Source organism: Ranitomeya variabilis, chromosome 2 (assembly GCF_051348905.1).
Source record: "Ranitomeya variabilis isolate aRanVar5 chromosome 2, aRanVar5.hap1, whole genome shotgun sequence".
Classification (NCBI taxonomy): Eukaryota; Metazoa; Chordata; class Amphibia; order Anura; family Dendrobatidae; genus Ranitomeya; species Ranitomeya variabilis.
In genome coordinates this window covers 825,523,491-825,794,174 of record NC_135233.1, presented here as the reverse complement: position 1 = coordinate 825,794,174, position 270,684 = coordinate 825,523,491, and the positions used below count along the sequence as shown (strand labels likewise).

The 270,684-nt window shown below is 45.5% G+C and overlaps 3 protein-coding genes across 10 annotated transcripts; 1 reads left to right on the top strand and 2 right to left on the bottom strand.

Annotated features, from left to right (window-relative positions):
* Positions 1-46,801: 46,801 nt before the first annotated feature.
* LOC143807931 (glutathione S-transferase 3-like) lies at positions 46,802-70,933 on the bottom strand. 2 transcript variants are annotated; one of them, XM_077290040.1, is made up of 7 exons: positions 70,810-70,933; positions 61,551-61,678; positions 61,406-61,457; positions 57,643-57,775; positions 57,106-57,247; positions 52,428-52,559; positions 46,802-47,219 (listed from the first exon to the last, which is right to left on the bottom strand). In XM_077290040.1, the coding sequence occupies exons 2-7, from the start codon at positions 61,635-61,637 to the stop codon at positions 47,079-47,081; spliced, it is 687 nt and encodes a 228-aa protein (XP_077146155.1). In that variant the 5' UTR covers positions 61,638-61,678; positions 70,810-70,933; the 3' UTR covers positions 46,802-47,078. The 2 variants fall into 2 exon arrangements, with proteins under 2 accessions (XP_077146155.1, XP_077146156.1); XM_077290041.1 differs by having other exon boundaries at positions 61,551-61,693; positions 70,810-70,842.
* A 12,616-nt stretch (positions 70,934-83,549) lies between these two features.
* Positions 83,550-156,172, bottom strand: CILK1 (ciliogenesis associated kinase 1). Of its 7 annotated transcripts, none has more exons than XM_077290034.1 (14): positions 156,043-156,172; positions 153,677-153,893; positions 151,073-151,127; positions 150,738-150,859; positions 148,440-148,519; positions 140,770-140,902; positions 139,901-140,072; positions 129,742-129,909; positions 127,652-127,957; positions 123,115-123,308; positions 108,317-108,456; positions 98,891-98,998; positions 90,838-90,939; positions 83,550-88,666 (listed from the first exon to the last, which is right to left on the bottom strand). In XM_077290034.1, the coding sequence occupies exons 2-14, from the start codon at positions 153,775-153,777 to the stop codon at positions 88,509-88,511; spliced, it is 1,839 nt and encodes a 612-aa protein (XP_077146149.1). In that variant the 5' UTR covers positions 153,778-153,893; positions 156,043-156,172; the 3' UTR covers positions 83,550-88,508. The 7 variants fall into 7 exon arrangements, 6 of the variants coding, with proteins under 6 accessions (XP_077146149.1, XP_077146148.1, XP_077146151.1 ...); XM_077290033.1 differs by lacking the exon at positions 156,043-156,172 and adding an exon at positions 155,816-155,951; XM_077290036.1 differs by lacking the exon at positions 156,043-156,172 and adding an exon at positions 155,816-155,951 and having other exon boundaries at positions 108,317-108,453.
* FBXO9 (F-box protein 9) lies at positions 155,944-216,383 on the top strand. Its single transcript, XM_077290039.1, has 13 exons — positions 155,944-156,347; positions 163,097-163,174; positions 163,326-163,481; positions 165,302-165,359; positions 171,374-171,473; positions 186,833-186,963; positions 192,185-192,299; positions 200,358-200,476; positions 200,936-201,026; positions 201,181-201,276; positions 206,804-206,897; positions 208,509-208,663; positions 214,857-216,383. Exons 1-13 carry the CDS (start codon positions 156,345-156,347, stop codon positions 214,963-214,965), a joined length of 1,305 nt encoding a protein of 434 aa, XP_077146154.1. The 5' UTR covers positions 155,944-156,344; the 3' UTR covers positions 214,966-216,383.
* The last annotated feature ends 54,301 nt before the right edge of the window (positions 216,384-270,684 follow it).

Sequence of the window (270,684 nt, the reverse complement as noted above, 5' to 3'; positions counted from 1 at the left end):
TGTGTATGGCAGTGTGCCCTTCTTTTATCAGAGCCATGTATGTGTATGGCAGTGTGCCCTTCTTTTATCAGAGCCATGTGTGTATGGCAGTGTGCCCTTCTTTTATCGGAGCCATGTATGTGTATGGCAGTGTGCCCTTCTTTTATCAGAGCCATGTATGTGTATGGCAGTGTGCCCTTCTTTTATCAGAACTGTGTATGTGTATGGCAGTGTGCCCTTCTTTTATCAGAGCCATATATGTGTATGGCAGTGTGCCCTTCTTTTATCAGAGCCATATATGTGTATGGCAATGTGCCCTTCTTTTATCAGAGCCATATATGAGTATGGCAATGTGTCCTTCTTTTATTAGAGCCATATATGTGTGTATGGCAATGTGTCCTTCTTTTATCAGAGCCATGTATGTGTATGGCAGTGTGCCCTTCTTTTATCAGAACCGTGTATGTGTATGGCAGTGTGCCCTTATCAGAGCCATATATATGTGTATGGCAGTGTGCCCTACTTTTATCAGAACCGTGTATGTGTATGGCAGTGTGCCCTTCTTTTATCAGAGCCATGTATGTGTATGGCAGTGTGCCCTTCTTTTATCAGAGCCATGTGTGTATGGCAGTGTGCCCTTCTTTTATCGGAGCCATGTATGTGTATGGCAGTGTGCCCTTCTTTTATCAGAACCATGTGTGTATGGCAGTGTGCCCTTCTTTTATCGGAGCCATGTGTGTATGGCAGTGTGCCCTTCTTTTATCAGAGCCATGTATGTGTATGGCAGTGTGCCCTTCTTTTATCAGAGCCATGTGTGTGTATGGCAGTGTGCCTTTCTTTTATCAGAGCCATGTATGTGTATGGCAGTGTGCCCTTCTTTTATCAGAACTGTGTATGTGTATGGCAGTGTGCCCTTCTTTTATCAGAGCCATGTATGTGTATGGCAGTGTGCCCTTCTTTTATCAGAGCCATATATGTGTATGGCAATGTGCCCTTCTTTTATCAGAGCCATATATGTGTATGGCAATGTGCCCTTCTTTTATCAGAGCCATGTACGTGTATGGCAGTGTGCCCTTCTTTTATCAGAACTGTGTATGTGTATGGCAGTGTGCCCTTCTTTTATCAGAGCCGTGTATGTGTATGGCAGTGTGCCCTTCTTTTATCAGAACTGTGTATGTGTATGGCAGTGTGCCCTTCTTTTATCAGAACTGTGTATGTGTATGGCAGTGTGCCCTTCTTTTATCAGAACTGTGTTTGTGTATGGCAGTGTGCCCTTCTTTTATCGGAGCCATGTGTGTGTATGGCAGTGTGCCCTTCTTTTATCAGAGCCATGTATGTGTATGGCAGTGTGCCCTTCTTTTATCAGAGCCATGTGTGTGTATGGCAGTGTGCCTTTCTTTTATCAGAGCCATGTATGTGTATGGCAGTGTGCCCTTCTTTTATCAGAACTGTGTATGTGTATGGCAGTGTGCCCTTCTTTTATCAGAGCCATGTATGTGTATGGCAGTGTGCCCTTCTTTTATCAGAGCCATATATGTGTATGGCAATGTGCCCTTCTTTTATCAGAGCCATGTACGTGTATGGCAGTGTGCCCTTCTTTTATCAGAACTGTGTATGTGTATGGCAGTGTGCCCTTCTTTTATCAGAGCCGTGTATGTGTATGGCAGTGTGCCCTTCTTTTATCAGAACTGTGTATGTGTATGGCAGTGTGCCCTTCTTTTATCAGAACTGTGTATGTGTATGGCAGTGTGCCCTTCTTTTATCAGAACTGTGTTTGTGTATGGCAGTGTGCCCTTCTTTTATCAGAGCCATGTATGTGTATGGCAGTGTGCCCTTCTTTTATTAGAGCCATATATGTGTGTATTTCAGTGTGCCCTTCTTTTATCAGAGCCATGTGTGTATGGCAGTGTGCCCTTCTTTTATCAGAGCCATGTGTGTATGGCAGTGTGCCCTTCTTTTATCAGAGCCATGTGTGTATGGCAATGTGCCCTTCTTTTATCAGAGCCGTGTATGTGTATGGCAGTGTGCCCTTCTTTTATCAGAGCCATGTATGTGTATGGCAGTGTGCCCTTCTTTTATCGGAGCTATGTATGTGTATGGCAGTGTGCCTTTCTTTTATCAGAACCGTGTATGTGTATGTGTATGGCAGTGTGCCCTTCTTTTATCAGAGCCGTGTATGTGTATGGCAGTGTGCCCTTCTTTTATCAGAGCCATGTATGTGTATGGCAATGTGCCATTCTTTTATCAGAGCCATATATGTGTATGGCAATGTGCCCTTCTTTTATCAGAGCCATATATGTGTATGGCAATGTGCCCTTCTTTTATCAGAGCCATGTATGTGTATGGCAGTGTGCCCTTCTTTTATCAGAGCCATATATGTGTATGGCAATGTGCCCTTCTTTTATCGGAGCTATGTATGTGTATGGCAGTGTGCCTTTCTTTTATCAGAAACGTGTATGTGTATGGCAGATCGATATCGATCGCAGTATTTAGCAGGCAAGCAGAGGAAGGGAGCTCCCTCTGCTCTCCGATCGGCGCCCCCACAACATCATCGCGAGGGGCCAATTGTTGCCATGGTGACCCTATGTCGTCATGACGACATCCTGGTCACCAGAGCTAGCAAACTTACTACATCATGCTCAGATCATGGTGTAGCAAGTTTGTCAAAGCTCCAGCTTTGCTATGCTTTACAAACGATCAGACTGGAAAAAGTGAAAGTCCCATAGTGGGACAAAGTAAGAAAAGTGCGAAAAATTGTAAATATATATATATACACTAGATGGAGGCCCGATGCTATTGCATTGGGAGGGCGGTAGTGTCATGATGGGGGCAAGCATGCAGCGCTGTTGTTTCCTAATGGCATCCTGTGATAATCTAATGACTTTTGCATCAGGGGACTCATGTGCTTGACGCCTAGCTTATATGCACGGTTTCTCCAGTCACCTTCCACGACAGCAGTATCGGAGGATGTCTCCCCGCCCTAATAGGGGACAGGAAACAAAGAGGTTAAATACCCCTCCCCTTCCTGCAACCACCAGTGTTTTTCCTGTCCCCTATGGGGCATGAAGAGGTTCTCTCATAGTGCTGCTGTGGCCGGCGATCAGGAGCGCTGTTACCTTGAAGCCGGGCAGTCGAGGTCGGGGGCTCCGCTCTCCTCCTCCTTTGGACTGCTCCCATCTCCGTGTCCACCACGCGACTTGGGACCTCCACCCGCCCTACCCGCGCCCTTTTCGGGAGGCAAAGCAGGGTAGTGCAGTGCGCCGGGGTCCTCCTGCAGCTCCCCGGCTTCCCCCTTCCTCCACGCTGCTGCTGGTGGTGGCGCGCGCGCACCGGAAGTGACACGCACCCGAACTTCCGGTTTCATCGGCTCCATACACTGAAGCTCCGGCGCACGCCGGCCGGCGTCCCTGCCCCCAGGACATCCAGCGGCAGCCATGACGGGCGTCTCTGACCCCCCCCACGGACGCTAACGAGGAGGAGGAGCACCACCAAATTCGCTGGGAGCCTCGGTAAATTACTTATTCCTGGCTGGGGAAGCCTCCAGGTAAGACCTTCTGACTGTGACCCTCTCTATCTGGACCACTGACCATATGGACGGCGACAAACCCCTACACTCTGCTCCTGCGGAGCCCAGCGTACACCCCCCTACTGTTAGTAGTGGGATGATGTCCCTTGTTGTCCATTCTTAATTTAAGTGACTTAGTCTGCCTTTCTCTCTCGTTTTAGGAAGACAAGGTCCCTGCCCCTAGGAAGGATAAGATGCCCAGCCGCAAGTGTGCTGCATGTGCGTCCAAGCTTCCCTCCGCATATAAAAAGAAGCTCTGTCAACCATGCACAGACGAAGTTCTGCGTAGTGAACATCCCTCACTCATGGACAGCATCAGAACCCTCATCAGACAAGAGATTCAGTCCTCCATGGCGGCCTTTTCTCAAACCCCAACACCGCAGCCTCCCCCTCCTAAGAAAAGGAAGATAGCCCCGGTAGTTTCCGACTCTGACTCGGGCAAGATACATACCTCGGGTTCAGAGGACATTTGGGAGAATGAGGGTTCTACCTCCGCTCCCAAATCTGACAATAAAAAATATCTCTTCTCCGAAGAGGATATGGAAGAGTTAGTTTCCATGGTGAGGGGCACCATGGGGGTAGAAGAGGAGGTAGAGGGCCATTCCGTACAGGATGACATGTTTGGGGGTTTGAAACCTAAATCTGTGAAGGGATTCCACATACATGAAAATATCGAAAGCCTTATCCTCCATGAGTGGGGCCTACTGGAAAAGGGTTTAAACATCCCATCGGAGTTTAAGTATCGTTTCCCCCTTGAGGGAGACTGTTCTCTATTGGAAATGCCCAAAGTGGATGTTCAAGTGTCAAGGGTAACCAAAAAAAACGGCTCTACCCTTTGAAGATTCCTCTCAGCTGAAAGATCCCATGGATCGGAAAACTGAGAGCTTATTGAGGAAATCTTGGGACACTTCAACTAATTTACTGAGATCTAACGTGGCCTCAACATGTGTAGCCAGATCCTTGTTTCTCTGGCTGCGTACCTTGGAGAATCACCTTGTACAAGGTACTTCTAGGGAAGAAATTCTTAATTCTCTCCCTCTGCTTCAGAAGGCGACTGGATTTCTCGCGGACGCCTCCGCAGAATCAGTACGAGTAGCTGCTAGATCAGCTGTCCTCACTAATTCGGCTAGAAGGGCCTTGTGGCTTAAATCCTGGGGAGGGGATATTACCTCAAAGTCCAAGCTTTGTGGTATTCCCTTCCAGGGTCATTATGTATTTGGGCCTGTACTGGATGAAATCTTGGACAAAGCCTCAGATAAGAAGAAAGTAGAAAATAGCGTGTGCACTACTGGTCAAATGGTGCTAAGGTAGGCTCCCACACCTTAATCAAAATAAAGAAAAAAACCTAGCACTCAACTGATGCTTATGTGCAAATTTTATTGTAGTACCCAAAAACGTTTTGGTCCCTCAAGCGGACCTTCATCAGTTACGTACTAAACTGAAGCTCGGGCATAAGAGACAATATTGTCTCAGGGCACTTGTACCTGCAGTGTCTTGGCAGAATGCTGTACTGGATAGAATGCTGTGGAGGATCAGGCGTGATGTGCTGCTGTCAGACGCGGTGTAACTGATGAAGGTCCGCTTGAGGGACCAAAACGTTTTTGGGTACTACAATAAAATTTGCACATAAGCATCAGTTGAGTGCTAGGTTTTTTTCTTTATTCAGATAAGAAGAAAGTCCTTCCGGAACAAAAGAACCCTAGAAAGCGTTTTTTTCGTTCCCCCCGTGACCAAGCTCCCCAACAAAATTACAGGGGCAAGGGCAAATCAGGACGGTGGAGCTACCCCAAAGGAGGGAAAACCAGAAATATCCTGGTCCCCCAACCTCAGCAGACCTCTGAGAAGCAATGACTGCTCTCCAGTCGGAGGTCGACTTTCGCGATTCCTCTCCCAATGGCAGATGATCACCACGGATCGGTGGGTCCTGCGTACCATACGGGAAGGCCTAAGATTGGAGTTCGAGAGTCCTCCCCCTCACTGTCTAACAGGGTGGATTGATTTAAATCACGCCGATTTAAATCATGATTTAAATCACGATTTAAATCAAAAGATTTTTTTCTATTTAAATCGGATCGATTTAAATCATGATTTTAATCATGATTTAAATCACTGATTTAAATCAAAAGGTTTTTTTAATATAAATCACGATTAAAATGAGAAGTGAGAGCAGTGCGCATGTGCGCCCATAGTTACACGGACGAAACTAGGGGCAACGATCTAACGCCAGGGTGAGGGGGGGACCCCAAAGTAAGTAAAAATCTTTTTTGTTTTAATATATGGCAATAGGTAGGTGTTTAAAAGCAGCATGTCTTAATTGTATAAACTATTAATAGCCTCCACATTTTGTTCATACTGCCCCTTTAATTCCACACTTCTAGCGTGGTTTCACTTTTGGTTTAGTTTCTTTTTCCATTCAGTTGACATGCCCAAACTTGTTGGATAGTCAGCATCCTACAGAAACCTCTGGAAGAGCATGGCATTGTGAATGTTACACATATACAGCCTTTATTCTACTGAGTTAAACAACTCAGCTTTATCTCATGATGGAAGAACCTTTGGATGGTAAAATATTTTCCTCAAAAAGCAGTTTATTGAAAAAAATCCGATTTAAATCAAAAAAATCCGATTTAAATCAAAAAAATCCGATTTTTTTGATTTTTTTAAAAAAACATTGATTTTTATCCACCCTGCTGTCTAACCATCACTTCTCTACAGTCTCCAGGACTTCGGGAATCTCTGATACCGGATATTCTAAGCCTGCTTCAGGCAGAGGTGATTTCCCATGTACCACATCAGGAAATAGGGGAAGGTCACTATTCCCACCTGTTTATGGTGAAAAAACTCTCTGGGAAATACCGTATCATCATAAACCTGAAACCTCTAAATCAGGTAATAAAATACCGAAGACCGAAGATTCTAAATGGAATCGATCAGATCAGCAATCCCGCTGATTGGTCAGGACTGGGTAATGGCGACGATGGACCTGAGGGACTCATACTACCATGTGCCAATACATCCAGACCACAGGAGATTCCTCAGGTTCCTAATTTCCCAAAACAAGCGAGTCAGCCATTATCAATTCAATGTCCTTCCTTTAGGAGTCTCGTCTGCTCCACGGGTCTTCACCAAGATCATGTCAGAAGCGGTAATCTTTATCCGACAACAGGGGGTCTGTGTCATTCCATATTTGGACGACTTTCTCATCATCGCCCCATCCACTTCGCGCCTCAATCAGGATGTGACGAAGGTCCTCGATATCCTAAGGTCACTCGGGTAGATCCCGAATTTGGCAAAATCAGATCTCCGGCCATCTCCATGGAAGAAATTCTTAGGAGTTCATCTGGACTCGGAGAAGAGGATGTCCTTTCTACCCGAGGACCATCGGATCAATCTTGTCCACAGGATCTCCAGGTTCAGAAGCCAAAAAACCCCGACTCTAAGAGACTATGTCAATCCTGGGTTCATTGACATCATGGATCCAGGCAGTCTCCTGGGCCCAAGCCCATACGAGAATTCTGCAATCTCACATCCTGGCGTATTCAAGAGGATGCCCGATGGCTTTAACCAGGAAGATTCCCCTTCCCTCTCGTGTGAGATCTTCCCTCTCATGGTTGCTGAACTCCCAAAACCTACATCAGGGAGTCAACTGGGATCAGACTCCTCTCAGAGTACTCACAACAGATGCAAGCCAGAGAGGTTGGGGTGCTGTGATCGAAGGCTCCCACTTTCAGGGGTTGTGGCCCCCAGATGTAAGACACAGCTCCTCAAATCTGAGGGAATTGAAAGCAGTGGAGGAGGCGCTAAGAGCCGCATCTGCCCTCATTCAAGGTCACCATGTATGGGTGATGTCCGACAATATGACCACTGTGGCCTATCTCCGGCACCAAAGGGGCACAGGACACTCGAGCCTAAAGATAACTGCTGGAAGGATTTTTTCCTGGGCGGAGAATCACCTTCTGTCTATTTCCGCAGTACATATAAAGGATTGGACAATTCCCAGGCGGATTACCTCAGCAGGAGGGACTTCCATCCAGGAGAGTGGTCTCTAAACCAGGATGTATTCCTATCCTTGGTCCGGAGGTGGGGAACTCCCGATGTGGACCTGTTTGCCAACAATCAGAATACAAAATCAAACACCTTCTTCTCCCTGACCTCTTCAAACGAGGCGCAGGGACTGGACGCTTTCTCCCACCCCTGTGAGTTTTTCCTGGCATATGCCTTCCCGCCAATCCCATTGCTACCCAGAACATTACAGAAGATCCGGATAGATCAGGTTACAACAATTCTGGTAGCCCCATTGTGGCCAGGGAGAAGCTGGTTCAGCGCACTAACAAGCATGTGTCTAGAAGGCCCGATTCTGCTTCCCCAAAGACGCAACCTTCTTCAACAAGGTCCCCTGATCCATCCAGACCTACACAAGCTAAAACTAGCAGCCTGGTTACTGAAGCCGAGATCCTGAAAGCCAGAGGTCTCTCACAGGAAGTAATTGAAACCCTACAAAAGAGTAGGAAGCCAATAACTAACGCCATTTATGGCAAAATATGGAAAAAGTTCTCGTCATGGTGTTTCCCGAACAGACCGGATCCATTCAACCCAAATATTGCTCAGATCCTTCAATTCCTCCAGAAGGGCTTGGATCTGGGGCTTTAACCTAGTACCCTAAAGGTTCAGGTGTCAGCTCTTGGGTCTTTCTTCGACCAAGATCTAGCAAACCACCCATGGATCAAACGAGTCATAACATCGGCAACTAGAGACTTCACGTCCACACCCCTCCTTGGGACTTGAACCTTGTCTTAAAAGGTCTGACCGGTGACCCCTTTGAACCCCTTTCAGCCTCCAGCTTAAAAGTCCTGACATTTAAAACCGTCTTCCTGGTAGCTATCACTACCGTCAGGCGTATAGGGGAACTACAGGCCTTATCAGTCCAGGAGCCATTCCTGACCATAACCATGGATAGTATAATCCTCAAATTAGACCCTTCCTTTATGCCTAAGGTAGTTTCAGACTTCCACAGAAATCAAGACATCATTTTACCCTCATTCTGTCCAAATCCCCCAAAAGAAGAGGTCTTTCACACCCTGGACGTCCGTAGAGTGGTCCTGTTCTAACTCCAACAGACAGAAAGTTGGAGGTTGGACCAAAACCTGTTCGTCCAGTGGTCAGGACGAAATAAGGGCAAGAAAGCAGCCAAAAGCACGATCGCTAATTGAATTAAACAAGCCATTAGTCTTGCATACTCATCCCAGAAGCTTGCACCTCCAGCTTCACTAAAAGCCCACTCCACCCGTTCAGTCTCGACTTCCTGGGCAGAGAGGGGAAACGCATCATCGGAGCAGATATGCAGAGCCGCCACCTGGTCGTCAGTCCATACATTCACCAGACACTACAGGCTCAACTTCTATAGGGACCTATCGTTTGGCAGACGCGTTCTCCAAGCAGTTGTCCCTCCCTAAAGAAATTAGCGGTTGGTATCACTCCGATACTGCTGTCGTGGAAGGTGACTGGAGAAAATAGAATCAGACATACCGGTAATTCGGTTTCTAGGAACCTTCCACGACAGCACTAATTTCCCTCCCTATCTGACGTATTTATTAGATGATTCCTGCACTTAAGTGGTAACTATACATGCTACTGTGTCCAGAAAAAACACTGGTGGTTGCAGGAAGAAGAGGGGTATTTAACCTCTTTGTTTCCTGTCCCCTATTAGGGCGAGGAGACATCCTCCGATACTGCTGTCGTGGAAGGTTCCTAGAAACCGAATTACCGGTAAGTCTAATTCTATTTTTTGTTCCAGCGATGCTGTTGCTCTTCAAGAGTCTCATTTGCCCTTTGTTGTCTTCGACGTTCGTTTGCTGCTTTTCTTTCATTGTCATTGGCGTACTTTTTAGGAGGAGCCATGTTGGAGTTGATATTTGCTTTTTAAAGGGGTTTTCCCATGAACAAAAGTTTGTTTTAAAAATTGTCTGTGTCTGACTGTGTACGGACCATACCACAGCTCCTGGGCAGGGGAGGAAGCAAAAGACAATACTGACATTACAGCAGGAGATCGCAGAGGATACATTTTGTGAGGTAAAATATTTTTTAAAAACAGTCAGTGAAATACTTTACCTCACAAAATGAATCCACTGTAATCCCCTGTTGTAATGTCAGTATTGTCTTTTGCTTCCTCCCCTGCCCAGGAGATGTTGTATGCTCCATACACGGTCAGACACAGTCAATTTTTAAAATGAATTTTCATTTGTGGGAAAACCCCTATAGGGTATGTGCACACGTTGCGGATTTTGCTGTGGATCTGCAGCGGATTGGCTGCTGCAGATTCGCAGCAGTTTTCCATGAGTTTACAGTACCATGTAAACCTATGGAAAACAAAATCCGCAGTGCACATGCTGCAGAAAAAAACACGCGGAAACGTAGTGCGGATTACCTGCGGATTTACCAAAATCAGTCCTGAAAAATCCACAGAGTAATCCGCAGCGTGTGCACATACCCTTAATGTGACTGGCTTTCTCTGCCTGTAGACGCATCACGCATCTGCCGCCGGGATTCACCGAATGATTCACTGCACCTGCGCGTAATTCGCACAGGCGCAGTAAATCAGACTGCTGCCATCCTTGTGCAGACAGATAGCGGCAGTCACATTAAAACTGCGCATGTGCTCCTCCTGTACAAAGATGGCGGCAGTCAGTGAATCATTTGCCTGATCCAAGCGGCGGCGTGTTCGCGACGGTGTTCGGCTGGTGGTACCATGCAAGAGGCTGCGTGAGTGTGAATGTGAGTGTGTGTGGTGTGTACGGTGTATAGAGAGTATGTGTGTGTGTGTAGTGCGACGGTGTTCCGCTGGTGGTACCACGCAATAGGTTGGTACCAGCAGCAGTTTCCATATTAAGACACCCATCACTTGGGTGTCCCAATATGGCGGTAGGTGAACTTCCTCCACTTGGAATTCTGGGATACGGTGACATCTGGACAGAACAGGAAAACATTACAAAAACATTACAAGGCAATTATATAAATACTAGATGGTGGCCCGATTCTAACGCATCGGGTATTCTAGAATATGCATGTCCACGTAGTATATTGCACAGCCCACGTAGTATATTGCCCAGCCACATAGCATATTGCCCAGCCACGTAGTATATTGCCCAGCCACGTAGTATATTGCCCAGCCACTAAGTATATTGCCCAGTAACGTAGTATATTGCCCAGTGACGTAATATATAGCACAGAGCCACGTAGTATATTGCACAGCGACGTAGTATACAGCACAGAGCCACGTAGTATATTGTCCAGCCACGTAGCATATTGGCCAGTCACGTAGTATATTGCCCAGCTACGTAGTATATTGCCCAGCCACGTAGCATATTGCCCAGCTACGTAGCATATTGCCCAGCTACGTAGTATATTGCCCAGCTACGTAGTATATTGCCCAGCCACGTAGTATATTGCCCAACCATGTAGTATATTGGACAGCGACGTAGTATACAGCACAGAGCCACGTAGTATATTGCCCAGTGACGTAGTATATTGCCCAGTGACGTAGTATATTGCCCAGCCACGTAGTATATTGCCCAGTGACGTAGTATACAGCACAGAGCCACGTAGTATATTGCCCAGTTACGTAGTATATTGCCCAGTGACGTAGTATATTGCCCAGCCACGTAGTATATTGCCCAGTTACGTAGTATATTGCCCAGTGACGTAGTATACAGCATAGAGCCACGTAGTATATTTCCCAGCCACATAGTATATTGGCCAGTCACTTAGTATATTGCCCAGCTACGTAGTATATTGCCCAGCCACGTATGTCACAGGTTAAAAAATAAACATATACTCACCTTCCAAGGCCCCTTGTAGTCCTGTCGCCTCCTTCTCGCGCGGGACCTGTGATGACGTCGCGGTCACATGACCGTGTCGCGGTCACATGACCGTGACGTCACGGCAGGTCCTTCTCGCGCAGGCGCGCAGGACCTCTGATGATGTCGCGGTCACATGACCGTGACGTCATGGCAGGTCCTTCTCGCAGACCATCCTTGCCACCGGAACCTGCCGCTTGCATGGAGCGGTCACCGGAGCGTCGCGAGGAGCGGGAAAGGTGAGTATATAATGATTTTTTATTTTTTTTATTATTTTTAACATTAGATGTTTTTACTATTGACGCTGCATAGGCAGCATCAATAGTAAAAACTTGGTCACACAGGGTTAATAGCGGCGGTAACGGAGTGAGTTACCCGCGGCATAACGCGGTCCGTTACCACCAGCATTAACCCTGTGTGATCGGTGACTGGAGGGGAGTATGGAGCTGGCGCCGAGCACTGACTGCAGGGGAGTAAGGAGGGACTAATCGGACTGTGGCCGTCGCTGATTGGTTGCGGCAGCCATGACAGGCAGCTAGCGATACCAATCAGCGACTGGGATTCCATGACAGACAGAGGCCGCGACCAATGAATATCCATGACAGACAGAAGGACAGATGGAAGTGACCCTTAGACAATTATATATATAGATACTGCATATATGCCATACAGCTCCATCAGCAGAAAAACAAAAAAATTATAGCTCTCAGAATAAAGTGATGCAAAAAAAAATATTTTTTTTCTATAAAATAGTTTTTGTGTAAAAGTGCCAAAACAGAAAAAATTATACAAATTTTGTATCACTGTAATCATACTGGCAGGAAGAATAAAGCTTCCTTATAAATTGTACCACTGGCGGAACGACATAAGGAAAAAAAATCCTGAAATATTGCTGGCTTTTGTTAATTCTGCCTTCCAAAAATTGGAATAGAAAGCTGTCAAACAATGTCATGTGTCCAAAAATGGTACCAATAAAAACATTAACTTGTCCCACAAAAAGCAAGCCCTCACATAACTGTGTTGGCCTAAATATGAAAAAAGTTATAGTTCTGAACTATGGCGATGCAAAGACTAGTGCAACACCCGCTAGGGCCATGGGGTACTCGGAACCGGGTTGGACGGTTCTTAAATGGGTGGTCATGGCAGCAACTGACCCGGTCCGTGGCCCTGCAATAAAAGGGATAAGGGAAATGATGGTAGGAGATTGTTCGTGACGCCACCTGTGGTATTTGGCTATAAATGGCCAACGCTGCTTAGGGAGTCTGCTGGGGCCGATGGTGATGCAGCTGGGATGGTTATACTCCCCACAGGCAGAGCGGGGGGCCCACAGGGCTACCAGACCAGTCTATGAGGAGTTGTGAATGTTGGAGTGCAGGAATAATTGGAGGACACAGGGACTGTAGTTTCTTTACCTTTAATTGTAGATGCAGTCCGGAGCACACATAACAGGTAGTATTGGAGATCTGGGCAGCCTGGAAGCAGTTCAGAATTCCCCTAGCCATATGGGGTTGGAAGCCTCCCTAATGTGCTGCTCTCTGGGTTTTTGATGCTTGTAGTTCTCCTCAAGTCCCTCTCTCTCAGTCTGTCGACTTAGTGAAACACTACCCGCATGGCAGGCAGCTTGAGCCTGTTCCAGGTGTCACTCCCTCGTGGTGACTCCGGGCTGTGCCTTCGGGTGTCAGTTGTGGCCAGGAGACCTGCAATCACCTGCCCTCTGGATTTGACTGCGGGGCTTGTAGTTCCTACACAACCACGGACTGCGATGTCCGCTCTGTTGCGCTCAATCCTGGGGTGAGCTCAGTCGCAGCTCCACTCCCAGGCTCTCCTCACATGCTTCCTCTTCCTTCACTGTCTCATACTGCACTCACTCACCCCTCCTACAGGCCAGAACTCATAGGGAAGCTACCCTGAAACTGGTTTTAGAGCTCCCCCTTCTGGTCTGGAGACAGGAAAGGTGTTGTATGCCAGTGTACCTGCTAAGGGAATCTCTTCTTGCTTCCAGGCATGGCATCACCCCCTGTGAGGTTAGGCAATGCCACTGTGGCAACCGGAATCCTGGGGTGCCACATTCCCCCCTAGTGAAATCCATTACTCCTGGACTGGGAAAACATAAACAGATTAACAGGTGAATAATTACAAAAGTTTACAGGATTTAAAAAATATAAAAATTACAAAAACCAAAAAGAACGATAAGAAATTGCCAATTAAGTTCCTGAGGGCAACACTGTTCCATTTGGGTTACCCTCCGGACTTTTGACTTTCCTCGGTGGGAACGGCCCCAACCCACCTTTGCTTCGTTCCCGCGCGTGGCTACGGGACTCTAGACCTGACTTTATTTGGCTCTTCGGCTATGCCAACGGTTTATATTTATGTCAGGTCAGGGAACTACCGTATTTTCCGGCGTATAAGACGACTTTTTAACCCCTGAAAATCTTCTTAAAAGTCGGGGGTCGTCTTATATGCCGGGTATCGGCTTGTACGCCGGGTGTATATGGTGGGGGGGGGAGTGGTCCTGATGACGACGAGGGGGCGTCTCACAGGAAAGTGTGTGGAGTATCCCCCATTACCTCATCGTAGTGCTGCAGCGTGGGGTCTCTGTGCTGGGAGCGGCGGCGGCTGCTCCTCTTTGTGCCGCGTGGGTGCTGTGCTGTGGGGCGGCGGCTCCTCTTCTGCAGTGTGGGGCCTCTGTGCTGTGGGGCGGCGGCGGCGTATTTTCATGCAGTCAGTCGGGGCTCCTCCGGCATCTCCTTAAAGCCCGGAGGCCCCGCTGGCAGCTCCATTGCTATGATGCGGTGGCCTCCGGGAAAACGGCCGCTGCTCAGATTCAGATCTCGTCTCCCGAGATCTCGGGACGAGATCTGAATCTGAGCATGCGCCGCCCCTAGCGGCCATTTTCCCGGAGGCCACCGCATCGTAGCAATGGAGCTGCTGGCGGGGCCTGCAGGCTTTAAGAAGATGCCGGAGGAGCCCCGACTGACCGCATGAAAATACGCCACCGCCGCCCCACAGCACAGTGGCCCCACACTGCAGAAGAGGAGCCGCCGCCCCACAGCACCCACGCGGCACAAAGAGGAGCCGCCGCCGCCACTCCCAACAGAGACCCCACGCTTCAGCGCTACGATGAGGTAATGGGGGATAGTCCACTCACACTTTCCTGTGAGACGCCCCCTCGTCGTCATCGGGACCACTCCCACCCAAAAGGCACATTAGTCACCGGCCCTATAAGACGACATACGGCGTATAAGAAGACCCCCGACTTTTAAGAAGATTTTATATTTTAACTGGAAAAGTTGGGGGGTCGTCTTATACGCCCAGTCGTCTTATACGCCGGAAAATACGGTATATGCAATGAAGGCCTTGACCACACATAGTCCTGTGGCCCAATTGTCCTTCAACAGGTTATAATAAAGTGCTTTTAAAAGTTCATACAGAGTCTTTGTAGGCTCATACACTTGACGATTGCAGTTACACATATTATTAACTTATTTACATTATTAATACTTTTATACTTTAGTCCCTATACCGGGCTGGGATCTGACCTCTGATACTACGGGTAGATCTACGCAGTACAGGTATTGATAGCATCCTGACCGGATTCACTATGCTTGCTACCACTGGTGTAGTGCACTCTCTATTGGCTACGCTACGGGTGACTCTACGTAGCACAGGTATACCTGATTTTCTAGGACTACTCCTGCTCACTGGGGGCATGACAGATTCACCGCTGGCAGGGATTAGATACTCTTGCTCTGCTGCTGGTGTGGCATCTGCTGCTTGAGCACGCTGGTCATCAGGTTGGTCTTGGGTCGCTTTTCTTTCTGGCACTACTAGCCGTGAAAAGGTCAAAATGGGCACGACTATGGCCTCGTTCACTCTTGTCCAATTTGGAGGGAGCTCGCCGAGTACTGTGCTGATCTTTTCCTCCTCTTCTTCTATTGGCTGAGGGATGTCTTGATCTTCAATCCTCTACTTCAGCTGGTCAGGGCATGGTTTTAGATGATCCCACGACACTTGCGCTGTGGTTTCTCCTCCATCTTTACTGATGAGGCACACCTTAGTGTTATCAAAGTCTGATGGTAAAACGGTGTATGACTCAACCTCCCACTGATCATCTAGTTTGTGAATCCTCCTCTTTCTTTTGAGAACTTGTTCTCCAGGTACTAAAGGAGTAGCCGAAGCTTATTAGTTGTAGCTCTTTTCCTGTATTTGACTAGCTTGGGACAAACTTTGTTCCACGCCTTCTTGCACTTTGCGGTATTGCTGCTGCCGCTCTGTATCCCAGTTTGCATCTGGTGATTTTGTCTCAGGTGTAAAGACTCCCATATTCAAGTCAATGGGTAACTTGCCAGGTCTCGCTCTCATCAGGTAGGCTGGTGTACAGATGGCGGAGTTCATCCGGGATATGATTGTATAGAGCTACCAAATCCGGCAACTTCTCTGGCCACAGGTTTCTCTCTTCCAGGGGCAAGGTCTTCAACAGGTCAATTACCACCTGGTTCATTTTCTCGCACATGCAATTTGTCTGCGGATGGTACGGCGTTGTCCTGATTTTCTTGCAGCTGTACAGGTTACAGAACTCCTGGAACACTTCGGCTTCAGAGGCTGGGCCTTGGTGGTGAGCACTTGTTTAGGGTAACCGTGTGGTCGACAAAAGTGTTCTTGGAAAGCTTTGGCTGCCGTCTTCGCTGTTTGGTCTTTGACAGGCACGACTACCAGAAACCTTGAGTAATGGTCCACTATGGTCAGGGAATAAACATAGCCTGACCGGTAGGGGCCAGCTTCACGTGGTCCAAGGCTACTAGTTTGAGCGGTTATTTGGTGATTATTGGCTGTAATGGGGCTCGCTGGCTGTTCCGGTCTTTCCTGCGCAAGTTGCATGGGCCACACTCTTGGCACTACTTCTCAATGGTTCTTCTCATGCCAACCCAGTAGAGTCTTTCACGAAGTAGGACCTCCAACTTCTTCCACCCAAAATGTCCTGCGCCATTGTGGTACGCTTCCAAGACCATTGGCGCATCCTGCTTCGGGACTACCACCTGCCAGATCAGTTCATCAGTGCGTGAGTTGATGTTCCCCGACACAGCTTACCCTTATAGATGAACAGCTTTCCCTTCTCTTTCCACAACTATTGGGTCTCTTGTGGAGCATCTGGACTATGGGTGCGAATCAGCTTGTGTCAGTAGCTCCTTTACCAGGTGGACTGCTGGATCACTATCCTGCGTCTCTCCCCTCTCATGGTGGGGCAATGGGTTTAATGTGGCCTCCTGCACAATGCAGTGCTTGTTCCTCACCCCCTGAGAGCTTTGGGCCGCAACTGGGCGGTGGAAGGCTGGTAACTCGATTTCTTCGAATGCTTCCAGATTTTGTCCCTCGGCTGGTAAATTGGGCCTTCTGGGCAGCACATCAGCATTAGCGTTCTTATGTCCCGCTTGGTACTTGATGGTAAACTCGTAGTTGGACAGCCGGGCCTTCAATCGCTGCTCCAGTGCACCCAGCTTTGCCGTTTCAAGGTGGGTTAGCGGATTATTGTCCGCATAGATAGTAAACTTCATTGACGCCAGGTAGTGCTTGAAGCGCTCCGTTACCGCCCAGACTATGGCGAGGAACTCCAGTTTACAGGAACTGTAGTTTTCGGGGTTCCTTTCAGTGGGATGAAGCTTCCTGCTGGCAAAGGCAATCACTCTCTCCCTGCCTTTCTGCATTTGTGACAGCACTGATCCCAATCCCACATTGCTGGCGTCTGTGTAAAGTACAAATGGTTGGTCATAGTCAGGGCAGGCCAGGACTTTATCTCCCGTGAGAGCCAGCTTTATCCGAGTGAAGGATTCTTCTAATCTGTTGTTCCACTCGAACGGAGGACTCTTGTTCTTAGCCTTCTTGGATTAGCCCACTAACAAGTCTTGCAGAGGTGTGGCTATCATGGTGAAGCCCCTGATGAATCTCCGGTAGTAGCCTACCAACCCGAGGAACTGCTGTACTTCTGTTTTGGCCAATCCCTGATAACAGTGACTTTGTCAGGGTCTGGTGCCACACGTTCAGTGCTTACCACGTGACCTAGGTACTGCACCTTGGGCTTCAGCAGGTGGCATTTGGATGGCTTCACTTTCAGGCCAAAGTTGGACAGGGCTTCGAACACCTCGGCCAGGTGCTTCAAGTGGTCTTCATAGGTCTTAGAGAAGACAATGATGTCATCCAGGTACAACAGAACGGTTTCAAGGTTCTTGTGCCCGAGGCAACACTCCATCATCCTTTGGAACATCCCCAGTGCGTTGCAAAGCCCGAATGGCCTGTAGTTGAACTCGCTTAAGCCCATGGGTGTCGTGATGGCAGTCTTCTCTTTATCCTCCTCTGCCACGGGAACCTGCCAGTACCCACTGGTGAGATCTAAGGTGAAGAAATAGTTAGTGGATCTCAGGGCAGCTAGTGATTCCTCAATTCTAGGTAACGGGTAGGCGTCCTTGTATGTAATGCTGTTAATTCGCCTGTAGTCAACACATATTCTCATGGTACCACCTTTCTTTTTAACGAGGACTAACGGAGCTGCCCAAGTGCTACAACTATCTCTGATTACCCCAGCCTCGTTCATTCCCGCAACATATCCTTGGTACATTGATAGTGTGCTGGGGTACAGGCTGGTACCTTTCTTTAATGGGTGGATGATCTCCAGTGGGGATATGGCGCTGGACCCCTTTTACCTGCCCAAAGTCTAGAGGATGTTTGCTGAAGACCTGCTCATAATCTTGAGGCACCCGGTAAGCCCCATGCCTGTGGTGCAAAAGAGTGGAGTCAGTGCCTACGTGTAGCTGTTGACACCAATCCTTCAGTTGCCCCTCAGAGCCATTGTCCTCCACCTGGTCGGACAGAAGCAAGGATTCTGCTGTCTCTATTGCATTGTTCCTTACAGTGAACAGCTTAGCAAGGGTGGCATATCCGGGTAAATGGACCTTTTTTTCCCCACAATTCAGGATGCGTATCGATACTCTCCCCTTGCGAACATCGACTACCCCCCTGGCTATCAGGACAGTGGGCTTACTATCGGAGTACACTGGTTCTGCCAGGGCCTGGTAATCTTGTCCCCTGAGGCCTATTGCTGCCCGACACCAAATTAGCTTTTCACTCCTTGGGGGTACTGCAATGGGGAACGGATCACTCACTCTGACACTGCCAACTTCTCCATCAGACAACTCTACCTGTTGTCTCTGCTTCAGTGCTTTGATCTCCTTTTGCAGGACTCGTTGCTGACTGGAACTGGCGGTCTTGGTTACCTGTTGCAACAAAACAATAATTTCTCCAAGACAATGTACTATTACATTGGTGCCTAAAGTGTTCATAGGATGGCATTCTCATTTATAATAATAATAATAATCTTTATTTTTATATAGCGCTAACATATTCCTCAGCGCGTTACAGTTTTGCACACATTATCATCACTGTCCCCGATGAGGCTCACAATCTAAATTCCCTATCAGTATGTCATTTGTCAATATCAACTATAATCAAACCTTGTGACTGCAATTCTACTAGGACAATCTTAATGGTCGCCCCACTTGTGGCAAAGGCTGACCATTGCTGGCGTGGCGACTATTGTCAGATCATTATCTGGGCCGCGGGTAATATCAGAGTCAGCCCAGTACTCTTTGTAAAGAATATATGGCATAGTCGTCACCTGAGAGCAGGTGTCCAGTAAAGCGTACTTGTCTCGCCAACATTGTGGGCCTGATCATCTTACTCCGGAGTGTTGGCCCTCTGCCCCAGGGGTTGCCCGTTTAAATTGCAGAATCCTGCGATGTGTCCCGCCTTGCTGCATCGGCGACAAATGGGTCATCCGTCCTGGTCGTTGCGATCGTTGAATCTCCCTCTGGTCGATAGGTTCCTCTTCTGCCGTCGACACGGGATGACATCTGGACTGGAAGCCAGCAGGATCTTCTCCTTTGGGGACACTTGCATGGACTGCACAATTTTGGTTAGTGCAGCCACACTTTTGTTCAGCTCCTGGACCTGGAGACGCAGTCCTGCAGCAGGGTTATTAGCCAGGGTCTGCGCGTCGGCATCAACGGGGGCCTGAGGAAAGGATGCTGCTTCCTGGTGGTATGTATTTGCTGGGCACCTAGGGGGCACTGTGCGACTGGAATTTGGTTCATGCAGCACCCGGATGGCCCTATCTTTAATGTGTGCAAAGTCCAGGTCAGGGTTTTGTAGGGCCAAGATGCGCAACTGTGTCCTGTGAGTGCTGTGATGTCACTCCCTCGTGGTGACTCCGGGCTCAGGTATGCGGCTGTGTCAGTTGTGGCCAGGAGACCTGCAATCTCCTGCCCTCTGGATTTGGCTGTGGGGTCTGTAGTTCCCACACAACCACAGACTCCGTTGTCCACTCTGTTGAGCTCCATCCTGGGGTGAGCTCAGTCGCAGCTCCACTCCCAGGCTCTCCTCACATGCTTCCTCTCCCTTCACTGTCTCACACTGCACTCACTCACCCCACCTCCATGCCAGGACTCATAGGAAAGCTACCCTGAAACCAGGTTTAGAGCTCCCCCTTCTGGTCTGGAGTCAGGAAAGGTGTTGTATGCCATTGTACCTGATAAGGGAATCCCTTCTTGCTTCCAGGCATGGCATCACCCCCTGTGAGGGAGGCAATGTCACTGTGGCAACAGGACTCCTGGGGTGCCACACTAGTCTAGCAAAAAAAAGCGTCTTTTAGTGAGTGACAGAAGCCAAAGATAAAAACCGGATATAGATCTGTAATTGCTGTAATGGCACCAACCCGAGGAATAAGGCCACCTAATCACTTATACCTCACAAGGAATGGCTTAAAAAATAAAACCAATTTTTCACTTGCTGTTGATTTGCTCATTCTGCCTCCCAAAGATCGCAGTAAGGCTCGGCTAATATTTATCCTGCGCTGAGCGCTTACACTGAGGTTTCTGTGTAAATCTCTGAAATACATGATTCAGACAGAACCCCCGGCAGAAGATTTCCTATAATGAGACAGGTGGAGGCACTGTAGATGCCATCTGGCCGCCTCTGATCCAGAGGTGTCCGTCTTTTTATGCGCGCATAAAATTGCAGTCTGCCACCGTTTTGTGCACTTCTGAAAAAAAATACATAGCTGAATAGAGGTAACTCTGCTGCCTCATTATAGTGAATGGATCCATCGGGGTTTTCATCTGAATCACGTCACTTGGAGAGTTGGATGGAAACACCAAAGTAAGTGCTCAGCCTACAGCGCCGGATAAATATGAACCCAAATGTTATGTAAAATGTTCCCAATAAAAGCTTCAACTCAATCCACAAAAAAATTCCCCACTCAGGTCCATCATCTGTGGAAATATAGGGGGATTCCATTATACTGGTAGCTCAAAGGCTCTGGAAAAGCTAAATGGCTCCTCGCCATCCCAAAAGAAATTCAGAAAATTCTGAATCACCATGCTGTATAAACTGTCAGCTCTGCACTGACAAAGAGACTTGCTGATCATGCACTGCGCATGATCAGCATGTTTCCTTACTCTGGTGACTAAGATGTCGTCATGACGACATCCGGTCACCATGTCAATGATCTGGACTCCGCGTCACGCCGCGTGGTCTCCGATCCAGAGGCAAAGAGGCTGTGAGCCCTCTAATGGCAGCCAAAATGCTGCAATTTGTGTTCGATCGCAGCATTTTGGGGTTTAAAGTGCTGGAAGTGGTCTGTGACCACTCCTGGCACTTAGTGCCGGGTGTCAGCTGTCAAACAGGCTATCGCGCAGACGTAATAATCCGTCCCTGGTCAAATAGGCCCAGGGCACATGGATGGATGGATTATTACGTGTAATGTCAGAAAGGGGTTAAAGTTAAAAATTTTGAAAAAGTTTAATTTTTTATCCTTCCCCATTCTAAAAATTCCTGTGAAGCACCTGAAGGGTTAATAAACTTCTTGAATGTGGTTTTGAGCACCTTGAGGGGTGCAGTTTTTAGAATGGTGTCACTTTTGGGTATTTTCCATCATATAGACCCCTCAAAGTCACTTCAAATGAGATGTGGTCCCTGAGAAAAAAAATAGTTTTGTAAATTTAGTTGAAAAAAAATGAGAAATCGCTGGTCAACTTTTAACCCTTATAATTTCTTATAAATTGTTTCAAAAAATTGTGCTGATGTAAAGTAGACATGTGGGAAATGTTATTTATTAACTATTTTGTGTAACATAATAATAATGATTATTTTAAAGGGAACCTGTCACCTGAATTTGGGGGACCAGTTTTGGGTCATAGGGGCGGGGTTTTCGGGTGTTTGATTCACCCTTTCCTTACCCGCTGGCTGCATGCTGGCCGCAATATTGGATTGAAGTTTATTCTCTGTCCTCCGGAGTACACGCCTGCGAAACCGCACAAAAAAGCGACAAATCCGCACCTGCGTTTTCTGCCAGGAGAGGCAGAATCCGCACCAGAAATTCCTAAGCCTAATCCGCAACGTGTGCACATAGCCTTAACGCACGTTGGGGGTACTCTTCCTCACCACTACCAGGTTATATTCAGGAGCACTTCATCATCATTCTTTATTTTTTCATTTATTTATTCATTGGGGTTTGAGGATATTTTTGGTCTTTACTATGATTCCTTTCAGTTTTGATGTATTTGTGTTTAGTGTTCATCTCCATACAAAAGGTTTTTACCTACTGTCTTTTTACAACATATTTGGTTGTAGTCCAAATCTTTTTTCCATCATACTGGACTATTATAAGGATCCATCTCCCCATGACTTTCCATATGATTCCGATTGCATTGGCACTTTAATCCAGTTCAGGTTAGGCTACACCTGGTTGTTTTGCACTTGACACTTTATATCCACTGTAGGGTATTTAATATATACATTTAAAGGGAATCTGTCACCTAATTTTGGCCCTATAAGCTGTGGCCACCGGCATCAGGGGCAAATCTGTAGCAGGTGCGCTAATGGTCAGAGAGGCCCGGTGCCTGCGCACTGCTGTACTTTGCTCTGCCCTCAACAGGGCAAATCAGTACGCCTGCACCAGAGCTGCAGCGTGAAGACAAGAAGAGGACGTCATCGTGTAAAGATGGGAGGCGCCGGACACGGACCTGCGACGCCCATCGGGCCGGACCGCAGCGGACCGCCCCTGGGTGAGTATAATCTAACTTGTTTTTCTTATCTTTCAGGTTACATCGGGGGCTTATCTACAGCATTACAGAATGCTGTAGATAAGCCCCTGATGCCGGTGGCCACAGTTTATAGGGCCAAAATTAGGTGACAGATTCCCTTTAAGTTGTGCAAATCCTGAATATAGTTGGTCTCATTGGATTGTTATATGAATATCTATATCTTGTTACTCTGTGTGCTCCCTTGAGTAGTGTGGCACTTCATATCACTTTCTCCTTGTGAATAACTCCTCGTTATGGATTTTATTATTGATTCTCAATAAAGATTTATTATATTTTATTGATCTGCTTCCACTTTTTTCTTTGGGTATTATACTTATTTGGATGAGGATTTAATATTAGACTAGTCCTCTTATGGGTACTAATAAGATTCAATGTAGATATGTGGAAGAGGCAGGAGGAACCCTCCTCCCGTCTACATAGCATCTTAGCAGCAGGAACTCCAATCTCAGTAATGGGAAAATCTGTTTCACTAAATACAGATATTACTCATGACGTGAACATTTTGAGAACGATCAATCTTAAAAGAAGCAGATTTCTCTGATTAGACATATTACAAAGATGCTAATTTTCGTGTGTATTATTGATTTCTGCATAAAATTTAAAACAACGGTTCTGATTCTGATGTTGGCGCTGATGGGGCAATTGACTGTAATGATGCACTTTGTTCAGTCGGATATCATTTTCCTTAGTATCCACCTATTACAGGCAAGGACAAAAACAGAGTGTGAACATTTTCTAAGACAGTCTGTTCAACAGAAGAGACAAACAGAAAGGATAAATGGACATGTGAACAGAGCCTAGTAATCAATGAAAAAGTGCAGGATCTGTACGTGGATACATTCTTTTCTTTTAAACATCTTTTTATTAAATTTCTCTGTCCCCCATGATGGCACCACGGAGAGAGGGGATCCGCCCACCTAGGACAGGAAACCTACAGATAAAAAAGCGGTACCTCTCTCCCGCATCAGTTGGTTTCATGTCCTTGATGGGAGACCTACAGCTTAACGACAGAAGATGTCGTTGGATTCCGGGACCAATCAGTCCGACTCAGGCAGCAGGGGTCCCCCTGCCTCGGCTGGTGTGGTGACCCGTAGAGCCACCACTGGGGCTAGTGGGCCTCTAGGGTGTGCGGGGGAGGTGGCATGGAGTTCGCGGCCACTTCCTCGGGTAAGATGCTGCAGCAGCGATAAACATCCAGGGAGGTCCCTCTGTGGTTGTGGGGAGAGTGGCGCTCTCCCTCCTGAAGCGTCAGCCTGCAAGCTGCAAAAGCCGGGGCCTCCAGTGTGCAGCGTGAGAGAAAAAAAAAAAAAAAGACGCATGCTGCCTCTCCCAGAATCTTCTCCAGAGAACGCCTGAGCTGAGCCCGGGGCTGAAACCCTCCTGGGGGGGGTCCCTCAGCCACAGAGACCAGTGAGCGGATGAGGCTCCTGGGTGGAGCCGCTTCCTCCCGCAGCGGAGGCACTCTGCTCCAACGCCGGCTGGCAAGCCACCGCTACTTCTGTTGCCGGGCCAGACTGATCCAGGCAGCGGGGGTTCCCTACCTCGGCTGGCGTGGTATCCTGAGGCGCCACTGCTGGGGCAGCGGGCCTTTAGGGTGTGTGGGGAGAGGCGGCAAAGAGAACGCATGGTGGAGAAGGCTGTCGCACTTCAGCTGACGTCAGAGCAGGGCGCCAGGGCATAAGGTCGCCTTGTGTTCCACGGTAGAAAGTGCGGAACGAGACAGGCAACAGGCTGGTTTCCTGGATCTCAATGCAGCATTCCTGATGGGACGCCGTTTCCCTTCATAATGGGCTCTCGGCGTTACCAGCTCCCCCTGTTTTTTTAGCAGGTATGGAGCCAGCACAGGTAAGTGCATGGTGGAATGTTCTGTTGATGGTCTCATGCCTTTGTGCCAAAGCTGTGCTAGATCCTCATGTGCGAGGTATGTTTTCACATATACACAGCTAGGCCTTGGACCTCTAGGCTATAATAAGGCCATATGTCCAGGCTACATCTCATGATTTGACTTAAGTTAGTTGCATGTCTTGTCTGCGCAGAGCCTTATGATTGGACTTCAGAGTGACTTTTTGGAAGCATGTTTTTCATTTTTTTTTTGGTTCGATAAACAGGTGTTTCACTTTTCTTTGCAACTTAACTATTCTATGCCTTGGGAGGACACATGGTGTTAATGGAGCACTTTGTCTCCATTAAGACTGCCCTTTAGCTGCGGCTCATTAGTTAGCTCCTTCGGGTGGGGTCAGTCTGACAAATGAGATGTACTATTCAGAGTGGAGGCTTATCCGTATCTCTGAGAAATTGCTCTTTTGCTTGTAACTGTGGGCCTGTTTGGCATCTTCAAGCATGACTGTAGCTCTATGCATTATATTGCGTGCCTCTGTGTATCATATTGCATCATAGTGCTTCTATGCATTATATTGAGTGCCTCTGTGCATCATAGTGCCTCTATGCATTATATTGCGTGCCTCTGTGTATCATATTGCATCATAGTGCTTCTATGCATTATATTGAGTGCCTCTGTGCATCATAGTGCCTCTATGCATTATATTGCGTGTCTGTGTATCATATTGCATGATAGTGCCTCTATGCATTATACTGCGTGCCGCTGTACATCATATTGCATCATAATACTTCTATGCATTATATTGAGTGCAACATGTTGCATCATAGTGCCTCTATGCATCATACTGAGTGCCTCTGTGGGTCATATTGCATCATAGTGCCTCTATGCATCATACTGAGTGCCTCTGTGCGTCATTGCATCATAGTGCCTCTATGCATTATATTGCGTGCCGTTGTACATCATATTGCATCATAATACTTCTATGCATTATATTGAGTGCAACATGTTGCATCATAGTGCCTCTATGCATCGTATTGAGTGCCTCTGTGCATTGTATTGCATCATAGCGCATCTATTCATCATACTGAGTGCCTCGGTGCTTCATATTGCATCATTGTGCCTCTATGCATCATATTGAGAGCCTCTGTGCATCATGTTGCATCATAGTGCCTTTATGCATCATATTGAGTGCCTCTGTGCTTCATATTGCATCAGTGCCTCTATGCATCATATTGAGCGCTGCTGTGCATCATGTTGCATTATAGTGCCTTTATGCATCATATTGAGTACCTCTGCTTCATATTGCATCATTGTACCTCTATGCATCATATTGAGTGCCTCTGTGCATCATGTTGCATCATAGTGCCTCTATGCATCATATTGAGTGCCTCTGTGTATCATTGCATCATGGTGCCTCTGTGCATCATGTTGTATTACAGTGTTTCACATTGCATCATGGTGCCTCTGTGCATCATATGGTGTCATAGTGCCTCTGTGCATCATGTTGCATCATAGTGCTTCACAGTGCCTCTATGCATCATGTTGCATCGTATTGCATCATGTTGCATCATAGTGCTTCATATTGCCTTTATGGATTGTATTGCATCGTATTGCATCATGGTGCTTCATTGTGCTTTTTTGCTTCATATTTCATCAGTGCTTCATAGCGCCTCTATGCATCAAAATGTGTGCTTACGGGCATCTTATTGCATCATATTGCTTCAGTGCCCCTGTGCCTCAGGGGGTATCATTAGTGTCATAGTGCCTCCGTGCTTCATAGTACTTCGGGCTTGGTGCCTTTTTTGCCTCTGGGTTAGACCTTCTGACATATGCCTTGTTGCATGGCTGCACATCGTATCGTTGGCCTACCACTTCACATTTTTGTCTTGGGCCCCAACTTTGGCTTGTAGAGTCCTAGTGGTTTTGTACCCAGTTCCAACTTCTGTTGCTTCATTCTTTACAACAGGGCTTAGCCAATCAAACAGCTATGCTTGAATTGGCTTAGTAAATTAGCAGTTCTTCCGTTTGGAACAGTTTTCTCAACCTATAAAAGGACATACTACTGTCCGGGGAGCAGAAAATACCAAGAGGTGGAAGGAAAGAATCCTTCCCAATTCCACATACGACAATCAGGCTAGTTTCCTTGATTAACATCCAGTAGACAGATTCTCGTCCCATAAGTCTATTGTATTATGGTTACCAGGGACAGCATGTCTGCCTTCGGTACCTTGTGGCGAATCAGCACCTCTCTGGTGGGAAGAAACCTACTTTTCTCTAGCCATAGAGTATGGCTACTCCCTCCATGGCTGTCTGGGTGTATAAATAACACTTAAAAGCTTGCCTTTTATGATATGTATATGTGTGTAATGTAAGTAAAATAGGAGTGATGATCCACGTTTCCCTTTCAGCGCTTCTATTGAGAAGGCCGACTCTGGTAATGTCAGGAAATATTACCTGCCGGATTGTGTATTCCTTAGTTTCAATAATATCCAACCCTTGCTTGGGGTTTAGACATCTAAGGATTCGGAATAGACGTGATCTCCTGGATGAGTAATGTGTCTACATCCTAATGCTCTGCCATTATCCATGTACAAACTGTTATTGGTTTGATGTTCCCGCAGTCCAGGACCGGAGGCTAGTGCGCACGCGCGGGGTGGGTGCGCGCCCTTAAGACGCAAGCAGACGCCGCGGTGCATGACTGGGTAATCCAGTCTGAACAGGCACATGTCGCTTCTCCAAGTCCCCTCCTCGTGGAAATATGGTGCAGGTGGTCGGGGGCCGGTACTCTGAGCCCAAATATGTGGCAATGGTCAAAAGTCTGGTCACCCAGACTTCACTGGTGCAACTCCTCAGAATATTAACCATAATATTGATTGTAAATGTTTCCAGGAGTGGAGAAGACCATATAGGAACCACCAAACTGCATGGGGGGAAACCTGGAGGAACTTCTTTTCAGGTTCCAAGTTAGAAGAGGGAGTTTCCAATAACAGCTGTCTTAGAGTTTCTGCGCAAGGGTTGGAACAGGGGCTAGCCACAAATACTTTAAAAGTTCAAGTCTTGGCTTTAAGGGCCCTGTACAATTACGACCCGGCTGGGAATCGGGGGATATCCAGGTTCATCAAAGCGTTGGCCAGGTCTAGACCCATCCCCTCTCGGTTTACTCCTCTTTGGGATTTAAACTTGGATCTTACATCCCTATTCAAACCTCCTTTTGAACCCCTGTCAGAGGCTTCTCTGGGAATCTGCCCCTTAAAACATCACTTTATGTAGCTCTCATAAGAGCTCGTAGGGTCAGTGACATTCAGGCATTGTCAAGCCAGCCCTCGCTTCACACAAAGCTTAGAGGATAGGGTTATTCTTAAGATTGACCCAGCCTAACTTCCAAAAGTGGCATCACGGTTTCTCAGATCTGAGGAGATCTCCCTCTCTGCTTTTTGTCCCAATCTCAAAGATAGTGAAGAGGAAATCTTACATACACTAGACGTGGGGAAATGCCTAATCCAGTACCTAGCAGCCACACGGGAGCGTAGGAAGCATAGGTCTCTCTTTGTGTGCTTTCAGAGTCCTCGAGAGGGGTGAAATAGCTTCTAAGGGCACGCCGGTAAGATGGATAAGGGACTCCATCACCCTGGCATACTCCTCGCATGAAGCGGCCATCCTGAAGAAAAACTAAGAGCCCATTCATCAAGAGAGGCGGCAGCCTCCTGTGTCATGGATCCCAATGGCTGGGGATCGCACTGGACAAGCAAAATAACATAAATAACGGACGAGCTCTAGGGTGATGGAACCTGGGCTGACCGCTGCCCTACTCCTGACAAACACAACTAGAAATAGCCAGGGAGCATGCCTACGTTGATTCTAGACGCCACGCGCCAGCCTAAGAGCTAACTAGCACTGCAGAGGAAATAAAGACCTAGCTTGCCTCCAGAGGAATGAACCCCAAAAGGTATAGTTGCCCCCCACATGTATTGACGGTGAAATGAGAGGAAGGCACGCACATAGAGATGAAAATAGATTTAGCAAAATGAGGCCCGCTATAACTAGAAAGCAGAATGATACAAAAGGGGTCTGAGCGGTCAGCAAAAAACCCTAATCAAAAACCATCCTGAGATTACAAGAACCCATGTGCCAACTCATGGCACATGGGGAGAACCTCAGCCCACTAGAGCTACCAGCTAGCATAGAGTCATAATTAGCAAGCTGGACAAAAAAACAAACAACTAAAAAACAGAACTTAGCTTATCCTGAGAGATCTGGGAGCAGGTAGTCAGGAACCAAACTGAGCACATCTGAGTACATTGATAGCCGGCAAGGGAATGACAGAAAAGCCAGGTTAAATAGGAAACACCCAGCCTCTGATGGACAGGTGGAAAGCAGAGACCGCAACCCACCAAAGTCACCCAGTACCAGCCGTAACCACCAGAGGGAGCCCAAAAACAGAATCCACAACAGTACCCCCCCCTTGAGGAGGGGTCACCGAACCCTCACGAGAACCCCCAGGGCGATCAGGATGAGCTCTATGGAAGGCGCGGACCAAATCAGTCGCATGAACATCAGAGGCGACCACCCAGGAATTATCCTCCTGACCATAACCCTTCCACTTAACCAAATACTGGAGTTTACGTCTGGAAACACGAGAATCCAAGATCTTCTCAACAACATACTCCAATTCTCCCTCCACCAGCACCGGAGCAGGAGGCTCAACCGAAGGAACAACGGGCACCTCATACCTCCGCAATAACGACCGATGGAACACATTATGAATAGCAAACGATGCTGGGAGATCCAAACGAAAAGATACAGGGTTAAGAATCTCCAAGATCTTATAAGGACCGATGAACCGAGGCTTGAACTTAGGAGAAGAGACCTTCATAGGGACAAAACGAGAAGACAACCACACCAAGTCCCCAACAAGAAGTCGGGGACCCACGCGGCGACGGCGATTAGCAAACTGCTGAGTCTTCTCCTGAGACAACTTCAAATTGTCCACCACCTGATTCCAAATCTGATGTAGCCTGTCCACCACCACGTCCACTCCAGGACAATCCGAAGGCTCCACCTGACCAGAGGAAAAACGAGGATGAAACCCCGAATTACAAAAGAAAGGAGAGACCAAAGTAGCAGAACTAGCCCGATTATTAAGGGCAAATTCGGCCAGTGGCAAAAAGGCAACCCAGTCATCTTGATCAGCAGAAACAAAACACCTTAAATAAGTTTCCAAGATCTGATTAGTTCGCTCCGTCTGGCCATTCGTCTGAGGATGGAATGCAGACGAGAAAGACAAATCAATGCCCATCTTAGCACAAAACGTCCGCCAAAATCTAGACACAAACTGGGATCCCCTGTCAGAAACGATATTCTCCGGAATCCCATGCAAACGAACCACGTTCTGAAAAAATAAAGGGACCAACTCAGAAGAGGAGGGCAACTTAGGCAAGGGTACCAAATGAACCATCTTAGAAAAGCGGTCACACACAACCCAGATAACGGACATTTTCTGTGAGACAGGGAGATCTGAAATAAAATCCATGGAAATGTGCGTCCAAGGCCTCTTCGGGATAGGCAAGGATAACAACAACCCACTGGCCCGAGAACAGCAAGGCTTAGCCCGAGCACACACTTCACAAGACTGCACAAAGGTGCGCACATCCCTTGACAAGGAAGGCCACCAAAAAGACCTGGCCACCAAGTCTCTAGTACCAAATATTCCAGGATGACCAGCCAACACAGAAGAATGGACCTCGGAGATGACTCTGCTGGTCCAATCATCCGGAACAAACAGTCTTTCTGGTGGACAACGATCAGGTTTATCCGCCTGAAACTCCTGCAATGCACGTCGCAAGTCTGGGGAGACGGCGGACAATATTACCCCATCCCTAAGGATACCAGTAGGCCCAGAGTCTCCAGGAGAGTCAGGCACAAAACTCCTGGAAAGCGCATCTACCTTCACATTCTTTGAACCTGGCAGGTATGAAACCACAAAATTGAAACGAGAAAAAAACAACGACCAACGAGCCTGTCTAGGATTCAGACGCCTGGCAGACTCAAGGTAAATCAGATTTTTGTGATCAGTCAAGACCACCACACGATGTCTAGCACCCTCGAGCCAATGACGCCTGTTGTGATTCGGTTCGTGGGCTCCCCCGGTGGTCTCTTGTGGTACTGGTGTCCTGCAAGCTTTGCCTTCTCAGTTCACCTGTTCCTATCAGGATATGGGAGTATCCTATTTAACCTTGCTCCTCAGTCATTCTAATGCTGGCCATCAATGTATCCAGAGTGATTCTGTTGCATGTTCCTGCTCCCAGTTTTCTGCTCAGCTAAGTTGGACACTTTAGTCCTTAAGTCTATTTTTGTATGTTTTGTCCAGTTTGCACTTATGTGAATCTCTGCAGCTGGAAGCTCTTGTTGGGCTGAAATTACCACTCCAGTGGCATGAGTTGTCACATGAGTTAAGGTAATTTCAGGATGGTGTTTTGAAGGGTTTTGCAGCTGACCGCGAAGTCCTCTGTTGTATCTTTCTGCTATTTAGTTAGCGGGCCTCTCTGTGCTAAATCTGCTTTCATACTACGTGTGTCTTTTCATCTGCTCTCACCGTTATTATATGTGGGGGGCTGCTATCTCCTGTGGGGACATTCTCTGGAGGCAAGCCAGGACTGTGTTTTCTTCTACCAGGGGTAGTTAGTTCTCCGGCTGGCGCGCGGCATCTAGAGACAACGCAGGAATGCCCCCTGGCTACTTCTAGTGTGGTGTGTAGGTTTAGCATCGCGGTCAGCTCTAGTTTCCATCACCCGAGAGCTTGTCCGTTTATTCTATGCTTCTGATGTTTCCTTGCCATTGGAAACCATAACAGTATGGCCAGCCCAAATGTTTAATCTATAGGCTGAAGCAGGAGGGAAAAGGAACTGTGTGAAACCTTTTTTTTTTTCCTTCCTCTGAAGTTGCACTCCAGCTCTAATTGCAGTCTCCTGTTTTCCTCTCCTCTTAACCCCTGAATGGCTCAGACTTTATCTGTTGAAATATGGATCCCCAGAGTCTGGCTACCAATTTGAATAATCTTGCCTCTAAAGTTCAGAATATACAAGATTTTTTGTTACATGCTCCTCGGTCTGAACCTAAAATTCCTATACCGGAGTTTTTTTCTGGAGATCGATCTTGTTTTCTAAATTTTAAATACAATTGTAAATTGTTTCTTTCGCTGAGATCTCATTCTGCTGGAGATCCTGCCCAGCAAGTAAAAATTGTTATTTCTTTACTGCGGGGTGACCCCCAAAATTGGGCATTTTCATTGGCACCAGGGGATCCTGCGTTGCTCAATGTGGATGCGTTTTTTCTGGCTTTGGGGTTGCTTTATGAGGAACCAAATTTGGAGATTCAGGCTGAGAAAGCCCTAATAGCCCTCTCTCAGGGGCAAGATGAAGCCGAAATATATTGCCAAAAATTTCGAAAATGGTCTGTGCTTACTCAGTGGAATGAGTGCGCTCTGGCGGCAATTTTCAGAGAAGGTCTCTCTGATGCTGTAAAAGACGTCATGGTGGGGTTTCCTGCGCCTACTGGTCTGAATGAGTCCATGACAATGGCAATACAGATTGATCGGCGTTTACGGGAATGCAAACCTGTGCACCAGTTGGCGGTGTCTTCTGAAGAGGCACCACAGAGTATGCAATGTGATAGCTTTCTGTCCAGAAGCGAACAACAGATTTATAGGCGCAAAAATCATTTGTGCTTCTATTGTGGAAATTCTACTCATGTTATATCAGCATGCTCTAAACGAACAAAGAAAGTTGATAAATCCTCTGCTATTGGCACTTTGCAGTCCAAGTTTATTTTGTCTGTAACTCTAATTTGTTCGTTATCTTCTATTGTTGCGGATGCGTATGTGGATTCTGGCGCCGCCTTGAGTCTTATGGATTGGTCCTTTGCCAGGCGCTGTGGGTTTGATCTAGAGCCTCTGGAAGTTCCTATACCTTTAAAGGGTATTGATTCTACACCATTGGATAGTAATAAACCACAATACTGGACACAAGTGACTATGCGTATGACTCCAGACCATCAAGAGGTGATTCGCTTCCTTGTACTGTATAATATACATGATGTGTTGGTGCTGGGATTGCCATGGTTGCAAACTCATAACCCAGTCCTTGACTGGAAAACAATGTCTGTACTAAGCTGGGGATGTCAGGGAAATCATGGGGACACATCTTTGGTCTCCATTGCTTCATCTATTCCCTCTGAAATTCCTGAGTTTTTGTCTGATTATCGTGAGGTTTTTGAGGAATCTACTCTTAATTCTCTTCCTCCTCACAGAGATTGCGATTGCGCCATAGATTTGATCCCTGGCAGTAAATTTCCTAAGGGTCGTCTATTCAATCTGTCTGTACCTGAACATGCTGCCATGCGAGAGTATATTAGGGAGTCCTTGGAAAAGGGACATATTCGTCCTTCTTCGTCTCCTCTTGGAGCGGGGTTCTTTTTCGTAGCTAAAAGCGATGGTTCTTTGAGACCTTGTATTGATTATAGACTCTTGAATAAGATCACAGTCAAGTATCAGTATCCTTTGCCATTGCTGACAGATTTATTTGCTCGCATTGAGGGGGCGAAGTGGTTCTCTAAGATTGATCTTCGCGGTGCGTATAATTTGGTGCGAATTAAGCAGGGGGATGAGTGGAAAACCGCATTTAATACGCCCGAGGGCCATTTTGAGTATTTGGTGATGCCTTTTGGTCTGTCAAATGCCCCTTCGGTCTTTCAGTCTTTTATGCACAATATTTTCCGTGAATATCTGGATAAATTTATGATTGTGTATTTGGACGATATCTTGATTTTTTCGGATGACTGGGAATCTCAGGTTCAACAAGTTAGGAGGGTTTTTCAGGTTTTGCGGACCAATTCTCTGTTTGTTAAAGGTTCAAAGTGTGTTTTTGGGGTTCAGAAGATTTCTTTTTTGGGGTACATTTTTTCCCCCTCTTCTATTGAGATGGATCCTGTGAAGGTTCGGGCTATTTGTGACTGGACGCAACCGACTTCTCTTAAGGGCCTTCAGAAATTTTTGGGCTTTGCTAACTTTTATCGTCGATTCATAACTGGTTTTTCTAGCGTTGTCAGGCCTTTGACTGATTTGACTAAAAAGGGTGCTGATGTTGCAGATTGGTCTCCTGCTGCTGTGGAGGCCTTTCGGGAGCTTAAGCGCCGTTTTTCTTCTGCTCCGGTGTTGTGCCAGCCTGATGTTTCTCTTCCTTTTCAGGTGGAAGTTGATGCTTCAGAGATCGGAGCGGGGGCGGTTTTGTCGCAGAAAAGTTCGGATGGTTCAGTGATGAGACCTTGTGCGTTCTTTTCTCGAAAATTTTCGCCCGCCGAGCGAAATTATGACGTCGGTAATCGGGAGCTTTTGGCGATGAAGTGGGCATTCGAGGAGTGGCGTCATTGGCTTGAGGGTGCTAAACATCAGGTGGTGGTCTTGACTGATCACAAAAATTTGATTTATCTTGAGTTGGCCAGACGTCTGAATCCTAGACAGGCGCGCTGGTCGTTGTTTTTCTCCCGGTTTAATTTTGTGGTTTCGTATCTGCCAGGTACTAAGAATGTGAAGGCGGATGCCCTTTCTAGGAGTTTTGAACCTGATTCCCCTGGTGATTCTAAACCTATGGGTATACTTAAGGATGGGGTGATATTGTCTGCTGTCTTCCCAGACCTGCGACGTGCTTTACAAGAGTTTCAGGCGGATCGGCCTGATCGTTGTCCGCCTGGTAGATTGTTTGTGCCGGATGAGTGGACCAATAGAGTCATTTCGGAAGTTCATTCTTCTGCGTTGGCAGGTCATCCGGGAATTTTTGGTACCAGAGATTTGGTGGCTAGGTCCTTCTGGTGGCCTTCCCTGTCTCGGGACGTGCGTACTTTTGTGCAGTCTTGCGATGTTTGTGCTCGGGCCAAGCCTTGTTGTTCTCGGGCTAGTGGGTTGTTGTTGCCCTTGCCTGTTCCTAAGAGGCCTTGGACACACATCTCTATGGATTTTATTTCTGATCTCCCTGTTTCTCAGAAGATGTCCGTCATTTGGGTGGTGTGTGACCGCTTTTCTAAGATGGTTCATTTGGTGCCCTTGCCCAAGCTGCCTTCCTCATCTGAGTTGGTGCCCCTGTTTTTTCAGAATGTGGTTCGGCTGCATGGTATTCCGGAGAATATCGTTTCCGACAGGGGATCCCAGTTTGTGTCCAGATTTTGGCGGGCGTTTTGTGCCAGGATGGGCATTGATTTGTCTTTTTCGTCTGCATTTCATCCCCAGACAAATGGCCAGACGGAACGTACTAATCAGACCTTGGAGACGTATTTGAGGTGTTTCGTGTCTGCTGATCAGGATGACTGGGTCTCCTTTTTGCCGTTGGCTGAGTTTGCCCTTAATAATTGGGCCAGTTCTGCCACTTTGGTCTCCCCTTTCTTTTGCAATTCAGGGTTCCATCCTCGTTTTTCATCTGGTCAGGTGGAGTCTTCGGATTGTCCTGGAGTGGATACCATGGTGGATAGGTTGCATCGTATTTGGGGGCAGGTGGTGGACAATTTGGAGTTGTCCCAGGAGAAGACTCAACGTTTTGTTAATCGCCATCGTTGTGTTGGTCCTCGTCTTCGTGTTGGGGACTTGGTGTGGTTGTCCTCCCGTTTTGTCCCTATGAGGGTCTCTTCTCCTAAGTTTAAGCCTCGGTTCATCGGTCCTTATAAGATTTTGGAAATTCTTAACCCTGTGTCTTTTCGTTTGGACCTCCCAGCATCCTTTGCTATCCATAATGTCTTCCATCGGTCATTATTGCGGAGGTATGAGGTACCACTTGTGCCTTCTGTTGAGCCTCCTGCTCCTGTGCTGGTTGAGGGTGAATTGGAGTACGTGGTGGAGAAAATCTTGGACTCCCGTGTTTCCAGACGGAGACTTCAATATCTGGTGAAATGGAAGGGCTACGGTCAAGAGGATAATTCTTGGCTTACAGCTTCTGATGTTCATGCTTCTGATTTGGTCCGTGCCTTTCAAAGGGCTCATCCAGATCGCCCTGGTGGTTCTTGTGAGGGTTCGGTGCCCCCTCCTTAAGGGGGGGGTACTGTTGTGATTCGGTTCGTGGGCTCCCCCGGTGGTCTCTTGTGGTACTGGTGTCCTGCAAGCTTTGCCTTCTCAGTTCACCTGTTCCTATCAGGATGTGGGAGTATCCTATTTAACCTTGCTCCTCAGTCATTCTAATGCTGGCCATCAATGTATCCAGAGTGATTCTGTTGCATGTTCCTGCTCCCAGTTTTCTGCTCAGCTAAGTTGGACACTTTAGTCCTTAAGTCTATTTTTGTATGTTTTGTCCAGTTTGCACTTATGTGAATCTCTGCAGCTGGAAGCTCTTGTTGGGCTGAAATTACCACTCCAGTGGCATGAGTTGTCACATGAGTTAAGGTAATTTCAGGATGGTGTTTTGAAGGGTTTTGCAGCTGACCGCGAAGTCCTCTGTTGTATCTTTCTGCTATTTAGTTAGCGGGCCTCTCTGTGCTAAATCTGCTTTCATACTACGTGTGTCTTTTCATCTGCTCTCACCGTTATTATATGTGGGGGGCTGCTATCTCCCGTGGGGACATTCTCTGGAGGCAAGCCAGGACTGTGTTTTCTTCTACCAGGGGTAGTTAGTTCTCCAGCTGGCGCGCGGCATCTAGAGACAACGCAGGAATGCCCCCTGGCTACTTCTAGTGTGGTGTGTAGGTTTAGCATCGCGGTCAGCTCTAGTTTCCATCACCCGAGAGCTTGTCCGTTTATTCTATGCTTCTGATGTTTCCTTGCCATTGGAAACCATAACAGACGCCACTCCTCAAATGCCCACTTCATGGCCAAAAGCTCCCGATTACCCACATCATAATTGCGCTTGGCAGGCGAGAATTTTCTAGAAAAGAACGCACATGGCTTCATCACCGAGCCATTGGAACTTCTCTGTGACAAAACCGCCCACGCTCCAATCTCGGAAGCATCAACCTCAACCTGAAAAGGAAGTGAAACATCTGGTTGACATAACACAGGAGCAGAAGAAAACCGGCGCTTAAGTTCCTGAAAGGCCTCCACAGCCGTAGGAGACCAATTAGCAACATCAGCACCCTTTTTAGTCAAATCAGTCAAAGGTTTAACAACACTGGAAAAATTAGTAATGAACCGACGATAAAAATTAGCAAAACCCAAGAACTTCTGAAGACTCTTAACAGATGTAGGTTGTGTCCAGTCACAAATCGCCTGAACCTTGACGGGATCCATCTCAATAGTAGAAGGAGAAAAAATGTACCCCAAAAAAGAAATTTTCTGGACTCCGAAGAGACATTTTGAGCCCTTCACAAACAGAGAATTGGCCCGCAGGACTTGAAACACCTTCCTGACCTGTAGAACATGAGACTCCCAGTCATCAGAAAACACCAAAATATCATCCAAATACACAATCATAAACTTATCCAGATATTCACGGAAAATATTGTGCATAAAGGACTGAAAGACCGAAGGAGCATTAGAAAGTCCAAAAGGCATTACCAAATACTCAAAATGGCCCTCAGGCGTATTAAATGCGGTTTTCCACTCATCACCCTGTTTTATCCGCACAAGATTATACGCACCGCGAAGATCTATCTTAGTGAACCACCTAGCCCCCTTAATGCGAGCAAACAAATCAGTCAATAATGGCAATGGATACTGATATTTGACTGTAATCTTATTCAGAAGGCGATAATCTATACAAGGCCTCAGGGAACCATCTTTTTTTGCCACGAAAAAAAAACCTGCTCCCAGAGGGGACGAAGATGGACGAATATGTCCCTTTTCCAAGGACTCCTTAATATAATTCCGCATAGCAGTATGCTCTGGCACTGACAGATTAAATAAACGACCCTTAGGGAACTTACTGCCAGGAATTAATTCTATAGCACAGTCACAATCCCTATGAGGAGGGAGCGAATTGAGCTTAGGCTCCTCAAAAACATTCCGATAGTCAGACAAAAACGCAGGGACCTCAGAAGGAGTAGATGAAGCGATTGAAATCAGAGGTGCATCATCATGAACCCCCTGACATCCCCAGCTTAACACAGACATTGTTTTCCAATCCAGGACAGGATTATGAGTTTGTAACCATGGCAGACCAAGCACTAGTACATCATGTAAATTATACAGTACAAGGAAGCGAATCACCTCCTGATGAACGGGAGTCATGCGCATGGTCACTTGTGTCCAGTACTGCGGTTTATTCATAGCCAATGGTGTAGAGTCAATTCCCTTCAAAGGAATAGGAACTTCCAGAGGCTCCAGACTAAAACCGCAGCGTTTGGCAAATGACCAATCCATAAGACTCAGGGCAGCGCCCGAATCCACATAGGCATTGACGGAAATGGATGACAGTGAACAAATCAGAGTTACAGACAAAATGAACTTAGACTGCAGAGTACTAATGGCAAAAGATTTATCAACCTTTTTTGTGCGTTTAGAGCATGCTGATATAACATGAGCTGAATCACCACAATAAAAACACAATCCATTTTTCCGCCTATAATTTTGCCGTTCACTTCTGGACTGAATTCTATCACATTGCATAGTCTCAGGTGCCTGTTCAGAAGACACCGCCAACTGGTGCACAGGTTTGCGCTCCCGTAAACGCCGATCAATCTGAATGGCCATAGTCATAGACTCATTCAGACCTGTAGGCGCAGGGAACCCCACCATAATATCCTTAATGGCCTCAGAAAGACCATCTCTGAAGTTTGCAGCCAGGGCACACTCAGTCCACTGAGTAAGCACCGACCATTTCCGAAATTTTTGACAATATACTTCCGCTTCATCATGCCCCTGAGAGAGGGCTAATAAAGCCTTTTCAGCCTGAATCTCCAGGTTAGGTTCCTAATAGAGCAATCCCAGTGCCAGAAAAAACGCATCCACACTGAGCAATGCAGGATCCCCTGGTGCCAATGCAAATGCCCAATTCTGAGGGTCGCCCCGCAGGAAAGATATTACAATCTTAACCTGCTGAGCAGGGTCTCCAGAGGAGCGAGATTTCAAAGAAAGAAACAATTTGCAATTGTTCCTGAAATTCAGGAAGGTAGATCTATCTCCAGAAAAAAACTCTGGAATAGGAATTCTAGGTTCAGACATGGGAGTGTGAACAACAAAATCCTGTATGTTTTGAACTTTTGTAGCAAGATTACTCAGGCTGGAAGCCAAACTCTGGACATCCATGTTAAACAGCTAAGGTCAGAGCCATTCAAGGGTTAAGAGGAGGTAAGAAGCAGCTAGACAGCAATTAAGGGCTAGGCAGCAAAACTCTGAGGGGAAAAAAAAAAAATTCCCTTAAACACTTCTTTTTCTCCTGCTTCAGCCCAAACAATTAACACTTTGTAGGCCGGCTATACTGTCATGGATCCCAATGGCTGGGGATCGCACTGGACAAGCAAAATAACATAAATAACGGACGAGCTCTAGGGTGATGGAACCTGGGCTGACCGCTGCCCTACTCCTGACAAACACAACTAGAAATAGCCAGGGAGCGTGCCTACGTTGATTCTAGACGCCACGCGCCAGCCTAAGAGCTAACTAGCACTGCAGAGGAAATAAAGACCTAGCTTGCCTCCAGAGGAATGAACCCCAAAAGGTATAGTTGCCCCCCACATCTATTGACGGTGAAATGAGAGGAAGGCACGCACATAGAGATGAAAATAGATTTAGCAAAATGAGGCCCGCTATAACTAGAAAGCAGAATGATACAAAAGGGGTCTGAGCGGTCAGCAAAAAACCCTAATCAAAAACCATCCTGAGATTACAAGAACCCATGTGCCAACTCATGGCACATGGGGAGAACCTCAGCCCACTAGAGCTACCAGCTAGCATAGAGTCATAATTAGCAAGCTGGACAAAAAAACAAACAACTAAAAAACAGAACTTAGCTTATCCTGAGAGATCTGGGAGCAGGTAGTCAGGAACCAAACTGAGCACATCTGAGTACATTGATAGCCGGCAAGGGAATGACAGAAAAGCCAGGTTAAATAGGAAACACCCAGCCTCTGATGGACAGGTGGAAAGCAGAGACCGCAACCCACCAAAGTCACCCAGTACCAGCCGTAACCACCAGAGGGAGCCCAAAAACAGAATCCACAACACTCCTGGGCAGAAAAAGACGGGGCCTTAATAGAACAGATATGTAGAGTTTCTACGCCATCTTCCCCCTCTACTACGTTCTTTAATCACTATCGGCTGAATCTAGCCTCTTCTTCGGACCTTACCTTTGGGAGTACGGTTTTGGAAGCGGTTGTCCCTCCCTATTGTACAATCTCTGCAAATCTCTTTGTGTTGCCGTCTTGGGGAACAGAGAAAAATATAGTTACTTACCGATAACGGTATTTCTCTGAGCCCATGACGGCACCCGTACATTCTCTCCCTTCACGTGTGGGTGTGCACACTAGTAAAAGTTATGCTAGTCCTCATGAAAATAGTCACGCGGTATCTCTGTTAAGACTTTGAGTAATGTTGAATATATACATTTTTTTATTAACCTAAGTTCCCATCATGCTCTGTAAACAACTGATGCGGGAGAGAGGTACCGTCTTTTTATCTGTAGGTTTCCTGTCCTTGGTGGGTGGATCCCCTCACTCCGTGGTGCCGTCATGGGCTCAGAGAAATACCGTTATCGGTAAGTAACTATATTTTTTGTGCATATAGACATCAACACTATAGCTCATCATAAAAAAAAAAAAACAGGAACAGTAGCACTTATAAAGACATTGAATGAAGGCAAAAAAGAGAGGAAAGGTAAAGAGGAAAAAAAAGAAAAGAAAAAGTTACAGTAATTATTTAGGTAAGTGTCTGAATTCCGAGAGACTGTATCGAATATTAGTGTTTAGAATGAGTGTCCCGCCAAAGGCGCCATGTATCACTGAACTGTCTAAGTTTCTTCTCCTTCCAACTTGCCAGTTACTCTAATCTATATATTTGCTCTACCCTGATTCTCCTGTGTTGTAGTGATGGGGCATTATCCGATTTCCACATGCTAGGAACTAGAATTCTGGTAGAGGCCAGGAGTTGACTAAGGAGGGTGCATTTATTTTTAGGGATGCCTTCCGGGAACAGATGCAGCAAACACAACTCCGGGAATGTCACTAATTGCAGGTCCAAAATTTTATTTATAGCCTGGATTACTTCTAGCCAGAAAGGCTTAATTTTTTGGCACTTGTGTATCATTGTACCCACCTCCGAGGAGCATCTCCAACAGTTGGGATTAATTTCTTTATTAAATTTATGGAGTTTTGCTGGGGTCATGTAGCACCTCGACAGGACCTTGTACCCTTATGCATCTAGAGGATTTTTTTGGAGCTATTATTCCCCTATTTATTTCAGAGGGGGACAGAGATCTGCTCAGGTCCGTCTCCCATTTGGTTATAAAAGGTAATTTCCCTTGAGACTGCTCCAAAATTAGTAGTTTGTATAAGGACGCTACAAGTCTCTTAGGAGGATTACTTACTGCAATGAAGGATTCAAATTACTTCCCTATTAATGTTGGATTCTCTAAAGATGGATTTAAGTTCAGTAGAAAATTTATGTGAGAGAAAAGGATTGATCACTGTAGTGCCCATAACTTGGTTTAATTCCTCATTAGAGGGAATGATCCCTTTATCTAATGTTTCTTGTAATGGGGTGTACACTCCCTGACAAAAGTTATGTCGCTTATCCATGTTATGTAAATAAAAGCGTATAACTAGTGATGAGCGAATATACTCTTTACTCCAGATTTCTCGAGTATGTTCGGGGGTCCTCCGAGTATTTTTTAGTGCTCGGAGATTTAGTTTTTCTTGCCGCAGCTGAATGATTTACATCTGTTAGCCAGCATAAGTACATGTGGGGATTCCCTAGCAACCAGGCAACCCCCACATGTACTTATGCTGGCTAACAGATGTAAATCATTCAGCTGCGGCAAGAAAAACGAAATCTCCGAGCACTAAAAAAATACTCGGAGGACCCCCGAACATACTCGAGAAATCTGGAGGAAAGAGTATATTCGCTCATCACTACTTATAACTTGACGTTAAATTCATCCATTGGTTGTATAAATTATTCTTTTGAAAGCTGAAACCTTCCAAAATGTGGTTTAGGTTAAGAAAATAAATCGGCATCAATGCAGAAATATTGATCTGTTAATGGACACAGAATGGTCAGATTTTGGCAAGACAAAAGTTTTGTCGCCCACGTAAAGTAATGAGATATTCAAACAAATAATTAACTTAAAATACAAATAAATGTTGCATAACATTGGTGAATGAAGTTGTGGTGCTATTAGAGTCACATTTAATATTTTGTGTGACTTCCATGAGCTTGAAGGACTGCATCCATGCGGTTCAACAATGATTCATACAATTTATTAATTAAGTCATCAGGAATAGCAAAGAATGCAGTCTTACATGCCTCCCAGAGTTCATCTAGATTCATTGACTTTGTCTTCCAAGCTTCCTCTTTCATCCTACCCCAAATATGCTCAATGATGTTCATGTCTGGTGACTGGGCTGGCCAGTCCTTGAGCACCTTGATCTTTTTTGCCTGGAGGAACTTTGCTGTAGAGATGGATATATGAGATAGAGCACCATCCTGCTGCAGAATTTGACCCCTTTTATGATTTGGAATATAAGAGGTAGCTAATACTTCTTGATATTTTAGGCTATTGATATTGCCTTCCACCTTGCAAATGTTTCGCACACCCCCATACTGAATGTAACCCCAGACCATGATCTTTCCACCACCAAATTTAACTGTTTTCTGGGTGTATTTTGCATCCATACGGCTCCTGTAGGTCTCCTGCAGTATTTGCGGCGGCTGTGGTGTAATTCTACTGAAGATTCATCAGAAAAATCCACCTTCTGCCACTTTTCCAGCATCCATCTGTTTAGCAGGCTGTGGGACTTTGCAAATGCCACACTTTTTTTTATTTGCCTTTAGTGTAATAGAGTGCAGGGTAGAATATGTCACCACGGAACAGACAGACCTACTGTTGAGGAGGGTTTATTAAGGCCGGCGTCACACTATGCGTAAGACAATACGGTCCGTTTTTTATGGCCGTAATACGCAGAAATGTTCCCAAAATAGTGATCCGTATGTCCTCCGTAGGCAGGGTGTGACAGCGTATTTTGCGCATGGCATCCTCCGTATGTAATCCGTATGGCATCCGTACTGTGATATTTTCTCGCAGGCTTGCAAAACCGACATCTAATGGATTTATGGGCTCAAATGTTCGTTAAAACATATATACAGTATGTATATATATATATATATGTAATTGAGACACATATATATATATATTCTGTATTTATATTTAATTCAGCGCGAGATATGTGAAAAGCCGGTAATTCAATTGCCGGCTTTTTCTTTCTCCTTCCCAAACCGACAGGATATGAGACATGGTTTACATACAGTAAACCATCTCATATCCCTTTTTTTTTGCATATTCCACACTACTAATGTTAGTAGTGTGTATGTGCAAAATTTGAGCGCTGTAGCTGCTAAAATAAAGGGTTAAATGGCGGAAAAAATTGGCGTGGGCTCCCGTGCAATTTTCTCCGCCAGAGCGGTAAAGCCAGTGACTGAGAGCAGATATTAATAGCCTAGAGAGGGTCCATGGTTATTGCCCCCCCTGGCTACAAACATCTGCCCCCAGCCACCCCAGAAAAGGCACATCTGGAGATGCGCCTATTCTGGCACTTGGCCACTCTCTTCCCAATCCCGTGTAGCGGTGGGATATGGGGTAATGAAGGGTTAATGCCACCTTGCTATTGTAAGGTGACATTAAGCCAGGTTAATAATGGAGAGGCGTCATTTATGACACCTATCCATTATTAATCCAATAGTACTAAATGGTTAATAAAACACACACATTATTACAAAGTATTTTAATGAAATAAAGACACAGGGTGTTGTAATATTTTATTAGACTGGTAATCCACCTGAAGACCATCGTCCTGAAACAAAGTTAAAAAAACAAACAACAATATTCCATACCTTCCGTCGTTATGTCCCACGATGTAAATCCATCTGAAGGGGTTAAATCATTTTACAGCCAGGAGCTGTGCTAATGCACTCGCTCCTGCCTGTAAAACCCCGGGTACTGAATGGAAAGCAGGGTGATCTGTAGTTAACTTCACAGTGAGGCGCCCTCTGCTGGAAGTCCTCATGAACTCGAGCGTGGGAACTTTTCCCAGGCTCGAGTTCATATGAGGACATCCAGCAGAGGGCGCATCACCGCGGCTCAAGGTAACTACAGATCACCCTGCTTTCCATTCAGTACCCGGGGTTTTACAGGCAGGAGCGAGTGCATTAGCACAGCTCCTGGCTGTAAAATGATTTAACCCCTTCAGATGGATTTACATCGTGGGACATAACGACGGAAGGTATGGAATATTGTTGTTTGTTTTTTTAACTTTGTTTCAGGACGATGGTCTTCAGGTGGATTACCAGTCTAATAAAATATTACAACACCCTGTGTCTTTATTTCATTAAAATACTTTGTAATAATGTGTGTGTGTTTTATTAACCATTTCGTACTATTGGATTAATAATGAATAGGTGTCATAATTGACGCCTCTCCATTATTAATCTGGCTTAATGTCACCTTACAATAGCAAGGTAACATTAACCCTTCATTACCCCATATCCCACCGCTACACGGGAGTGGGAAGAGAGTGGCCAAGTGCCAGAATAGGTGCATCTTCCAGATGTGCCTTTTCTGGGGTGGCTGGGGGCAGATGTTTGTAGCTAGGGGGGGCCAATAACCATGGACCCTCTCTAGGCTATTAATATCTGCCCTCAGTCACTGGCTTTACCGCTCTGGCGGAGAAAATTGCGCGGGAGCCCACGCCAATTTTTTCCGCCATTTAACCCTTTATTTTAGCAGCTACAGCGCTCAAATTTTGCACATACACACTACTAACATTAGTAGTGTGGAATATGCAAAAAAAAAGGGATATGAGATGGTTTACTGTATGTAAACCATGTCTCATATCATGTCAGGTTTGGGAAGGAGAAATGAAAAGCCGGCAATTGAATTACCGGCTTTTCTCTAACACCGGTGCGTATTTCTCGCAAGTCACACTGCTGGTCCGTGTGTAATCCGTATTTTTGTCGCCCCCATAGACTTTCATTGGCGTATTTTTTGCGCAATACGCTGACAAACGCAGCATGCTGCGATTTTCTACGGCCGTACAATACTACGGATGCGTAATATACGGCTGATAGGAGCAGCCCCATAGAGATTCATTGGGCCGTGTGTAATGTGTATTTTACGGACGTATTTTCTGCGCTCATACGTCCGTAAAACTCGCTAGTGTGACGCCGGCCTAACAGGAGAAATATTCTCCTCGCAGGGAGAAAACAGTAGAATATAAACTGATAAAATAACTGTGCAAATATATGGGAACCAGTATAAGTTCCCAGACAGTCAAACAGTATAACCGTAGTAAACAGAATTTCTTGGGAAAACACTTATCAGTCTGATGAGGACTTGCTTGTAGGGTCATCTTCTCTAACGTAGGCCCTGAGAAACAGTGGCACTTATCGTCCCTCTGTTATCCGTGGGCTGTGTAATCTCTAGGAACCCGCAACCTGGGGTTTAAGGGGTTACTGTGGTGGGCAGAGGGGATGCTAGGCAAACGGGGTCTCCTGTGCTCTGAGTCTTTTGCTTCAACAGTGCAGCCTATCCTGGGATAATGATGCTCAATCTATTATTGGGTCTCTCAACAGGAATCAGGGGCTCTGCTCTAATACCGTGGGTACTAGGGGCCACTGTCTCTGCACGGGTCACTGTCTCTGCACGGGTCACTGTCTCTGCACGGGTCACTGTCTCTGCACGGGTCACTGTCTCTGCACGAGTGTCAGGGCGCACCTCTCCAGTCACAGCAGAGTCTGTTTTCACGTACTTACAAGATGCAATCTTTCTGGACAATCTCCCTGTGTCAGTCCTCCGACCAGGAGCTATCTCTCTCTTCCCCGGAGCGCAGCTGCATGCTGTTCTGGCTGCTGTATCCACTGCTCTCCTCGCTGTTCCCCCTGCTGTCTCTGCAGCACTCGCTGCTCTTTCTCCAGTACATGCTGCTCTAGCCCTGGAACGCGCACCCTTTTTCTCCCTCAGCCTGGCTTCCTTCCTGTCCCGGTCTCTAAGTCTGCCCCCAGGGAAACCTGCTGCACAGCTAAGTGGTTCCAGGCACGGAGCAGAGAAGGTAACTCCCTTACATTTGTTTAGTGCTGGCTTCTGGGCACTGATTTGACCATGGAGGCCATTTCGAGACGAATCCTAGAAACTGTTCTAGTTGACACAGGGACTTGAGGTGACCAGGCCTGTTGGAGCTCTGCTTCAGTGGAAGAGGGGCTTGCTTTGAATTTTCTAAACAACAAACGTTCCTCCTGAGCAGTTGACTTGCGGATCTGGGCTTGTCAAGCACATCTACAGTCTCTTCAAATCTTTTTTTAGTTCTTTGTACTTGATGCTGAGACACATTAAAGGTGCCAGCCACCTCTGCAGTGGATCTGGTCTTCAGCCTCTTGATAATCCAGGCTTTGGTCGCAGGGTGGATTTTTGGCATGTTGTCAGAGCTCAAGTTGCAGTTTAAGTGAAGGTCTGGGGTGCTGGGTTTCTTTTTATGCACACACTAATTAACCGATCATTTACTGAGCACAGGTGAGGATGTAAACTAGGATTGGGTGCATTATATGACCAGGCGACAAAACTTGTCTTGCCAAAATCTGACCATTCTGTGTCCCTTAACTGATCAATATTTCTGCATTGATGGCAATTTATTTTTTTAACCTAAACCACATTTCGGAGTCTTTCAGCTTTCAAAAGAATAATTTATACAACCAATGGGTGAATTTAACGTCAGGTTATAAGCTTTTATTTACATAACATGGATAAGCGACATAACTTCTGTCAAGGAGTGTAGAGTCTCATATAACGCGGTGTATTGTTGCATTTTCTGATGCGGAAGATGTGAGAAGAAGATCTCTTACTTGGAGAAGAGGTGATGGGTGGGAACAGCAGAGTTGTCTGATCTGTGCATTGACTGGACCATATTTTATATGTTGTACAGTAGACGTAAATGGGTTTTTAACCAAGGAGGGCCTAATATGGTTGTGAGCACGGAAGACTAGTTGCCTGAGTGGGAATTTAAGGTTTGTCTCTTCTATATCAATTCATGTTTTGTGTGTAGGATGCCTGATCCAGGGTATGATGCTTTGCAGGTGTATGGCCCGTTGAAATGTTCTGGGGTCTGGAAGATCAATGCCTCCCTTATGGTGTGGAAGTGTACGTGGATACATTCTAACAGCATTTCTCCCCGTCAGAGCTCCTGTGTTGCAGTAAGCCTTGTATTCTTGGTGAGCCTAGTGCCCAAATGACAAATGACAGTAACACCAATATTTATGGTATAAATTTATATTTGAAATTACAAAGAAATTGCAAAAATCTTTGATCTCGTTGATTTGGGTATTTATTCTTTGCCCAATCTGTATACGGTACATGCCACCCATTACACTGACGTCTAATATTTCTGTTACATGATAAGAGGCTTTGTGCACAGTGGTAAATTACAGCTTTCTGTATAGAGGTGGAAGCTTATGATATAGCTATTGTCATTAGAATATAGGTTTCACCAATAATAATTACGGATTATAACTTTCCAGTGCTTGGTCCGTCTTAAGGTGACATAAAATTGTGCATCTGCAGAACAGTCCTCGCGGTCTGTTCATATTTCTTATCGGGCACGGGTTTCCGCTGACTCCCAGGCTTCAGGAAAGCTTTGATGGTAGGAATTTCACTTATTCTCGCTTTGAAGCCCTAAAAAACATAAATAGAATTAGTATAACAACAATATTCAATAAATGGCATCAAGTGGAAACAAAAAAAAGCCAATAAATGTTGTCAGTCTATAAGCCAGTTTTCACAAACAGCAAACAGAAATCTTGAAAATAGCCACAAGTTAAAATCACAAAATAGATTTTAAAAAAGTGTGTGAGCATTTTTTTTATACTTAAAATACACTAACAGGGTGCCATTATGTGCGGTAGTAATGGTGTGGCTGCAGCCGCTTACCCCTTACTAAAGCTACTTTCACACATCCGTTTTTTGCCGTCAGGCACAATCCGGCAAAATTTCAAAAAAAAACAGATCCGGCGAATCACGCAGCTGGATCCGTTTTTTTCCCATAGACTTGTATTAGCTCTGGATGGCCTTCCGTTTTGTCCGTATTGCGCTGGATCTGGCAAAAATTGTGGATCCGGCGGCCGGACAAAACGGACAGATGAGCTGTTTTTGTGTCCGGCGAAAAACCGGACAGTGCCTGATCCGGGGCTGTCCTGCTTTTCCTATAATGAAAGCCTATGGCGCCGGAATCCGTCAATGACGGATTCCGTTTTTTTTCAGCTGCACATGCCCAGAAATGGTATTTTTCTATTCTGGGGTGTCTCTCTCTCTCTGGAACAGGAAGTTCAAACTCTATCTCCGGGTTTAAAAAAGAAACAAAAAAAAAACGGATCCAGCAAAAAATCTGAACTGTTGCATCAGTTTTTCACAATTTGCAAAGGATCCGTTTTTTGAAAAATTTGCCGGATCCTGCCTGACGGCAAAAAACGGATGTGTGAAAGTAGCCTAAGATTGGATCTCTACAAAAAGCGTACTATGTGCCAGTCATGAGAAATCTAGTAAAGAAGCCATATGCAAATCAGACTGGAAGTGCACTGGGGGTGTGTCAATGAAAGCAGTCCAAGAATACTGACACACCTCCAGTGCACTTCCAGCCAGATCTGCATATGGATTGTACACTACATTTATCATGAGTCATGACTGGCACTTCAAACACGTATGCAGTAAGAATACTACTTCTATATGTAAGGATGCTGACAAGTCCCCTTTAAATGCATGTATTTTTTGCTTAAAGGTTTTTGCCATTTAATCTGAGAACAGAATAATTTAGGGGCAGAAAGCCTGATTACAGGGATGTGCCACTTACTGGGTTGTATGCTATAGTTTTAATACAAATCAGTGTTTTATCAGCAGGAGATTATTATTGACTAGATGTCTTGCACCAGCTAATCTGCTTAACCACCACCCCCCTCCACTGATCGACAGCTTGCTGACCATCAGGGGTCAGGGTGGGATTATACACAGAGCAGCATTCTGACCACTTCTACATTTACAGCAGAGAAAACAGGGATTCTACATAAACTGCAGCAAGCAGCCCAGTAAGTGACACATCCCTGGAATAAGTCTCTCTGCCCATACATCACGCAGCTTTCAGAATACATAACAAAAATCTGCTGACAGTTTTCCTTTTAATTACAAATTTTGCACCATTTTCCTTTTGTAGCCTCTGTGTAGATCTGTTACTGGCAGAAGATAACTTATTTCAATTAATTCAATCTTCCTTCTTCATAGCTCCCCTCTGCTGACTTACACTGATGAGCAAAAGGGTTCCTACTAGTGATGAGCGAATATACTCCTTACTCGAGATTTCCCGAGCACGCTCGGGTGTCCTCCGAGTATTTTTTAGTGGGGGTTGCCTGGTTGCTAGGGAATCCCCACATGTAATCAAGCTGGCTAAGAGATGTAAATCATTCAGCTGCGGCGAAGAAAACTAAATCTCGAGCACTAACAAATACTCAGAGACCACCCGAGCGCGTTCGGGAAAACCCGAGCAACGAGTATATTCGCTCATCACTAGTAACAATGTTATGAACTCTTGACTTTCATGCTCCTTTAGTGATGAGCGAGTATACTCGTTGCTCGGGTTTTCCTGAGCACGCTCGGGTGGTCTCCGAGTATTTGTTAGTGCTCGGAGATTTAGTTTTCCTCCCTGCAGCTGCATGATTTGCGGCTACTAGACAGCTTGAATACATGTGGGGATTCCCTATCAACCAGGCAACCCCCACATGTACTCAGCCTGTCTAGCAGCCATAAATAATAAAGCTGAGTCAACAAAAACTAAATCTCCGAGCACTAACAAATACTCGGAGACCACCCGAGCGTGCTCAGGAAAACCCGAGCAGTGAGTATACTCGCTCATCACTATGCTCCATATCTCATTATCCACTTCTGCTTCGAAAGTGAGACTGCCATCATTTTATAGACAATCATCTTGGCTATCTCATACATAAATTTGACCTGTAACTATTTTGCATGTGATTAGTTATGCAGATTCTTGCCATGTCACTGCATTGTTACTGTTTTCCTCCTAAAAATATAAATTTGTATTTTTTAGTTAGTATGTTGTAAATCCACCTTTGGCTTTCAACACTGCCTGAATCTTTCTGGGCATACTATCTATCATATTCAAGCATGTCTCAACCGAAATCTGATCCCTGGTCTCTTCTACACGCTCCCAATGTTGGTGCATACTGGTCGATTCCCTTGGGTATGTGGACAGCTTTTTCTTCACCTCTACCTGCAAGTGTTTGATTGGGTTGATGTCTAGGGACTGTGGGGGCCAATCCACCACCTCTACTTCTGTCACGCCAGGAAAGTAAGATTCACTGCGCGCGACCCAAAGGAAGGAAGGTGAGGGAGCTGGTAAAAGGGAGCGAGGGAAGATGACTCCTCAACATTCACTACCCCCTGTGCGTCATCATGTGCCTAAACCCAGGCTGACCCTGGGTCTTAGCCCTAGATAGTGAGCTGGGCAGCAAGACACTAGGCTTACTACTACAATAACACAGGAAAAAGGACAGACAGGGGAAACACACAAGCAAAATGGAAATCCACAGGAATCAAAAGGAACACAAACCACTCCTCCAAGAAGGCTTCAGCTTCTCCTGGAACATTGCAGCTACTCCATGTAAGTAAGGGGGAAAAAGAGAGGAGAAAAAAAAACAGCAATATTGTTGGCCGAATATATGAACAGAAATGAAGTTAATTAAATAAACAATTGCACAACAAGTGTAAAGGGAAGGGGGTGACACACAAATCACAAGAAGTGCTGTACAAAACTGGGGCGCACAAACATGGACATAGCTGCATATAACCAAATATGTAACATGATTAACCTGATTAAGAAATGAGGATTGCAGACAAGCATAATACTGTCATGATACAGAATAATGAAATAGTAAAGTCCCTGCATAGGAAGCAATGTAAGAAAAACACCAGTCAGCACACATGGCCATATGCAAATGGTCGTAAGTATAAAGAGCTATAGCTATGCACAGGGGCAGCAGGGGTCCCATGAAAGTGCACACCCGCCCCAACGTGCGTTTCGGTCCTGTCCTCATCAGGGGGCATAATTATTTAATAAACTTCATTTTTGTTGATATATTTGGACAACAATATCGTTGTTGTTTTTTCTCCTGCTTCCCCCCCCCCCCATGTTATATGACGATAGGTCCTTTTCAGTCCTTTTTATATTTACATGGCCTTTGCTTTTGATATAAGGTCATTATTAGCAACTATTTACTAGCCATGTGTTTTAGTTGTATGAGCTTTATTTATCTTCATGTAAGTAAGGCACAAGATAGATAAACCTATTAATGGCATGGGAGGAAGCCAGGAGTGAGTTTAAATAGTGAAGGGGGAGTGCACCAATAACCAGCTCAGACCAAAGCCAAATGAAAGCTCAGCAGACTTAAACAAAGGACTCTTAACCCCTTCTATACCAAAGAAAGAGAAAACCTGCACCTCTCATGTGAATGGTCACTAGACTCCAAAGAGGACCTTTGATCAGCTAACCTCTGTGCTCTGCTGATACCAGGGGCATCACAGGTCCCAGCAGAGTGCGGCACACTTGTGACAACTTCATTGTCATTGAACCATTTCTTTGCCAATCTCGACGTATGCTTTGGTTTGTTGTCCTGCTGGAACACTGTCGTCATTTTCATACCCATAATACTTGAGTGTACAAAATAACTCCTCATGGAGAATACTCCTATATAGCCCAGCATAGAGACCACCATCGATCCTGGCCAAGTATCCAACACATTTGGCTGTGAAACAACCCCATATCACCAGGTTTCCTCCACCAAACTTGACTCTTCATGGAGAATACTCCTATATAGCCCAGCATAGAGACCACCATCGATCCTGGTCAAGTATCCAACACATTTGGCTGTGAAACAACCCCATATCACCAGGTTTCCTCCACCAAACTTGACTCTTCATGGAGAATACTCCTATATAGCCCAGCATAGAGACCACCATCGATCCTGGTCAAGTATCCAACACATTTGGCTGTGAAACAACCCCATATCATCAGGTTTCCTCCACCAAACTTGACAGTTCCTTCAATTTCTTGACCCGTTAGCTCCTTTTCCCCTTGTTTCTTCAAGACCCATTTCCAAAAGAGCTGAGTCTATTGAGGCTTCTTCTCCTTTTTTGGGCCACCATTCCAGACTTGTTACATTGCTTGCATGTAGGTTTGCAATCTCAATATTACAAAGCATGTCCACTGTCATGTTTGTCGCACCATAATTGATAGACCTTGGGCGTCCACCTTTTGTCTTTTGAATAGATGGATGGACTTCATTTTGTGCTCTTCCTGGTGTCATGGCACTCACATAGTTGGAAGTCAAATTTATGTATGAGATGGCCAAGATGATTGTCTCTGAAATGATGGCAGTCTCATGTTCATCTCCAAGATCTTTTACCAATATGTAGTATGTGTATTACTAATAATATTAGCAAATACCTCCAATTAGAAATGTAGTATAGTTTTTCTGATTCACTATGTCTCTTTCCTCATGTGAAGGCATTGCAGGACCTTAGGTATCCATGGTTATGTCCACTGATAGTGACAGTTAGCTAGTTGCTAGTGTTCGTAACCATGGATACCTAAGGTCCTGCAGTGCCTTCACATGAGGAGATTGACATAGCGAATCAGAAAAACGATACCACATTTCTAATTGGAGGTATTTGCTATTATTATACTTAAACGTACTACATATTGGGATAGGATCTTGGAGATGGGAACACCCCTTTAAGGTTAGCATGTAAGTACAAGCTTCAACATACTGAATTCTAAGGAAAGACATGGCATTATATCTACAACCCAGATAAACTTGCCTTAAGGAGAGGAAAATTAGTGAGAATATCAGCAGACTTTTCTTCCATCATCATGATAGCCTCCAGCAGTTGCACATCAGCCCAGGTAAACTGATTTCCAACTAGGTAGTTCCCTCCATGCTCTCTTAGGGCCTGCGATTTAAAGAAAGATTCATCTATATGCAGGGCTGCCAACTGTCCAGAAATTCCAGAACAGTCCATAAAAATAAGACTTTTTTTTGCCCTGTCCGTATAGAAAAATGAACGGCGTTCTTGACTTTTTTGAACCTTAAGATAATTATACACTTTGGTTTTTTACTGTCATTATCATCATTTTCCAATTTACAGTGAATGCTAATGTCTACATATCTGAATTCTGGGTGGTAGACATGGATCACTTTTAATAAAAATGACTTATTATGGTTTTCCAATGTGTCCATTAAAAATATTGTCTGTCCGTGAATTTTTGATAAGCTGTCCAGAGAAAATAAAAAGTCAAGATGACAGCCCTGAGTATAGGAGACACATTATCTAAGCAGAATAGAAAGCCATAAAGAACACAATAAAAAAGTATACCATAACATTTACTACAAGCATTAACTAAAATGATGCATTTTCACATAGTGGATCTGCTATAGATTTTACCACCTTCAAAGCAAAAGAGCAGAAAATCACAGGAAGACATCAATCCACATTAACCTCTAGTGTCGTAACTAGATGGGACCCTGCATGTTGGTCAGATGTATGAGCCCTTGCGTGTTATAAATGCTATAAAGAACTAAGTGTTCGTCCCCCACCTTCATTATATAGTAATGTCCCCCACCCTGGACCCCTTCCAGGTATATATGTTCCCCATACTTGGATAACTGTCCCTCATCCTGCTATAAATGTCTGGCATCCTGGGCCCCATCCTGGTATACATGTCCCCTTTCCCAGTAAATAAGTATTTGATACACTACCGATTTTGCAAGTTTTCCCAGCTACAATGAATGGAGAGGTCTGTAGTTTTTATCATAGCTGCACTTAAACTGTGACAGACAGAATATAAAAATATAAAAATAAAAAACAGAAAATCAAATTGTATGATTTTTATATATTTAACTTACATTTTCTAGTATAAATATCCCATTCTTTGCAGGAGAGAAAACTTGAAAAATCGGTAGTGAATCAAATACTTATATTCCCCCTTCCTAGTATAAATGTTCCATATCCTGGTATATGTTCCTCATCATGGTCACATTGCTGGTATATATGTCCCCAATCCTGGTATGCAATGACTTGTATTCACCCCCTTGACTTTTTACATATTTTGTTACATTACATCTGTGTTTAAATATGTTTGTAATCCGATTTGCGTGTGATGCATTAGCACTAAATAGTTTAAGTTGGTGAAGTGATACAAATATAGGCATAAATTAAATGTATGGGATAAATGCAACTAAAAATTGGCATGTGCATATGTATTCACCCCTTTTGTGATGAAGACCCTGAAAACTTTTGATGTAAGCAATTCCCTTCATAAGTCACATCCTTAGTTAAATCCACTTGTGTGCAATCTAAGTGTCACACGTCTGTCAGTAAACTTTACCTTTTCTAAAGGGCCACAGAGGCTGCAACACCAATAACCCCTGTCTGACATCTGACGTACTATCTCGCCGAGGTGACCCGGGCCCGTATGACCACTGACGGGATAGTACGTCATACGCAATCAGCCGCGCTCACGGTGGGAGCGCGGCCGATCGCGGCCGGGTGTCAGATGATTATCAGAGCTGACATCCGGCGCGCTGTTCCAAGCGTCTCCTCCATTCTCCTCCCTGCAGGCCCCGGATCAAAGATGGCCGCGGGGGTCCTTCCGGGTCCTGCAGGGAGGTGGCTTGCGATAAGTTCCTTAGGTGGTCTAGTTTCCAAAATGGGCTCACTTGTGGGGGGTTTCCACTGTTTAGGCACATCAGGGGCTCTGCAAACGCGACATGGTGTCCGATCTCAATTCCAGTCAATTCTGCGTTGAAAAGTCAAACTGTGCTCCTTCCCTTCTGAGCTCTGCCATGCACCCAAACAGTGGTTTACCCCCACATATGGGGTATCAGCGTACTCAGGACAAATTGCACAACAACTTTTGGGCTCCACGTTCTCCTGTTATCCTTGAGAAAATAAAAAATTGGGGGCGAAAAATCATTTTTGTGAAAAAAAATATGATTTTTTATTTTTCCGGCTCTACATTATAAACTTCTGTCAAGTACTTGAGGGTTCAAAGTGCTCACCACACATCTAGATAAGTTCCTTAGGGGGTCGACTTTCCAAAATGGTGTCACTTGTAGAGACTTTCCACTGTTTAGGCACATCAGTGGCTCTCCAAACGCGACGTGGCGTCCTCTTTCAATTCCAGCCAATTTTGCATTGAAAAGTCAAATGGCGCTCCTTTCCTTCCAAGCTCTGCCATGCGCCCAAACAGTGGTTTACCCCCACATATGGGGTATCGGCGTACTCAGGACAAATTGTACAACAACCTTTGGGGTCCACTTTCTCCTATTACCCTTGGTAAAATAAAACAAATTGGATTTTAAGTAATTTTTTTGTGAAAAAAAAGTTAAATGTCCATTTATTTTTTTTTAAACATTCCAAAAATTCCTGTGAAGCACCTGAAGGGTTAATAAACTTCTTGAATGTGGTTTTGAGCACCTTGAGGGGTGCAGTTTTTAGAATGGTGTCACTTTTTGGTATTTTCTATCATATAGACCCCTCAAAGTGACTTCAAACTTTGGGTGTTGATCCAGGGAACTAGTCTGATTGCCGTATGTGGAGTTGGGAAGGAATTTTTTTCCCCAATGTGGAGCTTACTCTTTGCCACATGTTTTTTTTTTGCCTTCCTCTGGATCAACATGTTAGGGCATGTTAGGTTAGGCTATGGGTTGAACTAGATGGACTTTAAGTCTTCCTTCAACCTTAATAACTATGTAAATGTGATGTGGTCCCCATCTTCCTCCAATCCCATGGCGCGCAGCATCCTCTTCTTCAGCATGGAAATGCATTCACTGCCATGTCACGCCAATATATGCTGCCGGCCTCTGATTGGCCAGTGCAATGTACTGCAATACACTTCAGCTGGATGTGTGTCCTAAGACTCACATTCAGCTGAAGTGGACGCTGGCGTCACTTGGCCCTCCTCCTGAACGGGTCCTCCTCTACGACCATGATTGTTACGCACCTGTTTACCACACAAATTTGGAGCCGTCCTAAATGTCATTTCAGTTTTTCATATGTATGCAGATACAGCAATGATGCAATATCCTAAAGTGACTGTAGAGGACAGTGTACAAAGAATAACATTTCAAAAGGAAGCTGTTCGACTTTTGTACATTTCTATATTTTGATATTTGGCTACACAGACACCTTTTCTGCTGACAGTTGAAGTGACGGATTACAACACCCTGCATTCCTTCTAACTGCAACTGCAGTGCTACAATCACTCTGTGTAGCCCATGCATTTTTTTTTAATTTTAAACCCTTTGTCATTCCGCTGCTCACAGATTTTTGTCATCTTATTTCCATTGGGAAAATGTATTGTTTTGCATGTACTAGTCTTTCCCTTTTTTACAGATCTGCAAAAACATCCAGCCACTATCACAGTCGGCAGACATAATGTATCCAATCAACATTAGGATGTATCTTTATTGGAATTTTAATAGGAAAAGTTCCTTTTAATTGTTTCATTTTCATTTTTTTTCATCTTCTCATTTTCACATAGCAATTATTCTTATGATCCTGTATGGCATAATGCAACAACCCCAACAGTGCCCCAAAGTATTGCTTCTCTTATATGGGCCTAAGGGATCTTTTGTGCCCTCTCCATGGCCCATGTCGGACCGCCTCCCCTACAGCCACTAAGTTGTGTCCCTGGTGTTTTGATGTTATTCAATTATTAAAATATTAAAGGAGATGTCCAAGAATGAGAAAAAAATTTGCAGCCACTACTTCACTGCCGAATTGTGGCAGGATAATAATAATATTTTTTATTGATATAGCGCCAACATATTCCGCAGCGCTTTACAATTAAGTAGTGACATATATGGGCAAGGATGCGTGGCTCATGCAACCTCGGTTTGAGGTTTATATTTCCTGTAGTACAGGCACAGCTAATGCCGTGATTACAGTCGGGGTGGGGTAGATTTACTATGAGATTATTATACGGAGGGTGGTGCAATCTGCACTATATGTAATAATAACCCCCCTCCAGACAGTAACCCTGGAGTTAGAGGCACTACATGTAATAATCTCATAGGGAGCGCTTATTATATGGTGCTCAGTTGCACTTTTTGGCTCTGTAGTGCATATAGTAGATCAGGCTGTCAGTCAAAGTGCCGGAACATGCCAACAACTGCCGCTAAAGGTGATGTGATCATTGACTGTAAGCGCGCCGGCCGCACCTCTATGACTGAAAGCCAGTGACTCCTGGGAAGAAAAAAATTAATTTTCTCCTGGGAGTCGTGCTTTTTACACAGGGGTAAGGCGCCACTAAAATCCACCATTAACCCAGAGATTAACCGTATATGTGCAGGTTAAAGCTTAATTTAGATTTTCTAGTAGATCAGTGGAAGAGAAAATCAAATTCGGAGAGATGGGAATAACCCTTTAACCTGTATATAGACTATTGAAAGTTGTGATATTTAAGGTTATTTCAGATTAGTGATAAAGGCTTTACCTTCTCATAACTTGGAAAGTATCTGGTTTTTGCCTTCTGCAAAATGTTATTGAGGTGTCCAGCTTTTAGTTCTGGCTGAAAAAACGGGTACCGCATCATGGACTCCATGAGATCGTTGGTGCCTCCCACATACATATCTATTCTAAGGATATGAGAATAAATTATATTAAGCACCACAGTCATATATTAGCAGTTTATATTGGCAGTATGTGCATTGTAGCCTGTGACAATTCTCAGGGATTACTAACTATAGTGCACCCATAGACATGCATAGGGCCTTTACTATACCTCCCCTTTATATGGAGGCATACATAGATATTCTGTTGGATCCAGGTACTTTTGCGACCTGCACCATCACGATGTGTGTGCATGAGGTGTGGAATGGCAATGTATATATAGAACATGATGGTAAACGGACAGTCTTATATGACTGGTATGGGAATCAGAATTATTGCTTCATAAATTAAGTTTGGTTGGACTGGTGTTTGGTAAGAAAAAAAAAACAAGTTAATAAAATTTAATAAAATTCAGTCTTACAGAACTCTCTCCTTCAGGTCCTTCCCGTGAAGGTTATACTTTGAGGCAATGTATTGGAGAATTGCATTAGTCTGGACAAGCTTCATCCCATCAATTTCCACCATTGGTACTTGTTGAAACAGCAAGGCTCCATCTGAAAAAAAAAATATAAAAGCTAAAGTGGCAAAAATTAAACAAGCACCAAATCTAACAAAATAACTGATAAAAGGCACACATTTACAAAAACGATGTTTTTAAAAAAACAAAAATGGTTATGTTCTCCTTTGAGCATCATTATCTATCTATCTACTTACTTAAAGTGATGTCTAACTCCTCTCACGTCAGCATCCAGCGTTCAGAGGTGCTGTTGACATGGGGTCTGTCAGACCTTGGCAACGTATCATGCAAGCCCAATAGAACTTGTGCATGTGTCCTAGGTACATGCAGGGGAGAACATAGAAATCTGGGGACACCATAGCAAACGTCTGGATTGGGGACCACTGTAGGCCGCCAGCTACCACTAAACAACAATTGGCTTCCTGTGATGCTGCCCCATGGGGTGACAGAGGTCCACTCTGTCTAGTCCTTTAGATGCAATGTCGAACTGCATCCATGTCATCTAAGGCCTCTTTCACACTTCTGTCTTTCATCCCCCCATCATAATGCGTCGTTTTGTGAAAAAAAGGATCCTGCGATTCTGCCCGCAGGATGCGTTTTTTTCTCATAGACTTGTATTAGCGACGGATTGTGACGGATGGCCACACATTTAATCCGTCGTGCACTGGATCCGTTGTAAAATTGCTGTCTGTCGGGCGGCGAAAACACACAGAGGAACGTTTTTTCTGCACGTCGGAAAATCGCTCAGCAGCGTCGCTAACTGTGAAAAGCAGGAATCCTGCGACGGATGCTGTCTTTTCAAACGGAGAATGCGTGGAAGAATTTCCCGTCAGAGAAATTCTCTCTTGCTCTCTCTCTCTCTCTTTTTACTATTGATGCTGCCTATGCAGCATCAATAGTAAAAAGATATAATGATAAAAATAAAAAAAAATTAAAAATCGCAATATTCTCACCTTCCGGTGTCCCGCGCAGCGTTACTGATGCTCACGATGCTCCCGGCAACTGCCTTTCCCAGTAATGCCTTGCGAAATGACCCGATGATGTCGCTACGTCATCAGAGGTCACTGCACGCAAGGCATTACTGGGAACGCCAGCTGCCAGGAGCATCGCGAGCATCGGTAATGCTGCGCGGTACGTTGAAAGGTGAGAAAGTAGCGATTTTTTTATTTTGTTTTTTATTTTTAACATGGGTTGTGTTGTGTATGCGTTTTCGCAAAACTGCTGCGAAGACGCATACACAACAGGTGCACATAGCGTCGACGGGTCCATCAGAAAGACGGGCCCAGTGCACACGTTTTTTACAATCTGCACAGGATCCGTCATTTCAACATTTTGACGGATCCTGTGCAGATTGTAAAAACGGAGGTGTGAAAGAAGCCTTAGGACTCGGAGTTTGCTTCAATCAGAGCTTACACAAATCCTAGCAGTTACTGGTGTGGGTCTCCTGTGTAACACTGCAGGCACCTGCAAGAGTTAAATCCATATAAATCCTCCTTACTTTTGGGAGAAATACATGGCAGACTTCAGAAGTAGGTAGACGCCGCAGGGGATGGGGCTCTTCGGCATTGTGTGGCCTGCTCATAACTTCATAGCATTTACATTATGTCGCCTGCCACAATTGTTGGTACATCACTGAGTGCATGACATCGGCAGGCTGTGAAATGAACCCTCTCAAACTGTCTGAAAGACTCCATGTCAGCAGTACCTTTCAGCTCCTGATGCCGAAGTGACAGCACTGGACAATCCTTTAAAAAAGCAGTGTACATTTTTGTAACAACCTTACAATACACTAGATTTGTGCTACACTGCCTATTAGGCGGGGATCACACACAGCGAGATACGGCCGAGTCTCGCAGGTTAAAACCCAGCTCTGGCGCCGGCACTCCAGAGCGGAGCATGCGGCCGCACAGCAATACATGGAGCTGCACGCTCCGCTCCGGAGTGCCGGTGCCAGAGCTTGTTTTTAACCTGCGAGACTCGGCCGTATCTCGCTGTAGTGTGACTCCGGCCTTAGGCTGGGTTCACATGAGCATATAAAAAAAATCTTTTCAGAGTTTCATCCAGAAAAGTTGGACGATTTTTTTTCTCACTTGTCATCTTTGTGCAGTCCGTATACAATCAGTTTTTGACAGCAGCTAACCATTTACCATTTCCTATGATATAGAACTGCAATGTATCCTTAACCCCATTACAGCCCATGACAATATCTGACAGTGTCATTTAACATACACACGCCAGAAGCACGTCATAAGACACGTCACATGATCGCAGGCCGCCGATGAATAGCAGACCCCTGGTTGTCATTGCCAATCTCCATGGCGGTCTCAAGAAGAGACCATTGAAGCAAGTAAAGAGTGTAAAAAAGTTTTTACAATTTTTTGTAAAAATATAAACGTTCAAATCACCTCCCTTTTGCCCCATTCATAATAAAATGTAAAAAATTTAAATGCCAGAATTCCTTTTTTTTGGTAGCCGCAACATTCTAATAAAATGCAATAATGGGCATCAAAAGATCTACCCCGAAATGGTATCAATAAAAAGTCAGCTCGGCACACAAAAAATAAGCCCTCACCCAACCCGACATCATGAAAGATGGAAACGGTACAGGTTTCGGAAATGTTGCAATCTTTTTTTTAGATTTGTTTTCATTACTTATATAAAAAAGAACCTAGACATGTTTGGTATCTGTGAACTCGTAATGACCTGGAGAATCATAATGGTAGATCAGCTTTAGCATTTAATGAACATGGTAAAAGAAACACAAAAAACAATTGTGGAATTGCACTTTTTTTGCAACTTCACCACACTTGGAAATGTTTTCCTGTTTTCCAGTACTCTATATCTTAAAACCAATGGTGTCGTTCCAAAGTACAACTTGTCCCGCAAAAAACAAGCCCTCAGAAGGCCATATTGATGGAAAAATAAAAATGTTATGGCTGTGGAAAAAAAAGGGGAACAAAAATGAAATTGCAAAAATCGGAAAACCAAAGATGGTGAACGGGCAAAAAATTGTATTTTATACTGTGTCTCCATATGGCATCTTATTTTTCACACAGATCTGGTCAAAGAACAAAAATCGCTCATCTGCACTGTCCTATTGAATAGCATTGATCCGATTGCGGTCCTTTTTTTTTTAATGGACAGAACTCAGACCGAAAAGAATGAAAGCCCTGATGCTAATATGAATGGAATGGAAGGGAAGGCCGGCCATGCAGTATCCCTGAGATACAATGTCCCCCACTAGTGACCGATACACAGTCCTCATAAATACAGTATATTATACACTCTCAATGCTGAAATTATAACACAAAGAAGAAATAATCACGGAGTTATGGAAATCACAGGATGGATAAAGTGTTAATGATCCGCAAAGGATGACAACATGGGAACAACATGTTCCAGACATCTTGCTTTATTTCGTCTATCGATCCTGTGATTTCCATTGCGCCATGACTTTTACTTGTAAGTGCTACAATTTCATTTTTGGATTTGGTGTCCACTTTCGGACATTACTTTGACCCAAGACATTGCTACTTGTGAAATACCAGCAATGTCTGTATTCAGTGAAGACATCTGCACAATATAAAACTAGAGGAAATACTAACGCCTCCATTCCGAGGCCAACAGCCGCGTGAGAGGTACAGAATTGGGGGAAAGTTAAGAATACCTCGAACCATTGCTTCATACTGTTCTCTTGTTTCCAAAAATTCTTCTTCAAACTGGAAAACAAAACAGAAAAAAATCCTTAAAAAGTCATTTTACTTGATGGTTAAGAATACTAAAACTGTGATACATTTTAATGCAATACGAACCTCCACCCCGGCGGCAGCAAGCAGCCAGCGGATGGACTCCATTTTACCTCTTCCATTCAAATAGTAGAGTTTGGGTTTTGCAGACATCTTTCAGTTTCTTGCAGACGGTGAGGAGACGAGAACACCGGCTATAGCAAAAGACGCTTTTTAGATGATAAGGTTAGCGAAGTACGGTATGAACTCGGCATCAATCAAGGTAAATATCAACAAGTCATAATAATTGTTGAAAACTAATAAAAAATATTCCATAGGGAAAACATAACAGGTTTGTCCCTACTTTGTACGTGGCTGATCTGAGAATGTGGATGACCAGTGGAGGTCTCTGGCCTGAAAGTGAGTGCAATACAACAGTCACAGTACACTACATTGAGTGTTTGTGGGGTGCCAGGGCGTGGAGAAGCAGCAGCTCGCCCAAGGCTACCGCCCTGGGCACCTTACATTGTCAGTAACAAGCCTATTGATCCCTTGCACTTGGTGCTATAATGTCCATGTTGAGGAGTGTATGTTCCATTAAAGTAAGGTTACGTAGAGCCTTAACATGCCTATATATTTTAACCAATCCAAAATAAAACATGACTTTTTAATTGTTAAATTACAAATGAGTAACTAATGCAAATCATGTTTAAGTGCACATTAAAATTACACTCTGTTTCTTATTGCCTATACCTTTGCTATTGTACTTGAGTCATTCAATTGTAATATGCATATGCAGCTACATAGGTGTACAGCTCCAAATGGCCTCAAATTGTATAACTAGCTTAAAGCAAAAGGATTACTGTCCATTATCTCGCCATCGGGGATTGTATTCTATTTTATAATGTCTAATGACCAAAGGAACAAGGTGCTATCAAAAACAGGAAAGAGCCCTCCCAATATGTTTCACCCTCACCGGCTTCATCAGGATGTTGAGGCAAATACTGATAAAGGGGTTGGATAATGCCTTATCAGACACATGTAATCCATTAAGAGGCTGCGCACCGCTTAATAAATCTGGCGCGTCTGACTCCAGCATGTTCCCCTTATCAAGACCGGCGTGAACAACGTTGGTCTGACTAATCGGGCTCTTAATCAGTAAGCAAACCAAGTCCAACATAAAGATTCTTTCTTATACCTTTGTGTCTTCTTTCATCTCTAGCTGTCCCTCTGTGCATCCAGCTTCACACAGCTGATAGGTTCCCATCCTTACACTGCTAAAACTACATTTCCCAGCAGCACCCTGCTTCTCCTCTGTGCTTCAGATACCCAACTCACTCTCCTTTATGCTTCTATCTAGCTCCATCTCTCTAAGTTGATGTCACAGAGCTATGCTGGATACTAGCTGACAAACAAATGTGTAAAATAGCACAGGTTTCTGGTACAGCTGTACTATACAGTGCTCCACCACCGATATTTAGTACATAATCAGCCTAATCTATGCTTAGAATACACTCTATTCTTCTGCACGCATTCTTCCTGTACACAAGTCTGCTTGAAGGATTTTATCTTCTGCCATCTACATCAACTTCGATGCATATGTCTTTTATAACATTGCTCTATCAGGGTATGTGCCCACAACATCTTTTTGGAGGTGGGTCCTTTTCGAAAGTCACCCAAAAAATTAACAAATGCATTTCTATGTAAAAACAACTTGCTGTTCATATGTTCAGTCTTTTGAGTGTCTTTTAATGACTTCAGGTCTCCAAAGAAGTCAAGCAGTTAAAATAAATGAGCTGACCATTCTACAGGCATTTTCCACTCCATATTTCACAGTACCAGTTAATGGGAAGGCTCAAAGGTCACTTGGAAAACGCCTGGGCGTATTTTGAGCCTTTTATTAGCTAGCAGTTTCTTCATGGTTGAATGGAATTAAAAAAAAAAAAAACAGAAACCACCAGTACAAAAGATACCACAAAAATACTGGAAAAACAATAAAAAAAAACTCACCGGTGGTTAAAAACATCATAGAAGTGCTCATAAGAGTATGTTGAAACTAATTTTTTTATACACACACCCCCTCAAATTACAAAAAAAAACAACAAACTAAAAGAATTCATGTGCACATACCCTTTTTTAAACTTGGGATAACCTACCGAGTTTTCCAAGTACAAAACGCATCAAGAATCTTTTTTTTGTCATAAGGAGTCATTTTAATCAGTTTTTCAGTCATTTCCTGAGTGTTTTTTTTTTTTAAATGATTTTGGCTGCTGGTGTATTTATGGAGGGTTATTTTCATGTTTTTTAGGAGTTTATTTATTTTTTTTTGCCCTAGAATTCCAGATTTTTTTTTTCACTCCATAAAATAAGGAAGAAACGTCTACTCGCTCTTAAAACAAAAATGATGGCAAAACGCTCAAAAAAAGACCTGGGTGTCTTGTGAGCTTTTTTAATTGACTTCCGTTGTAAAGTACAGGGAATCTTCAGAGCGGAAAATGCCACAAGAATGGACACATTACTTCTTTTAACCACTTGATAATACTGAACAGGTGAAAAGATGTTTAAAATACTGAACATATGAACAGCATGTCGTTTCTCTATAGAAATGCTTTTGTCCATTCTTTGAATAATTTTTGAAGAATTTGTTTGAAGGGTATGTGCACACAATTTCTTTTTCAGACAGATTCCATATAGTTTAATCCCTATCCGACATGTGCCATAATAGTATGCACATGTCGGCCTCCCCCTGTTGTGCCCGCAACAGCCGCGGGTGGAATCGAGATCCACCCTCGGCTGTTAACTAGTTAAATGCCGCTGTCAATCTTACAGAAAGCGCGTCACTAATCCCGCCCTTCGGTGACACAGTCACATGATCATGGGTGCCGATATGTCCGCATGACAACCAGTGGCCTGCAGCAGACCTCTATGGATGTCATTGCTAGATTGCTATGAGCACCACCCTGTGGTCAGTGCTCACAGCAAGTGAGCATTTCTGCTACTCGCAGGCGATCTGATCATCTCCTGTGTGTTGCAGAGGCGATCAAAGTACTGCAGCTTTTAGTCTCCCATGGAGACAACTGAAGCATGCCAAAAGTTAAAAAAAAGTTTTAAAAAATATTAAAAACATAAAAAGTTCAAATAACCCCCCTTTTGCCCCATTAAATATAAAACAATAAAAAAAGTCAACCATACACATATTTGGTATCGCTGTCTTCAGAATTGCCCGATCTATTAATGCAAATAGAATTAACCCTGATCGCGATGAGAAAAAAATTAAAAATGCCAGAATTAAATTTTTTTATCACATTGCAATGAAATGCAGTAACGGGTGATCAAAGATGGTATCTACACCAAAATGGTATCAACAAAAAGGTACGCTCGTCGCGCAAAAAATAAGCCCCAACCAACCCGAGATCGATCACAAAAAATGGAGACGCTAAGGTGTCTTTGAAATTTGTTAAAACAAATTTTAGATTTTTTTCTTCACCACTTAAAAAAGAACCTGTACATGTTAGGTGTCTATGAACTTGTAATGACCTGGAGAATCATATTGATAGGTCAGATTAGGCATTTAGTGAACATGGTAAAAAAAAACAACCCAAACATCTGTGGAACTGCACTTTTTTTTATAATTTCATCGCACTTGGAATTTTTTTCCCCATTTTCCAGTACTTGATATGTTAAGAAAGTACAACTTGTCCTGCAAAAAAGCAAAAATCAAGCCCTCACGTGTCCATATTGACTGAAAAAAAAAATTATTGCTCTGAGAAGAAAGGGAGCAAAAAACAAAAACGTAAAAACAGAGAATGCCCCAGGGTTAAATTATAGTAAAAGCAATGCCGACGGCAGAGCAGCAGTAAAAATGATTGGGGAACTGCCAGTGAAGCCGCTACAGGGAAAAGACTGCCGGCTTTTTCCTGAAGCATGTTTGCTGCATAGGAAAACCTTGGCAGGTCCACGAACATTTTAAAGATGTTGTGGGCATATACCCTACCCTTGAGTATCTCTTTTTTTTTTTTTTTCCACTAGGAGATTTTTCAAAGCATCTACAGCGAGAAAAAAAATTCTGCAAACTCCTCATATGAACAACAAAGTAAAATCCCACAGAAATGAATAGGAAAGGTTTTCAGTGAGAATTTTGGAGATGCTCCAATCAAAACAACTCCTCTGCACATATTCTTAGGATGAGTTCACAAATCCTTAGGGTCTGTCTTAAAACATTTTATAAACAGAAGGCACTTAAGGAAACTCTTGTTCTCTGGAATTTGTAGCCCTGAAGCATCTTGTTTTGCTTTTTTCAACATTTTCTGAGCGTTTTTGCAGTTTTTTTTTGCTGCCAGCATTGTTTTTGGTGATTTTTCCAGTATTTTGACAACATTTTGCGAACTCCATTAAGCAGTGAGTTAAATGCTAGACTTTATTTTGTTGCTAAAAAAGCACAAAAAATGGTTATCTTCCAAGCATCTTTTTAGCTTTTCCATTGGCTTGCATTGTAAGTTTTGAGCGTCTTCCTTGTGGAAAATGCCTTAACAATTGACATATTACTTCTTTTAAACACATGGTGTCTTTTGAAAGCCAGAGTGCTTAAAAGAAGCTCAAAAGCCTGAACATATGAGCAGTATGTCGTTTTGTGTAGGAATGAATGTTCTTTTTTGAACATTTTCTTTAGCGTTTATTTGCGGCGTTTGCTTCCTTTGCAGGGCTGCCATACGGGCATTACTGCCCTTACTCGTGTAAGGAGTCCAGTGAGTAGAAGCAAAAATATGGCCCTGACCCAATTCGGGTCTCCACCTCTTCTGCTCACCGGGCCCCAGAGTATAATACTGTACCGCACTTTCCTGGTGCTGCCCAGCCCTCACATTAGAACGGCAGAGCAGCTCCAGAGAAACTTCCTCCTTCTCTTCTGTGACGCACTGGTGATGCCTCCTATGCGATGATGTCATTGCGTACGCGCCAGCATGTATGTGTGCCACTCGACAGAAGTGCCTGCAGGGGCTCATATGAGAGGTATGAAAACTTAAAAAAAAATGAATTAAATGAGTGTGGGGAAGTGATGATGATGAAGTGAGGGTGGGTGATGGGGGACAGTGAATGATAATGAAGTGAGGGTGGGGGACAGTGAATGATGATGAAGTGGGGGATGGGGGACAATGAATGATGGTGTATTGAAGTGGAGTAGCACAAATAATGATGAATTAGGGTGGAGGACAGCAAATGATGAATTGAAGGTGGGGGGAGTAAATGATGATGTATTGAGACTGTGGGGTGGGTGGACAGTAAATGATGATGAATTGAGGGTGGGGGAGAGTAAAGAATTATGTACTGAAGGTGGAGAACAACAAATAATGATGAATTGGGTGTGGGGGAAGCAAATAATGATAAATTGAGGGTGAAGTAGAGTAAATGCTTTCAGTGTGAGGGAAAGCAAATGATGCTGTATTGAGCGTGGGTGTCACCAAATGATGAGGAATTGAGGGTAAGGGAGAGCAGTTGATAATTATTAGAGGGTGGGGGTGGGAGAGAGGATATGGCATAATGAATTGAGGTGGAGAGGGCATGTACATATAATGAATCAGGAAGAGTGTGAGGTACAGAGTGGAGGAAAAAGTAGAGGTGCTTTGAAGGAGTGAAGGATGCCACTGGACAGATCACGTAGAATCCCACCGCTGCCACCACATATGAATAACCCTCACCCCGCCTGATGTCACTATTACGTCAGAAGCATCTTTATTACTTATCAATAAAACCTTAGTACATAAATACCTTAATAATATAACACCAGCACCACAAAAAGACAAATACAACCAGGGGGGGTGCCTATCCCTATACTGGCCTATCTCAACCTGCCTACTTGCGGAGGTTGGCACCCTAACCCTGCGCAGTGGCGCCCCCGCTCCTCGATGGCTCACCCTGCTACCCCTGCTGGGCCCTATAGTGGCAGGGGGTGAGGAAGATGGTGAATAGGCAGGTGAGAAAGAAAGATGTGTGTGTGCGCAATGTCATATGCGTACTGAGAGAATTTCTTCTTAGCTGCATAAACTAGGCAAATACTGTGTTCTGCAACTATTATGTTCTGCTACTAGATGATAATTCAGACTACCCTAGGTTATGTAGATGTCACTAATATAACCTTACAGAAGAAATATATCTTAACTGAGTAACCTGATGCTCTTTTTGTAGGATACTTTCTATGCCCTCACAATTCTTGGATTTGAATAGTGCAAAAGAGAATTCTTGGGTTCAAATAATGCAACAAAGAGGATGCACTGCATATATAATTATTTTTCTATCTAGAGAAGCTATAGATTTATCCCTTCAGCTAATGTGTATAGTATATGCCTATGGACCCACATACAATATACAATGCCCCATATTTATCATAATTTGTTCATGCATAGATGACTGCAACGCACACAATTAAGGCGGCAGAAAGACAATTGCACACTCCTAGGCCAGAAAAATATATAACAAACAAAAACCACCACCCTAAAAAACAATCACATGTATCATGGATGAATAGCAATTCACAATAACCCGAGCCAATTGGCCATGTATTCAATCAACTCAAATGTGGCTACCAAGCCACACATCTCATTAGTACCTATATCAGGTTGAGATAAATATCTCTTTCTCTACCAAGACACATGTCTCATCAGTGTCTGTACCAGGTTGAGATCAATGTCTCTTTCTCGACGCGTTTCCCCTCTGCCGAGGTTCATCAGGAGAAAATGAAAACCAGGGTACTTATCTCGTTGCTGCGTATACCAGCCAGAGATGAATGAATGCCATAAAGTGGTAGGGACAATCCCCTTGCGGTGTGATGCCAAGCATGGCATCACACCGCAAGGGGATTGTCCCTACCACTTTATGGCATTCATTCATCTCGTGGCTGGTATACGCAGCAACGAGATAAGTACCCTGGTTTTCATTTTCTCCTGATGAACCTCGGCAGAGGGGAAACGCGTCGAGAAAGAGACATTGATCTCAACCTGGTACAGACACTGATGAGACATGTGTCTTGGTAGAGAAAGAGATATTTATCTCAACCTGATATAGGTACTAATGAGATGTGTGGCTTGGTAGCCACATTTGAGTTGATTGAATACATGGCCAATTGGCTCGGGTTATTGTGAATTGCTATTCATCCATGATACATGTGATTGTTTTTTAGGGTGGTGGTTTTTGTTTGTTATATATTTTTCTGGCCTAGGAGTGTGCAATTGTCTTTCTGCCGCCTTAATTGTGTGCGTTGCAGTCATCTATGCATGCACAAATTATGATAAATATGGGGCATTGTATATTGTATGTGGGTCCATAGGCATATACTATACACATTAGCTGAAGGGATAAATCTATAGCTTCTCTAGATAGAAAAATAATTATATATGCAGTGCATCCTCTTTGTTGCATTATTTGAACCCAAGAATTCTCTTTTGCACTATTCAAATCCAAGAATTGTGAGGGCATAGAAAGTATCCTACAAAAAGAGCATCAGGTTACTCAGTTAAGATATATTTCTTCTGTAAGGTTATATTAGTGACATCTACATAACCTAGGGTAGTCTGAATTATCATCTAGTAGCAGAACATAATAGTTGCAGAACACAGTATTTGCCTAGTTTATGCAGCTAAGAAGAAATTCTCTCAGTACGCATATGACATTACGCACACACACATCTTTCTTTCTCACCTGCCTATTCACCATCTTCCTCACCCCGCCACTATAGGGCCCAGCAGGGGTAGCAGGGTGAGCCATCGAGGAGCGGGGGCGCCACTGCGCAGGGTTAGGGTGCCAACCTCCGCAAGTAGGCAGGTTGAGATAGGCCAGTATAGGGATAGGCACCCCCCCTGGTTGTATTTCTGTCTTTTTGTGGTGCTGGTGTTATATTATTAAGGTATTTATGTACTAAGGTTTTATTGATAAGTAATAAAGATATATGGTTTTAATAATAAGGGGAAACCTCTGTGAGACAAATAGTAATAATTCCTCTGCTTCAATTACGTATATACTGTATTTACGTCAGAAGCATCACAGAAAACAAATGGGTGAGCGTGGATATAATCTGCGCTGCCAAATAACTGAAGGTCCGGACGTATTTTCATAAATAATAATAATCTTTATATAGCGCTAACATATTCCGCAGCGCTTTACAGTTTGCACATATTATCGCTGTCCCCGATGGGGCTCACAATATAAATTCCCTATCAGTAGGTCTTTGGAATGTGGGAGGAAACCGGAGAACCCGGAGGAAACCCATGGAAACATGCAGAGAACATACAAACTCCTTGCAGATGTTGTTCTTGGTGGGGTATGAACCCAGGACTCCAGCGCTGCAAGGCTGCTGTGTAACCACTGAGCCACCGTGTTGCCCTAAAGAAGTGTGGTGGTTTATTCTATGCGTTTTGAAATTCTATGACTTCTTCAGGAAGCACCTGAAGATGTGGTGCTTCAGTAATTTTGCAGCGCAGATTATATCCACGCTCACCCATTTTTTTTCTAGTCTGGTCACTTGTGGACCTGTAGATCTGCTGCAGCGGATAATCCTACATGCTATAATAATAGCTCTATCTGGTGAGTACAATCTAATTGTATTTACCCCAATTTCTCGGATAAGACCGTATTTTGCGCTATTCTCTCCAGCAGTATTCGTCAGAAGGATCACGTAATGCGGTCTCCCCACTTGCACCGATGTGACATTCTAAACCCTCTGGGGACACGTAAGGTCAGCTTGGTATAGTTTTACACAGACAAAAGCTGATGGGCATGCATGTGATATTGTGTTCAATGGGAACTGTTAATGTGTGATTGGTGAGGACTGGTTTATTGGTGTAGAAGTGGAGTTTTTCCCAGAGTGTAAGGTGGGACTGTGGAAGGTTTGAGGCATGGAAGTGGAACTGGAATGGAACCTGGGCGGAGTTTCAAAGGGGCCCAAAATTTTGCCAGTATGGGGCCCTGAAATTCTTGGTGGCAGTCCTGTCACTATGTGTTATGTATACTACATTTTATTATTAATCACACGCTCAGAAGAGGAAAATTTGTCTGTATAGTTATGCAACTATGGAAATTTGCTTACAATTAAGTAAAAAGTCTATACTTTTTAACATCTTTACAAAAGGGAACTCTAGACCTTTAACTTTTTAGGGGATTCTGGACAATGCTTAGAATTTAATGCAAAGTCATATGGCCAAATAGATGTAATTTTATAATGTGAAATTGTGCTTCCCCATGAGACTAATAATGCCATATCTAGAAAGAGACACCCCAAAAGTAATCAACTCCCAGATTACAGCCAGAAGGGATAATTCAAAGTGGAAACTCTCCATAAAGTAAGCAATGAAATACTCACAGACTGTAAAGTCAACAATCTCGCTTTTCTTTCATGGTCAGCTCCAGATCTGCTATTTGTAGCAGTAGGGAAGGGGAGTGTTCATCTGAATACACAGCTTTCTACTCAGGACAGCTCAGCACTGGCAGTGCCAAAACTTGCTGCTTAAAGGGAACCAGTCACTAAAAAAATGCTATTAACCTGCAGATACGGGGTTAAACTACAGGTTAAGGCCGGCCTCACACTTGGCATAAGACAATACGCCACGTATTATACGTCCGTACTACGGCCGTAATACGGAGAAATGTTCCCAAAATATTGATCAGTAGTCAGGGTGTGTCAGCGTATTTTGCGCATGGCATCCTCCGTATGTAATCCGTATGGCATCCGTACTGCGAGATTTTCGCGCAGGCTTGCAAAACCGACATCTAATGGATTTATGTGCTCAAATGTTCGGGAAAACATATATACAGTATATATATATATATATATCTATATATATATATATGTCATTGAGACACATATATATATATTCTGTATTTAGATTTCATTCAGCGCGATATCTGTGAAAAGCCGGTAATTCAATTGCCGGCTTTTCATTTCTCCTGCACAAACCCGACAGGATATGAGACATGATTACATACAGTAAACCATCTCATATCCCCTTTTTTTTTGCATATTCCACACTACTAATGTTAGTAGTGTGTATGTGCGAAATTTCAGCGCTGTAGCTGCTGAAATAAAGGGTTAAATGGCGGAAAAAATTGGCGTGGGCTCCCGCGCAATTTTCTCCGCCAGAATGGTAAAGCCAGTGACTGAGGGCAGATATTAATAGCCTAGAGAGGGTCCATGGTTATTGGCCCCCCCGTGGCTAAAAACATCTGCCCCCAGCCACCCCAGAAAAGGCACATCTGGAAGATGCGCCTATTCTGGCACTTGGCCACTCTCTTCCCACTCCCTGTAGCAGTGGGATATGGGGTAATGAAGGGTTAATGCCACCTTGCTATTGGAAGGTGACATTAAGCCAGATTAATAATGGAGAGGCGTCAATTATGACACCTATCCATTATTAATCCAATTGTTGGAAAGGGTTAAAAAACACACACACACATGATTTAAAAGTAGTTTAATGAAATAAACACAGCAGTTGTTTTAATAATTTATTGCTCTCTCAATCCATTTCCAGGCCCTCGCTTGGCAAAATAATAAACGCACAAGATACATACCTTCTGATGTCAGATCACGTCCCACGAAGTAATCCATCTGAAGGGGTTAACTAATATTACAGGCAGGAGCCCTGCTAAATGCAGCGGTGCTCGTGCTTGTAATTCCCCGGCGAATGAATGAAATGTAGGTCATTGACCTACATTTCCTTCAGTCGCGGTGATGCGCCCCCTGGTGGATGTCCTCATATGACCTGGAGCGTGGGAAAAAGTTCCCAGGCTGCAGCTCATGAGAACATCCACCAGAGGGCGCCTCACCGCGACTCAATGTAAGTACAGATCTAGCTTTCCTTTCAGCACCCGGGGATTACAGGCACGAGCGAGTGGTTTATTGCAGCTCGTGCCTGTAATATTAGTTAACCCCTTCAGATGGATTACTTCGTGGGACGTGACAGGTCATCTGAAGGTATGTATCTTGTGCGTTTATTATTTTGCCAAGCGAGGGTGTTCCTGATGGATTGAGAGAACAATAAATTATTACAACAACCTCTGTGTTTATTTCATTAAACTACTTTTAAATCATGTGTGTGTGTGTTTTTTAACCCTTTCCAACAATTGGATTAATAATGGATAGGTGTCATAATTGACGCCTCTCCATTATTAATCTGGCTTAATGTCACCTTCCAATAGCAAGGTGGCATTAACCCTTCATTACCCCATATCCCACCACTACACGGGAGTGGGAAGAGAGTGGCCAAGTGCCAGAATAGGCGCATCTTCCAGATGTGCCTTTTCTGGGGTGGCTGGGGGCAGATGTTTTTAGCCACGGGGGGGGCAATAACCATGGACCCTCTCCTGGCTATTAATATCTGCCCTCAGTCACTGGCTTTACCATTCTGGTGGAGAAAATTGCGCGGGAGCCCACGCCAATTTTTTCCACCATTTAACCCTTTATTTCAGCAGCTACAGCGCTGAAATTTTGCACATACACACTACTAACATTAGTAGTGTGGAATATGCCAAAAAAAAGGGGATATGAGATGGTTTACTGTATGTAAACCATGTCTCATATCCTGTCGGGTTTGTGCAGGAGAAATGAAAAGCCGGCAATTGAATTACCGACTTTTCACTAACACCGCTGCGTATTTCTCGCAAGTCACACTGCTGGTCCGTGTGGAATCCGTATTTTTCTCGCCCCCATAGACTTTCAATAGCGATTTTTTTTTGCGCAATACGCTGACAAACGCAGCATGCTGCGATTTTGTACGGCCGTAGAAAGCCGTATAATACTGAACCGTAATATACGGCTAATAGGAGCAGCCCCATTGAGAATAATTGTGCCGTTTATTTTGCGAGTTTTACGGACGTAATTTCTGCGCTCTTACGTCCGTAAAACTCGCTAGTGTGAGGCCGGCCTAATAGTGTTATTAACCTTCCCGACGCCTGCACATAGCTGAACGCTGCATGGAGAAAATTTACTTTATTACCACCAGCAGTGTTGGGCTTCCAGTCACGGGGGTGATGCCGGTTAAATCAAAGCTCTGTATTAGGGCCGGCTGTCTGCCAGGGCTGGTGGTGCGGTTATAGTGGCCGCTCTGTGTACTCAGTCAGAGCGGTGACTGAACCCGCGCCGGCGCAGTGATTAAAACCAGAACGTTGAGGGGGAATAAAGTTAATTTTCTATGCGCAGCGTTCAACTAAGTGCGGGTGCGGGAGGTCAGTAATGCTCTTAAACGCAGATTAACCCCATATTTGCAGGTTAATAGCGTTTTTTGGGTGACAAGTTCAGTTAACTTGCAGTAAGACCTGCTAGACAGTGTAAAATACAGAAATGAAACGAAGGTCACATTTCCACATATCAGGCAATCCAAATCAGCATTTTTGTGCCTAAACTGTTATCAAATCACATAAAATTATCCTATTACCCTTAAAATTATAGACTATTCATGTCTTTGTCAGTGGGCAAACTTACAAAATCAGCAAGGGATCAAATAATTATTTCCTTCACAGTATACTTTATAACTTTTAATTTGTGTAGCACATGTGAATGGGAGTAGATAAAGTGAGCTAGATTTGAAGGGGTGTTCCCATCTCCAAGATCTTATGTAGTAGATGTAATAATAATAGGAATAATAATAAATACCTCCAATTAGAAATGTAGTGTAGTTCTTCTGATTTGCCATTTTGGTTACCACATGCGCAGGGCAATGCAGTAGCTTAGATATCCATGGATGAAACCACTAACTACTGTCTGTCATTATGAATGGTTGTAACCATGGATAACCTCAGTTACTACAATGGCCTGCACATGGAGTAAGCGGTATAGCTATTCAGAAGAACTATATACAATTCTAATTGGAGGCATTTGCCAATATTATTACATCGACTACATATTGGGATAGGATCTTGGAGATAAAGCCTACTCCCTTAAAATCTAGCAAATGTATATCTACTCCCATTCACAAGTGCTTCTCACTAAATTAGAATATCATTAAAAAGTTCATTTATTTCAGTTCTTTAATACAAACCGTGAAACTCATATTGCTCAAAAAAATAAAGGGAACACTAAAATCCCACATCCTCGATATCACTGTATGAAATATTCCAGTTGTAAATCTACACTCACCGGCCACTTTATTAGGTACACCATGCTAGACCCCCTTTTGCCTTCAGAACTGCCTCAATTCTTCGTGGCATAGATTCAACAAGGTGCTGGAAGCATTCCTCAGAGATTTTGGTCCATATTGACATGATGGCATCACACAGTTGCCGCAGATTTGTCGGCTGCACATCCCAAAGATGCTCCATACAAGGCAGGATGGATCCATGCTTTCATGTTGTTTACGCCAAATTCTGACCCTACCATCCGAATGTCGCAGCAGAAATCGAGACTCATCAGACCAAGCAACGTTTTTCAAATCTTCTACTGTCCAATTTTGATGAGCTTGTACAAATTGTAGCCTCAGTTTCCTGTTCTTAGCTGAAAGGAGTGGTACCCGGTGTGGTCTTCTGCTGCTGTAGCCCATCTGCCTCAAAGTTCGATGCACTGTGCGTTCAGAGATGCTCTTAGGCCTACCTTGGTTGTAACGGGTGGCGATTTGAGTCACTGTTGCCTTTCTATCAGCTCGAACCAGTCTGCCCATTCTCCTCTGACCTCTGGCATCAACAAGGCATTTCCGCCCACAGAACTGCCGCTCACTGGATTTTTTTTCTTTTTCGGACCATTCTCTGTAAACCCTAGAGATGGTTGTGCGTGAAAATCCCAGTAGATCAGCAGTTTCTGAAATACTCAGACCAGCCCTTCTGGCACCAACAACCATGCCACGTTCAAAGGCACTCAAATCACCTTTCTTCCCCATACTGATGCTCGGTTTGAACTGCAGGAGATTGTCTTGACCATGTCTACATGCCTAAATGCACTGAGTTGCCGCCATGTGATTGGCTGATTAGAAATTAAGTGTTAACAAGAAGTTGGACAGGTGTACCTAATAAAGTGGCCGGTGAGTGTATATTCATTACATAGTGGAATGTATTGAGAACAATAAAACCTAAAAATTATCAAAGTAAATCACGACTAATATCCCACGGAGTTCTGAAGTTGGAATGATGCTCAAAATCAAAGTGGAAAATGAAGTTACAGGCTGATTCAACTTAAGTGGAAATGCCTCAAGACAAGGACATTATGCTCAGTAGTGTGTGTGGCCTCCACGTGCCTGTATGACCTCCCTACAACGCCTTGGCATGCTCCTGATGAGGTGGCGGATGATCTCCTGAGGGATCTCCTCCCAGACCTGGACTAAAGCATCTACCAACTCCTGGACAGTCTGTGGTGCAACGTGACATTGATGGATGGTGCGAGACATGATGTCCCAGATGTGTTCAATCAGATTCCAGTCTGCCCTCATCTTGCAGGAACTGCTGACACACTCCAGCCACATGAAGTCTGGCATTGTCCTACATTAGGAGGAACCCAGGGCCAACTGCACCAGCATATGGTCTCGCAAGGGGTCTGAGGATCTCATCTCGGTACCTAATGGCAGTCAGGCTACCTCTGGCGAGCACATGGGGGGGCTGTGCGGCCCTCCAAAGAAATGCCACCCCACACCATTACTGACCCACTGCCAAACCGGTCATGCTGAAGGATGTTGCAGGCAGCAGATCGCTCTCCACGGCATCTCCAGACTCTGTCACGTCTGTCACATGTGCTCAGTGTGAACCTGCTTTCATCTGTGAAGAGCACAGGGCGCCAGTGGCGAATTTGGCAATCCTGGTGTTCTGTGGCAAATGCCAAGTGTCCTGCATGTTGTTGGGCTGTGAGCACAACCCCCATCTGTGGACGTCGGGCACTCAGACCATCTTCATGGAGTCTGCTTCTAACCGTTTTTGCAGACACATGCACATTTGTGGCCTGCTGGAGGTTATTTTGCAGGGCTCTGGCAGTGCTCCTCCTGTTCCTCCTTGCACAAAGGCTGAGGTAGCTGTCCTGCTGCTGGGTTGTTGCCCTCCTACGGCCCCCTGCACGTCTCCTGGTGTACTGGCCTGTCTCCTGGTAGAGCCTCCAGCCTCTGGACACTACGCTGACAGATACAGCAAACCTTCTCGCCACAGTTCGCATTGATGTGCCATCCTGGATGAGCTGCACTACCTGAGCCACTTGTGTTGGTTGTAGAGTCTGTCTCATGCTACCATGAGTGTGAAAGCACAACCAACATTCAAAAGTGACCAAAACATCAGCCAGAAAGCATTGGTACTGAGATGTGGTCTGTGGTCCCCACCTGCAGAACCACTCCTTTATTGAGCATGTCTTGATAATTGCCAATAATTTCCATCAGTTGTCTATTCCATTTGCACAACAACTTGTGAAATTGATTGTCAAACAGGGTTGCTTCCTAAGGGTACCGTCACACAGTGCAATTTTGATCGCTACGACGGCACGATTCGTGACGTTCCAGCGATGCATTTACGATATCGCTGTGTCTGACACGCTACTGCGATCCGGATCCCCGCTGAGAATCGTACGTCATAGCAGATCGTTTGAAACTTTCTTTCGTCGTCTAGTGTCCCGCTGTGGCGGCATGATTGCATTGTGTGACACAGGTTGTATACGATGTGCGCACAGTAACCAACGGCTTCTACATCGCAAATACGTCATGAAATTATCGCTCCAGCGCCGTGTATTGCAACGTATGACCGCAGTATACGACGCTGGAGCGATACTTATACGACGCTGCAACGTCACGAATCGTGCCGTCGTAGCGATGAAAATGGCACTGTGTGACGGTACCCTTAGTGAACAGTTTGATTTCACTGAAGTTTGATTTACTTGGAATTATATTCTGTTGTTTAAGTGTTCCCTTTATTTTTTTGAGCAGTGTATATAGAGTCATTACAGAGTGATTTATTTCAAGTGTTTATTTCTGTTTATGTTGATGATTATGGCTTACAGCCAATGAAAACCCAAGAGTCATTATCGCAGTAAATTAGAATAATTAACAAAAAACACCTGTAAAGGCTTCCTAAGCATTTAAAAATGTCCCTTAGTCTGTTTCAGTAGGCTTCACAATCATGGGGAATAGTTCTGACTTTACAGATGTCCAGAAGACAGTCATTGACTCCACAAGGAGGGTAAGCCACAAAAGGTCATTGCTAAAAAAGCTGGCTGTTCTCAGAGTGCTGTATCGAAGCATATTAATGGAAAGTTGAGTGGATCGAAAACATGTGGTAGAAAAAGGTAGGTGCACAAGCAACTGGGAATCCTCAGCCTTGAAAGGATTAAGAAAAGGCCATTCAAAAAATTGGGGGAGATTCACAAGGAGTGGACTGCTGCTAGAGTCATTGCTTCAAGAGCCACCACACACAGACATATCCACGACAAATTTTGCATTTCATTTGGAAATCAAGGTCCCAGAGTCTGGAGGAAGAGTGGAGAGGAACATAATCAAAGTTGTTGAGGTCTAATGTGAAGTTTCCACAATCAGTGATGGTTTGGGGAGCCATGTCTTCTGCCGGTGTAGGTCCTCTGTGTTTCATCAAGACCAAAGTCAGTGCAGCCATCTACCAGGAAATTTTAGAGCACTTCATGCTTCCTTCTGCCGACAAGCTTTTTGGAGATGGAAATTTAATTCTCCAGCAGGACTTGGCACCTGTCCACACTGCCAAAAGTACCAATACCTGGTTGGCCAGCAAACTTGCTTGACCTTAACCCCATAGAGCATGACTTTTCATGTGGCCCACGGGCAGGTCCCCGGAGTCCCCAATGCTCGGACGGCAGCCGTATCCTGCCGGCCCTTTAACCCCCAAGTGCACGGCACGCAGCGTTCATTATAGAATGCTGTTTGCCCTGCACATGAAAGATGATGTCATCTGGGTAGGCGGGGTTAGCATTGGGGTGGGCGGGGTTAGCACCCAATGCTCACCTGTCCCGGAAGAGCTGCTGCTGAGTCCAGAGTGATCTCTGTGCAAGCAGCTCAGTGCTTCCCCAGGGATCTCTGTGCTTTTCTACTGGTGATATGTGCCTCCTTGTGATCTATGTCCCCCCCATGATCTCTGTGCCCCATGTGATCTTTTTGCCTCCTGTGATCTGTGCCCAACTATATGCCACCCTGTGATCTTTGCGCCTCCCAGCTATGTGCCCCATGTGATCTGTGCCCCCTGTGATCTCTGTGGACCCAACTATCTGCCTCCTCCGTGATCTCTGTGCCCCATAGCCATAGGTCCCTGTGATCCCTGTTCCCCCAGCTATGTGCCCGGTGATTTCTGTGCCCCCCCAGCTATTTGCCCACCTGTGATTTCTGTGCCCTTCAGCTATATGCCCGCGTCACCTCTGTGCCCTCCAGTTTGTGCTGTGATCTTTGTGCCCCCCAGCAATATGCCCCATGATCTGTGTCCTCCAGCTATGTGCCCCCTGTGATCTGTGCCCCCCCTGTGATCTGTGCCCCCAGCTATGTGCAACAGTGATATCTGTGGCTCTCAGCTTTGTGCCCCCTGTGATATTTGTACTCCCATGTGATCTCTGTCCCCTCCAGCTATGTGCCCCTTGGTGATCTATGTGCCTCCCCAGTGATGCCTGTCTCCCCCAGTTTAGTATATCCCCCCACGGCTGTATGTGCCCCCAAGTGATGTGTATATTCCCCAGTGCTGCATTTACCCCAAAGTGCTGTATATCCCCCCACCTATGATATATATATAGTCTCCAGTGATGTATGTGACCCCACCAGTGATGTATAGTCCCCCCAGGGACATATATATCCCCAGTGCTGTCTGTGCTTCCTAGTGATATATATAGCCCCTCAGTAATGTCTATCCCCATCCTCCCTGGTGATGAACATGTCCCAGCATCTCCTGTGATGTCTATGCCCCCAGCCCCTACTGTAATTTATGACCCCAGAGTTTCCTGTGATGCATATATAGCAGTCTCAATGTTTCCTGTTATGTATGTACAGCAGTCCCAGCGTCTCCTGTGTGATGTATATACAGCAGTCCCAGCGTCTCCTGTGTGATGTATATATAGCAGACCCAGCGTCTCCTGTGTGATGTATATACAGCAGTCCCAGCGTCTCCTGTGTGATGTATATACAGCAGTCCCTGCATCTCCTATGTGATGTATATCAGAGGTGTCAAACTGCATTCCTCGAGGGCCATGTTTCAGGATTTCCTTGTATTGCACAGGTGATAATTTAATCACCTGCACAGAATGATTCCAGCACCTTGTGGAATGCTAAGGAAATCCTGAAAACATGACCTGTTGGCAGCCCTCGAGGAATGCAGTTTGACACCTCTGATGTATATACAGCTGTCTTAGCGTCCTCTATGTGATATATACAGTAGTCTCAGCATCTCCTGTGTGATATATATACAGCTGTCTCAGCATCTCCTGTGTGATGTATATATAGCAGTCCCAGCGTCTCCTGTGTGATGCATATACACCAGTCCCTGCATCTCCTGTGATGTATGTATAGCTGTCTGTGTCCTCTATGTGATATAGATACAGCAGTCTCAGCATCTCCTGTGTGATGTATATACAGCTGTCTCAGCATCTCCTGTGTGATGTATATACAGCAGTCCCAGCGTCTCCTGTGTGATGCATATACACCAGTCTCTGCATCTCCTGTGATGTATGTACAGCTGTCTCAGTGTCCTCGATGTGATATAGATACAGCAGTCTCCGCATCTCCTGTGTGATGTGTTGTGAACTCTGTTTTCAGGCTCCCTCTTATGGTCACTGGTGGTATGGTGTGACTTTTGCTTTGGGCTCCCCCTGGTGGCTTTGTTTGTTATCCTGCTGGTCTCTGGCTATCAGCTGGTTCGTTATCCTCTGGGAGGTTCCTATATAGCTCTGTTTTGCTTTCACTTGTTGCCGGCTGTCGATGTAATCAGTGCTACTCAGTTTCCTTCTGACTACCTTGCTCCCAGTCCATCCAGGACAAGCTAAGTTTTGTTTGTTCATTTTTTGATCAGCAGTGTTTATCATGTTTTCTTGTCCAGCTTGCTAAAATGTGATTCCCTCGCTTGCTGGTTGCTCTAGTGGACTGAGTTTCTCCCCACACACCGTTAGTCGGTGCGTGGGTTCTTGAAATCTCAGGATGGATATTTTGTAAGGGTTTTTTATTGATCGCATAGACCCCTGCTCTATTTTCTGCTTTCTAGTACTAGTGGGCCTCTTTTGCTGAATCTGATTTCATCATATGTATGTGCCTTCCTCTTACTTCACCGTTAATATTTGTTGGGGGCTTCTATATCTTTGGGGACAATTTCTCTGGAGGCAAGCAAGGTCTTTCTTTCTCTTTAGGGGTAGCTAGTTCCTCAGGCTGGCTCGAGACGTCTAGGAATTTTTTAGGCACGTTCACCGGCTACCTCTAGTTGTGTTGGATAGGTTCAGATTTGCGATCAGTCCAGTTACCATCTCCCTAGAGCTTGTCCTATGTTTATTCACTTGCTGGTCTATTTGTGATCCTCAGCCACTAAGGATCATAACAGTGATGTATATACAGCTGTCTCAGCATCTCCTGTGTGATGTATATACAGCAGTCCCAGCGTCTCCTGTGTGATGTATATACAGCAGTCCCAGCGTCTCCTGTGTGATGCATATACAGCAGCCCCAGCATCTCCTGTATGATGCATAAACAGCAGTCTGTGTCTCCTATGTGATGTATATACAGCTGTCTCAGAGTCCTGTGATATACCGTATTTTTCCGACCATAAGATGCACTTTTTTCCTCCAAATTTGGGAGCAAAATGAGGGTGTGTCTTATGGTAGGGATGTAGCATGTGGTGAGGGGAGCAGCGAGTGGGATCGCACTGTTATCCCACTTCAGGAGGCAGAAAAATGTCCCCGCTGCCTGGACTCAGAGCTGGGGAAACCATGTGGTACCAATGATTAAGTGCAGTGAATATTCATTAGCTGCTTCCCCGCCCACCTATCAGCTGAGTGGTGAGCAGCAAATGAATACTGCACTTAAGCAGGGACACACATGGTTTCCTCAGCGCTGGATTCCTGCAGCAGCTGGGGAGATCTGTGTGTCTGGGGGAGGCAGCAGCAGCAGGGGCCAGGGGAGAGATCGCTGCATACCTGCCTGGGCTGGATGCTGAGTGCTGTGCACAAAGATGACCTGTGTGATGTCAGGAGTGGGGGGGCTGGAGCATCACATGGCAGCTCAGAGCCCTCCCTCTTCTTGACATCATCACAGGTCCTTCAGACTCCCCACTAGAATCTGCAGGCTCCCTCTTATGTCCTGTGCTGTGGAAAGGCAACAAGAGGGAGGGCTCTGTGTGTGCAGTCATGGGATGCTTTTACCTCACCACAGTGGCTGGCTAGCTGCCACAATTAAGAGGTTAGTCTTTACAAAAAACAAAATAAAGCATTCTGCCACTCCTTTGGTGAACTATAACTCCCAGCATGTCATAGGATCTGCAGGACATGCTGGGAGTTATAGTTCTCCCATGGGATTTTAAAGCAGCACTCCAGTGTTATTTTGCAGTGCTGGAGTGGTGCTTTCACTATAAGCCCTGTTCCACCATTCTTATACTCACCCTCCAGCGTCTTCATATAGTACTTCACAGACACCACACTGGTCCCGCAGCTTCCAACATAACATACTATTATATATAATAACACCACATATAATAGTATGTTATTTATGTTATTAAATATTTTACCACATTTTTTTGCTTCAAGTATTTTTTTCTCTATTTTCCACCTCTAAAACCTGGGTGCGCCTTATAAAATACGGTAGATACAGCAGTCCCAGCATCTCCTGTGTGATGTATATACACCAGTCCCTGCATCTCCTATGTGATGTATATACAGCTGTCTCAGCGTCCTCTATGTGATAATAGATACAGCAGTCTCAGCATCTCCTGTGTGCTGTATATACAGCTGTCTCAGCGTCTCCTATGTGATGTATATGATTTACAAAACTTATTATGACAAAAAGATGACTGCTCTCCTGGCCGACACAAACCTGGAAAAACAGTTGCGTGAAGAAACATGATCAGTATCACCTAACATCACAGCCGCACCAAAGAGAAGCAGCTCCAGCCATCACATTAAGGGTGAGTTACCATAATTGACTAAATATATCTGGGTAATTTTCAAGGTGATCATTTTTGTCTGGCCCCCATATGATGGTTCCAAATGGCCCCTGGCTGGAAAAAGGTTCCCCACCCCCGCCATAGAGAATCTATGGAGTATTGTCAAGAGGAAGATGAGAGACTCCAGACCCAACAATGCAGATGAGCTGAAGGCTGCTATCAAAGCAACCTGGGCTTCCATAACACCTCAGCAGTGCCACAGGCTGATCGCCTCCATGCCACACCGCATTGATGCAGTAATTGATGCAAAAGGAGCCCCGACTAAGTATTGAATGCATTTCCTTAACATACATTTCAGTAGGCCAACATTTCGGATTTTAAAATAATTTTTCAAGCTTATAAAAGTGTTCTAATTTACCGAGATAATGACTTTTGGGTTTTCATTGGCTGCAAGCCATAATCAACATTAACAGAAATAAACACTTGAAATAGATCACTCTGTTTGTAATGACTCTATATAATGAGTTTCACTTTTTGTATTGAAGAACTGAACTAAATTAACTTTTGAATGATATACTAATTCAGTGAGAACCACTTGTACATGTTCTACACAAATTAAAAAACCCACTCTGATTCCTGTGTGCATAGTATGGTCTTAAATGAAAATCGGACAATGTAGTGCTTTCAGAGAAAGCAGATTACTAATTAAAGTATTCTCAAGTTTGGAAGTTATCCCCTATGGGTGGGAGAGTGGATAACGTTCTGATCATTGCGGGTCTGACTACTGTAACAACAACCTTCAGAGCCGCAGTTCTAGGAATCTGACTTCTCTGCCATTCACATGTGGTTCTTTAAGTCTCAGTTCCCAAGATTATTGGGGGTCTCAGCAGTTCAAATGAAACAGTTGCCCAGTGCTTTACAAATACTGATGCAACTTTGAGCTGACCCCTGTACCCATGCTGATCAGTAGATATACCATCAATGTCTTTTTGGAGACAATCACTTTAATATTTATTTACACCCCACCATTATTTTTAGTCCGTTGACAAACAGATTATTACAATAACCTAAGAAAAGGATCTTTATTATACAAGTAGAAAACAATACATACAATATAAATTGGATCCAAGACATTAAAGCAAACTTTAATAGTGGAAAAAATGGTGCTATTATGCACGACTTCTTGGTCCTATAAAAAGGTTATACAGGTGGAAAGTGGTTCTTGGTTCTCCTACAAAACAGATTAACAGTACAAAAAGACACTAAACGCTGAAATAGTACAGCATATACAACATTTTGGCACAGTAGTGTAGGGCAAAGTATTAGTTTTATGCCAGAAATCTGGAGAATGGAGGCCAGTGTAGGCTTTTTTTTTAGTTACATTGCTTCTCTGTAGTTTTGAGTATATACGTCTCCTGAACCGATGTGAATGTGTAGGAGAGGTACCAAGAATTCTACTTCCAGAGGAGGCAAGTCAGACAAGAGTGAATGCAAAATGCACATTTAGAATTTTGCCTGGAATGTTTTATTTGGCAACTAAGTAATTACAGTAGCTTATAAAAAAAAAGTTTTAAGAAAGCTACAAAAGCTTTACAATAGCAGATGGCACATGTGAAATGTGTAATACATATACTTACAGATATGTGTATATAATAAATATAGGGGTATATATCTTGTAGCTGGCTACTAATTTATGTCATTTAATGTAAACTTACCAGCTTTGTCCTAAGCTTCCATTATTAAATTACAAAGAATACGAAATTATATTCAATAAACACACTCCTAAACATTAACACCCAGAACAAATCAATATCTGCTTTCATTCAATGAAGTCTAGTGCAACAGTGATCAGTACAGAACTCCTGTGGTGCAAGAAATTCATTTAATGACAGAGAAGCGTTTTATTTCCCTACAGTAAACGTCTTTCTAGCAGCCATATTAACTGTTAACTCAGTGGAGAACTTATCAAAACTGGTGTAAAAGTGGCGCAATTATACATAGCAAACAAAGGGCAGAGCCACCTTCAGTACAGTGCAGAGCTCATGCATGGATATAGAAGGAACAAAAAAATTTGATATATTGCAGTAAAGGTTGTATTTAGGGTGTACAAAAAGGAGAGCTATACTGCAGGATGGGCTGTATATTGGGGCGGAGATTGAGCGATACTTCAGTTTAGGGTACTGTGTACAGGTGCTGAGATTAGATGAGATGAGCAGTTTGTTGCAGAAAGAAACTTTTTTGGCTTATTCTGTATATTAAAAATACGTATGCATTTACCAGGTTTTTGCAAAATAATGTGATTATGGGAATAACCCTTTAATGGGAATCTGTCACCACATTCGACATATCTAAACTATTAATATGTGCAGACAGGTTATAGACTGCTGAAAAGAGTGATACATGTACGTCTAATCTTAGATTTCTTGTTGTGGATAAATCATCTTTTAATAACTTTATATAAATGACATCTTCCAGGCTCTGGTGAAGATGGTGCCTGGAGATAACTCTGCCTATGGAGTTTATTTTACAGGAAGGGGGAGTTACCAGCGTGATGGAGCTCTCTTGATCTCACTGGAGAGCGGTGTGTGATTATAACTCCCCTTCATGAAAAATAAGCTCTGGATGCAGAGTTATCTACAGGCATCATCCTGCCCAGAGCCTGGAAGAGGTTATTCCCATAAAGGGATTAAAAAAAATGTCTCCACAACAAGGCGTCTGATATGAGGCATACAGGTAGTACTTTTCAAAATTCTATAACCTGTATGCCCACATTAATAGTTTAGACAGGTCAAATGTGACAGATTCCCTTTAAGCTCTGACATTTCCCAGGGTCTCTGGGAGTTGAGAGGTGGGATCTGACTGGTTATCATGGGAAATTACTCCACTTTTACTAGCAGAAGTCTTGATAAAATTCTCCCCGATGTGCTCCATACTTTTATCGCTCAGCTGCAAAAATGTGACTGTTGGCTCCCTTCTGCCATAATGGTAGCGATCTTGACTGGAGGAATATGAATAGAGACCAATATGTGAAATTTGAGTATATATGTGCACACGTGCATACAAAATGCCCCCACAAGACTCTGAATGCTAAATTGTGCTTTCTATAGGAGAGGGTCTACAGTTTGGCCGATATCCCTAGTAATGTTTCAAAGTGCTTTAATGTGTTGGATGTTGACAAAGGAAATCTAACTATAGGTGGCACTAGAGAGACCATTTTCTTTCTGCTGGATGAGAGCTAATTTGCAGAGGTACTTTTTCCCCAGCGAGTGTGGTATATACAACTTTGGCTGCTCCATGACAAGTTGGCCTATTATACTGTTAGTAAGATGCACAGACATTATGAAAAAAAAAAAAAATCTAATGAGGGCAATTAAATCGCCATTTGGACCGATCTTTCTGAAAATAAAGCACTTCAGGCATGCCAAAGCAAGCAACAAAATATACTTACAACTCTATCATATAACAATAGGAAAATAAGAAAAGTACAGTAAAAAGTTGGGTGGTCACAGCATTCATCTTTTATAGGGAATCTGTCAGAAGGATCAACCCTCCCCTAAACCGTTTATATTGGCATCAAGGTAATATAGAGCTGAAGAGAATGATACCTTGTCATCTGGGATCCAATGTCTTATTCCAGAGAAATCCACAGCTTTCTAAATATGTCAACGAGTAGTGAAGAGTGAATGTGCTCGGACATCTGCAGCTCCCCTCTCATAGTGCTGTCAACTAAGTTGTGTCACACACACACACACACACACACACACACACACACACGGGATGCCAGGAGATGAAAGCTGAAGAAAGGTTAGTTGCAGCCAGGCACAGCTCTGCAGCAGAGCCAAGAGCACTAGGAGAGAGGGCAGCTGCTTAAGTGTTTACCAATTACATAGTACAGTAGAGCTGAGTTTTGCCTCATTGCAATCAGGCACAGCAAACAGCACTATGAAAGGAGAGCTGCTTATGTGTTTGTAATGAGAAAGTTCAGCTCTGCTGTACTGTGCAAGTTCCAATCAGGCACAGCTCTGCGGTAAAATCAGGATAGCAGTTATTACATGTCTTGCACTGGTAACATCCGCTTTCATTTAAAATAAGCTCTGGAGGTACACTCTCGGGGAGATCCATGTCCGGCCCATAGATCTTAACAGCTCATTCACATATTAAGAACATGGATGTACCTGAAATAAGACATCAGATTGCAGATAGGCATCAGTCCTAAGGGTATGTGTCCACTTTCAGGATGGCCGGCGGTTTGGACGGAGCGGCAAACAAATGTGTTCATTGCACACATAGGGCCCTGTGTTTTACCTTGCGGCGCAGCTTCGCCGCAAGGTATACGGACATGCTGCGATCTAAAAAAACGTGCAGCATGTCCGGAATCGCAGGGTCGCCGGGTGCGTGTTACCACGCATAATGGAGACGGGATTTGATAAAATCCCCTCCACTATGCTGTAACATCTGGACGCTGCGGCTCTCCACAGCGTCAAACACGCAGCGTTTCCTGAACGTGGAAACATACCCTTATAGATTGTCAGCTTGCGTGCAGGGCCCTCATTCCTCTTGTAACTGTGTGTTACTTTACAATTTAGCAGGAACATGTAAAAACATTAAAGTCCTGCAGAATATTTTGGCGCTATATAAATAAAATTATTATATTTAACTTCCTATGACCTGCACGCCCATATAGATGCTTTAGGGGGACTGATCCTTCTGACAGATTCCCTTTATAGTGAACATGTAAAACTTATGTTTTGAAGTTAGTGATATGTGTTAACTTAAAACAACTGTTTTAAAGGCAAACGGTGTTCTAGTTAGAAAGAAGTGTACTACATTGCCCAGCAATGCTCTGCAGATTCACAATAATTATGAATTAATGAACATCAAAAATTATAATACAACTAAGTAACTGGGTAGTGTTTTACTGTGACATGAAATAAACAGCTCTACAGGCAGGGCGGACGTCCTCGCCCACTACGCCAGCCCTTCACCCAGTTATTATTCAGACTTAAAGGCGACTAGTCACAATAGATGAGCATTGCTCAAACCCATTGATTTAGGAAGAATAGGAAACTGTATATGGAGGGGGTCAGGTGCCCATAATGATATTAGTGTGTGACAAAGGTAGACTGTCGGAGTGACTTCCCATTATATGTGCAAAACTATTTTCCTGGAGCGCTACTTTAAATCACTAAAATGGAGGGGACATGGCAGGACCCACTTCAGTGCCATAACTGTCTGGTAGAGATCGGTCCCAGGGGTTAGATCTGTATCTATCTTAAGAATGGGGCCCTGATGTATGACACCAGGAATTGAGAGGAGGCCGCACATATGAGGCCTGCTCAATTCTCTTGTATGAACTGTGGCACTCCACTGACAGTAGTATGGGTCCTACTCTTGAAATAGAGGCAGGGACATATATATTCAAGACAGAACTACCCTTTAAAGGGTCACTAGATGTTTCATTTATTCCATCTCTGTTTAGACACTTTGCCCACATAGATGATTCTTTAGCTATAGAATCCATTATATACATGTGAGTAAAATGATAGCAGCAGCCCTTTCTATTAGCTACTAGCATTACATTTACGCTATGGGAAGACTCATCTAAACCTGTGTGTGATATAAGTGTGCAGCACTTACCTTCAGCAACCAATCCAATTTCTAACAGTTCATTTTAAAAGTGAAAGAAAAATATCAATCTGATTGGCTGCTGCTATGGGCAACTTTTCAACCTCTCATTTGCACCAGTTGTGATACATCTCAGCCACTGTCTATATTTGTCCTTGACAGAAGGTTATAAGATGGCACTGCACACACAATAGAGTCTGACATATGAGAGAGCCAGAATTATCCACAACATGGTCCTGTTCACAGCAATTCCTTTTAGCTCTTTCTAGAATACTGTAGTATTTTCTCAAATATTACAAATGGAACATGAAAGATATGAGGCATAACCCCCCCCATAAAAACAGCTTCCATCGTTGGTAATCGGGTTGGCATAATAGATGACAAATAAAGTGCTATGCTTGGCTATCTGCGTCCACCATATTTGGACATCCAGTCTGTTCTCCCATGAATTGGCTGAAGAGGTGGTGGTGGCCTGGGAGACAGTGTAGGAGAAGTTTTAGATGGCGAGCTGATGGTAGACGGCCCCAGATATGATCCAATAGATTTTATGGACCCAAACTCTAGATGAAAAGATCAAACAAACAGCAGCGTTGAAAACTATTATTGCTATATAATATTTGTTTTCGGAAAATAAAAAAATATATTAATACACAAATACATGAGTGGGTTTACACATTTGTACAAGTACTAGAGTGTGAGGAATTCTCTCCCAGCTCAGTAACAGAATACAGCTTCCTATTCTACTCTAGTACGCTTTGTTTGCCAGGCAGAAAAGTAACCTACAGATGTAGTCAGGGCCACCATCACAGCTGTACTGGTAGTTATGAAAGGAAAAGGCCCACTGCCACCGACTATGTTCTCCAACAGATATATTGAGCTAAGTACAGGCTCGTGGAAGGATGCCTCCACTGCATGTAGACAATATGATGCAGTCAACCTGCCCCTTCTTTTCCTCCACATCAACATCAAGATATGTGGAAGGGCAAGAAGTAGAGGAGGCAGATACCTGAACCTGTGCAGAGGTTGTATTGGGGTCATTAATGAGTTTGACAGGTAAAAAGGCAGCAGTAGCACTGGACACATTGCGATGTCAATTTTATCAGTTTTGTATCAGGCTGCATGAACCACGCACACAGATCAGTACAGACTCAGGAGAAAGTCAACCTACGAGCTTCTGCACGGTGTTTTGGGTGACTGGTTGGGGTCTTAAGACCTGAAACCACACTGACCCAAAGCATTTCTGCAGGACTACTGTGATTTGAATTTTATTTACCGGTATTTAGTTTTTTTTTGTTTTAAAAAAATAGTTACTCTTTCAGGGTACATTCCCACGAGGCGTTTCTGATGGTGATCTCCTACATTGGCAAGGCCACAAAGAAACTGCTCTAGATATTTGCAAAGGATGAAATCCACAGTATCAGGACCCTTCTAAGGCCTCCTTCACATGTATGTGCTTCTGATATGTGGGACATTTATTTTTTTTCCCCACAGAGACTACACACATACCCATTATAACCTATGGTGATCTTCACATGGAGACATGTCCTTTTTTTTCCCCTCAATACAAGTCTATGGGTCCATGGAAAACACATACAGCACATGGATGGAAAACAGGTGGAACCGGTACGTTTTTTTTCCTCCAGTACCAGTTTTATACGAATGTGTGAAGGAGGCCTAAAAGAGTCTACCTTGTTGTAGCAGCAAAGTTCAAAATCTTTTGGACAAATGTTAATAGGGAGTGTGATACTGTACCAATAGGAACAGGTAATCTGTGGCATGATCGTGAGGGGACGGCCAGACAATTTGACACTCTGCCAAACTATGGGGAATGTGAGGATCCAACAAATAAATATCAAAAGTCAAGGCTTGCATGAATCCAACGGGTTAATATTTTGTAGATACTGAATTCTTGCCATCAGATGCCAATTACTATGCTGAAAGAACTTTAAACTGAGAATGAACTTTTCTATGATGTTGGTGCCAAGTATTCAGCAGAGATTTCATGATTATTTTAAAATGGAGAGAAGCTTCTGCCTGTAAGGTCTGGTGTAAATCCTGGGGCAAACCCAACAGATCAAATCTTGTTTTTCTTCCCAAAGACTAGTGCTGCTCTCAATACGCATTCCTTATCAGCTGATCACACTCGGGTTGGGGAGTCTGGATATGTATAGGTGGCTGTCGCAGATTTCTTCTGAATACTGGTAAAGAGATCCTACAACCTTTCAGAAACATTGGTGCTATATGCGACTTTTGGCCCATTTATTAAGTGGTCTTTTTTTTAATTCTTTTTATTTTTCCACAACAATTTTGCTTTTCTAGATGTTTGAGACCGATTAATCAAAAGTGACTTTTACCAAATGCAGGATTTTTTTTGGAGCCTGTCACTCCAGTCACTCCTCCTCCACCCTCCCAGAATATAGTTTCTGGAGAAGCTTTCAATTTGAGGCATTTTTGTGACTTTTTAAAGCATTTTCAACTTTTGGCGCAGAAAAGTCAGAAAAATAAAGAGCATTTTTGCTTTTGCAATGAATTAATGAACTGCATACACTATTTTGAAGAATTTTGGGGAAAAAAAAAAAAAGGATCAGAGAATAGCACAAGAAAAAAGAAAAAACAAAAGTGAAGACAGTAAATCACAAAAAGATAAAATCAGGCCCATAATATCATCAAGACCTAAAAGAGAATTTGCATACATTTTGTTCCAAAAAAACAAACAAAAAAAACCACTTACTTGGAGATGGGTCTGTAAGGGGAGCTAATCGAGTCTTTGGCCCAACAGAACTCAATTCCTGTTTCCAGAAATTTGGAATGTAACCTGTAACGCCTTTAGATCCTAAAAAAATGCAGAGAACATAGGATAGGATGAAATTTATAGCAAATTACAAGTAAAGTTACTAAGAATTGTGGAGATGATCTCAAAGGACAACGTTGGCAATAAAATTGGTATATTAATTCTCAAAAAAGACAGACAAGTCTACATTTGCCAAAATGTACACTGCTCAAAAATTAAAGGGATCACTTAAACAACAGAATACAACTCCAAGTAAATCAAACTGTCCACTTAGGAAGCAACCCTGTTTGACAATCAATTTCACATGCTGTTGTGCAAATGGAATAGACAACTGATGGAAATTATTGGCATTTATCAAGACACACTCAATAAAGGAGTGGTGCTGCAGGTGAGGACCATAGACCACATCTCAGTACCAATGCTTTCTGGCAGTTTTGGTCACTTTTGAATGTTGGTTGTGCTTTCAAGGAGGAACAGGAGGAGCACTGCCAGAGCCCTGCAAAATGACCTCCTGCAGGCCACAAATGTGCATGTGTCTGCACAAACGGTTAGAAACCGTCTCCATGAGGATGGTCTGAGTGCCCGACGTCCGCAGATGGGTGTTGTGCTCACAGCCCAACACCGTGCAGGACGATTGGCATTTGCCACAGAACACCAGGATTGGCAAATTCGCCACTGGCGCCCTGTACTCTTCACAGATGAAAGCAGGTTCACACTGAACACACGTGACAGAGTCTGGAGACGTCGTGGAGAGCGATCGGCTGCCTGCAACATCCTTCAGAATGACCGGTTTGGCAGTGGGTCAGTAATGGTGTGGGGTGGCATTTCTTTGGAGGGCCGCACAGCCCTCCATGTGCTCACCGGAGGTAGCCTGACTGCCATTAGGTACTGAGAGGAGATCCTCAGACTCCTTGTGAGACCATATGCTGGTGCGGTTGGCCCTGGGTTCCTCCTAATGCATGACAATGCCAGACCTCATGTGGCTGGAGTGTGTCAGCAGTTCCTGCAAGATGAAGGCATTGAAGCTATGGACTGGCCCGCCTGTTCCCCCGGACCTGAATCCGATTGAACACATCTGGGACATCATGTTTCGCACCATCCACCAACATCACGTTGCACCACAGACTGTCCAGGAGTTGGCAGATGCTTTAGTCCAGGTCTGGGAGGAGATCCCTCAGGAGACCATCCGCTGCCTCATCAGGAGCAAGGTTTTATTATGGGTCAAAGTCTCGGTCGGATCACACTTAGTTGCAGTTCCAGGAAAGAGGCATGTAAGACTGTGCTGTTGATGGGATTCCAGGACATGATGTAATCGTAAATTAAATTTATTAAATGGGTACAAATCAAGGATAACTTCGAAGCACATTAACTTCTTCTTCAGGACAGTCATGACTCTTATCAGGTGTCCCGGGACCAGAGGTATGCACCGGGAAGTGGAGGATGGGGTAAAACCAAAGTATGGGCAAGAAAGGGAAGTCTCACACACTCAAAACCTAGCAATAGTCACAGATAAAGCCACCAAACACCTTCTCCAATTACCACCAGCAACGACTTCCAGCCACGCAGCAAAGCTAGCTCTGACAATGAATGCCATTCAGGGTCCAGATTATATAGGAGATGAGAGTGGCTAACAGTGCACAGCTGAGAGCCTTAACTCCAGGAGCTCCCAACAGAGCAGAGTAACCCCTGCATTGCCCAAAGAACTTTACACTGTTTAATAAGAAGGAGAAGAAGTGCTTCTAATCCATACAGGAGTAAAAGAAATCAGACGCTGCAGTCTTCTGGCTCCGTTCTGTCATGGTAAACCCGTGACAAGGACATAACCTAATACAGTAGATGCTTAGTATACCACTGGCGGTTATATATGCAGTCTTTATGAAAAAAAAAAAAACATTTCTTTGGCGCAACCAGTCAGCGACAGGCACAGTCCGGCCGCGAAGTGGCCCCTCTCAACTCCCCTCCAGTCAGTGCCCCCCTCCATACTCCCCTCCAGTCAGCACCCACATAGCGTTTTAGCAGTCCGTAAAACGGACTATGTTACACCGTGACATAACGCGGTGTAACGCAGTCCATTAAGCCTATAAGTGTGACCAACTTTTTACTATCGATGTTGCCTATGCAGCATCAATAGTAAAAACATCTAATTTTAAAAATAATAAAAAAAAAATCATTATATTCTTACCTTCCGGCATCCGTGGCACCCTTTCCCGCTCATCGCGATGCTCCGGTCCCAAGAATGCATTGCGGCAATGACCCCAGATGACGTAGCGGTCTAGCGAGACCGCTACATCATCACGGGTTATTGCCGCAAGGCATTACTGGGAACGGAGCGTCGCGAGGAGCATCGCTAAAGGCCTGGGCTGGATCCGGGGGCCACCGGAAGGCGAGAACTATTTTTTATTTTATTTTAATTCTTTTTTTTTTTTTTAACAGGGATATGGTGCCCACATTGCTATATACTACATGGGCTGTGTTATATACTGCGTGGGCTGTGTTATATACTACGTGGGCTGTACAATATACTACGTGGGCTGTGTTACATACTGCGTGGCTTGTGCAATATACTACATGGGCTGCGTTATATGCTACGTGGGCTGTGAGACTCTTTCGCCCGGGGCCCTCAAAAACCTGTAGCTGGCCCTGGCTTCACTAATTGGTCGCGCCCGGCTGGCCGCGAACAATTCGCGACAGAAGCAATCCGGCCGCGAATTGGCGTGGGATTTGAACCTACGCTTCGCTAATTGGTCCCGCCCGGCCGACCGAATCCTGTGTATTCATTGCATTATTGTGAAATCTTCATAAATAAACTACATACATATTCTAGAATACCGGATGCGTTAGAATCGGGTCGCCATCTAGTGTATGTATACAATATATTATATATACCGTATTTTCCGGCGTATAAGACGACTTTTTAACCCCTGAAAATCATCTCAAAAGTCGGGGGTCGTCTTATACGCCGGGTACGGCGTGTGCAGGGAGCGGTCCTGTATGGTCATCGAAAGTCCTTCGCTCAATGCATCCTTCGGAACGAAGGCCGCCGCTTGCACTGCTGAGAGCCGCGGGCCGTCGGAGGGTAAGTATATCCCATATTTTTTATTTTTATTCTTTTTTTTTTTTTACATGAATATTGATCCCAGGGCCTAAAGGAGAGTCTCCTCTCCTCCAGACCCTGGGAACCATCCGCACCACACACGCCGTATATGACGACTGGGCGTATAAGATGACCCCGTCTTATACGGCAAGTATATCCCAAATAAAAAAAAAATAAAAAAAAATAAAAAAATTTATATATATATATATATATATATATATATATATATATATATATATATATATATATATATATATATATATATATATACACACACACACATACATACATACATACACACACATACATACACACATATACATACATACACACACACATACATACATACATACATACATACATACACACACACACACACACACACGTACATATATACATACATACTCACACAGAGTGCAGACCAAAAGTTTGGACACACCTCATTGAAAGATTTCTGTATTTTCATGACTATGAAAATTGTACACACACACTGAAGGCATCAAAACTATGAATTAAAACATGTGGAATTATATACTTAACAAAAAAGTGTGAAACAACTGAAAATAGGTCTTATAGTCTAGCCACCTTTTCCTTTGATGACGGCTTTGTACACTCTTGGCATTCTCTTGATGAGCTTCAAGAGGTAGTCACCGGGATTGGTCTTCCAACAATCTTGAAGGAGTTCCCAGAGATGCTTAGCACTTGGTGGCCCTTTTGCCTTCACTCTGTGGTCCAGCTCACCCCAAACCATCTCGATTGGGTTCAGGTCTGGTGACTGTGGAGGCCAGGTCATCTGGTGAAGCACCCCATCACTCTTCTTGGTCAAATAGCCCTTACACAGCCTGGAGGAGTGTTTGGGTCATTGTCCTGTTGAAAAATAAATGATGGTCCAACTAAACGCAAACCGGATGGAATAGCATGCTGCTGCAAGATGCTGTGGTAGCCATGCTCGTTCAGTATGCCTTAAATGTGGAATAAATCCCCAACATTGTCACCAGCAAAGCACCCCATCACCATCACACCTCCTCCTCCATGCTTCACGGTGGGAACCAGGCATGTAGAGTCCATCTGTTCACCTTTTCCGCGTCGCACAAAGACATGGTGGTTGGAACCAAAGATCTCAAATTTGGACTCATTAGACCAGTGGAAATCTGTGCTTTGGTCTGATGTCCATTCCTTATGTTCTTTAGCCCAAACAATTCTCTTCTGCTTGTTGCCTGTCCTTAGCAGTGGTTTCCTAGCAGCTATTTTACCATGAAGGTCTGCTGCACAAAGTCTCCTCTTAACAGTTGTTGTAGAGATGTGTCTGCTGCTAGAACTCTGTGTGGCATTGACATGGTCTCTAATCTGAGCTGCTGTTAACCTGCGATTTCTGAGGCTGATGACTCGGATAAACTTATCCTCAGAAGCAGAGGTGACTTTTGGTCTTCCTTTCCTGGGGCGGTCCTCATGTGAGCCAGTTTCCTTGTAGTGTTGAAGGTTTTTGCCACTGCACTTAAGGACACTTTCAATGTTTTCCCAATTTTTCACACTGCCAGACTGACTGACCTTCATTTCTTAAAGAAATGATGGCCACTTGTTTTTCTTTACTTAGAATTTGTATTATCTCAAGAAAAAAAAGCAGCTAACAGTCTATTCAGTAGGGCTATCAGCTGTGTATCCACCAGACCTTCTGCAGAACACAATTGATGGTCCCAATCACATTTATAAGGCAAGAAATCCCATTTATTAAACCTGACAGGGAACACCTGTGAAGTGAAAACCATTCCGGTGACTACCTCTTGAAGCTCATCAAGAGAATGCCAAGAGTGTGCAAAGCAGTCATCAAAGCAAAAGGTGGCTACTTTGAAGAACCTAGAATAGAAGACATATTTTCAGTTGTTTCACACTTTTTTGTTAAGTATATAGTTTCACATGTGTTAATTAATTCATAGTGTGAATTGAATGTGAATGTACAATTTTCATAGTTATGAAAATACAGAAACATTTTTAAATGAGAAGTTGTGTCCAAAGTTTTGGTTTGTTCTGTACACACTGCTCAAAAAAAATAAAAGAAACAGGCTGATCCAACTTCAGTGGAAATGCCTCAAGACAAGGAAATGATGCTTAATAGTGTGTGGCCTCCACATGCCTGTATGACCTCACTACAACGCCAGGGCATGCTCCTGATGAGGCGGCGGATTGTCTCCTGAGGGATCTCCTCCCAGACCTGGACTAAAGAATCCGCCAACTCCTGGACAGTGTGGTGCAACGTGACGGTGGATGGTGTGAGACAGGATCCATAGCTTCAATGCCTTCGTCTTGCAGGAACTGCTGACACACTCCTGCCACATGTGGTCTGGCATTGTCCTGCATTAGGAGGAACCTAAGGCGAACCGCACCAGTATATGGTCTCACAAGGGGTCTGAGGATCTCATCTCGGTACCTAATGTCAGTCAGGCTACCTCTGGCGAGCACATGGAGGGCTGTGCGGCCCTCCAAAGATATGCCACTCCACACCATTACTGACCCACTGCCAAACCGGTCATGCTCTCCATGGCGTCTCCAGACTGTCAGGTCTGTCACATGTGCTCAGTGTGAACCTGCTTTCATCTGTTAAGAGCACAGGGCGCCAGTGGTAAACTTGCCAATCCTGGTGTTTTGGCAAATGCCAAGCGTCCTGCGCTGTGTTAGGCTGGGAGCACAACCCCCATCTGTGGACGTCAGGCACTCAGACCATCCTCATGGAGTCGATTTCTAACCATTTGTGCAGACATATGCACATTTGTAGGATAGCTGCGGAGACACCATCACGTGTTTCTCAACGCAAGCAGTGAATAGCCAGACCTTTCCCCGGGAAGGAACAACCACGGGAAGGGCAGCATCCAATAAAGGAAAACATCCAATACAGGAAAACCACCTATGCAAAGCATGGTATCCATCCACAGACAGCTGTTTCGGGGTGTTTGCCCCTCATCAGTGTGGAGTAGGAATCTGGCTATTAGGAGCAGTGCCTAGTAAAAGGCTGTGAAGGAACAGATGATTGGCCTCGGGGAGACCAAAACATCCAACACCGCGGAGACACCATCACGTGTTTCTCAACGCAGTGATCCAGAACACTGCCCCCATCCCTTATGGGAAATATGCAAATGCATGTAGGATAGCTGCGGAGACACCATCACGTGTTTCTCAACGCAAGCAGTGAATAGCCAGACCTTTCCCTGGGAAGGAACAATCCACGTGATGGTGTCTCCGCGGTGTTGGATGTTTTGGTCTCCCCGAGGCCAATCATCTGTTCCTCTCATGCCTTTGTTCTCTATTTACCAGTTAAGACCTTATTTTCCACTTGTTTTGCTCCCAAGTTTTTCCACTACACACTTAGTTGCAAGCACTGCTCATTTCTCTCACATTTAGATAAGCTGATACGACATCTTAGGCCTCTTTCACACTTCAGTCTTTTGGCGTCAGTCTGAAACCGTCATTTTCCTCAAATATCGGATCCGCCATTTTTTTTGGGCGGATCCGCTATTTTCCCATAGACATGCATTAGTGACAGATTGTGGCGGACGTTAGTCTGTTCCATCCGCCATGCGTCGGATCCGTCGAAATTTGTCGGACGTTGTCTAGACATTGACGGACATTATAACGTTTTTTGTCTGCGCCGAAATGGCGGTTCGCGACGCATCCGTCGCGTCCGCCATTCTATAGAATGGCCGCCTATGGGCGACGGATCTGTCACAACCGTCATTTCGGCGGATCAGTCGCCCCAATCCGCTTTTTCAATTGAGCAGGCTCCAAGAAGTAGATACTTTTCCCAGACAATCCCCAAGTAACATCCGTCAAAAAAACGGATCCGTTAGAACCGTTTTCTCAACAATTGTGACGGATCCGTCACTATGTCGGAGCAGACTGACGCCAAACAACTGAAGTGTGAGAGAAGCCTTAGTGGGTCGGGAATCAGGGGAACGAAAAGTGCTCACACACAAACAGTAAAAGAAGCAATTTCAGGGGACTATGCAGCTTCATTACATGTCACAACTTTCAAAAACTCAGCCAATAGCAGCTGTTCTTCATTGTGTGACTCATGATGGTGGCTCCAGCACTTTGTTAAAACCGTCTTCAGCACATGTCAGTGGTACAGAAAGTTAGTTCTGACAGGAAGAAGCTGATCAGACACTAAAAGGGGTTTTCCCATGAACAAGAGTTCATTTTAATCAATAGATCTTGGAATAATAATAAATTCCACAACTGGATGTGTTTAATAATAATGTCCCTGTGCTGAGATAATCTTATAAATGAGCCCTGCTGTGTACTGTGTAATGGCCGTGTTTGACTGTGCAGGGACATGGTCTGATCATATCACAGCTCCTGGGTAGGGGAGTAAGGAAAAGAGTAAGCAGACATTACAGCAGGGGATCACAGCTGATCCTTTCTTTGAAGTAAAACATTGTTTAAAAACAGGTAGGGAAATGTTTTACTCAAAAAAAAAAAAAAAAAAATCAGCTGTGATCCAGTTGTCCTGTCTGTATACTCCTTGCTTCCTCCCCTGCCCAGGAGATGTGGTATGAACAGCCCATGTTCTTGCCTGATCAGACACAGCCATTACACAGTACACAGCAGGGGCACATTTATAGGATAATCACAGCACAAGGACATTTTATTTAAACACATCCAATTGTGAAAATTATTATTATTTAAAGATCTATTGATTAAAATGAAATTTTATTTGTGGGACAACCCCTTTAAGTGCTTTGTGCAGTGAGTCAATAGTATTCAGCCAAACTAGGATGGACTAAAGATCAGTATAACCCAGGAGTCAGACCTGGTCCAGCCGATCAGCAGGTTATCACTTATGATGATGGTAGATGGGAATAACCCTTTAAAGTTTTTAATAAAGGATAATATAAAATCAGACTTTACCTGCTGGCACAGCAAGAGGGTTAATTGGCCGTCTAATATTTGGCCATTGGTTAAAAGAATTTAATCCATCATGATGATTAGGTCCAGCACTGTTCTTAATAGATATGCCTAATAAAAAAAACATGAAAATGTTAATTATTGAAATAATTTATTACATACAAATCAGATTACAGTGTCACCTTCTAAACTTATATTTATATAGCAACTAAGGTTTTTTTTTAACTTGATTATTGATCCACCTTTGCAACGTTATAAATCTTTGGAGGAGAAGAGCAGAGAAGCAGAGGAGTCTATGTGACAGAAAACACCCCAAAGTGACACCATTCTAACCTGCACCCCTCAAGGTGCTCAAAACAACTTTCAAGAAGTTTATTAACCCTTCAGGTGATTCACAGGCATTTTTGGAATGTGGGAGAAAAAAAAATAAAATAATTAACATTTAACTTTTTTCACAAAAATGTTACCTTGGACCCATATTTTTTTCTTTCACAAGGGTAACAGGGAAAAAAAAAAAAAAGAAAAAAAAAGAACCCTAAAATTTGTTGTGCAATTTCTCCCGAGCATGTAGATACACCATATGTGGGGGAAAAACACTGTCTGGGTAACAGCAGGGATCGGAAGGGAAGGAGCATCATTTGACTTTTTGAACTCAAAATTTGTTGTAATTATTAGCGAATGCCATGTCCCATTTGGAGAGCCCCCTGTTGGGCCTAAACAGTGGAAGCCCCCACAAGTGACTCCATTTTGGAAACTAGACTCCTCAAGGAATGTATTTAAATATGAGGCGATTCAGGTGAAACCCCCGAGGGATCCATTCACTATAATGAGGCAGCAGAGTTACTCTGGACTCGGTCTGGCCTCTGTTCAGTGTTGTCCTTCTCAAAATTGCACAAAACTGTGTCAGACTGCACTTTTATGCACGCCTAAAAAAAAACAAACACCGCCGGATCATAGGCCAGAGGGCATCCAGAGTGCCTCAATCTGCCTCATTATAGGGAATCTTCCATGTAAATCTCTGAAATGCGTGATTCAGATGGAAACCCCGGTGTAAGCGCTCAGCGTAGAGCACATTATAAATGTGCGCAAAGCCTGTGATCTTTGGGAAGCAGATGGACCAAATCAACAGTAGGTGAAGAACTGGTTTTATTTATTTTTTACTCCATTCCTCGTGCGGTATAAGTGATTAGGTGACTATTCTTTGGGTCAGTGCAATTACAGGGATATCAAATTTAGATCGGGTTTTTAGGTTTGGCTGCTGTCACACACTAAAAGATGCTTTTTATTGCAAAAACTAGTGATGTGAGAGCTTGTTTTGTGTGGGACGAGTTGACGTTTTTATTGGTACCATTTTCGGACACTTGAGTTTGATGCTTTCTATTCTGATTTTTGGGAGGCATAATGAACAAAAACCAGTAACTTTTTTTTTTCTTGTAAGTTCGTTCCGCGTGTGGTAAAATTGATAATGCAGATTTCTTCTTCGGGTCAATACGATTACAGCGATACCACATTTCTATAGTTTTTCTATGTTTTTGTGCTTTTACAGAATAAAAACTCATGTTCTAGAAAAAAAAATATTTTTGCATCACTTTATTCTGAGAGCTACAACGGATTTATTTTTCTGCTGATGGGAGTTGCATGATGGCTTTTTTGCAGGACAAGATGAAGTTTTCAGCAATACCATATTTATATTCATCTTCTTGATCGTGTTTTCTTCCACTTTTTGTTCGGCGGTTTGATGATCAAGCATTTTTTTTTTTTTAATTACATGGTGTTCACTAAAGGGGTTAACTAGTGGGACAGTTTTTTTTAGGTTGGGTTGTTCTGGCGCGATGATACCAAATATGTGTACATATCTATTTTTTTTCCTCAGGAAAATATATACATTACGGTTCCAAAGTTTAGGTTCACCCAGACAAGTGTGTTTTCCTTTAAAACTCATACTTTTATTAATCAAATTAGTTGCCAAATGAATTTAAAATCTAGTCCAGACATTGACAAGGTTAAAAAAAACAAAAAAGATTTTTTATTTGAAATAATAAATTTTCTCCTTCAAACTTTGCTTTCATCAAAGAATGCTCCCTTTGCTTTCGTCAAAGAATGCTCCCTTTGCAGCAATTACAGCATTGCAGACCTCTGGCATTCTAGCAGTTAATTTGCTGAGATAATGTGGAGAAATTTCACCCATGTTTCCAGAAGCCCCTCCCACAAGTTGGTTTGGCTTGATGGGCACTCTGTTTGCGTAGATCTGGTGACTGCGCTGGCCACTCCATTACAGACAGAATACCATCTGCCTGCCTCTTCCTTAAATAGTTCTTGCATAATTTGGAGATATGCTTTGGGTCATTGTCCTGTTTTAGGATGAAATTGGCTCCAATCAAACGCTTTCCACAGGGTATGACATGGCGTTGCAAAATGGAGTGATAGCCTTCCTTATCCAAATCCCTTTTACTTTGTACCAATCTCCCACTTTACCAGCACCAAAGCAACCCCAGACCATCACATTACCTCCACCATGCTTGACAGATGGTGTCACACACTCTTCCAGCATCTTTTCAGTTCTGCGTCTCACAAAGGTTCTTCTGTGTGATCCAAACACCTCGAACTTGGATTCGCCTGAGCATAACACTTTTTTCCAATCTTCCTCTGTCCAAAGTCAGTGTTCTTTTGCTCATATTAATCTCTTCCTTTTTTTAGCCAGTCTCAGATATGGCTTTTTCTTTGCCACTCTGCCCTGAAGGTCAGCATCCTGGAGTCGCCTCTGCACTGTAGATGTTGACACTGGCGTTTTGCGTGTACTATTTAATGAAGCTGCCAGTTGAGGACCTGTGAGGCGTCGATTTTTCAAACTACAGACTCTAATGTACTTGTCTTGTTGCTCAGTTGTGCAGTGGGCTCCCACGTTTCTTTCTACTCTGGTTAGAGCCTGTTTGTGCTCTCATCTGAAGGGTGTAGTACACAAATGTTGTAGGAAATCTTCAGTTTCATGGCAATTTCTCACATGGAAAAGCCTTCATTTCTAAGAACAAGAATAAACTGTCGAGTTTCACAAGAAAGTTATTTTTTTCTGGCCATTTTGAGAGTTTAATCGAACCAACAAATGTAATGCTCCAAATTCTCAACTAGCTCAAAGGAAGGTCAGGTTTATAGGTTCTCTACTCAGCCAAACTGTTTTCAGCTGTGCCAACATACTTGCACAAGGGTTTTCAAGGGTATTCTAACCATCCATTAGCCTTTTTACACAGTTAGCAAACACAAAGTACCATTAGAACACTGGAGTGATGATTGTTGGAAATGGGCCTCTATACACCTATGAAGATATTGCATTACAAACCAGACGTTTGGAGCTACAATAGTCGTCTACCACATTAACAAAGTATAAAGTGTATTTCTGAATCATGTAATGTTAGCTTCATTGGAAAAAAATTGTGCTTTTCTTTAAAAAATATAAGGAAATTTCTAAGTGACCCTAAACTTTGGAACGGTAGTGTATTTTTTTTTTCCCTTTACATTTTTTACTTATTCCCACTATGGGGACTTTCACTTTCTGTAGTCTGATCGCAGTTATAAGGTATAACAATGCTGAAGCATTGCTATACCTTATAACCTGTCAGACCTGAAGACACAAGTTAGTTAGATCATTCACTGCGCATGATCTAACTAACTTCCTAGTGCCTGGTGTCCCGGATGTCATCATGACGACATCGGGTTACCATGGCAATGATCGGGATCCCACAATGACGTCATGAGGTCTCCAATCCAAGGGCAGAGGGGCTTTCTTCCCTCAGCCTGCTCCCAAAATGCTGCGATCGAGTTCGATTGCAGCATTTAGGGGGTTAAAGTGCCGAGAGTCGTGTGGGACTGCTCCTGGCAGTGAGTGATGGGTGTAAGCATCAACTGACACCTGGCGGTGATTGCGCTCACAAAATTTGTGCGCTCAAAATCGCCTCGACATATCCATCTGTCCCAGGTCATTAAGTATCATGCAACTTGGAGGAATGGATATCCAAAGTGGTAAAGGGGTTAAAGTTAAGATGGTTTATTCAAGTCCTCACAAACCACATAACAAGAAAACTCAAGTACTTTGGCACAAAATAAAACAAAGTAACAAAGTAAGTCCATACAATAGTGCTGGTTAGACCGCCTGGTTTAGAGTCAAAATTAGTCCTTTAGGAAAAGGCACTCAATTCAGGAGATCTGCACACCTCCATATACAGAACCATGTGTGAGACAAACAGGTCTCATTTTACAATGTGAACCACACAAAGGGGGTGGAGCTACGGTGAGCAGCCATCTCTAACTCTTCAGCTGCTTGCAATCAATTTGTCATGGCCGATTAACCTCTTAATCTTATATGTACTAAAGCATTATTCCAAGTTTCACTCTCATCCACTAGGTGTCCTACAGCCACCTTACAGTACTTAAAACAGCAATTTCAGAATAGAGTTAGGGAAAGAATGAAACTAGGAAAAAAGTAGGAGCATATTGCAAACATTTATAACTTTGCAATTTGGATCAATAAAAATAAGAGAAATACGTTTAATTATTCTTTAAAAGGAAACTTGTAATGTTGAAAACCATATCCATTCTGCAGGCAGGATGCTATAGTGAAAGTTGCTTAGATTGATTTACATTTTTTTTTGGAAAAGTTTCAGTAAAACTTGCATGTTATTCATTGAAATTCCTGGCGTTTGTATGTATACGAGTCCAGTGACCTGGCGTTTGTATGTATGAGTCCATTGACCATCTTCACTGTATGACTGCATGCAGAGAGAGCTGTCAATCACTGATTAGGCCCACCCACTAGACTCATCTGCATGCAAACATTGGGGATTTTTCATTTATTACATACAAGTTATACTGAATCTTTTCCAAAAAACCTGCAGAATACATTATTCTGCTCAGCTTCTTCTCTATACCATATTGTCCACAGATCAGACTTCATGTACAACATGACAGGTTCCCTTTAGTTAATGTTACTTTTAATGGACCTAAGCCAACTGAATGGCTGAAAAAAACCCTCTTAATTCAGTATTTAAATACTTGGTGGTGATTGATCACAACAAGACTTCTAAAAGGGGTTATTTATGAAATCATACATATATTATGTATATTATGCCGATTTTGCAATTTTTCCCACCTACAAAGAATGTAGGTACACTTCAACTGTTATACAGAATCTAAAAATAAAGAACAGAAAATCACATTGTATAATTTTTACATAATTTGCATTTTATTGCATGAAGCATATTTGATACAATAGAAAAACAGAACTTTGTAATTGTAAACAAAGGTTTCTGTACCAAATACTAAGTTCAGACGTTTCCTGTAGTTCTTGACCAAGTTTGCACACACTGCAGCAGTGATTTTGGCCCACTCCTCCATACAGATCTTCTCTAGATCATTCACTTTTTTGGGCTGTCGCAGGGCAACACTAAGGTTCAGCTCCCTCCAAAGATTTTCTATTAGGTTCAGATCTGGAGACTGGCTAGCCCACTCTAGGACCTTGAAATACTTCTTACGAGTCACTCCTCAGTTGCCGTGGCTATGTGTTTTGGGCCACTGTCATGCTGGAAGACCCAGCCACAACACTCTTACTGAAAGAAGGAGGATGTTGTCCAACCTTGCAATACATGACTCCATCCATCCTCTCCAATACGGTGCAGTCATCTTGTATTTTTTGCAGAAAAGCACCCCTAAAGTATGACGTTTCCCTCACCATGCTTCATGGTTGGGATGGTGTTCTTTGGGTTGTACTCATCCTTCGTCCTCTAAACATGGCAAGTGGAGTTGACTATTTTAGTTTTATCTGACCAATTTGGTCTTCTACTATGCCTCCTCTGGATCATTCAGATGGTCATTGGCAAACTTCAAACAGGCCTGGACATATGCTGGCGTGAGCAGGGATATGTTGCAGGATTTTAATCCATGATGGCATAGGCTACGTTCACATTAGCATTGTGCGCCGCAGCATCGGGCGCTGCAGCATCGCCGCATGCGTCATGCGCCCCTATATTTAACATGGGGACGCATGGACATGCGTTGTGTTGCGATTTGTGACACATGCGTCTTTTTGGGCGCACGCGTCACTGCGCAGAGGACGCAGCAATTTGCATTTTTTTTGCGTCCAAAATCATGCAAAAAAAGGATGCATGCGTCACAAAACAATGCGTTTTGCACGCGTTGTGTCGCCGATGCATCGCTGACGCATCACACAACGCAAATGTGAACGTAGCCATAGTGTATTATTAGCGGTAATGTTTCAGACTGGTCTCGGCTCTCTTCAGGTTATTTACCAGGTTCTCCTGTGTAGTGCTGGGCTACTTCCTGACCACTCTCAGAATCATCCTTAACCCAAGAAGCAAAATTTTGCATAGAGCCTCAGACCGAGGAAGATTGACAATCATCTTGTGTTTCTTCCATTTTCTAAATTGTGCCAACAGTTGCTGCCCTTTCACCAAGCTGCTTACTTATTGTCCTGTAACCCATTCCAAGCCTTGTGCAGGTCTACAATTTTGTCCATGATGTCCTTAGACAGCCCTTTGGTCTTCGCCATTATGGAGAGGTTGGAATGTGATTGAGTGTGTGGACAGGTGTCTTATACAGGTAAGGAGTTCAAAAAGGTGCAATTAATACAGGTAGTGAGTGCAGAGTAGGAGGGCTTCTTAAAGAAAAACCAACAGGTGTGCGAGAGCCAGAATCCTTGCTGGTAGGTAGCTTCGGTCTCTCACCGTTGTGTACCTAAGATAAAAAAAAACAACTAACAGACCTCTCTAATATATAAAGCCGAGTGTATGTGCTTATCGGCCACGCCCACTCCATAACCAATAACTAAGCATCTTTTATTTCACCAGAACTGTTTAAAAGATGAAAGCGGAGTTGTTATTGGTTGCTATGAGCAACAGTTTTCTTTAGTCACGCCCACTCCACATAGCAGGCACAGGGCACATCTAGCTCCGTGTCTAGAATGGAGTTGCTTCTGTGAGGCATGACGTCAATGGAAAGGGAGGAACCTCAGATAGAGATGTGAGGGGCAAAATGAGAGGAGTGAGGGGGGAAAATGAGAGGAGTGAGGTGCTGCTGCAGTATGAGGCTGTGTATAGAGAAAAGAGTGAGGCGCTGCAGGTGGAAGCTGTGTATAAGGCCACATTCACACGTTCAGTATTTGGTCAGTATTTTACCTCAGTATTTATAAGCCAAAGCCACGAGTGGGAGAACAATACAGAAGTGGCGACGTGTTTCTAATATACTTTTCCTCTGATTGTTTTACTCCAAGTTTTAAATCCATATACTAAAGAGAAAAAAAAAAAAAGTTTCTAAAATCTAATCTTTATTGTGACGATTTAAAACATCTTTAGTGGTGGTGGTGGTGGGGGGGTTGTAGAATGGAGGAAAAAAAAAAAAAATCCGGACAACGGCCGTTCCGCGCTCCCTTGCGCTTCTATGGGTCCTGTTGGTACTGGGAAGTGACGAGGCAGAACAAATACCCTATGGCAAATAGGGTCGTCCCACATTTTTTTCGCTCTCCTCCACCTCACTCCCTTACAATTCCCAAAATACCTGTAACATACCTAGTGCAATAAATCTATACAATTTCACATTTAAAATAGCATGATCGATACACAAAACCTCAAGGGACCAGAGCTTATACATTTTTCAGAGAAATTCACGGACAAAAACTGTCAAAACAAATTTGCCATATAGTGCTCTGCACCATTATTGTCCCATAGCTGTGCCATATAGTGCTCTGCACCACTATTGTCCCATAGCTGTGCCATATAGTGCTCTGCACCATTATTGCCCCATAGCTGTGCCATATAGTGCTCTGCACCATTATTGCCCCATAGCTGTGCCATACAGTGCTCTGCACCATTATTGCCCCATAGCTGTGCCATATAGTGCTCTGCACCATTATTGCCCCATAGCTGTGCCATATAGTGCTCTGCACCGTCCATTATTGCCCCATAGCTGTGCTGCTGCTGCAATAAAAATAATAAAACACATACTCACCTGTCTTGCTTGCAGCTCCTCAGCGTCCCGTCGTCTCTCCACATTGACTGATCAGGCAGAGGGCGGCGCGCACACTATATGTGTTATCGCGCCCTCTGACCTGCACAGTCAGTGCGGAGAGACGCCGGGAAGATGGAGCGGCGCCCGGCGTGTGGAACGAGGACAGGTGAATATGTAATACTTACCTGGTCCCGGCGTCCCGTTCCTTCCCTCGGACAGCTGGTCTTCGGTGCCGCAGCCTCTTCCTCTGTCAGCGGTCACCGGCACCGCTGATTAGAGAAATGAATTATGCGGCTCCGCCCCTATGGGAGGTGGAGCAGCCTATTCATTTCTCTAATGAGCGGTCCCACGTGACCGCTGAACAGGGGAAGAGCTGCTGTACCCGGAGACCGTGGGACTGGCAGGGGGAGCGTCAGGATCGCCGGGACTAGGTAAGTATGCCTCGGGCGCCCTCTCCCCCTCACCGTGACTCGAGTATAAGCCGAGGAAGCACTTTCAGCCCAAAAATTTGGGCTGAAAATCTCGGCTGATACTCGAGTATATACGGTATATGTTCTGCTTAGTCACTTCCCAGTACCAACAGGATCGTAGAAGCACAAGGGAGCGCGAAACGGCCGTCGTCTGATCTTTTGCTTCCCGTTCTACCCCCCCCAAAGAGGTTTTAAATCGTCACAATAAAGATTGGATTTTAGTGCCACCCTTTTTTCTCTTCAGTATATGGTTTATGCAATTGTTTACAGGGTTTGGCACCCGTGAATCCGAAAGGGCGGTGTATTTGACGTGGTTATCACACACAGTGGATATTTGGGCTCAGGTGTTGCAGCGATGCAGGATTCTTTCTTCTATAGTATTACTCCAAGTTTTAGCTTACAAATGCTGAGGTAAAAATACTGAGGTAAAAATACTGACCAAATAACGTGCGAACGAGGTCTAATACAGGAGATGACATACAGGTATATACTGAGGGGAAAATGACAGGTGTGAGGTCAAAATGACAGGTGTTGGGGGGGAAATGAGAGGAGTGAGGGGGAAAATGAGAGGCGTTATGGGAAAATGAGAGAAGTGAGGTGTTCTAACTAAATAATGGTTAGTTACTATGCCCGGGCAACGCTGGGCTATTCAGCTAGTTCTTTATAGGCGGGAATATGTATCTATCTATCTCCTTTACGTTACCACGCCATTTGGGCAATAAACATCACTTTTTTTCTGGAAGTCTACTGTGCTGTTTCCCCCCCTTTTTTTTTCTACTGTTGCAAGGAGCCTTCTGAGACTGCTAGCTGGGGATGCGTGCACTGTTGAGGTATTGCGTTCGGTGCTGCTCCAATTTTTTTATTTTATACATACACACACAAAACGTTCGTACACAATGTGAGTTTTCGTTACCAAATGCTGAAGGAAATAAATAATGGTTGTACTGACCAGGCAAATACCTGGCATGTTTCAGGTAATGCTGCTTAGCCGACGTTCTCCTGGATGCTGCAGTGTCTTGTCTGGAGAATGAGGAGTGCACAGGTCTAGTACCAAATTCATCCTTCAAATCTAAGATACTCTCAAAGCTGCTTTAGGATTAGCAGATAGAATGATAAAAAGAAAAAAAATCAGAAGTTTAATGTGAATGCATTTAGAGTGGATGCAAATTATAATACTTCAATAGGCATAAATAGGCCTCTATTGGTCTGACTGGTTTGAATATAAGTGTCCCATACAAACAACTTTCACATTATTAATACTGAAATGCACTATGAAAAAAAATGTACATCATGGCTTGCCTTACATACAGTTAAGTCCATATATATTTGGACAGAGACAACATTTTTCTAATTTTGGTTATAGACATTACCACAATGAATTTTAAACCAAACAATTCAGATGCAGTTGAAGTTCAGACTTTCAGCTTTCATTTGAGGGTTATCCACATTAAAATTGGATGAAGGGTTTAGGAGTTTCAGCTCCTTAACATGTGCCACCCTGTTTTTAAAGGGACTAAAAGTAATTGGACAGATTCAATAATTGTAAATAAAATGGTTCTTTTCTAGTACTTGGTTGAAAACCCTTTGTTGGCAATGACTGCCTGAAGTCTTGAACTCATGGACATCACCAGACGCTGTGTTTCCTCCTTTTTGATGCTCTGCGAGGCCTTCACTGCAGTGGTTTTCAGTTGCCGTTTGTTTGTGGGCCTTTCTGTCTGAAGTTTAGACTTTAACAAGTGAAATGCATGCTCAATTGGGTTGAGATCAGGTGACTGACTTGGCCATTCAAGAATATTCCATTTTGATTTAAAGGGAACCTGTCACCACGTTTTTGGAAGATGGGATAAAAATAGCGTTAAATAGGGGCAGAGGTGGGCGTTACATTAGTGTGTTTGTTATGCGTTTATTACCCACCTAAGTTGCCGAAATACCTTTGCAAAGTCTCCGTTTTCGCCTGTCAATCAGGCTGGTCAGGTCTCATGGGCGTGGTGTCTTCACCCAGATTTGGCGTAGTTTTCCGTTGGTGGCGTAGTGGTGTGCGCATGCCCAAGGTCCCGAATCCTCTGCCAGGGGATTTCAAAGAGCGCGGTGTCCGTTATTGCATTGGTGATCGGTGGGCGCGGCCATCTTTCTTTGGCCGCGCGTGCGCAGAAGCGGCGCTCTGCTGGCCGCGGCTTCAGGAAAATGGCCGCCGCGATATCCATCTGCGCACGCGCGGCATCCCGCGGCCATTTTCCTGATGCCGCGGCCAGCAGAGCGCCGCTTCTGCGCACGCGCGGCAAAAGAAAGATGGCCGCGCCCACCGATCACCAATGCAATAACGGACACCGCGCTCTTTGAAATCCCCTGGCAGAGGATTCGGGACCTTGGGCATGCGCACACCACTACGCCACCAACGGAAAACTACGCCAAATCTGGGTGAAGACACCACGCCCATGAGACCTGACCAGCCTGATTGACAGGCGAAAACGGAGACTTTGCAAAGGTATTTCGGCAACTTAGGTGGGTAATAAACGCATAACAAACACACTAATGTAACGCCCACCTCTGCCCCTATTTAACGCTATTTTTATCCCATCTTCCAAAAACGTGGTGACAGGTTCCCTTTAATAAACTGCTGGGTTGCTTTGGCGTTTTATGTTTTGGGTCATTGTCCATCTGTAGTATGAAACGACGACCAATCTGTTTGGCTGCATTTGGCTGGATCTGAGCACACAGTATGACTCTGAATACTTAAGAATTCATTCGGCTGCTTCGGTCCTGTGTCACATCATCAATCAACACTAGTGACCCAGTGCCACTGGCAGCCATGCATGCCCAAGCCATCACACTGCCTCCGCCATGTTTTACAGATTATTATTATTATTTATTGTTATAGCGCCATTTATTCCATGGCGCTTTACATGTGGTATGCTTTTGATCATGATCTGTACCACGCCTTCGCCATACTTTTCTCTTTTCTCTTTCCATCATTCTGGTAGAGGTTGATCTTTGTTTCATCTGTCCAAAGAATGTTCTTCCAGAACTGTGCTGGCTTTTTTAGATTTTTTTTTTTTTTAGCAAAGTCCAGTCTAGCCTTTTTATTCTTGATGCTTATGAGCGGCTTGTACCGTGCAGTGAACCCTCTGTATTTACTTTCATGCAGTCTTCTCTTTATGGTAGATTTGGATATTGATACACCTACCTCCTGGAGAGTGTTGCTCACTTGGTTGGCTGTTGTGAAGGGGTTTCTCTTCACCATGGAGATTATTCTGCGATCATCCACCACTGTTGTCTTCCGTGGGCGCCCAGTTCTTTTTGCATTGATGAGTTCACCAGTGCTTGCTTTCTTTCTCAGGATGTACCAAACTGTAGATTTTGCCACTCCTAATATTGTAGCAATTTCTCGGATGGTTTTTTTCTGATTTCACAGCTTAAGGATGGCTTGTTTCACCTGCATGGAGAGCTCCTTTGACTGCATGTTTACTTCACAGCAAAACCTTCCAAATGCAAGCACCACAGCTCAAATCAACTCCAGCCTTTTATCTGCTTAATTGAGAATGACATAATGAAGGCATTGCCCACACCTGTCCATGAAATAGACTTGGAATCAATTCTCCAATTACTTTTGGTCCCTTTAAAAACAGGGTGGCACATATAAAGGAGCTGAAACTCCTAAACCCTTCATCCAATTTTAATGTGGATACCCTCAAATGAAAGCTGAAAGTCTGAACTTCAACTGCATCTGAATTGTTTTGTTTAAAATTCATTGTGGTAATGTCTATAACCAAAATTAGAAAAATAGGGATTTTTGTGTACTCACCGTAAAATCCTTTTCTCCGAGCCACTCATTGGGGGACACAGGACCATGGGTGTTATGCTGCTGTCACTAGGAGGCTGACACTAAGTTGAGACAAAAAAGGTTAGCTCCTCCCCTGCAGTATACACCCTCGTGCTGGCTTCCAGAGACCCAGTTCAAGCTTAGTGTCCGTAGGAGGCACACTGGATTTAAACCTTGTTATTCCGGACGAAGGGGGCGACGGATTCTTTCATGTCCCGATCTCCCCCGAACCAACAACAGGCGAGCACGGGAGTTCCACCTCTCCGTATCCTCTCCTGCGACGTGGGAAGCCACTGCCTGAGCTGACCTTTATGGGCGACGGAACCCTTTCACGGGCACCGATCTCCCCCCGATTTACAGACGAGCACTGGTGTTTTATCTCCAGTATCCTCTTCTGCAGCCAGGCCTTTATTGACGGACATCTGCCCTGCCCACCAGGTTTCACCCTCGGCTGTGCAGAGGCACTATTCCACCGTGGCGTCCGTGCAGCCCCCACTGCATCACCACTGAAAAAGAGCGGATGATGGAAGGAGGCGGACGGTTCCTCTCCACCCCCCTTTCAGGGGGACGGTGGATGGAGGCTCCCTCAACCCTGCACCGTCCCATGTACCCCGGGCACTTTATTGGGGTAAGTGTAGTCAGCGCATGTTTCTGCCGCTGTATATCCTCTGGTGTCGGCTTTTTTCTAAGGGCGGTCACTCTTACTAAGGGCTCCTTAGGGCAGGATCCTTACCATAGCGCGCAGTTCTTTTCCCCGCAGTCCGAGGGTGCGCGCCGGCCGAGGCCGGAAATTTAGTCCCGGGCTTCGGCTTTCTCCTAGGCCGCACTCCGGTAAGCTCCGCCCACTCCACGCATCATTCCTACGGCCCCTCCCACGCTTCTGGCGCTTCTGGCTCCCTGCGAGATCACATCTCAGAGTCTCGGCAGCCATTCCTTCCTGCTGCACGCAGCGCCGGCCGGTTTTTCTCTCCCTACGAAGGATTCCTCTTCTCCACTCAGCTATTGCGGGGCACAGGACCGGGTAAGGAGACGGCACTAGCTGCTTCCCTGCAGCGCTACCCTCAGCTTCCTCATAGCAGGCTTTATTCATTTCATTAGGTTGCATCATGTCCCAGTCAAGGGGTAAAAAGATTACTAAAGGACATGCAACCTTTTTCTCTGCTTGTACCACGTGCCAGGCTCCTCTCCCCAGGCCTCAAAGCTCCCCGCTGTGCCCAGCCTGTGATGCCCAATGTGCCCAAGAGCCCTCCGCCGCCACTGACCCCAGTGTTCCTAGCCCCCCTGAGTGGGCCGCGTCTGTCTCAATCCGTGGCTTCGCTAGCTAAGGCGATTGAATCTCTTCATGACCCCTCTCGGGAGCGGGGTGTTCGTTTTCCTGGGTTAACAGACCCCTCTGCTTCAGGGGAATCTTCGGCCAGCAAGGGCCGCTCTCACCCACAGGAGGTTCGGACATCCGCAAAACGGATCCGCACTACCTCCTGATCATTCGTCGCGCCATTCAGCTTCCAATAGCGCCACTTCTCGCTCACCCTCTCCAGGGGCTAGAAGTTAGAAAAATAGGGATTTTTGTGTACTCACCGTAAAATCCTTTTCTCCGAGCCACTCATTGGGGGACACAGGACCATGGGTGTTATGCTGCTGTCACTAGGAGGCTGACACTAAGTTGAGACAAAAAAGGTTAGCTCCTCCCCTGCAGTATACACCCTCGTGCTGGCTTCCAGAGACCCAGTTCAGTGCAAAAGCAGTAGGAGAGTAATAACAAAAATAATACATAACATTAGAGTAGAACATGTCAGAGAAAGTCAAGAACCAAAAAGGTAACAAGCCGAAAGGCTAACAGGGTGGGTGCTGTGTCCCCCAGTGAGTGGCTCAGAGAAAAGGATTTTACGGTGAGTACACAAAAATCCCCATTTCTCCTTCGCCACATTGGGGGACACAGGACCATGGGACGTCCCAAAGCAGTCCCTGGGTGGGTAACAATACAACCAAATAACTCTGTGTACCATCTGACTTATAAATGCACAACGGCCGCCTGCAGAATACGTCTGCCAAGGGCCGCATCCGCGGAAGAATGAGTATGGACGTTGTAGTTCTTTGTGAAAGTGTGCAGGCTAGACCATGTTGCGGCCTTGCAAACCTGCTCCGCCGACGCCTGGTGCCGAATGGCCCAGGAAGCACCAACTGACCGAGTAGAGTGAGCTCTAACCCCCGCCGGGATGGGCCTGCCCCTGACCCGATAAGCTTCTTGGATAGCCTTAGACGCGGCTGAACCCTTCCTGTGACCCTCATGGAGGATAAAGAGGGAATCCGACTTACGGAAAGAGGCCGTCCTAGAGACGTACCTCCTGAGAGCCCGTACCATGTCCAAAGTGTGAAGGGCCTTTTTGACCCTATGTTTTGGCTGTGGGCAAAAGGAGGGAAGAATGACATCTTCATTAAGGTAAAAAGAGGACACCACCTTAGGGAGAAAAGCGGGAGATGGGCGTAAGACTACTTTGTCCTGGTGGAAGGAAAGGAAGGGCGCCCGGCAGGAAAGTGCAGCCAACTCCGAGACGCGCCTGATAGACGTTACCGCCACAAGGAAGGCCACCTTCCATGAGAGAATAGATAGTGGGACGTCTTGCAGAGGTTCAAACGGAGGTTCCTGAAGGACGCTCAGGACCAAGTTGAGATCCCAGGTTTCTAGTGGCATTCTGTAGGGGGGAACCACGTGGGAGACTCCTTGAATGAAGGTCCTGACTTGCGAGTTAGTAGCAATCTTACGCTGGAACAACACCGACAGCGCTGAAATCTGGCCCTTGAGGGGCCAGGCCGGAATCCAAGCCGGACTGGAGGAATTACAGAATGACGGGAATGGAGAAAACGAGAGGGGGACGGCCGCGGAGTCTGCACCATGAGAAGAAGGCTTTCCAGGTGCGGTGGTAGATGTGAGCGGAAGATGTCTTGTGAGCTCTGATCATGGTGGAAATGACCTGCTGGGAGAAACCAGCTTGAGTTAGGATCCAGGTTTCAACAGCCACACCGTCAAACGTAGGGCCCCTGAGCTCTGATGGTAGATCGGTCCTTGGCGCAGTAGATCTGGGCGGTCTGGTAACCGCCAGGGAACGTCGGAAACGAGGTGCACCAGTTCCGCATACCATGCGCGACGCGGCCAATCCGGGGCGATAAGGATCACCGGAATCCCCTCCATCTTGATTTTCCGGATCACCTTCGGCAACAGAGGAAGAGGAGGGAACACGTACGGGAATCGGAACCGGTGCCATGGGAATATCAGTGCATCCACCCCGACGGCCCGGGGATCCCGAGAACGCGCTATGAAGTTGGGGACTTTGGCGTTGAGCCTGGACGCCATCAGATCCACGTCCGGAGTCCCCCAGCGAAGGCAGATTTGATGAAAAACATCTGGATGAAGCTCCCACTCTCCCGAGGCGAGACCCTGACGGCTGAGAAAGTCCGCCGCCCAGTTCTCGACACCCGGAATGTGCACCGCGGAAATGGTGGAGTGGTTGTCCTCGGCCCAACGGAGAATGTGTGTGACCTCCTGCATCGCTGCCCTGCTGCGGGTGCCCCCTTGATGGTTTATGTACGCCACAGCTGTGACGTTGTCCGACTGTATTCAGACTGGGTGACCCGCCAGCAGAGGGTGAAAACTTCTCAGGGCAAACCTGATAGCACGGATCTCCAGAATGTTTATGGGAAGTTTCGACTCCCGAATCGACCAACGCCCCTGGGCAGTGTGGCGGAGAAACACCGCTCCCCAACCGAGGAGACTGGCGTCGGTGGTCACCACCAGCCAATGGATCGGAAGAAGACCTCCCCTGGTGGAGAGTTGACTCCAAAGTCCACCACGTGAGCGCTTGCCTGGTCCGAGGGGACAGAGGGCATGGTCGGTCGAGGGTAAAGTGACTCCTGTCCCAATTGTCCAGTAGAGCTTGTTGTAAGGGACGGAGATGCAGTTGGGCGAAGGGAATCGCTTCCATTGAGGCCACCATTTTCCCCAGGATCCTCATGGCAAACCGAATGGACTGCAGGCAAGGGCAGGAAAGCATCCGGGCCCCCTGTTGAAGTGCTTGGGCCTTGGACCGAGGAAGAAACACCAGGCCCCTGGACGTGTCTAGGATCATGTCTAGGAAAGAGATCCTTCGAGCTGGAACAGGGGAGGACTTGTCCAGGTTGATTAACCAGCCTAGGCGCGAAAGGGAATCCAACGTAATGCGGACACTTGCCTCGCAGGCATGAAAAGATGGACCTTTGACCAGAAGGTCGTCTAGGTATGGCAACATGACCACTCCGTGGGAGTGGAGAATGGCCATGACAGCCGCCATGACCTTCGTGAATACCCTGGGTGCTGTGGCAAGACCGAAGGGTAAGGCCGTGAATTGAAAATGGTCCTCTTGGATGGCGAAACGGAGGAACCTTTGATGTGGCGGAAAGATTGGAATGTGAAGATAAGCATCTCTGATGTCTATTGATGCTAGAAACTCGTCTCGCTCCAATGAGGAAATGACCGACCGAAGGGACTCCATCCGGAAGTGCCGTACTTTTACGTGCTTGTTTAGGAGCTTCAAGTCCAAGATGGGGCGTACAGACCCGTCCTTCTTTGGCACAACGAAGAGGTTTGAGTAGAAACCTCTGAATCTCTCGTGTTCCGGAACCGGAACGATGACCCAGTTTTGGCGGAGGGATTCGATGGCGCAGTGAAGAGCGCGAGACCGAGCTCCTGAAGCCGGGAGACGTGAGGGAAAGAACTGAGCTGGAGGGGAGGAGGAGAATTCTATTTTGTAACCAGACGACACCAGGTCTCTGACCCATCCGTCGGGGATGACGGAAAGCCAGACATGACGAAAGAGAAGCAGACGTCCGCCTACCTCGGTGGTGTCGACTGGAATTCTCCGCGAGTCATTGTGAAGGAAATCTGGCAGGTCTAGAACCTCTGATTCTGGGTTGTCTAGGTTTTCCTCGCCAGGACTGATTCGGTCTGTAAGAAGGCCGAGAGTCTCTGTCTGTGCGAGTAGATCGTTCTGATCTAGACGATGCAGTGGAGTTGGACCAGAAAGGGCCACCCCTAAAGGGGCGAAAACAAAAATGCTGTTGGCGCTGAAAGGCAGCTTTTGGCCTGTGTTGAGGGAGGAACTTGCTTTTTCCCCCTGTAGCGTCGGAAATAAGTTGGTCCAATTTTTCTCCAAATAGGCGTCCGCCCTGAAAGGGGAGAGAAATCAGAGACTTTTTTGAGGAGGAATCCGCCCGCCACTCTCTAAGCCAGATAGCTCTCCTGATGGTGACGGCGTTTGAAGCCACGGTTGCCGCACAGTCTGCTGCGTCTAAAGATGCGTACATCACATAATCTGCCGCCATAGCAATTTGTTTGGTGAGGTCCGCCGCATCAGACGGAAGAGCCTGGTCCTGAATGGAATGTGCCAGAGTCTCTGCCCAGGAAACCATAGCTTTGGCGACCCATGCCGCAGCGAAGGAAGGGAATAGGGAGGAACATGAGGCTTCATACACTGAGCGCGCCAGGGAATCCAACTGGCGCTCTGTGGGACTTTTAATTGATGCCCCGTCAGGTACTGATAACAGCGTTTTGGTAGCCAAACGCGAAACCGGAGGATCTACCAGCGGTGGTTCCGTCCAATCCTTAACCAGCTCTGAGGAAAAAGGATATTTAGATTCCAGAGCCTTTTTGCCCGTAAAGCGTTTGTCCGGTCGCTCCCTGTGCCTCTTAACTATCTCTAGAAAATCCGGATGGGAGGCGAACACCTTATGAGATCGCTTGTTTCTAGTGAAGGAAACTGCGTGCTCCGGACCTGAATTAGGGTCATCATTAATCTTTAACGCATGATTGACAGCCTCAATAAGGGAGTCAACAATTTAGCGGAACTCCGGAGAATCCGGGTTCATGGACGCCTCAGACTCATACTCAGAGTCGTGATCACTTCTAGCCCCTGGAGAGGGTGAGCGAGAAGTGGCGCTATTGGAAGCTGAATGGCGCGACGAATGATCAGGAGGTAGTGCGGATCCGTTTTGCGGATGTCCGAACCTCCTGTGGGTGAGAGCGGCCCCTGCTGGCCGAAGATTCCCCTGAAGCAGAGGGGTCTGTTAACCCAGGAAAACGAACACCCCGCTCCCGAGAGGGGTCATGAAGAGATTCAATCGCCTTAGCTAGCGAAGCCACGGATTGAGACAGACGCGGCCCACTCAGGGGGGCTAGGAACACTGGGGTCAGTGGCGGCGGAGGGCTCTTGGGCACATTGGGCATCACAGGCTGGGCACAGCGGGGAGCTTTGAGGCCTGGGGAGAGGAGCCTGGCACGTGGTACAAGCAGAGAAAAAGGTTGCATGTCCCTTAGTAATCTTTTTACCCCTTGACTGGGACATGATGCAGCCTAATGAAATGAATAAAGCCTGCTATGAGGAAGCTGAGGGTAGCGCTGCAGGGAAGCAGCTAGTACCGTCTCCTTACCCGGTCCTGTGCCCCGCAATAGCTGAGTGGAGAAGAGGAATCCTTCGTAGGGAGAGAAAAACCGGCCGGCGCTGCGTGCAGCAGGAAGGAATGGCTGCCGAGACTCTGAGATGTGATCTCGCAGGGAGCCAGAAGCGCCAGAAGCGTGGGAGGGGCCGTAGGAATGATGCGTGGAGTGGGCGGAGCTTACCGGAGTGCGGCCTAGGAGAAAGCCGAAGCCCGGGACTAAATTTCCGGCCTCGGCCGGCGCGCACCCTCGGACCGCGGGGAAAAGAACTGCGCGCTATGGTAAGGATCCTGCCCTAAGGAGCCCTTAGTAAGAGTGACCGCCCTTAGAAAAAAGCCGACCCCAGAGGATATACAGCGGCAGAAACATGCGCTGACTACACTTACCCCAATAAAGTGCCCGGGGTACATGGGACGGTGCAGGGTTGAGGGAGCCTCCATCCACCGTCCCCCTGAAAGGGGGGTGGAGAGGAACCGTCCGCCTCCTTCCATCATCCGCTCTTTTTCAGTGGTGATGCAGTGGGGGCTGCACGGACGCCACGGTGGAATAGTGCCTCTGCACAGCCGAGGGTGAAACCTGGTGGGCAGGGCAGATGTCCGTCAATAAAGGCCTGGCTGCAGAAGAGGATACTGGAGATAAAACACCAGTGCTCGTCTGTAAATCGGGGGGAGATCGGTGCCCGTGAAAGGGTTCCGTCGCCCATAAAGGTCAGCTCAGGCAGTGGCTTCCCACGTCGCAGGAGAGGATACGGAGAGGTGGAACTCCCGTGCTCGCCTGTTGTTGGTTCGGGGGAGATCGGGACATGAAAGAATCCATCGCCCCCTTCGTCCGGAATAACAAGGTTTAAATCCAGTGTGCCTCCTACGGACACTAAGCTTGAACTGGGTCTCTGGAAGCCAGCACGAGGGTGTATACTGCAGGGGAGGAGCTAACCTTTTTTGTCTCAACTTAGTGTCAGCCTCCTAATGACAGCAGCATAACACCCATGGTCCTGTGTCCCCCAATGTGGCGAAGGAGAAATTCTGTCTCTGTCCAAATATATATGGACTTAACTGTACAAGCACAATGACATTGCCGATGCAGTCACATAAATGAGTATGCCAGCAATTGAAGGCTGGAATTCTGCTACAAGGAACTAATTCCTACTGCTTCACTCCTTACATGCTGCAGTCAATTGTTAGGGTATGTTTCCACAGTCAGTAAAGGCTGCAGGTTTGACGCTGTGTTCATCCGCAGCGTCAAACCCGCAGCGGATAGATGTTACAGCATAGTGGATGGGATTTCATGAAATCCCATCTCCACTATGTGTGCACGGACGCCTCCGGCTTGGTAATGCATAACCAGACATGCGGCGTCTTTCCAGACTGCAGGATGTCTATTTATCTTGCGGAAAAGCTCCGTCTGCGCAAGATAAAGTCACCCATACAATGTAGAGGATGCAGTGATTCCGCATGGTTCAATGAACACATGCGGAATCACCACGCGTACAAAAGCCAGCAGCGCTTTGGACAGAGTGGACATGTGCTGCGTCCAAAGCGCTGCCAATACTGACAGTGGAAACATACCCTTAGAGCGGCATCTAAGAGGCTTGATAGAGGGAGGAGACTCCGTGCTCAGCTGACTCATGCGTCAGTCCACCACACACATATGCCGGAGACCAGGCTTACACAGTTGTGCTCAAAAGTTTACATACCCCAGCATAATTTTTGCTTTCTTGGGCTTTTTTGATCATAATGACAACCCAAAACATCCAAATTACTGATCAAACGTTCACATACCCTGGTGATTTTGGCCTGAGAATATGCACAGAAGTTGACACAAATGGGTTTGAATGGCTACTAAAGGTAACATCCTCACCTGTGACCTGTTTGCTTGTAATCAGTGTGTGCGTGCATAAAAGCGGAGTTTGTTTCTGGGATCCAGACACTCTTGCATCTTTCATCCAGCCACTGACATTTCTGGATTGTGAGTTGTGGGGAAAGCAAAAGAATGGTCAACGGATCTACAGGAAAAGGTAGTTGAACTGTATAAAACAGGAAAGGGATACAAAAAGATATCCAAGGAATTGATAATGCCAGTCAGCAGCGTTCAAACTGTGATTAACAAATGGAAAATCAGGGGCTCTGTAAAAATAAAACCACAGTCCGGTAGACCAACAAAGATGTGGTTCACAACTGCCAAGAAAATTGTTCGGGATGCAAAGAAAAACCCACAAACAACATCAGATGAAATACAGGACTCTCTGAAATATAGTGGTGTGGCTGTTTTAAGATGCACAATAAGGAGGCATTTGAAGAAAAATGGGCTGCATGGTTGAGTCGCCAGAAGAAAGCCATTACTGCGCAAATGCCACAAAGTATCTCGCCTACAATACGCAAAACAGCATAGAGACAAGCCTCAAAACTTCTGGAACAATGTAATTTGGAGTGAGGAGACCAAAATTTAACTTTGGCCACAACCATAAACGTTACATTTGGAGCAACAAGGCCTATGAGGAAAGGAACACCACTTCTACTGTAAAGCATGGAGGTGGATCGCTGATGTTTTGGGGATGTGTGAGATACAAATGTACAGGAAACATGGGGAATTTTGAAGGAAAATTGAAGGAAAGATTAATGCAGCACGTTATCAGCAAATACTGGAGGCAAATTTGCACTCATCAGCCAGCTGCGCATGGGACATACTTGGACGTTCCAACCTTACAACGATCCAAAAAAAAAAAACAAAAAAAAAAAACAAAACACAAGGCCAAGTCGACCTGTCATTGGCTACAGCAGAACAAAGTGAAGGTTCTGGAGTGGCCATCTCAGTCTCCTGACCCCAATATCATTGAGCCACGCTGGGGAGATCTCATGCACGCAGTTCATGCAAGACAGCCCAGGAATTTACAGGAAATGGAGGCTTTTTGCCAAGAAGAGTGGGCAGCTTTACCATCTGAGAAAATAAAGAACCCCATCCACAGCTACCATAAAAGACTTCAAGCTGTCATTGATAAAGGGGGCAATACACGGTATTAAGAAATGGGTATGTAAACTTTTGATCAGGGTCATTTGGATGTTTTGAGAAAACACAGTAATTTGACATAAATGGCTTCACCCAACCACTAACCATGAGTGTAGAAAAAGTTTTGGTGTTATTCATATTCTCTGAAAAGAAAACAAGAAAGCAAAAATTCTGCAAGGGTATGTAAACTTTTGAGCACAACTGTATTTAGATTACCGTATATACTCGAGTATAAGCCGACCCGAGTATAAGCCGACCCGCCTAATTTTGCCACAAAAAACTGGGAAAACTTATTGACTCGAGTATAAGCCTAGGGTGGAAAATGCAGCAGGTACCAGTGAATTTCAAAATTAAAAATAGATACTCCATACCATTCATTATGGCCCCATAGATGCTCCACATAAAGCTGTGCCACATATAATGCTCTGCACCGTTCATTATGGCCCCATAGATGCTCCACATAAAGCTGTGCCATATATACAATGCTCTGCACCGTTGCCCCATAGCTGTGCCATATATATAATGCTCTGCACCGTTGCCCCATAGCTGTGCCATATATATAATGCTCTGCACCGTTGCCCCATAGCTGTGCCATATAGTGCTCTGCACCGTTGCCCCATAACTGTGCCATATAGTGCTCTGCACCGTTGCCCCATAGCTGTGCCATATAGTGCTCTGCACCATTATTGCCCCATAGCTGTGCCATATAGTGCTCTGCACCGTCCATTATTGCCCCATAGCTGTGCCATATAGTGCTCTGCACCGTTGCCCCATAGCTGTGCCATATAGTGCTCTGCACCATTATTGCCCCATAGCTGTGCCATATAGTGCTCTGCACCGTCCATTATTGCCCCATAGCTGTGCCATATAGTGCTCTGCACCGTCCATTATTGCCCCATAGCTGTGCCATATAGTGCTCTGCACCGTTGCCCCATAACTGTGCCATATAGTGCTCTGCACCGTTGCCCCATAGCTGTGCCATATAGTGCTCTGCACCGTTGCCCCATAGCTGTGCCATATAGTGCTCTGCACCGTTGCCCCATAGCTGTGCCATATAGTGCTCTGCACCGTTGCCCCATAGCTGTGCCATATAGTGCTCTGCACCGTTGCCCCATAGCTGTGCCATATAGTGCTCTGCACCGTTGCCCCATAGCTGTGCCATATAGTGCTCTGCACCGTTGCCCCATAGCTGTGCCATATAGTGCTCTGCACCGTTGCCCCATAGCTGTGCCATATAGTGCTCTGCACCGTTGCCCCATAGCTGTGCCATATAGTGCTCTGCACCGTTGCCCCATAGCTGTGCCATATAGTGCTCTGCACCGTTGCCCCATAGCTGTGCCATATAGTGCTCTGCACCGTTGCCCCATAGCTGTGCCATATAGTGCTCTGCACCGTCCATTATTGCCCCATAGCTGTTGCTGCTGCTGCAATAATAAAAAAAAAAAAAAAAAAAAAAAACATGCTCACCTGTCTTGCTTGCAGCTCCTCGGCGCCATCTTCCCGGCGTCTCTCCGCACTGACTGATCAGGCAGAGGGCGCCGCGCACACTATATGAGTCATCGCGCCCTCTGCCTGAACAGTCAGAGCGGAGAGACGCCGGGAAGATGGCGCGACGCCCGGCGTGTGGAACGAGGAGAGGTGAATATGAGATACTTACCTGCTCCCGGCGTCCCGCTCCTTCCCCCGGACAGCTGGTCTTCGGTGCCGCAGCCTCTTCCTCTATCAGCGGTCACCGGGCACCGCTGATTAGAGAAATGAATACGCGGCTCCGCCCCTATGGGGGGGTGGAGCCACCTATTCATTTCTCTAATGAGCGGTCCCACGTGACCGCTCAGGGGAAGAGGCTGCGGCACCCGGAGACCGTGGGACGGGCAGGGGGAGCGACAGGATCGCTGGGACTAGGTGAGTATATGACAGTGCTCACCCGCCGACCCCACCACCGATCATGACTCGAGTATAAGCCGAGAGGGACACTTTCAGCCCAAAAATTTGGGCTGAAAATCTCGGCTTATACTCGAGTATATACGGTACTTAGCAGTGTAAGATCATTTAAGCAAAAAGCATTTCACTATTTATTTATATCACACATGGATGATTCTATTAACTAGGTTCCGCCTCAGTTTTAATATTCTGATATTCATTTTTATAAATTGTTTAGTTAGGCACAACGAGTTCATGACAGCTGAAGGCTGAACTTTGTAGACGTTCACCAAAAATACTTCACAATCATCCAGTCATTTGTCAGAATATCTGCAAGCTGAAAAATTAGATCTTGTAATAGAGGAGGACTGCAGCATACACCATTATACAATAAATACATATCACAATAAAATGAATTGGAAAGGAAGGAAAAAAAACATAGTTCAAAATAAACTTGTACTAACAATCCAAAAGAAGACTGGTCTAATAAAAGAATGAGAAAGCAAAAAAAAACAAAACAAAAAACAAACCTGTTTACCTACAAAGGCCATCACCGACTTGTTTATGTCTGTCATTCTTTGCTTCCGTTCTAGTATTGGAAGAGTCTATATTCAGATCTTGCAAGTCTTCCCACTCATCTGAACTCTTGACCGTTTTCGTTATGTATCCCCATCGTCGTCTACTTTTTGTGTTTAGGTTCAAAGTACTATTCTCCAAGTTAGAGGAGACTTTCTGAAATTATGAATATAAATACATGCAAAGGGGTCACCAAATGCCGATATAGGACAGAGGTTTTTGAAGAATGAAGATTCTGAAAGCTACATATGCCATCTAGACGTCATTTCATTGTGCTGCTGCTGAGACTTTGTGCATAGGAGACAGGAGCAGAGCAAGGCAAGTATGTTTTGTTTATTTTTCATGTGTATGGGATATTTTTATGTATAGAGAGAGGCTATGTGAAGCTCATACTGTATACAGGGGGCTATGTTGGGGCTCGTTGTATAGAAGAGGATATGGGGGCGGTGTGTGGACTAATACGGTATATAGGAGGATGTCAAAACATTTATGCTCAGTATTAAGTGATAATTATTTATATTAATTGTAATCAATAGCCTGAAATTATTATTAGCATTATTAGTTTGGCTCTCCAACAACAGTCATTATCTCCCATGTGGCCCCTCTGGAAAATGAATTGCCCACTCCTGCTCTAGCGCAAATATACATTGTATATAAAATTGTAAGGGAAATAAAAACATAGAATACATATATGCAATATAGTAGTCTGAAAAAAACAAAAAACCCAATAGAGGTCCACCAGCTTACAAATAAAGAACTAAACATTCACTAATGTTACCCACAAACATATTCAATATACAGTGGGGAAAAGTAGTATTTAATACATTGCCAAATGTTGCAAGTTTTCCCACTACAAAGAATGGAGAGGTCTGTAATTTCTATCGTAGGTACACTTCAACTGTGAGACAGAATCTAAAAATAAAAAGCAGAAAATCACATTGTATGATTTCTACATAATTAATTTGCATTTTATTTCAGGAAGTATTTGATACAATAAATAGAACTTAAAAATTGGCACAGAATCCTTAGTTTGCAATTCCAGAGGTCAGATGTTTCCTGTAGTTCTTGATCCAGTTTGCACACACTGCAGCAGGGATTTTGGCCCACTCCTCCATACAAATCTTCTGCAGATCTTTCAGGTTTTGGGGCTGTCGCTGGGCAACAATGAGTTCAGCTCCCAAAGATTTTTCTATTGGGTTCAGGTCTGCAGACTGCTTAGGACACTTCAGGACCTTGAAATGTTTCTTATGGAGCCACTCCTTAGTTGCCCTGGTTGTGTGTTTTGGGCCATTGTCATGCTGGAAAACCCAGCCATGACCCATCTTCAATGCTCTTACTGAGTGAAGGAGGCCTTTGGCCAAAATCTTGCAATACATGACCCTATCCATTCTCTCTTCAATATGCTACAGTTGTCCTGTCACCTTTGCAGAAAAGCATCACCAAAGTAGGTTTCCCTCACCATGCTTTATGGTTGGGAGTGTTCTTTGGGTTGTACTCATCCTTCCTCCAAATATGGTGAGTGGCATGGATACCAATAATTTCTATTTTGGTCTCATCTGACCGCATGAACTTCTCCAAACCCTCTTCTGGATCATCCAGATGGTCATCAGCCAACTTCAAATGGGCCTGAACATGTGCTGGCATGAGCAGAAGGACTTTGCATGCCTTGCAGAATTTTAATTCATGATGGTGTAATGTGGTACTAACGGTAACGTTTTGAGACTGTGGTCCCAGCCCTATTCGGGTCTTGACCAGGTCCTCCTGTCTTGATCTGGAAAGATTCTTGACCTCACCTTTCTCAAAATCATCCTTACCCCACAAGGCGAGATCTTGCATGGAGCCCCAGACCGAGGAAGATTGACAGTCACCTTGTGCTTTTTCTGTTTCCTGATAATGGTGCCAACAATTGTTGCCATGTCAAAACACTGCTTACCTATTATAGTGTAGCCCATCCCAGCCTTCTGCAGGTCTACAATTTTATCCATGGTGTCCATAGACAGCTCTTTGGTATTGACCATGGTGAAGAGGTTGGAATGTGAGTGATTGATTGATGTGTGTGGACAGGTGTCTTTTATATAGGTAAAGCGTGCCATTAACCCATTCCCGACGTTGGGCGTAATAATACGCCTGCATCGGAATCCCTCCCTTTGATGTGGGCTCTGGCGCCGAGCCCACATCTTTTCCTGCACATGTCAGCTATTTCGAACAGCTGTCATTTGCCTGTAATAACCGCAGGTGGAATCGCGATCCACCTGTAGCTGTTAACCTGTTAAATGTCGCTGTCAATCTGACAGCGGCATTTAACTCGCGCTTACCGGAAGCGCGTCTGAAATCACGCTCATCGGTGACCAAGCCACGTGATCACGGGTCATCGATGGGTCGGCATGTCAACAAGAGGTCTGAAGCAGCCCTCTATGGTTGTCATTGCCGGATTGCTATGAGCACCGCCAGTGGTCGGCACTCCTAGCAAGTGAGCATTTCTGCTACACACATACGAACTCATCATAGCCTGTGTATAGAAGAGGCAATCAGACAACTGCAGCTTCTAGTCTCCCATGGAGACTATTGAAGCATGTTAAAAAAAAAAAAAAAAAGTTTTAAGAAATATAAAAAGTTCAAATCACCCCCCTTTTGCCCCATTCAAAATAAAACCATAATAAATGAAAACATCAAATATACACATTTGGTATCGCCGCGTTCAGAATCGCCAGATCAATATATTTAAAAAAAAAAAAAAAAAATGAATCCGATCGCTGAACAACGTAACGAGAAAAAAAAAAATTAAACAGGATTAAGATTTTTTTTTTGGTTGTCGCAATAACGAGCGATCAAACTATTGTATCTACACTAAAATGGTATCAATAAAAAAAGGTCTGCTTAGTGTGCAAAAAATAAGCTCTTGCCCAGCTCCAAATCACGAAAAAGACGCTACAGGTCTCGGAAAATGGCCTTTTTTTTTTTTTTTTTTTTTTTTACCACATTAATAAAAAAAAGAACCTAGACATGTTTGGTGTCTATGAACTAATTAATGACCTGGAGAATCATAATGGCAGGTCAGTTTTAGCATTTAGTGAACATGGCAAAAAAAAAAAAACCAACACACCCAAACTGTTACATTGCATTTTTTTTTTGCAATTTCACTGCACTTGGAATGTTCTCGTTTTCCAGTACACGATATGTTAAAACCAATGGTGTTGTTCAAAAGTACAACTAAGGCTACGTTCACAACGCAAATGTAAACACATGCACAACGCAGCGTTTTGTGACGCATGTGTCCACTTTTGCATGGTTTTGGGCGCAGAAAAAACTGCAACTTGCTGCATCCTCTGCGCCCTGACGCATGCACCACAGTGACGCATGTGTCACAAAACGCAAGTGCAACGCATGTCCATGCGCCCCCATGTTAAATATAGGGGCGCATGACGCATGCGGCGACGCTGCAGCGCCCGACGCTGCGGCGCAGAACGCTAATGTGAACGTAGCCTAATCCAGCAAAAAGCCGCCACATGGCCATTTTGACTGAAAAAAAAAAAAAAAAAAAAAAAAGTTATGAGCCTTATGTGATTTTCTGTTTATTTTTAGATTCTGTCTCACAGTTGAAGTGCAAAATTGAAATCGGTAGTGTATCAAATACTTATTTTCCCCACTGTATACGTTTGACAGCCAAAATAATGGCACAACTGTGGCTCTCGTCCACCATCCTGCTAGAAATTCCTCTGAATGCAACTTCACAGACAGAAGAATTACATGGGAACCTTCTTTTAAATTAAATATATTATTATTACAGCACTTAAAAGATAGTCCTCACCCTTACCTAGTCCTGCACTGGTTCACGGATGCTGCTGTGGTCTCTGTTTTTTGGCTGTAGTGGTGACGTCATGAATACAGCATTTAACACCATTGCAACCAATCACTCCGCTCTGCGGTACTCCTGACACCAACAGCATAAGCTGCGGAGCTCAGTAACTGGCTGCAGTGTTAATATGTGCTGCAGTTGTGACATCACCGTGGCAGCCAAAAAAAGCGGCCACAGCAGCAGTGGTGAAGGCGAGTACTGCGTTTGTTTTTTGTTTGTTTTTTAAGTATCCAATCGTTGGGAAATTACTTTTTTGAAAGCAGGAAACCACTTTAAAGGAGCTGTGTGGGACCATAATATTCATGGCCTAGCCTTACCAAAGGTCATCAATATAAGATTTTTTGGGCCATCACCCACATCCATCAGCTCCTGCAGGTCAAAAACAGCTGGATATACATGGTGTACAGTGTCAGAAGGCCACTGTAACTGTAAACTGTAGTGGCCGCTCTTGGGTACTACTATATGCAAGTCCCCAACGAAGTCAGTGGTAGAGGAGCTACAGTATCTGAGAACAGCCACTACAAAGTGTACAGAGCTGTGCTCTTCTGACTGTAGCCATGACAAAACTGCTAATTGCTCATTTTTGGAGGGGGTGCCAAATCGCCACTGATCTGATATTAGAAGAGCAGAAGAGGATACTCACAAGAGGAGCAGCTCTTCGGCTGAGTTCAGGCAGACGTGAGTGGCTTATGGAGTCTTCACTGGAGTCATCCACAGAATCCACTGTAGATGGGCAACCTTTCAAACTGAGCGCATTTGCCTGGTTTTGCTGGAGGGTTCGTGATGAAAGTCGGGATTGATATTTGGGTGGTGGTTGAGGAGGAGGAACAGGTTTGGTGTGTAATGGAATCGGCTTTTCTTGACAATCTTTCATTGGCTTTGTTAACTCTTGAATTCTTTGAGGTGTACCAAGAGCTTGACCAACAAGAAAGTAAGGGTGCCTTAAAGCCTGAAAAAAAGATTGTGGAATTCATAGGAAACCAGTAGAGCCAATCTTCTGTCTCACGCCAGACCGATTTTTACACTGACACTCTACATTAAGCTGTTGTATACATTCTCATGTAGTCTACCTCGGCATGGCGTCTGAGCCCAGTGATTGGCTGCGGCAGTCGCACACTGTAGAGGCAATATCACCTGTGCAGTAAAGTCAACAAAACATGGGTGGTGAGGAGCAGGGAAGCGACGTTCGGCCGGGGTCACACTTGCGAGTGTGATGCGAGAAACACGTGCGAGTCTCACTTATCAATACCCGGCACTGCCGCCGGCACTCGGGACCGGAGCGGTCAGATACATAGAAATACAGTCGCATGCTCCGGCATGAGTGCCGGGTATTGATGCGCGAGTTTCTCGCATCACTCGCAAGTGTGACCCCGGCCTTAGAGTGGCTGTCAGTCAGCAAGGCAGATTTTGTTACTTTCTTTCAAGCAGTTCAAGTCTTTGGGCCATTGATATGTGAGAAATCCCATGAAATTTAACCCATCACCTCCAAAAACACTATTTATCTACACATGGTGACAATCTGCAGTGGCTACATGGGAGAAAATTAAAAAAAAGAGACTGTCAGCACAGAATGAGTGTTTAGACACAGTACAGGCGCTTGATGTATCATGGCGGGGACAATCATTTGTATACACCTCCCCATCTGCTTGGTTTCCCTCAATCTACACCCCCTTTTTTAGATTGACAGCTCTGGCTTCATAGATCTTTAGAAGGGTGGAGATAGATGGAAACCAAGCAGGTGAGAAGGTGTATATAAATGATTGCCCACACCATGAAGCACCGAACGCCGGTACGGTGTTTGATCAGTTGACTGCTGCAGCCTGCAACTTCTGAGCAGACAACGCAAGTGAGTGAGAACCTGGAAGCAGAACATGCTGCCTGAAAATAAATAAATATTTCACATTAAATGAGTGAGAATATTAAATATGATGCAAGGAAGGCTTATAATAATAATATTTAAAATAAATTAAAAATTAAACAACCACCAACACAAGAAATGTTGCTCTGTCTAGATCAGAACGGCTATGAATTTCATAAATCAAATGACAGTTAAAACATTTAGGGTTTTTTATGCTAACTGATTAGTTGTGGGAGCAATATTTTCACCGAAGCAGTCTCCCCACTAATTAGGTTATCCCAGTACTGTGGGTGGAGTCAGCACTGACTCTCAGCAAGTCTCCACCTCCCTGACCATACACAGTACACACCCCGCCTTCACGGTGCACTGAGCATGCTCAAGGAGGGAGCAGTGACGCATTAGCCGTTACCACCAGCTCTCGCGGCCGGTTGGGTCGTACTTCACTGTGGCCTCCCTGGACATTGGCAGTGCACCTGAAGCCTGTCTGTGTACCCATGGCTCACAGAGATCTGTAGAGTGCCAGCAGTGATGCCACTCCGGCAAATCATGTTGTTATTCATGCCTTTGGGCGTGATAACATTATTCATTTCACTAATTATCTGCGGGGGGGGCGGGGAAACAAAATAAGAAAAACACCCCCATGACTACTCAACCACTAGCAAGCATAATACCACCACAGTTATAAAATGGTTTCTCATCATATGCAGTAATCAAAAAGACTTAAAAAATGTTAGAAAGGGTATAAAGATAGCAGTACATATATGGCAGCGATTTGGGGGGAACTGTCAGGTTCCCTTTAACTATTATGAGAAAAATCAATTAGTAGCAACTACTAAATAACTATCATTTTTCAAAATCTTTTTCACAGCTTATACCTTGCTTGCCGTTGGTCTTTTTTTAGGGTCCCACTGTAACATATCTCGCATGATCTGAATCCCGTCACTACTTGCATTAGGAATTAATGTTTTTAGATTATTTGGTACACAATGTGGCCAGCGAAAATTCATCGCACTGGCAAGCTGGTAGCCTTCAGGCCAGTCATTCTGGAGAAAAAGAAAAAAGAAAAATGAATAAAAAGGAATTATTACAAACGCAAGGTGAATGGAAAGAAAATGGAGGAGTTGCCCATAGCAACCAGATCGCGTAAGAAGCACGATGGCTTTAGAACTAATCTTGATTCACTTCCTACACTCCCAAATTTCAGACCAAAGAACATTTCTGTTCATGAAAAAGGCGCCTGTTACGCTACCCATGCAGTGCGATCTGCGCTTTGATGGAAAAGATTCAATGTAAGGAGTATTTTCTTCATTGATATCCCTGGTGTCTGCACACGAGTCCCCTACTAGTGACTGACAGCCAGCTGTGCATGCACAGTCATGCAGGGAAGACTCAAAAGTTATTTTTCATTTGCTTCTTAAATGTCACAATAAGCAACTTTCTAAGTAGTCTATCATTTTGCTGCTGTAGAGAGGTCTGTAAATCATATAACTAGCGGAGTGCTTTACAAAAGTGTTACAAATGGAGAGAGTGTTTGTTCCGCTTCTGTAAACACTACTCTTTTGAAGAGTTTCTTGAAGTGTATTTTTTTTTCCCTGGAAAAATGTTCGCAGCCTTTTGATTTGATGTGTAAAATATTGAGTTGATTCCAACAACAGTCTGCCACAAGACTGACAATCTTGTCCCCCCCCACCAAGAGTTTATCAAAAGGCCCCGTCTCACATAGCGAGATCGCTAGCGAGATCGCTGCTGAGTCACAAGTTTTGTGACGCAACAGCGACCTCAGTAGCGATCTCGCTATGTGTGACACGTACCAGCGATCAGGCCCCTGCTGGGAGATCGCTGGTCGTGTCGGAATGGCCTGGACCTTTTTTTGGTCGTTGAGGTCCCGCTGACATCGCTGAATCGGTGTGTGACACCGATCCAGCGATGTCTTCACTGGTAACCAGGGTAAACATCGGGTTACTAAGCGCAGGGCCGCGCTTAGTAACCCGATGTTTACCCTGGTTACCAAAAAAAACAAACAGTACATACTCACCATCTGATGTCCGTCAGGTCCCTTGCCGTCTGCTTCCTGCTCTGACTGTCTGCCGGCCGTACAGTGAGCACAGCACAGCAGTGACGTCACCGCTGCGCTCTGCTCTCAGTGTACGGCGGCACTGTCAGAGCGGGAAGCAGACGGCAAGGGACCTGACGGACATCAGATGGTGAGTATGTACTGTTTGTTTTTTTTGGTAACCAGGGTAAACATCGGGTTACTAAGCGCGGCCCTGCGCTTAGTAACCCGATGTTTATCCTGGTTACCCGGGTGCTGCAGGGGGACTTCGGCATCGTTGAAGACAGTTTCAACGATGCCGAAGTCGTTCCCCTGATCGTTGGTCGCTGGAGAGAGCTGTCTGTGTGACAGCTCCCCAGCGACCACACAACGACTTACCAACGATCACGGCCAGGTCGTATCGCTGGTCGTTTATCGTTGGTAAATCGCTATGTGAGACGGGGCCCAAAGTCTGAAGACAAACAAAACCAACAACACACAAACAGAAAAGAAGAGCAGGGGTGGGCAATTAATTTTCCGTAGGGGCCATATGAGAAACCGGGACTGTTGTTGAAGGATGAAACAAAATTTATTCTGCTCAATATTTACATATTAATTATGTTATATTAATATAAATTATTGCATATACTCGAGTATAAGCTGAGATTTTCAGCCCATTTTTTTAGGCTGAAAGTGCCTCTCTCGGCTTATACTCGAATCATTGTCCCAGGGGGAGCAGCAGCTGTCCTCCATAGTCACCTGCTCCTGGCGTGTCTCTGCATGTCCCTGCTTCTCCGGCAAAGGGCAGCTCTTCCTGTGTGCAGCGGTTACATGGTACCGCACATTAAAGTAATGAATATGGACAAAACTCCACTCCCATAGGCGTGGAGCGCATATTCATTACTGTAATGAGCGGTACAAGGGACCACTGAACGTAGGAACAAGCTGCCAGGACCCAGAGACCATCTGTCAGTGAGAAGCTGCCAGGGACCGCGCTGGGAGCAGCTGAGTATGACAGGGGAGGATGAGTATTCCGATATTCACCTGTCCCCGTTCCACCGCCAGGCGCCGCTCTGTCTTCCGCATTCTCTGGCTGTGACGTTCAGGTTAGAGGGTGATGACGTGTTTAGTGTGTGCGCCGCCCACTGCCTGAACAGTCACTGCAGAGAGCCGGAAGACAGCAGCGCGCAGCGGTGGAACGGGGACAGGTGAATATCGCAAGTGCCAGTGTCCCCGCCTGCTCAGGACAAGAGGGGAGTATGTAATTTTTTTTTTTTTTTTTTAAATCGCAGCAGCAGCATATGGGGCAAATGTTTCTATGGAGCATCTTATTGGGCCATAATCAACCTTTACACAGCATTACATGGGGGCACATTTTCTATGGAGCACCTTATGGGGCCATAATCAACCTTTGTGCAGCTTTTTATGGGGCAAATGTTTCTATGGAGCATCTTATGGGGCCATAATCAACCTTTGTGCAGCATTATATGGGGCATATTTTTGTATGAAGCATCTTATGCGGCCCATCATAAACTGTATGGAGCATTATATGGGGCTCCTTATTCAATATGGATATTCAAAAACACTTATCCTACTGATGTCTCAATTTTGCTTTTATTGGTACCTATTTTTTTAATTTTTTTACATTTCCCACCCTAGGCTTATACTCGAGTCATTAAGTTTTCCCAGTTTTTTGTGGCAAAATAAGGGGTCTCTGCTTATACTCGGGTTGGCTTATACGGTATATAGTATTACCGTACTTAATATTGAGCAGAATTAAGTATGCTGACATCTCACTATCTACCTTTTAAGCCTGCACACAGCCCCGCCCAGCAGGAGACCCCCCCCCATAGCATCCCCATGCCCAGCAGGAGACCCCAATAGCATCCCCGTGCCCAGCAGGAGACCCCCATAGCATCAGGCCACGGTTTTCAGCCCTTCGGCTGTCTTGGTCTGTGGGACGGACTGGAACAGCCACGGGGCTGGATTTGGTTTGCGGGCTGCACTTTGCCTAGGTCTGGCAAAGAGGATTGTGAAAGGGACAGCAAGCCTTTCAAGCATTTTTGAGGCTCCAAAAAAAACAAAAAACAAAACAGTGAACAAATAGCCTTAGAAATGGCAGGAGAGTGTAGGAGGGAGTGGAAGGGAGATCTAAACAGATCTCGCAGTGTAGAGAAGACAGTATTCCAGTGTCAGGAAAGGCAGAGAAACCAAAGTCTTGGAAAGGATGAGTGAAAGCGCATGAAAAGGAAAAAGAGTGCAGAATACAAACTCTGCAGATATGAGCTAATGACAGCCGGACCCGGGGTACACAAACCCAACATCCAGCCTAAATTACTAGAAGACACTACCACAAGACCAATCCTGAAATTTGGACTGGGCTGCAAGATGCAGATTAGGGGCCTCTGAAAATGACTGAAGAAATGAAGGTTGTAAACTAAACCTTTCAGATTACCTTGAGTTAATAAAATTGCACTAACATGTAAAAGGAGATTTTTGTGTACTCACCGTAAAATCTTTCTCTTAGCCTCTAATTGGGGGACACAGGACCATGGGTGTTATGCTGCTGTCCACTAGGAGGCGACACTATGCATAATCTGAAAAAGATTAACTGTGGCTCCTCCTATGCAGTATACACCCCTGGATGGCATCAGCCTTCTCCAGTTTTGTGCAAAAGCAGTAGGAGGAACGTAACATGAATAACATAAATATGCCTGTAAGAAGGCAACTATGTACGAGCTCAAGAAACAATATGAGAACTCAACAGTTACAACAGCCCGGAAAGGGCAACAGGGTGGGAGCTGTGTCCCCCAATTAGAGGCTAAGAGAAAGAGATTTTACGGTGAGTACACAAAAATCTCCTTTACTCTGTCGCCTCATTGGGGGACACAGGACCATGGGACGTCCTAAAGCAGTCCCTGGGTGGGAAGCAATGGACGAATATTGTGCAGACAGGCCCGTACACTTAGGGCACCGCCGCCTGCAGGACACGTCTACCCAGGCTCGCGTCCGCTGAGGACTGGGTATGAACCCTGTAGTGTTTAGTAAACGTGTGTAAGCTAGTCCAAGTGGCCGCCTTACACACTTGTTGTGCCGAAGCCTGGTGCCGAATGGCCCAGGAGGCCCCTACCGCCCGTGTAGAGTGTGCCGTAATACCGGCTGGAAGAGGAGAATTCTTAAGGCGGTACGCCTCTTGTATGGTGGATTTGATCCACCTGGCAAGAGTAGCTTTGGAAGCTGGCATACCCTTATGGCCGCCTTCCGGAAGGAGGAAAAGGGAATCAGACCTCCGGAAGGACGCAGTCCTAGACACGTATATACGCAAAGCCCTGACAAGGTCAAGCGTATGCAGAGCCTTCTCCACTCTATGAACCGGAACCGGACAAAGGGATGGTAGTGAAATTTCCTCATTGAGGTGGAAGTCGGACACAACCTTCGGGAGGAAGGATGGGACCGTACGAAGAACTACCTTGTCCTGGTGAAATGCCAGGAAAGGCCGTCTGCAGGAGAGTGCTGTCAGTTCAGACACCCTGCGTAGCGAGGTGATTGCCACCAGGAAAACCACCTTCTGGGAAAGAAGGCGGAGCAGGACCTCCTTAAGAGGTTCGAAGGGTGGTTCCTGCAATGCTGTCAGGACCAGGTTGAGGTCCCACGTTTCTAGTGGTCGTTTGTAGGGGGGAACCAATCGGGAAACCCCCTGAAGGAAAGTCCTTACTTGCGGCTTGGTAGCAATGCGCTTTTGGAAAAGCACTGAGAGGGCTGACACCTGGCTCTTAAGCGAGCCCAATGACAGCCTGGCCTCCAGACCCGATTGGAGAAAACCAAGTACTTTGGGTATGGAATAAGGGAGTGGGATCTGGCCACGAGATTCGCACCAGGTAAAGAAAGCTTTCCAGGTACGGTAATAAATCTTGGCAGAGGCTGGTTTCCGTGCTCTGATCATGGTTCCAATGACATCTGCCGAGAGCCCTGCCTGGGTTAGAACCCAGGTCTCAAGGGCCACGCCGTCAAATTGAGAGCCCCCGAGTTCTGGTGGTAGAACGGCCCTTGTGATAGAAGATCGTGGCGGTCGGGGAGACGCCAAGGGGCGTCTGCTGTGAGTTGTACGATGTCGGCGTACCATGTGCATCTGGGCCAGTCCGGTGCAATGAGGATGGTTGGAACTCCCTCTTGTTTGATCTTCCTCACCACTCTGGATATCAGGGGGGAGAGGTGGAAAAATGTACAGAAGCTGGAACTGGGTCCAGTCCTGAACCAGAGCGTCTGCTCCGAGCGACCGCGGATCGTGTGTTCTGGCAATGAAGTTGGGGACCTTGGCATTGAAATGGGATGCCATTAGGTCCACATCCGGGGTCCCCCAGCGGAGACAGATCTGTTGAAAAATTTCGGGATGGAGAGACCACTCTCCCGAGTCTATTCCTTGTCGGCTGAGGAAGTCTGCTTCCCAGTTGTCCACACCCGGAATGTGGACCGCCGAAAGAACCGACCCTGTGTCCTCCGCCCAGCGGATGATATGTGACACTTCCCACATCGCCTGGGTACTGCGGGTCCCCCTTTGATGATTCACATATGCCACAGCCGTGGCATTGTCCGACTGTATCCTGATGTGAGAGGCTGCCAGTAAGTGATGGAAGGCCCTCAATGCCAGTAGGATGGCACGAATTTCCAGGATGTTGATGGGCATGGTCGCTTCCGCTGGGGACCACTTGCCCTGTGCCCTGTGGTGTAGGTGCACCGCACCCCAACCCGTCAGGCTCGCGTCGGTGGTCAGGACCTTCCATTGACCTGAGAGAAAGGATTTCCCCTTTGCTAGCGAGGTTGGCTTGAGCCACCAGTGCAGGGACCTCCTGGTTGATGACGTTAGCTGGAACTCCCTGTCGAGAGAAAAGGGATTCCTGTCCCAGGACTTGAGAATGGCTAGTTGGAGAGGTCTGAGGTGAAACTGGGCAAATGGGACAGCTTCTATTGCCGCTGCCATCTTGCCGAGGACTCTCATGGCAAACCGGAGAGATCGAGGGGGTTTGCGGAGGAGGGTGCGAACTGCTAGTCGGAGAGCCAGTGCCTTGTCCTTGGGAAGGAGCACTAGACCCCTGGAGGTGTTGAATAACATTCCTAGGAAGGTCAGGGACTGACTCGGGGTTGGTGATGACTTTTGTAGGTTGATTAACCAGCCCATGCGACTGAGAGTATCGGTTGTGATTGAGACGCTGAGCTCGCAGTCCTTGAAGGTGGGAGCCTTGATGAGTAGATCGTCCAGGTATGGAACGACTATTATGCCTCTGGAGTGCAGGACGTCCATGGTGGCTGCCATGACCTTGGTGAACACTCTGGGAGCCGTGGCGAGTCCAAAGGGGAGAGCCACGAATTGGTAGTGGTCCTGGCTATTGCGAACCTGAGAAACCTCTGATGGGCAGGTGCAATGGGTATATGCAGGTATGCGTCTTGTATGTCTATGGAGGCGAGATATTCTCCCTTCTCCATGGACGCAATGATGGACAGAAGGGACTCCATGCGGAAATGACGGACCCGTACATATTTGTTGAGCTGTTTTAGGTCTAGTATGGGCCGTACGCTGCCTCCTTTCTTGGGAACTACGAACAGATTGGAGTAGAACCCTCGGAAGCGGTCGGTCGTGGGTACCGGTACTATGACTCCTGATTGACAAAGCGAGGAGACCGCTTGGTGGTAGGCTCGAGCCTTGGCTGGCGGTTTTGGGGGGACAGAGAGGAAGAACCGGTCCGGTGGGTTGGAGGTGAAGTCTATTTTGTATCCGGAAGACACTAGTTCCGTGACCCACCTGTCTTCTGTAATAGGCAGCCAGACTTGATGAAAGAGCAAAAGTCGGCCGCCTACTGGTGTGGTGTCTTCCGGAGTCCGTGAGCCATGAGGAGGAGAAGGTCTGAGATTTTCCTCCTCTGGGCTTAGACTGGCCTGCTTTGGACTGCCAGGTCTTGTCCGACCTTTGCGTCGATCGTGAGTTGTCCCTGCGTGGGGAACGGTTACGATTTTGTACTGGACGCGAGACGGACCAGCCGGAGGAATTCCGAAAGGATCGGAATCGAGTTTGGTTACGCTTCTTGTAAGTGCGTTTAGGTTTCAGTTGGGGAAGAGAAGTACTCTTACCCCCTGTAGCGTTGGATATCATAGTGTCCAACTGTTCACCGAAAAGTCTCCCACTGAGGTAGGGGAGGTGCGTGAGGGACTTCTTTGAGGATGCGTCCGCTTTCCATTCCCGCAGCCAGAGGATATGCCGAATCGTGATGGCGTTTGATGCTATCCCCGCGACTCCCCTTGCTGAATCCAGAGCTGCATGGAGCATGTAATCTGCTACAACAGCAATTTGAACCGCTTGGTCCGACAGTTCAGGAGCGGATGCTTGGAAGGCTTGTAAATTGTTTGCCCAGGCCAGGATGGCCTTGGCAGCCCAAACTGAGGCGAACGCGGGAGCCAGGGATGCCCCTGCTGCCTCGAAAAATTGAACGAGCCATGCGTTCTACCTGCCGGTCTGCTGCGTCCCTTAGGGTTGAGCTATCTGGCAGTGAAAGGAGGGTCTGTGCTGCTAGCCTGGAGACTGGGGGATCCACTTCAGGTGGATCTGTCCATTCCTTGGTGTCCTTCTGTGGGAAGGGGTACCTCGCCTCCAGATATTTGCGATTAGCGAATTTTTTCTCAGGCTGTGAGAGCTGTTTTTTAAGGATCGCCTTAAACTCTGGGTGGTTAGAGAAAACCTTAGGCGGCTTCAGAGGTCCTTCAAAGGAAATCTGATGTTCTGGGGCCTCTGGTGGCGGATCAGAAATGTCCAGCACCCGATGGATGGACGATATTATGTCCTCAACTAGCGCTGTATTGCTAGGAGGGATTGGGATCAGGGACCCCTCCGTTTCTCTGTCTGAGTCAGAGTCGCAGATGCCTTCCGAATCCTGTGTATCACTGAGGCGTCCCCTGCTGGGTGAGCTGGGGAGGAGGCCTTCTCTGGTTGGGGATTGCGGAGATCTGCATTGTCTGTCCCTGGAATGGGACGGTCTAGATGACCTGGAGCAACGGTGTCTCTCCCTAGAGGGGGATGACCGTGTGCTATGGGATGACGCAGATGGACTTGATCTATGGATCCGCTGGCGTCGTGACCTACACGTGGATGTGCCAGGGTCATCTTGTTCCTGAGTCAAGCTCTCCCTTTGCTGGGTAACGGTCATAGCCGGGGCATGACCCTGCAGAGCCTGAAGCAATGTGGAAGTTAGGTTATCTATAGACTGCGTCATAGATTGCGATATCGGAGTAGCCCATTCCGGTGTGGCATTAGACACCGAGGCATTGGCAGGGGCTTCTTGAGGCTGTGACAGTAGTTTGTATACAGTTCTGACAATGCGGGTACGTGCTACTACTGGGGAGAGCGGTCCCGCAGGCTGTGCAGAATGCATAATAGCAGTTCTGCCTGGTTCTCTTAGACCTTGAGCCCGGCATAGTGCACAGAGTGCAGAAGTGCTGCCAGCAGATGGACCTTACAGGGGTAGAGAACCTACAGGGGAGCCTTATAGGTAATATGGATTCACAGCTGAGTAAAGATAACCCAGCTGTGATCTTACCCCACCAGTGTACCCCTAGGTCCAGCACCGAAAATCCACAGTCCTGTGCCCCCCGGAGACTGGCTGCCTGGTCCTGCAGACCGGGAGATGCAGGGTTAATCTGCAGCCGAAAATGGCTGCAGAGACAGAGGAGAGAGGAGGAGAAGGGGGCGGAGAGCTGGAAAAAGGCGGCAAGGCTATAAAAAACCCGCCCTTTCTGTCTCGATCCGCCCCTTGTATGACACTGTAGAGTGTCATATTTGTCATCCGGGGGGCGGGCCGGGGGCGGAGAGGAGGCTGCTGCTTTAGCTAGGCCGAAGCCGGGGCCTAAATTAGATGCCTGAGGCCCAGAAGGGCTCCAGGCCGGCGCGAAAGTCCGGGAGGGGGTCGGATCTGAACCGGACCCCTCCGGATTTGAAGGCAGGATGGCGGTGGGGCTATAAGCGGAAGGGGGAGCCCGACTGGGGTCCCCCTGAGGCAGTATAGAGCTGGTGCTGCCGCAGAGACAGGGACGCAGGAAGCCCTGTGTCTGTATGTGCCATGCCTGCCTGCACTCCCCCCGGCCCCAACAGGAGCCCGCAGCTGGGCTGGGGTCCCTGGATGCAGGCGCAGTGTGCTGGCCCATTGCTGGGAGCTGTAGGATGCTGCCTGTACAGGCCCTACCTGAGGTGTCTCAACCTAATACCCCCAGAGGGGGCTAGGGCGGGTGCTTTTGTCACACCTTCAGGGGCCTTTATCCTCGCCTCGACCTCAACCCAGAAACCAAAAGGAATTGGGGAAGGAGGGGGGTCTCGACTTCGAACCAACACCCGAGGGGTTGGGGAAGGAGCAGCATGGGGAATAGCCATCTCAACTTCAACTGGGCACCCCATAATAGGGGGCCGAGGAAGGAGCCATGCCGGGGGTCTCACAGGAGACCCTCTTTTCTTCATCTGTAATCCCGTCGGAAAACGGGAAACGGAGTAAAAATCTTTAGGTGTGCCTCCTTTGCGACACTAAGCAAAAACTGGAGAAGGCTGATGCCGTCCAGGGGTGTATACTGCACAGGAGGAGCCACAGTTAATCTTTTTCAGATTATGCATAGTGTCGCCTCCTAGTGGACAGCAGCATAACACCCATGGTCCTGTGTCCCCCAATGAGGCGACAGAGTAAAATCATTTTCCCATGTCAGTCAATTATGTCAAATTCTTCTTCTGTCCTTTGCGTGATGCGCTGTTCAGTGTGCTCACTGCCCTGCAGGGAATGAGCATTTTTGGGATAGATCGTTTGCAATGGATTACTGATACAGCCAGAACATAATCTTGACTAACTGTAAATAGGAATATGGCAAGCGATGCATCTACAATTGCATTGTAACCAAGACAATCCAGTGTCAGATTAAGAATACAAGGTGCAAAAGTACAAAGGACTCTGATCATCTAGATAATGTAGCCAGCTTACCTTCTTTGGTGTCCCTAGAACTTGGCAAATCCTGAATATTGTGTCTATTTCACTGGAGCCTGGAAAGAGAGGCCTTAGAGTGTAAATTTCAGCCATGATGCAGCCAACAGCCCAAATATCAATAGGGGAGCTATAGCTTGTCGATCTAAGAAGAACCTCTGGTGCTCTATACCTATGGATGAAAGCGATCATAAGTATATTTCACCTCAGTTGTACTAACCTGTGTGTATGGAAGGGGCACAGAAATTATATCTCCAAACTTTGAGACAACTGAATCATATTTAATAATGAGCTAAATAAGAAATCGGCAAATCACATTAGAAAAAATCTGCAACCGCCGGTTACCACCTGTAATCTTTGTTAGAAGAGATGCCATGATGTGGTGGTCTTTACTAGTGATGAGCGAACGTGTTCGGATAAGGTGTTATCTGAGGATGCTCATGTGCTAACTGATTGTCTTTGGGGTACTTGAAAAATATGTTCGAGTCCCTGCGACTGCATGACAGCCGAAAAACATGTAGTGATTGCCTAACAATCAGACAAACAATCCCTGCACGTGTTGTGGCTGTCGAACAGCTGTGAGACCTCAAACATATTATTCAATAACGTCGAAGACCCTTGATTAGCACACGACCATCCTCAGATAACACCTTACCCAAGGACGTACGCTCATCACCAGTCTCTCTGCTCCTGCTCTTGCCTGTCAAACTGCACCAGGCATAAGAGAGGCGGACATCAGTGCAGGGAATACTGTGTACGGGATCTCTCCTAGGAAGGAAATTACTAGACAGTTTAATAAATATTATATAGCAATGCTATAATGCTGGCTGTGAGCATTGTAGCACAGTTGCTGAATAATGTCTCCTTACCATCGAGTTGACACATAATCTGTGTAAGGTGGTCGGGATCTTGTTTCTCGAGCTAGTCCAAAATCAGCTATTTTCACAAGTTCTGGTCCCATGCAAAGGAGGTTTTCTGGTTTTAAGTCCCTGTGAAAAAACCCTAAAATTCCAAAAGGAGGACCCATATCAATATGATCAGATGTGAGAATATAATTTTATTTTTTGTAGTATAAACCAGACACTTTCTTAACCTAGTCAACCAGTGGTAAAAGGTAATCGGCACATCTCCATGAAATGAACTGCTTTATTACATGGCAGAAAGGGGTTAATATTTCTAAAGAGTAATTTTAGGGAAAATTAAACAAAGTCCATTGATTTGAATGGGCCTTGTGTGGTCAGTGTAACAGGTCAGGAGAGATCATGCGGAGCAAGAAAAGGTCTTTGTAACTTCTCTCCACTCTGGTCAAGAGAGGACGACTCTGAAAGGCAAATATCCTCTATTAACGCAGAATTCCATATGTGAAAAGGAGTTGGAGTATAATTCAGATTCCTCTACTCTACTGTGATGCCATTCTGTATAACTCCAAACTGCTGGCATGCCAGTCTGTGCGTTCTATGCCAGAAAGGAATGGTGCGTAAAGCGGTGAGAGGTACAGTTAAGAAGTAATGGTACACTCTATGGTCATCCATGAGATTCCCATATGTCAGCAGGATGGCGGTCTCCAGACCTTGGTGTGACAATCCAGTAAGAAGCAGGTGGACTTTATTTGTACCACTAACTTCATTGTGCTTTATGAAAGTAATTAAAGACTTCGCTGTTTCAACATCTCGTATAAACTACACTCACGACTTTCTCATGGTGCTAGCGGGCATCTCATCGAGGTCACTGCAGTTCAGCCTGGCTGGGAATGGAGCCTCAGTGACCGGAGGTAACCTCAATGACGTCACCGCCAGTCACTGACGCTGCGCTTGCAGCAGCTCAGTCACCAGTGGTTCTCAGCCTGGACGGTCACATCTCGGCACCGTCCAGGTTGAAAACGGTTTATCCCCCAGACACGGATTACGGCGTGGGACAGAACGACGGATAGGTGTGGGATATTGTTTTTTTTTCATTTTTGTTTTATTACAGAAGACGAGGGCTTCGGTGGAATTAGGCGAGGTAATGAGTATGGTTTAACCAAGATTACTAAAAAGGAGTCTGTCATTCTTGTATTGCTTTTTTTTTATTTTTGCTTTATTACAAGAGAAGGACGGCTTCGGTGGAATAGGCGTTAGGCGAGTATAACCGTTTGCTATTTTTAAATAAAAATGGAAAAGTGTGTTCCCATCAGCTGATACCAGTGACCGGAGGTAAACTTTATACCTCCGATCACAGCTGAGAGCTCACGCTGTCTTTTGACAGCGTGGGAACCACAGCTCTCTGACTGGCGGGGGTGGTTTCACTGCCGATCGGAAGCATGTTTGACGCGCTGTCAAACACTGTATGGTCAGGCCCCTTATTCAAGTGAATGGGGTTCGGGTCCGCTCGGCTGGATGACAGGCTGTATGGACGCATCATGCAACCTGTCATCTAGATGTAGTGGAGATAACTGATGTTACATCCTGCTGTCCTTGACTTTTCTTTACAAAATATGCTGTAAAAAAAGTCAACCTGTGTATTTGCAGCGTTTTTTCACCATCCATGCCAGTTAATGGATGAAAATGGTACAAAAAATAAAAACGCTGAAAGAAGTGCCATGCTCTATGTAAAAAAAAAAAAACTGCTGCTGAAAATTAGCATAACAAACTGCAGCAAAAAACGCCCAGTGTGAACTTACCCTAAAACTCAACTTTTTTTTTGTTTCATTATTTATTTAACTTTTTATTGTCTCTTGCCATATGATCATATATGGTACTATTGACCATATCTGTTTTTTTATAGCATGATTTTCTTTTAGTAATTTTTTTTTGGCGAGACCATTATTGGTTTATATTGCCTTTTGGGTGACTGACTGATAATTTTTGGTTATTTTATTATTGCATCTTTGGATCTAGTATTGGTCATTAATTGTGTGAACTTCGCCTGATGAGAAGCAAGTTGTCTAGCAAGAATTTGTTCTCACTTCAGTGCTGGATTCACAGTAACAAGGCTCAATGCTGCTTTATAGTGTCCTCTATGCTACTGCTGATCCTGAATGTGAGCGAGATAGATAGAATATACACACACATACATATAGGAGGGTAGAATCCCTCATTTCTATGTGTACTATGTATAGGAGACATCATATCACCTAATGTTTACCCATTAGGTCAGTGATAACTGAAAATTAGAGGTAGAGTCTGCAGAGGAGAAAAATTCAGGATACAAGTCATTTAATGGCCAGAAATAGTGGTAATCCTCATCTATACACAACAGCCTATTCTGAAACATTAACACAGATATGAAAAGTACCCTTTATAGAGGACCTTTCAAATTCCAAATAGTTCATGTTGAACTGGACACACAATGCAATAGTAACAGCAGAGAATTGTTTTTCCCCTTTTTTTTTTTCTTATATAAAAGGGAACCTGTCACCCCCCAAATCGAAGATGAGCTAAGCCCACCCCGATGTATCAAGAAAGATGAGAAAAAAGGAGATTGTGTACTCACCGTAAAATCTTTCTCTTAGCCTCTAATTGGGGGACACAGGACCATGGGTGTTATGCTGCTGTCCACTAGGAGGCGACACTATGCATAATCTGAAAAAGATTAACTGTGGCTCCTCCTATGCAGTATACACCCCTGGACGGCATCAGCCTTCTCCAGTTTTGTGCAAAAGCAGTAGGAGGAACGTAACATGAAAAACATAATTATGGCTGTAAGAAGGCAACTATGTACGAGCTCAAGAAAACAATATGAGAACTCAACAGTTACAACGGCTCGGAAAGGGCAACAGGGTGGGAGCTGTGTCCCCCAATTAGAGGCTAAGAGAAAGAGATTTTACGGTGAGTACACAAAAATCTCCTTTACCCGGTCGCCTCATTGGGGGACACAGGACCATGGGACGTCCTAAAGCAGTCCCTGGGTGGGAAGCAATGGACGAATATTGTGCAGACAGGACCCTATACTTAGGGCACCGCGGCCTGCAGGACACGTCTACCCAGGCTCGCGTCCGCTGAGGACTGGGTATGAACCCTGTAGTGTTTAGTAAACGTGTGTAAGCTAGTCCAAGTGGCCGCCTTACACACTTGTTGTGCCAAAGCCTGGTGCCGAATGGCCCAGGAGGCCCCTACCGCCCGTGTAGAGTGTGCCGTAATACGGGCTGGAAGAGGAGAATTCTTAAGGCGGTAGGCCTCTTGTATGGTAGATTTGATCCACCTGGCAAGGGTAGCTTTGGAAGCTGGCAGACCCTTGTGGCCGCCTTCCGGAAGGAGGAAAAGAGAATCAGACCTCCGGAAGGACGCAGTCCTAGACACGTATATACGCAATGCCCTGACGTATGCAGAGCCTTCTCCACTCTATGAACCGGAACCGGACAAAAGGGATGGTAGTGAAATTTCCTCATTGAGGTGGAAGTCGGACACAACCTTCGGAAGGAAGGATGGGACCGTACGAAGAACTACCTTGCCCTGGTGAAAAGCCAGGAAGGGCCATCTGCAGGAGAGTGATGTCAGTTCAGACACCCTGCGTAGCGAGGTGACTGCCACCAGGAAAACGACCTTCTGGGAGAGAAGGCGGAGCGGGATCTCATTAAGGGGTTCGAAGGGTGGTTCCTGCAATGCTGTCAGGACCAGGTTGAGGTCCCACGTTTCTAGTGGTCGTCTGTAGGGGGGAACCAATCGGGAAACCCCCTGAAGAAAAGTCCTTACTTGCGGCTTGGTAGCAATGCGCCTTTGAAAAAGCACTGAGAGGGCTGACACCTGGCTCTTAAGCGAGCCCAATGACAGCCTGGCCTCCAGACCCGATTGGAGAAAACCAAGTACTTTGGGTAGGGAATAAGGGAGTGGGATCTGGCCACGAGATTCGCACCAGGTAAAGAAAGCTTTCCAGGTACGGTAATAAATCTTGGCAGAGGCTGGTTTCCGTGCTCTGATCATGGTTCCAATGACGTCCGTCGAGAGCCCTGCCTGGGTTAGAACCCAGGTCTCAAGGGCCACGCCGTCAAATTGAGAGCCCCTGAGTTCTGGTGGTAGAACGGGCCTTGTGATAGAAGATTGTGGCGGTCGGGGAGACGCCAAGGGGCGTCTGCTGTGAGTTGTACGATGTCGGCGTACCATGTGCGTCTGGGCCAGTCCGGTGCAATTAGGATGGTTGGAACTCCCTCTTGTTTGATCTTCCTCACCACTCTGGATATCAGGGGGAGAGGTGGAAAAATATACAGAAGCTGGAACTGGGTCCAGTCCTGAAAGGGATTGGGATCAGGGACCCCTCCGTTTCTCTGTCTGAGTCAGAGTCGCAGATGCCTTCCGAATCCTGTGTATCACTGAGGCGTCCCCTGCTGAGTGGGCTGGGGAGGAGGCCTTCTCTGGTCGGGGATTGCGGAGATCTGCATTGTCTGTCCCTGGAATGGGACGGTCTAGATGACCTGGAGCTACGGTGTCTCTTCCTAGAGGGGGATGACCGTGTGCTATGGGATGACGCAGATGGACTTGATCTATGGATCCGCTTGCGTTCTGACCTAGACGTGGATGTGCCAGGGTCATCTTGTTCCAGAGTCAAGCTCTCCCTTTGCTGGGTAACGGTCATAGCCGGGGCATGACTCTGCAGAGCCTGAAGCAATGTGGAGGTTAGGTTATCTATAGACTGCGTCATAGATTGCGATATCTGAGTAGCCCATTCCGGCGTAGCATTAGACACAGAGGCATTGGCAGGGGCTTCTTGGGGCTCTGACACATTAGTTTGTATACAGTTCTGACAATGCGGGTACGTGCTACTACTGGGGAGAGCGGTCCCGCAGGCTGTGCAGAATGCATAATCGCAGTTCTGCCTGGTTCTCTTGGACCTTGAGCCCGGCATAGTGCACAGAGTGCAGAAGTGCTGCCAGCATAGGACCTTACAGGGGTAGAGAAGACTATAGGGGAGCCTTATAGGCAATATGGATTCACAGCTGAGTAAAAAACCCAGCTGTGATCTTACCCCACCAGTGTGCCCCTAGGTCCAGCGCCGAAGATCCACAGTCCTGTGCCCCCCGGAGACTGGCTGCCTGGTCCTGGTCCTGCAGACCGGGAGATGCAGGGTTAATCTGCAGCCGAAAATGGCTGCAGAGACAGAGAAGAAAGGAGGAGAAGGGGGCGGAGAGCTGGAGAAAGGCGGCAAGGCTGTGTAAAAACCCGCCCTTTCTGTCTCGATCCGTCCCCTGTATGACACTGTAGAGTGTCATTTGTCATCCGGGGGGGCTGCTGCTTCAGCTAGGCCGAAGCCGGGGCCTAAATTAGATGCCTGAGGCCCAGAAGGGCTCCAGGCCGGCGCGAAAGTCCGCGAGGGGGTCGGACCTGAACTGGACCCCTCCGGATTTAAAGGCAGGATGGCGGTGGGGCTATAAGCGGAAGGGGGAGCCCGGTAGGGGGTCTCCCTGAGGCAGTACAGAGCTGGTGCTGCCGCAAAGACAGGGGCGCAGGGAGCCCTGTGTCTGTATTGTGCCATGCCTGCCTGCACTCCCCCCGGCCCCAACAGGAGCCCGCAGCTGGGCTGGGGTCCCTGGATGCAGGCGCAGTGTGCTGGGAGCTGTAGAATGCTGCCTGTACAGGCCCTACCTGAGGTGTCTCAACCTAATACCCCCAGAGGGGGATAGGGAGGGTGCTGCTGTGACCATCAGGGGCCTTTATCCTCGCCTCAACCTCAACCCAGAAACCAAAAGGAATTGGGGAAGGAGGGGGGGGGGGGGGTCTCGACTTTGAACCAGCACCCGAGGGACTGGGGGAATAGCCATCTCTACTTCAACTGGGCACCCCATAATTAGGGGGCCGAGGAAGGAGCCATGCTGGGAGTCTCACAGGAGACCCTCTTTTCTTCATCTGTAATCCCGTCGGAAAAAACGGAGTGAAAATCTTTTAGGGGTGCCTTTTAGGGGTGCCTCCTTTGCGACACTAAGCAAAAACTGGAGAAGGCTGATGCCGTCCAGGGGTGTATACTGCACAGGAGGAGCCACAGTTAATCTTTTTCAGATTATGCATAGTGTCGCCTCCTAGTGGACAGCAGCATAACACCCATGGTCCTGTGTCCCCCAATGAGGCGACAGAGTAAGAGGTTAGATTATACTCACCCAGGGGCAGTCCCGCTGCGGTCCGATCCGATGGGCGTCGCGGTCCGGTCCGAGGCCTCCCATCTTCATAGGATGACGTCCTCTTCTTCACTCTGCGGCTCCGGCGTACTGATTTGCTTTGTTGAGGGCAGAGCAAAGTACTGCAGTGCGCAGGCGCTGGGCCTCTCTGACCTTTCCAGCGCCTGCGCACTGCAGTACTTGGCTCTGCCCTCAACAGGGCAGACAAAGTACGCCTGTGCCGGAGCCGCAGCGTGACTACAAGAAGAGGACATCGTAAGAAGATGGGAGACCCCGGACCGGACCGCGACGCCCATCTGACCAGAATCGCAGCGGGACCTCTCCTAGGTGAGCATAATCTAACCTCTTTTTCTCATCTTTCAGGATACATCAGGGGCTTATCTACAGCATTACAGAATGAAGTAGATAAGCCCCTGATGCTGGTGGGCTTAGCTCATCTTGGATTTTGGGGGTGACAGGTTCCCTTTAATTTCACCTCTATTCCAGAGATATTAGCAATCAAAATATTTGGTATCCAATGAGTTAATTTTTGTTAAGTCCAATTTGGTGTCTTCATAATTTTCATTGGGGGTGTGTACTTTTTATTTGAGTTGCCCAATCATAAGCAGGCAGCAACACAGCAGAAAAAGACCACCCCCACAGGTTACGCAGTATGTAAGGAGGATACAGCTCTGACCTACTGCATAATTAGAAAGTGATGGGAGATTAGAGAACAGATGACTAACACAGCTGAGTTTAACTGTGTCATACTACAAATCTATCAGCTCTCCTCCTCTCATAGCGTGGTCAGTTCTGCTGTACTGTCCCTGCCGCTGTACTGTCCCTTCCCCAAAAATGCTTGTTTAGAGTTGTGTCAGTAATCACACTAATGTCTGCTGTGCTCAAAAGTTCCTTTGAGCCCAACAGACATACCGTAAGTGTGACTCCTCTCAGAACAGAGAGTGAGTGTGGGGTGGTGAGGCAGTACAGCAGAGCGGACAGTGCTATGAGTGGTGTAAAGTTAGACAGTGGAAAATTTGGTGGACGGTCCTCTTTGAACAATGAGCAATACAATTTTTTTCCCCTCTACATGTGGTTAAAAGTAACTTAAAGAAATAAAAAAATAGTTCTATTAATGCAGCCATGTGAACTTTCCACAAGAGTTTTCACAGGCGTCATGAAAATCGTGAGATGTGAAATGTTTGCATACATTATTCCCCACCCCATCAAGGGAGATGAAAGCAAAAATAATAAGTAAATGAGCAGCTATCCATGAACTGGAAAAGTGTGTTCTTACAAGTAGCTGTACTTGCAGCCACAAATTTTTACATTTTTTTTATGCTTAGAAATACAATAGCTAAATTCTATTAATGAGCAAAAAAAAAAAAAAAACGTTGCTGTGATTTGTGATATGAAAAAAATATTTTAATGGTCTGAATTTGTGAATACATATATATCTCTTACATTTGTTCTACTTACCATATTTGTGTATGAAAGACAGCCCTTGTAGTATCTGGTACATAATGTTTCTTATTGTGGACTCTGGAAATAATTTGTTCCTGTTGAGAACAGACACAAATTGCACATCTCAGTAAAATAAATATTGAAATGATTACAAGGAATAGTGCCTGTGGCCCAGATTCATCAACACTTACAAAAAAAAAAAAAAACACACACACACACACACAAAACAACCCTCCCTCCCCCTCCAAAGAAAAACTTGTGACTATTGGCATTGTCAAGAGTCAAGTCAGGGTCTCCCAGATCTGCCAAAATGTGCAGAGCTGAGGTGGGACGGGGGTGGGGGTACAGGAGAGGCGAGACACCACAGCTCCTAATCTAATTCATAACATTTGACTCCACCACGACCCCTAATGAAGACCGGCCAGAAAAAAACAAAACAAAAAAAAAAAAAACACTGAATGAATCGTGGCCTTAGTAGTTTCCAATTAAGCACATTCCAGCACTTGCAATAAAATCCTATCTTTAATTATTAAACTATTAAAAAAATGGCACAAAAAACAAAACACACAAGTGAGGGTGGTAGCAGCCAACGCATGTGAAACTTAAGAATTACGTTTTCTGGAATAGTAGCGCATGGATTTTGGGACTACAGATCTAGAAATCTGCTCTATACAGAACTGTGTTTTCTTTAAAACATCAGTTTGCTTTTACAGATGACATTTTAGAGGAAACCTGTCATAACCCCCTAAGCCCCCAGACTACCAACATGTTTCTACTCCATGTTATTTATGCATTCTAACAACCCACTTCTTGTGGCTTTGAGATGTCTACATACCGGTACTTTCAGAGTTATATTCTGCACTTGCCTTATGCAAAGGTCTCAGATTTAGTCCGATGGGGCGTGGATTCACCCGGACTAGCTCTGCATCACATCTTGAACGCATCCCCATTTTGTGCAACTGAGAGGAGTTGCAAAAGCCACATGCACATGGTAATTCCCCACCACTTGTAATCGGCAATAAAGCCGGGTCTACAGGCCTGTTCTTTGGCACACTGAACGCCCAAGGTGCCTTTGAGAGATTTGCAAGGAACCAAGCGTAAAGTCACACTTGCAAATCATGTGCTTACTTGATGATGAGAGACAGTACTACGCAAGGGAAATCACACTGCTGGACTTGACCTGAGACATTTGCAATGCGAATGCAGAATACTCGATTTTCAAATTATATAGAGATCACAAAGCCACAAGAAAAGGTTTGCTATAATGTGGAAATAATGTGCAGTGGAGCCACGGCGGAGCTTTAGGGCAGCTGGCAGGTTATATTTAATGTAGGCATCAACTAAAGTTCTCACCTGACCCGAGTTTTGGTGTGGCATGACAACATTCTGGCTGGAACAGAGGCAACCATAGAATGCTCTGTGCGTATTGTGCACATGTCCTGTTCTAATTAACCAGACCGAGCACAATGCCCCCCATGGGTGTCTTCGAAAGGCTCAGTTAATGGTGTGTAATTGTCAATGTCATGCTGATTGACAGGCGGCTCGCTGTGGCATAACAGTGGGGAGCCAGTTGGCAATCAGCATGATAGTGGCAGTAACACCCCGTTGACAGAGAAGCCTGAAAGAGGAAGAGCTGCTCTGACGTGTAGCAGCAGAATTGTGATTCCTCACACCCGGAGCCTGGCAGACCAGTCAGGAATTAACCAACTACCTTCCTGTCAGTTCTTAACACCATGAGGAAAAAAAACAAAACAGCAAACAATAGTCCTGGATGACCCTTGGTTCCCATACAATCTAAAATAACGATCTGTAGCCCTCCATACACACTGACACTTGGTTCTGCAGAAGTTACATAGATTTTCAAAAAGAGGGGAAAGGGAGTAGGCTGTTGCCAGACATCTCTGGAGACGGCTTATTTTCAGAGAACAAAATTCAATGTGCCCAAGCCTTCGCTCCTTTGTCACTATCTTTTGGGGACAGAGAGAAGATAGAGGTCTGACTTTGCTCTAATGTGGAGACCTGCAACAATTAGGAAAACATTTTTATTCAGACTTGCAGTGGATTGTGTGTGCCCTAAAATCAAGCTTAAAAGTCGGTCTGCGGCCATCTAGACTGCTCGGTGCTTTTAGGCTGCCATCTTTCTCAGCAGCACAAGTCTGGTTTGCACTGATGTGCTGCAGAGAACAATGATTTTTGACATCCAAGCCAAAAGATAATTTAACCTGTTAATGTTTCCCAGCCCAATGGCTATATAACGCAAATTATACCATCTAGGCCGGATACACCTACCAATCATAGTTGTATTGCACTTACCGATCCTTCATCAGCTGGTAAAGATTTTCCTTCATGTATTCAAACACAAAATAGAGGTGATCATTTTCTCGAACGACTTCCTTCAGCTTAATAACATTGGCATGATTTAGCTTCCTCAGAGACTAGAATACAGACACAGATTACAACATAATGATCAACACATTGATTTAATATACCGGAGCTGAAAAAAAAAAACAAAACACCCAAACAATTAACAGCAGCGTTGCTGAGAACTAACTTCAGACATGTATGGTAAAAACAACTGCTAGTTTTGTGTTTCTTTCTTTAAAAAAAAAAATAAAATAAAATAAAAAGGAAGAACACCCCTTAGTTACCTTCAACTCTCGAAGATTTATGCACTCGTCCCAGGAGTAAAACTTTCTTTTCATTCTATTTAAAAAAAAAATAAATTGTTATTTTTTGTATGTATAATTCATACAATTATTAGGTTCTGTAGAAGGACGTAGATCTGGGGATTTATTATGATGGAATATAGGCTGGACAAATGTCTTTTTTCGGCCTTACTAACTATGTTAAATCTGTGAGACACATTAGAGAAGGCAATAATAAGAAAACCTCGGACAATTTGATGCAAGGTGTACTTGGACTAAAATACTGCAACATTTTGCTCCTTTGTGCCTGCTGCAGGAGCTGCTCTAAATAAAGCAAGAGGAAAACCCTTTCAACATCCATCCAAGTGAAACACACTCTACAGGAAGTAGATGTTTCAGTATCCAAGACTGCCATAAAGAGAAGACTTCATGAGAGCAAATACAGAGGGTTCTTCACAAGGTGAAAACCATTAACCAGCCTTAAAAATAGAAAGGCCAAATTAGAAATGGCCAAAAACATCTAAAGAAGCCACCCAGTTCTGGAAAACCATTCTATGAACAGATGAAACTTAGCGCAACCTGCACCAAAATGAGGAGAAGTATAGAGTAGGCTTGGAAAAGCTCATGATCCAAAGCACACCATGTCATCTGTGAAGCATGGTGGAGGCAGTGTGATGACGTGACCAAGTGCCATTGGAAGCCATGCACGCCCATTAGTGTTTATTGATGATATGACTGAAGACAAAAGCAGCCGGATAAATTCTGAAGTGTAAAGAACTTCTGCTCAGACTCAACCAAATGACACTGCTCCACAGTACATATGGACGATGACCCCAAACATACTGCGAAAGCAACCCAGGAGTTATTTTGAAAGCAAACAAGTAGAAAAATTCCACAACCCAAAACTGACCCTAATCTACGGTTAATCAGAAAAGTGGGAGTGTCATCTGCAACGGAGACCTGAAAATGGCTGTCCACCAATGTTCACCATCCAACCTAACGGAACTGGAGAGGATCTGCAAGGAAGAATGGCAGAGGATTCCCAAATCCAGGTGTGAAAAACTTGCTGCATCATTCCCAAGAAGACTCATGGCTGTACTAGCTCAAAAGGGCGCTTCTACTCAATACTGAGAAAAGGGTCTGAATACTTATGGCCATGTGATATTTCAGTTTCTTTAACAAATTTGTAAAAACTACTACACTTGGGTTTTTTTTCAGCCAAGATGGGGTGCAGAGTGTACATTAATGAGAAAAAAAAAAAGAACTTTTTTGAATTTACCAAATGGCTGCAATGAAAGAAAGAGTGAAAAATGTAAAGGGGTATGAATACTTTCCGTACCCACTGTAATAAAAAAAAAAAAAAGCATGGGGACCCCTCTTTTCTTGATAACCAACCTTGCTGAAGTAGACAGCTGCCTGGTTGGTTACCAAGCATACATGGGAACCCACGCCATTTATTTTTTTAAAATTCATTTACAGCACAGGAGCCGGCTAAGGAATACTCCCATCAGCCCCTCCTGCGCTGGCTGCTATTATAAGCAGCAGGTGTCGGATGATGGGAGCAGTTGCCCCATCAGCTGACACCAGTGGCCGGAGGTAAAGTTTATACCTCCGATCACAGCTGAGTGCTCACACTATCTTTTGACAGCGTGGGAACCGCGGCTCTGACCGGCAGGAAGGATTTCACCAACAATTAGAAGCGGTGTTTGCCATGCACATGACAGAGCGACAAACACCGGTGTTTGGGCAGCCGAACCTGAACAGCAACACGGACTTCTTGATGAAGCCAGTGTTCATGTGTCTCTGCCCGAACAGTAGGTGCTCAGTACGGACGCCGAACTTTACTCTTTGGGTTCGCCCATCTCTATACACGAGTGCTAGCAGAGGAGATGTGAATATCACTGGTACAGCACAGTTGCAAGTAGGGGAGTATAGGAGGTTTTTGTTTATAAAAGGACCCCATTTCAATTAACGAGGAGATGTTTACTATTTTGAAACAGACGGCAAATCATAACAATAGGTCATGAATATAAAAACAGTGGGGGGCCTGACTGCCAACAATCAGCTGTTATGGGTTCTGGACCGGTGTAATCAAAGTATGGAGCTGAACAGCATGGATCTATACAGTATTTACAGGACGCACCAGGAAACTGAGACTCCGTCCCAACTGAAGTGAACAGGAGCCAAGCTCCAGTACCAGGGAGCTGTGCTGTTCTTACTCTTTACATCCGGCCCCTGCAGAGCCAATGACTGCTGATCAGTAGGAGCCTGATGTGGGACCTCATCCAATGCGATACTGATGACCCATCTTAAACATTAGTTATCAATATCACAGTAGTGGGCAAGCTCCTTTAAATAACTATGAAAAAAAACAAAACAAACAAAAGTAGCTTGAGGTCAAACTGAAAAAAAATCTCAAAGGTCATATTGTGTTGCAATGAAGAACTAGATTTACTTGTCAGAAAGTGTGTATCTGTAAGGAAATAAAATCACATTTTCTTTACAGAACTAAGCAACAGATTACATTAAAAGTAGTAAAATAAGTGAACACTAAACATGCATAAACCGTGTGTGTATTTATGTATTATGGTTTATATAAATACATACTTTTTAATAGCAACCAGCTCGCCTGACTCTGTGGTTCTTGCGAGAAGGACAGAGCCATAAGTGCCATCTCCGAGCTGTCTGATTGTCGTATAACGGTTCATGATGACAACTCCAGGGTGGAAGGGACATTGCACTAGAAACAGGGATTCCACTTGTAAGACAGCGATCACAGTGCAAGGAGGCAGGCAGATGAACCTTTGTCATAGATTAGAGCTACCTGCAAAAACAAAAACAAGAAAATGAGCCAGGAAGTAGGAGATCATTCTACTAACTGGGGACTATATATTCCAAACTTATGAACAGAGGCATTTTAATACATACATACATACACACATGCACTCATTAACAATTATTGCCTATACTTGCATGGGTTTGCTACCTACCATTGAAAAATACATAGAGTATAAAAAGTATAATAAATACATTTAATGCACAAATTTACTATGTGACTATAATGAACTGAAAAGAGTGAAGCATTACCTTGTGTGTAGAAAACGTCAGTGATATGAAGAAAGTACAGCGATTATCGCTACTGACTTCCTGTACAAGAAATCTCCTGGGAAAACATTGCCCATTATGTCCTGCATCACTTAGCAACCCAGACGTTCAGCTCAATAGAAAGCTCTTGGGGGTGAAAGCCAAAGTCAATAAGGAATGACTGTGAATGTGAAGAGGGAGCATGAGCAGCCGCACCAGTGTGGTCCCATCCAGCCAACAATGGCTACAACACAGAACAGGTGCGATCTCTACATACAATCCTGGACTTTCTGCTGCATCATACTGGGGCTTCCGTGCTGCGACAACCCACTGCATTACCAGGTCCTCACTGGTGACATCCCAGTACACCTAGACATGGAGGCCAATACTTTTTGGAGCATCTAATAATAACAACAACCTTATGCCCCAGAGAAGGCAAGGATGATCCAATATAATGGTGCCAAGTATTTTCCTAAACGTATCATGAAATGGCATTGCTGGCGCCCCTTCTCTTAGCACTCTGCACCTATACAATCACATTTCCATCGTATGGGCAGAAATTAATGTATATTTCTACATTCGGTAGTTAATCAGTTATTATTTGGCCAGCAGAGACCCTGATACTGACAATCACCAGCATGTAATGGCTCGCTTATCTATTACATCTACCAACATACCGCCAATTACTAGCATCTCACCGACAAACTCAAGAGGGGTCTTTACCCGATAATTGGGGCCCAGGTCTGAAATGGCCATTTGTTGCTTGACCGTTTATAGAACAACAGTTTAATATGTCTTCTTCTAGGCTGGGCCTACACAGCCACCTTGGTCACAATAGCTGTCACGTGACATAAGTTGGCTAGGTGTCATGACAAGATAGAAGTGAATGGAGTCAAACTGCAACAAGTAGGTTGCAAAAAATCATATGTGGATGGACTTCCAGCAACCAACTTGTTGATGATCCCTGCTCTGGATACACAGACACCAGCTACAGTCAGGACTGGGACTATAATCCCTGCTCTGGATACACAGACACCAGATACAGTCAGGACTGGGACTATAATCCCTGCTCTGGATACACAAAAAAACAGGTAAAGTCAGGACTAGGACTATAATCCCTGCTCTGGATACACAGACACCAGGTACTGTCAGGACTGAGACTATTATTCCTGCTCTGGATACACAGACACAAGGTACAGTCAGGACTATAATCCCTGCTCTGGATACACAGACACCAGGTACAGTCAGGACTGAGACTATAATCCCTGCTCTGGATACACAGACACCAGGTACAGTCAGGACTGGGACTATAATCCCTGCTCTGGATACACAGACACCAGGTACAGTCAGGACTGGGACTATAATCACTGCTCCGGATACACAGAAACCAGATACAGTCAGGACTATAATCCCTGCTCTGGATACGCAGACACCAGGTACAGTCAGGACTATAATCCCTGCTCTGGATACGCAGACACCAGGTACAGTCAGGACTGGGACTATAATCCCTGCTCTGGATACACAGACACCAGGTACAGTCAGGACTAGGACTATAATCCCTGCTCTGGATACACAGACACCAGGTACAGTCAGGACTACATACAGGTCAGGGATTACAGAAGGATGAGGAGATGAGAACACGCCGCGGTTGTAGGTTCTCACCCGCTGATATTATCGGCCCAGTTCCTGGCATCCCGTCATCTCTCTGGTTCCGGTTCGGTCCCTTTCCTGCTCTCCCTAGTTCCGGTAGCTGCACATTGCTACCAGTCTGTTCTCTATAGAGCTGTACACAAATGCTGGAAAACAGCAGCTAACAGAGGACAGCAGCGCCCTCTAGTGAATGCTTCCAGTCACCATCGGTAGCTCCACACTCCGACGCCGCTCTGTACCGTGTTGTCATCTCTCTGGTTCCGCGGCCGGCCGCTCTTCTCTAGGTTATCCTCTCTTTGGTTCCGGCGATCTTATCTTGCTGGCGTCACTTTCTCTTCTCGGTGGTTCCGGTATCTGATCCCTTGTCAGAATTGTAGACTGCTCCTCCCGGTGCTGCTGCCACGCTCGGCTCCCGGGTGCCTACGCTTAGTCATGGCCGCCGCTCGCAGGTCCCGCTCAGACTCCCGCTGTGTCCTGCGTTTCTCCGACCGAGAACTGTGCTGAGCCTGTCTGAGCTAGGAGGAACCCGCAGCCGCCCAGTATGGTAATTCCCGGGGCTGGGGGTTATGTACTGGGTGTTACAGGTGTCGGTGTACATGAGGGGTGTGTGGCGCTCCGAGCAGTGTGCAAAACACGGCGTCACGTGATGGGAGCGGCCCAATGAGGCGCCGTGCTGGCTGCTCCGCAGTGCTGACTGTCGGGAACCTGTGGAGATGTGAGCCGGTGTGCGGGGCAGAAAGTCCTGGGGCGTCGCCTCCTGAGTCTCCGCTGGTGGGCTGCCACCCGGGGCTGCAGGGGGCATGCGCAAAGCACCAGCATAGTAACCCGTTCCTGCAGCATATGGAGAGGGGACTGTCCCATAGAGACAGGTGTATATCCTGGTCCCTGTGCTTGGTAGCGGATAACGTCTATGTGTTCATTCCCCTGTAAGCTATATAATCTATAGAATATTAGTCCCCACCAACCCAGCGCTCGGAATGTAATCTCCATCTGTATATGTGATGTGTGTTCATTCCTCTGTAATCTACACATTTCATGGAAATCACAGGATCTATAGTCGTGTTAATGATATGCAAATATATTTAGAAAAATCCTTTTTTTTTCACTTATTCCTTAACAAGTATGAACGCCATGAGCATAAATCCTGCCCCGCGTCTTGGCTGTTATCGGTGAGGTTGTAATGGTCGAGGAATGTTCTGTAGAACGCACTTGGGCACACAGATCATCAAGATCCGCTGCTGGCAGCTCTTTGTGATTGCCAATCAATGATGTCCCATGGGAGACAAAGCCGGGGCGCTGCAGACCACTGTCTCACTCAGCCCACACCCACATAACACCAGCAACATGCGGCATTGTCGTGTTCAAAATCGGCTCCTGGTACACTTTCACACTCCCTCATGGAGGTCTTTTCATGGCACTGCAGCTACTGATGAGGCTAGACCCCCATTCCAGGCTCCCAGTGTTTTTTTTTTTTTTTTTTAAAGCAGTGGCGTGACCTGTCGCTGGACGTCTGGCTTCTAGTTTCTGTACACTCTGTGTAATGCCTTAGGCTTGGTATGTGAAATCTGGTTTCAGGTGCAGTACAGAGAGGATCACTTCGCTCCATTCTTCTAATCTGTCGAAACCACTTGTGCAACAGCATGAAGAAGCCGTCACAAGGGGACGTCACATTTATCCTGATTGTGGGATTATGCTGTTACTTGGCAGAACCCTTCTCCACAACCTCATTGATAGTGTTCTGAGACACGTGTGTGTATTTGTGTGTTTTGATACTGAATAAATCAAGCTTTCAACCCTTTGTTTCCATATTTTCATGTATTGCATATCCTTACATGTCTACTGATCGTGATTTCCATAATTCAATGACTTCTTAGTGAAGAAATTTCAATGTTGAAGATTGTATAAGGCCAGGACTCTAGTAACTTATTTTCTCAATTTATGCATATTTTCCAATCTGATAATGTCTTGATTTAAAAGGCGTTCCTGAGAAATGTAATTAAATAAATACACATTTAACCACTTCACCACCTATGACATAAACTTATGGTAGTAGTGTGTGCATATATAATATCTCCGGCTGTGCCCTCACTGCCCCAGGCCATTTAACCCCCTAAATGGGGCGACTGATATTGATCTCAGCATTTAGGAGGCTAGGAGAAAGAGAGGCTTCCCTCTCGTTTCAGATTTGCACCCCCCACAATGTCATTGATAAGGTCCGAGCGGTGTCACGATGACCTCTGGGTCTGCCAGCTACAGTGACCTTGTTAGACCATGCTCTTGTGTCAGTGCAGCACCGAGTGGTATGTATTGCAATGCATTATACCAGTGATCAGAGTAATACATGTTAAAAGTCCCATAGAGGACTAAGTAAAAAAAAAATAGTTTTAAAAAATTGTAAAAATATTAAAAAAAAGTTGGACCAATAAATACATATATTTATGTAATAACAAAAAAAGTACACACATTTGGTATCACCACATCTGTTACAATCCGGACTATAAACTGTCATACTAGTTAGTTCAGTGAACACTGTAAAAAAAAAAAAACTGTGCTTTTTCGCCTTACTGTCAAACAAAAAGTGGAATAAAGCGCGTTCAAAAAGTCCCACAAATAACAAGCCCTCATACGGCTCCATCAGCAGATAAATAAAAAAACTATACCTCTCAGAATAAATTGATGCAAAAACAATTTTTTTTTCTATAAAATAGTTTTTAGTGTTTAAAAGCGGCAAAACATAAAAAAATATAAATGTGGTATCTCTGTAATCGTACTGACTAAAGAATAAAGTCATCAAATCGCTTTTACAACATGCGAAATGGCATAAAAGAAAACCCAAAAAACAATTCCTGAATTGCTGGTTTTCGTTCATTCTGCTTCCCAAAAATCAAAATAGAAAGCAATAAAAAAATGGTATTTGCCCAAAAATAGTACCAATAAAAACATCAACTTGTCCGCAAAAAACAAGACCTCACAGTGGCTCTAGCGTTCTTCTGCTCAGGTGTCGGCAAGTCACAGCTACTTTCGTGGCAGTGACCTCCGGTGTTCTCGGTGATAAGGTGATCTCCACACCTTGCATATTGTCTACACACCATGTCTTTAATAATAGGTTATATACGTCCCACGGGTGACCGATTCCCTTTAATTCCTATGAAACATTCCTGTGAAGCAGCGGAAGGGTTAATAAACTTCTTGAATGTGTGTTTTTTGTTGTTTTTTTTAATGGTGTCACTTTTGGGCGTTTTCTGTCTTTTGGGCTCCTCAAAGTCACAAATGTGAGGTGGTCCCCAAAAATGGTTTTGTTAATTTTGTCCGAAAAATGAGAAATTGCTTATAAACTTTTAACCCTTCTAATATCCTAACAAAAACAAATTATGCTGCTGATGTAAATTAGACATGTGGTTACTGGTAGTTACTATTTTGTTTTATATAACTCTGGTTTAAGGTAAAAAAAGAAAAATTAAACGTTTAAAAATTGTCATTTTTTCCAAAATTTCAATATTTTCACAAACACACAAAATATTGAACTAAATTTACTGCTAACATAAAGTACAATGTGTCAAGAAAAAGCAATCTCAGAATGGGTGGGATATGCTGATGCGTTCCAGAGTTATTACCACATAGAGCGATACTGGTCAGAATTGTAAAATTTGACCTGGTCAAGAAGGTGAAAACAGCCTGGGGAGTGAAGAGGTTAAATATTAAAGATTTTCTAAATACCTTTATTTCGCAAAAAAGTATCATTTCTGTCAGGATTCCAAAGATGACAACTGCCATCTAGAACATTGTACAGCCGGTCCTAGATTTCAGAAGACACGCAGTAGGATGGGCCGCACAATGAAATCCTGACAGTTCAGCAGCCTCCGGCCACGGTGACAGCCCACAATATACTCCGACTACACAAGATCACAACCTATCCCCTACTTTTTGATTCTTTACTTTTAGTAGGTAATCTAGAAGTAGATAGAAGGGATGTGTGGCAGCAGGATCAAGCTACGTGCATAGATCTATAGCAACTGTGTGGACAAAACAGATCTATAAGGATACCAGTGAAAAATAACATATGCCCTATAAATGGTGACTCATGAGTATGATAAGGAGAAAACGGAGTCAAAAAATGCAAAATTTTATTAAAGAACAAAATCATAAGCAAATGATTACAAGCAATTACTACATGGGTTTCTTATTAGTGAATCAGTGATAAAATCCATAGGTGTAATAACCAGACGAAGAGAAGATCAGGAAATATATAGAGGAAATTTCAATCAGAGATAGTAAAACTGCAGGTATTAGATTTACCATATGACGGATGCCTGTGCCTGAAAATGTATGCAACAAGCATAAAGTGCAAGAGTTTCTTCCAAGTGACAGTACCATCAACATATTAGTCACTGCATGACTCTGTGTGCCCGCCATTCCTACATTAACATGACATCAATACAACGGGGAATAATTACCCACTAGCGTTGAAACGTCCTGCCTAGACCTCGGCCATGTACCCCGACGCGTGTTTCGCGTACAATTAGTGTCGCTTCCTCTTGCACTTTTTATGCTTGTTGCATACATTTTCAGGCACAGGCATCCATCATATGGTAAATCTAATACCTGCAGTTTTACTATCTCTGATTGCAATTTCCTCTATATATTTCCTGACCTTCTCTTCAGCTGGTTATTATACCTATGGATATAATCACTGATTCACTAATAAGAAACCCATGTTGTAATTTTAATCATTTGCTTATGATTTTGTTCTTTAAGGGAAGGTACCGTGTTTGTAGATCATTAATAAATCAATGTAATGTAGCATAACATGCTGTTATAACCAAGTATTGAATGCATTTGTAACATATTTTGTGTGTTATAGGAGTTTAAAGAAGGCACTGGGGCTGACATCTTTCACAGCAGCAGCAGGACACTATCAGTGTCATAATACAGCATCCCATGGTCATAGGAGATAACAGACAGACCCTATCTCTAACATTGCAGCCACATTAGCAGTGAACTGGGCACACGTCTGTGGGCTGCACAACTCACAGTAGTGGAAGTGTTCTGCTGCCATTTTCATGGAGCCTTCGGATCTGCTAACTAAACATAAGCAGTACTGCTTCCAACAGAACAGATCCTAGATTGACGGCTGACAGTAGTAAAATGCAGGAGAAAAGCAGAATAGCAGAGACACCAAGGAGGAACAGTGTACCATTAGCATTATAGGAGGAGGAGCTGTCAGCTGCTCTGCAGGAGTTATGATTAGTCCCTTCCTAAGATAAGGAGCTGCAGTGAATGGCCAGGCTTTGTGTAGGGGGGTGAGAGAATAATGTAATCTGGGTGAGAGAGAGACCTTAACTGCTGGTGATAGCAGGTCACAGGGCAGTATCCCACAAAATAGTGCTGCTCTGTGATACTACTCTTCATTCTGTCCCAGGGATACTAGACCACCCAAAGGGGAGGGAAATGCTGATGTCAGCAGTTACTGCCCCAATTTTCCAGCTAACAGTAAAGCTGGAAAGTCTTACTATAGCTGATTGATTCTCCCCCTAGTGGTAAATATATATATTTGTAAGAACATATATAATATTTTTCATATAGAAATGTTTGCAAGCAGTGCAAATATTGCATTAATACATTTTAATTACTGTTTTAAGCTTAATTTCACAAAACAACAAAATGCAAGAAAACTGGTGGCATTTTTTTTTATCAATTTTCTCCTTATCATGTGTAGATAAAACAGTAACCTCTTGTTGGTTATATTTCAGTGCATTGAGAAAATAAAAGCTAACTGTGCACAAAGGTGAATTTTCAACCTGTATAGACAGACACACGTTTTCCTTTTTAAAATTGTATCATCTGAACATTCACCCTTTTACGCATTTGGTGAATCCAATAACTTCTTACTTTTAATATTAGATGTTACATTGCCAGACTCATCACTCTTTATATAGTTGAAGAGTTTTTTTTCCACTTACCGTAAATATTTGTGTTTTTTTGTAAGGCCATGTTCACACTTTGCGGCGTCCCTCTGCTGGTTCTCCCGCAGCGGAATTGATAAATCTGCAGGGCAAAACCGCTGCAGTTATCCCTGCAGATTTATCGCGGTTTGTTCCGCGGTTTACGCTGCGGGATTACTCCTATACTATTGATGCTGCATATGCAGCAATATGCAGCATCAATAGTAATGTTAAAAATAATAAAAATTGGTTATACTCACCCTCCGATGTCCGGATCTCCTCGGCGCTGCACGCGGCGCTCCGGTTCCAAAGATGCTGTGCCGAGAAGGACCTTCGTGACGTCACGGTCATGTGACCCGGGCGTCATCACGGTCATGTGACCGCGACGTTACCGCAGGTCCTGTTCGCACAGCAACTCTGACCGGCCGGCCGCGGGCAGCGCTGAGAGGTGAGTATAGCATCATTTTTTATTTTTATTATTTTTTTTACCCCAAATATGGTTCCCAGGGCCTGGAGGAGAGTCTCCTCTCCTCCACCCCGGGTACCACCTGCACATTATCCGCTTACTTCCCGCAACGTGGGCACAGCCCCATGCGGGAAGTAAGCGGTTCAATTCATTCCTATGGGTGCAGAATCGCAGCGATTCTGCACAAAGAAGTGACATGCTGCGGGTTTTAAACCGCTGCGTTTCTGCGCAGTTTTTCCCGCAGCATGTGCACAGCGGTTTGCGGTTTCCATAGGGTTTACATGTAAATGGAAACGCTATGGAAACTGCTGCGGACCCGCAGCATCAAAATCGCCGCGGTTCCGCGGTAAAAACCGCAAAGTGTGAACATGGCCTAAAAGTACATATTGCAATTGTGTTTAATTTTAAAAAGTTGCATCATTTTTCCTTCTGTAGCCTTTGTTTTGCACTGCCTGTTGTTGGCTGCAGAATGAGTCAGCTAAGAATCTGTCAGTCAGCCCGCCATGACCATCTGACTGGAGAGTTTGTCATTATTTTATTCTGGGGATTTATGACCATATACCACAATAACATTGAATGTGCAGGAAAACAAAGAGCCTGTAAAAGCCAAACGGTGTTACGGTTTTAATTAAACCCAATTGCAAATTTTTCTTTTTTATATTTTTTTTAGCCCCAAATACACGCATTAAATGAAAAGCAAAATGACCCAAATGTGACCTGTACAGTATTGTGAGAAAAAGGGGATTCTCTTGCAGAGATTTGTAACTCCTAGCATCCCACAAAGTTACAGTATTAAAAGATCTCTACTGTCTGTGGGAAAAGAGCATTTCTTGTAATAATGAATCCATCGAGTTGGGTGTATTAATTTTGCACTGTGCTTATCAGGCGGAAGGTGATGAGGATTGTTGTTCTGAAATCCTGAAGTCTGATGAAAATGGAAGACCAGCGGAAACAAATCTTCAGGTAAATTCTTTATACCCCGGTTTTCTCTCAATCTTTGGGAAACAATTTGCTACAATTACTGTCAATTCTTTGTATTTATCCATACAGAATACCCATTTGCCATACAGATTACTATGCCTATTAATTGTATTCTCTTTTTTATGTAATTTAGGAAGAGCTTCAGATGTTCCGAGCTCGTTGGATGTCTGAACTTGCTCCAGGAGTGAGTTCTGAGACAGAGGTTCAGCCTCGCAAAGGAACAGCAAGAGGGCCTTTTGGAAAGGCCCAGGATACCAAAGCAAGGCAAGAGTGGGCTAAGGAGGAGAAGGTAGTGTGTACATTTTTTTTTTTCTTCTTGCCTCTGCAACTTAGTAGTGTCAGTTTTAGACTATGCCCTCATGTGAATAGGTGTAATGTATATTGAATCAAAAGAATACAGCAGCACTCTGTATGCCCTAACATGTATGCAAACACAATATATATATGACAATTAGGCTGCATTACTGCTATGTATAATACATTTATAAAATGAAGGTACTTAGAGCACAAAGTGGCCAATTCATGTGTACCCAGCAGCCAAGGTGTACTTTTGATTGATGGAACCCTAATCCTAATATATATCACACATGCCTCTGGGCTAAAAGCCTACAAGTTTAAAGGGGATGTAGGATCCAGCTTTAGGCTGATGGGAGAAGTGATAATCAAATATGGAGGCAGTCTCCACATCCAATAGTATACTACAAAAAACCGACCTGCACCTCCGAAAAGAGCACAGCAAGTGTGAAATTTCCTTTTTTTTGTATATTATGCAGTCATAACAGCTTGCACCTGTTCACACTTGTTTTTTTTTCTGTTCGGAGGTGCTGGTCTGTTCTCTGAAGTATACTGTGGAAAGTGACTGCCTCCATATTGGATTGGGCACTACTCCCCTCAGCCTAACAATGTTTTTAATTGGTGTTGGGTCCTGCTTGCCCTTAAAGGGAACCTGTCCCCCCCCCCCCCCCTCCAGTCGTTTCAAACTAAAAGAGCCACCTTGTGCAGCAGTAATGCTGCATTCTGACAAGGTGGCTCTTTTAGTTCTGGGTGCTGTAACTAGAGAAATAATCAGTTTTATAATTTGTCCGAAATACCTGGTGTTCAGTCAAGTAGGCCGGCGTTTCCCCCCCTGCTTCAGACAGCACACAGCTGTCACTGACATCTTCTTGGTGCCGCCTCCTCACCGCTGTTTTGAAATGATCCGGCGCCTGCGCTCTTTTCTCCTGCTATGGGCAGGCGCAGTGAACGCTGGCCGTCTTTCCTCATATGCAGCCCAGCTGACTGCGCCTGCGCGGCCGCCTTGCCTGTGATTCCCAGCCCCGCAATGTGAATAAATCATAAGTCACTGCGGGGCTGGGATTCACAGGCAGGGCGGCGGCACAGGCGCAGTCAGCTGGGCTGCATATGAGGACAGACGGGCAGCGCTCACTGCGCCTGCACCAGGCAGGGGAAAAGAGCGCAGGCGCCGGCTACTTTCAAAACAGCGCTGAGGAAGAGGCGGCGCCAAGAAGATGTGAGTGACAGCTGTGTGCTGTCTGAAGCAGGGGGGAAACGCCGGCCTACTTGACTGAACACCAGGTATTTCGGACAAATTATAAAACTGATTATTTCTCAAGTTACAGCAACCAGAACTAAAAGAGCCACCTTGTCAGAATGCAGCATTACTGCTGCACAAGGTGGCTCTTTTAGTTTGAAACGACTGGGGGGGGTGGGGGAGATTCCCTTTAAGTGAGAAGGCTTTTAGCCTGGTAGAGGCAAGTTTGATTAATATTAGATTTATGGTCAAAGCAAGGTTGCCTTGTGGTTGGTGGGCTCTCATTAATTGGCCAGTTTGTGCACGAAGTATCTTCATTTCATAAGTGTATTCTATATAGCAGTAATGCGGTCTAGATTTCATATATTCAACATTTGCATGCATCTTGCCACTTACACAGTGCTGCTGTATGCCTTTGTGTGTATATCATGTAGTCCTAGCAGCTTGTACCTGTTCACACTTGCTTTCTTCTGTCTGGAGTTGCTGGTTAGTTTTTTTTTTCTTTTTTTTTTTTGTTTTGTGTAATGTATATATGGATACAGACCAGTATCACATTTTGGTTTTATTTTCACAAACAGGCGAAGGAACTTTTTCTTAAAGCTGCAGAAAAAGAACAAAATGGGGCACTCTATGAAGGTATGTATTATATTTATTTTCTATCTTTTTCCTCTCAGAAATTCTTTATAAAATACAACGTCTCTCGTTACTTTGACAAGAACATGAAAATAACAATTCCTTCTTTTGCACTATGATTATTGCCACTGCAAACTGATTACCGACTTGAGTCCTAATATTACAAAGAAAGGTTGTATTGTATGAACACTTAGGACTTGCTCAGATGCGGGTTACTTGCATGCAGCATGTGCATAAAATTGAATAGTTAGCAGTGGAAAAATGACTTCTGCAAGGTCAATAAACTAGAGAAATAATTAAATACCGTGCATAAAAATTTCCAGTGGTGTAGACAAGATATCATAGAACTAGAAATGAGAATGAACTCTGTTACACCAGAGCTGCCCTCTTATTGTGCCACACCTCTGTGGCTGGATCTAGCAGGCATCTACTGGTCAAGACTACCATCATTCATGTATGGTAAAGGTTGCAGATAGAGAGTAATGATATGATGTGGTTCTTAGCAACTGTAAGGCACTAATCAAGTGATATTAGGCCAGCGTCAGGATATACTCTGTTGGCGGAGCTGGCGCACAATTTGTACGGCCCCCAAAGGTTGGTTAGAAATTATCCAAATTGTATTTAGCAGAAAAAAAGATTCCTCACCCCTGATTTAGATCATTGCTAAGTGATTTCGTGCCTAGCAGGCTTTAAATCACTGTTCTCTATGATCTGCAAGGACACAGGTCATGCCACGCCAGCTTTCTCCAGTCCGAGGGCAGTAAAAGTGAAAAGTTAAGTAAGTTGGTAAGATTTAAATATATTTAAAAAAATGGAAACTTTTGTTTTCAGTGTCTGTAGCAACTTAATGGAAGATGTACTATGCTAAATGTTTCAAAATGTCAGCATTATTTGGGCCAAAAAAGCCTCTTTCATGTTTTGCACCACAATTTCTGACTCTTCAAAAGGGCCTGACTTATACTGCAGTGACTTTCTTCGAAAATGAAGTAGAATTTTGGTGCAGATTCCTGTTTCAAAGTTGTCCTACTAAGGCTATGTTCACACGATGCGGTTTTTGCTGCGGATCCGCAGCGGAATTGCAGCTGCGGATCCGCAGCAGTTTTCCATGCAGGGTACAGTACAATGTTACCCTATGGAAAACAAAAACCGCTGTGCCGACGATCCTTTTTTTCGCCGGCAAATCCGCGCGGATTTGCCTGCAGAAAAAAGAAGTACCATGTCAATTCTTTCTGCGGATTCCGCTGCGGGTTTCCAACAGCACCAATAGGAAACTGCAGTTGGAAACCCGCAGTGGAATCCGCAGTAGAAAAAGGACACAAAACCGCAGAGAGAAGCACCGCCGTTTTTCACTGCGGATTTTCCCGAAAAAGGACCTGAAAAATCCGCAGTGAAAAAAGGATCGTGTGAACGTAGCCTAAATGTTAGGTGTCGAGTTCCCGCCTCTGCACAGGGGGAATCTCGAACCATCTCCGCTGCGGTCTCCCATTCTTCTCCTGCCGCAGTGGAGCCTGCTCAGCGGAGACGTCAGTCCCAGCGTCTTGCTCAGTCTCACTCTGTGCATAGGGTTACTGCTGCTTTTCCAGCTTCTGCCATTGAAGCCAGTGCTGGGCAGCGGCGAGCAGACGCTTTTGGGACTAAGTCCTGCTTTTCCCCTTCTGAGCATGCCCAGGGCAAGATCTCCCATTGGAGATCGAGGGTCACATGCTCAGATACGGCAGCAGATCCCATTGGTCCTCCAGGAAGGTCCTGAAGGTGCTCAACTTCTGTGGCAGCCTCCCATTGGTCCTTCTGGGAAGGTCCTGTACATGCTGCAGCTATAAAAGGTTCGCATGGCCGCACGGCCATGTGCTAGTGTACATTTGTATATGTGTGTGTGTTGATGTGTGAAAGTCGTTCATTAATTATCCCCTCCCTTGTGAATGACTGCTCGCGTAAGGTGGATGATTGCTATCTAGCGCCCGACTTAGCCATCAGCACGTAACACACAAAACAGCGTCTATTGCTGTGACCGCCAGTGCGGCGCCGTGTGCTTTCACAGCGCTTTCCTGACCCAAGCCATCTTTATTAATATTATTTCTTTCTCTCTGACACCCCAGTTGCGGTGTCGAGCGCAAGAGTTCTATATGAACTCAAATCCTGAGTCTTGGGATAGAGTCCTGGGACTCCTTGCTTGCGCTCTTGGTGCGGTACCGCGGCCCTGTGACGCAACAGGGTTCGCTTCCTTCACACAGGGTGAGGTTAACCCGTGTGTGTATCCACATTGTACCGCCATATAGTCCGTCATTACATAGCAGCAGGTTCCATCTCTGCACGGTGGACCCCGGGCTGCGAATGCACCTTACTCTATCTTTCTTATTATTTGGTGCGTTCCGCTAGCCCTAACACTAATAAGCGTTGTAGACTTAGACTAGACAGTATTTTTGCTGAACTAAATTTATCAAACACGACTGGCACATTTTAAGGCTGTGTAGTCTGTTTATAGCGTAAAAAATTACGCACTATCAATTAATCTATCTCTGTTTGGCAAATTACATTTATTTAGTATCATTATATATTAGAGGGAAAGGATTATATTGTGCTATAAAGTTTTGAGGTTAATGTAATTCCTTTCATTGAAAAAAAAAAAAAAAAAAAAATTCAGTTAAATCTACAAAGTACCTAAACAGAATATAAAATAAAAAGTTGCAATGCTTTGGTACAGCATTAACACTCTCAAGACCTGTCCCGCATATAAGGAGAAAACGATATTTACCTGAATTATCAATTTAAAAAAACAAACCATTCACACTCAGTGGTTGTTCACATGGTGTGTTCTTAATATGGTTTTTTTGTGCATCAGTTTGTGCGGGGGAGAAATGCAGCATTTTAAAGTAACAGCAAAAGGAATGAGATTTAAAAAATCTCATTCACACGATGCTTTTTTGGACCTGTAGTGCGTTGTTTTTTTTTAACTTAGAATTTCAGTTTTTCCAGCAGTTTTACTGCTGTTTTTCCTAAGATTAAGTTTTGGCTAAAATATTGATATGCTGTTTTTATCTAGTTTTGCATACAACACAGTTATTGAATCAAAACGCCTATGTTTTCTACATCTAGAAAGTCTTACTGTATGCCGCAATCCCCATCGGAGTGCCATTGTCTTTTTCCATACACGTACCATTTAGTGAATATACCGTAAATGCTTAGTTAGCTATTGTATATCTGATGTAATGGGACAAACTTTGTACACTTTATGCAAAGCATCGGCTTTACCAGTAAATACACCCTGGGGCTTAGTCTGAAATGTGTGCACAAGTGCTAATGGATTTTCACTTTGAAGAACTTGTTCTTTTGTGCTAAGCAGTGGATGAAATGTTAAGAATGTGATCTTAGCTGGTAGGTCATGTTGTAACTACAGTGAAACCTCTACAGAACCACTTCTATAAAGGGAGTCCGCCAGCAGGTTTTTGCTCTGTAATCACAGAGCAGCATGATGTAAGGGCAGAGGCACCGATTTCAGGAACATGTAGGCTGTGTGTTTTTTCAATGAAATCATTGTTTTATCAGCAGGAGATTATCATTGTAGGACTAGGTGTTTACTACCTCCCAGTCAACTGCTCAGTGTAACCATGGCCCCACCATTGTTATACAAGGCTCAGCATTCTGAGCTCTGCTAGATCTGCAGCAGAGAAAACTGTGATTCTGTAATAACTAATGCTCTAAGATCATGCTGCTCTCAGGTTACATAGCAGATTCCCTTTAAGAACACCCCTTTATTCAGACCAGATTGTCCGTTTCATTATGTGTAATGCATACAAGTCATCTTAATTGAAAATACCCCTGGCCAGAAGACCACTTTTCAATGCTATTGTAAAGGTGACCCCCTAAAACTAATCAGCATAATATTGGTCTCTATCCTGGTGATGTACACAGACTTATTACAACATTGTGTAGTACGGAATCATTATAGGGGTCCTATAGCGATGAGTGGGGTCTTTACTGCCTTCATTTTCATGTGTAGGGGTTTTAATTTCTCTGATCCCCAGTGCTCAGACACTGCACAAAATGTGGTATTTGTATTCTTTCCTAGAATTGTTGCTTCACGAGGACAATACCTCCAGTGCGCAGAATCTCATTGTTACGGAATCTGACATTTTCTACAGAGCCATAGCAGTAAATGGGATCTTAGTGGGTTTCACATTGAGGGTTTTGTTGGGTTGTACTCTGCACATGTATATTATCCCCCAGGACCATTGCTGTGAGCCCACACATGGAGGCAGTGCCGCCTAGTCCTCTGCACGTGTATATTATCCCCCAGGACCATTGCTGTGAGCCCACACATGGAGGCAGTGCCGCCTAGTCCTCTGCACGTGTATATTATCCCCCAGGACCATTGCTGTGAGCCCACACATGGAGGCAGGGCCGCCTGGTCCTCTGCACATGTATATTATCCCCCAGAACCATTGCTGTGAGCCCACACATGGAGGCAGTGCCGCCTGGTCCTCTGCACATGTATATTATCCCCCAGGACCATTGCTGTGAGCCCACACATGGAGGCAGTGCCGCCTAGTCCTCTGCACGTGTATATTATCTCCCAGAACCATTGCTGTGAGCCCACACATGGAGGCAGTGCCGCCTGGTCCTCTGCACATGTATATTATCCCCCAGGACCATTGCTCTGAGCCCACACATGGAGGCAGTGCCGCCTAGTCCTCTGCACGTGTATATTATCCCCCAGAACCATTGCTGTGAGCCCACACATGGAGGCAGGGCCGCCTGGTCCTCTGCACATGTATATTATCCCCCAGAACCATTGCTGTGAGCCCACACATGGAGGCAGTGCCGCCTGGTCCTCTGCACATGTATATTATCCCCCAGAACCATTGCTGTGAGCCCACACATGGAGGCAGTGCCGCCTGGTCCTCTGCACGTGTATATTATCCCCCAGAACCATTGCTCTGAGCCCACACATGGAGGCAGTGCCGCCTGGTCCTCTGCACATGTATATTATCCCCCAGGACCATTGCTCTGAGCCCACACATGGAGGCAGTGCCGCCTGGTCCTCTGCACATGTATATTATCCCCCAGAACCATTGCTCTGAGCCCACACATGGAGGCAGTGCCGCCTGGTCCTCTGCACGTGTATATTATCCCCCAGAACCATTGCTCTGAGCCCACACATGGAGGCAGTGCCGCCTGGTCCTCTGCACGTGTATATTATCCCCCAGAACCATTGCTCTGAGCCCACACATGGAGGCAGTGCCGCCTGGTCCTCTGCACGTGTATATTATCCCCCAGAACCATTGCTCTGAGCCCACACATGGAGGCAGTGCCGCCTGGTCCTCTGCACGTGTATATTATCCCCCAGAACCATTGCTGTGAGCCCACACATGGAGGCAGGGCCGCCTGGTCCTCTGCACGTGTATATTATCCCCCAGAACCATTGCAGTGAGCCCACACATGGAGGCAGGGCCGCCTGGTCCTCTGCACATGTATATTATCCCCCAGGACCATTGCTCTGAGCCCACACATGGAGGCAGTGCCGCCTGGTCCTCTGCACGTGTATATTATCCCCCAGAACCATTGCTGTGAGCCCACACATGGAGGCAGTGCCGCCTGGTCCTCTGCACGTGTATATTATCCCCCAGAACCATTGCTGTGAGCCCACACATGGAGGCAGTGCCGCCTGGTCCTCTGCACGTGTATATTATCCCCCAGAACCATTGCAGTGAGCCCACACATGGAGGCAGTGCCGCCTGGTCCTCTGCACCTGTATATTATCCCCCAGAACCATTGCTCTGAGCCCACACATGGAGGCAGTGCCGCCTGGTCCTCTGCACGTGCATATTATCCCCCAGAACCATTGCTCTGAGCCCACACATGGAGGCAGTGCCGCCTGGTCCTCTGCACCTGTATATTATCCCCCAGAACCATTGCTCTGAGCCCACACATGGAGGCAGTGCAGTCTACACTACAGGCTTTGTGCACATGATTTCTACATATTAAACTAATCTGCATTTCTCTCTTATTGATTTTAACAGCGATCAAGTTTTACCGTCGAGCTATGCAGCTTGTGCCTGACATAGAGTTCAAGATTAACTACAACTGGTCTCCGGACGCTGACGGCGTAGGAAAAAACTTGTAGGTGCACACTGAGTAACATTACATCAGTCTTCTTTCCGTTTTGTATTAACTATGCTCCATCATCCTGGTAAGCATAAGTAGAATGTGGGGTAACGCGGATCTGTCACCAGATTTCACAAACTGCACACATTTATTAACCCCTTAAAGACTGTCTTTTTTTTTTTTTTTTTTTCTTCTTCAAAGAGTCATAACTTTTTTTTTGCATTTTTCCGACGACCTAGACATATCGGACTTAGTTTTTCTGAGACATGTAGTTTTGAATGACCTCATTCATTTTTACAACCTATGCACTGGAAGCAGGAAAAAAATTCAAGTGCCATGGGATTGTAAAAAAAAAAAAAAAATGCAATTCCACCATTGTCTTTTGGGGTTTTGTTCTTGTGTCGTTCATTCTGTAGTAAAAAATTTCTCTGAATCCTAATTCTCCACATCAGTACAATTGTGACATTTCAACACCATGCATTATTTTTTGTTTTTATTCTTTTTAACTGTAGAGAGAGAAAAAAAATATATATACATACTAGATGGTGTATAACATACCAATCCTTTTACAGGATCAAAAAGTGCCATAGAAACAATTTAAATATAATAAAACAATTTCTTTATTAGAGTATGCAACAAATTAACATATAACAAACATGGGGTCCGGAGGTTTTGTTAAACACGTGGCAGTGGATTTAAAGTGTGGGACTACAGTTTCAGGTAATATGAAGATGATCTGACTGCGTGTTCTTACTGCTTGTGTTCAGAGGGAATAAGGGTGTCTGCTTGATGCGAGATAATTTCTATCTCAGCATCTACTGCAAATTAGTGGCCGAATTTTTGGTTTATTTGCTTCCTCTCTCTGCATATAATATTGTGATGTACTATGAGTCAGACTCTTAATACCTATGTCCCCGTAATTTCAATGATCGTTTAAGAAATTAAAAATTATACTCCACTTTGCCCACCAACCTCCTGGAGTTTTGGTTTGAGGCACCAATTTTATTACATGTTTGTTATATGTTAATTTGTTGCATACTCTAATAAAGAAATTGTTTTATTATATTTAAATTGTTTCTATGGCACTTTTTGATCCTGTAAAAGGATTGGTATGTTATACTAGTTTAATGGAGTGCTATCCATTCCCCTCTGGGGTCTAGGGTCAAGGGTATTATGATTACTATACTAGATGGTGGCCTGATTCTAACGCATCGGGTATTCTAGAATATGTATGTATGTATGTATGTATATAGCAGCCACATAGTATATAGCACAGCCCACGTAACACAGACAGCCACGTAGTATATTGCCCAGCCTCGTAATATATTGCCCAGCCGCGTAATATATTGCACAGCCACGTAGTATATAACACTGCCCATGCAGTATATAACAGGCCACGTAGTATATTGCACAGCCACGTAGTATATAGCACAGCCACGTACAGCCACGTAGTATATAGCACAGAGACGCAGTATAGAACACTGCCCATGCAGTATATAACAGGCCACGTAGTATATAGCACAGCGATGTAGTATATTGCCCAGCCACATAATATATACCACAGCCACGTAGTATATAGCACAGCCACGTAATATATTGCACAGCCACGTAGTATATAGCACAGAGACGTAGTATGTAACGCAGCCCATGCAGTATCTAACACAGCCCACGTAGTATATAGCAATGTGGGCACCATATCCCTGTTAAAAAAAAGAATTAAAATAAAAAATAGTTATATACTCACCCTCCGTCGGCCCCCGGATCCAGGCGAGGCGTTTACCGATGCTCCTCGCGACGCTCCGGTCCCAAGAGTGCATTGCGGTCTCGCGAGATGATGACGTAGCGGTCTCGCGAGACCGCTACGTTATCATCTCGCGAGACCGCAATGCATGGACCGGTCACCGGAGCGTCGCGAGGAGCGGGAAAGGCCTGGGCTGGATCCAGGGGGCCAACGGAGGGTGAGTATGTAATGATTTTTTTAAATTTTTTTTTAAATTATTTTTCACATTAGATCTTTTTACTACTGATGCTGCATAGGCATCATCAATATTAAAAAGTTGGTCACACGGGGTTAATAGCAGCGTTAACGGAGTGCGTTACACCGTGGCATAACACGGTCTGTTAACGCTGCCATTAACCCTTTGTGAGCGCTGACTGGAGGGGATTATGGAGCGGGCACTGACTGCAGGGAGTAAGGAGCGGCCATTTTGCCGCCGGACTGTGCCCGTCGCTGATTGGTCGTGGCAAAATCAGCGACTTGGAATTTCCGTGACAGACAGACAGAAAGACGGAAGTGACCCTTAGACAATTATATAGTAAATATATATAAATCTAAATTTGGGGGGTACTACATCATATGGAGGCACAATGTATGGGAGCTACACTGGCAAATTTGCAATTTTCCAGGAGTGCGCCTGGCATGGATGTTACAAAATAGTTACTGTAGCCGTAGACGAATTTCTACACTTGGGCACTTTTGGTTTTTTTCGGCTGTTCTGGCACCTTTGGGGCCCTGCAAATGTCGCCCGCAAACTATTCTAGCAAACTCTGTGTTCCGAAAGCCATTTCTGACTATATGTGGGGCTTCATCACATTTGGGAGAAATTGCACAATGAATAATGCAGTCCAGTTTCTCCTATTAACCCTTGTATAACTGACAAATTTGCAGCAAATAGAAAAATTTACATTTTTACCACTAAAATTTTATAGTGGAACGTCCCTCTTATAAAATTCTGTGAGGCACCTGTGGGTTCTATATACTCACTACACACGTTGATGAAATCCTTAGGAAATGAAGTTTCCAATATGGGGGTCACTTGTGGGGGTTTCTGCAGCTCTGACACCTCAGGGGCTCGGCTAATGGAGCCCACAGTCTATGCAAACAGAATCTGCATTGTGAAAGCCAAGTAGTGCTCCTTCCCATGCGATCCCCACCTTGTGCTCAAACAGTAGTGTACAACCCCATGTGGGGTACTGCCACGTTTAGTAAAAATTGCATAGCCTATTTATGAATAAATGAATTCCTTGAGGGAGTCTGTCTTTCAAAATGGGGTCACTTTTGGTGTGGTTTCTGCTGTTTTGGCATATTAAGAGCTCTGCAAATGACATGGCATTCACAATCTATTCCAGACGAATTTGCGCTCCAAAAATCAAATGGCGTTCTTTCCGTTCCAAGACCTGCTATTTACCCAAACAGCAGTTTTTGGCCACATATGGTGTATTTTCATGTTCAGAAGAAATTGCATAACAAACTGTGGGGTCCTTTTCTATTCCTATTATCCATTGTGAAAATTACAAATTTGGGGCTACGGGTACAACAAACTTAGCATCCCCCTAGAAGAATTCCTTGATGAGTTTAGTTTCCAAACTGGGCTCACTTGTGGGGATTTCTGCTTTTTTGGTACATCAGGGGCTTTGCAAATGAGACATGGCATGTTCAGTCTATGCCAGCCAAATTTCCATTCCAAATACCATAAGTCGCTTCTTCCCTTCTGAGCCCTACCTTGGATCCAAACAGAACTTTTTGACTACATGTGAGTTATCTCCATGCTCAGAAGAAAGTGGGTAACAAATTGATTTGCTTATTCATGTTATCTCTTAAAAAAGTGACAAATATGCGGCTAAAGCAACTTTTTAATTAAAAAAAAATAAAAATTTTCAATATGACGACCTAATAATATAAAATTCTGTGTAGTACATTTGAGTTATAACTACTAATGATGAGCGAATATACTCGTTACTCGAGATTTCTCGAGCATGCTCGGGGGTCCTCCGAGTATTTTTTAGTGCTCGGAGATTTAGTTTTTCTTCCTGCAGCTGAATGATTTACATCTGTTAGCCAGCTTGATTACATGTGGGGATTCCCTAGCAACTAGGCAACCCCCACATGTACTTAAAGTGGCTAACAGATGTAAATCATTCAGCTGCGGCAAGAAAAACTAAATCTCCGAGCACTAAAAAATACTTGGAGGACCCCCGAGCATGCTCGAGAAATCTCGAGTAACGAGTATATTCGCTCATCACTAGTTATAAATGCTTACTATACCCCTGGATTAAATCATTGAGGAGTATAGTTTCCAAAATTGGGTCACTTGTGGGGGTTTTCTGCTGTTTAAGTGCCTAAGCGACTGTGCAAATGCGACACAGTGCCCGCAATCTATTTAAAGGGCCACTGTCACCCCCCTCCAGCCGTTATAAACTAAAAGAGCCACCTTGTGCAGCAGTAATGCTGCATTCTAACAAGGTGGCTCTTTTAGTTTTTGGTTCAAGTATTCCCCAAATAAAGCGTTTTGAAACTTATCCAAAATACCTGTCTTTAGCCAGGGAGGCGGGTCCTCACTCCCCAGCTTGAACCGCTACTCTGCCATCACTCAAATCTTCAGGGGCTTTCGGCGCCGCCCCCTCCGCGCTTTTTTCGCTTCAAAACCGGCGCCTGCGCTGTGTTTAAGCTCTGGCCGTCTGACATCCCAGCCAGGCTTGCAGGCCACCCTGCTACTGAATCCCCGCCCCGCAGTGTGTTATGCATTATGCACAGTGCGGGGCTGGGATTCCTAGGCACGGCACAGGCGCTGTCCGGAACCTGGCATCTGAGCTGACGGCCAATGCTCAATGCGCCTGCCCCAGGCAGAAGAGCACAGCGCAGGCGCCGGATTTCAGAGGTAAACATCGCTGAGGGGGCGGCGACCAGCGCCCCAGAAGAGATGACTGACGGCAGTTGGGCGCTTCAAAGAGGGGGGTTCAGACCTGCCTCCCTGGATAAAGACAGGTATTTTGGATAAGTTTCAAAACGCTTTATTTTGGGAATACTTGAACTAAAAACTAAAAGAGCCACCTTGTTAGAATGCAGCATTACTGCTGCACAAGGTGGCTCTTTTAGTTTATAACAGCTGGAGGGGGTGACAGTGGCCCTTTAAGCTAAATTTGAGGGGTGCAGTTTTTAAAATGGTGTAACTTTTGGGGAGTTTCCAATGTATAGGCCCCTCAAAGTCCATTTAAATCTGAATAGGTCTCTAAAGAAACATTCTTGAAGAAATAAGAAATTGCTTCTGAACTTTTTAACTCCTCTAACATTCTAACAAAATAAAATGACGTTTGAAAAATTATGCAGATGTAAAGTAGGCTTATGGAGAAGGTTAGTTATTAATTATTTTGTACAGCATGACTAACTGGTTTAAGGATATAACGACTGAAAGTTCGAAAATAGCGAATGTTTCAAAATTTTCACCAAAATTCAGATATTTTCAGAAACGCAAAACATACACACGTGGTCAAAATTGTTGGTACCCCTCGTTTAATGACAGAGAAACCCACAATGGTCGCAGAAATAACTTGAATCTGACAAAAGTAATAATAATAAAAGATCTATGAAAATGAACAAATGAAAGTCAGACATTGCTCGTCAACCATGCTTCCACAGAATTAAAAAAATAAATAAATAAAACTCATGAAATAAGCCTGGACAAAAATGATGGTACACTTAACTTAATATTTTGTTTCACAACCTTTTGAGGCAATCACTGCAATCAAACGATTCCTGTAACGGTCAATGAGACTTCTGCACCTCTCTACAGGTATACTGGCCCACTCCTCAAGAGCAAACTGCTCCAGTTGTCTCGTGTTTGAAGGTTGCCTTTTCCAGACGGCATGTATCAGCTCTTTCCAAAGATGCTCTATAGGATATAGGTCAGGGCTCATAGAAGGCCACTTCAGAATAGTCAAATGTTTTCCGCTTAGCCATTCTTGGGTGGTTTTGGGTCAATATCCTGTTGCAAGACCCATGACCTTTGACTGAGAACAAGCTTTCTGACACTGGGCAGCACATTTCTCTCTAGAATCCCTTGATAGTCTTGAGATTTCATTGTACCCTGCACAGATTCTATACACCCTGTGCCAGATGCAGCAAAAGCGGCCCCAGAACATAACAGAGCCTCCTCCATGTTTCACAGTAGGGACAGTGTTCCTTTCTTGATATGCTTCATTTTTCCGTCTGCAAACACAGAGCTGATGTGCCTTGCTAAAAAGGTCCATTTTTGTCTCATCTGTCCATAGGACATTCTCCCAGAAGCTTTGTGGCTTGTCAATATGTAGCTTGGCAAAGTCCAGTCTGGCTTTTTTATGATTTTTTTTCCAACAATGGTGTCCTTCTTGGTCGTCTCTCTTGAAGTCCACTTTGGCTCATACAACAACGGATGGTGCGATCTGACACTGATGTTCCTTGAGCTTGAAGTTCACCTTTAATCTGTTTAGAAGTTTTTCTGGGCTCTTTTGTTACCATTCCTATTATCCGTCTCTTTGATTTGTCATCAATTTTCCTCCTGTGGCCACGTCCAGGGAGGTTGGCTACAGTCCCATGGATCTTACATTTCTGAATAATATGTGCAACTGTAGTCACAGGAACATCCAGCTGCTTGGAGATGGTCTTATAACTTTTACCTTTAACATGTTTGTCTATAATTTTCTTTCTAATCTCCTGAGACAACTCTTTCCTTTGCTTCCTCTGGTCCATGTTGAAAGTGATACACACCATGTCACCAAACAGCACAGTGAGTACCTGTAGCCCTATATACAGGCCCACTCACTGATTCCAAGATTGTAGACACCTGTGCTGCTACTTAGTGGACACATCTTGATATAACATGTCCCTTCTGTCACATTATTTTCAGGGGTACCATCATTTCTGTCCAGGCCTATTTAATGAGTTTTTGGTTTTTTTTTTTATTCTGTGGAAGCATGGTTGAAGAGCAATGTCTGACTTTCATTTGTTCATTTTCATAGTTATTTTATTTATTATTACTTTTGTCAGATTCAAGTTATTTCTGTGACCATTGTGGGTTTTTCTGTCATTAGACGGGGAGTACCAACAATTTTGACCACGTGTGTATCGACCTAAATTTACCACTAACAAAGTACATTCTCAGAATCGCTGTGATTTATTGGTGTTCAAGAGTTATTACCTCATAAAGAGACACTGGGTCAGATTTAAAAAAAAAAAAAAAAAATGGCCTTGTTATTAAGGCCAATATTGGCTTGATCACTGAGGGGTTAAAGTTTGTTCTGCCACATCTGAGAGCAGCATTATGTAGAGACCGATAACTTGATTCCAGCACTGTCACTTACTGGTCTCTACTGTAGATTTATATAAAATTGCTGTTTTATCTGCTGCAGGTCTGCTAGTTTCCTCAATGATAAGCTAATTGAGAGTGCTGACCCCATTTACAACACTGGCGGCTTTCTGTGTACTCTGTTAATAGGCAGAAATCTGCCAATCACTAGTGTGGGTGCAGTTATACAGAGCTGGCGAATATTCAGAACTAAATGGCATCACTAGAGGACTAGTAAACCTGCTAATCTCCTGCTGATAAAACACTGTTTTATCAAGTCAGTGTCTATACAGTGTCTATACAAATGCACAGAGCATGAGAAACAAACAAGGAGAATTGGAGCTGCTAACACAGGAAGAGATATGTCTTAGGCATCACTGAAGGGGATGTGTGGGATAATACACATAATTGGAATACACACCTTGAAGGCTACAACTTATTTATTAGAAACATAATTAACAAGTGGAGAGGAGATGTTGCATTGTATGTTAGGAAAATGTATGTCTCCACAGAGATCCAAGCTTCAGAGACTGGTAGCTGTGTAGAAACTGTTTAGGTAGGAATGCAAGGAGAGCAGAACAGACAGGACACTGTTGTAGGTGTTTACTATAGGCCACCTGGACGGACTGAAGATAGGGATGAACTCTTTTTACATCAGATGTCTCTGTTCTCAAAAAAGTACAACTTAGGGTACCGTCACACATTGAAATTTCCATCGCTACGACGTTACGATTCGTGACGTTCTAGCGATATCGTTACGATATCGCTGTGTCTGACACGCTACTGCGATCAGACACCCTGCTGAGAATCGTACGTCGTAGCAGATCGTTTGGAACTTTCTTTCGTCGCTTGATCACCCGCTGACATCGCTGGATCGTTGTGTGTGACAGCGATCCAGCGATGTCTTCGCTTGTAACCAAGGTAAACATCAGGTAACTAAGCGCAGGGCCGCGCTTAGTAACCCGATGTTTACCCTGGTTACAAGCGTAAACGTAAAAAAACAAACCGTACATACTCACCCGTCGGTGTCCTTCAGGTCCCTTGCCGTCTGCTTCCTGCTCTGAGTGCCGGCCGGAAAGTGAGAGCAGATCACAGCGGTGCTGCGCTCTGCTCTCACTGTACGGCTGCACTCAGAGCAGGAAGCAGACGGCAAGGGACCTGAAGGACACCGACGGGTGAGTATGTACTGTTTGTTTTTTTACGTTTACGCTGGTAACCAGGGTAAACATCGGGTTACTAAGCGCAGCCCTGCGCTTAGTTACCCGATGTTTACCCTGGTTACCCGGGGACTTCGGCATCGCTCCAGCGCCGTGATTGCAACGTGTGACCGCAGTCTACGACGCTGGAGCGATGATTATACGACGCTGCGACGTCACGAATCGTGCCGTCGCAGCGATGAAAATTTCAATGTGTGACGGTACCCTTAGGCTGCTTTCACACATCAGGTTTTTTGTTTCAGGCACAATCCGGCAAATCTGATAAAACGGATCCATTTTTTTTACACGCCGGATCCGTTTTTTTTCCATAGAGTTGTATTAGCGCCGGATTGTGCCTGGAGGACATGCGTTTCATCCGTTTTGTGCTGGATCCGTCCCTTCAGGCTTTTTTTCCGGACACAAAAAACATCCCCTGCAACGTTTTTTCTGTCCGGCGAAAAAGCCTGAAGGGACGTTTCCGTCAATAAACGCATCAAACGGATGTGTGAGTGAACGATACCGGCTGCCGAATCCATTTTTACACATTGGGCATGCCCAGAAGCTATAATTTCGATTGTGATGTGATGTGTGAAAGCAGCCTTAGTGATCATGGGAGGTTATAACTATCCAGATATTTGTTGGGAATCTCTCTCAGGCAAAAGTAATGGGTGAAGAAAATTCTTATCTTATCTCGCTGACAACTTTATCTTTCAAAAGTTAGAAGAGAAAACAAGAGGATCTGCGATTTTGGACCTAATTCTTAGGGTACCTTTACACTAAAAGAGTTACCAACGATCACGACCAGCGATACGACCTGGCTGTGATCGTTGGTAAGTCGCTGTGTGGTCGCTGGGGAGCTGTCACACAGACAGCTCTCTCCAGCGACCAACGATCAGGGGAACGACTTCGGCATAGTTGAAACTGTCTTCAACGATGCCGAAGTCCCCCTGCAGCACCCGGGTAACCAGGGTAAACATCGGGTTACTAAGTGCAGGGCCGCGCTTAGTAACCCGATATTTACCCTGGTTACCATTGTAAAAGTTAAAAAAAAAAAAGCACTACATACTCACCTTCTGATGTCTGTCACGTCCCCAAGCGTCCACAGGGTTACGCGCTGCTGCTCAGAGCTTCCTGCACTGAATGTGTCAGCGCCGGCAGTAAAGCAGAGCACAGCGCTGACGTCACCGCTGTGCTCTGCTTTACGGCCGGCGCTGACACAGTCAGTGCAGGAAGTTCTCGGCAGCAGCGCGTAACCCTGTGGACGCCGGGGGACGTGACAGACATCAAAAGGTGAGTATGTAGTGTTTTTTTTTTTTAACTTTTACAATGGTAACCAGGGCAAATATCGGGTTACTAAGCGCGGCCCTGCGCTTAGTAAGCCGATATTTACCCTGGTTACAAGTGAACACATGACAGTGGGTGATCTGACGACGAAAGAAAGTCTCAAACGATCTGCTACGACGTACGATTCTCAGCGGGGTCCCTGATCGCAGTAGTGTGTCAGACACAGTGAGATCGTAAGTATATCGCTGGAACGTACAGGAGCGCCGCTTTTCCAATCCTGCCTACAGGCTCACCTACCTAGCAGTAGCTAGCCCCCATCTGGATTATTCCTACAACATATATAGCACAACTGTTGAATGCAATATTCTGTCTCGGCTGAGACAGTTCCAATGAAGCAGCTACATATCATTACAAGCGGTATATGAGTAAGAACCCGGTTGGGTTCGAAACGTCATTTAAATACGCTTCTTTCATGTGATTGCATTATTACCGTTGATATGTATGTACATAAATAAACTGTTATGTGATTTGCAATATATTCCATCCGTGAGTGCGGTGTATCTTTCCATTGATGTTATTGAGGACTTTTTGTCCATTACACGAGCACCCTTTTCTATATAGCAGAGTGCAGACTAATTTTCTCTATATATCGCTGGAACGTCACGGATCGTGCCGTCGTAGCGACCAAAGTGCCACTGTGAGACGGTACCCTTAGGGTATGTGCACACGTCAGGATTTCTTGCAGAAATTTCCTGAAGAAAACCGCTCTTTTTTTTTGCGTTTTTTTCCCCGTTTTTTTTCGCGGGTTTTTTAGCATTTTGCAAGCGTAATTAGCTTGCAGAATGCTAAAGTTTTCCAAGCGATCTGTAGCATCGCTTGGAAAACTGATTGACAGGTTGGTCACACTTGTCAAACATAGTGTTTGACAAGTGTGACCAACTTTTTACTATAGATGCAGCCTATGCAGCATCAATAGTAAAAGATAGAATGTATAAAAAAATAAAAAAAATGGTTATACTCACCTGCAGACAGCCGATCTCCTCAGCAGCTTCCGTTCCTATAGATGGTGTGTGTGTGTGTGTGTGTGTGTGTGTGTGCAGGACCTTCGATGACGTCGCGGTCATGTGACCGCGACGTCATCGCAGGTCCTTCATACACACCATCTATAGGAACGGAAGCGGCAGCATGCACCGCTGAGAGGCGGGAAGACGCCGGGGGCCATCGAAGGTGAGTATATGACTATTTTTTATTTTAATTCTTTTTTTTTTTACCAATTATATGGTGCCCAGTCCGTGGAGGAGAGTCTCCTCTCCTCCACCCTGGGTACCAACCGCACATGATCTGCTTACTTCCCGCATGGTGGGCATAGCCACATGCGGAAAGTAAGCAGATCAATGCATTCCTAGGTGTTCGGAATCCCCGCAATTCCGCAAATTTAATTAACATGTTGCTTTTTTTTCTGCGATGCGATTTTTTCGCGGAAAAAATGCAACATTTGCACAAGAAATGCGGAATACACTGAAAATAATGGGAGGCATATGAAAGCGTTTTTTTTTCGTGTTCTTATAGCGAAAAAACGTGAAAAAAACGCGAAAAATACTGAACGTGTGCACATGGCCTTACTAACAGGGAGGAAATGGTTGCGGAAAATGAGGCCGGGAATTTATGAGATTTTGGACTACAAGAGGAGGAAGACCAGAGAGGACTCAGACTTTAAGAATGGACTTCAGAAAGGCAGATTTCAATGGACTCAGGGGATAGGAAAGGTCTAATGGCTGGATGTTCTAAATTATAGAAATGTCCAAGAAGGATGAAAAATATTTAGAATTGAGAGTCCTCAGTGGTTGATACCTTTTAATGGCTAACTGAAAAGATGGTAACAAATTGCAAGCTTTCGAGACCACTCAGGTCTCTTCATCAGGCATAGACTAAAATAATTTCTGGAGAATCACATATTTATGCACAACACATCACAGAAAAAAAAAAAAACATGGATAAGGCAGGTGACATGAAGCAGAATTAACATGAATGATAAACAGTTATGTCCATAAATGTTGGGCCAGTTCTTAGATAAGGAATGTTTTATTGTCCTCTGGGGTCTGGTTCTGTGTTGTGATGACCCAGCATGGTCTGAGGGGCAAATTCCTTAGTTCCTTAGTTGATGTAAAAAAGACATAAATCCATGCGACACATTCATTCCTGCACTGAGTGTGTCAATGGTCATCATCAGTTTATATTCCCATATTCTTCTGCCTCTCTGAGATTTGAAATTACCCATTAATACAAGTAATTTCTTGTCCATAATGTTATGATTGGGGAGACAAAAATGTATTGCCACAGGTGGATCCATTCTTTTTTCTCTTATTGTATGGCGATGAGAGTTCATTCTTTTTCTCAGTTTGTGCCCTGTCTCCCCCACATACAGACCCCCAGTTGGACATTTGCTACATATAATTAGGTACACCACATTAGAAGTGACGCAGCTGAAAGTGCCTGGTATCTTGTAGTCCTGAGAGGATTCAAAAGGATCTAGGTAAGCTTGAACTTAATAATGAGCCCCATAAAAAAACAAATTTTATTCATTAATTATTAATGAATAAAATTTGTTTTTTTATGGGGCTCATTATGATATTTGTTTTAATAGTTACCCTGGTTTATTAATATGATTTCAAGCTTGAACAACTGGCATTGATGGAATGGAAAATAGATATGAAGAATGGAATTAAACGAAGAAATGCAATATTCTACATCTGGGCAAGAAAAAATTAAAATTACATCTACAGAATGGAAGGACTAGTACTAGGCCACAGTACGTGTGAAAAAGTCTTGGGTAGTTTAATAGATCACAGACTGCACATGAATCAACATTGTGATGCAGCAGCAATAAAGGCAAACCCAGTTCTAGGACGTATTAAGAGAAGCCTAGAGTCTAGATCACGTGAAGTATTCCCCTCTATTCCTCCTTGGTCAGACCTCATCTGGAATACTGTATCCAGTTTTGGGCACCACATTTTAAAAAGTACATTGAAAAACTAGTAACGAGTAAGTTCAGAGAACAGTTACCAGTATGGTGAACAGACTGCAAAGTATGTTCTACGGGGAACGATTAAAGGATCTGGGAATGTTTAGCTTGCAAAAAAGAAGGCTAGAATAAAAATTAATAGCGGTCTACAAATATCTTAAAATATATCACAATGTAGAGGTATCATCCTTATTCGTATTTGAAACATGAGAAACAGTGGAATAAAACTGAAAGGGAGAAGATACAGATTACCGTAGATATTAGAATAAACTTTGACAGTGAGGGTTATCATTGAGTGGACCGGCTGACATGAGGTGGCGAGTTCTCCTTCAATGGAGGTCTTCAAGCAGAGGCTGGACAGAACTCTGTCTGAGATGGTTTAGTGAATCCTGTATTGAGCAGAGGGTTGGCACCAATGACCCTGGAGGTCCCTTCCAACTCCAACATTCTATGAAATCTACAGCAAGCAAGCCAGTAAGGCCTCTTTCACACTTCCGTCTGTCTTTTTCCGTCACAATGCGTCGTTTTGTGAAAAAAAAATGGATCCCGCAAATGTTTCTGCTGGATCCGTTTTTTTCTCTAATGGCTCATACTCACTTGCGAGAAACTCGGATGAGTCTCGCATGTTAATACCCGGTGCTGCTGCCGGCGTGCGGCCGCATAGGAATACATGAGCCGCACGCTCCGCTCCTGAGTGCCGGGTGCAGTGCCGGGTATTGCCGTGCGAGACTCATCCGAGTTTCTCTCAATTGAGTATGAGCCCACAGACTTGTATTAGCGACGGATGGCCATCCGTTTCATCCATCGTGCACTGGATCCGTCGTAAAATTGCTGTCCGTCGGGCGGAGAAAACGTTTTTTTGTACGTCGGAAAATGGCTCAGCGACGGAACCTGAGCTGCCTGTTGTTGGCTATAATGGAAGCCTATGGACGCAGGATCCATCACTGACTGTCAAAAGCAGGAATCCAGCGACGGTGCCGTCTTGTGAAAATGAGCATGCGCGGAAGAATTTCCCATCAGGAAAATTCTCTCTCTCTCTCTCTCTTCCCTCCCCCCCCCTTCCGGCGTTCCCGCTACGTCATCACAGGTCGTTGCTCGCAAGGCATCACTGGGAACAGGAGCTGCCGGCAGCATCTGGAAGGCTGCGGGGACCCCGGAAGATAAGAATATCACAATTTTTTTTTATTATTATTATTTTGAACCTGGGTTGTGTTGTGTATGCGTTTTCACAGCGGAAAAACGCAGCAAAGACTCATACACAATGTGTGCACATAGCCTCAGTGGATCCGTAAAAAAAAAACCGACCCAGTGCACCCGTTTTTTACAATCTGCACAGGATCCGTCTTTTCAACATTTTGACGGATTGTGACTGATTGAAAAAAAACGAGGTGTGAAAGAGGCCTATAATGATACATCGTTGGAATCCGGTATCTGTCCCTACATCATGCTGATTTTCGAAGAGGTAAAAATAACTTGGTGACAACAATCTTTCTTAAGGTTCTATGCTTGATCCCTTTCTATAGTCTGCCGTATCTTTTGTCTTGTTCAATGCTCTGGTAATATAACTGTTTTTTTACATGCCATAAGATTGTAAAGTGTTCCTGTTAGCTGCTGTTATTATCTTTGTAACATGATCTGTGTTTTGGGCTGTGTGTTACTATTACAAGAAATTCAAATACCGTATTTTTCGGCCTATAAGACGCACCCCAAATTTGGGGTGAAAAATGCAGAAAAAAAGATTTTTTATAAGATGGGGGTCCGTCTTATTGTCCGAATTTAAGATCTCTTACCTGAGGGCAGGCAGTGGCAGAGCAGGGTCACAGGAGGCATGGTGGTGGCAGAGGTGAGGTGATGCTGAGGTGCGGTGGGCGGAACAGCGTGCACCTGAGCAGGGTCCCATCCTGCTTAGGTGGGCGACGCCATGGCCTGGTGTCCATGGGGAGGTTGCTGTGGCGGTGGCAGATGTGCTGTCACTTCCTCAGGTGGCAGCGGCCAGGGTGCCTTCCACATTTGAGGTGACGCCACAGCAGTAGTGAAGGAGAGCAGCAGAGCTGGGTGGTTTTCCTGGTGGCGGCGGGCTTACCGGCATTGTGGCGGCGACAGAGGTGCGGGCATGATGTGGCACGGTGAGCTGTATGGCGTGAGCAGGTCCCATCTATATTTGAGGTGAATCCGCGGCCCGGTATTGATGGAGAGCAGCAGCGCAGGTGAGTTACGGTATTTTCCGGTGGCGGCGGCCATCTTGCTGAGGCCGCGCGTGCGCAGATTCACTACTCTGCGTCCCAGGGCTTCAGGAAAATGGCCGCCGCGATGTCCATCTGCGCACGTGCGGCCTCCCGCGGCCATTTTCCTGAAGCCCTGGGACGCAGAGTAGTGAATCTGCGCACGCGCGGCCTCAGCAAGATGGCCGCCGCCACCGGAAAATACCGTAACTCACCAGCGCTGCTGCTCTCCATCAATACCGGGCCGCGGATTCACCTCAAATATGGATGGGACCTGCTCACGCCATACAGCTCACCGTGCCACATCATGCCCGCACCTCTGTCGCCGCCACAATGCCGGTAAGCCTGCGTTCCAAATATAAGACGCACCCCCCATTTTCCTCACAATTTTTTTGGGGAAAAAGTGCGTCTTATATGCCAAAAAATACGGTAATTATTATTTTTCATTTAGTATGGATTTTTTGCTAAATTCTACTCCCTGTTCAAGCAGGGTACATCTTGTGTAACAGAGGCACACATGTCAATGAAATGTGATCTGTTCCTTTTGTAGCATGGATGACGCCAATGATGACAGCAAGATGTCTGACCTATTATCATACTTCCAGCAGCAGCTGACATTTCAGGAGTCCTCACTTAAATTGTGCCAGCCAGAATACGATGTCAGCCAGACTCATATTTCAGGTGTGTGCAGAACATTTTTTTTTTTTTCATTTTTATATCTTGTTGTGTGACTTGGCTTTGGCACTGCTTATTTTATAACAAATGATGTAATACTGCAAGAATTAAACTTTTCAAGCAAAAAGTAATTAGTGCCTTATTTCAGCCGCGTATATCTTACTTTGAAAAGGTGCAACATTTCTGAGAAAATATACGTTGAAAATCCTGCCATGAGTCATGTGTCTTTGATGACTGGTCCAAGACTGGTGACCATCAGCTTCTACGTGTCCTGCTCCCCAAGATTGACAGAACAAGGAGTAAAATACATAGCACAAATTCTCATGTAATCAAGAGGGAGTTGGAGGAATGCAAATCGTTTGTGAGCAAAATGATGTACATGTAGATCAGCGCTGGGTCACCATACCTGAGATCACTTAACCCCCACACGCTGTAAATGCTGGCTTTGTGCTGACATCTCTCTGACCACAGCAGCCAGCTCTGAGCTCAGATTGCTGCTGTTAAACATTTGGATGCCACGGTCAATCTGTGAGAGTGACATTTTAAATGGATCGGAATGGGCTCGTAGCCCCTGTGACGCGATTACGGTTCTCCGATATACGGTTCTCCGATAGGTGGCTGGGGGGCCTGCTCAAGGCCCCCGTCGTGACCATGTTTGTACACCCATAGACCGATCTTCATAAGGAGACTGCTATTTGCACTATATACAGCAAGACTATTGTATTGCCGTATATAATAATAATATAATAATAATAATCTTTTTATATAGCGCTAATATTCCGCAGCGCTTTACAGTTTGCACACATTATCATCGCTGTCCCTGATGCGGCTCACAATCTAAATTCCCTATCAGTATGTCTTTGGAATGTGGGAGGAAACCGGAGAACCCGGAGGAAACCCACTCAAGCACAGGGAGAACATACAAACTCCTTGCAGATCTCCTTGGTGGGATTTGAACCCAGGACCCCAGCTCTGCAAGGCTGCAGTGCTAACCACTGAGCCACCATGCTGCCTTTGTATATAAAATCAGCGTGCAGACGATTGCAAGATTTTGTAAACAAAAAGTTCAAATGTAAATATTTGAATTGCCCTTTATTCCGTGAAAAAGAAATAATTAAAAAATAAGCGTATTTGGAATCAGCACATTCGTAAACATTTGGTCTATCAAAATCAAAAATGACTTAATTCATGTAGTAGACATCATAAAGAAAAAAATATCAAAACACCAGAATTGTGTTTTTGTTTTTTGTTTTTTTGGTCACTACATCTCCCTAAGAAAAAGTCAGTAAAAATATTCAAAACCCCACAATGGCATCAATAAAACAGTTCACCGCAGAGCTCCATCTACTGAAAAATAAAAATGTTTCAGCTCTTGAAAAATGGCTAAATAGACCAGTTTATTTTATTTTTTTAAATGAAAATTGGCTGCCTAGGAAAGGGATTAAACTTCAACTTCTGTTGGACGAATACAGAGATTAGAACACTAAGGTTATGTGCACACGTTCCGGATTATTCGAGGATTTTTTTGCGCGTTTTTTCAGCGGCAAAAAACACTTAAAAAAACGCATACATTAAGCATCCCATCATTTTTAATGGTTTCCGCAATTTTTGTGCACATGTGTTTTTTTTCGCAAAAAAAAAGCATGCGGAAAAATACGCAGCATGTTCATTAATTTTGCGGATTTCCCACTATATTATTGCATTGGGAACCTCCGCAAAATACGCAAAAAAAACGCGTGCAGAGTTCCTTCGGAAAACCTCAGGATTTTCTCAGGAAATTTCTGCATACTTTCCGGACGTGTGCACATAGCCTTAGGCCTCATTTAAATATCAGTTTTGTCAGTGTTCGTTTCATGTTTTTCACGGATATAACAAGTACTTATATAATACTTATTATGTAGTCTATAGGGCTGTTCACTTGTCGTTGTTTGTTTTTGTTTTTCTCACACTTGGTGTCTAAAGGTACCTTTACACTAAATGACTTACCAACGATCACGACCAGCGATACGACCTGGCCGTGATTGTTGGTAAGTCGTTGTGTGGTCGCTGGGGAGCTGTCACACAGACAGGGGCTCCCTGCGTGCGTTTCTTACCTCCTATCCCTGCAGGCCCCGGATCCAAAATGGCCGCGGGGCTGCATCCGGGTCCTGCAGGGACTACTTCCGGGTCCAGAGCAGGCGCTGGTAAGCCTGCAGCACTGTAAGTCAGATCGCTGATCTGAAAGAGTGCTGTGCAAACTGTCAGATCAGCGATATGTGATGTCCCCCCCTGGGACAAAGTAAAAAAGTAAAAAAAAAAAAAAATTCCACATGTGTAAAAAAATTAAAAAAAAAAATAAAAATAAAAAATTCCTAAATAAAAGAAGAAAAAAAAATATTATTCCCATAAATACATTTCTTTATCTGAATTACAAACAAACAATAAAAGTACACATATTTAGTATCGCCGCGTCCATAACGACCCAACCTATAAAACTGTCCCACTAGTTAACCCCTTCAGTGAACACCGTAAGAAAAAAAAAAAAACGAGGCAAAAAACCGCTTTATCATACCGCCGAACAAAAAGTGGAATAACACGCGATCAAAAAGACGGATATAAATAACCATGGTACCGCTGAAAACGTCATCTTGTCCCGCAAAAAACGAGCTGCCATACAGCATCATAAGCAAAAAAATAAAAAAGTTTTATAGTCCTCAGAATAAAGCGATGCCAAAATAATTATTTTTTTCTATAAAATAGCTTTTATCGTATAAAAGCGCCAAAACATAAAAAAATGATATAAATGAGATCGCTGTAATCGTACTGACCCGAAGAATAAAACTGCTTTATCAATTTTACCAAACGTGGAACGGTATAAACGCCTCCCCCAAAATAAATTCATGAATAGCTGGTTTTTGGTCATTCTGCCTCACAAAAATCGGAATAAAAAGCAATCAAAAACTGTCACGTGTCCGAAAATGTTACCAATAAAAACGTCAACTCGTCCCGCAAAAAACAAGACCTCACATGACTCTGTGGACCAAAATATGGAAAAATCATAGGTGTGTGACAGCTGCCAATCATAAAAATCCGCTATAAAAAACGCTATAAAAGTAAATCAAACCCCCCTTCATCACCCCCTTAGTTAGGGAAAAATAATAAAATTTAAAAAATTTATTTATTTCCATTTTCCCGTTAGGGCTAGGGTTAGGGCTAGGGTTAGGGTTGGGGCTAGGGTTGGAGCTAAAGTTAGGGTTAGGGTTGGGGCTAAAGTTAGGGTTAGGGTTGGGGCTAAAGTTAGGGTTGGGGCTAAAGTTAGGGTTAGGGTTTGGATTACATTTACGGTTGGGATTAGGGTTGGGATTAGAGTTAGGGGTGTGTCAGGGTTAGGGGTGTGGTTACGGTTACCATTGGGATTAGGATTAGGGGTGTGTTTGGATTAGGGTTTCAGGTAGAATTGGGGAGTTTCCACTGTTCAGGCACATCAGGGGCTCTCCAAACGCGTCCGATCTCAATTCCAGCCAATTCTGCGTTGAAAAAGTAAAACAGTGCTCCTTCCCTTCCGAACTCTTCCGTGCGCCCAAACAGGGGTTTACCGCAACATATGGGGTATCGGCGTACTCGGGACAAATTGGACAACAGCTTTTGGGGTCCAAGTTCTCTTGTTATCCTTGGGAAAATAAAAATTTTGGGGGCTAAAAATCATTTTTGTGGGAAAAAAAAAAGATTTTTTATTTTCACGGCTCTGCGTTGTAAACTGTAGTGAAACACTTGGGGGTTCAGAGTTCTCACAACACATCTAGAGAAGTTCCTTGGGAGGTCTAGTTTCCAATATGGGGTCACTTGTGGGGGGTTTCTACTGTTTGGGTACATCAGGGGCTCTGCAAATGCCACGTGACGCCTACAGACCAATCCATCTAAGTCTGCATTCCAAATGGCACTCCTTCCCTTCCGAGCTCGGCCATGCGCCCAAACAGTGGTTCCCCCCCCAAATACGGGGTATCGGCGTACTCAGGACAAATTGGACAACAACTTTTGGGGTCCAATTTCTCCTGTTACCCTTGGGAAAATACAAAACTGGGGGCTAAAAAAATCATTTTTGTCAAAAAAAAATAAATAATAATTTTTATTTTCACGGCTCTGCGTTATAAACTGTAGTGAAACACTTGGGGGTTCAAAGCTCTCAAAACACATCTAGATAAGTTCCTTAGGGGGTCTACTTTCCAAAATGGTGTCACTTGTGGGGGGTTTCAATGTTAGGCACATCAGGGGCTCTCCAAACGCAACATGGCGTCCCATCTCAATTCCAGTCAATTTTGCATTGAAAAGTAAAATGGCGCTCCTTTTCTTCCGAGCTCTGCCATGCGCCCAAACAGTGGTTTACCCCCACATATGGGGTATCAGCGTACTCAGGACAAATTGTACAACAACTTTTGGGGTCCATTTTCTCTTGTTACCCTTGGTAAAATAAAACAAATTGGATCTGAAATAAATTTTGTGTGAAAAAAAGTTAAATGTTCATTTTTATTTAAACATTCCAAAAATTCCTGTGAAACACCTGAAGGGTTGATAAACTTCTTGAATGTGGTTTTGAGCACCTTGAGGGGTGCAGTTTTTAGAATGGTGTCACACTTGGGTATTTTCTATCATATAGACCCCTCAAAATGATTTCAAATGAGATGTGGTCCCTAAAAAAAAAAATGGTGTTGTAAAAATGAGAAATTTCTGGTCAACGTTTAACCCTTATAACTCCCTAACAAAAAAAAATTTGGGTTCCAAAATTGTGCTGATGTAAAGTAGACATGTGGGAAATGTTACTTATTAAGTATTTTGCGTGACATATCTCTGTGATTTAAGGGCATAACAATTCAAAGTTGGAAAATTGCGAAATTTTCAGAATTTTCGCCAAATTTCCATTTTTTTCACAAATAAACGCAGGTAATATCAAAGAAATTTTACCACTATCCTGAAGTACAATATGTCACGAGAAAACAATGTCAGAATCACCGGGATCCGTTTAAGCGTTCCAGAGTTATAACCTCATAAAGGGACAGTGGTCAGAATTGTAAAAATTGGCCTGGTCATTAACGTGCAAACCACCCTTGGGGGTAAAGGGGTTAAGGTGGCTATGTTGCCCAACATTTACAGTTCAGCTGTGCCCGATTATTATTGCTTGACATAACAGTGCTTTCATTTAGCATTGGTGTAGCGTGGACATTAACCGGTCTTTTGTTTTTGTGTGTTTTAGTGCTCCCTATGGAGGTACTGATGTATATTTTCCGCTGGGTGGTTTCCAGTGAGCTTGATCTCCGTTCATTAGAACAACTATCACTGGTCTGCAAGGGCTTTTATATTTGTGCAAGGTACTTCATTCTACAATGTGACCATCCACTTACAAGAGCTTCACAAATATCTGATTTCATTTTATGCTAAAAAAAACTACATTTTATGTGCTTGCATTAAATAGTACAACATTACAAGAAGAGACATACAATGTATTCTACCCCCCCCCCCCCCCCCCCCCCTTATCACTTCTGTACTATTGGCATGTTTCTCTGACTAACTTTTGCCTACAACGCTATAAAATTGTCCTGGTCTTTTTGAATTGGCCGCCGATATGCCTTTTAATGGCGGCAGTTAAGGGTACTTAAACCACAGCGCCACTTTTTAACGGCGCTGAGGAATAAGGCTATAACGCGCCCGACCCCAGAGAACATGATTTGGGTCGGTTTTTACCGACCCTGGTGTTGTGATCGCCATTATTGACGGTATACCGGTGGTTGCAAAAAAAAAAGTCAGATTTTCCATTAATTTCTCTCTCCTCTGATGTGCGAGCAAAAAAATGAGAGAAATGGGGTCCCCCGATCAACCCCCCGGTACCGCTGGTGTCCCTGCATGCCCCCGTGAAGTCCCCCGGGCCGCCAGCGTCTTCTTCCGGGAGAAAATGGCGGGCGTATGTGCAGTGCGTCCGCCGAGATCTGCCAGCTGGAACCTAGCAACAATAGGACATTTTTCCTATTGGTTCATTTTCATCATTGTCATAGGGTCTATGACAGTGATCAAAATTAAAAAAAAAAGTAAATCAAAGCCCCTTTATTACCCCCTTAGTTAGGTAAAAATAATAGAATTAAAAAAAAGTGTATTTAATTCCATTAGGGTTAGGGTTGGGTTAAAGTTAGGGTTGAGCTAAAGTGGGTTGGACTAAAGTTTGGGTTCGGGTTGGGCTAAAGTTTGGGTTGTGGTTATGGTTGGGGTTAGGAGTGTGTTGGGGTTAGAGTTGAAGATGGGGGGGGGTTCCACTGTTTAGGTACATCAGGGGGTCTCCAAACGTGACATGGCGCCACCATTGATCCAAGCCAATTTTGCGTTCAAAAAGTCAAACCGTGCTCCCTCCCTTCTGAGCCCTGCCATGCACCCAGACAGTGGCTTTCCACCACATACGGGGAATTGGCATACTCGGGAGAAATTGCACAACAAATTTTGTGGTCCATTTTCTTCTGATGCCCTTGTGAAGATACAAAAAAGTTTGGTTCCAAAGTAAATTTCTCCTACGCCTCATTGGGGGACACAGGACCATGGGTGTTATGCTGCTGCCACTAGGAGGACACTAAGTAAACAGAAAGATTAACTTCTCCTCTGCAGTATACACCCCTTCACTGGCTACAATTCCACCAGTTCTTGCTTAGTGTCTGTAGGAGGCACTTGGGTCTGTTTTCAGACCCCAACTTTCTTATTTTAATTTTAATTCTTCTGTAAATTTTTAGTTTTTATTCAACGGAGTGAAGGGGGCGACGGATCCCTTTTTATAGGGCCCGCTCTCCCCCGAACCAGCAACAGGCGAGCACGGCGAGTATACCTCCCCGTCCCTCTCCTGCGATGCTGGAGCACGCCAATTTTTACTGGGGCGACGGTTTTCCATCTGTGGTCCCGATCTCCCTTCCCCCTGCAAGACGGCGAGTACTTAGAGCCTGCTCTAATGTACCTCTCCGGGGGCCCGACATACAAGGCCCACATTACATGGCGTTGCACAAAGGGATTACAGAAGAGGATGGCAGGATGGATGGAGCGCGCAGGGACAGGGGGACCTGCATTACCGGACTGTAAGTACATCAGGAGTTCCCCTCCTGCGCTCCGGATCGTTTTGCGGCCACACCGCCGGGCAGGCCGGAAATTTAGTCCCCGGCTTTTCAGCCGGAGTAGGCCGCAGTGGCCTCTATGGGGCAGGCGCCGGCGGTACTTGCGGCAGAGTCCCTGGGGAGAGGCGCCGGCGGTCAGGGGACTGCGGCGGTTAGCGTCGCTCCGTTGCGGCCGCCGCGCATCGCCGGGCAGGCCGGAAATTTAGTCCCCGGCTTTTCAGCCGGAGTAGGCCGCAGTGGGCAGATCCCTCCCACGGCCGTAACCCCGCCCCCTATATCGGCGCTTCTCGTCTGGGACGAGAGGCGCCCTGCAGATCTCGGGGGCCATATTGCCATCTCTCTGCAAGGTGGCCCACGCTGTCCAGGAACCGCCACGGCTGCATTCCTCCCCGGGGACACAGGCACAGGACCGTGGGTAAGCTGCTTCAAGAAAGCTTAACCCTTTCCCTGCGTATACTGCCCCGCTCTGTCTCTAAAGACACTATGTCTCAATCCAAGGAGACTAAAAAGGGTAACAAGAAGCACACAGTGTTTTTCACTGTATGTGCCACTTGCAATACGGCCCTGCCCCGAGCTCACAGTAACCCATTGTGTGCGGATTGTGTCCCGGCCTCTGCAGCCGCCTCTCGCTGCCGCCGATGCCGTCGACCCTGTAGAGCCTAGCCCCCCTGAGTGGGCAGCTTCTCTGTCACGATCCGTGGCTTCCCTAGTCAGGGCAATTGACTCCCTCTGGGGCCCCCCTTCAAGTCAGACCGCGGAGGATTCGGGCGACGGTACGGATCCGTCCACCAGCAGGGGGCGTACTCTGTCACTTTCTTCTCGGGGTTCCAGGAAACGTACCCATGTTCCATCCCCTGGTCACGGGCCACTTGGGGTTTCAGCGACAGCGAGCTCCACTTCCCGGTCACCTTCTCCAGACAACAGGGGCCCTGTCTCAAACGACTCCGAATATGAGTCCGACGATTCCTACGTTCAGGATTCCTCCACCTCCCAAGAGACACTCGATTCTCTCATCGAAGCGGTCAACCAGACCCTGAAGGTGGCCAAGGAATCCGTATCTACGCCCGAACACGTGGTGTCGTTCAAAAAGACTAAACGCGTCCAAAAGGTTTTTGTCACTCATCCTGAATTCAAGGAGATTGTACAAAAACACAGGGACTGCCCCGATAAACGCTTCATGGGTCAAAAACCCATCGAAGCCAAATATCCTTTTCCTCAGGAACTAATCAAGGACTGGCTGCAGTCCCCCTTGGTGGACCCTGCTGTGTCACATCTCGCTTCCAAAACCATCCTGTCCCTGTCAGACGGCTCCTCGGTTAAGAACCCCTCTGACCGTCCGATAGAATATCTGGCTCGCTCCGTCTTCGAGGCCACAGGAGCCTCTCTCTTCCCATCTTTCGCTGCCTCTTGGGTCGCTAAGGCTATGGTCGCTTGGGCCGAGACGCTTTCCACGACCATCCAAGCTAGCGACCTACCTCCAGAGGCGATCAACATGGCTAACCAGATAGCCCAGGCTGGGGATTTCGTAGTCAACGCCTCAATAGACGCAGCCAATTGCGCTGCACAGGCATCCGCGAATGCAATCTCCATTAGAAGAGCCCTGTGGCTCAGGGATTGGCGAGCAGATTCGGCTTCCAAGCGCTCTTTGACATCTCTGCCCTACCAGGCTGGTCGTTTATTCGGAGAAAAATTAGACCAAATAATCTCGGATGCCACTTGGGGAAAAAGTAAATTTCTCCCCCAACAAAAGCCTGCCCAGCCGTTTCGGTATCAACAACAATCCCGTTTTCGGCCCTTTCGTAACAATACCAACTGGTCATCTACTTCTTCTGCCTCCGCTTCAGGACGAGGCTCGTGCAGTGACCGAAGCCCCCAGGTCTCTTACAGACCTAACCGTAACTGGAAACCCAAACCGCGACCACCCGGGTCTAAGGGATCCAGATCCCTTAGGTCCTCCACTCAATGACTCCTTGCAATATCCGGGGGGCACCAACAAGGTAGGAGGGCACCTACTTTTGTTCCGTCGTTCGGTCGTTTCCGAAGAGTGGGTCAGGGAATTGGTGTCCACCGGATACAAAATAGAATTTTCCTCCCCCCTCCCCCCCCCACACGCTTCTTCCAGTCTTGCCCTCCCAAATCAAAGACCACAGCCTTTCTCCAGGCCATACAGGCACTACAAAGGGACGGAGTCATCATTCCGGTTCCCCTAGACCAAAGGTTCAAAGGGTTTTACTCGAACCTATTCGTGGTCCCAAAGAAGGACGGATCGTTACGTCCGATTCTGGACCTGAAACTTCTAAACAAATTTGTCAAAATTCGACATTTCAGAATGGAATCCCTCCGTTCTGTGGTCGCGTCCATGGAAAAAGGAGAATTCCTGGCGTCCATAGACATCAAGGATGCCTACCTCCACATCCCAGTCTTTCCTCCGCATCAGCAGTTCCTCCGCTTCGCATTTCGCGGAGAACACTTCCAGTTTGTGGCCTTGCCTTTCGGCCTCGCCACCGCTCCCAGAGTCTTCACGAAGGTAATGGCGGCTGCCATGGCCATTCTTCATTCCAGGGGAGTGGTGGTACTTCCATACCTGGACGACCTACTGATAAAAGGTCCATCTTACCCAGCCTGCGAAGAGTCCGTCGTTCTCACGGTGGATACTCTTTCTCGCCTGGGTTGGAAGATAAACTTCGAAAAATCCTCTCCGATTCCGGCCCAACTGATCTCCTTTCTTGGGATGACGCTGGACACTTCTCGCGGTCTGGTCATTCTCCCTCAAGACAAGGCCTTTGCCTTGCAGCAGGGAGCTCAGAGTCTTTCACGCCCAGTCTCCCACTCCATCCGGTTCAGCATGCGCATTCTCGGGCAGATGGTATCCGCCATGGAGGCGGTTCCATTCGCGCAATTTCACCTCGGTCCACTACAGCATGCGCTACTGTCGGCGTGGGACGGCAACCCGTCCTCCCTCGACCGCCGCTTCACCTTGTCCTCACGGGTCAGGAAGACCCTCAGGTGGTGGACGCTGAAGTCCTCCCTACTGAAGGGAAGGTCTTTTCTCCCAGTGCGGTGGCTGGTGGTGACCACCTATGCCAGCCTCATGGGCTGGGGGGCGGTTTTCAACCATCACACAGCACAAGGGCGGTGGTCCACTCGAGAGTCTCGCCTGTCCATCAATCTCCTGGAAATACGAGCTATCAGGCTAGCGTTGTTCCAGTTTCACCATCTGCTGGCGGGTCACCCCGTCAGAATCCAGTCCGACAACGCCACGGCCGTGGCGTATATCAATCGTCAAGGAGGAACCCGCAGCAAGGTGGCTATGCTCGAGGTGTCCCACATCCTGCATTGGGCCAAGTCCAACCATTTGCCCATCTCGGCGATCCACATACCACGTGTGGAGAATTGGGCGGTGGACTTCCTCAGCCTCCAGGGTCTCGCCTCGGGCGCGTGGTCCCTTCACCCGGAGGTTTTCCAGCAGATTTGTCATCGCTGGGGGACCCCGGATGTGGATCTCATGGCATCCAGGTTGAACAAGGTTCCACAGTTCCTTGCACGGTCACTCGATCCACGGGCCATTGGAGTAGACGCCTTGGTTCTGCCGTGGCGTCAATACCGCCTCCCGTACATTTTTCCCCCTCTTCCCCTGCTACTGAGGGTCATCAAGAAGATCAGGGCAGAGGGTGTACCAGTGATCCTCGTCGCGCCGGACTGGCCGCGCCGAGCATGGTACGCGGAACTGGTTCAGTTGGTCGCCGACGTCCCCTGGCGTCTTCCAGATCGCGTGGATCTTCTCTCACAGGGCCCGATATACCACCAGAACTCAGGGGCCCTGTCTTTGACGGCCTGGCCGTTGAATCCTGGATTCTAGGCCAAGCGGGTATCACCCCCAAGGTGTCTTCCACCATGATCAGGGCTAGGAAACCTGTATCCATGCGCAGTTACCACTGTACCTGGCGAATTTTCCTCTCATGGTGCGACACACAGGGGCGATCTCCTCTGGTATTTTCTATCCCTGCCATATTGGATTTTCTCCAATCTGGACTAGAGTCGGGACTTGCACTTAGCTCTCTAAAGGGTCAGGTTTCGGCATTGTCAGTCCTCTTCCAACGAAAGATTGCCAATAGATTGCCGGTCAAGACTTTTTTCCAGGGAGTTTCCCGTGTGGCGCCTCCCTACAAAATGCCTTTGGATCCGTGGGATCTTAATTTGGTTCTCGGACCTCTTCAGGAGACTCCCTTCCTCTCCTGGAAGGTAGTTTTCCTAGTGGCTATTACGTCCATCAGACGGGTTTCGGAGCTAGCGGCACTCTCCTGCCGCCCTCCGTTTCTAATTTTTCATCCGGACAAGGCAGTATTGAGGACCTCTCCCGCCTTTCTGCCCAAGGTCGTTTCTTCCTTCCACCTCAACGAGGAGATTGTTCTGCCTTTGTTCTGTCCGGCACCAGTCCATCGCATTGAAAAGGCTCTGCACACCCTTGATGTGGTACAGGCTCTTCGACGGTACGTCTCTCGGACGGCTCCATTCCGCACGTCGGATGTCCTGTTTGTACTTCCAGAGGGACCAAGGAGGGGTTCTCCCGCTTCAAAAGCTACTCTAGCCAAATGGATTCGGTCGGCTATTCACGAATCCTATCATGTCAAAGGTGTTCCTATCCCAGCAGGGATCAAGGCCCATTCTACTCGGTCGGTGGGCGCCTCATGGGCTATTCGGCACCAGGCGTCAGCACAGCAAGGCTGCGACATGGTCCAGTTTGCACACTTTTACCAAACATTACCACATTCATTCTCTCTCTTCCGCAGACGCCGCCCTTGGCAGGCGCATTCTGCAATCGACAGTACCTTAGCCGTAAGCCAGTGGTACATGGGGTTTCAGCATATGTTGCTCCCCACCCAGGGACTGCTTTGGGACGTCCCATGGTCCTGTGTCCCCCAATGAGGCGTAGGAGAAAAGGAGATTTTTGTGTACTCACCGTAAAATCTTTTTCTCCGAGCCAATCATTGGGAGACACAGCATCCACCCTGTTAGCCTGTTTGGCTTGTTGTTACTTCCTTGGTTTTGACATAGTTGTCATTTGTTTCATGCTCCTACTGCTTTATTACCGAACTGGTGGAATTGCAGCCAGTGAAGGGGTGTATACTGCAGAGGAGTTAATCTTTCTGTTTACTTAGTGTCCTCCTAGTGGCAGCAGCATAACACCCATGGTCCTGTGTCCCCCAATGATTGGCTCGGAGAAAAAGATTTTACGGTGAGTACACAAAAATCTCCTTTTTTTTGTGGAAAAAATAAAATGTTAATTTTTCCTTCCACATTGCGTTAGTTCTCGTGAAGCACCTGAAGGGTTAATAAACTTCTAGAATGTGATTTTGTGCATTTTGAGGGGTGCAAGACACCCCAAACTCACTTCAAATGTGAGGTGGTACCTAAAAAAATGGTTTTGTACATTTTTTGTTGGAAAAACGAGAAATCGCTAGTCAAATTTTAACCCTTATAACGTCCTAAGAAAAAAAAAAATGGTTTCCAAAATTGTGTTGATGTAAAGTTGACATGTGGGAAATGTTATTTATTAACTATTTTGTGTGACACATCTCTCTGATTTAAGTGTACAAAAATTAAAATTTTGAAAATTGCAAAATTCTCAAAATTTTTGCCAAATTTCTGTTTTTTTCATAAGTAAACGCAAGTTATATCGAAGAAATTTTACCACTAACATGAAGTACAATATGTCACAAAAAAACAATTTCAGAATCATCAGGATCCGTTGAAGCGTTCCAGAGCTATAACCTCATAAACTGACAGTGGGCAGAATTGTAAAAATTGGCCTGGTCATTAAGGTCAAAATTGGCTCTGTCACTAAAGGGGTTGTCCACTGCTTTCATATTGATGACCTATCTTTAACTTGATTATGAGCAGAGTTGCAGTAACTGGGAGAAGACACTTAGCTGGGTCCAGTGCCTTCTCTGATCTGGATATGTAGTCAATAGTGAGGTAGTGGGCAACCATTTTAATGATTTTGAGTAGCGGTACCATCAGTCACATTCCCTGTCTACCTATCCCCGTCTCTCAGGATGGGACATCGTTTTAGTACAGTCTCAGATGTGTTTCAGACCACCTCCCAGTGCCGGTATCGCAGACCTCAGCTCTGGCATAGGGTGTTTTTAGCTCTGCTGAGAGTAAGCAAAGGAAAAAATAAGCAGCAGCTAATCATTCCCTGTAGGTACTGCCATTGTTACTGTACTTTAATGTGTTTTAATAGTTTTCTTGTGTTTTTGGAAACTAATGTATTTTATATTGCAGGGATCCTGAGATCTGGCGCTTGGCTTGCTTAAAAGTCTGGGGTCGAAGCTGTGTGAAAATGGTCCCATATATCACATGGAGACAGATGTTCCTAGAACGGCCACGTGTCCGGTTTGATGGTATGCGATTTGTTGCAATTCAGGATTTCACATTTGTTTTGCAGGTTGTAAATGTGTTTTAGGTTTATGTTCACCATACACCGAACCTATCTAATGAATGCCACCAGAGAATAAAGTGCATCAATATTGTTCTTTTAGTATTGTGATTCTTGGGGTATGCTTTTTTTTTTTTTTTGCTTGTGAGGCAGTTTAAAAGCTCATTTTGTATCCCAATATGATTCCCACACACCACGGGCCCGTGAGCCACATGTGGCTCTTGGGCTACATGTTGGGTACCCTGCTTTACCCTATGGACTAACATACCTCACTATTTCCACTTTATCCATGTCCCCTACATATGTAATGTATGCTGTCGGATAGCAGATACCTGTCTGCAAATATATACTGTAAATGTATGTAATACACAGTGGTTTGTGGTTGGAATATATTGCTGATATATGATATATTATGTGTTTCTAGGTGTGTATATAAGCAAGACCACATACATACGCCAAGGAGAGCAGTCTCTGGATGGATTTTACCGGGCTTGGCATCAAGTAGAATACTACAGGTATTTTTTGGTTTAGTTACAATTTTACTCCTTGTTCATTATAGTGCAACATTGATTTGTTTTTAAATTGTAAATCCATAAAATAACAAATTTCTTGATTTATTTTAAAACTTCTTTCTGTCATCCCTTTATCTGTTCAAATATTTCTCTATAGATATATGAGGTTTTTTCCTGAAGGGCAGATTATTATGCTTACCACCCCAGAGGATCCCCAAACAATTGTACCTCGATTACGGACAAAAAATTCACGGTATGGTTTGGTTTTATAGAAGACTTGTAAATGTAGGAAAATTTCTGAAAACATACATGGTCTACAGAATGTTCTTTTTATGGTATTTCTGGTGTCCTGTATAATCTACGAATACATTTCTATCACAAAATATAAGATATGAAAAACAATTCTATAGCAAGTAGTAAACATTCATCATGTGATAATTACAGTATTTTTCAGTCCATGGGATGGATCTGACTATAAGAAGCATCTTGGGTTCAGACATCAGGAAATCTAGTAAAACTTCCCTGGTAGTGGACTTTGGCAAATAATGCGTTCTAGGGAGCTCAATAGGAAGGTAGAGGTAACATTAAGCTTCTGGTCGTGTTTCTCTCCAACATTCACATTATACACTCAATGCTGCAAGTTATCCTGCTGCATGCACGGTAGGCACACACACATCTGTTGCACGATCAGTACATATACCCCAAACAGTGCAGCACACATTACTGCTGCGTGCACAATAAATTCACACACAAATCTGCTGTGTAGAAACTTAGACAAATTCAACGCTGATGTATGTAAACACGTATACTCAGCTCTGCTATATAAACATGTATATACACACCCACTCTTCAGCTGCAGGCATCAGACACTGATTTAAATCATGAGTAGTTTAGTACCAGGCATAAAGTCTCATTCCTTATACTCCATTTAGATGACTTGATCACCTTCCCAGGATATCCTAGTGAACCTTCAGCTCCAGTGTTCAGTGGTGTGCTTTGTCACAAATTGCAGCAAGGCGAGGACTCTGCAGGTTCATACCTCCCCAGCCATTCTGTATCCAGAGGGACTTTCCCGAATTTGGAGCGCTGTCCCGGGAGGACTAGTGTATGACCAAACTTCAGCTGTTCCTGTTTTCTTAGGACACAGGTACAGCTGAATAACCAGGGAGCTGACCGGTCCTTCTTCAGGTCCTTATTCTGTCAGGTCATTTAGGTCTTGTGACAGGCAGCGGGAAAGCGGGAAGAGAAGAAGGATACAGACAAGGTGTGTGTCTATATGTGTATAATATGTATGTGTGTATGTATGCATAGTAGAGCTGAGTGCGTGCGCACACATGGCCCAGCTGTGTGTGTCTGCATGTATATAGCAGAGCTGTAGAGAATAGCTATGGAGCTATAAGGTGCCCACACTTTTTAGCTAGATTTATTTCTTGCAACAAAGTGGGGTTTACACTATAGATATATATAATGTATATATAGGGCACATGCTATATATCACACACTATATGGGGCACATGCTGTATATCAGAGACTATATGGAGCACATGCTGTATATCAGGGACTATGGAGCACATGCTATATATCAGACTGTGGAGCTCACGCTGTACATGGGAGGCTAAGTAGTGGCTCACGCTGTATGTACACAGGCTGAGTGGGGCTCACACTGTTTATAGGAGGCTATTTGAGGCTCACACTATATATGGAGTCTGTGGGGCTCACTGCATAATGACGTTTATGTGGGGTTCACGCTGTATATAGGGGGCTATTCACCCTAGTAGAAGATCTGTATAGATCTATAGAGGATATGTACCTGGCAGTATATATAGGAGGCTGTATGAACAGCAGTTGTGAAGGGATACTGCTTTCTTGAAACCTTAGGGTAAGTTCACACAGGGCGTTTTTGCTGTTTTTTTCCTGCAGCAAAACCTGATCTTCTTGGCAGAAAAGAAGCTGTGACAAAAACGCAGGTTTAGGTGCTTATTTGTTGCGTTTTTTGCCTCTTTGTCCATGCTAATGTCAATTAACTTTCTGCAGTAAAAACGCTGCAAATAATGGTACCTGCGTTTTTGCTGCGTTTTTTCAACACCCATTCAAGCCAATGGGTGAAAAACGCTGCAAAAACGCTGAAAGAAGAGACATGTTCTATGTCCAAAAAAGCAGCAAAGCACAAAATCCTGATGACACAAAAAGCAATGTGTGTGCACGAGATTTCTGAAATCTCATTGACTTTGCTGGTATTGTGAAAAGCAGATGAAAATTAGCATAAAAAGCAGCAAAAAACGCAGCAAAAATGCCCAGTGTGAACTTGCCCTTAGGCATTCAGCTAAGTTTGGCCGTCAGGGTATAGCTGCTATGGAATGTGAGTAAATAGGGAAAGACACTAGGTAATATGGGTTGTCCAGGCTCAAAAATTGCTCAAAGAGGTATGAGATTATACAGTACTAGATGGCAGCCCGATTCTAAAGAATCGGGAGTCTAGAATCCATATATACTTTATTTATTCAAATGTAAGAATAATACAATTAATAAATAATAGTAAGAAAGAACAAAAAATGGCTGCACTCACCAGCTCTTGACAATTCTTGTTATTTAAGGTACAGTTACACAGGATCCATGAACATGCTTATGAGGGGAGTGATGAAAGACATCAGACAACAACTTTGCGTGTTGTGGCAAATGCCACAACAACGGTTCTTTGCTTAAGAACAATAATGTAAATAATAAATAATATGTATCAATAACTATGTATATTGGGAGTACTAAATAAACAAAGGCACCGCGCCAACTGGATAAATAATACGTGAGTATACAGAGTGAGCGTCTGCCTGGACACAGCGTGACACACAATAAAGATATATATAGTGGCAACGACCAAAAGTCAATGGCAGAATAGATGCCTGTTTTGTCCGAAGTTCCACATGAAATGCGTGGCTGCTATTAAAAAGGAAAGCAAACTTACTGGCTAATGGTGTAGCTGCTTGTAAGGGTGATAGCACGTTATCAGGAGGGCTGCAGTCGTCCTAATAGCTTGTAGAGACAGGATCGCCAGCGGCCCATAGGAGTGAAAGTCCAGTATCCAGAGTGGCGATGTCTAGAGCAGTGGCGTGGGGCGGCACAAACACCCAAGAGTAAAGGGAGCGTCCTCCCTGGTGAGTGTGTGCCCGCCGCACACGTCAGAATCACCGCTGGCCGGCACACGTGGACCAGGGGAAGCTGGCGCACGGGGCGGTGAAAAAAGGGGGGCGTGGTAAAGGTGACGTCACCAAAACAAGAAAACAGAGGACGGATGCCGCACTATGTATATTGGTATGTTCTATGACATTTTAAAATATTTCATTATTATGTGGAAAAGCTCTTAGTACCCATACTGGCGCATACTTGTGTGCCCATCAGGTATTTTCACAGTAAAATTTTCACAGGTGGGGCCCCTCGTCCTCCGATTTGGTGGGCGGAGACCCTCGGCCTCCGATTTGGTGGGCGGGGACCCTCGGCCTCCGATTTGGTGGGCGGGGCCCCTCGACCTTCGATTTGGTGGGCGGGGCTCCTCGGCTTCCGATTTGGTTGGTGGGGCCCCTCGGCCTCCAATTTGGTGGGCGGGGACCCTCGGCCTCCGATTTGGTGGGCGGGGACCCTCGGCCTCCGATTTGGTGGGCGGGGACCCTCGGCCTCCGATTTGGTGGGCGGGGACCCTCGGCCTCCGATGTGGTGGGCGGGGACCCTCGGCCTCCGATGTGGTGGGCGGGGCCCCTCGGCCTCCGATGTGGTGGGCGGGGCCCCTCGGCCTCCGATGTGGTGGGCGGGCCCGGGCCCCTCGGCCTCCGCTTTGGTGGGCGGGGCCGCTCGGCCTTCGATTTGGTGGGCGGGGCTCCTCGGCCTCCGATTTGGTTGGCGGGGCCCCTCGGCCTCCAATTTGGTGTGTGCTCTGCCTGGGGCCACTGTGCTCTGCCTGGGGCCCCATATGCTGCCTGGGGCCCCTGTGCTCTGCCTGGGGCCCCATGTTCTGCCTGGGGCCCCTGTGCTCTGCCTGGGGCCCCATGTTCTGCCTGGGGCCCCTGTGCTCTGCCTGGGGCCACTGTGCTCTGCCTGGGGCCCCATGTTCTGCCTGGGGCCACTGTGCTCTGCCTGGGGCCCCATAAGCTGCCTGGGGCCCCTGTGCTCTGCCTGGGACCACTGTGCTCTGCCTGGGGCCCCATATGCTGCCTGGGGCCCCTGTGCTCTGCCTGGGGCCACTGTGCTCTGCCTGGGGCCCCATATGCTGCCTGGGGCCACTGTGCTCTGCCTGGGGCCCCATATGCTGCCTGGGGCCCCTGTGCTCTGCCTGGGGCCCCATATGCTGCCTGGGGCCCCTGTGCTCTGCCTGGGGCCCCTGTGCTCTGCCTGGGGCCCCATGTTCTGCCTGGGGCCCCTGTGCTCTGCCTGGGGCCACTGTGCTCTGCCTGGGGCCCCATATGCTGCCTGGGGCCCCTGTGCTCTGCCTGGGGCCCCATATGTGCCTGGGGCCCCTGTGCTCTGCCTGGGGCCCCTGTGCTCTGCCTGGGGCCCCATATGCTGCCTGGGGCCCCTGTGCTCTCCCTGGGGCCCCTGTGCTCTGCCTGGGGCCCCTGTGCTCTGCCTGGGGCCCCTGTGCTCTGCCTGGGGCCACTGTGCTCTGCCTGGGGCCCCATATGCTGCTTGGGGCCCCTGTGCTCTGCCTGGGGCCCCATATGCTGCCTGGGGCCCCTGTGCTCTGCCTGGGGCCACTGTGCTCTGCCTGGGGCCCCATATGCTGCCTGGGGCCCCTGTGCTCTGCCTGGGTGTAGGACACTGGTGACGTCACTTATCTCCGGACATTATCTCCGGACAAAGCCACGGAAGTTGGCACAAATTGCAGGAAGTAGTATTCTAGGCAATTATATATTAGATATAATATTTTACAATCTTCAAGGATTTTTTTTTTCAATGTACATAAGAAAAAAACAATGTGAAGCTAACATAAAATAATTAAAACCATAGATCATTTTCTGCCGATACATCCCCTTTAAATCTTTAAAGTTACTGTGATTGTAAGGCTATGTTCACACGCTGCGGATCCGCAGCGGTTTCCAATGCTTTTACAGTACAATGTAAACCTATGGGAAACGCAATCCACAGTGGCCATGCTGCGGAAAAAACGGCCGGAAACGCACCGGTTTACATTCTGCAGCATGTCAATTCTTTGTGCGGAATCCGCAGCGGTTTTACACCTGCTCCATAATAGAAAACTGCAGGTGTAAAACCGCAGTGGAATCCGCACAAAAACCGCGATAAATCCGCAGGAAAAACGCAGTGTTTTTTCCCTGCGGATTTATCAAATCCGCTGCGGAAAAATCCGCAGTGGACCATTCTACGAGTGCACAGACCCTAAAGGTGATGGTAAATTGGCCATGGTCTTGGAAGGAAATAAGTGATTATCCAACATCTTTGTCTGAACTAGGATGGGACTAGGAGTCAGATTTGTTGAAATCCAGCCATTTTGATCTTTTACCCTGATGGAGTTGTATCTTTTTATTTGTTTGTCTTTTGTATAAAGGAGAAGGACTACTTTGGAATGGCTGTATAAAATTGTATATGCATGAAATTGTTTCTTTTCCCCTAATTTTCGCATTACCAGTTGTCACTAATTCATACCCATTAATTCACATCTGCTCTGAAGTGTTGTATTTGTTTCTGCCATCTTTACTCTTGGGTGACGTAGGTTATGTAGCGGTGTACATCAGCAAAGATCAATATGCACCTCCTAAATTCTTTTTTAAATTCCACAGAACTGATGCAATGTTGCTTGGCCATTATCGTCTGTCACAAGATACAGATAACCAAACCAAAGTTTTTGCAGTAATAACCAACAAGAAAGAGGAGGTATGTATATGTATTACCAGTGATATTGTCACTAAAGTTTGGAGGTCACTACATGCCCCCCTGCAGGCACACACATGATAAAATAACAAACACTTAACTCACCTTGTGTGCCTACAGGGGGGCATGTAGTGACTGGGGGGCCATGTGTGTGCCTGCAGGAGGGCATGTACTGACTTGGGGGGGCTATGTGTGTGCCTGCAGGGGGGCATGTAGTGACTTGGGGGGGCCATGTGTGTGCCAGCGGGGGGGCATGTACTGACTTGGGGGGGCTATGTGTGTGCCTGCAGGGGGGGCATGTAGTGACTTGGGGGGGGGGGGGGGGGGGTTATGTGTGTGCCAGCAGGGGGGCATGTAGTGACTGGGGGGGCCGCGTGTGCCTGCAGGGGGGCATGTAGTGACTGGGGGGCCATGTGGGTGCCTGCATGGGGGCATGTAGTGACTGGGGGGGGGCTATGTGTGTGCCTGCAGGGGGGTATGTAGTGACTGGGGGGCCATTTGCGGGCCTGCAGGGGGCATGTAGTGACTGGAGGGCCATGTGCGTGCCATATAGAGAGGGGGGGGGCCCATGTGCGTGCCAGCAGGGGGGCATATATGGAGAGAGGGGGGCCATGTGTGTGCCAGCAGGGGGGCTTATAGTGACAGGGGGGCCATATCCAGGATGAGATGGGGGGGTAGTGTGCCAGCAGCACAGGGGGGCAGTGTGCCAGCACAGGGGGGGGCATATGCCAGGATGGGGGTTATATAGATACCAGGATAAGGGGCATATATATTATTTGTAAGACTGACACTGGCATTATAAGGCATACCACCAAATCTGGGGGTGCGTCTTATAAAGCGAAAAATACGGTACATGGAAAAATTGTTGGTACCCTTTATTAAAGTGTGGAAACCCCGCAATGGTCACTGAAATTACTTGAAACTGAGGAAAAAAAATGAATTTTCAATTTAAACTTATTGAATACCACCTAATGAAAATTAGACAAAAAATACGAATGAAGATGCAGATTTCTGTAACTGTCAATGAGACTTCTACACTTGTCAGCAGGCATTTTGGCCCACTTTTCATGAGTAAACTGCTCCAGCTGTCTCAGGTTTAAAGGGTGCCTACTCCAGACTGCATGATCCAGTTCCTTGCACAGGTTTTCTGTAGGACTTAGAAATGGGCTCATGGAATGACATTTCAGAATAGTCCAGTGCTTTACTCTTAGCCATTTTTGAATGTTTTAGCTGTGTTTTGACTCATTGTCCTCTTTGAGGACCCATAACCTGTGACACACACGAAGCTTTCTGACACTGGACAGCAAAATTCACTCCTGACTGTGTTGATAGTCTTGAGATTTCATTGTACTCTGAAAAAAGCAGACCCAAATCTTAGCAGAGCCTCTTCCATGTTTCACAATAGGTACAATGTTCTTTTCTTTTGTATGCTTCTTTTTTGCATCTGTGAGCATACAGCTGTTGTGACTTGCCATAAAGTTCCAGTTTTGTATCATCAGTCTAAAGGACATCCTCCAGGTGCTTTGTGGCTTGACAATATGCAATTCGGCAAATTCCAGTTTTGCTTTCAACACTTTTTGAACATATAAACATTTCACATTTTGTTTAATATAGAAATCAGCAGAGTACCAAAAGTATCGCTATTTTCGTCGCGGGCCAGTCCAGGAAACAGATCGCAGCTTTCACGTTGGACTTCAGCTATGCTCATCTGGCCGTTACAGATTCAACAAGCTGGTTTGGATTCATCATTCTTGTCATATTACTTACAAGTGAGTTAATTTTCAAAAAAGTTTGTTTATTAGAATATACATAAGTATAATCCACATAGAGTAAGTTAACAAACGCATAGATAGAAAACCTGTCATTGCTTATAAGAGGTATCTGTGACTTTACAAAAAAACAAAAAATGTATCTAAGCACTACAGGCAGGTAATTGCAACTTACCTACCTGTTGTGCATGGCACCGTTCTTCCCCAACACAGAGCAGTCACAGACTGCTCCTCATGGGGATTGAGCTGCCTCGGTTGACGCAACGATGCAGGACTTCCGAGGTCATTTTGATTAACAGCCGCCTCCCGTCGTTCTTCCGGGATCTGGCTGTCAATAAGAATGACCTCGGAAGTCCCACCCCATCGACAGAGCCGACCAGAAAAGAAGCTTCTGCTCTGTAGACGTGACGTCAGCAGAAGCTTCTGAATCCTCTGCAGGAACAGTCTGTGAACGCTCTGTATCGGGTAAGAACGGCAGGTAAGTTGCAATTACCTGCCTGTTAGTGCTTAGATCAATTTTTTCTTTTTTGTAAATTCCCAGATATCCCCTTTCAAGGAGTTTTACTAGGGCGTCCCTCATGACAGCATGCCCGTGTAATGGTGCTGTCATGAAGGACTCCTGGAAATAAAATTACTGGTAGGACGAATTCCTAATATCCTGGATGCACATCAAAATCTAAACATTTCCAAAATGCCTGTGATGTTCATAAGTAGTTCAGCTATGAACAGTTATATAGCCAGAAAGTCATTATTTGCAGCTACTGTCTTCAATGGCATTTGTAGTTAAAATTCCGCGCTGCCGCTGGGATGAATTTCAGGAGAATGTAGTCGATTCACAGTGGTTTTATTCAACGCGTTTAAGGGGTCTCATGCCCCCTTCATCAGGAAATAACACCTGGTGGTATTCTGATATGATTGATTGGCCCCATCCTAGTCATGGTATGCATGGTCCCATTCTTATTCTGATATGATTGGCCCCATCCCAGTCCTGGTATCCATCAATCATACCAGCAAGGGGATGGGGCCAATCAATCATACCAGGATGCCAGGAAGAAATGAATATTCATTGCCCTCCATGCCCATGGTGTGGAATGCAGTGCATATTCATTTCTCTTTAGCAGCGGGCACGGGAGTTAGCCGGAGCTGCCGGCACCTGCCTCTGTGACCAGCTGCTCCTCCGATACCACTCCCCCACCTCCCCACCACAGCCAGAGACAATATATCCGGACTATAAGACGCACCCCCCATTTACCTCCACATTTTGGGAGGAAAAGAGTGCGTCTTATAGTCCGAAAAATACGGTAATTATAGTTCCAATACAGCTATTGTCCTCCTTGCTTATTTGCCACTGTCCACTTTTGGGAGTTTAGACACTTGCGTATATTAGTACGTTGCTCCGCTCAAACAACTCTGTATGCTCTACCATCCTACAGTACATAATTGCTCTCTGAACTTGTACATACAGCCCCATCCTGCAGGATATCGGTCCTTTCAGCCCCTCAATATGCAATACCATGCTGCATTTTCTTCTCTTAGTACCACTATATATCATACCATACTGAAGCTAATTTTTCCTCTGTCCATCTATATACAGCTTCCTCCTGCAGTCTATCGCTCCTCATCCTTTTTATATCCATTCTCACCTTGCAGTAGTTTACTCTTCTCATTCCCCTCTATATATAGCCTTCTCTGCCATTATTTCATTCCTCAGTCCCTCTATTTACAGTCTCTTTTTTCATTATATCACTCCTCTCATCCCCCTTTACATACACCCACCTCTGCAGTACATTGCTTCTCTCAGGCCCTCCATACACATCCCCATCATACAGTACAACACCTTATCCTAGCCCCCTAGATAAATAGCCCTATCCTACAGCACATTGGCTCATCTCAGCCCCTGGATAAACAGCCCTATCCTACAGCACATCGGCTCATCTCAGCCCGTGGATAAACAGCCCTATCCTACAGCACATTTGCTCATCTCAGCCTGTGGATAAATAGCCCTATCCTACAGCACATCGGCTCATCTCAGCCCATGGATGAACAGCCCTATCCTACAGCACATTGGCTCATCTCAGCCTGTGGATAAACAGCCCTATCCTACAGCACATTTGCTCATCTCAGCCTGTGGATAAACAGCCCTATCCTACAGCACATTGGCTCATCTCAGCCCCTGGATAAACAGCCCTATCCTACAGCACATCGGCTCATCTCAGCCCCTGGATAAACAGCCCTATCCTACAGCACATCGGCTCATCTCAGCCTGTGGATAAACAGCCCTATCCTACAGCACATTGGCTCATCTCAGCCTGTTGGATAAACAGCCCTATCCTACAGCACATCGCCTCATCCCAGCCCCTGGATAAAGAGCCCTATCCTACAGCACATCGGCTCATCTCAGCCCCTGGATAAACAGCCCTATCCTGCAGCACATCGGCTCATCTCAGCCCCTGGATAAATAGCCCTATCCTACAGCACATCGGCTCATCTCAGCCCCTGGATAAACAGCCCTATCCTACAGCACATCGGCTCATCTCAGCCCCTGGATAAACAGCCCTAACCTACAGCACATCGGCTCATCTCAGCCCCTGGATAAACAGCCCTATCCTGCAGCATATTGGCTCATCACAGCCCTATCCTACAGCACATCGGCTCATCTCAGCCCCTGGATAAACAGCCCTATCCTACAGCACATCGGCTCATCTCAGCCTGTGGATAAACAGCCCTATCCTACAGCACATTGGCTCATCTCAGCCCGTTGGATAAACAGCCCTATCCTACAGCACATCGCCTCATCCCAGCCCCTGGATAAAGAGCCCTATCCTACAGCACATCGGCTCATCTCAGCCCCTGGATAAACAGCCCTATCCTACAGCACATCGGCTCATCTCAGCCCCTGGATAAATAGCCCTATCCTACAGCACATCGGCTCATCTCAGCCCCTGGATAAACAGCCCTATCCTACAGCACATCGGCTCATCTCAGCCTGTGGATAAACAGCCCTATCCTACAGCACATCGCCTCATCTCAGCCCCTGGATAAACAGCCCTATCCTACAGCACATCGGCTCATCTCAGCCCCTGGATAAACAGCCCTAACCTACAGCACATCGGCTCATCTCAGCCCCTGGATAAACAGCCCTATCCTGCAGCATATTGGCTCATCACAGCCCTATCCTACAGCACATCGGCTCATCTCAGCCCCTGGATAAACAGCCCTATCCTACAGCACATCGGCTCATCTCAGCCTGTGGATAAACAGCCCTATCCTACAGCACATTGGCTCATCTCAGCCCGTTGGATAAACAGCCCTATCCTACAGCACATCGCCTCATCCCAGCCCCTGGATAAAGAGCCCTATCCTACAGCACATCGGCTCATCTCAGCCCCTGGATAAACAGCCCTATCCTGCAGCACATCGGCTCATCTCAGCCCCTGGATAAATAGCCCTATCCTACAGCACATCGGCTCATCTCAGCCCCTGGATAAACAGCCCTATCCTACAGCACATCGGCTCATCTCAGCCCCTGGATAAACAGCCCTAACCTACAGCACATCGGCTCATCTCAGCCCCTGGATAAACAGCCCTATCCTGCAGCATATTGGCTCATCACAGCCCTATCCTACAGCACATCGGCTCATCTCAGCCCCTGGATAAACAGCCCTATCCTACAGCACATCGGCTCATCTCAGCCTGTGGATAAACAGCCCTATCCTACAGCACATTAGCTCATCTCAGCCCGTTGGATAAACAGCCCTATCCTACAGCACATCGCCTCATCCCAGCCCCTGGATAAAGAGCCCTATCCTACAGCACATCGGCTCATCTCAGCCCCTGGATAAACAGCCCTATCCTACAGCACATCGGCTCATCTCAGCCCCTGGATAAATAGCCCTATCCTACAGCACATCGGCTCATCTCAGCCCCTGGATAAACAGCCCTATCCTACAGCACATCGGCTCATCTCAGCCTGTGGATAAACAGCCCTATCCTACAGCACATCGGCTCATCTCAGCCCCTGGATAAACAGCCCTAACCTACAGCACATCGGCTCATCTCAGCCCCTGGATAAACAGCCCTATCCTGCAGCATATTGGCTCATCACAGCCCTATCCTACAGCACATCGGCACATCTCCGCCTGTGGATAAACAGCCCTATCCTACAGCACATCAGATCATCTCAGCCCCTGGATAAACAGCCCTATCCTATAGCACATCGGCTCATCTCAGACTGTGGATAAATAGCCCTATCCTACAGCACATTGGCTCATCTCAGCCCCTGGATAAACAGCCCTAACCTACAGCACATCGGCTCATCTCAGCCCCTGGATAAACAGCCCTATCCTGCAGCATATTGGCTCATCACAGCCCTATCCTACAGCACATCGGCACATCTCCGCCTGTGGATAAACAGCCCTATCCTACAGCACATCAGATCATCTCAGCCCCTGGATAAACAGCCCTATCCTATAGCACATCGGCTCATCTCAGCCCCTGGATAAACAGCCCTATCCTACAGCACATCGTTTCATCTCAGCCCCTGGATAAACAGCCCTATCCTACAGCACATCGGCTCATCTCAGCCGCCTGAATAAATAATAATAATTTTATTTCTATAGTGCCAGCATATTCCTCAGCATAAATGGTTTCGTCCTTCAGCATATCGCTCATCTCTGAGTGAAGAAGATGATCACTACTCCCTCTACTGCTCTGCATGAAATTCTTGATAGGCTGAGATAATCAAGAATCCCAAGAGCAAAAGTAGAGGGTGCAAGGATCGCATTACTCATTCATGCATGATACAGCTTCTGCACTGCTGCATGTGCTTCAGTGTAATCTGGGATCATTCATGCGTGATCCCAGAATTTGAGCAGGGATCTTATGTATACTGGGCAGTGCAGTTCAGCTAAACACCTGTGGGCTGTATACGGAACATTACGAAAGTGACATCATGGCCATCGCATAACATTAGACAAAATGTTAAAAGTAACCTTATTACACATGCCTACATTTCTAAGGGAAAGCTTAGCAAGACCTAAAACTACCTTGGACAACCTCTTTGGATCTTCACATTTACCGTCCACAGTACATTGATTTCCCTTCATTTAAGATTTATCTTCTTTTTATAATGGACCTTCACTGTTGGGCAACTTTTCCTTTTTGTGAAGCACATAAGAAAATATTTAAATATTTAAAAAAATGTGGTTCCTTCAAAGGACTATTATTCTTAATCTTTCTGACCCTTTGGGCTCTGACCAAAAAGAAATCTATGTCATAAGGCTGAGAATTGCTTAAATATGCTCAATTTTTGAGTTGATGTACCCCCAAAACCTTGTGGACATGACTCACTCCACATTTATTATGTTTTATCAGACAATTTTTCCAACTCACTCGACAAGCTATTTTATATTTGTCCTTGGTAACCCATCTGTGCCCCATGATCTTGTCGCTGTATGGTGGCATTGCACCCGCTCTATTCAAATGCTGTTGTGAGAGATCGACAGTGGCATTTACATTGTAAGGCTTCTTTCACACTTGCGTCAGTACGGCTCCGTCGCTAAGCGTCGGCGCGACGTACCGATGCACGTTGTGAAAATTATGCACGACGTGTGCAGCGGATGCAGTTTTTCAATGCATCCGCTGCCCATTCTAAAGACCGGGGAGGAGGGGGCAGAGTTCCAGCCGCGTATGTGCGGTAGAAAATGGCGAACGCGACGTACGAAAAACGTTCCCTTGAACGTTTTTTCATGTCGACGGTCCGCCAAAACACGACGCATCCAGTGCACGACGGACGCAAGGTATGGCCATACGTCGCGATCCGTCGGCAATACAAGTCTATGGGGAAAAAAACGCATCCTGCGGGCACATTTGCAGGATCCGATTTTTCCCCAAACTGATTCAAAACGACGCAAGTGTGAAAGAAGCCTTAGCAGCAGCGTTCAGCCCATGTTGCAGGGCGCTCATCTGCTGACCCCCATTGCAGTGCTGACAGATCTAAACATCATTTTGCATTAAGAGGTTATGTCAAATCTGTTTACACAGCCTAAAAATGAGACCGTTTTAGGAAATCTCTCCCAAAGTATTGGTCTACACTGTTGTTAAATTAAGTTTCACCATAATGTGATCTAAGATGTTTATCTGCCTGTCCATAAGTGTCTTTCTATTACTCAGCCCTTGAATGCTTCTCTTGCAGGTCCACTGGGGAGACGGCGGTCACAGCTTTTGACATTGATAAAATGTACACACCACTGTTCTTTGCTCGTGTGAAGAGTTTTACTGCTACATCTGAGAGACCTCTCTAAGGTCTTTCCTCTTAATCCTTGCATGGTACATGTGGATAAAGACGAAGCGATGAAACATTCTGCATCCATTTTGTTAAGTTCTGCTACAGATAAACTGGATTTTGTTCTTAAGGCATGTAGGGCAGACTTGCTTCTGTAAATTTGGCATTTTAGTTTAAGATAATTGAAACTATGAGACATAATGATTATAGTATTAATTTTTTACTATAATTTTCTTATCCTGTTCACCATTCAGAGTTGCTATTAATCTAGTCGTCAATGCTGCATTGATGTAATGATGGATACACTCAGCTTAAAGGGGTTCTCCAGGCTCAGCATAAACTTCTGCAGTCACTAGTGTTTGCAGTCAGTAGAGATTGTGAAATTGTGACAGCGTTCAGTGTGCACACTGTCAAGAATCCTTTCTATTTCAAGCTTGAGTGGGTATGTGAAATAGGATATGCTAGTGAAATAGGATATCATCCACTTTTCTCAGTGTTCTATTGAGAGAATTGGAGCAGCTAGTCAGTAATTTGCTTACTTGCGGTCAACTGATTGCCCACTGAAGCTGGAAATTTGAGAGGAATCCTGACAGTGTGCATATTGTAACAATTCATCAATATGCAGTCACATTGAAGACTGCATAATTTTATGTGGAGCCTGGAAAGCCCCTTTTAGGGGTTGGGTTTCTTTTTCTCTGTTTAAATTGGCCTACCGGCTGGTATTGCTTAAAAATGGGTATTACTTACATGGCGATAACCCTGCTGCTCCAGTGCCTCCTTTTCCCAGTCTGATTTCTGAGCATCAGAAGTGGTGACGAGGTAAACTGTACAAGACCAGTGTTTGGAATCAGTGGCCCGTGTTGTTGAAGTTATGTCACCACTTTTTGTCCTGAAACAAAGACTAGTGGGAGCAGCGGAGGGGCACACTGGAGCGCAGCATGGTCTTCCACTGGTAAGTAATGCTTAGCTTGTCAGTTTACAGCATTACCAACCTGTGAGCCACCGTGCACTTAAAACAGGATAATTTCATTAATGATTGCTGATCCAATAGGCCTCCTCACTTTACTACCAAAAATTACATTTCTGAGTTAATATTGAAAATATAAGAAAACTATGAATTTTATAAAATGAGTAATGTTAAACATGGTGATGGTCAATAACTATTACCATTATATCACATAAGCACTGTTAATTTGAGATGTGTGCAATATTCATATTAGGAGACTCACAGGACAAAACAATCATGGTCTTTTATATATTTTTACTTGCGAATTGCATAGAAATGTGATAATTAATGTCTATAGGCCTTCTTTGCTAAAGGGTTTTTCTTCTTTTCAAATGAGCGCTTGTGTTCGGCATGAGGGAATATAAGATGATATCGTTCGTCGAAGTGTTTTAGTGCTGATTATTATGAATAAACACGGAAAATGAACATTGTATGGGCATTGCTTGTTTCCTTAAAGGGGATGTCCACCTCTTAACACCATTATTCTGTTCACAGATAGTCAAAAACCCTGAGTGACAGTACTCCTTATATACAGTCTCTATCACAGTCCATAATTCACCTGTCTTCCAATATATAATCTAAAAGAATTACTTGTTGGATAAAAGTCTACACAGGACTTAACCTCTTTCTGACCTCGGACGGGATAGTACGTCCGAGGTCAGATCTCCTGCTTTGATGCGGGCTCCGGCTGTGAGCCCGCATCAAAGCCGGGACATGTCAGCTGTTTTGAACAGCTGACATGTGCCCGCAATAGCGACGGGTGGAATCGCGATCCCCCCTCTATTAACTAGTTAAATGCCGCTGTCAAACGCTGACAGCGGCATTTAACTACCGCTTCCGGCCATCGGGCCGGAAATGAGTGCATCGCCGACCCCCGTCACATGATCGGGGGTCAGCGATGCATCGGCATGACAACCTGAAGTCTCCTTGAGACCTCTATGGTTGTTGATGCCGGCTTGCTGTGAGCACCACCCTGTGTTTGCTCATAGCAAGCCTGTAATTCAGCTACATAGGAGCGATCTGATGATCGTTCCTATGTAGCTGAGCCGATCCAGTTTTGCCAGCTTCTAGCCTCCCATGGAGGCTGTCTAAGCATGGGAAAAGTTTAAAAAAAAAATGTTTAAAAAAATATAAAAGTTTAAATCACCCCCCTTTCGCCCCATTCCAAATAAAACAATAAAAAAAATCAAATATACACATATTTGGTATTGCCTCGTTCAGAATCGCCCTAACTATCAATAAAAAAAAAAGGATTAACCTGATCGCTAAACGGCACAGAGAAAAAAATTCGAACCGCCCGAGTTGCGTTTAAATGCAATAACGGGCGATCAAAAGATCGTATCTGCACCAAAATGGTATAATTAAAAACATCATCTCGGCACACAAAAAATAAGACCTCACCTGACCCCAGATCACGAAAAATGGAGACCTATGGGTATCGGAACATGGCACAATTTTTTTTTTATTTTTTTAGCAAGGTTTGGAATTTTTTTTCACCACTAAAAAAGAACCTAGACATGTTTGGTGTCTATGAACTCGTAATGACCTGGAGAATCATAATGGCAGGTCAGTTTTTTAGCATTTAGTGAACCTAGCAAAAAAGCCAAACAAAAGACAAGTGTGGGATTGCACTTATTTTGCGATTTCACCGCACTTGGAAATTTTTTCCCGTTTTCTAGTACACGACGTGGTAAAACCAATGATGACGAGTAAAACTCGTTCCGCAAAAAATAAGCCCTCACATGGCCATATTGACGGAAAAATAAAAAAGTTATGGCTCTGGGAAGGAGGGGAGCGAAAAACAAACACGTAAAAACGGAAAATCCCAAGGTCATGAAGGGGTTAAAGAGGATGTCCACCTTTTGGAGACAAGTTTTTTTTCTTAAATACATGCAATTAATGCTGAAAATCTTCTTTTGCAATTGGTTTTAATTAAAAATATAGTAGCCTCGGTATTACATTGTCTTTTGCCGGCTGCAGAAGGAGATACCTGGGTCGGCCACATTCTCTTTATTTTAACAGCCGTGTTGAGGACATGATTTTGTGGCACTTGCCATTGTATGACAGGTTCTCTTCCTGCTCTTGTTAGTGCAGCTTTCCTCACACACTGCACAGCTCTCCAGTCCATACAGTGGTTACTAATGAAGGAGCATGTGACCAGATCAGTTTATCAGCCGTGTCCAATTAAAAACCTCGCATGAGAAAACTGCTTTTCTATTGGAGGAGACTGATAAACTGATCTGGTCACGTGCTCCTCCATCAGCAGCCACTGTATGGACTGGAGAGCTGTGCAGTGTGTGAGGAAAGCTGCACTAACGAGAAGGAAGAGAACCTGTCATACCGATATAATAGTAAGTTCCACAAAATCATATCCTCAACACGGCTGTTAAAATAAAGAGAATGTGTCCTGCGAGAACTCATAAAGTCCCATAGCTTCTAGTACCACTTATACGCTGATGACACTTCTCTGTTGTTCAGAATCTGAGTTTCTATCAGCCATATCCTTCTTCTCATCACGATTCTTAGAGCCCAATGTGGACAAAACTGAATTTATCATCTTTCCTCCATCCGACTTCATTCTCTTACTCAATCTATCAATCACAATAAATGACATCACACTTTCCCCTGCTCCAGCAGTTCGCTGCCTCGGAGTAACCCTTGACTCTGCCCTGTCTGAGACCACACATCCAAGCTTTTACCACCTCCAATCAAAAATATTTCCGGAATCTGTTCTTTCCGCAACCCTGAACCTACTAACATGTTAGTGCACGTCCTCATCAGCTCCCGCTTTAATTACTGCAATATTCTTCTCTGTGGCCTTCCCGCTAACACTCTCGCACCTCTCCAGTCCATCCCTAACTCTGCTGACTGATTGATTCACTTTTCCCTCTACAAATCCGTTTATTGCCTTCCAGTTCCCCAACAAATCCCATTTAAACTACTAACAATGACCTACGAAGCCGTCCATAATCTGTCTCCTAAATATATCTCTGAACTAATCTCCCAATATCTTCCCACACGTAATCTCTATTTCTCCAAAGACCTTCTTCTCTCCTTCTTGTACGTTCTTCACCCAGTCTCCCAAGACTTCTCCCGAGTATCCATCTTTTGGAATTCTGTGCACCAACGGACCTGATTAACCACCACATTAGGTTTTCAAGTTCTGTCTGAAAGTTCCGATCTCTTCAAGAAAGCTTACAGCCTGCAATGCCCCTGCTGCCTCCTCACAACCTCCGGAGCTGCTGCAACCTTTTAACCTATTATCTCTGTCCCCATTATCCTGGAGATTGTAAGTCAGCAGTCACTGTTAGTTTGTTCATTGTAACTTATATTTGTATTTTGTATGTAAACCCTTTTCATATGTACAGTGCCATGGAATAAATGGTACTCTGTAAATAAAAAATAACCCCGTTATCTCCTTCTGCAGCCAGCAATAGACAGTGCAATACGGAGGCTATGGAAGGAAAACTGTTCAAAATGTCCCCATAGGTGGACATGCTCTAAAGTTGTGGGAAGTATAGTCTTCAGCAAACAACTAATGTACTGAAATCTGATGGAGAAAGAAATTGTGTACATCTGTCCATACACCCTTAGATGTGCTAACAGAATATATAGTGTGTAGGGGCTTACCCAGCTATCCACGGCGAGTTCCTCCAGAGAAACCACAGCCAGAATTATTGAACTTAACCTTCCCCTTTTTCATTATGAAGTGAGGTGTTTCCGTAGTAGAGTGAGAAGTGGCTTTTTAGCAACTACTTTACATTTATGAAGTAGTACAAGACAAGTAACTACAACTCGCATTATTATTTGATGTAGATTTTAAAGTCAACACAAGGAGGGACTTTAGAAGGGAGGTGAAGAATATAGTAGGCACTGCTTCCCATTTTTTTTTAATCCACTAGTTTTGGCTTCAAAACTGCAGCCCAACGACACGCATTTGGTGTGGCTTTTATATTTGTTAGGAAAAGATCTTTTAGTGTAAGGAAAATTGAAAACCCCCTTTTAAAGTAGTTCCAAGGATTAGAAAAGAAGCAGTTTCTTTGGGCACTGCTGTGAGGGAGGACAAATCACACGTGAATAATGAAGAATATTTTTATTTTTGAGAGTAGATACCTGATGAAAGGGATGGATCGCCCCCGAAATACGTAGTTCTGCAATCAAAAATAAAAATATTCTTCAACATTCACCTGTGATTCATCCTCATGGTATGGCTTGAAAAAAACTCTTTTCTAATCTTTGGATCTTCCTCTGGTTCCTAGCCTTGGCACTTGGGATTGGTGGTCGGTGCACCAGCCGTGGGTGTTTTTAATGCAAATCTGCCCCAGTGTTGTGCCTGTCCACCACAACCATTTCAGGTGAGCCTTTCCATACTGCTGAGGTTTCCGTACCGCCAAACTGATTCTCACATACAGCGCATCTGTCCCTTTTTGCTTTTTAAAGAGGTTGTCTTAACATAAAAACAAAACATTGATGAGATCCTGGATCTCATCATACCTAACAGACCAGACCTTCAGCTTCTCCCACTCACACACCACCTCCTCACCTCACCCCCTATCTATCGGAGTCCCACAAGGTTCAGTCCTTGGGCCCCTGCTCTTCTCTATTTACACCTTTGGCCTGGGACAGCTCATAGAATTTCATGGCTTTCAGTATCACCTCTATGCTGATGACACACAGATCTACATCTCTGGACCAGATATCACCTCCCTACTAACCAGAATCCCTCAATGTCTGTCCACTATTTCATCCTTCTTCTCCGCTTTCTGAAACTTAACATGGACAAAACAGAATTCATCATCTTTCCCCCATCTCACGCGACCCCCCCAACGAACCTATCCATTACAGTACATGGCTGCCCACTCTCCCCAGTCCCACAAGCTCGCTGCCTCGGGGTAATCCTTGACGCTGATCTCTCCTTCAAACCACATATCCAAGCCCTTTCCACTTCCTGCCGACTTCAACTCAAAAATATTTCACAAATCCGTACATTCCTCAACCAAGAATCTGCATGCCCTCATCATCTCTCGCCTTGACTACTGCAACCTCCTGCTCTGTGGCCTCCCCTCTAACACAATCGCACCCCTCCAATCTATTCTAAACTCTGCTGCCTGACTAATCCACCTGTCCCCCCGCTATTACCCGGCCTCTCCCCTCTGTCAATCCCTTCACTGGCTCCCCATTGCCCAGAGACTCCACTAAAAAACCCTAACCATGACGTACAAAGCCATCCACAACCTGTCTCCTCCATACATCTGTGACCTCGTCTCCCGGTACTTACCTACACGCAACCTCCGATCCTCACAAGATCTCCTCCTCTACTCCCCTCTTATCTCCTCTTCCCACAATTGTATACAAGATTTCTCTCGTGCATCCCCCCTACTCTGGAACCCTCTACCACAACACATCAGACTCGCCTTCGATCGAAACCTTGAAAAAGAGCCTGAAGACCCACCTCTTCCGACAAGCCTACAACCTGCAGTAACCACCAATCGTCCAAACCGCTGCATGACCAGCTCTATCCTCACCTACTGTATTCTCACCCATCCCTTGTAGATTGTGAGCCTTCGCGGGCAGGGTCCTCTCTCCTCCTGTACCAGTTATGACTTGTATTGTTTAAGATTATTGTACACCCCTCCTCACATGTAAAGCGCCATGGAATAAATGGCGCTATAACAATAAATAATAATAATAACATTAACCCACCTAGCAGATCCCCGCTCTCGGATCAAGTCCTTGATCGGTCTAGATACCCCTTCCAGCGGGAGGCGTTGGGTCACTGCCATAGCCAAGCACCAGCTACTAAATAGCTGCTGCCAGCCTGCCATCACATTCTGTCTGAGCTGAAAAAAAACTTCTAGTTTTGATTTCTAGTTGGGTCAGTACATGACAATCCCTTTTAACTACAACACTTGTTTTACATTTTACTATAGATTTTATACCATGTAAGTTTTATTTGTACGGTGGTTATTAGACTGTAGTCATGTAATGCATTAGTTTTCTTCTGAGCCAAATCTAACACTGGATAGGGATCACCCCTCACTTGCTCAATTCAATAGAAATCTTGTAGGTTGCTTTTTAAGGCAAGCCACAGTTCGATGTTTTAGAAATTTTCCACAAGATCTGAATTTGCTCATTCATGCTTGGACCGTAATTCCCAGCCCGATGACACGTGGTCTCGTGATCTTACCATACTTTTTTTTGAGGCTGTTAGATCAGATCAGGAGACTCATGGACAGACTGTATTATGAGAATGTGGGCATTCAGCCTAAACTACCAGAAAGATAGCGCTATCTCCATATATACGATGGTGAAAAAGGGGGGACATGAGGGCACTACTAATAATTAGTAGTGATGAGCGGGTGTACTCGTTGCTCGGGTGACCTCTGAGTATTTATGACTGCTCGGAGATTTAGTTTTCATCACGGCAGCTGAATGATTTACAGCTACTAGCCTGCTTGATTACATGTTGAGATTCCCTAGCAACCAGGCAACCCCCACATGTACTCAGCCTGGCTAGTAGCTGTAAATCATTCAACTGCCGAGATGAAAACTAAATCTCCGAGCAGTCATAAATGCTCGGAGGTCACCCGAGCGTGCTCTGGGAAAACCCGAGCAACTAGTACACTCGCTCATCACTAATAATTAGATGTAGGATCACTGACCACACGCTAGAAACGTGTGTTACCAAAAAGAGAAAAAAACGTAGCGTGTATAAGGAAGGATCACCAAAATCAGTATAGCAAAAAGGTATATATAAATTTATTGAAACATATCAACAAGAGGCAAACAACTAAACAATTAAAAAACCATAAGGTTAACAACCATAGGGGGCCTTGTAGGTGCCCCCCAAGGAAATGTACCGGAAGTATGTTATGGTAAACTACACTGAACAGCTGAAGTCATTAAGTGCTGGACAGGATGATCTTACATATAAATCTAAAAAGGCTCAGCAGGATGACTTGCTCCTGAGGAAGCCATGCTGTGTGGCGATACGCGTGGGGTATCTCCCCCTCCTCCACTACCTTGACCAGGTGACTCTCTTATTGCAGGATCTAACAGGTTCTCTGCAGTCCCATTCCTCCCTCTCTCTTTTTTGATTATGGACTAATTTGTCCTTCCTCATTGAACTATCTTTAGGGAGAGTTTTGTGCGCTATCACATTCTTAGTCACTTGTCAGCCTGCAGTTTTTTATCCTGTTAAAATTTTATGGCTGTGTGCACATGATGCAGAATTAGTGCGGATTTTTCCACGCAGAAACGCTGCAGTTCCGCACAGTGATTTACAGTACAATGTAAATCAATTGAAAAAAAAAAACCAAACTGTGCTAATGGTGCGGAAAAATCTGCATTAAAACCGCTGGGGATCAAAAGAAGTAGCATGCTACTTCTTTTGTGCGGAACTGCAGCATTTCTGACCCCTTCCATAATAGAAATCTGCAGGGGTAAAAAATGCAGAAAATCCGCATCAATTCCGCAACAAAAACGCACAAAATTCGCAGAAAGTCAGCGGCAAATCCGCACCTGCATTTTCTGCCAGGAGATGAGGATTTTGTGCGGAAAATTCTGCACCCCAATCCGCAACGTGTGCACATAGCCTATTTGTCTCTGATACTATATATTTTGTGCATATATTTTATTTGCCCATTCAGGCATATAGCATTGATATGTAAGATCATCCTGTCCAGCACTTAATGACTTCAGCTATTCAGTGTAGTTTACCATAATATACTTCCGGTACATTTAGTGGAAGTAGGTGATTTCCTCGGGGGGCACCTACAAGGCCCCCTATGGTTGTTAACCTTATGGTTTTTTATTTGTTTTTAATTGGTTGTTTGCATCTTGTTGATATGTTGAAATGTTTCAATAAATTTATATATACCTTTTTGCTGTACTGATTTTGGTGATCCTTCCTTATACACGCTACCTTTTTTCTCTTTTTGGTAATGCATATATACAACGGTGGCTTATATAAGCTTTAGAAGATGCGTTGCACCTTCATAAGAGCTGCATGCCTTCAATAAGCATGACCTGTGTTTTTCTATAGTTGTAATATGAAAAAATAGTTTTTTCCAAAAAGTAAGACTCTAAAATGGGAAATTGCTCTAACAAACATTATACGTATTTCTAGTGATGTTACCCGTATGTACCTCAGTGGTGTCTGCTTGGTGACAAAATCTGCATGGAACTAGTATGTGCTCTCTAACATATGGGTAGGCTATTTGGCTTTTTTGCACAAGTATATGTGACAAATAACTTGATTACAGTCTCCTTACAGTGCTCTGTCATTTGTTTTTCTATTTAGGCAAATGGAAATATATATGCTTGAGATGTATGGAATTTACTTACAGCCCAAAAATGTCCCTTTTAACCCCTTAAGCCCCAAGGGTGGTTTGCACGTTAATGACCGGGCCAATTTTTACAATTCTGACCACTGTCCCTTTATGAGGTAATAACTCTGGAACGCTTCAACGGATCTTGGCGATTCTGACATTGTTTTCTCGTGACATATTGTACTTCATGATAGTGGTAAAATTTCTTTGATATTACCTGCGTTTATTTGCAAAAAAAATGGAAATTTGGCGAAAATTTTGAAAATTTTGCAATTTTCCAACTTTGAATTTTTATGCCCTTAAATCACAGAGATATGTCACACAAAATACTTAATAAGTAACATTTCCCACATGTCTACTTTACATCAGCACAATTTTGGAAACAAATTTTTTTTTTGTTAGGGAGTTATAAGGGTTAAAAGTTGACCAGCAATTTCTCATTTTTACAACAAAATTTACAAGACCATTTTTTTTAGGGACCACCTCACATTTGAAGTCACATTTAGGGGTCTATATAGCAAAAAATACCCAAAAGTGACACCATTCTAAAAACTGCACCCCTCAAGCTGATCAAAACCACATCCAAGAAGTTTATTAACCCTTCTGGTGCTTCATGAGAGCTAAAGCAATGTTGAAGGAAAAAATGAAAATTTAACTTTTTAGTCATGAAAACGATCTTTTAGCAACATTTTTTTTATTTTCCCAAAGGTAACAGGAGAAATTGGACTGCAAAAGTTGTTGTCCAATTTGTCCTGAGTACGCTGATACCCCATATGTGGGGGGGTACCACTGTTTGGGCTCATGGCAGGGCTCAGAAGGGAAGGAGCGCCATTTGACTTCTTCAAGCTAAAATTAGCTGGAATTGAGATCGGACGCCATGTCGCGTTTGGTGAGCCCCTGATGTGCCTAAACAGTGGAAACCCCCCACAAGTGACCCCATTTTGGAAACTAGACCCCCTAAGGAACTTATCTAGATGTGTGGTGAGCACTTTTATCCCCCAAGTGCTTCACAGAAGTTTATACCGCCCGTACGTGAAAATAAAAAAACGTATTTTTTCCACAAACATGATGGTTTAGTCCTCAATTTTTAATTTTCACAAGGGTAACTGAAGAAATTGGACCACAAAAGTTGTAGTCCAATTTGTCCTGAGTACGCCAATACCCCATATGTGGGGCGGAACCACTGTTTGGGCGCATGGCAGGGCTCAGAAGGGAAGGAGCGCCATAAGACTTTTTCAAGCTAAAATTAGCTGGAATTGAGATTGGACGCCATGTCGCGTTTGGTGAGCCCCTGATGTGCCTAAACAGTGGAAACCCCCCACAAGTGACCCCATTTTGGAAACTAGACCCCCTAAGGAACTTATCTAGATGTGTGGTGAGCACTTTTATCCCCCAAGTGCTTCACAGAAGTTTATACCGCCCGTACGTGAAAATAAAAAAACGTATTTTTTCCACAAACATGATGGTTTAGTCCCCAATTTTTAATTTTCACAAGGGTAACTGAAGAAATTGGACCACAAAAGTTGTAGTCCAATTTGTCCTGAGTACGCCAATACCCCATATGCGGGGCGGAACCACTGTTTAGGCGCATGGCAGGGCTCAGAAGGGAAGGAGCGCCATAAGACTTTTTCAAGCTAAAATTAGCTGGAATTGAGATTGGACGCCATGTCGCGTTTGGTGAGCCCCTGATGTGCCTAAACAGTGGAAACCCCCCACAAGTGACCCCATTTTGGAAACTAGACCCCCTAAGGAACTTATCTAGATGTGTGGTGAGCACTTTTATCCCCCAAGTGCTTCACAGAAGTTTATACCGCCCGTACGTGAAAATAAAAAAACGTATTTTTTCCACAAACATGATGGTTTAGTCCCCAATTTTTAATTTTCACAAGGGTAACTGAAGAAATTGGACCACAAAAGTTGTAGTCCAATTTGTCCTGAGTACACCAATACCCCATATGTGGGGCGGAACCACTGTTCGGGCGCATGGCAGGGCTCAGAAGGGAAGGAGCGCCATAAGACTTTCTCAAGCTAAAAATAGCTGGAATTGAGATTGGACGCCATGTCGCGTTTGGTGAGCCCCTGATGTGCCTAAACAGTGGAAACCCCCCACAAGTGACCCCATTTTGGAAACTAGACCCCCTAAGGAACTTATCTAGATGTGTGGTGAGCACTTTTATCCCCCAAGTGCTTCACAGAAGTTTATACCGCCCGTACGTGAAAATAAAAAAACGTATTTTTTCCACAAACATGATGGTTTAGTCCCCAATTTTTAATTTTCACAAGGGTAACTGAAGAAATTGGACCACAAAAGTTGTAGTCCAATTTGTCCTGAGTACGCCAATACCCCATATGTGGGGCGGAACCACTGTTTGGGCGCATGGCAGGGCTCAGAAAGGAAGGAGCGCCATAAGACTTTTTCAAGCTAAAATTAGCTGGAATTGAGATTGGACGCCATGTCGCGTTTGGTGAGCCCCTGATGTGCCTAAACAGTGGAAACCCCCCACAAGTGACCCCATTTTGGAAACTAGACCCCCTAAGGAACTTATCTAGATGTGTGGTGAGCACTTTTATCCCCCAAGTGCTTCACCAAAGTTTATACCGCCCGTGCGTGAAAATAAAAAATCCTATTTTTTCCACAAACATGATGGTTTAGTCCCCAATTTTTTATTTTCACAAGGGTAACTGAAGAAATTGGACGACAAAAGTTGTAGTCCAATTTGTCCTGAGTACGGCAATACCCCATATGTGGGGGGGAACCACTGTTTAGGCGCATGGCAGGGCTCAGAAGGGAAGGAGCGCCATAAGACTTTCTCAAGCTAAAATTAGCTGGAATTGAGATTGGACGCCATGTCGCGTTTGGTGAGCCCCTGATGTGCCTAAACAGTGGAAACCCCCCACTAGTGACCCCATTTTGGAAACTAGACCTCCTAAGGAACTTGTCTAGATGTGTGGTGAGAACTTTGAACCCCCAAGTGTTTCACTAAAGTTTATACCGCCCGTGCGGGAAAATAAAAAATCCTATTTTTTGCCCACAAAAATGATCTTTTAGTCCCCAATTTTTTAATTTCCCAAGGGTAACAGGAGAAATTGGACCACAAAAGTTGTTGTCCAATTTGCCCTGAGTACGCTGGTACCCCACATGTGGGAGAAAACTACTGTTTGGGCACACGTTGGGGCTCGGAAGGGAAGTAGTGACGTTTTGGAACGCAGGCTTTGATGGAATCTTCTGCAGCCGTCACGTTCCATTTGACGAGCCCCTGATGTGCCTAAAAAGTGGAAATCCCCCACAAGTGACCCCAATTTGGAAACTAGACCTCCTAAGGAACTTGTCTAGATGTGTGGTGAGAACTTTGAACCCCCAAGTGTTTCACTAAAGTTTATACCGCCCGTGCGGGAAAATAAAAAATCCTATTTTTTGCCCACAAAAATGATCTTTTAGTCCCCAATTTTTTAATTTCCCAAGGGTAACAGGAGAAATTGGACCACAAAAGTTGTTGTCCAATTTGCCCTGAGTACGCTGGTACCCCACATGTGGGAAAAAACTGTTTGGGCACACGTTGGGGCTCGAAAGGGAAGTACTGACGTTTTTGAATGCAGACTTTGATGGAATCGTCTGCGGGCGTCATGTTCCGTTTGCAGAGCCCCTGATGTGCCTAAACAGGAAAAAAACCCACAAGTGACAACATTTTGGAAAGTAGACCCCCAGAGAACTTACCTAGATGTGCCAACTTTGGAATTATTCTATTTCCTGTAAAGTAAATTAGTAGTGCATGGAGGTGTGGTACAATTTAAAGCAATCCTTCATACACAGGCCAGGTTTGTCGGGGCAGGTGTCGCATTGATAGATGGTGTCACTTCGAATTCCTCTTTTGTAGCACACTCGGCACCTTTTTTGCGGCTTACCTTTTTTTTCAGTTGGCGGGACCACCCCAGGAAAATGCTGGCCTGGTACGACACGTGCACCTTCAGTTCCAGAAGTACTGGAGCCCGCTCCTTCCCTCGTGCCAAACATCAGGGCCTTAACCACTACCTCCTGGAAATGAAGGTACGACGTATCGGTGTTGCGTGCACATCGTGACAGCAGGAAAGCGTTGAGCATTGCCATTTGTACGATGTGCACGGACAGCTTTTTGTACCACACCCTGGCCTTTCTCAAAGCACTGTATGGTTGGAGGAGTTGATCGGAGAGATCAACGCCCCCCATGTTTTTGTTGTACCCCAGTACACAGTCCGGTTTGCAGACCTGTGCAGAGGTACCCCGTACAGTGCTGAGGGCGCTGCCATCACCGTGTATGGTGGTCAACAGAAGGACATCCCTTTTGTCCTTGTACTTGACAACCAGCAGGTGGTCGCTACATTGGGCTTTGCTCTCGCCTTTTCTGAGAATCTGCCCAAGTAGCGTCTTCGGGAGGCCTCTCTGATTTTTGCGGACAGTACCGCAAGCTGCGGTACCTCGCGCAAAGAGAGATTTGTAGAGTGGGATGCTGGAATAAAAGTTATCGGTATAGAGGTGATAACCTTTATCCAGCAGTGGGTGCACCAAATCCCACACAATTTTCCCACTCACTCCCAGGATAGAAGGACACTCAGGCGGTTCAATCCTGCTGTCCTTCCCTTCGTAGACTCTAAAGCTGTGGGTGTACCCTGAGGTACTCTCACACAGCTTGTAGAGTTTGATTCCGTACCTGGTCCTCTTGCTGGGCAGGTATTGACGGAATCTAAGCCGCCCCTTAAAATGAATTAAGGACTCATCCACGCAGATGTCCCTTTGAGGCACGTACACTTCTGCAAACTTTTTGTTGAAGTGTTCGATGACCGGCCGAACTTTGAACAGACGGTCAAAGTTGGGGTCATCACGTGCGGGACACCGTGCATTATCGTTGTAATGCAGGAACTTATGGATGGCCTCAAAGCGCGTCCGGGTCATGACCATTCGGAATACTGGAGTGTTATATAAAATATCCACACTCCAATATTGCCGAAGTTCAGGCTTCTTCAGGATCCCCATGTGGAGGACCAGGCCCCAAAACTGCATCATTTCAACTGCGTCTACAGGAGACCAGTTAGAATATGATGAACCCGAGTTTTGGTCCAAAAATTGCCGAGCATACAGATTAGTTTGCTCCACCATGAGGTTGACGAAAGCCTCAGAGAAAAAGACTTTGAAAAAGTCTAGTTCTGTGAGGCCGGTGGTGTCAAACTTGATTCCTGATTCTGCCACAAAATCAGGAATCAGTGGCTCGTAATTTTCAGGTGGCGAGGTCCATATGGGGTCCGCAGTGGGGTGCGCTGGTTCGTCTTCAGCAATGGTGGGCGCTTCATCTTCATCAACGATGGGCCTAGCCTCATCTTCTGTCCTGCGGCGTCTGCGTGGCGGTTCCGCAGGGCCGGAGGAGGAAGATGAGGAGTGGGAAGAGGATGAGGAAGAATCAGAAAAATAAAGAAAAGTGGGATCCTCTCCCTCGCTATCAGTGTCGGAGGCAAGGAAAGAATATGCCTCCTCCGCTGAATAGCGCTGTTGGGACGAACGAGATGAGCGGGACATTTTTTTTGTAAGTGTGGTGCTTGGGTGCACTTTATTGGTAACTGTGTAAGTGTGGGGGGATAGTGTTTGGTGCAAACTACTCTGAAAAGAAAAAGCTAAAGGAAAAAAAAAATACCTGTGAAAGAAAAGTATAAAACAGCAGGCCCTAGCTCTGATAAGTGAACCGCGTCACTTATCAAAGTTTGGCGGCTGCTGGGTGTGTGAACGGGCATGTGAAAAAAAAAAAACGCAGGCACGAGAGCTCTGATAAATGAACCGCGTCACTTATCAAAGTTCAGTGGCTGCTGGGTGTGTGAACGGGGATGTGAAAAAAAAAACCGCAGGCACGAGAGCTCTGATAAATGAACCACGTCACTTATCAAAGTTCAGCGGCTGCTGGGTGCGTGCACAGGGATGTGAGAGAAAAAGAAAAAAAAGCACGGGTTAGACGCGGCGGAGTGAGCGCACGGAGATGTGGGGAAAAAAAAAGAAAAAGGAAAGCACGGGTTAGACGCGGCGGGGTGAGCGCACGGAGATGTGGGGAAAAAAAAAAAGGAAAGCACGGGTTAGATGCGGCGGGGTGAGCGCCCGGAGATGTGATGAAAAAAAAAGAAAAGGAAGGCAAGGGTCAGATGCGGAGGCTGGGTGAGCGCACGGGGATGTGTAAAAAAAAAAAGAAAACGGCAGGCACGAGAGCTTTGATAAGTGAACCGCGTCACTTATCAAAGTTCGGCGGCTGCTGGGTGTGCGCACAGGTGTGGTGAAAAAAAAAAAGGAAAACGGCAGGCACAAGCTCTGATAAGTGAACTGCGTCACTTATCAAAGTTTGGCGGCTGCGGGATGGGTGTACGGAATTGGGCAAAGGGGGCTGCTGAAAAAAAAGCGAGCACGAGTGTTGATCAGTGAACTGCGTCACCAATCAACGCTCGGCGGCTGCTAAAAGTGCGCACGGCGGCGACGCAAAGAGGGACGGAGGGGGTAAAAAAGAGGGGGGAAGGGGGGAGGGGGGGATGGGTGGATGGAGGGGGGGATGGGGGGGTGGATGGAGGGGGGGATGGATGGAGGGGGGGATGGGGGGGTGAAGTGAGACCGGGTAGGGGCTGTTAGCACTTACCTTTTGTAGTCTCTCTTCTTTCTTTGGTTTTCTTTCTTCTTTCTTTCGCTTTTTTTGTATCGCAGGGGATTGTGGTGTTACAGGCTTCTGTAGCACCACAAGGCCCAGCAAGACAGGATCTGGCTGTGTGACCGCTCAGCAGGAGTCCCTCAGCTAGAGTGAGGACCCCTGCAGAGCGGTCACACAGGTCACCTGCAGGTGACAGACAGGTCACAGAGCGGTCACACCGCTGCTGTGAGCTGTCATTGGTGGGATCGAATGATAACATCGATCCCACCAATCCCTGCAGGGCTTGGTGACCATGGCAACTGCCTTGGATCTCTCCTATCCTAGGCAGGTCACTGCCAGGTCACCAGCAGGGCACACACAGCGGTCACAACGTGACCGCCGCTGTGCCCTGTGATTGGCGCGATCATCGATCGCGCCAATCAGCACCTGCAGGCCCTGCTGGGCCTGCACTAATCACTGGCCTGTGATCGGTGCCATTGCAGCACCGATCCAGGCCGCTACACCGGGGGACAGCAGGGAGCAGGGCGTACGGTACAGAAGGGCACAGCGGCGGTATTACCGCCGCTGTGCCCTGTGATTGGCGCGATCGTCGATCGCATTGATCGCGCCAATCAGCTCCTGCAGGCCCTGCTGGGCCTGCACTAGGCTCTGGCCTACGATCGGTGCTATTGCAGCACCGATCCAGGCCAGTACAGCAGGGCACAGCGGCGGTAATACCGCCGCTGTGCCTTGCGATTGGCGCGATCGATACGATCGGCGATCGCGCCAATCCGGGGGGGTTGTGCCGGTGCCTGGCGTTGCCAGGCACCGGCCCTAGGATCGAGTACATCGGTACTCGATCCTAGCCTGCGACCTCATTGTTTCAGCCGCTCCGATTGGCTGAAACAATGAGGAACGCTGTGATTGGCTGTTCAGAATTGAATAGCCAATCACAGCGATCCAGAGGCCTGGGGGGCGGAGCCAGGCCCGGGGATGTCGGCGCCATCTTCATCCAGGTAAGATGGCACCGGCAATTTAATGCGATCACCGCGACTTAAGTCGCGATGTCGCATTAAACAGTATGACGTACTATACCGTCGGTGGGAATTAAGGCCCACCCCACCTCGACGGTATAGTACGTCAGATGGGATTAAGGGGTTAAAGAGTACTTGTCACTTGCCATACATATGTAATTTTTACCTTGCATAAATGCTGCTGTTTTAAATCTGGCTTTTCTTTTGATTTATGGCCACCCTTTACCTAGATGTAAATCTAGTCTTGTTAGCCAAGTGGGCATAGTCCTCAGCTCTTTATGAAAGTTTTCTTGAGGATCATGCCCAGTTGGTTTAAAAAAAAGAAAAACAACTAGGTTTTTATGCAGGGAAAAGGGGACAATATGTCAGAAATGGAGAGGCACAGGAACATGAAAAAACAATGCAATGCTAAAGTGGCATGTACTGTATACCAGATAAAAAATGTACATTTGTGGCAAGTGACAGGTCCTCTCTGACTTCTCATCCTTCACTTTTGAGAGTAGCATACTTTTATTTCATATGTAGTGATGAGCGAATATACTCGTTACTCTAGATTTCCTGAGCACGCTCAGGGGTCCTCTGAGTATTTTTTAGTGCTCAGAGATTTAGTTTTCAGTGCCGCAGCTGAATGATTTACATCTGTTAGCCAGCATAAGTACATGTGGGGGTTGCCTGGTTGCTAGGGAATCCCCACATGTACTTGTGCTAGCTAACAGATGTAAATTATTCAGCTGTGGCAAGAAAAACGAAATCTCCGAGCACTAAAAAATACTCGGAGGACCCCCGAGCGTGGTCGAGAAATCTCGAGTAACAAGTATATTCACTCATCACTACTCATATGCATTGATTGTCATGAAGCTACTGAGCATTCAAGGGCTGGAGTTTTATTAACTTGCCTATAGTAGGGACTGTCAAACACTGAGGTCTGCCTTCATTTTAGGTCGGGGTCACTTTATTTCTGCCATTAGAAATGTAGGGAGGGAGTACATGCATTACACATACATAACACTAACAGCTAAAACATTATTGAGATGCAGTGATGGAACTAAATACATAAAAGGATTACGGTATTTATAGATGGAGTCATTCATTTGTGTCTCATTGTAATAGGTTCACAGTTTTTAAATGTATAATACATTGCATAGTGCTGTTTCTGCTTTTTGGGAAGGGAATGTGTACCGACCACTCCATCTATGACAGGAAAATGATTGTACTCGTACACATGTAATTGTCCTGTATTCTTTAACAAAGGAAGGAAGGTGCCATTTAAGAGCGTGTGAATGGTCTGGCAAAAAAATAAGACAGCGGAGCTCTGACCGAGAGCTGTTCTAGAATTTTATTAGCGTGTGAACAAAGCATGCTTGTTATGCCGACCAGGTAAATCCTTCATTGTTGAAATGTTCTTTGATTGTGAATTCTACAATAAATGATCTCTGAAAGCCAATGAGTTACTTTATAACTGTTTGTATGTAATTATCAAATAGCCCTGTGTCAGGTTAGTTTCTCCTATTCTAAAGGTGGTCATGCACGATAGTCTAAAGTGATTCAAATTGTATAATTTCTTCCAAAATTACTGCTTGTCATGAGGCATTCATCAACAAATTATTATTTTAGCCAACCAAAGGCAGAAAGATTGTGCTCAGTCATGTAATAATTATGACCAATGATTATTGGCTCCAAAAACATAATCTGTGTAAAATTTACCTTATGTTTTCGGACTATAAGATGCACCGGACCAGAAGACACATCTAGGTTTTAGAGGAGGAAATTTGAAAAAAAAAATTGAAGCAAAAAATGTGGTCAAAACTGTGCTACTATCCCCTATCCTGGTATGCATGCCCCCTTCATCCCTATCCTGGTATACATGGCCCCCCTCATCCCTACCCTACTATGCATGATCCCCTTATCCCTATCCTGGTATGCATGGCCACCTCTTCCCTATCCTGGTCTGCAGGGCCCCATCCTCATCCTGGTATGTATGGCCCCCATCAGAAAAACATAAACTATTATACTTACCTTCCTGAGCTCCCTGGCAGTGTCTTTTTCCGATGCCAGCAGCTGATTTCAGCTTGTAAGCAGCACTTGGCAGGGAAGTCACACGCTGTTTACAAGCCAAGGACTGCTTCCAGAATATTCACTGCCCAGAATATTCACTGCTCTCCACACTGGAACTATGTGCGTGAAGAGCAGTGAATATTCATTGCGCTTTAATATCGGGCACAGTGTTAGCTGCAGCCACCGGCTTCCTGCAGCTGCCAGGCGCTCATGTGTGCCTGCTACTGAAGGGAGTGATTATTCACTGCATTCCATGCCTATGGGAGTGGAGAGCAGTGTATATTCATTGAGTTAAGTAGCGGGCACACAGGAATGCGCAGCAGCTGCAGGAAGCCGGCTGCTGTGGCTAATGGTGTGTCTGCTATTAAAGAGAAATGAATATTCGCAGTAATGCAGTGAATATTCATTTCTCTTTAGCAGCGGGCACAGGAGTTGGCCGCAGCCGCCGGCTCCTGCCTCCTGTGACCCGCTGCTCTGATGCTGATGCTCCCCCACCTCCCCACCACAGCCAAGGCAGGTACATCCGGACTATAAGACGCCCAACCCCCCCAATTTTCCTCCACATTTTTGGAGGAAAAAAGTGTGTCTTATAGTCCGAAAAATACGTACATCAGATATAATATTCATGGGCTAGGCCACAGTTACACCAGCAGAGTTGAGTAGAAGAGGAGAACAGAGAGTGAAGCCTCATTGGGGTGTAATACCATCTTAAAACTGTTTTCTTATAATACTCAAGATAAGAGGCACATTTGAAGGTGCAAAAACTAGTGAGCTTGTCCATTCACTGCTCGAGAATGTCGACTTTATAAAAACATTTTACTCTGTCGCCTCATTGGGGGACACAGGACCATGGGTGTTATGCTGCTGTCCACTAGGAGGCGACACTATGCATAATCTGAAAAAGAATAACTGTGGCTCCTCCTCTGCAGTATACACCCCTGGACGGCATCAGCCTTCTCCAGTTTTTGCTTAGTGTCGCATAGGAGGCACACCTAAGATTTTTTCTTTTACTCCGTTTTTTTCCCGACGGATTACAGATGAAGAAAAGTGGGTCTCCTGCGAGACTCCCGGCATGGCTCCTTCCTCGGCCCCCTATTACGGGGTGCCCGGTTGAAGTAGAGATGGCTATTCCCCATGTCGCTCCTTCCCCAGTCCCTCGGGTGCTGGTTTGAAGTCGAGACCCCCCTCCTTCCCCAATTCCTTTTAGTTTCTGGGTTGAGGTCGAGGCGAGGATGAAGGCCCCTGAAGGTGACCTCAGCACCCTCCCTAATCCCCCTCTGGGGGTATTAGGTTGATACGCCTCAGGTAGGGCCTGTACAGGCAGCATTCTACAGCTCCCAGCAATGGGCCAGCACACTGCACCTGCATCCAGGGACCCTAGCCCAGCTGTGGGCTCCTGTTGGTGCCGGGGGGAGTGCAGGCATGGCACAGACAGACACAGGGCTCCCTGCGCCCCTGTTTCTGCGGCAGCACCAGCTCTATACTGCCTCAGGGGGACCCCTCACCGGGTCCCCCTTCCGCTTACAGCTCCACTGCTATCCTGCCTTGAAATCCGGGGGGTCCGGTTCAGATCCGACTCCCTCCCGGACTTTCGCGCCGGCCTGGAGCCCTTCTGGGCATCAGGCATCTAATTTAGGCCCTGGCTTCGGCCTAGCTGAAGCCACCGCCTCCTCTCCACCCCCCGGCCCGCCCCCCGGATGACAAATATGACACTACAGTATCATAGAGGGGGAGGATCGAGACAGAAAGGGCGCGTTTTTACACAGCTTTGCCGCCTTTTTCTCAGCTCTCCGCCCCCTTCTCCCCCTGCCTCTTCTCGGCGGCCATTTCTACTGCAGCAAGGATTAACCTTGCATCTCCCGGTCAGCAGGACCAGGCCAGCCAGTCTCCGGGGGGCACAGGACTGTGGATCTTCGGCGCTGGACCTAGGGGCAAACTGGTGGGGTAAGATCACAGCTGGGTTGTTTTACTCGGCTGTGAATCCATATTCCCTATAAGGCTCCCCTATAGGATTCTCTGCATAGCTACCCCTGTAACATCCTCTGCATAGCAGCCCTTCTGCACTCTGTGCACTATGCCGGGCTCAAGGTCCAGGAGAACCAGGCAGGACTGCTATTATGCATTCTGCACAGCCTGCAGGACCACTCTCCCCAGTGACAGTATCTACCCACACTGCCAGGACTGCACTCAGACTACTGTGTCAGAGCCCCAAGAGGCCCCTGCCAATGCTTCGGTGTCTAATGCCACGCCGGAATGGGTCACTCAGATGTCGCAATCTATGACGCAGTCTATAGATAACCTAACCTCCACATTGCTTCAGGCTCTGCAGTCATGCCTCGGCTATGACCGTTACCCAGCAAAGGGAGAGCTTGGCTCAGGGACAGGACGACCCTGGCACATCCACGTCTAAGTCAGGACGCAAGCGGACCCACAGTCCATCTACGTCATCCCATAGCACTCGGTCATCCCCTTCTAAGGAGAGACACCGTAGTTCCAGGTCAGCTAGGCCGTCCCCTTCCAGGGACAGACCACGCAGATCTCTGCAATCCCCGACCAGAGAAGGCCTCCTCCCCAGCTCACCCAGCAGGGGACGCCTCAGTGATACACAGGATTCGGAAGGCATCTGTGACTCCGACTCAGACAACGAAACGGAGGGGTCCCTGATCCCAATCCCCCCTAGCAATACTGCGCTAGTTGAGGACTTAATCTCTTCCATCCATCGGGTGCTGGACATTTCTGATCCGCCACCAGAGGCCCCAGAACACAAGATTTCCTTTGAAGGACCTCTGAAGCCGCCTAAGGTTTTCTCTAACCACCCAGAGTTTAAGGCGATCCTTAAAAAGCAGTTCTCACAGCCTGAGAAAAAAATCGCTAATCGCAAATATCTGGAGGCGAGGTAACCCTTCCCGCAGAAGGATACCAAAGAGTGGACAGACCCACCCGAAGTGGACCCCCCAGTCTCTAGACTAGCAGCACAGACCCTCCTTTCACTGCCAGATAGCTCAACCCTCAGGGACGCAGCAGACCGGTAGGTAGAACGCATGGCTCATTCAATTTTCGAGGCCGCAGGCGCATCCCTGGCTCCCGCGTTTGCTTCAGTTTGGGCTGCCAAGGCCATTCTGGCCTGGACCAAAAATTTACAAGCTCTCCAAGCATCCGCTCCTGAGCTGTCGGACCAAGCGCTTCAAATAGCAGTCGTAGCAGATTACATGCTTCATTCAGCTCTGGATTCAGCAAGGGGTGTAGCGGGGATAGCATCAAACGCCATCAGAATTCGGCGTATCCTCTGGCTGCGGGAATGGAAAGCCGACACAGCCTCAAAGAAGTCCCTCACGCACCTCCCCTACTTCAGTGGGCGTCTTTTCGGTGAACAGTTGGACACAATGATATCCAACGCCACCGGGGGTAAGAGTACTTCTCTTCCCCAACTGAAACCTAAACGCACTCACAAGAAGCGTAACCAAACTCGATTCCGATCCTTTCGGAATTCTTCGGGCTGGTCCGTCTCACGTCCAGCACAAAATCGTAACCGTTCCCCACGCAGGGCCAACTCACGATCAACACAAAGGTCAGACAAGACCTGGCAGTCAAAAGCAGCCCAGTCTAAACCTAGAGGAGGAAAATCTCAGACTTTCTCCTCATCATGACTCACGGACCCCGGAAGACACCACACCCGTAGGCAGCCGACTTTTGCTCTTTCATCAAGTCTGGCTGCCTATTACAGAATACAGTTGGGTCAGGGAACTAGTGTCTTCCGGATACAAGATAGAATTCACCTCCAACCCACCGGACCGATTCTTCCTCTCTGTCCCCCCAAAACCACTAGCCAAGGCTCGTGCCTTCCAGAAAGCGGTCTCCTCGCTTTTTCAAGCAGGAGTCATAGTACCGGTCCCCATGGCTGAGCGCTTCCAAGAGTTCTACTCCAATCTATTCGTAGTTCCCAAGAAAGGAGGCAGCGTGCGGCCCATACTGGACCTAAAACAACTCAACAAATACGTACGGGTCCATCACTTCCACATGGAGTCCCTTCGGTCCATTATTGCGTCCATGGAGAAGGGAGAATATCTCGCCTCCATAGACATACAAGACGCATACTTGCATATACCGATTGCACCTGCTCATCAGAGATTTCTCAGGTTAGCAATCAACCAGGACCACTACCAGTTCGTGGCTCTCCCGTTTGGACTCGCCACGGCTCCCAGAGTGTTTACCAAAGTCATGGCAGCCACCATGGACGTCCTGCACTCCAGAGGCATAGTAGTCGTTCCATACTTGGACGATCTACTCATCAAGGCTCCCACCTTCAAGGACTGCGAGCTAAGTGTCTCAATCACAATCGACACTCTGAGTCGCATGGGTTGGTTGGTCAACCTACAAAAGTCATCACCAACCCCGAGTCAGTCTCTGACCTTCCTGGGAATGCTATTCAACACCTCCAGGGGTCTAGTGCTCCTTCCCAAGGACAAGGCACTGGCTCTCCGTCTAGGAGTTCGCACCCTCCTCCGCAAACCCCCTCGATCTCCGGCTTGCCATGAGAGTCCTCGGCAGGATGGGGGCAGCAATAGAAGCCGTCCCATTTGCCCAGTTTCGTCTCAGGCCTCTCCAACTAGCCATCCTCAAGTCCTGGGACAAGAACCCTTTCTCGACAGGGAGTTCCGGCTAATATCAACCAAGAGGTCCCTGCACTGGTGGCTCAAGCCAACCTCGCTAGCAAAGGGGAAATCCTTTCGCACAGGTCATTGGAAAGTTCTGACCACCGATGCGAGCCTGACGGGTTGGCGTGCAGTGCACCTACACTACAGGGCACAGGGCAAGTGGTCCCCAGTGGAAGGGACCATGCCCATCAACATCCTGGAAATTCGTGCCATCCTCCTGCCATTGAGGGCTTTTCATCACTGGCAGCCTCTCACATCAGAATACAGTCGGACAATGCCACGGCTGTGGCATATGTGAATCACCAAGGGGGGACCCGCAGTACCCAGGCGATGCGAGAAGTGTCACATATCCTCCACTGGGCGGAGGACACAGGGTCGGTTCTCTCGGCGATCCACATTCCAGGTGTGGACAACTGGGAAGCAGACTTCCTCAGCCGACAAGAAATAGACTCGGGAGAGTGGTCTCTCCATCCCGAAATTTTTTGCCAGATCTGCCATCGCTGGGGGACCCCGGATGTGGACCTAATGGCATCCCACTTCAATGCCAAGGTCTCCAACTTCATGGCCAGAACACACGATCCGCGGTCGCTCGGAGCAGACGCTCTGGTTCAGGACTGGACCCAGTTCCAGCTTCTGTACATTTTTCCACCTCTCCCCCTGATATCCAGAGTGATGAGGAAGATCAAACAAGAGGGAGTTCCAACCATCCTTATTGCACCGGACTGGCCCAGACGTACATGGTATGCCGACATCGTACAACTTACAGCAGACGCCCCCTGGCGTCTCCCCGACTGCCACGATCTTCTATCACAAGGCCCGTTCTACCAGCAGAACTCAGGGGCTCTCAATTTGACGGCGTGGCCCTTGAGACCTGGGTTCTAACCCTGGCAGGGCTCTCGCCGGACGTCATTGGAACCATGATCAGGGCACGGAAGCCAGCCTCTGCCAAGATTTATTACCGTACCTGGAAAGCTTTCTTTACCTGGTGCGAATCTCGTGGCCAGACCCCACTACCTTATTCCCTACCCAAAGTACTTGGTTTTCTCCAATCGGGTCTGGAGGGCAGGCTGTCATTGGGCTCGCTTAAGAGCCAGGTGTCAGCCCTCTCAGTGCTTTTTCAAAGGCGCATTGCTACCAAGCCGCAAGTGTTGTGGATTCTGTTTGTGGGCTCCCTCTGGTGGTTACTGCTGGTACTGGGTGACTTTGGTGGGTTGCGGCCTTTGGTTTCCACCTGTCCATCAGTGGCTGGGTGTTTCCTATTTTACCTGGCCTTTCTGTCATTTCCCTTGCCGGCTATCAATGTGTTCAGATGTGCTCTGTTTGGTTCCTGCTACCTGCTCCCAGATCTTTCAGGATAAGCTAAGTGCTGATTTTCAGTTGTTTGGTTTTTGGTCCAGCTTGCTTAGAATGTCTCTATGCTAGCTGGTTGCTCTAGTGGACTGAGGTTCTCCCCATGTGCCATGAGTTGGCACATGGGTTCTTGTAATCTCAGGATGGTATTTTTGATTAGGGTTTTTTGCTGACCGCTCAGTCCCCTTTTGTATCATTCTGCTTTCTAGTTTTCAGCGGGCCTCTATTTGCTAAAGCTATATACATCATCTCTGTGTGTGCCTTCCTCTCATTTCACCGTCAATACATGTGGGGGGCAACTATACCTTTGGGGTTAATTCCTCTGGAGGCAAGTGAGGTCTTTGTTTTCTCTGCAGTACTAGTTAGCTCTTAGGCTGGTGCGTGGCGTCTAGAACCAACGTAGGCACGCTCCCTGGCTATCTCTAGTTGCGTTTGTCAGGCGTAGGGCAGCGGTCAGCCCAGGTTCCATCACCCTAGAGCTCGTCCGATATTTGTTATACTTCGCTTGTCCTGTGCTATCCCTCGCCATTGGGGATTCATGACAGTATAGCCGGCCCACAAAGTGTTAATTGTTTGGGCTGAAGCAGGAGAAAAAGAAGTGTTCAGGGAATTTTTTTTTTTTTTTTTCCTTCAGAGTTTTGCTGCCTAGCCCTTAATTGCTGTCTAGCTGCTTCTTACCTCCTCTTAACCCTTGAATGGCTCTGATCTTAGCTGTTTATCATGGATGTCCAGAGTTTGGCTTCCAGCCTGAGTAATCTCGCAGCAAAGGTTCAAAACATACAGGATTTCGTGGTTCACACTCCTATGTCTGAACCTAGAATTCCTATTCCAGAGTTTTTTTCTGGAGATAGATCTACCTTCCTGAATTTCAGGAACAATTGTAAATTGTTTCTCTCTTTGAAATCTCGCTCCTCTGGAGACCCTGCTCAACAGGTCAAGATTGTTATATCGTTCCTACGGGGCGACCCTCAGAATTGGGCATTTGCATTGGCACCAGGGGATCCTGCATTGCTCAGTGTGGATGCGTTTTTTCTGGCATTGGGATTGCTCTATGAGGAACCTAACCTAGAGATTCAGGCTGAAAAGGCTTTATTAGCCCTCTCTCAGGGGCATGATGAAGCGGAAATATATTGTCAGAAATTTCGGAAATGGTCGGTGCTTACTCAGTGGAATGAGTGCGCCCTGGCTGCAAATTTCAGAAATGGTCTTTCTGAGGCCATTAAGGATATTATGGTGGGGTTCCCTGCGCCTACAGGTCTGAATGAGTCTATGGCTATGGCCATTCAGATTGATCGGCGTTTACGGGAGCGCAAACCCATGCACCAGTTGGCGGTGTCTTCTGAACAGGCACCTGAGACTATGCAATGTGATAGAATTCAGTCCAGAAGTGAACGGCAAAATTATAGGCGGAAAAATGGTTTGTGTTTTTATTGTGGTGATTCAGCTCATGTTATATCAGCATGCTCTAAACGCACAAAAAGGGTTGATAAATCTTTTGCCATTGATACTCTGCAGTCTAAGTTCATTTTGTCTGTGACTCTGATTTTTTCACTGTCTTCCATTTCCGTCGATGCCTATGGGGATTCAGGCGCTGCCCTGAGTCTTATGGATTGGTCATTTGCTAAACGCTGCGGTTTTAGTCTAGAGCCTCTGAAAGTTCCTATTCCTCTGAAGGGAATTGATTCTACACCATTGGCTATGAATAAACCGCAGTATTGGACACAAGTGACCATGCGCATGACTCCCGTTCATCAGGAGGTGATTCGCTTCCTTGTACTGTATAATTTACATGATGTACTAGTGCTTGGTCTGCCATGGTTACAAACTCATAATCCTGTCCTGGACTGGAAAACAATGTCTGTGCTAAGCTGGGGATGTCAGGGGGTTCATGATGATGCACCTCCGATTTCTATCGCTTCATCTACTCCTTCGGAGATCCCTGTGTTTTTGTCGGATTATAGGGATGTTTTTGAGGAGCCTTAGCTCAATTCGCTCCCTCCTCATAGAGAGTGTGACTGTGCGATAGAATTGATTCCTGGCAGTAAGTTCCCTAAGGGTCGTTTATTTAATCTGTCACTGCCAGAGCATACTGCTATGCGGAATTATATTAAGGAGTCCTTGGAAAAGGGACATATTCGTCCATCTTCGTCCCCTCTGGGAGCAGGTTTTTTTTTCGTGGCAAAAAAAGATGGTTCCCTGAGGCCTTGTATAGATTATCGCCTTCTGAATAAGATTACAGTCAAATACCAGTATCCATTGCCTTTATTTACTGATTTGTTTGCTCGCATTAAGGGGGCTAGGTGGTTCACTAAAATAGATCTTCGTGGTGCGTATAATCTGGTGCGGATAAAACAGGGGGATGAGTGGAAAACCGCATTTAATACGCCTGAGGGCCATTTTGAGTATTTGGTAATGCCTTTTGGACTCTCCAATGCTCCGTCAGTCTTTCAGTCCTTTATGCACAATATTTTCCGTGAATATCTGGATAAGTTTATGATTGTGTATTTGGATGATATTTTGGTGTTTTCTGATGACTGGGAGTCTCATGTTCTACAGGTCAGGAAGGTGTTTCAGGTTTTGCGGGCCAATTCTCTGTTTGTGAAGGGCTCAAAGTGTCTCTTCGGGGTCCAGAAGATTTCTTTTCTGGGGTACATTTTTTCTCCTTCTACTATTGAGATGGATCCCGTTAAAGTTCAGGCTATTTGTGACTGGACACAGCCTACATCTGTTAAGAGCCTTCAGAAGTTCTTGGGGTTTGCTAATTTTTATCGTCGGTTCGTTGCTAATTTTTCCAGTATTGTTAAACCTTTGACTGATTTGACTAAAAAGGGTGCTGATGTTGCTGATTGGTCTCCTGCGGCCGTGGAGGCCTTTCGGGAAATTAAGCGCCGGTTTTCTTCTGCTCCTGTGTTGTGCCAACCTGATGTTTCACTTCCTTTTCAGGTGGAGGTTGATGCTTCCGAGATTGGAGCGGGGGCGGTTTTGTCACAGAGAAGTTCTAATGGCTCGGTGATGAAGCCATGTGCTTTCTTCTCTAGAAAATTCTCGCCCGCCGAGCGCAATTATGATGTGGGTAATCGGGAGCTTTTGGCCATGAAGTGGGCATTTGAGGAGTGGCGTCATTGGTTGGAGGGTGCTAAACATCGCGTGGTGGTCTTGACTGATCACAAGAATCTCATTTACCTTGAGTCTGCCAGGCGTTTGAATCCTAGACAGGCTCGTTGGTCGTTATTTTTTTCTCGTTTCAATTTCGTGGTTTCATACCTGCCAGGTTCAAAGAATGTGAAGGCGGATGCTCTTTCCAGGAGTTTTGTGCCTGACTCTCCTGGAGACACTAGGCCTGCTGGTATCCTTAGGGATGGGGTAATATTGTCCGCCGTATCCCCAGACTTGCGACGCGCATTGCAGGAGTTTCAGGTGGATAAACCGGATCGATGTCCACCAGAAAGACTGTTTGTTCCGGATGATTGGACCAGTAGAGTCATCTCCGAGGTCCATTCTTCTGTGTTGGCTGGTCATCCTGGAATATTTGGTACAAGAGACTTGGTGGCCAGGTCTTTTTGGTGGCCTTCCTTGTCTAGGGATGTGCGTACCTTTGTGCAGTCTTGTGAAGTGTGTGCTCGAGCTAAGCCTTGCTGTTCACGGGCTAGTGGGTTGTTGTTATCATTGCCCATCCCGAAGAGGCCTTGGACGCACATTTCCATGGATTTTATTTCTGATCTCCCGGTTTCACAGAAAATGTCCGTTATCTGGGTTGTGTGTGACCGTTTTTCTAAGATGGTTCATTTGGTGCCCTTGCCTAAGTTGCCCTCCTCCTCTGAGTTGGTTCCTTTGTTTTTTCAGAACGTGGTTCGTTTGCATGGGATTCCGGAGAATATCGTTTCTGACAGGGGATCCCAGTTTGTGTCTAGATTTTGGCAGACGTTTTGTGCCAAGATGGGCATTGATTTGTCTTTCTCGTCTGCATTCCATCCTCAGACGAATGGCCAGACGGAGCGAACTAATCAGACCTTGGAAACTTATTTGAGGTGTTTTGTTTCGGCTGATCAGGATGACTGGGTTGCTTTTTTGCCACTGGCCGAATTTGCTCTTAATAATCGGGCTAGTTCTGCCACGTTGGTCTCTCCTTTTTTTTGTAATTCGGGGTTTCATCCTCGTTTTTCCTCTGGTCAGGGGGAATCTTCGGATTGTCCTGGAGTGGACGTGGTGGTGGACAGGCTACATCAGATTTGGAATCAGGTGGTGGACAATTTGAAGTTATCTCAGGAGAAGACTCAGCAGTTTGCTAATCGCCGTCGCCGCGTGGGTCCCCGACTTCTTGTTGGGGACTTGGTGTGGTTGTCTTCTCGTTTTGTCCCTATGAAGGTCTCTTCTCCTAAGTTCAAGCCTCGGTTCATCGGTCCTTATAGGATCTCGGAGATTCTTAACCCTGTATCTTTCCGTTTGGATCTCCCAGCATCGTTCGCTATTCATAATGTGTTCCATCGGTCGTTGTTGCGGAGGTATGAGGTGCCCGTTGTTCCTTCGGTCGAGCCTCCTGCTCCGGTGCTGGTGGAGGGAGAATTGGAGTATGTTGTTGAAAAGATCTTGGATTCTCGTGTTTCCAGACGCAAACTCCAGTATTTGGTTAAGTGGAAGGGTTATGGTCAGGAGGATAATTCCTGGGTGGTCGCCTCCGATGTTTATGCGACTGATTTGGTCCGCGCCTTCCATAGAGCTCACCCTGATCGCCCTGGGGGTTCTCGTGAGGGTTCGGTGACCCCTCCTCAAGGGGGGGGTACTGTTGTGGATTCTGTTTGTGGGCTCCCTCTGGTGGTTACTGCTGGTACTGGGTGACTTTGGTGGGTTGCGGCCTTTGGTTTCCACCTGTCCATCAGTGGCTGGGTGTTTCCTATTTTACCTGGCCTTTCTGTCATTTCCCTTGCCGGCTATCAATGTGTTCAGATGTGCTCTGTTTGGTTCCTGCTACCTGCTCCCAGATCTTTCAGGATAAGCTAAGTGCTGATTTTCAGTTGTTTGGTTTTTGGTCCAGCTTGCTTAGAATGTCTCTATGCTAGCTGGTTGCTCTAGTGGACTGAGGTTCTCCCCATGTGCCATGAGTTGGCACATGGGTTCTTGTAATCTCAGGATGGTATTTTTGATTAGGGTTTTTTGCTGACCGCTCAGTCCCCTTTTGTATCATTCTGCTTTCTAGTTTTCAGCGGGCCTCTATTTGCTAAAGCTATATACATCATCTCTATGTGTGTGCCTTCCTCTCATTTCACCGTCAATACATGTGGGGGGCAACTATACCTTTGGGGTTAATTCCTCTGGAGGCAAGTGAGGTCTTTGTTTTCTCTGCAGTACTAGTTAGCTCTTAGGCTGGTGCGTGGCGTCTAGAACTAACGTAGGCACGCTCCCTGGCTATCTCTAGTTGCGTTTGTCAGGCGTAGGGCAGCGGTCAGCCCAGGTTCCATCACCCTAGAGCTCGTCCGATATTTGTTATACTTCGCTTGTCCTGTGCTATCCCTCGCCATTGGGGATTCATGACACGCAAGTAAGGACTTTTCTTCAGGGGGTTTCCCAATTGTTTCCCCCCTACAGACGACCACTAGAAATGTGGGACCTCAACCTGGTCCTGACAGCATTGCAGGAACCACCCTTCGAACCCCTTAAGGAGGTCCCGCTCCGCCTTCTCTCCCAGAAGGTGGTTTTCCTGGTGGCAATAACCTCGCTACGCAGGGTGTCTGAACTGACAGCACTCTCCTGCAGATGGCCCTTCCTGGCCTTTCACCAGGACAAGGTAGTTCTTCGTATGGTCCCATCCTTCCTTCCGAAGGTTGTGTCCAACTTCCACCTCAATGAGGAAATTTCACTACCATCCCTTTGTCCGGTTCCGGTTCATAGAGTGGAGAAGGCTCAGCATACGCTTGACCTCGTCAGGGCATTGCGAATATACGTGTCTAGGACTGCGTCCTTCCGGAGGTCTGATTCTCTTTTCCTCCTTCCGGAAGGCGGCCACAAGGGTCTGCCAGCTTCCAAAGCTACCCTTGCCAGGTGGATCAAATCCACCATACAAGAGGCCTACAGCCTTAAGAATTTTCCTCTTCCAGCCGGTATTATGGCACACTCTACACGGGCGGTAGGGGCCTCCTGGGCCATTCGGCACAACAAGTGTGTAAGGCGGCCACTTGGACTAGCCTACACACGTTTACTAAACACTACAGGGTTCATACCCAGTCCTCAGCGGACGCGAGCCTGGGTAGATGTGTTCTGCAGGCGGCGGTGCCCTAAGTATAGGGGCCTGTCTGCACAATATTCGTCCATTGCTTCCCACCCAGGGACTGCTTTAGGACGTCCCATGGTCCTGTGTCCACCAATGAGGCGACAGAGTAAAGGAGATTTTTGTGTACTCACAGTAAAATCTTTCTCTTAGCCTCTAATTGGGGGAAACAGCTCCCACCCTGTTGCCCTTTCCGAGCCGTTGTAACTGTTGAGTTCTCATATTGTTTTCTTGAGCTCGTACATAGTTGCCTTCTTACAGGCATAATTATGTTATTCATGTTACGTTCCTCCTACTGCTTTTGCACAAAACTGGAGAAGGCTGATGCCGTCCAGGGGTGTATACTGCAGAGGAGCAGCCACAGTTATTCTTTTTCAGATTATGCATAGTGTCGCCTCCTAGTGGACAGCAGCATAACACCCATGGTCCTGTGTCCCCCAATTAGAGGCTAATGTGAGTACACAAAAATCTCCTTTTCATGTCTATTAAATTATATATGGGTTTTAGGCTCACTTTATTGGATGAAACATTTGAAAGAGTCAATATTAATCCTGAGTTAACCATTCCCTCTGATATCGGAAAATGTAATGCGTGCCGAATTTGGAGATATTTATAGATCTCTTTATTGGGAATTTAAAAAAATGATTATATAAAGAATCAAAAAAAAGGAGGTTAGGACCCGCATACAAATATTCATGAACTAGGGACTTTCAGAAAAGATCATTTCTCCATTGCCACATTGGGGGACACATAACTGTGGGTGTGTGCTGCTGCCACTAGGAGGCTGACACTAAGTAAATACAAAAAGGGTTAGCTCCTCTGCAGTATACACCACCCACTGGCTCCGAATAGAACCAGTTCATGCTTCGTGTCCGTAGGAGGCACACTGGGGTCTACTATTCAGACCATACTTTTTTATTTTAATATTTTTATATTTTTTAAACTTTTTGCGCAAGAGGAAGATTGGGGCGACAGACCCTTTCAAGGGCCTGATCTCCCCCAAACATCAACAGGCGAGCACGGCGAGTGTCGCCTTCCCGTACCCTCTCCTACGACATGGGATGCCAGGCCTGAGCTATTCTGGAGGCGACGGTTCCCTTTAGGGCGCCGATCTCCCCACACCAGCAACAGACGGGAACACGGTGTGTCACCTCCATGTACCCCCTTCTGAGCCAGGCCACAGCCGGACACAGCCCTGTGAGATCCTAGGGGAGTGAACCCTTAGGATACACAGAGGCTCACTCCCCATGGCGTCCAGCTCCTCCCGCTGCCCCACCACTGAATGAACAGCGGTGCTGCATGGAGCTGGACGGTGTTATGGACTGGTAATTTAGGAGCGACATGCGACTAGCTCTGAGCAGGTGGTAACTATACAGACTGCAGTTCCTGATCTTAACACAACACTAGAAGTAGCCATGGGATGTTCCTGTCACTCCCTGGACACCTCGTCACAGCCGGAGAACTAGCTACCCCTAAAGGTAGAAACAGGAAAGCTATCTTGCCTCAGAGAAAATCCCCAAAGGATAGGATAGCCCCCCACAAATATTGACTGTGAGAGGAGAAGGAAATTACATACGTAGTATGAAACAAGATTTAGCAAAGGAGGCCACTTCTAGCTATATACATAGTAAGGAAAGAACACTGTGCGGTCAGTAATAAAAACTAGAAAAAGTCCACCGCAGAGATATGCAAAAATCTCCACACCTGACTAAAGGTGTGGAGGGCAAAATCTGCAGCCCAGAGCTTCCAGCTTAGCTAAATAGATCCATACTGATAAGCTGGACAAATGAGCAAAACATAGAATGTGCTGAACAATAAAGTCCACAACAAATGGACTGCAAAAGGACAAGCAAGGACTTATCTTTGCTGAACTGGACAGAGTGTCAGGGAAATCCAAAAGAGCAGTGGCTCCAAGCAGGAACAATTGACAACTGGCATTGATTGAGGGCCAGGGCCAGACTAAAATAGCCGAGCCAGAAAGACGATCAGTGGAAGCAGCTGCTAAAGCTAAATCCAAGAAGCAGCTATACCACTCAAAACCACAGGAGGGAGCCCAAGAACAGAATTCACAAAAGTGCTACTTACAACCACCGGAGGGAGCCCAAGAGTGGAATTCACAACAGGACGGTCCCTCTCCACCTCCCCCAAAGAGGATGGTGGATCGAGGGTTCCTGCACCATCCCCCTTGCATTACTGACTTCCAGCAGACTGGCAGCTCTGCTCCTCGATCTTCCCAGGCTTTGGCGGTGAGTTTCGGCAGGGGAGGAGGGGCTCCCTAGCGTATCGCAGGCGCGGCTGGTTCTCCTCGCCCGGGCACCACTAACTTAGTCCCTGGCTTCAGCCTCAACTAGGCTGCAGGCCAAAAAAACTCCGCCCACAGCGTGCGTCACGCCCGAGGTCCCACCCACTGGCTCGGTGCTTCTCGTACACTGCGAGAAGCGCCCTTCCTAATCTCAGCAGCCATCTTCAGCCCCCTTAAGGGCGGAGGAACACCACGCTGCCGCTACAAGACCGCAGGGGACGCAGGGGCACAGGACCTGGGTAAGTGCTCTGCCACACTGCCCACAGGTCCCCCTTCTCAGCCGCACAAAGTGCTCTGCCTTCCTTACAGCAGCACACAAAGTGCTCTGATTACCTTACAGCCGCACACAAAGTGCTACGCTGACTTTACAGCACAAAGTGCTCTGCTGACTTTTCAGCCGCACTTTGCCTTCCCTGCAGTATTTTGGGGGTTAACAGGGATACAGCATGTCTCTATCTAAACTCTCCAAAAAGTCATCTAAAACACATAGTGTTTTTCACTTCTTGCACCTCCTGTCAGGCTGCGCTACCAAGTGGGCATACTGCTCTGCTCTGTCATGCTTGTGACCCTAAATGTGCTCAGGAGCCCCCCACCATGACTGAACCCACAGTGACCAGTCCCCCTGAGTGGGCCTTGTCACTATCGCAATCTATGGCTTCTTTAACTAAGGTTATTGAGTCCCTTCAGGATCCCTCTAGGAGCAGGACCACTGATCTGTCTCAGAGAATTCCCCTACATCAGGGGAACCATCGGCCTGCAGGGGCCGTTCTCATTTAAGACACAAACAGGCATCTAGGAAGCGACTACATAGCTTGTCCCCCGGGCCCTCCGGTTCCCCGGTGTCCATTAGCTCCGCTTCTCGCTCTCCCTCTCCAGGCGCCTATAGCGATCAAGACTCTGATTTTGAGTCTGATGGGCCCCTTGATCTAGAGTCGCCAGGTTATCAGGCGACTCTAGCAACCCACTAGCGCGGGAACAGCAAGGCTTAGCCCGGGCACAAGTCCCACAGGACTGCACAAAAGAACGCACATCCCGTGACAAGGAAGGCCACCAAAAGGACCTAGCCACCAAATCTCTGGTACCAAAAATCCCAGGATGACCGGCCAACATCGAACAATGGACCTCAGAAATTACCTTACTTGTCCATCTATCAGGAACAAACAGTTTCCCCACAGGACAGCGGTCAGGTTTATCAGCCTGAAATTCCTGAAGCACCCGCCGTAAATCAGGGGAGATGGCAGAAAGAATCACCCCTTCCCTAAGAATGCCAACCGGCTTAAGAACTCCAGGAGAATCAGGCAAAAAACTCCTAGAGAGGGCATCCGCTTTAACATTCTTAGATCCCGGAAGATATGAAACCACAAAATCGAAACGGGAGAAAAGCAGGGACCATCGAGCCTGTCTAGGGTTCAGCCGCTTGGCCGACTCGAGGTAAATCAGATTCTTATGATCGGTCAAGACCACAATACGGTGCTTGGCCCCCTCAAGCCAATGTCGCCACTCCTCAAATGCCCACTTCATAGCCAACAACTCCCGATTGCCGACTTCATAATTGCGTTCCGCAGGCGAAAACTTTCTGGAAAAGAAGGCACATGGTTTCATCAAGGAACCATCAGAATTCCTCTGTGACAAAACGGCCCCTGCCCCAATCTCAGAAGCGTCAACCTCAACCTGAAAAGGAAGAGACACATCCGGCTGACGCAAGACAGGGGCAGAAGTAAATCGGCGCTTAAGCTCCTGAAAGGCCTCAACAGCCTCAGAGGACCAATTTGTCACATCAGCGCCTTTCTTCGTCAAATCGGTCAGGGGCTTAACCACACTAGAGAAGTTGGCAATGAAACGGCGATAAAAATTAGCAAAGCCCAAAAATTTCTGAAGGCTCTTCACAGATGTGGGTTGAATCCAGTCATGAATGGCTTGGACCTTAACAGGATCAATTTCTATAGACGAAGGAGAAAAAATAAACCCCAAAAAAGAGACCTTCTGTACTCCAAATAGGCACTTAGACCCCTTCACAAATAGAGCATTATCACGAAGGATCTGGAATACCATCCTGACCTGCTTCACATGAGACTCCCAATCATTGGAAAAAATCAAAATATCATCCAAATACACAATCAAGAATTTATCAAGATAATTGCGGAAAATGTCATGCATGAAGGACTGAAATACAGAAGGAGCATTAGAAAGCCCGAAAGGCATCACCAGGTATTCAAAATGGCCTTCGGGCGTATTAAATGCAGTTTTCCATTCGTCACCCTGTTTAATAGGAACAAGATTATATGCCCCTCGAAGGTCAATCTTGGTAAACCAACTAGCCCCCTTAATCCGAGCAAACAAATCAGAGAGCAAAGGTAAAGGGTATTGGAATTTGACCGTGATCTTATTAAGAAGGCGATAAACAATGCAGGGTCTCAAGGAGCCATCCTTCTTGTCAACAAAAAAGAATCCCGCTCCCAATGGTGACAAAGACGGCCGAATATGCCCCTTCTCCAAGGACTCCTTCACATAGCTCCACATGGTGGTATGTTCTGGCACAGACAGGTTGAAAAGTCGTCCCTTAGGGAACTTAGAGCCTGGAATCAAGTCAATAGCACAATCACAGTCCCTATGTGGAGGAAGGGAACTGGACTTGGGCTCATCGAATACATCCTGGAAATCTGACAAAAATTCAGGAACATCAGAAGAGGGGGAAGAGGAAATTGACATTAAAGGAACGTCACTATGTACCCCTTGACAACCCCAACTAGTCACAGACATCGATTTCCAATCCAACACTGGATTGTGTACTTGTAACCATGGAAAACCCAGTACAACAACATCATGTAAATTATGCAACACCAGAAAACGACAATCTTCCTGATGTGCTGGAGCCATGCACATAGTCAACTGAGTCCAATACTGAGGTTTATTCTTGGCCAACGGTGTAGCATCAATACCCCTCAAAGGAATAGGGCTCTGCAAAGGCTGCAAAGAAAAAACACAGCGCCTGGCAAATTCTAAGTCCATTAAGTTCAGGGCAGCGCCTGAATCCACAAATGCCATGACAGAGAAAGATGACAATGAGCAAATCAGGGTCACAGACAGGAGAAACTTATGCTGTATAGTACTAATGGTAACAGATCTAGTGACCCTCTTAATACGCTTCGGGCAATCAGAGATAGTATGAGCTGAATCACCACAGTAAAAACACAGCCCATTCTGACGTCTGTATCCCCTCTGTTCTGCTCTAGTCAGAATCCTATCACATTGCATAGGCTCAGGACTCCGCTCAGAGGATGCTGCTATATGGTGCACCACTTTGCGCTCACGCAGGCGCCGATCGATCTGAATGGCTAGAGACATAGATTCGCTCAGACCAACAGGCGTGGGGAACCCCACCATAACATCTTTAAGGGCTTCAGAAAGACCCTTTCTGAAAATTGCTGCCAGAGCGTCCTCATTCCATTTAGTGAGCACAGACCATTTTCTAAATTTCTGGCAGTATAATTCTGCCGCTTCCTGACCCTGGCACAGAGCCAACAAGGTTTTTTCCGCATGATCCACAGAGTTAGGTTCGTCATACAATAATCCGAGTGATTGAAAAAATGCATCTACATTAAGCAATGCCGGATCCCCTGACTCAAGGGAGAATGCCCAGTCCTGAGGGTCACCACGCAGCAGAGAAATAACTATTTTAACTTGCTGAGTGGGGTCACCAAAGGAACGGGGTTTCAGAGCAAAAAACAATTTGCAGTTATTTTTAAAGTTCAAAAACTTAGATCTATCCCCGTAAAACAAATCTGGAGTAGGAATTCTAGGCTCTAAGGCTGGAGTCTGAACAACATAATCTTGGATACTCTGAACTCTTGCAGCAAGCTGATCCACACGAGAAAACAGACCCTGAACATCCATGTCCGCGCCCAAATCCACCCAGAGATTAAGAGGAAGGAAAAAGACAAAACAGACTAAAGAAAAAAAAAATGGCTCAGAACTCTTTTTCTTTTCCTTCTTTTGAGATGCATTCAACTCATTTTTGGCCAGTTGTACTGTTATGGACTGGTAATTTAGGAGCGACATGCGACTAGCTCTGAGCAGGTGGTAACTATACAGACCGCAGTTCCTGATCTTAACACAACACTAGAAGTAGCCGTGGGATGTTCATGTCACTCCCTGGACACCTCGTCACAGCCGGAGAACTAGCTACCCCTAAAGGTAGAAACAGGAAAGCTATCTTGCCTCAGAGAAAATCCCCAAAGGATAGGATAGCCCCCCACAAATATTGACTGTGAGAGGAGAAGGAAATTACATACGTAGTATGAAACAAGATTTAGCAAAGGAGGCCACTTCTAGCTATATACATAGTAAGGAAAGAACACTGTGCGGTCAGTAATAAAAACTAGAAAAAGTCCACCGCAGAGATATGCAAAAATCTCCACACCTGACTAAAGGTGTGGAGGGCAAAATCTGCAGCCCAGAGCTTCCAGCTTAGCTAAATAGATCCATACTGATAAGCTGGACAAATGAGCAAAACATAGAATGTGCTGAACAATAAAGTCCACAACAAATGGACTGCAAAAGGACAAGCAAGGACTTATCTTTGCTGAACTGGACAGAGTATCAGGGAAATCCAAAAGAGCAGTGGCTCCAAGCAGGAACAATTGACAACTGGCATTGATTGAGGGCCAGGGCCATACTAAAATAGCCGAGCCAGAAAGACGATCAGTGGAAGCAGCTGCTAAAGCTAAATCCAAGAAGCAGCTATACCACTCAAAACCACAGGAGGGAGCCCAAGAGCAGAATTCACAAAAGTGCTACTTACAACCACCGGAGGGAGCCCAAGAGCGGAATTCACAACAGGACAGTCCCTCTCCACCTCCCCCAAAGAGGATGGTGGATCGAGGGTTCCTGCACCATCCCCCTTGCATTACTGACTTCCAGCAGACTGGCAGCTCTGCTCCTCGATCTTCCCAGGCTTTGGCGGTGAGTTTCGGCAGGGGAGGAGGGGCTCCCTAGCGTATCGCAGGCCCGGCTGGTTCTCCTCGCCCGGGCACCGCTAATTTAGTCCCTGGCTTCAGCCTCAACTAGGCTGCAGGCCAAAAAAACTCCGCCCACAACGTGCGTCACGCCCGAGGTCCCACCCACTGGCTCGGTGCTTCTCGTACACTGCGAGAAGCGCCCTTCCTAATCTCAGCAGCCATCTTCAGCCCCCTTAAGGGCGGAGGAACACCACGCTGCCGCTACAAGACCGCAGGGGACGCAGGGGCACAGGACCTGGGTAAGTGCTCTGCCACACTGCCCACAGGTCCCCCTTCTCAGCCGCACAAAGTGCTCTGCCTTCCTTACAGCAGCACACAAAGTGCTCTGATTACCTTACAGCCGCACACAAAGTGCTACGCTGACTTTACAGCACAAAGTGCTCTGCTGACTTTTCAGCCGCACTTTGCCTTCCCTGCAGTATTTTGGGGGTTAACAGGGATACAGCATGTCTCTATCTAAACTCTCCAAAAAGTCATCTAAAACACATAGTGTTTTTCACTTCTTGCACCTCCTGTCAGGCTGCGCTACCAAGTGGGCATACTGCTCTGCTCTGTCATGCTTGTGACCCTAATTGTGCTCAGGAGCCCCCCACCATGACTGAACTCACAGTGACCAGTCCCCCTGAGTGGGCCTTGTCACTATCGCAATCTATGGCTTCTTTAAGGTTATTGAGTCCCTTCAGGATCCCTCTAGGAGCAGGACCACTAATCTGTCTCAGAGAATTCCCCTACATCAGGGGAACCATCGGCCTGCAGGGGCCGTTCTCATTTAAGACACAAACAGGCATCTAGGAAGCGACTACATAGCTCGTCCCCCGGGCCCTCCGGTTCCCCGGTGTCCATTAGCTCCGCTTCTCGCTCTCCCTCTCCAGGCGCCTATAGCGATCAAGACTCTGATTTTGAGTCTGATGGGCCCCTTGATCTAGAGTCGCCAGGTTATCAGGCTACTGTGGATAGTCTCATTGAGGCCGTCAACCAGTCACTGCAGGTCGACAAAGAGCCTTCTTCCCTCATGGATAAAGCAGTGTCCTTTAAAAGGGCCAAACGTCCTCATAGGGTGTTTGCCAATCACCCTGAGTTCCAGGACATAGTTCGGCAACATATAGAGCGTCTGGACTAATGCTTTGCAGGTCAGCGATCTCTGGAGACCAAATATCCCTTCTCTCCTGACCTCCGCAAACAATGGACAGAATCCCCTCCAGTGGATTCTCCTGTATCCCGTTTGTCCTCCAAGAGTCTTCTGTCCCTGCCGGACGGATCCTCCATTAAAGATCCCACAGATTGCCTGATTGACAGCCAGGCTCAGCACTTTTTCCCTCCTTTTGCAGCTACCTGGGTAGTCAAAGCCGTGACTTACTGGGCAGATTCCCTGCATATGGCCATACAGAAGAGTGATCTCCCCTCCGAGATAGCGGAGTTGGCCAATCAAATTTCTTTGGCTGGTGATTACTTAGTAAATGCTTCTCTGGAGGCGGCTAATTGCTCTGCACTTACAGCTTCAAATGCAGTAGCGATTAGAAGGGCACTATACCTGAGAAACTGGCGAGCAGACTCTGCATCTAAAAAGTCCTTAACGTCCCTTCCCTATCTCAGTGGTCGTTTATTCAGCCAAAAGCTGGATCAACTGATTTCAGATGCTACAGGTGGGAAGAGTAAATCCCTTCCCCAGCAGAGAATTAGGTGACCGATCCGCCGACAGCTGCAGACTCGTTTTCGGTCCTTTCGCAGCAATTACGGGTGGTGTTCTTCGGCCTGTTCCCCTGGTTCGGGGCGTCCCGCTGTCAGAGACAAAACTCCACAGACATCGTACAAGCCCAACTGCTCGCGGAAGGGCCACCCCATGCAGTCCAGATCTAGAGGATCCAGACCCCAAAGATCCTCCTGGGGTGCACTCCTTGCAAGGCTGCAATGCACGAGGTGGAACAGATTCTTCGCTGGGCCGAAAGGAAACACTCGGTCATATCGGCCGTTCACATTCCAGGGGTGGAAAACTGGGCTGTGGACTTCCTAAGCTGTCAAGGCCTTGCCTCGGGAGAGTGGTCTCTCCATCAAGACCTTTTCCAGCAGATCTGCCTTCGTTGGGGTACTTTGGACGTAAACCTGATGGCTCCCTGGTTCAATGCCAAGGTACCTTAGTTTGTGGCCCGGTCCTGGGACCCGAGAGTAATCGGGGTGGATGCGCTGGTCCTTCCCTGGAGTCACTTTCATCTTCCTTACCTGTTTCCTCCCTTGCCCTTGCTTCCAAAGGTCATCAGGAAGATCAAGGTGGAGGGGATGCCGGTGATCCTCATTGCTCCGGATTGGCCTCGCCGAGCGTGGTAGAGCTCGTCCAACTGATCGCAGACGTTCCTTGGCCGTTGAATCCTGGGGTCTGACCCAAGCAGGTTTTTCCCGCGAAGTCGTTTCCACCTTGATTAATGCTCGAAAGCCGGTGTCATTGCGCATCTATCATCGGATCTGGAAGATCTTTTTTGAATGGTGCAGAAGCAGAGGTCGCCCTCTGCTGGTTTTCAACATTCCCACCATCTTGGAATTTCTTCAATCCGGTCTGGACTTGGGGCTATCGTCGAGCTCCCTCAAGGGGCAGGTCTCAGCCTTGTCCGTCCTTTTCCAGCGTAGGATTGCTTCCAAACCCCAGGTGAGAACGTTCTTTCAGGGAGTCTCCCACGTGGTACCTCCCTATAGAGCACCTCTAGAGGCTTGGGACCTTAATCTGGTCCTAGGTGTCCTGCAGGAATCTCCCTTTGAGCCGTTGCAGGACATCTCTCTATCTCTCCTCTCATGGAAGGTAGCCTTTCTTGTCGCGATTACTTCAATCAGAAGAGTCTCGGAGTTGGCTGCTCTTTCCTATTGAGCTCCTATTCTCACATTCCACCGAGATAAAGTGGTCCTCAGGCCGTCTCCTCACTTTCTTCCAAAGGTGGTGTCTTCCTTCCACCTTAACGAGGATATTGTGCTTCCTTCGTGTTGTCCTGCCCCGGCGCACCGCGTGGAGAAGGCTCTTCACTCCTTGGATCTTGTGAGGGCTCTCAGAAAGTACGTGTCTAGGACGGCATCCTTTTGCCAGACGGGTGCCCTGTTTGTGCTCCGCGGGACATCGGAAGGGATCGCCTGCTTCTAAGTCGACAAGAGCCAGATGGATTCGGTCGGCTATTCAAGAAGCTTACCTCGTCAGAGGCAAGCCTATTCCAGCGGGGATCAAGGCACACTCCACTCGATCAGTGGGTGCTTAATGGGCCATTCGGCATCAAGCATCTGCAAAACAGGTTTGCAAAGCTGCGACCTGGTCTAGCTTGCATACTTTCTCAAAGCATTATAATGTCCATACTCAGGCATCTGCAAATGCCAGCCTGGGTAGATGAATTTTGCAGGCAGCGGTAGCGCACCTTTAGACATGAGTTTACTCTGTTATGATGGTATTTCCCACCCAGGGACTGCTTTGGGACGTCCCACGGTCCTGTGTCCCCCAATGTGGCGGTGGAGAAATAGGCCTTTTTGGCCTGTTGCCTATGATGAGTGTTATAGTTATGACATGTTGTACCTATGGTTAATTTTTGTTAATCTCCTACTGCTTGGTCACTGAACTGGTTCTATCCGGAGCCAGTGGGTGGTGTATACTGCAGAGGAGGAACTAACCCTTTTTGTATTTATTTAGTATCCGCCTCCTAGAGGCAGCAGCATACACCCACGGTCCTGTGTTCCCTAATGAGTGGCTCGGAGAAAAGGATTTTATGGTGAGTACACAAAAATCCCTATTTTTTAAGTGCCCATTGGACAAAAGGACTAAGGTATGTGAATTCATTAGCAAAATGATTAATCTCCATGCAATCATCCAGTAAAATGATTGTTCAGCCACCAACCTATATCTTTCTAAAGTGTATGGCAACCTTCTTAAGTTGGGGCTTGACTCCAACAGTGCAAAGATTATTGCACATTGCCAGTTGAGCATGCTTTCTTTTAGTTGACGCTTATACTATGGTTACATATAGAATACTGTAATATGAATTTATACAGAAGCCTCAATTTTTATTTTGTTTTTTTAACCGATTCCAATTTCCATTTTGAACAAAATATATAGTGCCTGCTTGGAACTGTATCTTAAAAAGGAAACTTATTTTTCATCCTTTGCCTACATCCTTCTGGAAGATCTTTTATAAAACCCAAGAAGGCAAATTTTGGTGTGATGTCTTGCCTTTTAGGAAGGTAAATGGCAGTAATGCTGGGACGATGCGCAGATTTGGTGTCTTGACAGTTTCACTTACAACAACATTTTTTGCGCATCCCTCTAACACAACTTGCATCAACTTATTTTAAAGAAGCAATCATATATATGGCACTGTATACTTAAAATTGCTCATTTTACTCTTCTATTCAATTAATTCTTCTCTTTTCCATTAGGTCTATGACATCACGCTATTAAAAACAGACTAGCTAAATCCTTCTAAGCTCTATGTAGAAACAGGAAGTCATTTTTCCTTGGATTTCGTAATGTATGTACTATAAGGTTGCTTGTGACTGCACCTTCATACTTCAGGTGAAAAACAATTCTGACTTCTAACGTAATAACTGCACTGTGTGAGAACAAGGGAAAGGGTAATTTAGAATGGAAGAGAGGAACATGAAAGGAAGAAATGTGTCTATAATAAAATAACGCATACAGATTCAGTCCTTCACTGCTGCTCAGGTTGTCCCCCCTGCAGCAATGACGTATAGTCAGCACGTCATTCACATGATTGCTGCATAGCTGTACATACTTGTTCATACTTGTTCAGTAGTAACTTGCTGCTTTCATGTGAATGATGTACAGTATATGTTTCTGAAAACAGCCATGTTTTTTTTTAATTCTATACAATTTTTTGCTTTATATTTATATAACCCCAAACAAGGGTACATTTGTTTGTCAAAACGCCAGCCTCTTCAATTTAAGCAAAACTTAAGAGAAAAATAAAATGAGCAAATACCCTGCAGTAAATAAATAGCAATAGTGCATGTAAATAACACAGGGTTCTTAGTTAACATAATTTTGATTAAAAAAAAAATGTAAAAGCTATCCCACCGTCAAGGTGATCCTATTTGGTACAGTCCTATCCTCTAGCATTAAAATCTTACCATATGTCAAATGACGTAAATGTGAATAAGGGCCAAGCAGGACCGAGACCACAGCTACATTTTTTTTTTAATCAAAATTATGTTCAATGAAGTACCCTTTACTTTATTGCACTACTGCTATTTATTTACAGCAGGGTATTTGGTAATTTTGTTTTTATTTTAGGTTTTGTTTATTTAGTGGCTAGTTTGAACATGCACCTACACATTGCATGCCCACCAACTTATATTCCAGATCATCGCTTTAAGTTTTTATTTCAGGTTTTTGCATTCTTATGTAGGTAAGGGTATGGCCTCCCTTTTCTTTGAGCTGGACATTACATTTTCTATAGCTCCACATGGCTGGGTGTCTATTAGTTGGGGTCTAGGTCCTGCTCGGCCCTTATAGGCGAATAGGGTCACCTTGATGCTGTGGAATGACTTTTACGTTTTTTTGATCAAACTTATGTTAACTAAGTACTAGAGATGGGTGAACCCGAACAGTAAAGTTCAGCATCCGTACCGAACACTTACTGTTCGGGCACGGACACTAAACATGGACTTCAGGAAGCAGGAGCAGCTGATGGGAGTATTCATCAGCCGGCTCCTGCACTGTAAATAAATAATTTAAAAAAAAATGGGATGGAGACTAATAAATCTCAAGGAGGGCTTCAGGTAATAAACCTATCAGACCACCATTTAAGTTACACACAGCTAGATGTTTTAAGTAAGGGCCTATCTTTTTCTCCAACTAACAGCTTTAATTATTTTACAGCGCTAAAAGATCTCCACCTCTTTGCACGTAAATTAATTTTAAAAAAGCTACATAGTAAGGGGGACACTGATTTGGATGACTGGAGCCCCTCTGAGAGAGACACCATTCGGGTATTGGAGGAATTATTGGAGGAACAGACCCCCGATGAGGTAGGTGGGTTCCCCAAGAGTATCCTCCCCAGGTCTACTAATTTCCCCCCCTTGTCACTCTGTCCAGCCGTGGAAGTTTTTACCAGACTGGTATCAGAAGATCTAAAAAAATTATCTACACATCATCGTTATGATAACCTTACCCGTAAACAGAGGGACGCTATTCGCGATTTACAATCTTTGGACGATGTAGTGTTCAAAGCAGCTGACAAGGGGGGGAATATTGTAGTCTGGCCCATTGTCAAATATGAGCGAGAGGCTTTTCGCCAGCTGCGTGTGTTGTGGATTCTGTTTGTGGGCTCCCTCTGGTGGTTACTGCTGGTACTGGGTGACTTTGGTGGGTTGCGGCCTTTGGTTTCCACCTGTCCATCAGAGGCTGGGTGTTTCCTATTTTACCTGGCCTTTCTGTCATTTCCTTGCCGGCTATCAATGTATTCAGATGTGCTCTGTTTGGTTCCTGCCTACCTGCTCCCAGATCTTTCAGGATAAGCTAAGTGCTGATTTTCAGTTGTTTGGTTTTTTGTCCAGCTTGCTTATTATGTCTCTATGCTAGCTGGTAGCTCTAGTGGACTGAGGTTCTCCCCATGTGCCATGAGTTGGCACATGGGTTCTTGTAATCTCAGGATGGTTTTTTTGATTAGGGTTTTTTGCTGACCGCTCAGTCCCCTTTTGTATCGTTCTGCTTTCTAGTTTACAGCGGGCCTCAATTTGCTGAATCTATATATATCATCTCTATGTGTGTGCCTTCCTCTCATTTCACCGTCAATACATGTGGGGGGCAACTATACCTTTGGGGTTAATTCCTCTGGAGGCAAGTGAGGTCTTTATTTTCTCTGCAGTACTAGTTAGCTCTTAGGCTGGTGCGTGGCGTCTAGAACCAACGTAGGCACGCTCCCTGGCTATCTCTAGTTGCGTTTGTCAGGCGTAGGGCAGCGGTCAGCCCAGGTTCCATCACCCTAGAGCTCGTCCGTTATTTATTTGTACTTTGCTTGTCCTGTGCTATCCCTAGCCATTGGGGATTCATGACATGCGTGATACCAATGTATATAACAAACTGAGCTATAATCCAATGGTGTCTTTCTCAATCCAGCTTCAGAAAATTTTGGTTCGGGCGTTTGACTCAGGAATCATCAGTAAGAAGATCTTAGATGGCTTAACGGTCCCTTTTCCCAAAACACCGACCTTGTACCTACTTCCGAAAGTACATAAGGACGCCGTCAATCCTCCAGGACGTCCGATAGTTTCGGGGATAGATGGATTGTGTGATCCTGCCTGTAAGTTTATCGATTTTTACCTTAAAATACTAGTAGAAACTTTACCCTCTTTTATAAAGGATACTGGGGATGTCCTGGGTAGGATTGACGGCGTCTCTGTAGAAACAGGGACGTTATTAGTCACTGCAGATGTAGAGACATTATACACCTGTATAGACCATGATGATGGTCTGCGGGCGGTCCGCTTCTTCCTTGGGACCTCCAACCTGGACGGCCCTCTATGTGAATTCATCTTAGAACTGCTGCATTTTGTCCTCAACCACAATTTTTTTACTTTCAAAGATCAGTTCTACCAACAAAAGCGTGGCGCGGCCATGGGTGCGGCCTGTGCCCCTGCGTACGCCAACCTCTTCTTGGGTTACTGGGAGAGGTTGGTTTTTGGTGACGCAGGGGCGGGGGCCGCCGACCATGTGCTGTGTTGGATGCGCTATATTGACGACGTCCTATTTTTCTGGCGGGGGACGGTGCAGCAGCTGGATGACTTCATGGCAACACTGAATAATAACACCTTTAACATTAAACTAACATATAGGTATGACTATCATAAAATTGACTTCCTTGACATCAGTCTGGAAGTGGATTTATCATCCACAATTCAGACTGATGTATACCGTAAGAAAACATCAGTGAATGCCTTATTGCATGCTAAATCCGCACATAGCTTGGCTACTGTGAGGGCCGTCCCGGTTGGACAGTTTCTGAGGGTGAGGCGGATCTGTTCGACAGACCAAAAATTCAAAAAACAGGCTATGGATCTCAGGGACAGGTTTACACAAAGAGGCTATAGCCAGAGATGTATCAAAAACGGGTACAGTAGGGCAAGGTCGGTGTCTCGGGATTCATTATTATACCACAAAAATAAGAAAACCAAGCAGGAGGATAGGATTCGTTACATCTCGGTATACAATCACGAGTGGGATAACATGCGTGATATATTAGCAAAGCACTGGTCAGTCCTAGGTGCGGAACCTTCACTTAGACGTTTTGTGACGGATAGACCACTCATGACTCCTCGTAGATCAAAGAATCTCAAAGATTTACTTATAACAAGTCATTATGTTGCACCTACAGTCAATCTTTTTGGCTGTTCAAAACCAAAACAAGGCTGTTTCAAATGTGGCCACTGCATAGCATGTAGCAATATTCTTCGAACCACCACATTTAACTCAGTGGAAGGTAAAGAATTCATGATTAGGGAATATATTTCCTGTAATACTATGAACGTTATTTATTATGCTACATGCAGTTGTCAGCTAATTTATATAGGCCTAACATCACGGGAGCTGCGAGTACGCGTAAGAGAACACGTTAGGGATATTGTCGCAGCAAAGACTGTGGAAGATGTATCAACCCTCAAGACCATCCCGAAACATTTCAGGATGGTCCATAATTGTAACCCCAAAGATTTTTTGGTAAGGGGTATAGATGTAGTACATATGGGCATTAGAGGTGGTAACGTGAAAAAATTATTGGCACAACGCGAGACAAAATGGATCGTGACCTTGGGAACAATGAAGCCAGCTGGTTTAAATGATGCCCTTAGTTTCAGCTCTTTTTTGTAGTAATTTCCTTTCTTGGTTGGCAAACCCCCCCCCCCCCTCCTTTTTTCCTAAATCATTCCCTTCTTTTTGGCACCTGTTTTTAATTGGTGTGAGTTTGTTTGTTTTTAACAGTTTTTTATATTTCATATATATTATACCAGGTTCCTTAAAGAAGAAAAGGGTGTTATTATGATCCTCTTCAAATCGTCATTTCTACGGAAAAATATTGAAGAAAGAACTACAGCACTTTATTCAGAATGTATTATCTGTTATGGTTATACTTACCTTATATGTATATATACACTGATGGACTCATAGAATCTTTAAGTGTTATTAGTGCTTGTTTTTTTTCTGTATTTATGTGCTCTCTCTTTCTGCACACAGCATATATATAGAGTGTGACTTTTTTTCTTCTTATTTCAGCTGTGGTGCGCGTGCGCAGGTCGGTCGTCGCTGCTTCCCCCCTCTCTGTCCGGCGCTGTCTGGCGATATGCAGGACCGGGTGGTTCACTCCCGTTCGTGCGTCTTGCTAGACTGGTCCGGGCAGGGGCGGGTTAACCAGGACGATGACGGGCGCATGCGCCGTACAAACACAGCGGCGTTTGAGGCAGGTCACCTGACACCCATGTGACCAGTTTCCATGGGGATTTAAGGTCCTGCAATTCTTTCCACACCACACTTCCCCCTTGAGAAAGCAGGGTGCGACAGCGGCGAAACGCGCGTCGGGGTGCGTGCCGTGGTCCCTCCATACCCAGGTGAGACATGCCCCTCTTGGCTATACTTTCTGGTGCTCACAGAGCTGAGTTATAGTAGTTGGATATTGGTTACCTTGCCATATCCATTTTTAATACATATCTTTCTATAAACTATCTATGGTGTACTGTGACACCTTGCAATTAGGAGGCGCTTTGTCAGTCTATATATCCTGGGTAACATTTGATAAGTATCATGGACACTGTAATTATATGAGGACCAGGCACATCTGGTGTCTTTGTATTTTATCGTCTTTAACACGGTTTTTTGGTGTATTTTTAATATTTTGTATTGTTGTTTCAATAAACTTGTTATGCATTTTATAATTCAATAAGCTTCCGCTATTGTTCTCTTTTTGGTCATACTATTTATAGGCTGTGGAGGGGCAATATCCATGGCCCTCAGCTGTCTGGTTCAGCAAGGCTGGTTATCAAAAATAGAGGGGTCCCCATGCCATATTTTTAAATTATTTAAATAAATAATTAAAAAAAACGGTGTGGGGTCCCCCCCATTTTTGACGGCCAGCCTTGCTAAAGCAGACAGCTGGGGCTGGTATTCTCAGGCTGGTAAGGGGCCATGGATATTGGCCCCCTCCCCAGCCTAAAAATAGTAGCCCGCGGCTGCCCAGTAAAGGCACATCTATTAGGGTATGTTTCCACATTCAGGAAACCCAGCGCTTTGGATGCAGCGGATACCCCGCTCCTCCCAAAGTGCCGCCTCTGTTGGACGCGTGGTGATTACCGGATGTGTTCATTGAACACATGCGGAATCACCACATCGTATTCGTAGACCGGGTTATTTATCTTGCGGAGACGCAATAAACATGCTGCGGTCGGTAAAAATGCGCCGCATGACCCGATTCGCAGGGCTACCGGATGCGGCCCTGCACGCATAGTGGAGACAGGATTTCATAAAATCCCCTCCACTATGCTGTAATATCTGGATGCCGCGGATTGGACGCTACGATTGTATGCAGCGTCCAATCCTCAGCAAATCCTGATGTAACCAGCATGTGGAAACATATTCTTGGATGTGCCAATTCTGGCATTTTGCCAGGCTCTTCCCACTGGCTCTGTAGCGGTGGCAAGTGGGGTTCATGTGGGGTTGATGTCCCCTTTGTATTGTCAGGTGACATCAAACCCATGAATTAGTAATGGAGAGGCGTCTATAAGACACCCATCCATTACTAATCCTATAGTTATATGGTAAGTAAAGAAACAGCAAGTATAAAGTCCTTTATCTAATATATAAAGCTGAATGTGTGTATGTGTGTATGTATGTATGTATGTGTGTATGTCCGGGATTGGCATCTGAACCGTCGCAGCTACAGCCACAAAATTTTGCACAGTCACACGTCTGGACCCCGAGAGCGTCATAGGCTATGTTGTGAGGTGAAATTTTAACCCCGCACTTTCCAATTCACCAAACAATTTTGCCCCTATCTACATAATGGGGAAAAAGTGAAAGGAAAAGTGTTGGAGGCAAATTAACAGCTGCCAGATGTGAACAAGGGGGACTTAAAGAATGACAGCGATGGCGCCAAAGAGTATATATTGTACAGTTGCTAAGGTGGGGCCCCAACATGGGATAATCACCACACCACCACGGGGATATGAACACACACACAAAATGCGCCTCACACTACCATGTGCTCAAACACATATACCACCCTCAGCGCACATTTCACCACACATACACCAACCTCGCAACATAAAAGTAGAAACACAAAAGTCGCCGCTCAAAACTCGCCACGCGCAAAACTCTCCACATGCAAAACTCGCCACACGTGCAAAACTCACCTCATGGAAAACTCGCCACACGCAAAACTTGCACACGCAGAAAAATTGCCACACGCAGAAAAATTGCCACATGCACAAAAGTTGCAACACATGCAAAAGTTGCCTCACACAAAACTTAATACAATACTCAAAAGGCACCACACATAAAACTCGCCACGCGCAAAACTCGCCATGCGCAAAACTTGCTGCACACAACTTGCTACACTAACCTGTCACATGCAACTCGACACACAAAAAGTTGCTACACGCATGTCGCCACACAAAACTCATCTCACAAAAGTCCCTACATGCATGTCGCCACACGCAACTCAACACACACAACTTGACACACGAAACTCGCCCTAAAACACACACAAGTCTGGTATTATCCTTCAAAAATAAAAATCTGATTAATAAGCAGACAAACTACAAGAGCAACAAATGTACCATATAGGAATCCGGCAGCTGTCAGTCACCTGACCAGTCTATTATGTGAATGTGTGAGCTAATATATACTGCCAGGGGGTGGGCTTACTGTTGGCTGGGGATTTATCAGGCTGCCATTTTAGCTTACAAATACTGAGGTAAAAATACTGACCAAATAACGTGTGAACGAGGGCTAATACAGGAGGAGATGACATACAGATATATACTATATACAGGAGGAGATGACACACAGGTATATACTATTTACAGGGGAGATGACACACAGGTATATACTATATACAGGAGGAGATGACACACAGATATATACTATATACAGGAGAGATGACACACAGGTATATACTATATAGAGGAGGAGATGACATACAGGTATATACTATATACAGGAGGAGATGACACACAGGTATATACTATATACAGGAGCAGATTACCTACAGGTATATAGTATATACAGGAGGAGATGACATACAGGTATATGCTATGTATAGGAGGAGATGACATTCAGGTATATACTATATACAGGAGGAGATGACACACAGATATATACTATATATAGGTGAGATGACACACAGGTATATACTACATACAGGAGATTACATACAGGTATATCTAATATATAAAGCTGAATGTGTGTATGTATGTATGTGTGTATGTCCGGGATTGGCATCTGCACCGTCGCAGCTACAGCCACAAAATTTTGCACAGTCACACGTCTGGACCCCGAGAGCGTCATAGGCTATGTTGTGAGGTGAAATTTTAACCCCGCGCGTTCCAATTCACCAAACAATTTTGCCCCTTTCTACATAATGGGGAAAAAGTGAAGGGAAAAGTGTTGGAGGAAAATTGACAGCTGCCAGATGTGAACAATGAGGACTTAAAGAATGAGAGCGATAGTGCCAAAGAGTATATACCGTACAGTTGCTAAGGTGGGGCCCCGACATGGGATACTCACCACACACGGGGATATGAACACAAACACAAAATGCGCCACACACTACCACGTGCTTGAACACATATACGACCCTCAGCACACATTTCACCACACACACACCAACCTCGCCACATAAAAGTCGAAAAACAAAAGTCACCACTCAAAACTCGCAACGCGCAAAACTCGCTACATGCAAAACTCGCCATATGCAAAACTAGGCTCACGCAAAACTCGCCACACGTGCAAAACTCACCTCATGGAAAACTCACCTCATGCAAAACTTGCACACACAGAAAAATTGCCACATGTACAAAAATTGCACCACATGCAAAAGTTGCCTCACACAAAACTTGCACATACTCAAAACGCACCACACATAAAACTCGCCACGCGCAAAACTCGCCATGCACAAATCTTGCTGCACACAACTTGCTACACTAACCTGTCACATGCAACTCGACACACAAAAAGTTGCCACACGCATGTCGCCACACAAAACTCATCTCACAAAAGTCGCTACATGCATGTCGCCACACGCAACTCAACACACACAACTTGACACACGAAACTCGCCCTAAAACACACACAAGTCTGGTATTATCCTTCAAAAATAAAAATCTGATTAATAAGCAGACAAACTACAAGAGCAACAAATGTACCATATAGGAATCCGGCAGCTGTCAGTCACATGACCAGTCTATTATGTGTATGTGTGAGCTAATATATACTGCCAGGGGGTGGGCTTCCTGTTGGCCGGGGATTTATCAGGCTGCCAATTTAGCTTACAAATACTGAGGTAAAAATACTGACCAAATAACGTGTGAACGAGGTCTAATACAGGAGGAGATGACATACAGATATATACTATATACAGGGGAGATGACACACAGGTATATACTATATACAGGAGGAGATGACACACAGATATATACTATATACAGGAGAGATGACACACAGGTATATACTATATAGAGGAGGAGATGACATACAGGTACATACTACATACAGGAGGAGATGACATACAGGTATATACTATATACAGGAGGAGATGACACACAGGTATATACTATATACAGGAGCAGATTACCTACAGGTATATAGTATATACAGGAGGAGATGACATACAGGTATATGCTATGTATAGGAGGAGATGACATACAGGTACATACTATATACAGGAGGAGATGACACACAGATATATACTATATATAGGTGAGATGACACACAGGTATAAACTATATACAGGAGGAGATTACATACAGGTATATACTATATATAGGAGGAGATGACATACAGGTATATACTATATACAGGGGAGATGACACACAGCAGGTATATACTATATACAGGGGAGATGACATACAGGTATATACTATATACAGGAGATGACATACAGGTGTATACTATATATAAGGGAGATGACAAACATGTATATACTGAGGTGAAAATGAGAGGTGTGAGGTGAAAATGAAAAGGAGTGAGGGAAAATAGTGGAGTGATCGGAAAATGACAGATGTGAGGTCGAAATGACAAGTGTTAGGGGGGAATGAGAGGAGTGAGGGGGAAAATAAGAGGAGTGAGGGGGAAAATGAGAGGTGTGAGGGAGAAAATGAGAGATGTGAGGGGGAGAATGAAAGATCTGATGGGGAAAATGAGAGGCGTGATGGGAAAATAAGAGAAGTGAGGTGCTATAACTAACCACAGATATTTACTATGCCCAGGCAACGCCGGGCTCTTCAGCTAGTTTGAAATAAAACAAAACCTGCTTTTACTTTATTTAAAAATAACAAACACAGTTAGGTGAGTATAACGCCTAATTCCACTGAATCCCTCATTTCCTGTCAGAAAAATAAAAAATAAAAAACCACCGATATCCCTCACCCGTCAATCGTTCTGTCCAATGCTGTAATACATGTCTGTGGGATAAACAGTTTTAACCTGGACGGTGCCAAGATGTGACCTCCGGTCAGTGAGGCTGCGTTCCCAACCGGGCTGAACTGCGGTGACTTCAGTAAGATCTCCCTCTAGCACCGTGAGAAAGTTTCACTTTGTAGAGGAGAGGTCACCACAGTTCAGGGAACGCAGCCTCAGTGACCGGAGGTAACTTTAATAACGTCACCGACAGGGCTGTGGAGTCGGTAAGCCAAACCTCCGACTCCACCGAAATGGGCTCCGACTTCACAGCTCTGCCAGGACTGTGGAGTCGGTAAGCCAAACCTCCGACTCCTCAATTTCCATGACACCGACTCCATGAATCCGACTCCACAGCCTTGGTCACTGACGGTCACTGAGGCTGCTCTCTCAGCAGTTCAGTCACCAGTGGTTCTCAGCATGGACGGTCGCATCTTGGCACCATCCAAGTTGAAAACTGTTTATCTCCCAGACATGGATTATGGCGTGGGACAGAACAACGAACAGGTGAGGGATACTGTTGTTTTTTATTTTTGTTTTTATTTATTTAAATAAAAAATACAGCGTGGGGACACCTCTATTCTTGATAACCAGCCTTGCTAAAGCAGACAGCTGAGGGCTGGTATTCTCAGGCTGGTAAGGGGCCATGGATATTGCCCCCCCCCCCAGCCTGTAAATAGTAGCCCGCAGCCCCCAGCTGTGAGTTTTGCCTGACTAGTTGTCAAAAATACAGGGGAACCTTCGCAGGTTTTTTTTATATTATTTACAGCGCAGAAGCCGGCTGATGAATACTCCCATCAGCCCCTCTTGCTCTCACTGTTATTAGCGGTAGCAGGCACCAACTGATGAGAGCAGTAGTCCCATCAGCTGACACTAGTGAGGTAAACTTTATACCACCGATCACAGCTGAGCGCTAACTCTGTTTTTTGTCAGCGTGGGAACCGAGGCTGTCTGACCGGCAGGGATGATTCCACCGCCGTTCAGAAGCAGTGTTTACTGCGCTGTCATGCACATGACAGCATGGCAAACACTGGATGAATTGGGTCCGGGTATTGTTCTGGTATCCAAACCTGAACTTTTTGTAACTGATCGGCCAGACCCAAACATCCAGGTGTCCGCCCATCTCTACGAAGTACTATGTGTTATTTTCATGCACTGTTGCTATTTATTTACTGCAGGGTATTTGTTAATTTTGTTTTTATCTAAGGTTTTGTCTGTTTAGTGGCCAGTGTGAACATGTGCATACACGTATTCATACCAATTTATATTCCAGTTCATTGCTTTTGTTTTTTCTTTTAAATTTTAAAGTAGCTTCTTTCCAGTATCTTTTCTGAGTGAGCTGTTGTGTGTACATTAAAAATAATCATGAGTTCAAGTGTTGGTGGGAATTGGCTCATAAGTGGAGAAAGAAGCATATTTACCTGGATACAATATATTTACACGTTGCTTATATTTGTTTGCGCTGTGGATTTATGCATTTTGTTTAAAGGATGGTTCAGATGAAAAAGGTAAACTGATCTCTGTATTTGGCATAGGCATCTACCACATTTTCTGAAGCCCCAGGAAATGGTTTGAAAATGCTTGAACTAAAATAATGTGAAACTTAGCAATAGTATTGTAACATTTAAAACCTTGACCATGTAATAGTGGTACACCACCACCAGAAATGTTAGTCCGGTCAGGGACTGGAGACACATTTCTAGAATATTATGCCACTTTAGTGGTGTATAAATGGTCAGGAATTAGGTGGGCAAAGCATGCCCCTTTCCTGCCCCAGATCTTCCCACTTCTATATATGTATGCAAAGCTGGTCAGGAATGGTGTAAAAATGCCAAAAGTTGCTAAATTGTTGTGCAACTATGAGTTGTGCAAAAGGTTTGCAACTTTTTCAAGTTGTTTTGTTCTGGTGAAAATACCTTTATGAACCAGGCCCATAATCTTGCTTCAATATCGCAAAAAGGCTGTCATACTCAATGGCTAGCTGCTGAACATGAGACATTTCTAAAGGAAAAATGGAAGATTTAATGCTCCTTTTAAGACCTTGGTTGTCTGAAGGCCCATACATTGCTTCTATACAGAAAAATGTAAGGTCTCTGTATGTCCTGCAGTTGGCAATGCTACAAAATCCATGTGAAGCATAGCCATCCAAATCATTACAAACAGTTTTGTGATAAGATTTTAAAGTCCTTTAAAATAATGACTGCAGTCATCCAGAAGATGGTACTATTGATCCTTCAGATTTAATTTGAGCAGAAAATATTTTTTTTCTTAATGTCATGTATAGTATACAGTGCTTTAAGCCACAAACCTGAACGCTATTCATGTGTATGGGTTCTGACTGGTCACTGATCCCTCAGTGACCTGCCCCCTATTTTACATAATGAATAATATACATATTGAGAAAAAAAATGACCTGCAGCAGGCAGATGACGGCGCCTATGCTGTAGTATGATTGTCTG

What these genes read in the sequence shown, in the direction of transcription:
- FBXO9 (XM_077290039.1), top strand. An exon ending in TAACCAACAAGAAAGAGGAG is followed by an intron (nt 206,898 to 208,508) that starts GTATGTATATGT and finishes TGTTTAATATAG; the next exon opens with AAATCAGCAGAGTACCAAAA. An exon ending in TCTTGTCATATTACTTACAA is followed by an intron (nt 208,664 to 214,856) that starts GTGAGTTAATTT and finishes CTTCTCTTGCAG; the next exon opens with GTCCACTGGGGAGACGGCGG.
- LOC143807931 (XM_077290040.1), bottom strand. Translation starts at nt 61,637, where the DNA reads ATGTCTGCAAAACCCAAACTCTACTATTTGAATGGAAGAGGTAAAATG. An exon ending in TTGCTGCCGCCGGGGTGGAG is followed by an intron (nt 61,458 to 61,550) that starts GTTCGTATTGCA and finishes TTTGTTTTCCAG; the next exon opens with TTTGAAGAAGAATTTTTGGA. An exon ending in ACTTTCCAAGTTATGAGAAG is followed by an intron (nt 52,560 to 57,105) that starts GTAAAGCCTTTA and finishes TTTAAATCGCAG; the next exon opens with GCCCTAAGAGAGCATGGAGG.
- CILK1 (XM_077290034.1), bottom strand. Translation starts at nt 153,777, where the DNA reads ATGAACCGTTATACGACAATCAGACAGCTCGGAGATGGCACTTATGGC. An exon ending in AAAGACCAACGGCAAGCAAG is followed by an intron (nt 127,958 to 129,741) that starts GTATAAGCTGTG and finishes TCTTTTTTTCAG; the next exon opens with GCTTTAAGGCACCCTTACTT. An exon ending in GCCGAAGAGCTGCTCCTCTT is followed by an intron (nt 123,309 to 127,651) that starts GTGAGTATCCTC and finishes TCATAATTTCAG; the next exon opens with AAAGTCTCCTCTAACTTGGA.